This window comes from Doryrhamphus excisus, chromosome 23, assembly GCF_030265055.1.
Source record: "Doryrhamphus excisus isolate RoL2022-K1 chromosome 23, RoL_Dexc_1.0, whole genome shotgun sequence".
Classification (NCBI taxonomy): domain Eukaryota; kingdom Metazoa; phylum Chordata; class Actinopteri; order Syngnathiformes; family Syngnathidae; genus Doryrhamphus; species Doryrhamphus excisus.
In genome coordinates, this window is record NC_080488.1 from 598,536 (window position 1) to 839,217 (window position 240,682).

The window sequence follows — 240,682 nt, forward strand, 5'->3', positions numbered from 1 at the left end:
CATTAAAAAGTAATCCTGAAATCCAGAAGACAAATTGATTATTCACCACGGCGGATTGCTCACAGGAAACCTCCGAAGACGTGGTAAGCGATTCCTGTATGACTGGCTTATTAATCACACTTCAGGTAGCAGTTTCACCAAAAACATTGACCAGTCACTGGTACGGTACTGAAGATAAGCCGGAGTCCAAGTCCAAGCCAGGTGGTGCAGCTGAGCAAGTCAACGTTGGTCAGCCTCACTCATCCAATGCCAACATCGGGTGGATAGTCCAGGCTTTTCGCTCAATGCATAGCGCTTGTGACGCTTGTGACGCTCATTCTGCGGACCCCTGGTTTGAGCCCAGGGGGAAAGCGGGGATGACTGGGCCAGGCGGGTTACACACTGCTCAGAAAGATCCATCCGATTGTAGCATTGTAGCGTCTTTTTCAGCTTTTCATTGAAAGTCAACATCAATGGACTCCAAAGCGACTCAACATGCAGAACGCCACCATTCGAACGGCCAGCAGGAAGTAACTGCCATTCTCCTGTGGGGGTTCTTTCCACTCCCCGCTCAGTCTTTGTCTATTTTCACTGATATATTTTCCAAGCCAGCAATGGCGTAATTAAAGCCTTCGCCACATCTATCCATCCTGGGTGATTTCTGACAACCTGCAACTGTTTTCCGCCCCCGTTGCTAAGCCTTGTGCAAACGTGATTATGGTGATAATGTGACGCATTTCATATTCGTCTTGATGAGAACAAAAGCACTTAGTCAAGCTGTATGTTGACAGTCCGAAGAGATAAATAAATAGAATAAAATAAAAGATAGAATAAAACTGCACAGTACATTTCAGTCTGCTTCTAACACTCAATTTTCTTGCTTCGCACCGAGCCGCACACTCACTGGCTGGAAATGGTTCCAGAACGAGAGCGTAGCCTAATCATTAATGTATCATTCCAGCATCCCTCCATGGTAATACACTATCATTGTGCTTATTATGAAAACTTTATAAGTCTGATTCAGTTGTCTGCAGCCACTTTAAGAGCGTTCATGGATTATTTAAGAAGTGCCAGGGAGGAATGTGAGGCCGGGCCTTTCAGCTTCACGCCACATGGTTGTATGGCGTCCATCTGACGCTTGCTAAGACGTGAAATATTGAAAAAGTTAAAAGGACCCGTCGGAACTCCCCAGCAAACGCAACCCGCTGTAAAAAGTGTGAATCTTATACGTCAGGAAGCTGTGCAAGCTGAGAAAGAGGCAGCATGTAAAAATGCCATCACAGGTCATACGGAGGAAGAAATGGGTACATTATTAAAGAATGGAAAAAGGGAAGGTATAAGCTATCTATCTATTTGGGGAAATGCTTTTACCTTTACTGGGTCCCTGCTTCTGGTACTCTAGCATCCATATCCGATGCTACCGGCCATCCCTGTCCGTTTGTAACCAAATGAAAGAAGAGCAAGTATGATATGATTAGTCAATGGAGATCATAGCGGGAAAAGAAACATACAGGCATAACCTTAATGACTGCTGATTAAATGACTACTAAGTATGCACGTTTAAAAACCACAGTGGCTTCACTTCCAGTTTTCTAGCTTAACGTGCCACAGTGCTGGCAGCTAGGCAGGCTGCCAGCATAAACTGGGGGGGGGGTGTTGTGTTGTGAACAAACAAGCCCTGCATAACTCCATTTTTGCCACGTACAATCCAAAACCATGAGCGACTGTGCCGATGACGGAGTTGGGAGCCAAGCCAGAAAATGCTAACTCTGTGGGAAGTAGTGATCAACAGTCACACATAAAAAAACAAATCACAACATGTGATAATGTTAAGAAAAATATCAGGAAATATTTGACTGGACAAAAAAAACAAGTTATTAAACATGCTGGTGTCTTTTCAAATGTTTGTTGTCCCACAAATTGATCCAAAAATATATTAGCAACATTATCGAGAACAAATGAACCATCATTTTATGATAATATATAAGAGAGAACATTTTTTTTTTTTTTTTAAACCATTACCGGTAACGTATGCTAGTCGGTGGTGGTGGTATTATATTTTATGCTTGACAAAAATCTTAAGGCAGTTGCAGTTGAAGTTAGTTACATGACTTGAACCTTGCACAGAACCATGTTTGAACATTTAAATATTTGTTGAATATTTTTATGGACCATAGAAAACCTGTTTACACCCAAATGCCAAATACAAGTAAGAGTATTAGTCGGTCTTTTATTTGGAATTACTGAGATTATTCAAACCTGCAATAAAAGCCTGTTCATGTGTTTCTCACCAAACATTACAGTACATTACTGACACCTAGTGACCAGTGTTGAATACAACATATCCTCAGCGTCTTTGAATGCATCTTTTTAATGTCTTATATGCAATGTATTTCACTTCCTTTACCTATTAGATGCTTGGAAATGCTTAATTTAGGCAAAGGAATTTTAAATATGCATATTTTGTTACTAATAATAGGCCATATTCAACCATGAAACAGCATGATTTATGAATGAATATTTTTCTGAAGCCGTGAAATTGGAGTGTATTTGTAAAAGTCCACACTGCATCCCGACAAATCCATTTTATGTCATCAATGTCAAACGGTTGCTGTGAGTCGGATGCAAATGTTGCATTTAAAAAGTCAATAGAGAGAAAGTTTGAAACAGGATATTTAGAGCGATAAGATGGCTTTTACCGCGTAGAAATGAAAACTGTTCATGTAGACTTTCTGCCAGACTCTTTGGATTCATTAGTATACGGACTGGAGTTGAGGAATGTTCCCGTGTTTGAGGCTAAGAGTGTTCTAGTGACATGTGCTCGGATCCTTCCACCCTGGTCATCACCTGAGGGACTCCCTCGCTAAGACACAGTAAGGGAGAGAGTCTGCTGATTGCTCTCGGGAGGATACCGGCCTTCCTGTAGGGCCGGACATGGCGTTAAAGCTCAGTGGCCCAATGGTGAAAATGAATGGCCCACACACTTGATTTTTTTTAGGCGAGGGTCCTGGCCGTGTAACAAGCCAATCACAAAAGCCAATTAGGAACAACAGTCGCTTTCAAGATACAGTGACTCAAGCGCTTGGGGATGTCATTCCAGCCCTGGACTGGGCCGAGAACCTGGAGGAGAAAATGTGTGTTGTCTGCCGGAGCATAAACCCTGACTCTGGTATAATCTCACCAGTGGACTGAATCAGATTTCCCCTGGTCCACAGTGCATGGACTGAATGTAACATCACTTGCACAAAGTTTGACATTTGCCGACTGAATGTGGGACCGACTTGCCGGTGCACAAATGCTAGCGGAAGCACAGCATGACGTCTTTAACTCTGGGAGTGCAAAATGTGTGAATTACAAAATGCTCTCATTGCCCTGGTAACTGAATGGCAACCTCCTGTATATGTGGGGCATCTCACTCGGGGTCACTTTTCCTTGGAAAACTCTTAAAAAAAGATTATAAATGGTGTAGCACGTCTTTTGGGAGAGCTTTGTATAAAATGTTTGCTGATCAACACGGAAAACCAAACATAACTGGACACCAAGCGCCTTCATTTGAGTTCAGCAGACTCGTCACCTCGCCAAACGAGTCCACTCTTCCTGTGGATTAGTCAAACCCTCATTGTTCATCATCAGCGCGACTCCATCTTGTTATCGCTCGCACACAAACACCCACTTGACAAAGGGCTTTCCCAAAGCCTTTGCCGTGGTTCCATCCTAACGGTCTTAGCTGCGTTAGAAAATGACTTCTACCCACCCCCACATTAAAAACCATTATGGGCGTGAAACTAATCTAGTTGGTGTTTGTAGCAGGTAGCCCGCCCCGTTTCTTTGTAGTGGTTCCAGGAGTTCCAGGTTGATGTTTCTGTCATTGAAGCCTTCTACCCAGCTGCCTATGAACTGTGATTGCTTTTGGGGAATTGGTGCTGTTGTCTGCACGGAGGTGCTCAATAAAACAATGATATTTTTGTGTACTTTGACTTATGATGAACAATTGTAAAATATTAATGGAACAGAAGATGCTTGTAAAGATCTCAGCAGGTTCGGAGAACGTGTCATATCGTCAAATACTAGTTTGACCTACTTGCGTCTTGCTAAAAAACGATATTAGCTTACATTGGTTGTAAATTGTGGTTGCATAAATACATCCATGTTTAATTCCCTGACCTTATTTTTGTGATCGGTCAGGAAGTTAGTCAACCAATGCGATGTTTGGAAGGCTTATATGAGTCAGTCAAAACACAATGTTTGTGTTCCAGACGGAAAGAAATCAGCATGTTTGAAGAATATGTACTCTAGTCTGAATGTAGCAGACTCATTATCTTGGACGGCAGTGCCTTCTTAAACTCTGTTGTTCATTCTTCAGCAGACTAATATACTCAAATACGTTTGATTTAGCAAAACATTACACTGCAAGGAAAAGAGGAGTGTTTTCCTGATGTGACGAACGAGCATGTTTGGATACTGGACTTTACAAAAATAGCTTGAGTGGAAATGAACTGACACATTAGTGCCGGGGCTGTTTAACGATTTGTCAGAGGAAATTAGAGCGACTGCTCTTTATGACGGTGCTGCATGGGAAAGTAACTGGAGGAGAATAATTCAGTCTCAATTCATTTTACGCTGAAGGCAGGTCAGGGTTGAATTGCACCATTTGGCTTTAGAAACTAATGTCCGTGCATATCTTGATTGCCTGAACAAAAGCTCAGGGTGGTCTTTATGGGTCCTGGAGAATGGGTGTGGGGAGAGCCCGGCCCCTAATGCTCATTGCTGGATATGATCACTGACAGCTATAACCTTAAGGCGCTATTACCACCAGCAGCAACCGTCATTTGCTTATTACGTCCAACAATGTACAGTAATGGCGGTGGTATTGTCGGATGTGTAGTACTACAGTAGGGTTGTTTTCATTTATGGAGGCTGTGAGTGAATTATCATTATTTAGTATTATTCCAAAGGGGTGTAATTTCAATGTGATGGGACGGTAGAGTTATTCAGAAAAGTAGAAATTGACAACAAATGAATATGCCAAGACGTTGTCAGTATTTTGTATGCTACTGTTATTTGCATCAACTTCACTCTTTGCTTTTTTTTCCCTACATAATTGCTATTTTTGCACTTTTTTGCATTTTTTGCAGTTTTCTTGTTAAATTCTATTTTTGAAATGCGCTGCAGGTCAATAAAGAAACAGTAGTGGACCTCAAATGGCCCCTGGGCCACAATTTAGACACCCCTGCACTAGGAAATAGTTTTTCCCAGCCCGACTTACATGACAACATTAGCCAAAATGCTTGACGTCCCCATGGGAATAAGCGATTGGAGCGTTAACATTCCGTATTCGTCGGGAATAGACAAAAAAGTATTTTCGAAAGCAATTGGCTTTCTTGTTTGTTCTGCTTCAACACGTTTCGTTCAGAAGATGAGCCATCCCTGAGAGGCCCAGCGTACCAGACGTTGCCCACCATTAGAGTTCACCCATCACACGGTAGCGAACATGGCGATATTGATTGCTTCAGCTTCACTGGTGTTAACTGTGATTGACATTTAATGAGAGCCCAGCAGGGGAAAAATACACACAAAGAAAAAGAATAGTATGCGTCTCAGCTGTACTTTATGGGTATCTTTTGGTTTTAGCAGGAAATGAGCATGTTTTGTCTGACCACTTCCAGGTCATCAGGTGACCCAGGAGACAGCTGGAGCAGAAGGAGGAAGGTCAGAGGTCACTGCACTTGAATGCTCTGCACTGCAGCAGGTGATTCACTTGGTGAAGAAGAAGAAGTTGCAATAACCTGTTGTCCAAAATGGTATGACGCTGGTAATGGTACGACCCATCCTTTCCGCTGGATGGATTTATGTACAAATTTATGTAGAAACCTGCCACACCAGACTATAAGCAAGCAAGTGAAGGTGTCATGATGCTCCCCCTGGTGGAGAGAGCTAGCAGATGAATCCTTGACAACCAAATGCTTTGCTGCGAAGAAATGCACGATGGAGTTTTTAAATTCTAAACTGGTATTATTACTTGTATCGTACTGAATACTTCTTCTCACCCACTTTTTGAGTGTTAAGTTGTTGTGTGATGATTTTAGCGTTCTTTTTAAAATGTGACTGTGAGTCCCACTGTTATATTGAGTAATGACCTCCTTGACGTGATTGATTTCCTTGATCGGCTCCCGCCACCAAAAGACCTACCCTTTCCTCACTGACTGATGAGCGGCACAGTATTTAAATGATTGGTTGTACTTCTGAGGATAAAGAGATGTCAGAATATTCAGATTTAGCCATAGATGAACTGTACCTCTGTAGAAGCAGCAGAGCTGTGTCTTATAGAACGGAAATGACGCCGGTGTCGTGATGCTGATGATTACTTCAGCAGCCCGTTTTCACATCTTTGAAATACTGTCATTAATAAGGGTGAACTTTCAAATCTGTCCTCATTAGTCCCTGCAGCTAGCAACCTCTGGAAAATAAGAAATGCGCTTTTTAATTAAAAATGTATTTACTTCAAACAACTTCAAGCAGACTGAAATAGTCATCCGAAAAGATCTGCGCTGAAAATCACATTAATGCTTCATCACTTTACCAGGAAACTGACCTGCTGTCTCAAATTACCACAGATGATACAGTCTGAGGTGTAATTAAAAAACAATTAGGAAAATGTGGCAGGCAAAGAGCACCTTCAACCCCTCCACAGACACCCGCCCCCACCTCGCTAAACGAAGCCATTAAGCATGCTTGATATGACTTTTAGGTAATGTCCAGGTGTGTGTAGGCAGAACCCGTCGCTCCTGTGGCGACTGTAATAAATGAGTTCTGCAACACTGTTGAACTCAGTCATGTGTTTGAGAAAATATATCCCATCCTGACTTGGCCTAAAAAGATAGAAACTATGCTCTTAGCATGTGTTTTGGTAAACAACATGCTGCGCTTCCTTTGGTTGAGTCTACTAATGAAATGCCACATGTGATCGTGCATCATTTTACTCATGCTTTTTAATGTTTCAAAACATGCAAATACGCCTTTCATGATTTCCGGGGAACTTTTCAGTGAGACGGCTCACATCAAGTCGCTGAACATCCCCTGTGATGCAATGGGCATGGCATTGGTGGGTCGTCAGGGCCAGCAAAGCCTCCTCTGCTGGCCTACGTTTTCAACTTCAGTTCCCATGTGGGTTTAATGAAATGTTTCTTCTTCAGGGGTCGCCACAGCAAACCAACCGCCTCCATCCAACCCCGACTTCTGCATCTGTCATCTCTCACCAAATGATATGAATTTATTATTATTATTATTAACAGTCTGAATTGCGCCATTTGCGCCAGCGGGGATGTCAGTCAGCCGGATTGATGACGATGTATTGGAAGATGAAGGGTTAAGTGTGTGTCAGGTAACAACGTCAGCACATGGCACCGGGCATTGAGCTTTGAATCCCGGATAAATGTCAACGTATGGGAATGTATACTTTTATCATTGTGTTCCGTGAACATAAAATTCTTGCTTGTCAATTCCCCACTGAAGGCTCAGTTGTCGATTGCACCACCCACCACTGATCAATAGTTACCATTAATTAAGATGAAGGGAATGTTTTTAATTACACCCTGACTGCTGACAGCATCATCACGTCAACACGACATAAAATGCATTATTTTAAACATCTTGACAAATTAATTGCATTTAACACCCTCATCAATTTTCACGAGAATTTGCAGCACAGCATCTGTCCTTCTCCTGTTCTTCCTCCCATTTTAATATTTAATGGCAGTTAGCGAGATAAGTTGCAACAAGAGGACTGCAAATTGGGGAAAGGGGATGCAGTTACTGTGCCATTATGTCACATTTGATTTATATATGACAATCTGTAAAGGCATATCTGTCTGTGCCCCCCCCAGCATGAGCTTGGGTTTTGTGGTTGCTTTGCTAGTACTTTGCTAGTACGTATTCTATGCAGCAGCGACAGGCGGCAACAAGCTGTTTCATGTATCAAGTACTAGAATTGATTAGAATTGATTAGAATTGTTCCATAGAACAGCGGCATGAGCGGAGTGAGCCCTTTCCTCATACAGCCTCTTCTCTCTGTGGGTGGAGGCGGGCCTGCTAGCATACACCCAGAATACAGAAGAGAATAATTATGAGAGAAATGATGTGAGCAGATTGCATTGTGTCATAATGTATTTTTTCATTGTACTTTTTGTGATAGTAAACATGCATCATGCAATATAAACAGGTCAAAAAGCTCCCTGGCGGAGGTAATACCAATAACTGAGTAAATTGAAGTTGAAGTTCCCTCCAAAAGAAGGGATCTGATACCTTCACCCTCCCCAGTACCGCCGTGAAATAAACACTATTCATGATGAAATCAAATACAGGGTGGCCCCAGCCAGACAGTAATGTAGTGGCTGAAAATAAAGCAGGGTTGTGGGGTTGGGGGGGGGCAGGAAGTCTACCCCACCTGCTCCCCACAAGCATACTTAACAGTTTGCCGCTCCGTGTTCGCCTCTCAACCTTGAATGTGTGTCCTTACGCACAAAATATCAAAGTTTACCCCTGCTACTCGCTAGGCTCTGTATTTTAATACACTTCTTTTTATAACATCAGAAAATGAAACGGCGCCGAAAATATAAAGGAACATTGATATTACAAGTCACACGCAAGCATGGCTTTGGGGCATCTTAAGAAATCTTTGGAGATTCGCTTGAAACCCGTTTTCTTATTGCTCCCCATGTTTAATTTCCCAACCTCGGAAATGGAGATTTATCCTGGCCTATTTTGTCTTCTCTTTGTCGCTGTCCTTATTGCCTCCAGGTGAGGAAGAAGTCCATCATTTGACGAGTGTATCACCCGGACTGGCCCCGTCTCTGTTTACTGGCACTTCTTTTAAATTAAAGGTCACAATCTTGCTGTCAAGCAATTATTTTTGCCTTGTGGCCAAAAAGTCATCAACCGCTGCGAATGAAGATGCACCGTGTTCCCCTGCTGGTGCTCCGTGTGATTAAATGGCAATCGTCTGCCAATATCACTTTGCATAAGCCAGACTGCGGTCGCAATTCAGGGCTTCAGTCTGATCCTGGTGCATCCCAAAGCTCCGCTCAGTGGGTCGTACCGTCACGCGGGCCGGCAGCCCTTTTCAGGGCCGTGCCCTTTCAACTACAGCATCCTCACCCACCCGGTGAGAGCTATTCTGGTTTTGAGCCTCTCAGCGAGCGGCATGAGGGGCTCCCCGCGGGGAAGCACATGGTTGGTTTGTAAAAATGTAAATAGAGGATTTTAAATCGGCCTTTCTCAATGGGTGGGTCACGAGAACAAAGTTTTCAGTGGCGACGGCAATCCCGCAACCTTACAGAGTGAAAGATGACATTCAAGTAAGCATTGCAAAAACAAGAATAAACATTCCCAAACGCACCTGCCTAGTTTCATGACTCGGTTCAATGTAAAGGTTCCTTTGTCCAGTCATGTGTTTGTTGTACTTTTCTAAAAACGAATGTGAAAGTTTCGTCCTGTCTCATTCTTCTGGACCCAATCTCGTGCATCCGCCCATCTCACCAGTTGGCCCACATTGGCCGGACAACTGTGGAAGCAACTTCCACAACCAAACCGCTATGGATAGATGATCGGGGTGCCTCTCAAGACTTCATTTCTACAAGTATCAAAAAAACGTCTCTTTGGCTTTTTAGGCCTTTTTTATTACCTTGGGGGCTTTCTAGGCGAAATGTCCCATCATGTGCATTCTTCTTTATATCTTTAGAAGGCGTGGAAAAGGGAAAGACGTGTGTTCACGTCTCACATGGACATTATGGATGATGAAAAATCAAACAAAGGGTAGTTTCCTTCAATAAAGGGCAAACCCACATTGAAATAAGGTCATAAAAATGATTAGACCACCTAGTTTCTTTTTCGAGTTCATTTAATGTCTGCTGCAACGAAAGGCACCTTTGGTTGGACAAATATAATGACGACAATAAAAATAGTAGAGCTGATATCTACCTATGGCCGTGGATTTCTGGGTAATAATTCCATCACTAGCTATGCCAAAAAATAACCTTTTTTACAAGCTATGTTTGTTGTCATTGTATTTGTTCCAGCAAACAGAAAAAATAAAAAATACACGACTGTAGACGTGGATGGTGGCTACTGGGGATCCAAACATCTCATCCCTCAGCAGGAACCTGTATCTACAAGGAGGTGTCGTCTCATATGTGGGGAAATGACAATTTCGAACATAGACTATGGATTTTCTTGTTTGCTGTACATTTGGCTAAAGCGCTACATTTTGTGTAGAACGCTAACTTGACTCGGCATACTGCATTAATCTGCAAATTGGATTAACCTTCTTTCAAGGTCTTCAGGTTAAAATTCATACGACATTCTGGCCGAGGAACGCTTTAATGGCTTTACAAAATGCGATAAACCTCATCGTTTACAAAATTACCTAATGCGTGTTGACATTATATCGTCAATGTTAAAAGTGAAATCCTATTAGCTGCGGCTTCTACTGCTAAACCGTCTGATAGATTCCCATTTCATTTGCGAGTGAAAGGAGTCATAAAGTCAGGTTTTGGCACTCGGGTTTATTCCCAGCAAGTATATTGCGGTGCCGTCTTTTTTTAGGTAAGAAATGGTTCCATCTGCCAACTTTTTCTTTTAACCAGCCGTGCCTCCTTATCCACCTTGGAAGTATTGATAGAAAAATAGTTTTGGGGGATATAAAAGTATCCTGTGATGTGTCAACTCGCAGCGCTCGCAACAATACAATAATGACAAACATGTCGCTCGCTGCTACCAAGCTCATCTGTTCCTTGGCACAACAATAACATGTCTCTCGGTGCTTTGCCTACTGTAATGATGCCACACAGGTAAAAAGGAGAATAAAGCAGCCTTTCCTTGCATGTGCCTCCCACCGCCTTTGTTGCTTGTTGCAAATATATTCCCCATTAAAACAGTGGCATCTCAGCCACGCAATGGCGGCGAGTGAGTCATGCTTTTTATTGGCCGTGCTGTAGCTCAAGCACAGATGAAAGCATTTCTATTCATTTTCTGTTTAAAGATGCTTTCTGACATTTTGATAGAACTTACAGCGTGACTTATAGCGGGATTAAAGCAGCTAAGGTCATGGCGAAAAACTAAAGATCGTTTGATGAAACCAGATACACACAGAACTGAAACACTTAGTTTGCCTTATTTCACTTTCTAAGGCCCAATGGGGACAATTCAAGGTACAAATGTGGACAGTTTTCAGATATCTTGGGTCTTCTAGATATTGCATATAATATTCTATTTTATATAATATTCATGAGATCAACTGTACAGTTTGCTGACTTTAAGACATCCCATCACAGCTTTGCACAAATCCTCTCTTGCATCACCAGGACTCACCAGTCAACATGAGACTTGAAAATAAGGCACATGGATCTTCCCAAAAAGCCTACCAAGCTCGTGTACCCGTGACTTTGTGAGGCGAAGATCACAAGTAGTCAACTACTTACAAACCATAATTAGGTGCTTCAAATCTGACGGGCCTACCTGTGGCGAAATGGAAGTGCAGGTACCTGTAGCCTACACAAACTAACGTGCGTAAGGGCTTTACTTTACTTGGCCGTCAGTGTGGATATAACAACATATATCGTATTTTCTGGACTATAAGTCGCTCTGGAGTATAAGTCGCACAAGGCCAAAAATGCATCATTAGGTAGAAAAAAAACATACATAAGTCGAACTGGAGTATAAGTCGCATTTTTTGCGGGTAATTTATTTTCCAAACTACTTGACCAAAGCAGACATTATGTCTTCTTGGAAGGCAAGTACAGGCTGAATAGGTGTAAGATATGCTAACATTATGCTTATTCAGCTACACCAAAAATAAACATGAACAGAAACAGTTTTTTCAGTTATAAGTCGCTCTGGAGTATAAGTCGCAGGAACAGCCAACCTATAAAAAAAAAGTGTGACTTATAGTCCGGAAAATACGATATACGTGAGTCGCTCCAGGGTATAAGTCACATGACCAGCCAGACCATGGCAAGTCTGGATAACATAGGAGCTCATTTAGATAATATAGTCCAGAAAATAACATTTGCTTAAATCTAGCCACATGAATATAATTTAGGCTGCTTTTGTTTTCTTCTTTTCGTCCTCCTCTCTTCTCAGCTGTTATCAATCATACGATCATATTGTTTATGCTGTGCTTTGTTCCAATTAATGCACATCATTTGTGAGCCGTCGGATTGTTTTCATCATTTTGCTTCTTTAATGCTTCCGCGTTTTGTTCCAGCCCATCAATTTGTTTACCAAGTGATGCATTATCGTTCTTCCATTCCACGACGTGTTTTGTGAAGTTTTTCATGTCGTCATGTTATTTATCTGTTTTCTTTCTTACCTCCGAGCTATTTACTGAGTTCTCCCCCCTCATGTCGTTAATCTCCTTGTGAACTTCTGAGTTGCCCTTCCTCATGTGATTCATCACCATTATCTCCCGTAGAGTACCTGCTTCTTGGCTCTCCTCCACGTCCTCCTCCTCTGCATCTGAAGCCACATTCTGTTGGTGGACAATGAAGTCCAAACATTAGCCAAGTTAGCTTGTCCTGCTCGCAATTAGCGACAATTGTAACTCATTTTTTCGAGGTGTTAATTCCTCATGCCAAATGGTAGTCAAGGTAGTGCAAACGGAATCTGTAGTATTGTACACGGGTCACTAGAGTCAGTTATGTACCCATATTGTCTAGTTCTATGTTGGTCTTTAGAGTGTCGGCTTTCGAGGGCACTGACGTTTTCGGTCTTGTGTTAGAGCAAGCATTTCAGACAAAGTGAAGTAGAAAGTGTCGAACCGGTCATGCTTTGTTTCAAGCATCATAAGACGTGCTTCCTGTATGGAGGCTGACTAACTTGCAGCCATCCTGCACTTCAATGATGTGACGATAGCCACTGCAGGAATAAATTATGGCTACGATATTGGGTACTAGGAGTGTAAAGTTGACTATAGGGGTGTTATATCATGTCTTGACGGCTCTAATAACGTTAAAAACACTTGTTTAGAAGATCGTGTGCAGGTTTGCCACGCCCTGACTGGTGAGAATATTTCATTTAGAAAATAAGTGGTCCTACTCTGCAAAAATTTGCTTATCTTGAATATTTTTTCTCTTTTCTCTTTTTTTTCTTGCTCATGTTGCCCGGGTTTCCAAACACAAGTAGACTCCTTCAAAATTCCCCACAATAGGAGTTGTGAATGTAACGATAGAATCTAGTACATAACATTCAAGGGACTATCAAAACAGAAAAAAAAAATGAAAAGGGCCTCTGGGCAAATGTCTGTTTTACACAAGCTGAGCCTCTGGGTCGCTGCTGGCAACATACTCGACAAATGACACAGCTTGGTTGGCTGTTTGGGCTTTGAGGCCATTTGCTTTTACGTGACAGCTTGTGTATCCTCCGTATTCCCAGGAAGTGGAATAAAAATGGGATGTTTTGGGCTACAGGGACGGATGTGATTCCTCCATGACGGGTGGGTATCAGTGTTTTTATGGGTTCCACTGTACTCGTATGGCAGGGTGGTCTTCTGTATCACGTTAAGCTGCTCTTCATTAGTTTCAACAATTTTCATGATGCACACCAGCGCATTTTAATGAGCTCTAGTACAAGTTTTGATTGACACGGTCAGACAGGCACCGTGATGACAAACATATAGTGAAATACATAAATGCCACCCCAGCTGTGTCAATCAAAACGTACTATTATTATCTCCGTCGAGGCAGGATCTTGTGTTGGATCTCATTAGCTTGTGCAGATGGACTCAATGTTGTCGCCATTGATTCTTTACGGTGCCGTGGTGCAGCTGACGTGCAAATTGAATATTTGCATCTCCCTGAAAGAAAGATGCTGTTAAATTCGATGCTGTATGCAGCATCAGCAGCCATCTCTCTGCATATGATGCAATCATTTAGGCCCTTCCCTCCCTTTTTGCCTCCATGACCGTGCGGCCGTGCCGCCTTGAGTCCGCTGTTTACAAGTAAGGTCGTCCTGCAACATGGAAACCTGTTGGTCACAAAGCCCGGCCGTGCGATAGCACTTCTTCCACTTCATTAAGAAGAATCCGTTCATGCCTGTTTGCTCTGTGGCTGGATGCAGAATCCATCAGCAGTCAGCAGCAACTCCCAGCTTGGACTTCAGAACATGACATCTCCTCCCTGTCGGTGTGTATTGTATGCATCCACTGGAGGTGCATGCGCATATGCATGTAAAGCAGCAGGAAGGGCTCGGGAGTGTATATCTCACAGATGCACCGGAGCCACCTTCACAGCTGTGGGCTGAGTCCCTCAGGGAGCGGTCCGCCAGCCATCCCTTAAAAAAGGTGGCAAAGCACATCTGGGTCCCAGCAGGTGCTCTGCAGTCCCGTGATAGATTGGTTGCCGCTAAACCCCGGACGGGGCGTCTTTGTGCGACGCCGTGGCACTCGGCTCACATTCTGATGAAGGAACTGGATGATCTCTGCATAACAACATGAAATAGTACAATGTTTATTCGTCATAGATGTCCACATGGTCATGGACCAAATGTATTTCCTTCTTCAGTGCGTTAGGCTGTCACTGAAGAGTTGTTGTTTGTACGTAACTCCATGGATACATGGCTTTTCCTTTTAGATCTCATTTCCTGATCAAATATGGCTCCTTGAGCCTTCAGATCTTGAGAATTAGCATCACAAGCGTCTTTTATGTAGGAAAGAGTCAATTACTGTGGGACATCGGCTTGTTTTTTGGTTAATGTAGAATATTTACACCACAAAAAATTACTACTACTGCATCACTACTATCAGCCAGTAGAGTATAGAGTGGGAGGAGCCACCTGGCATGGCCCAGCAGGGTGTACTGTATTTGGCCACATGCTCCGAGCAGCCGCCATGACGTTTTTTTTCCCCCGTCTTCACGGATTCACAATCATCACACAAAATGTCTTCCTCGGAAAGCAAATGTTTGTTTACAAGTGAAGTTACGACAGGCCGTTAACGTCACAGGAAGTAGGTAAAGGAGCTCACCTCAACGGAGCGTTTTTCTAAATGATCTGTCTGGGCTATTTTGAATCTGTTTAATCGATGTGATGTCATAATTGTCTCATATTGGTCTGATAATCATCGTGCACCCCTTGTAGGCGTGCATTCTCCTCTTAGCATACAATATGGCATGTGTCTTGCCGTGTTATGAATGCATAAATGTGTATTAAATGTGTTCCAGACGTGTGGAGACGACGCCATCATTGGCTGCATGATTACGGCTGCATTATTGTGTCATTATTTAGGAATATTGTTATATGTTGTATGATGTTTTTATTGTGCCTGTCATGAGCTTACTGACACCTAGTACCCAGTGAAGAATACTACATACTGTATTACAATTTGAATGTGTTTGTATTCGATCTGTACAACGTCTTTTGTCAGCTGAATGAAACTTTACTTCCTTCCTCACTATTAAGACGGCAGATCCTGGCTGTTGCACTAAATGATTTCCCAAGTGACGTATATTAAATCATTGGCAGAGGTCTGCACTCACTAAGTGATCTTGTTTTCATATTTTTATGCATTTACAGTTAAAAAATTAGATTTGGCGCACTTTCCGTCCCTTCCATCCATCCATGCAACTTCTGCAAATGTGCTCTGTCAGGAGTTTGGCCCTTGAAGGACAAACATTGTTTACATTTAGATTCAAGTGGGGCAAGGACAAAATAAGGATAGTGAAATGTCACCGTGTCTCATTAGTCTGCGCTCTCTGTGCCAATATCATCAACACAAAGCGAGTGAGTTATAATTGTAACTATAAATTTCCTTGAAAGGCAGACTTCTAGCCAACAAGCCGAAGCCATGCAGTCAGCGGGACCGCTAGTATACTTCACAGTGTACAAGAGTGTAAGCTAGTAGAAATTAAATCAGTATTGTCAAATTCATATTTTTATTGTATTTTTCTTCAAATCCTGTTTGGTTTCGGAGACCCAAGCTGGTGTTTAGCCTCACCTTGTGACACCATTTTGCAGGTTTTTGGTTAAGATGTACATTTATGGACTCGGCCATCTCACTTCCAGCCTCCACGTGACGTATTCCGTCAATATATTTGACTTTAAGAGCAGACCCACGTTTGTAAAAAGCTAAGTGTAATTACATTTGGAGCTGCACTCCACCACCCCCGGGTCTAAAAACACAGAGGTTGTTTATGCGTGTGGATGCATCTTCTTTTCAGCTTTGATTTCCCGACATATTCCCATGCCGCTTTTTTTGCTTCCACGCTCTGTGAACTGTCTTGTCTCCATCTTCTTGTATCCGTCTCCTATCTTATCTCACACGTGCTTCCAGGCAGTGCACGGCTCAAATGCCTGCTTTTCATGAAGATAACATGGCAGAGTGAAACAGATGGGGCTTAAATGTTTCTTCTTCGTTGCCATGCGCCGCTTTAGATACGCCGTGAGATTACAAAAAAGTATTCATAGGCTCTTGACTTTTGGACTGACGTTGAGTGGAGCTGCAGATGATGATATGTTAACACGCATTAGGTAGCGCTCGTCTTTTGTGATTACAATTCACTTCCTGTTATCCGCCCATCAGAGGATCGGTTGTCATCAGGGTCGGTGAACGTATGTTCTACTGACCCATGGAGGGACACACGAAACACACCGCCATGGTTTACTGTAGTTGTCCAAAGTGTGGCTTTAGAGCCATTTGCAGCTCATTTGTTTAATTGGGCCATAGCACATACAGTGCAATTGCCAATTAGAGGGCGGGGGGGGGGGGTTGTTAGTATGTTGGTAGTAGTCATCACAGCAGTTGGTCTCATCCGCCGTGATGGACCATTGGGACATTTGTCTGGTAGATATTTGGCCAACAAACATAGAATTACATCAATGCCCCCCCCCCCCCCCCTAGAGAGTCACCAACACACTTGCCAACCGGCGCGCATTTTGAGGCCTGAACACGCCACTGCGCGTTGTCACTCTCCACCCGGTGTCAGGTGACATGACCTCCCAAAATATCCTGGAGAACGTTAGGGCCGACTGTTGGACCCGTGACCGGCTCCAGCCGCAGCAACACTCCCCCCATCCAAAATAATAATAACCCCAATGTCTGAAAGCAAAGTGGACCAGGCGAGGGAGGAGAAATGGGGGTTGTCAACACAAGCTATCTGGGGTCACCCTGGAAACGACACGTGTATTATTGTTCTACTTGCATTCCAAATCCAGGACTCCATATTGCAGCTTTTATGCACTCCAGTGGATGAAAGGTAATAAATAGCAGCAGCAACAATTTCTATAATTTGCAATATTTTAGCAGTCCATCTGTAAAGCTGTCAAAGCAAGAGAGCGCCCGCATATATTAGGGCGGTACGGTTTGTATAAAGGGCGGAGCGAAGCTTGGCCGGACCCATTTGTCCTCTTGGGAGTTTCTGCTGCAGTGGCATTTTTATTCCTTGCTGGTAGTTGTAACTTCATTCTAAATGTTACTGAAGTCCCTGTCAAACATTGTGTGTTGATAAATCTCTTAGTTATAACTAAATCAATACGGGGCAAGGCGCTGGATGAAAAACCTTTCTAATCCTCGCCCTCAGCAATCCTGGGCACACAGGCCAATTTTTGTCTGGTTTTATCATTTCAACCTGACAGTTTGCTGTGTGTTGAGTAGACCTAATCCATACACTTTGATACCACTCTTGGCCAAAACCCATAAAGTATTCCAATCAAAGTTGCTGGAATGCCATTTTACTGTCGGAGGAAAAGCTCATTTTTCATCTGCTTGTGGAAGAGTTCCACATAGAATATCAATGTGTGAAGCTATTGAACACGTGTCGTCCTGATCAATTTCCACATCGATATCAACATATTAAGTATAATATATAATTGCAACAATACATATACTGTATACGGGTTTTAACATGATTAGAGCCATGCAGACATCAAATACCACCCCATACAGTCGTCCCTCGCAATAGCGTGGTTCAATTATTACTCCCTCGCTATATCACATTTTATTGCTCTAACTATGAAAATATTCCATTTATTAACATTGAATCCTATATCAAAGGAATTCAAGTCTGGAACCAAGACCAGTCCGGTCTCTCAGCTGGGATAGGCTCCAGCATGCCCGCGACCATAGTGAGGTTAAGCGGTGTAGAAAATGGTTGGATGGAAGTCTGGAACCAATTACGATTGTAGTCACCTTTACACTCTGATTAGCCTTTGTTTACACCACATTGTGCAGGCTACGGAATCGCTACAGGGACATAAGAGACAACCGCCGCTAGCATAGCAAGCTAACTAGTTCGCCTCTCCAATATTATAATATATAATAATATAAACTTAAGAATGTGTTTCAAACAGAATCGGGAAGAAGGAAAAAAAATACCACTTCCACACAGAATGGGAGGATTTTTTTCACTCTATCGTTTCGGACATGCCATGGATGGCTCTAGGCATTGAACTGTGCAAATGAAAAGACCTGATGTTCCTGAAAGCAACTTGCTACATGTGATAACATGCCATACCACACAATCCAATAAGAAGTGGATGAAAAACAAGTCAACGATAAGAATACTCAGTAATAAGCGTCATTATCAAAGTCGTACGGATTTAACGATGATGTTCTGTCTCCACTAGTTTGGTTGAAGTGTGCGGTGCTGAGAAACTGCATGGCATCTTATGCATAGGTATTTCTGATGAAGCACAAAAAGGCAACCCAAAGTGGATCTTATTATCGTTGTGCAGCTCTTTATCGCTCATTAAATTATGCACGAGGACTTAATGAAGCTCCTGTTTGAGTGTTTATCTCGGTGTACAGTGGGCGGGTCCTCTGACACGGGTGGGCTTGAAGCGGCTGTGCAGCGCGAGGATGTCACGATGGAGTAGTTTTGGCTTAAATGCGTTGATTAAGGTCAGTTAAGTAATGTCGTTAGCGTTGATGAAAGACGGAGTGTTTTGACGCAGGCAGATTAAAAAAAAAAAAAAAAAAACATTCCAAAGGTTGTCTCGCCTGCCGAGACAATGCTGTCTCGCCAGATGCCAAAGCAAGATGACACTTCATCTATCGTACCTCACGTACAGTAGATTATTTGCAGTTTGGCCTGTCAAGTCCTCACGTCTTTGAAAGGCGATGCCGGCCATCTTTGGGGGATCTTGTTAGCATTCTTCCAATTGCAAAAGACAGAAATAATCTTGAAAAGCTGCGAGAGGCAGTGTCAGTGGAGTGAAGGGTCAGCACACCCGCCGTTGGAGGCAAGCCTCTGGGAGACGTATAAAATTGGATCTGCCATTTTCTGAAAAATGTACCGTTGATTTGATATTTTCGGGTCTGGGTTGTGTTCCCGAGGATGTCCATAATAGCTGATGAAGATAAATTACAGGTGCTTTCCTCTAAAGGAAAAAGAAAGCAAAGGGAAGGGAAACAGGTCTCAGGGGAGGTCAGACGTATCCTCCTTTGCATTCGCACAGCAGACGGTGCGTTCGATGATGTCAGGTAACATCAGAGAAATGGCTAATTAAAGAGCTGTGTCCGTCTTTGTAAAGTATGAAGAGTTGTTGGGGTCCAGGGATCGGTGGGACCATGCCTGCGAACTTGCATCAATCTTTCCTCAGGCTAAAAATGCAACCCTTGAACTTGCGGAAGCACTGAAGCACGGCGTGAAAACCGGGCCTGACGATTTGCTCAGCCGTAGTTCAAGGTCACAACCTCTTGAATATCAAGCAGAAAGTAAAATCCACTTGAGCATGAAGAAGAAAAACAAACCAAAAATAATAAGTCCAATTCAAGGCAACGTTTGATGCGAGGGTTCATGGGCAGTAGGTTGGAATGTCCAAAATCGTAACCATAAAATGAGGTTTGTGGGCTTTTTGCCGATGGAGAGCGCCGCGCCGGGCTAAACCAATGGGGGTTAAATTAAAGCGAGATGATGGTCCTCCACAAGGCAAACCGGTGCGGGACAGCCAGAGGGCCCCAGACGCATGTCCGTGTTAGCGTGCGGTGTGCACGTGTGCCGTGGCTGACAGCCTTATTGGCATTTTCTATGGTGATTTCCACCAGCTTACTCTATTAGGATCACAGAGGGCTTCCATCTCAGCCGGCATGCAAAAGAAGCGTCCCCGGAGCCTCTGTTTACCAACCAAGTCGGATTTGCCGCTCTCATACACAGCCAAGCTCAGGCTGGGCTCCCCGGCACACCCCCTACCCCGCCAGCGCCTCTCCCTTTGCCCTCGGCGCCACCCGCCCCCACCCCCACCCCCTCATGCCGCATCTCCCCCTCCTCGCCTGTCTTTGAGGCTTTCATTTTGTCGCTCATCCTGAGTCTCTCTTTTCGCCAGAATCCCTTCAAAACTTTCCAGACTGCGGGCTTTTTATGTAAATCTTGTGGCACGGAAACGTGAAGCCGTGGTTACAAGCCAAATCCGCATCCTTAATAAGACAAAAAAAGAGAAACACTTCAAAAGGAATTGTTTAACTCTCCCAAAAAATAACAACATCAAATCGAAAATGATTGTAGTGGGAAAGGCTTCAAGAGCTTCTTAATAAACATTAAATACATAAATTATTTGCCCGAGTAGAAATTCATTTTATCTGCTCCGGAATAGAAATAACTGTTTAAGTTAATATTCAATCTATTCCGCTGTTTGAAGACTTGTTGAGATGAGGCTAGTGCCGTCTTCCGCCTTTGTACCGCTCCCTCTTTTTCTTTATCCTATCTGCGGCTTTTTGATTTGCCCCAAACAGAATCATGCTCAGTGGGTGACTGTGGGATGAATTGTCTCTAGGAATCGTCGCTTGATGATAAAGAAAACAATCCCATGGCAAAAGAACAATGGGATGCATCCGTTTCCTGCATCTAGTCCTCCTCGGGGGAGGGAAGAAAAAGGCTCGCTTTGAACAGTTGATGAAGTTGCCCAATAACTTTATCCCATGCGTGACTGAGGCGTGTCATTTTCCACATGCCCTGCTTGTTGTTGCGGCACGTCGCTGTCTGTTCACACATTTGAAAGATGTCGAAATGCATGTCCTCGTTTTCAAACCGATGCTGATAACGTTCTGCTTCTAACCGATAACCGTTATTGTCGCCCTTCACATGCTTGACACCGTATCCGTGAAACCATCTCGTTTCTTGTCAAACAGTCTTCCAGACTCGCAGTCTCCTATTTTTTGCCCCCAATGGGTTCATTTGGAACACTGGACTTGCTTTTATAACAACTTTCATAACTCAATCAGAGTAACATCTCAAACTTGAATTTAAGCTCAGAAAATAGCATAAAGCACAAAACCTTTCAAAGTACAGTTTGTATCTTCTTCTAGAGATTGAACACTTCCAAATCAGTAGGGGACGACGTATATCTTGTGTGAGCCTTGTTTATCACAACATTGTTTGGGTGTAAGGCATTTAGGGCCTAAGGCAGAATCACAAACTTGGCTCCAGGTTTACAAACTTTCACTTCTCCATTGGACCTCATCATGAAGGTTCTTCCTCCCACCACAGACTGTAGAAGACACCAGCGTCCGTACAGCAAACACGTAAACATAAAAACTAGCCTTTTCATTGGTGTTCTTCTTGGGAATTTCCTGGCACAAAGATGGTGTGAGTTTCCACTGGGCTGAGTTGTCGTCTGACATGCGTTACATTTGGCCGAGCACCAAATCCACAGTCAGCTTCCAGCAAGATCACCGGTGGAAGCTATCTAATGCTATATAATGCTCCAACTCGCAGAGATGTAACGTCAAAGATGAAGAGTTAGCTGGGTTTGTGTTTCAGTCATCATGTTATTCAAGCCCCAAATGCCAAATATTTCCCTCTCTGAGCTTGTAATCATGGCGTATATTATTGGTGGCTAAATGTGATTAATGAATTCTGAATATGCTTATAGTTAGAACATAGAAAGCCCATTTATGACCTTCTAAATACTGCATGTTTTTTTTTTTTTACATTATTAGAGCCCCCGAGACATGAGGTCACCCTTCCACTTGGGCGGCCCACTAGAGTAGAGGAAATATGCCATTTAGGAAAGAAAATGTATCAAATTTGTTTGAATATTCTTTTTTGTTGACAAACAGCATGACTTATTAATCACTATATTTTTGACAAACTGTGAAGGCGCAGGATTCGAAGCGCGAAGGGGCGCGCGACTTCGTGACCTGCGACATCGTGACCTGCGACATCACAGTGGTGGTAGTTAGATGCACGACTCATATGCTATTCGTTTTCATAGTGTAAATAAAAATCCATGCTTCATATTTCAAGGCTGTTTCTCGTTGACCGGAGTCTGTCACCAAATCGCAGCTCAGTCACTAACTGTCACTTCCATCTGTACAGTGCTGGCTCTCCAAAGACATGGAATCAATACGGAACATTTTCCTTCTGTGGGGACGCGTACGGCACTGAGGACAGACAAGACCCCCCCTCTCCAAGACCGCACTTGATTGAGGCCCACTTAGATGGCTAATATAACTGATGGACTGACACAAACAGCTCTGCGGGAACCAACACTGTGATCCACGGTGACAGTCTCTCTCCGACAACAAGGTAGCGTTTGTGTTGTTATCTCCGTCTGTTAAATGCTCTTTTTGCATCTCCTGTTATGTCTCCTTTTAATAACGCCGCATTGTGCCGTGACAGATGTTTTGATTTCGGAAAAAGAAGCACAGACTTGGAAACCCAAATCCGTCTAGCAGCGAGACACTTTTTATGGGTGTGATGCCCAACAAAAAATAGAAGCTAACACTGAACAGCTTGTAACAATGCACATATTCATCTAGATTGATGAATATGAATTGGTGTTGAACCGCAGCATCTGGCTATGTGGGAAGAGGCCACACTTGTGTCGTTAAGTTGCTCACAGACAACAGCAGCATATACAAACTTGATGCTTATGAAAATAATACCGTTTAGGACGAGGGGAGGGTTTCAAAATGTAGACCACAACCAAAAACAAACGCGTTGAAGACTACAGGCATGGCAGCTATTATCTCAGGTGACCAAATGTCGTGTTTTCCCAGGACATGTCCAGTTTTTACATCCTGTCTTGGCCGTTCTGAACTTTTTTCTTTTCATGGGATCATTAAACTACCTTGCATTGGTGCAACATCATCCCTGAGAAGCTGCCTTGTGGGCGTTTTTTGATTCAGCGTTGCCAAAGTGCAAAAAGCCAACGAAACAACAACACACACAAAGTTGATCTGCCGAGTTGGATTCTCGTAAAATTCCCAAGCTTTTGTGACTTTAGGGATCACATTTTTCCTGAAAATATGCATTCCAAAACTCAACACGCATTCTTCCTCAGGTTTCTGTGTCGCTGTTCATATCATTTATATGCCACTTTTTGAATCTTCTACTTTTGGAATGATGCGTAGTATTTTGTAATACAGGCATCCCCTCAGTATATCAGGGTTCAAACATCGCTGTTCAAAAAACGAATTAATGGAAGACCCAGGACACGTCGGAGAGACTACTGTATGTCTCTCAAATGGCCTGAGAACGCCTTGGGATCCGCCAGGGGGAGCTGGACAAAGTAGTCAGGGCTTCCCTGCTTAGGCCGTTGCCCCGGCGACCCGACCACTAATAAGCGGAAGAAGATGGATGGATCAAATGCCTGGTGTACTCTGCTCCATTCCTGTGTTGAAAAAAGGAAACCAAAATACGAGAATCCATTCATTGTGACACACTACACTCCGTGCCCTTGCAAAGTGTTGGCACAATGCTAATCGTATGGGTAAATGCATACCTTTCTAAGGATTATGTTAATTAGCCATAAACCCTGGCTACTCTTCCACACAGCTAATATGTTGCTTTCACACAAAATAATTGGTGTAAAGTTTTTTTTCCTCGTCTTTTTGTTCAATGACACATGTTTTCAAGCACCACAGCTATTCTCGTTCCACCACAATACAGTCTGCTTCCTTTCTCAACCTTCAAGATAAGGAGCTTAAAGTCTCAAGAGTGCAAAGGAGATGTGTGCGTACATTGTCTTTGCGGTGCCATGTCTTTGGCAAGGGGGCATCGGCAGTTTACAAGACTTGCCTTCAATTTTACTCCTCAAACAATGGTTGTGTACACAGCCCATTGAAGGCTGGGGAAACGCAACACGACGTGACAAGAACATCAAGCATCGGGCCATCTGGGGAGGACGAGTGCCAAATAATGACTCCTTGGTGATTATCGAAAGCACAATTCCTTTTCTCTCCTGTCACATCCACAACATATTACAACAGCGGTGTCCGAAGTGCGTCCCACGAGACCATTTGTGGCCCGTGGCACATTCTGCAGAAAAAAGCAGCAGTAGTTGTTTTACAAGAATAAAGTCAAATGCTTTGCTTTATGTTTAAACATGACAACAGGTTACATTGTTAATTGCAGTTCACAATTCCAAACATAGGAGAGTTTGGAATTGAACAAGAAATGGAATTTCCAGAGAATAGTATTGTAATAATATCTATATATATATAATAATATAATGCAAAATATCATTTTGCAGCATACAGAAAATTAGGATGTGCAAAAAGTCCATGTTCAATCATGTTACAAGAAAAAAAGAATAATATAGAATATATTATATAGAATAAATAAAAATAAATTTAAATATAGCATATTAAAATATTTAAATATAGAATAAAATATAAGAATATTATGGGACTAAAGTCATATAGTTGAAATATTTGTAAAAAATTCTAAAAATAGCAAAACAGGAAAAATAGCTGTAATTTTAGGAGAATAATAAATATGAAGGGAACAAGGTTGTATTCTAATAAGAAAAAAAGATGCTCCATGGGTGGAGTGGGCAGGTGCAGGACTTCATTTGCGCCACAGCCCATCCAGCTCAACAAACCTCACCTGTCTGTGAAAGTTCATTCCCAACGTTATTGGCCCTCCCTTGTATGAAGTTTACATTTTGCATATTTTTTCCTATTTATGTATTTATAATCTCATTTTCATTTTATTCATATTGGAATTTGCTGTAAAAACAACAACATCCAAAGAAGACCCCGATTCCGAGCAGTGATCGATTTAAGATCCATCATCTCACCTTTTAAGTCCCATCCATACAATTTATTTTCCACTAGCTTTTGTTGTCACTCGGGCCAGGCTTGCTTCTGACCTCACAAAGGCAAGTCATTAAGATTGAAATCTTCCTCACATAAAATTTTTATCTAAAATCAATTCAGTGACCTTCACCATGCAAAGGCAAACGCGTCGTCAAATGCGGCCACTGTGTTAAACGACTGTTGCATGTCTTTATTAATCAGGGCCCCGCCAGCAATATTGCAGGGCTTCATTGTGCTCATTGCTTCTAAATGGCCTTTCCCTGGGAGTCCGAGGCTCCTTCCTGACTCTTTTGGTGAAAAGTAGAGCAAATTAACAACCGAATGGAGAATGGACTTTCAGCTAAATGTCATGCGTACTGCCAAGCAAACATTCTCGTTTGACAGTGTTGCCCCGGGCTCTCTTTCACAGTAGACAGATGGAAGGAATCATCACCACAGCATGTACATTGCCTTCATCGTACAACACACAAAGGCTGTTTTAACAGTCTGTTACCTCTTGAAATGGAGAAAACCCTCAGAACCTTCATTCATCTCTCGTTTTGCTCATTAATGATATGGTTGATAGGATTTACCGTGATCAGTCAATGAGTCAGTCCGGGCTTGGGATTAGTTTCTTCTGAATCTTTGCCTGAGTTTGAGCTGCAGGTTGAAGTGACTTGACCACATCAGGCATCAACAGCAGCTGCAATCACAAAAACATAAGCAGGAGAAATATTTTTTGAAGGTTTGTATGGCCCGCCAACGTCATAATGTCCATTAATCCACACAAGTTAGACAAATCTGCAGCTTTTGATGAAATAATCCTGCAAACGTAATACATTTTCCACAAACACACAACATGAATGAATAAAGAGGGGCGGTAACGTGATTTTTTTTCCATGGGGTCCAGAATCTCTTGCTGCACCCCCACTATATGATATGATAAAAGGAACCATCAAATCATCTTAATTTAGACAAAAATGTACTTTCCTTACTCTTTGAAGATATGAAACTTAGTGAAACCTCCAGTGGATGAGATTTTCTTAAAGGAGGCGGCATGGTGGGATTCCACTCCAGTTACTAGCTTAGCCGTCCACTTGGGCGTGGGTGTTAGCCACTCGGTTTGGCTGAACGTGAGCTGCCGCGAGTGTCCGAAACCCACCATACTCCGTCAAGTGTTGTTCTTCAAATGTTTTTTACCCCCGCAAGACAGTTTTAGTGGCATAGACTAGACTAGACTAGATATTCTCACAATTATTCTCATGTTCTTCTGATCGGTTATTATTAACTGGGGATTTATTGTCCTGATTGAGACCAAACCCAATGGAAATTTAATTTCTCAAATATGAGTGAAATAGTGCATTGCACAAACTGAACTTTAACAAGATGTCCGTTGACACGAAGATGATTCTTTATCCCGCAGTAAAGCTATTCAGATATTAGTCCTCTTAGACCAATTAGACTAATTAGCATGCAGGGTACAAGGTCCGCCTTTTAGTCAGTCTCTGAATTTGGTTTTCATACCGGTCAAGGTTGCTATTGACTTGAACACATCTGAAAAGCAGTAGGACATCCCCACGCTGTATGATTTGTCTCTGTCGTCGGCAGCCACATGACAGATGGGAAGCCTGAAGCCTTTTCTTCCTTCAGATCTCCAACTTTGGATGAAACTAGGACCGTGCACGTTGCATATTCACGCGCTATGGGAAAAGTTCAAATATTATCTCATGCAGACTTCCTTGTCTATCTTGGGTCCCTTCACCATTTCTCTGAAATTCTACCTCTGCTGCGAGGAAGCACAAAGTAAATATTGAATTGTCCTCGCTCTGTCCATCCCATCTCTCTCAAATCTTTTCTACCTCCAGAGATCTTGGAGAATGTGAGAAAGAAAGCAGGCAATAGAGAGAGTCTCAACTCATTGGGGCATAACCCTTAAGTGCTTCCTGAAGGTTGCCAAGGATACAGTCCACCTTTTTTCTGGCGATATCGTTGGCTCTCAAAAACATTTTGCTTCCCGAATGACATGCTGTGAGGAATCTTGCACAAATGGGCATCATGCTAAAGCACCGGGAACACAGACGGGGCTAATTAGCGTTAACTTGGTGGCTGTGGTTGTGTAAAACATTGCAGTAGCTCCATTTCCGGTGGAAGACAGTATCACAGTACAAGATGAGAAATAAATAAATGTGGACCTTGTCCTTTGACCTGGTGTAAAAGGACCTGTTGGACTAGATACCAATTCGATTTGTAACGAGAAATATGTAACAATTCAGTCAGTCGGTATTCTTGATTGACGTTTGGATTAACTTTCTCGCTCTACAACTTGAACATTATTTTGTTGAGCTTTGGTCCGACATAAACTCTTTGCAGCTCAACTTTGAGACTCTTTTGTTACAAACTGACATGTTTGAACGTACCCTGGAGCCACAACATGGCAGACGTGGGCAGTCGCATGAGATCCAGTACAATAACTGCATCAAGAATGCTGCTTTTACAAAGACCCAAACACTCACTTGAGTTTTGATTGGCACAGAGGGGGTATTTATTTCTCAATATTCTGGAACAGCACAGGTTCTAGGTTTTAGTCCTGAGGGATCCACAGTACACAGCATCATAACATTTGCCCCACATACAAAACTCAGTACTTGTCGACACAGTTTCGTAAAAAGGCGAGTACTGTCGTACCTCTCCACTTTGCAGTTCAAACATTCTACTTTTTAAATTGATTTACACATGGTTGTAGTTAACGAGGGCCTATTATTTGTCCCATGTAGTATTTTCCACTCGCCACTGGTCCAAACATTCCTCATGCCGAGTGACCACAAAACTACAAATAAGCCGTCTTTCAATGCTTTCGGACTAAAAACAGGCAACAGTCAACCACCAAATATAGAAGTGATGTAGTGAGGGACGACCGTACACGTTCGACTCCATGTTTCCTTCAATGAACCGCAGCTCCCTTGTGGCCTCATGCACTCATTGATTTCACATAGCAAAATAGAAAGGAGCGCCACACTTTGCACTCACTTTTTCCAATAGGTAGCGTCACGTTTTGCTAGTGACCTGAGGCACCTGAGGCGAGCGTGTGGCGAAGCTAGTCGCTAGCTGGTGTCACTACGCCAGAAAAGTAGTTCTTCATCGTAACAATAACATTAATGATGACAATGCTGCTGAACCTTGTTTGAATAATCAATTATGTATTTGGTTATTTTAGCTGTTTTTCTATCTTTATAAAGCACAAAAAAGAAAAAGGCTGCATGTTTGTGTCGCGCTTAAGGATTGTGGACGGTTGGCAGTTTCTCTTGAACTGTTTGGCCCTGCTTTGCCATCGAATGAGTTGTTGGTTCACCTCATTGCGGTTATTTAGCCAAATATACGGCACGCCACTTCACGTCTGTTAACAGTTCAACCTTTTTTGGGGGATTGATGAAGTACCCGTGAGTACAATTAACACCACCTTAGCCGTACCGCTCAAACGTGTTTAGTTTCCGCCATCACTGGATGTGTCGGATACAATGATATATTAAGTATGAAGAAGTGTGAAGACCTCCATTATCAGGCTGGTTTTCACCCCTTCAAGCCGGATAAAAGCATTGTTGACATGAGAGGGGGGTTTGAAGCCCACCTTTCTTCAGAGGTGCCAATGATACAGCTGGGCTCAATTGGGAATATAAAAATAAAAGTGAACAGTGCCCCCCTCTTGCTTTCAGGTGGATGCGAGGAGTGGTGCTGCGCATCCAGTCTGCGCTTCCAAGTGCTCTTCACAAGCCTGTGCGAGCTTCTCACCAACGCAGTGCGGCTTTAAGAGGACCACAGCGAGAGGAGTCTGAGCTTGGCTCCTCCTTCCTCCATGATGTCAGCCACCGGGAGAGCGAGCGAGAGCGGGAGAGATGTGGGCGAGCACTGAGAGTTCATCCAATACTACCGAGACATTTCCAGCTGAGCGCACGGCCACGGCGAAGCGTCCATCCCGGCTCCGGCAAGTGACGCCGCACCGAGCCGCACTTTGATCCAACCGGCGGAAGGCAGGAGGAGGGAGGGGGCGGGCAAGCCAAATCACCGCATCCCTCTTTTTGGGGGTGCGTAAGCCTGTACGTTAATTAGCTGCAAGTTTTGCCAAGAGTGAGTGTTTTTACGCGCTTGGATGGAAGTGTTTGGCGCACGTTTTGGCACATCCGGTGTTGACCGAAATGTCACATCTAGGGATGCAGAGTTAGGGTCGAAGAGAAGCTTGGACGTGTGAAGAGGATTTTTTTTTTCAAACAAAGTTGCGTGCGTGTTATTTTCTTCAGCTTGTGTGGACAACCGCTCATTTGCGCATGGATAAGTTTTTGTAGTGGATATTTTTGTTTTTATTTGCACCACATTTTCCCAGCGAGGATTGCCCCCCTCGTCTTACCCCCGCTTCAGCTCAATATGTGGCACTTGTTTTTTTGAATATTTTTGGAAAAGCAGCGATGTCTTTACGCGGAGGCGCCACTAACTGATTTTTTTTTTAGCCCATCCAGCAAAAAAAGGTAAGATTCTTTAATATCGAGGGTCCGTTTTTTGTCTTTAGTATTTGTGGAAAGTCCATCCTAAATATGCTTTATTGGCCATAAAGTGGCCACATATGTATGTATGACGGATAAATCGGGCTCCCCTCTGCGCACCTGCAGAAAATTAGCACCGAATTGGGAGGAGGGGGGGGGGGGGGGGTATTGATGCAATACTGTTGAAAAAAACAGGGGCCGATTCCTTACATTTCCGTATAAAAGTGTAGTGGCTGGTCTCTCGTCATCTTGGCTGCAAAGTACGTTGCGTGGGTGCGCGGCAACAAGCGAGATCCCGGTCCAGCCGTGGAGCTGTCACTGTCTATAACCTGGCAGGGCTATCAGTCTGTTCCACACCAATTTCCACTTTGCTTTTAGGAAGCGGTCCAAGTGGCGTTGATGCTTCCATCCTCATCGCTGTGACATATTTGTGCCTCCAATCTGTTCACACATACAATAGGTCATTAGAGGCTTGTTTTCCAAAGGCCCACTGAACTCATTTGCAAGTTAATGGAATCAAAATGAGCCTTAGTGAGGAAAGTAGCACATGTTTTGCTGTTGCAAGCGGTATTAAAACCAAAAGGGGCTACCTTTGGATGGTTACAGTGCATTTACATGCAGCGCATCACGCAGAGAGATTGCATGTCGCCAAGTAACAGTATGGCCAATTAGGATGCCATGCATGTACCTGGTGTTTCTTATTATGGCGGAAGCAAGACACTTGGAAAAATAGATATATTCAAGCCAGTTCACAGTATTTCTGGGCATCACAAATAGCTTACTTAAACCCCCCTTCCACTAAAATCTTTAACATACGGGATTCTACACTTGGAACACGAATCAGATCCAATACAAGGATTTTATTATCTCCCCTTCTGTTCTATAGATCTACACACTACAAGCACAATACCAAACCGAGCATTCGATGAACACCTCTCCTGTAAATCCATTTTGACATGCGGCAACTCTTAATTGCGCATCAGTACATGATGCAGTATTAGATTTGACCCACAATAAGTACCGACCGGCCCCTTGTCGTCCGTGATCACGTCAGTTAATTAGTTAGCCAAAACAAAACGTAAGACGTATGAACAAGTGACTACTCAATCAAACGGCAGAATGGCAAATGTTAATATGCTAAATGTGTTCACGTCCTCTAACGTGCCGGAATAGCGTAGTCGTCCAATCCTGCTGATGTTGGAACTCGCCTGGAACTAAACGTCATAGCCTACTTTCAATACTGTCAAAGTCAAACAGCATTTTTTGGCACCTTCTCCATTTCCAGGAGGACGGCCTTGCGTTGCGTTGTCATAATTTCCCCAGAGTGAACGTATTTCATTTTTTTTCGTGCAAAAGGAAAATTGTTTGACGTGGGGGGAAAAAAAGAAGAACGGAGTGATCTTGACAGAAACCTGGTCTGTCAGACTGTCAGGGTTCCTTAAACTCGTTCAAAGAGACAATCCCTAAGACAATCAAAAGTTTTACCGATATGGATGCCTTCTTTTCAAAAATCCCTACGGATCGACGGCTAACGCCGGTTTGAAGATGAAGAGCGCCAATAGCTCGGGGGGTCTTCAGGCTAACCAGAGTGAAAGTTGATGGCTGAGGGTCATTTTAGGGGTGAAGGTGAGGTTGTATACATGACCTTCCCCTGCTATATTCCTCTGATCCAAACAGCAAGAAGCCATGTCCATCACACTTCCATGGGACGTGATGCAGGACAGGCCTGCTCCTCTTCACGCCGTCTCCCAAGAGACGCTTGGCTTTGGCCGAGTGGATCCAACCTGCTGTCTGCAGCTCAAAATAGCATTTCAGGAGACTAGACGAGCGAAATGTAAGCAAAGAAGACTCACTGAGTGACACTAGGATATCTTCCCTGCCGCTTACTTATTTCCTGCCAGGATAGCTCCTCCTCCCGCTTGGGCTTTGTCACCGCGTAGACGGGATTGTAAAGTGTTGTGACATGCACTAATGTTGGGGAATTGGGCTGAAAATACCGTGGTTGGACCAAGCGCTATCTCCCATGATATACTAACCACTGCACTCCAGGAGATCGTCATGACAGAAGCAAACATTACATTTGTATCATGTTGCAGTGCAGTTCTCTACTGTTGTCAACCACAGCTGCAATAATGAACATATGCTAGATTAATATCCAACAGTAGGAGCCTGGGCTTTGTTTCATAATAATTCTAATGCCGCCGGTTGGTGTGTCATAACAGGCTAGCATGAATTAACCGGTATTTACATTAGCACGCATTAATGTCATGGATTCTTCCCTTTATGCATTCCAACATAGATTCATCATTTGGGAGCAAATATCAGGTGAAAGAAATAGCCCAAATATAGATTAGTAATGTCAATCTGTGCAACATGAAAGAACGTTAGATGGTGCGTTCAAGGACTGTCAAACAAGGTGGGACGACTCTCAACAAACAACATAAACATGGAACTGTTGGCTTTCTAAATGTATATTTTTGGGGGGTAAAATAATGGCCCATATTTCCAAAATTGGTATTCATTAAATAAAATGTGATGTAATTTACGCATTTATTAAAAACAATATTTTAAGTGTTTATTCTAAAGTGGCCTAGTAACGCTCCTGACACATGCCCTAAATCACAGGTGTCAAACCCATGGCCCAGGGGGGCAGATCTGGTCCGCCACATCATTTTCTGTGGCCCGTTAAAGCCTAGATCTAATTTGCTTTAAAAAAATCTAAAAAGCGAATTTCTATTTTGACAGAATTATAGAAAGCAATATTATCTGATCATGCAGTAAGCTCTTCCAACCATACATTTCAATGACATGATTTTAAAGCAAATGATCCATTATTTTGTCAATGAAAAATAGAACTCTGAAATGCAAACATTATGATGCATTTCTATTGGTATACAAGGTATTCACTGTTAAAGCGACCCTCTGACCATCTTCATTACAGGCATCCATTAGATGCATGCAGTATGTACATACCATAGCGTCCAGTGTGCTGCTATCTTCTAAATTCTAGTAAATCTCGGTGTTCTTTTTCAATCAACTCTCCTCCCTATCATCCTGCAGAACATTAATGTCACATTTATAAGGGAGACAAAATCTAGATCATTATTCAAGCCCTCCCTTTCCTTCCATATTCACGCCAGTGAATCACATCTTGTTTAAGCCTTTCATTCAAACCACATCTTGCGGCTTGGACTGCCTTGCCATCATCACGGTGAAGGAATTGGCCATCTGATAAGATGCACACTTCAAAGTAAAGTGTGCCACAGTTAGCGATGAAACGTCGCTCATCCATATTTTGACGCAGCAGCACAATGCCACCTGTGCTACACGTGCAGCGTAAATAAGACTCACGCTGATGCTTTTTCCCATCTTACTGTTCTTTAATGAGTCTCGCTTGGCCGCTTTCATCACACGTATGGAAAGAAATGTCTTGCAATATTTGCAGTTAAAAAAAACATCCTGGCAAAATTAAATTCTTATTTTTAATCAATTCCCCTTTGTCGGTGGGCCGAGAGCTTCAATGGATGCGGGGGCCTTGCCAAGGCAGAGGACCCCTGCAGTGCAATTTTGGTATTCATGTCTTTGTCTACAGGTTATTGTTTGACTCCTGGAAAATAGAGAAATTCAGTAGGCAGGAAATACTGCCTCTTCCCAAGCAGCTGTTTGTGCCCCCCAGTCAAGAAAACACAAGCGTCATTAATTTCTACCTTTCTTTGAAGGAAATGAATGATTGAATGATAAGCACCAACATCTCCAGTCTGAGTTGCCTAATGTCCGTCCATCCGTCCATCCATCCATCCATCCATCCATCCATCCATCGTCCATAGAATATACAGTATATCACTTCCTAGCATATCCACGTGTTGCTTTGCCGCCACTGTGAAAGTCCTGCTTTAGAGTAATATTTTTTAATGTTTAATGTCGACTGTTTGTGTTTATGAATGTTACTGGTAGATTGTGAGTATTTCACTAAAACATGTAAACCAACTTCGAAACACAAAAACACACAAACCACTATGTAGCTATTAGCAAACAATTCAAGAAACGCAAGCATTTAATGGAGACCGACATCATGATGATCAGCTGTCCAACCCTAAAATCCATGAAAAGAATCACAACGTGTCTGAAAACGACACAAAGCCGCAATCTGAATAAGTGGCGTCATAAAAACGGTTTGGAAGCGGTCAATATGTCCGCCAAGCGTGCAGCAGCAATGAAGTCAGAAGTGCCTTAGTGTCTTCCATGACCTACTTTGAATTTTGGAATTGGAATTGGGGCCACTTGGAAAAGACGGAAAGCAAATATGCACTCTCCGGTCACAGCTTCACGATGACCTGCACAGTCCAGGGATGGAGTTGTTGTTTGCTGTGCTGTCGAAAGAAGATGGACATGACCCATCCTCTGCTCTCATCTGCTCCATACCGAAGTAGCATGGAGACAACATCCAAATCATTTGGGTCTGCCATCTTTTCAAAAATAGTGTTCACTAAATAACAATGAATCAAATAAATCGTGGTTCATTGATCAAGTCAATGTAGCCACATGTCCATCTATGTATCGGTTAATGGCTGCAGCACAACACGTATTGGGAGTCGGCGAATGAATGAATCTTCGTAATGATGAACCCATCTGAGTTTAATTCACGAGCAAACAAATGAAACGTATGAATCCAAATGTATATTTCCCGTTTAAGAACAATCATTTGACAATGCCGTCTGTCTCCTTCCATTGTCTGCTCACACCGGCGTTGACAAAATACTCGGCAGCTCGATTGTTTACATTTGGAGCAAACGAGGCTCTCTATTAATAGCTGCTGTCAAGTGTTACAACTCAAAGTGACGTGCGTGTTCGTGCATGCGAGCACCAACGCGCAACGCCTCCTCCTGCTCAGCTGAAGTCTGGCGATGGGCTTGATGACCTGCAGCTTATGCGGCGCATTGATTCACCGCCATTTGACATGAATGAGGGTCCTTTGTGGCCCATCCGTCAATGCGCAGCATCTCGCTGCAGTTTTTGGAGATAAAATGTGGAGTGTTTCATCAAAAGTGATTAAATGGATTGATGGAATATGTGAAGTGCTATCCTTTATGCGCCCTGTTGCTCGGTAGATGTTAGCAAAGGTTAATTGTGTAAAACCACCTTTAATTTGCTCTCAAAGACACTGGAAGGATGTAGCTTGGTATCTGGTGGAGATGAATAGGTCATAACTGCTGCAGAACTCGAACGCTATGTACTTTCCGGTCTTGACATTATCTGTCCTTTTCCTTTCTCTGTGCCGCTCTCCCGAGACAGAATTGCTTCTGTGGAAGTGAAGCCTCCATCCACTCTCGAGTATGAACTTAGCAAGTCAGACTTATGTGCTGGTGGTCTTTCTCACCTCTGCGGCCTTGGTATGCTGGGCCCAGGAGAGAGACTACACGGTGAAGGAGGAGCAGCCCGAGAATGTCCGCATCGGGAACCTGCGCAGGGACCTGGACCTAAATCTGGAGCCCAACACCCGGCTGTCCTCACCCCTGCAGTTCAAGCCTGTGTACAAGACGGGCGACGTGCCTTTGGTGAGGGTGGAGGCCAATACCGGGGAGATCTTTACCACCAACCACCGCATCGACAGGGAGAAGCTGTGCTCGGGTGTCTTTGCAGAGAAACGCTGCTACTATGAGATCGAGGTGGCCGTGTTGCCCGATGAGATCTTCCGACTCGTCAAGATCCGCTTCCTGATTGAGGACGTCAACGACAACGCGCCCCTCTTCCAGTCCACGGTCATAAACATCTCCATCCCGGAGAACACGGCCATCAACACCCGATACCCGGTGCCCTCTGCCTTTGACCCGGATGTCGGCATCAATGGGATTCAACATTACGAGCTGGTCAAGGTGAGCATGACTTCTTTTTAAGCTTCCTGTTGGAAACTTGGAATGCGTGGATGGTGACCTTCGTTTTTCTGTAGAAGATTGTGTTGAATGGAAGCAGCTATGGAATGATGCGGTTATTGTAGATGCGCTATCGCTTAGAAACACAAGAATGCTCTACCGGTAAGCTAGCAACTACAGAAACAATGTTGATATGTTACTACTGGGTTTGGGGATTCTTATGTGGTACCGGTGCAAAAATGGTCCTTCAGGAACCAGAAAACAATTTTAACCCATTAGTCGCTCGGACTCAGACGCTCTCCTGCAGGAGCCCACCTTGCTATATCCAAATAAAACCAACAAATAAAATGTTGTCCCAATGCAACACCCCATACGGGTTAATACTTATACATGGAAATCTGGCACGTAATGAATGTGTCCGTGTACTATTATGGGAAAATACTGCAGGGAAAGTTTTAGCATTCATAGTGATCAGAACATAAGGTAAAAACCGCAGACGCAGCACAAGGTGAATCTTCTACTGCCATGCAACAGGTTCCACGGGCTGAACGTCGCGGATTAAAGCTGAGCTAAGAAGAAATGCACACATGCTAATAGATGCCGCGTGCAAAACGAGGGAACGCTTTTCCTCATCACCTAATTGATGCACTATTAAAATGTGCTGCGATATTCTCCACCGCCTAATGGAGTAAGCCCGGTAGCCTGGAAAAGTAGGATAATATCATGCATTGCTCATTTGCAGTCTAGACAACATGCCTTGTTTGTGGATAGATGAATATTGAAGATGACAAATGAAGTTTAATTAAAAGGGGGAGATGCAAGCACTCTGGAGGGAAGCCGAAACATTGCAAATAAAGGGATGCGAGGGAACGTCGGGAGACAAAAATGAAGAGTCCATCTTGGGGTCTGGGATAGAGTTGACTTTGGGTTGGGAAGAACAGAATCATCATTGTCCCTGCACTGCCTTGAATACTAATTAGCATTTTTAAAGAGTCTCCCAACTGCCAGAGCCTCTCTAGTGCAATGTCCTGAATTGTTCATGCCTGGAAAATTACCAAGCAAATGCTCTGCTCATTACAATGATCATCTGCAATCACTTCCTTGGCCCCTTTTCACCATATAAAGCTTTCTTTCTGAAACCATTTCCTCTGCTGTGGTTGTATTATCTTTCACAGAATATTCCTTTTAGAGCATCCTTGGCACCGCGTCCCTGATTTAGCCCTTCTCATTATACGTAGTCACATTGTATTCTCCATTAATTTCCCTGTGTTCCAGGTTCCATGAGTAAAATACAGCAGGGAGCATTAAAAAGAACCGGCGACATTTTCAACTCGCGTGTTTTGTTTAGTTTTTTTTAACTCTTAAAGTGCAGGGAAAAGTCAAGGGTTTAGTGGGGAAAGGATGTGCAAGCATTTCCTAGAATAGCTCTTGGCTGCTAAAGCACCCTTGGACTACCAATATGCGCTCCTGTGAGATTTGTCTCAAAAACACACACAGAAGTCTGCCCAGTTTTTGGTGTGTGCTAGCGTTGGATTTTACAAACTTACTGTCCGTTTGCATTTGATGTGCCCGGGTCAGCCTTACACAGAACGGACAAAACAATCATCTCTGTGTCCGTGGATATTTTCAGTCATCCAGGTCATTGTATTCTCAGGGAATTGAATCGATCACAGCTGGACTCGTCAGGTGTCTTAGAAGCTCTCATCCGAGTAGGCTTCATCAGTTCATACTCAGAGACTTGGTGGGTCACCACCAGTCAGACTAGATGGGACGACTCTAGTCTAAGACCTTGGTGCAAGATCCAATTTTCATATCCTCTAAAGGAGCTGGCATCTAGACTTGGAGTAGTCTCTTTAGTGATGTCAAATGATGAAACGGGGCACAGCCACCCTGGTTTCCATGACCATGGTTTCATCTGAATGGGATGCTAACAGAGGTGATACCTTTGGATGGACAGATAAACAGACAGACTGGAAATTGCAGACCAGAGCTGTCCTACCTCGTCTGACTGGTGTGTGTCCCACCTAGTCTTGGTACGGTCCAGTTGCGATCCATTCAATGCCTTGAGAATCTTCTCTGTGCATGTTTGGCCCACGTCTCCCATGTCTACCCCACGCAGTGCTCCAGCACGGCGCATCAAAGTTTGTAATCAGGATTGTGAAAGTGAGTCTGGAAGTGTGGTCCAATGGAGTGTTTGTCACATCACCTGAACTGCGGAGAAAGCCATCCTATGAAATGGTCAAGGTCAAAAAAAGCAATCCCATGCATGAATGGAGAAAGATGAAGAAGCAGATTCTATCACTTTATTTGTTCAAAAGGATAACACAGAAACCAAAACTGAAACGTACTCGGACTGGGGGGGGTTTCTGCATTTCAGCTTGAAAGTTTGGCTTTGGCTTCTCTCACACTGACCTCTTTTCTTATCCCACTGAATGAATTTGCAGCATCACACACTACATTAAACCGACTTTCATCTGTGTCAGCGTCTTCATACACATTTAAAGTGGGTGTCTTGTTCAAGTCGCCTTGCGTAGATCAATGTGCTGCTGCTGGCTATAAAGGCTTTGTCTCGCTGATAAACTGCATGATGAAGTGGATGTCTGCAATTTGGTTGGCTGATCCCGATGTCTCTTGGAATTAACATTCGACCACTGACCTTGTTTATTCCGATATACAGTGGGCGGGTGGATGTTGTGGCTTTCCAGTCGGAATTATGTGAATGTGAAGGGACAAAAATTCCGAATAATGCTACCGTGCACAACAAATAGAATTCTTCCTTCTCTTGATATCTGGAGATTGTTATAACTACTGTTTGTCTTGTTTTAGAAAAGAAAAAAAAACCTTCTACATATATTTGTATTTTGCTTTGTTGTGTTTTTCCACTATAAAAATATCCATTAGCTACAGTGGACTATTATTTCAGTTATTTCTTATTATTGATATTAAATACATATATTGTGTTATATCTTATGGTATCAAGTTTTTATAAGACTTTCTTTACAATAAATATATATATAAAGATATTTCAAAATAAGTCATTTTCGAGCTGTAAATATAATACAGTGAAAGCGTGATGTTTGTGCCCAGTGTTCCATACGGTCAGAATCTCATTCCGGCCCATGCTACTTCCCATGCTAACATAACGAAAGGTAATGATTGCTATTGGATTTCCAATGCTGTCAATATTATCTGTTTAGCACAAATTGTGTGCATATTTTAATTTCACTGCAAATATTACTTTGTCCCACATTCTAGAAAAAGAGACATGTTATGTTATGTTATGTTATGTTATGTTATGTTATGTTATGTTATGTTATGCATGTTATGTTAATTAGCAGCATAGCTTTGAACGTGAGAGCGGATGCTAGTTTGTCTATATGTGACCTATGTGATTGGCTGGCCAACAGTCCAGGGTGTAACCTTCCTGCCGCCCCAAGTCAGCTGGGATAGGCTCCAGCGTAGCTTACCCTAGTGAGGTCAAGTCACGTAGAAAATGAATGAATATTTCATTTCACCCACAGCCAACAGTTCCATAAAACACACAGAATAGAAAATGATTGTAAGGCTCTGCAGTTTCGTAGAACGTGTCATACAGCATATGTATTCAAATGATGTATTTTTTATTTGTATTTTTTTTGGTACTGCGGCATCAAAGCGGCTGAGGAGAATACAGTCCCCATACATCTTTTGTCTTTTTTCGATGTGTGACACAGTCAGAAACAAAATGGATGAGGTGTGGCAACGAGGATGAGGGAGGAATAAGAAACAAATATGGCAAGTTTGTCTCGGCATCACAAAGTGCGGTTACGGCTTATGATGAATGGCGGTCTGCGGTTCGACCGCGCACGGCCGTCACCGCCACTGCAATCCTTCTGACGTATTCGCCAGCCAATCTCAGTCTCCTCTGAGTTTTAATAAGGTCATCAACTTGACTAAAAGATGCAGCCTCTGATAATCGGAGGCGCTGTCAGGAGAAGAGGGTTGAGGAGTCATCCTTTGCTCATCAGCAGCTAACGCTTCCTCTGCTGGCATCCTTCAATCCTTTTCTTTCAAATTAGCCGTCTCTGATTACATTGTGTACTCCCACATCCACCATAGTGCCCCAATCCCTCTCTCATCATCTCAGAAATTGTTGGCTCATTAATGCCATATGAAAGCCAAGTCCTTAATGTTCCTGAAGTCAGCGTAGCCGTCCAGTATGTGCAGTGACAAAAAAAAAAAAAAGGTACGGTGTGACGTGTTCTGCACACTTAGCAGCAGTTCCGTTGGTCTTTCTGAGCCCCGGGGTTTGGAGCGAGTGATTCCTGGTAGTATTTGGCCTTCCCTTAGCCTGCCTCAGATCTTATCACAATCCGCCAGACTAATTCTGCATTCAGGAGCGTTGCACGGCCTGAGAGATAGCTCTCCTCGACTTATTGAAATGCACTGAGTGCTGTCTTGTCAGCTGTAAAATTGGGTGAAACCGAGACAAAAGCATCGAGGAAATGCGGCCTCATAAATCATTGTGTTACATTCCTTTTGACGCATCCTAACTCAACATCCTGCTATTAACATCAGTCTTTGTCAGAAATCGGCAGGCCAATACTAAGCTACTGTGCTGTAGCTGTGAGAATTGGAGGCGGTGATCAGCAACCGAACCACTGCTTGGAGGAGCTGTGGATTGTGCAAAAAAAAACCGAATCCATAAGGCTTTGTGTTTTAGAGAGCTGCAAAGTTGAAGACTCTTGCATGGGCGTAACGTGCCTCAGAAGGTCCGAGAGATCTTTGCTGCTGTGCTGGCTGTTTTTAAGTAGTTCTGTCAATCGTGTTGACAACACTCTCTCGGCAAGCAATTTGTTCCACAGTACACAATCATTTACATGCTGCACCTGCATGTTCCCCGGCGTCGGCCTCACGCTGGCACCGGGACGGTACCGGGTTCCCCTTTAGCGCAAATGTTCCCCTGCTTCAACAAGGAAATTGTATATATCTTAATCTCATTTGATGACTGTGCCTAGACGAGAGTAATCGTTTCCAACATTATGTGCAGCATGAAGCTTATCTTTTTAAAGAGAAGCCTTTTTCTTGTTTTACCATGAAACTGCTTCTGACTGAAAGAGCTTCAAAGGGCTCCTTTGTTTCATAATGTGCATGCAGCTCATTCATGGGCTTGATCTTTTTATTTCCTCCTCCTTCTCTCTCGCTCTCTCTCGTGCTGCCTCTCCCCCCAGCCTTCAATCCGCTGCCTTCGACTTGGACTTGTGCGTGGATCCATACCATACTCTGTTGGAAACTAAATATTAGTGCTATATTTGGAGAGGAATGCAATTACTCTTAACAAGCTTTGCCAGTTCTGTCAGTTTCTCCTGGGGATTTCTGATACATTTGCTTTCCTCTCCCCCTGGCTTTACACTTGCCTTGATTTAGCACTTCTGAAACAAAAAGCAGTTTGAACATTTGCTATTCTTCACCACGGCTGCTGGTAAAATAAGGTGATCTGGTCCTGCAGTGCTTTTGAATTCAGAGGTTATTAGTGTGTCTACGATCGTAGCTCTTGTTAACAAGGCCTTTAAATATGCCTGCTGTATGCTAGCCCACACAAAGGCCCATAGAAACCTCAAGAGAAGGATGTGCAAACCACGGTTGGCTGGGGGGGTGGGGGGCTGGGGGTTATTACAATGAATTGTCACACTTTACAAATCATTACATGGCATTTTATGTTTTCTTTGTGCTTCTTGCAACATTACTGCGGATGGGCACGCTTGCTTGGTGAGATGAGCACAGCACGTGCGGCGATCTGGTTTCAGGATGTCGCTGACTCTTCAAGGAAAAATGCACTTTTGCAAATTTTGCCCATCACCACAATCTTTATGCGCGACGTGAACACACTTTGTTCTCTGTTCTGCGTGTAAGCTAAGAATGCATGTAATGGGACACCCCCATTTCGCCTATAAAAAACACCACCGACCACGCTCAATTGACATCATAATTAATCATGTATATTAGCATAGTAATCAAGCTGCAGTGACATTGCTATAATTATTGTTATTGTTAGTCCCAAGAACTGCTACCAGCTGGCTAGTGACTAGCTTCACCACACACTCAGCACCGCACTGGCAACGTCTCAGCCGCCTGCGAAAGATATCGCTACATTTTGGAGCCGCCGCCGATGCTGCCGACCTTTTGTTCTGAGTTTGCAAAAGTTAACTAGCTTGGTGTCGTGTTCCGGCGACACCTACGAAATGTGGAAGTAACTTGGAGTTTTATGTTTTGTCTTTCCAGAGTGTTGGAGAATTTGGCTTGGACATCATCGAGACACCCGAGGGGGACAAGTGGCCGCAGTTGATCGTTCAGCAGAACCTGGATCGTGAGCAGAAGGACACTTTCGTCATGAAGATAAAAGTGGAAGACGGTGGCAACCCTCCCAAGTCCAGCACGGCCATCCTTCAAGTCACCATCTCCGACGTCAACGACAATCGCCCTGTCTTCAAGAATAGCGACCTGGAGGTCACAGTACCGGAGAACGCCCCCGCGGGGACATCGGTCGTTCAGCTTCACGCCACAGACGCAGACCTCGGGTCCAATGCCCAGATTCACTTCGCCTTCAGTAACCAGATCTCTGCTGCGACCAAAAGGCACTTTGCCATCGATAGCACGACGGGATTGATCACTGTGAAGCAGCCACTGGACAGGGAGTTGACTCCCGTTCACAAACTCATTGTCCTGGCCAGCGACGGCAGCTCCACACCCTCCAGGGCCACGGTGACCGTCAACGTCACCGATGTTAATGACAACGTTCCCTCCATTGACACTCGCTACATCATCAACCTGGTGAACGGGACGGTTCTGTTGTCCGAGAATGCCCCCCTCAACACCAAGATAGCCCTCATCACAGTCACGGACCGAGATGCGGATCTCTACGGCAAAGTCACCTGCTACACGGACCATGATGTTCCATTTCGGTTGAAGCCTGTCTTTAATGATCAGTTTTTACTGGAGACAGCTGCTCCACTCGATTACGAGATGACTCGAGAATATGCAATTAGGATAGTGGCTTCGGATAGGGGGACGCCTCCTTTGAACACTTCAGCTATGGTTTTAATTAAAATCAAGGATGAGAACGACAATGCGCCCATCTTCCCCCAGCCAGAAATCCAACTTTCCATACCAGAGAATAATGACCCGTCATCACAGTTAATCAAAATCAGTGCCACTGATGCCGACAGCGGACATAACGCCGAGATTATTTATACCCTTGGCCCCGATGCTCCCGATGGCTTTAACATAGACAGACGATCTGGAGTTCTTTCAGTTGGCAAACGGCTGGACAGAGAGAAGCAGGAGAGGTATTCCTTCACTGTCATAGGGAGGGACAACGGTTCCTCGTCCCTGCAGAGCAATGTCACAGTCAGGCTAATCGTGCAGGACCTTAACGACAACAGCCCGGCTTTCACGCACCCCGAGTACAACTTCTATGTGCCTGAAAACCTTCCGCTCTTTGGAACTGTGGGCTTGATCACAGTGACGGACGCAGACGCGGGAGATAATGCCGTTGTGACTCTGTCCATTTTGAACGGGAAAGACCATTTCATCATCGACCCTCAAACCGGTGTCATCAAGCCCAATATCACCTTTGATCGGGAGCAGCAGAGCTCCTACACGTTTATGGTGAAAGCGGTGGACGCAGGCGACCCCCCTAGCTCCTCCTACGCCAAGGTCACTATAAATGTGGTCGACGTAAACGACAATCGCCCTGTGTTCGTTGTTCCCTCGTCCAATTACTCGTATGACCTCGTACGGACCACCACCACCCCCGGTGCTGTTGTTACAAGGGTGTTTGCAATTGACAATGACACAGGTATGAATGCTGAGCTACAGTATAGCATTACCAGCAGCATCATCATCACATCCAGGGTCTCCCCTCGAGGCCTCTTCTCCATCGACAAAACAACAGGTAACATAACACTGCAGGAGAAAATAGTGGCGGCGGATCAAGGGCTGCATCGGCTGGTTGTCAAAGTCCGAGATCTCGGCCAGCCTGAATCGTTACAAGCCATCGCGCTCGTTCATTTGTTCGTCAACGACACTGTGTCAAATGCCACTTTTATCCAAGAACAGCTGAGGAAGAGCATGGAGACGCCGCTGGATCGTAACATCGGGGACACTGAGGTAACGCCTCAAGCCAACGGATACGTGATTGTTGTCATCGCCATCATAGCCGGGACCATGACTGTCATCTTGGTGATATTTGTGACCGCCTTGGTGCGCTGCCGACAGACCCCCAGACACAAAGTGGTCCAGAAGAGCAAGCAGAGCGGCGAGTGGGTGTCGCCCAACCAAGAGAACCGTCAGATCAAAAAGAAGAAGAAGAGAAAGAAGCGCTCCCCGAAGAGCCTCCTCCTGAACTTTGTGACCATAGATGAATCAAAGCCTGACGACCCCACCCATGAGCATGTTAATGGTACGCTGGATCTCCCCGTGGAGCTGGAGGAGCAAACCATGGGGAAGTACAACTGGGCCACCACGCCCACCACCTTCAAACCCGACAGCCCAGACTTAGCCAAGCATTACAAGTCTGCGTCCCCCCAGCCTACGTTTCAAATCAAACCGGAGACTCCGGTGGCCCCGAAGAAGCACCACGTGATCCAGGAGCTCCCTTTGGACAACACGTTCGTGGTGGGCTGCGACTCGCTTTCTAAGTGCTCATCCACGAGCTCCGACCCGTACAGTGTCTCAGAGTGTGGCTGTCAGGGGGGATTCAAGAGTCCGGGGCAAATCACCACCCGACAGGTAATTCATGACTTCTTTTTTCAACCCGCCCACACTGGTCCCCACTCGCACTCCCCCTGCCGCCCCCGGGTAGTTGATTTGACAAAGGGAAGGTGGCAGTACGGAGCACAAGTGCTTTTCAACAGCGGGCAGAAAAATGTTCACATGAATGTCATTTGCAATTAAAAATTAGGATGAATTACAACTGCGCTTAGAGGACCCGCCCCCCCAAAGAGGCGTCCTAATCCTGTATGCGCCCTCGTAATTGCATAATCATTTACATGCGCAGGTTAATTTCATATTCAAAGCTTGATGAACTGCAGCAGCAGTGCAATAGCGATGGCTGGTCTGAGGAATTTGGGGGGTCTTTTTCAAAATCACTTTTTGCTACAAGTGGGGACCAAAAATGTCTTCTTCAAAAAATATTTTTCCTGTGATTTACGGTATTGTTCCCATTTGTGATGTTAAAAATGGAATGATGGACGGACCTCAACCACCACAAGCTGACCGTCGCTGTTTTACACTGTTGGCTAATATTAGGACACTACACCCTCCACCCCATACTCTGGTCCACCTGATAATAGTCATGTGCGAGTAGTAATCCTACAATATTTGATTTGGACAATCTGGACAAAGATTTGTTTGAGTCCTTTACCTTCAGGGGTACACAAAGTCAAACAAAAAGTAGATCTAAAAAAGTTTAGCGTTATCAGTACCATGTTGGCCCTGAAATTGGTACAAGGTTGGAAAAAGACACCATGCATCTTGAATTTAGCTTTCAAGCCCCCAACCAAGCTCAGCAACCAGATTGACAGAAACTACTCACTTAATCAGCAATCATTGAAAACATAAAATACAATAACACAAAGTGCTGCCTTTATTGTGGCGGGGGAGTTGCTTCCTGGGAGAAATGCCCGTGTGAATGAGGTAGTACAGCAAAGGCCCCGTGATTCCATAAAGAGAAATGTGCCAAATGCGAAGTGCCCCAATAAATAAAAGCAGATGAGGGAAATAAATGTAAATCAGAAGTAAGGAGGGGTGGCCTTGCTCGGTGCCGGCGGCGAGAGCACAACGCTGCCGGGAAGACTAAGTACTGCTCGGGGCGGGGGAGCGAGGGGGGTCGCGGGGATCAAGGTGATGCAGAGCTGGGAGACCAATATACTTAAACACCAAGGGAGCACTAGTCCATAAAAAGCCTGCCCGGCCGACATTGCATTTAGCTCATAAACGCTGGTCTTTAATGACCCCAATTATTGTTATAAATTGCATATGTAGATACGCGTTCGGTGCGTTGTTTAAATGAGCTCACGTTGCATCCCATTTGGGATTTCTGTCTGAAAACACACCCGGATACTGGGTACTCGAGATTTTTGGACATATCGATCGGGGGGACGTTTAGTCACATGGTATGGTGCCAAATCAGTTTGCTTTTCCATTTGTGTCTTTCTTCCATTTCTGGAGGATTTGCTTGTTTCTTGGTTGGCTTTCATTTGTGTCTCTTTTTGGATTGTAATTATGGAATCTTCCATCCATCCAATTCTGGGTCATCGTCATGACATTGCATCAATCTTGTCATTTTCTTTGACGGGGATTTTGCTTTTGTGTGTCGTGTCTATCATTGTGTGTGTGTGTGTTTTGCATTTTGTCTCCCCTGGTGCTTTTATTTGTGGCGTTTATGTGCCTTGAGGCATAGTTTGGCTAAATGACTGTTTATCCCCTGAAATATTGTTCGGAGGATAATTTATGAGGACACCCACACAGAGCTGGTCGTCATTGCCTTCATCCACCTTTTATTTTAAAGCCTGGTTAAAAGCCATGCTCTGACTCGCTGTATAATACATAAGCCTACCGCCCCCAAAACCACCCCACCCCCCCGGGTGCCCAAGATTTGGTCGTTCATAATATGTTTATGTGACAAACTCACAACCTGCCCCCCCACACCCGGTCACGGCTGCCATCCAATACGTTGAAATATTCAGCTGGGCGTCCTCAACTCTGAATTATTATCCGTTATTATATATTCCTATTTTGGGCGGGATTTTCACTGGTTCAGCACAGAGAGGCTTTTTGGAATCAATTTAAAGTCGATGCATTTGTGATAAGCAAACAGTCTCTCAAATATTATTTGATTTATGGAGTTCTGATTCATTGTGCTCATTTGTATTCTCTAAGAAATAAGTCGTGGGGGGGGGGGGACGTTTTTTCTAGCGAGGGCCAAACAAATGAAAGGATGCAACTGTGATATTTTGTAAGGCAACACATGCAGATATGCTAAGAAGTTATCCAGTAGATATTTCCAGAAAAGGCTGCATCTCTACTTCGTCCCATCGGTGAAATGGACCATTTTCCAGAAGTTCCACAAATTACTACATATTGATCATAATATTACCACATTTTTTCTTTAATACTTCAGCTCTATGCTACTAAAATGACAATTGTCCTCATAATATTTAGTCTATTCTTGTAAAATTGAAACTTTATTTGTTGGAATATTTTTTTTTTCTCTTAATATTTTGATCTTGCTCTTGTAAAATTGGTGCACTTTTTTCCCTCCATTTCTGCTTTTTTGTGTTTCAATTTTTCAACTATTTCAGCCATCTTCTTCTCTACTCTTTGCCATAATATTTGGACTTCATTCTTGTAACACTGTGAAGTTTGTGGCAATGTTTTTTTTTTCCAAAATAATGGCTTCTGTTGAAGGTTTCTTGCCCAGAGGGAGTTTTTCCTTGCCTCCGTCGCCGAGGGCTTGGTTTTGTTGTCATTTCTGAATGTGACCATCATGTGCAAAGTGCCATGAGATGACTGCTGTTTGTACTTGATGCTTTATAAATCACTTCAATGGACTTTTTTTCTTATTATTTTTGCAAAATTACTGCTGATTTTTTTCATTTTTGTTGTTGATTTTTTAGCTTTCTTATTTAATTCTATTTTTAGAACGTGCCGTGGGCCAATAAGAAAACAGCAACAAGCTGCAAATGCCCCCCCTCGAGGCTGCACTTTGGACAACCCTGTCATAAATCCTCGTTAGTTGAACTTATCAAGCAGACCTTTAATAGCGTTAAACTCACAACACATCTGGATGTTTGTGTCCCTTTTAAGCGATTGACAAGTGATGGCTCCCACTTTAGACATTAGATTTCCCTCCAGTTTTAAGTATGATTATTTAAAGCCTGTGTCATGGAGGAAAAAAGCATGATGGAAATCTGTGGCTGCAAAGGTTAATTAAATGCACCAAAGGGTTAATCACTCGTAATACAGTATGATTAAAATCGCTGTAATTAGGTTTGGTTTAAGGCTGATAAGATGAGCGAAGGAGGCGGTGATCCTCAAAGATGATACAAGGGTGTGTCAGCCTCAGAGCCTAAAGTGACGTGATAATAGCTTCTTGTTTACCAAGGCTCCACCGCAACGCCATGCTCTAAATATTATTACGAATCAAAGTCAGGTATTTTTTAAACCGTGTGCTATTTTAGGCCACTGAGGCTAAGACACCAGAATCCTGCTTAAAAAAACAAACTAATCCTTCAGTAACTGTGTTGCCTATTTGGGACATCAAAGTTTGGGATATGTGCTTTAATGAGCCCACACCCCCCACACGCTGAAAGCCGTTTAAAATAATGTGAAAAGCCCCCCCTCCACGGCCTCAAATATGAACTTGCTTACAAGTGAAGGTCAGCCAAATGTTTCCATGGATGGAGATGTCGCCGTTAAAGACTACAGCTTGTGAAAGATACTTATATATATATACATATATACGTATATATTCTACAGAGCCCCCCCCACACACACATTCCTCCCCTCCTCTCTTTTTACCCATCTCATCATTTTCTTTGTCGAGAGGTCAACCTGGCCGCCAGTGATGTGATGGCGTCTACTTTAGTGGGGGCCGATTAAACCAGCGCCACCTTTTCTTGAGTGATCTCCGACGTCAGCGCCAACAGGCAGGGGGGGCCAAAGGCCAACACATTCTTTAGTTTGCCTCCTAATTCCGGGGCGTTTAGGGTCGCCTCCTATGGTCAAATACATGACGGACTGCCCCCAGTCCCTCAGTGTTGCTGTGGTTTATCATATTGGTTATGGTTTATCAGTCCTGTTTCTTATGCTTTTCCCAAATTGGGATGTATTAACAACGTGCCGTTAAACGATATTTCTTTATGTTTATTATCGTTTAAGTTTATGTTTGGTACTACGGGAATCACTGAAACGTAAGTTCCAGGTTTTTGTATTATTTATTTATTTGACTTTGCACGCAAATGAGAAAATGAGAAAAAACTCTATATTAATTTTTTCCCCTAAAATTGTTCTGCAACATTTGCGTACGGACTGTACACTGCCTTTTGCCGTACTTCGCTGCTCCAATTCCAACACACAAATTAAATATCAAAATATCTTTACCTTCAACACAATCAAAAGTGGAACACGGTAATTGTACACTCAAAAGTCTAAAAACATCATTTCAAATAAAAAAAGGCCACACGTGACTTCACATCACACCACTTTGCGTTATGTGCTTTCAAAATAAAACATTTCTGCATGAAAAAAGACAAAGGATATAAAATCCAGTTTGGGGAAAATCCTTTCCTGTTCCGCACAAAGCAAACCATGCTTGGCTGATTTTGCCGAGCAAGAACTTGAGAGCTTTGACTTAAACACCTTTGGGATGAAGGAGAAGGTAAATTGTGCGCCAGGCGCCCTCTCGGATCCACACAGATGTTATCGTGCATGAATGGACTCAAAAATCCTCCTCGGTGCTTTTAGCCGTGCAAGAGCGAACCAACTCCATGTTTTTGTCCCTTTTCGTTTCCTGTAGTTGATATTTCTGTGAAGAACACGTATCGTTGTTCTGTCAGAAGGCAGCAAGGACCTTAACGTTGTAACGTACGTCCGGACTATAAGCATCTGCTTTGAGACCTGCTGTTAAAACGATGCGGCTAAAAGAACAACAGTTCCCATGATGCTTAGCATGCCAAAATAGAAAGTAGTACATTTGCGCAATAGAAGCTAATATCACACGTTTTTAAATATTGAGCGCAGGTAGGATTGCAAGGTTTATAGCGTGTCGTTCTGCGTCCCACATAACAACGTGGGTGCAGCTTATATGGAGGGGTGCTCCACACTCCGGCATTTCCAGCACGTGTGTGGGTGAACATATGGAAACACGCCCCCGGGGGTGCGTTCACTGACTGCCAACAGCCAGCAAACACAAAGATTTCTAACATTGTCAGCATTTTTCCCAAACATGCGTCATCCTGTGTTGACTATTGAGTTGATTCACCTCATCCAAAGCAGCTTTTTTTGTGAGAAATGTTGTGTGCCGTCTTTGTGTGAGTCCCATTCTCTCTCTCTCTCTCTCAGTCATCGCCACATGTGGTGCTTACTCGATGACCAAAGAAAACGCAGTAATATGTCATTCTGTACATATCAGAGGACCCACTGGCAAGGGTCCGAAAGACTGGGCCGAAATTGTTGGCGGGGAAGGAAGAGTGCTGCCCTGGTGTGCTGGGAGACAAATTGGGAGTGACAATTGGGTGATGACTTGCTCTGATAAGTACAGGAACACAAATGCACAAACCTGTGATACCTGTAGCATTCTTCAAGGAACCCTGACAAGAAAATGACTCGATTGCCAGCCACCCCTTGAAGAATGTTGATTTGATTATTTTCTGATTCCATATGATCTTCAGCGCTCTCTTTGGAGAGCTTCTTTTGGTTCTTTGGATTTTCTGTTGATGTTGTTGAGCGCAGCCTGGCGCTGATAAGGCTACGGCTGCTCAGAGCTGGATGACGTTGTAACGCCAATCTCCCTATATCTGTCTGTCTCTCTATATTTCAGGAGACGGCACTGAAACCACCACACTATGGCACACTCTGTGGCACAGGTACAGCCCGCTCCCACAGGATTAAAATCAATCTCTAGCTCCCACTACCTAAAGAGAGAGAGAATGAGAGGGGGGGCAGGAGGGAGGAAGTGGCGAGGTGAACTACTTTACTGCCTCCGCAGCCTCAAAGCTCACCTCCTCACACAAACACGGGACACACGGAATGGAGGGGGGGGGGGGGCAGGGGGGGCTTCATGTTGTCCTGCTTGAAACTTGATCAAGATGTGCTGGAAGTATGAACTGTGATTGAGTCCAATGCTATGACCTAGCGCTCCGGCACCCACGCTGTAAAATAGCTGTCAAATACGGTCAATAGATCTGTACATGAAATATGAAACAAAAAGTTGGCAAATTTGTGTTTGGAACAATGTCTCCTCCCGGTACGTTTCTTACATGTCTTATTTCAATTTGCAATGATGCCCCGTTTGTAAGGGAGGTGCACCAAAACGTGGCCTGCTCTTGCTATTGGTTACAGGTTTACAGGTTTGGTGTTCCCGGGTGGACTGGACCATTGAAGTCTTAGTGACAACATAGAAACAACATATCGTCATCCCTCGTAGATCACGTTTAATTTTCACTGTTTGGGCTTTGAAAACCAGTTACAAACTGGTTTGTAACAAATAAATATGGTTAGAGCCCCCTAGACATAAAATAACACCCCTACAGTCACCGTTACACTTGTGTTAGCCAATATAGTAGCCATCATACGAGTAAACAGGGCATTTTAGACATAAATTAGACTTGTGCCGGTGTATGTTGGCTAGAAATGTCTTCCGGCGCTGTAGAAAAAAGCAGCGACGGCAGACAGGAAGTGACGCTGAGGGGGTCAGAGTTGGGGATTTTAGGGATTTTTGATTTTTGATATTGTGCTATTACTAGTGGTCGGTGTAGAATACCACATATTTGGGCGTCACGAAATGAGACGGTACGTGATGATTGGCTTAATGAGAACAAGACAAGACGACCTTTGAAAAATAGAAAAATATATGATAAAATAAAAATATAAAAAAATATATATTACGTCTACTAATTTAATTTCTACTAAACTCTACGTATGCTTGCGGCTCGCCTAAAGAGTGCTTACACAACACTCAACATGAACAAGAGATCCGAGCGGTCAGCTGAAGTTGCTGGTCCAATACCCCGAGGTCTTAAAGAAACACCGCCATGAAGGGTGTAGAGATACGCAACCAGTCAGAAGTTTGAAGACGCTTTATCATGTTATTGTATGAGAAAGTGTCTACAAACTTTGGACCGGTTGCGTAAGTACTTCCTGCTATGCCCACCCATGCAAAGGAGGCATCATTGGAATTAGCAACACGTGTATTGGGAATGAGCATTGTTCCAAGGGAGAAGTATAATAACATGAAACACACATTCCAAGCTTTTTGTTTTGTGTTTATGATTATATGTATGTATGTGTATTACCACAGAGTTGATGCTGTTTATATTTATTGAGTACATTTCTTTTTCTGCAAAGCTGCCTGTTGGCATTTTATTGTCTTAATTCTTTTGCATTCATTTCCACACAAGTTCGCTTTCGGAACAAATGACTTCAAATGTTTTCATGCTGCAAAGTCTGCTGGGGGGGGGGGGCTTCCCTGAGTGCATCATCCAATCACGGCGGACGCTCTTTTTCACCTTTTCACCGTCCCACATTTTTGTTGCACAAGAGCATCTGTGAGTAGAAGAGAAAGTGCCCTGCCCCGCCCCCCCGCACCCCCACCCCGCTGTCAACAACTGCGCTTCTGATCACCTCGTTGTTATTACACTGGGAGGAGTGGTCGGACACGTTTAATACTTTGGGCTAAGCCACAATCACAAGGGACCGGCCGGGGGGGGCGGGGGGGTTATAATCAAAGGCTGTTTATGTAGGGCAGATTTGAAGAGCGCTAAGCCTGACCTTTTGTGTGTCACTTTAAATTCCCAAGTTGGGAAACGGTGGAACCTCCATAAAGACATATTAGGAAAACGACTCCAGATGGAAGGATGAATCATTGGACAGGCGTTTGAGCGAGAGTAACTTGCTTGCACTTCTTTACACTTGCAGAAATATTTTTTCGCGATGACAAGAACATTGGGCACCAGACCTTGTGGCCTCTTGTTCGGAGCATCGTCATCTTTTGTACGCACATCACCCAGCAACACTATGGCACACGCCGTCCCGGTGTCATCATTTCCGAGTAGACGCCGTTTGGCAGGGTGACGTGTTGAGCATCGACAAGCGCTCATATCGAAGCCTGCGATGCGTCCGCATTCCGTACATGCAAGCATAGAATTAGGCTAATTGAAATAGGCGTCGCCAGTCTGCTAGCGATGTACAGACCGCCGGAGCGCCGCCTGCATTGTTGGTGAATGACGGAGATTTTTTTGTACCAGCAGCCCCTCTGATTTCGTGCCACGACTCAGCCGACTGTGTCTATTTTAAAGCTTTGAATTGTGTTGAGGCGGGTTGTTATTATGGAAGGAGGTATATTCATGTAATTATGGTATCAAATATATTCACTTCCGTGTAGGAGCCACAGTATGACGTATACATAGCATCTTAGCACTGTAATGATTAGATTTGCCTGATTGTCAGGGAAAAACAACAACAGAAAAAAAACACTCAGAATTTTGGAGAGCTTGTATTGTTGTAGGCCAGACGGACAACCTCATTTTGATTCAATGTGACGTACAATATGCACCTTACATGATCTTTGTGTTTGACTTTGATTTGCCAGTGTGGAGAAAACTGTAACTGTTTTATGTATGTGTGCGCTTCAAAAATTTATTAAAGTCTTTTGCATTGTATTGAATATTCTGATGGCTCTTTTTTTATTCATTGCTTGCATCACACGGGTCGTTGTTTCCGTCCCGCCCACCGCCATTCATTCTTAATCCCACTTTGGAGACCCCTGCAGCACATTGCTCGTCAGCTAACGAGGACTTTTATGGAGTAACACATGCGCACATGCTAACAAATTGTACTGTATTAACACATCCGCACATGCTAACAAATTGTACTGTATTAACATATGTGCACATGCTAACAAATTGTACTGTATTAACATATGTGCACATGCTAACAAATTGTACTGTATTAGCACATGCACACATGCTAACAAACTGTACTGTATATACATGACTAGAAAAAAGGGCACCATCAGTGAACAAGCCCATGATTCGTATGGACTTTGCTCTTTTTTCCAACATTTTTGATGTTTTTTCAAAAATCAAAGCATTTTTTGATCAATGAAAGCATTTCTGCTGTTTTGTTTTTTTTCATTTTTCAGCAATTTGAACTTAATTCTTGTACATTTTCTTCCTGTAAAATGTTTACATTATTGCCATTATGGAATTTCATTCCATTTCATTTCATAATTTTCCAGAAATTACAGTTTTATTGTGTTGTTTTTTTCTACTATGTTTCTTTACAATTTTGATATTTCAACTAAGTACCTAAGCGGGGTCCACGTGTGGCGAACGACCCACATCGGAGTCTCCAAGTACCGTAAAGTACCAAGTACAGTAAAGGCTGTTTTGTGATAAATTAAAAAAAAAACACTAATAATACGGTCGGATCCAGGCAGTGCATCAGTAATACGACAAGACGTGCGTCATGATGTACGCTAACTGGAGAAGGCATGCAAACCGAGACCAAAAAAGCTGCAATCAGGGCGGACTCTAACCAAGGTTCCGCTGTACAGCAACAACTTTTAGTAGAACGTTCTAGCAGGTTCTTTTGGCCCATTTTGCTAGCAAGTGTGAACTTGAGGCGTGTGGCATGGAGATGCGTGGTCATCCCAAGCAAGAAAATCCCAATTTCCTCCCATATTGCGACTCTTCAACACAACTCTGAGAGAAATACGGCTCATTAGGAACAGATTACAGATAAAAAGTTATGGAAATGCGGTAGAGGCTCATCCTTTGAAGCCCTCAAACGGAAGCTTTTTTTGGAATAACACCATTTGGGTTTGGGTTTCTCCTCCACGAGAGAAGATAATGATCATGTGATAATGATTAAAGCGGCTCTTGTGCTGTACAGTAGCGCTAAAACACAAGCGGGATGATGCGAGAAGGCGCCGCGCAGTAACCGCTGCTCCAACTCTGCGTTGGGGCCCATTTGATCCAAAAATAGCCACTTGAAGGCAACAAAACAAAGAATAGACAATGAGGAATGTTTAATTGCTAATCAAAGTTATTTCATATTCTCAAACGGGGGAGCTAATCAGTTCCCGCTGGGGAAAGTGTCCTTGGTGGTTTGAGAAAACGGCTCACGCTAAAGTGGAGTGATCTGGTATCGGAGCATAAATGTCAGCCTTCTATTAATAGCATCGTGTAAACCTGCCTACTTAAAAACTCCTGGTGTGGAGATCTTGGGATAGATGTGTGTCTTTGGGGGGGGGCTTTATGGCTATATTTTCCATGCTATGCAAAATGAGGTGATGGCGTTGAGCGATTCCTGATGCTTTTTCTTTAGTCAGCTCACCGTGACTTTTATCATCCATATAAGATGTAAGTTTTATATATATAAGTGTTTCCGTCATGTCTTCTTGACAATATGTGACTGTGGGAAGTGTTTTTGTTTTTTATGGGGGGTATGCTGACATATTGATCCATGACCCATGAGGACATATATTCAATTTGGAAGAGCAGCACGGAAGCCGGCACGACGCATTGTGTTTGATGACATAGTTTATAATGCAATGAAATATCAGCTATCGGAACAACAGGCCCAGCGGCTCATTGGGTTGCGGCGGTTGAGGCTTCACATATGGTCCTCATTAATTGGATTATTCTTGGGCTTTTATCCTTTTTTTTCCCCTTATTTGGCGTTGCCAGTCAGGCTGCAGCTCCAGAAGTACAATAACCAAATACTCTGGCAGTACTGCTGCACGCTTGTGGACCGTGTCTTTTAAAAGGATGATCACGTTTAGACGTGCTTTCATTTGTTTCAGACGTGCTTAATAAGATGTTTAGACATGCATAAAACAACATGTCTGAAGCATGTTGTTGTATATGTAAACATATGTATGTGTAGTAAACCTTCTTTTATTTTATATGTTTCTGTAAAGTAGGGTCTCTTATTATAAATGGAATATTTTCGTAGGTATAAACTTTTCATGGCCTTCTAAATGCAGGTTTTAACATCATTAGAGCCCTCTAGACATGACATAACACCCCTAATCACCTTTGCATTCCTATTAGCCAACATAGTACACATAATAAGAGTAAATAAGGGATTGTGTTGCTATTAAACAATAAAACTAAAAGTGGCAAGGGAGTGTTAGCTTGGCATGGTTCGTTGGCACAATTATGCCATGAAACATTACAGCACAATTACTGACACCTAGTGGCCAGTGTAGAATACTGCATGGCACTCCCGATGTCTTTTTATTTTATTTATAGATCATTTAGCCATTTTTATAGTTGAAAATGACAACAAATTATGTCATACATCTTGTAATCACACACAGTATGGTGGCAGTGTTTCTTAAAAGACATTGGATTATGATTTTGGACGACTCGCTCTGTTTTACGTACCTCAAAGAAGACAATATTTCCAAAGTACCGCAACAGTAAAAGGTTTTTACTGTACGATTGAGTACAGAGTTACCAGGTTATTGTTTTGTACCGCTTCCCACGGTAGTATGTGAATAGTATACAGTACATGAAGAATCCACCATGTTCTTGCTGGCCAAAGACCAAAGTACAGAGAAACGGAGAACAAACTATAGTATGTTGTCTACCTGATTAGTGTGGGCCTGCAAATGTACTCGCTGTGTCCCTGTGACCTTGACACTCCATCTGCCCAACCGACTTCTCTAATGAGTACAACCTAAACCAGAGAGGGCAAATATGGCAAAAAAAAAAAAAAAACAACACATTTTCAGTTTTTTTCATACTGCATTGATTTTTGGTCCCGCTGAGACGATCATTAGCCGTAGGAAGTCAACTGACAACTCAGCCGTCAGGTCCGTGATCACCTTCCTCTCAATTCCGAAGCCTTGATGTTACATATTTTAACGTTTACAGATCCAGAATCAGCTTTTGGCCAAGTGTGCTTACACAAACAAGGACTTGGCTTCGGTTAAAAGAGACGTCCACAGACACTTGTGAAGTCACTAAAGTGGGAACCCAAAGTATAAAAGCTGTACAAGCAGGAATTCAGGTGTGATGATAACCATAGCACCAGACGGTACACATGTGCCAGCTCATTACAACGGGAGCAATACAGTTAATATAAAAATACTGTATATACTGTACTCAACGATGCCAAATTTAGCATGGAGCTGAGCGGATAATGTCTTATGACTTGCATGAAAATGACCACAAATACTCGTCAACAACTAGCACATATTTAATCTGCTTATTTAGTCACATTTTATTCCATCACCAACAATGTTACAGTAACTACCGATGCCTTAAGTACTACATTCTTTAATTAATTTTACTTGACGGCTGGTTTTTGGGATACATACTACATATTCAAGTTGTGTTCTTAGTCCGTGTTGTCGGATTTTATGTTTAAATTATAGCTAAATGAACTCCTAAATCAATCATAGAGCATATCATATGGAGAGCATCAAATACAGGAAGTAGTACAGATTACTTGGATTTTGTCCATAGTGGACTAATCCTTGGATGTTCAATGATCTCATCTCAGCGATACAACTAACCGCCTTAGGTGTGCAACAACAGAGCAGTTGGCCATGGATGGGTCTGGGACGCACTTTGGGCACCCCTGCTCTGTCGGGCTGGGGTGTACGGCGCCAGCTCTGGGAGCAAACCAGCACCCCACACGGCTTGTCGGGTTTCAGGGACTGGGCTCCGAGGCCGTGTGCAGAGGGGACTGATGCGGTTTTGGTCTTTTTGAAATAAACAGGATGTTGATTGACACCTCCTTGTCATCCTGACGTTGAAATGGGATCTTTCTCGACATTCAGTTGTGTTTACGGACCAAAAGCACATTTTCGGGGGCGTGAAATGATGTAACTGCCGTAACCCGAGGACCACCTGGACTGGCTGTGGGGGTTTTGTTTTCAAATTAGAACACCATGGATGTCAACCTCAGTCATGGAATGTGTGTCTTGCTTGGCCTCAGAGGTTTCACTGTGTTCTCTTGTAAAATGTATAAATATGGAAGTTCCATGCTTTTCTTGCTTTGCACGATTAGCGAATCAGCAAGTGCGGCGGGGGCAATAGCGGCCGTCTCAGCGGGGGGCTACGCGAGACGATGCTGTCTTTCAGTCGCACTCCACTCAGGGCAACGCGTCACACAATTGGCGCACAATCACTGCCAAGCTGAATAATTCACCCCCTCCCCCGCCTCCGCCTCCGTCGCCAACACCAGCACCTCATCCTCGGCTGCGGCGGTCCAACGCCTGTTGTGTGTACAACAATCAAATCAGTGTGGAAGCGTGCCGAGTGGTTCTTTCTGAGACGCTCAGCAGCTCGAAAGCCGGTAGATTGTTTTTCGTTGATGAAACAAGGTGCGGGGATCGAAGGGACATCGATTGCTGGTGCAATCGTTTGTTCCATGTTAAAGGTGTGATCAAAACAGCGGTTGTGTGTGAGGACCACATGCGTAGCCGTTGTAGCCGCGCGAGGCTAATGTCTTTCTTTCTCTTCCAGTGAAGAGAAATCCATCTGGGTCCCTCGTCAAGGATTACAAATGCTGCTTTTTGCCTATTTTTGGCCTGCCTGTTCCAATGTTGTCGCATCACGATAAGTGAGCTTTACAAGCATTATTTATGTGACACCCGTGACATTTTCATCACCCCGTTCCCCATTTTGCCCATTTTTTCAGCAATCATGGCGGAACATTAGTTGTACTCGTGTAGCCTTACTGCTAATCCTCCTGAACACAGACACAATATCAAACAAACACTAAATTAAATGGTCCATTTCTCCTGTTGTGATTTGTTTTTGTGCGTGTAGCGGCCACGCTACAGATGGCGCATTTACATTCCGCGTACACTTGACCCCGCAGACGCAGCTTGCATTGAATTTGTCCCTCATTTCATCCTCTTTGAAGCGTACAGCCTGAAACCTGACCGGCAATCTATCATGCTGCTGGGGCTAATAAATGCACTTTTCCAACCTCGCCGCATCCCACTGTGGGTCATTGTTCAACTCTATGATGTTGTCAGTCCCGTGTAAAGCACACGCTTTCCTGAAGCATCACTGACCCGGGCCATCAATTAGGGGTACACTAATCCCTCCTGTACTGCGGTTAATTGCTTCCAGACTCAACCGTTATAATTGAATCTCCACAAAGTAGTATTCCTTACTTATATATTAAATATGTTCGTAGTGAGTGAGTATTTAAGACCGTATTTAGACATGAAATAACACTCATACTGTATAGTCACTATATGTGGCATACTGTAATAAAAAATACAATCAGATGTATTAGACATCGGTAGGACGGTAAGCGGCCATCTTTTGTGTCCCTGCAGTGATGTCGTAGCCTGCATCATGTGATGTAATCAAGGAATAATATGAGTGTAAAGGTGACTATAGGGGTGTTATATTATTTCTACTGAGCTCTAATAATATTTTACAAAGGTTTCTGATGCTCCGACTACAAAAATATTACATTTATTAATATCGAACCCTACTTTGTTGGCTGGGATAAGCTCCAGCATACGCCGCAACCCTAATGAGGATAAGCGGAATAGAAAATGATGCATGGATGGAATCCGACTTTGTGGAAATAACCCCCCCAACCCTCCCCCTTTATCTATTGTGAGAAACCCAGTATGAAGGACATTGTCATGACAGGACCCCAAAGGGGGGCAGACTGAAAGGCAGCAACTTAAGACATTGTCCAAGAAGGACCATGTGTGTTTCCTGGTTAATCCTGGTAATCCCTGAACAGATTTCCTGATTTGCCTTTGTAAAAGAGATTGGGAGATGATAAGATGGCCGTCTCCTTAGAATAGCTGATAATCTGGTTTGAACAGAGGATTCAGGCGGGGAATTTATCCTGCCTTAACATTTGCCCACTCAGATGCATCTGACGGGGGCACACGTGACCATAACCCCTCACCCACTTCCTGTCTGGGCAGACGACTTCTAGGGAGGAAAGAACAGCGCAATGATAATCAATGTTGTTTATTTTGCCGCTTGACTCTTGAAGTACTTTCAGCCAGATTATAGGCTTTTGCAGGGGATAATCGGGAGAGCACAGACAATTGCCTTTTTCCATCCTGACAGTAACCTCCCACAAAAGCGTAAAGAAGGTGATTTAAAGCAGATGCCGACACTTAATTCCCGATTAGAACCATTGCAGAGCCTTGTAAAGTTATCCGGACGACGCATAAATCGCTGCATTTTAAACTCGTCTGGTTCCAATTTGTACGACCCAAATGTGGTACCTGAAGAATTACTTTGCACTCAAAGCCTCGCTTGTGCGTAATCGAAAAACTGCTCCACCGTGAGTGGCCTTCTCCTGTCTAGCTCAAAGTGGAAATACAAAACAACCAAGTTCCAATGTATTGATACTGTTCCCTGGAACGGTCCATGAACGGATCCCCCTGCTAGTCCGGGTAGAAGTACGTATCTAGACCGCTGGTAAGGAATTACCCCTCTGAGCATTGGATGCTTGACCATGTTTGATGATGTCATTTTCATAACAAATATCACCATTGCCTGCCGGGTACTTTTGCTTGAGACCCCATTCATGTTGCATTACGTTCTTAGTCTGCAAGTGGAAAAGAACTTAAATAACTCAAAAATATCATTATTTGTCATGTTAACACGCACACAGTAAAAACTATGACATTTTTAATTCCCTTGCAAAGATGTTTTGCAACCGAACCCCCCAAAGCCGAGGTCAATTGACGTTTCAAAATGTGCCTGCATTGTTTTGGGACTGTGTTAAACAAAAAAGTCTTTTATCCTGTCATATTTTTTCATTGTATTTTTCTTATAATTTATGTGGACCCAAACTAACGCATTGTCTTCTCATGAAATATTAAAAAAATCACTGGATAGTAGGAGTACATTTACTTTTGTCCATCTTGGAAACTAAAGATGTTGTAATATTCATATGATTGCATGCATGGCTGCATCTTATCCACTAACACACCTGCAACAAAGCTTAATGAGAGCAGCTCATTAGCCAATTAGTGCCTTTGCGTGGCACGAGTGGAAAGGCGAGTAGCGAGCGAGGCATCCCATGCATTTCTTCTCTTTGCAGTTGCACAACCTTGCACAGAGCTGTCAAGCTCAATCTGGGGCACACAAGTGCACACACACACACACACACACACACACACACACACACACACATTTACACACACGCACAAGCCAGGGTCCCAAATGCTATCCTGCTCAGACTTGCACAGTGTGCAGGATTAATCCGCACATGCATAATAACCTGCTGATTTCTTTTGTGTGCTGGCTTCAATCAGGAGGAAAGCAAAGGTGCTCAAAGTGAAAGGAAAAAAAAAAAAAAAAACGAAACAAGCATTTGAAAGAAAATGTGAATACCTGAATGCTGTTGACGCATTTGTACGGGAGCCATGACAGTAGCTCCGGTTACTTCTCCACACGCGGTGATGCGGCTCCAATTCACAAATCCATCCAGGAATATCGAGGAATCATCCACACAGCCATTAGCAGGGACTAGTCGGTAAACCACAGAAGTGTTGCATGAGTGTACTCTCTAATGGACCTTTATATGCGCCCATGTTAGGGCTCTCATTTATACGCATAACAAGGTTTTGACGGAATCACTTTTCTGTGCCTGAAAGCAGCTCCGCTTTTTGTGGTCCATTTAGCCGCATAATATCCTGTTTTTATTCAACAGCGCTTGCTCACGTACAATATTCTTGGTGTGCACCTGCGATGGTGCTTCACAATAAAGCGTAAAGCTAGCCGGGCCTCTCCAGACATGAAAGCATAATAGAATCAGGGAGATTCAAGTCTTCTTAAATAATGTGTGCGGTATCCGTCCGCGGTCGTTAAGAATTAATGTGCGTGCGGTCTTCAAAAAGGAGCAGAGGCTGATTGGCGAGATCAGTGGCACAGATTATTACATGTCATTTTGACAGCTTTTGTTTCAGAGGTCTGCTGTGCTTGGCTGCTCAGACACTCGAGATGGAGGTAGATGGCTTCATGTTGTGCCGGGCCATGGATTTTAGGGCAAAACACTTGCGATGCGCTCATATTTTAACGCCTTTTTTACAATTTTCTTTTGCACAGCAGAATCATTTGGTGTGTTTCTTCTTCGACTCACATTTAAGCTGTTCTTAGTTGTAGCCTACTACTTCACAAATTACCTTTGCAAGTAGGGGCGTTACTATGTGGCTCTACGTGGAAAAACATTGGGTGTGTATATACATATATATATTACAATTATTTTTTCTTTAAAGTGGGTTTTATAGTCTGTAAATTACCGTATATGATATTAATTGTTATTCCTGGGTGCTAATTGTATTGCCATTATTTCTTCAGTTAGTGTACATATAGTACATCATACACATAATGCGGGGTACCCCAGGGGTCAATAGTGGGTCCAAAACTGTTGAACCTATACAGTATATAAATGACATCTGTAAAAGCTAGTATTATTTACGGACAATACTACTTCTGGAGCAAGCATGCTCGAGCTAATTTAAAAGCACAGATGAACTAAATATACAAAAAATATGTTTTGAGACGAACGCACTAAGTCAACGATAGTAAAAGTAAAATAATGTTATTTGGTAATAGCAGAAAGACTATCTCATCGTCATGCGTGCTATATACCAAACTAAAACGTGTACGTTAAAATAAAAAAAACAAACCATTACCATCACCACATTCTGGTTTGAGCTGTTATGTCGAGATCAAGCAGCTCATACGGTTTCTTCATTCAGTGGCGGTCTTTCATCAGCGCCACTCGAATGTGTCAGTTATTTCTGCTGTTTTGGTTAGCAAGCAACCCAATGCCGTTTAAATAGTCGGACCAGGATGTCTCCTTGCCATCTGCTCATCATCACCTTGTTTTCTCTTTGGTTTCAAGCGCTTCTATTTGCGAGCACATGTTTCGACCATCCACAGCATTCTTCCAAAGAACGTCCGGGTGGATCGCCACGGCATCACGCCCAAGTTCCCTGCATATATTACTTCAGTCTCACATATAGACCGGCGTTGCTTCTGATGGGGGCCACATGTGTTGAAGCCCAAAGGTAATGGGCGGCACTTCAGTGAATTGCGCCGACCTTATTGTATTGTGTGGATGATTGTGTTGTGCTCCCTCAGATAATGACTCTGCCCTACTTTGACTTTGAGGCACTGACCTGAAATAAGGCACACAAGTGAAACCCGAGCCTGGATGAACCTGGAAGTGATTAAGGTCACCCAGACGCATCACATTTGTTTGACCCCCCCTACCCCCCCTCGGTGACTCGCATCGACCGCTGTCTGCAAATCCTCTGGGAGTCTTTTGTGGGTTTCCTCTTCAATGCAAACATCGGCCATTGATAACATGCTCGGGGAAGGTGTCAGGATGATTAAATACAGCCATGATAGAGGACTCACATTTTTTAGCTTCCCATTGTCTTTGGGGGGGTAGAAGAAAACAACTTGTTCTCTCCTTAAAATGACATCTGGTGTGTAGATCGGGGCCAACCAATCAAAATTCAACTTGCCGCACTCTTCTGTCATCGCTGGAAAAAAAAAAGCCGTGGCAGATCTGTGCCAGAAAACAAATATTTTGTATTCATCGGCGGCCCTAAATTTCTTTACATTCTGCAAGGACGTGACAAAGAGGAAAATCGATGCACAGCACAGCTTGCCGCTACCTCTGAGTCCAATATTGCTATGCACTCACTATGAGAGCAGACTGCACAACGAGCGAGTCACAGAGGTCACAAATAATTCAATGGCAAGTATCAGTGGAACTTCACAGTAAAGCCGCCCAAAGCAGCGCGTCCATGCAGGGAAATGTGGGAGGAATCCTGCTGACTTTCTGACAGAATACGCAAATAAATCCCAGATTTTTGAAGGAGCAAAGAAGTGAATTACACTCATATTTAATTACTGATCATTTATTTATCACTGCGACTGAAAAGATTGATGTTTCCAGACTCATCGCCGTGATACATACACGCCTTGATGCTCGCGGGACGCAGGGATAACACGAGAGCACGCCGATCTCCTGAGGTTGGCACGCGCCGGGCGGATCTGCGGTGTGTTTTTGTGTCTTGCTATTCTGCTGGGGATCGGCACACGGCTCGCCGCCACCGCCGTGGCGCACGGATAAAAATGACTCCTCCTCTGGTGTGAATGAGGCAGGGATACAATAAAGTAATGAAGTCGCGCTTGCTTTTGAACTTTTCATCAGCAATCTGTCGGGATGTTCTATTTTTAGGCGCAACAAAGAAATCGCCAGGGGTGTCCGGTCTCTGGTGGAGTTATGGAATTTCATCTGCTCACAAGATTCCCACTCCTATGTGGGGATTAGTAGCCTAGTAAATGACGGGATCGTAATGTGGGGTTTGACCCGCCTACATTATGTACCTGTAGGCCCACCCGCATGGCACCCGTCAGTCGGATGCACGAATGGACCAGACAGCGATCAGTATGGGATGATTTCCGGAAAAAACAGTCTGTGATGAGCATAAAACGATAAATAATCGTAAATAATAATCGAAATAATAAATAATCGATAAATAATTAATGCGCGCTAACCACCCGACCGCCGTGCCACAAAGTCAAACATGTCTTTGTCTAAATTAAGGCAATTTTGGGTTCCTTGTTTTCATAACAGCCAGGAGGGTACAGCCAGGAATTCCGGGCCCATGGGCATTAGGGGGATCTTGGACTTGTGCTGACTTTAGCCCACCACACGGCCCCCCCGGCCAATAGCAATCATCAGAAATAAATGGGAAATATGTAATGAATCCATGGGATTTCCCTCCTGGTTGACTGTCGGGTACGGGTATGAACCCGCATGGAGGCGTCAGCAGGAAACACTTTGTCATGGAGACAAATGGAGCTGATGAATACTCAGCATGATGCTGTGGTATTTGTCATCTGGTGTTCTCCTTCTAATGGCTTCACTGCTGAGGATCCAGGTCAGTGAAGGACAAAGCGCTCGCTTGCAGAAGTTAAGAGAATACTCTTTAAAGGGCGCACTAAAAGGCAAAACCCAATTGCTGGATTTTTACTCATATCCTCTTTTACTTCCTGTTATATCCATATTACACTGAGCACGACCATTATATTTGCTTGGAAGATATTTAATTTTGACCATCCCATATTCCAGCTTCGACCTTGGCAACGTGGATTTGCTGATGCAGTGAGGTTGGATCTTTGTGATATTTCCCAGCCTTTTTGGCAAAGAGGAGGGGGGGGGGCAAAGCAACCACATTTGCCCTGTGAAGATAACGCTTCAGAGGTCATTGGGACGACTGATACTGTAACGCCCTGATCTTACTAGCATGTGAGTCGGGTCATGTGATGGTGTCCTGTGGACGATACAGGATGTACTATATACTATAGATACGTATACAGGATGTATATACTATAGATATGTATACACAGTATGTACATATATGCTATATATACGTATATACAGTATGTAGGGTGACTGCGGAGAGTGCAGAGGCTTGCCTCCCCTCATGTATTCCGACACTTAAAAGCAATCAGCCGCTACATGAAGCACACTTGAGCTTAATGAGATGCAATATACGAGCAGTAGCAACATTTCTGCTTTTACAGTACATACACGATTATGATGAATTTTGATTGACTCGGACTGAGAGGCACTCGTTCAGCAATATGTCTACTATTATGGTTATAGTTTGCACTGCACAGCATTACAGTCATTTCTATTATTCATGCTAATATTATGTGCTAACACAAAACTGAGCGTTATTGTACAGTTCATCAAGTGAGTGGATCCCGTGGGGCCATATTTTTTTTCATAGGTTTTCTGTCAGGATGCTACGGGTCAGACATTTAAAGATCTTCTGAAGCACTTAGGGATCAGTTCTCTTTGTTAAAGAAAGAAGCCTATTAAATTTAATGACTGCCGAGGTCAGAGCTCATATTTTTCTACATTTGTACTTTGAAACCAGGCACAATATTCAACCATAAGACCGTTCTCTGTTTGAGTTGTACTAGAGTTCATTTCCCACCTGGGTGTAGAATATTCAGTTAGTGTATTTCATTGTAGTGTAGTAGTATTTCATATCATCAGGATCGATCAAGAATACATGACAATGGTTGAATTCAAGAAATTAATTTGAACAAATTCATCATTTCAATAAACAAATCATGTATTTCAATATCTCCGTCGGAACATGTTGTCCCCATCGGTGGGTGCATGCTTTCCGGGTACTCCGGCTTCCTCCCACATTCCAAAAAGATGGATGTTTGGTTAACCGGAGACTCTGAATAGTGTCAGCTATGTTAATGTAATGTTCGCTGAGACACACAAGCACCAGATATAGCTGGAATAAGATGTTTTTATTGTAGACTTTCATCCAGCTAAAACTCATCTCTGAACCTCCAACGTCACTTCCTGTCCTCCCCCACTCAGCACAACACATTTACAGCAACACACCAAGGATATATTTTATTTATGCCGCCTTAAATGGTGTATGTTCTCTTATGTTGTTAACTATCCATTTGACTTTTATTTTCCTGAATTAGATAAGGTTTGTGTTTGCACTTATAGCACAACGCTGTCCGTCATGCTTATGTTGGATTTATCATAAAAAAACATAGAAAAATAGAAATCCACATGCGCACGGTGTATGGAAGTGCTTCTAAAACGTCCTTGACTACATTCCAAAACAAAGCATGGAACAGGCGGCGTGCGAACCGACACACATTCCCCAGCAACGTGAGGATTCTGGCCTTTTATCTGCTGGATTGTGTTACTAAGGGACTTTTTTTCCTCCCTCTTTTGTCTTATAACGTCAAGTGTCAAACTCATTTACATGAGCTTAAGGGCCAAGCAGAGTTAAAAGGAAAACATGGCGCTGCTATGAGGAAAATAAAGATGCCGTAAGGGCTGTCTAAAATACGGCAACAGTAAGTTGAAAGAGAAGCAGCAGGAGGAAGAGACTACAAAATGAGAATATAAGAAGGGCTTGTCACCAGTAAAACAAAGTGTGAGTGCCTCAATCGGACCAAAACGTGTGTGTCTTCACGGAGCTGGCGGACTGGCCGAAACGCTGCAATGATTAAAATTCATGAGCTATTGAAGAAGAGTGGGCTGCCAGTAGAAAAGATGGCCAAAGGATACACTGATTTTATTTTCTAATTGCCAACATGCGGAGCTATCGCTTTACCTTGGATGAAAAGCAGGCGGGTTCCCACACAGATCCCAAGTGCTGCTCACTTAAGACCGATTGGGGCCTGGATTGTGCTGGCAGGAGAATAAAGTTGGGGAAGCAAAGCGCCGTATTGGCTCAGTGCCACATTTTAAGCGAGAAACAGCTGATGTTTCTTAACTTGCAGGCGGGATTTGGAAGTTAAGCATTGCAACGCTCCACTCCTTGCGTCGTCAGATTGTCTCATTCGGCGGCGTAATCTCAGATTTACTGCGAAATAACAACGCAGGGCCTGCCTGTTCTGCAGTGTGTAGCGCTTCCCAAATCCAGAAGAGAATAACAAGAAAATCCACTGTTCGACTTTCATCCGCGCACAATATAAATAAGTAAATTATCAATTGTGCTTAAAGAGGCGTACAATGTGCAGAACAGAGAACATTGTGTTGCTGGGATAATCCCTTCCAAGATTTACCCTGATGTTGCCTTGAGGGGGAATAGAGGGAGCGAGATCTCATTCCCCCGTGTGTCTCTATTGCTCGCCTCCGTGGATACATCGCCACTATCGCGGCTCCTGATCAGCCCTGCTTAGGTACTGTATGCTGCGTCGTGTTCTTTGATATTCCAGCTAATCCATCAAGTGAAGAGATTTAGCCCCAGATTAAGGCGACTCGATGAACCTCTGACTACGTGCTGCCATTGCGCGTCGTCCCGCAGCCTTTTCTCGGTGTACTTGAACGTGTGCTTGCATGTGTGTGGGGTTGTTCGGCAAGGTGGATGTCTCCATCTCGTACGTGGGCAGGATAGCGAGATTATTGCTACCTTTGCTTCCCCGGAGCGACTCGAAAGCTTTGATAGGCGCTTTTGCGTTTCACAAATGAAAGGCAAAACACACAACCTGAGAGAGCTAGATTCTCTACAAGGATGCTTCTAGTAAGGAAATAAAGCCCGGAGTAGAAGGAGTACTTCCGTGGCACCACAATGGATGGAAGGGCCAAACACCCGGGCGGGTAGATGTACTCTGAAACTGATGACTTAGTATGTGTTCCGACCAATTTTGTTTTACTAGCTGGGATATAATGCTAAGTGTCTTAAGGAAGTTTTACAACCAAAAGAGTAGACACAAGCAAACTGCAGTGCTGGGGAGACCAGTTAGCTCAAGGTCCAGCATAAAAACCATAAGTAAGGATTAGTGTTGCAACGACCCATCATCAGTCGGGTAAAACTAACCTGTCTCAATACGGTCTAATCCCAGCTCACATTCCCTATTAGTGGGTGAACAATCCAACAAGTGCAAATGTGTGATTTATCCAAAAAGAGTGGAAGATATTCCATTCCGAACAGATGTGTTCAACCTTGTCATATTTGTTTAAAAACGGTGCGTTTGCTGTTCTTGTAGGGCTGATCATATCCATCCATCCATCCATCCATACATTGTTTTCCGCTTATCCAAGGTCGGGTTGCGGGGGCAGCAGCCTAAGCAGGAAGGCCCAGACTTCCTTCTCCCCAGCTCCCCAGCTACAGGGCGTTCCCAGGTCAGTTGAGAGGCATAATCTCTCCAACCTGTCCTGGGTCTCCCCCAAGGCGTCCGGGAGGCATCCTTTCCAGATGCCTGAGCCACCCCATCTGCATCCTCTCAATGCGGAAGAGCAGCGCTTGTACTCTGTACGTATCTCCAAGGGCCAGCCCACCTTCCTACCCGTGGACCCGGGATCTTTGGCCATGATCCCAAAGCTCATGGCCATAGGTAGAGGTAGGAACGTAGACCAAACAGGTCAGGTCCGTATTCACCACAACCGATTGATGCATCACTGCAGAAAGACCACTTCTAGAGTGGCTCAACATATCGGAATATAAAACTAGCCTCAACATAGCGGTGACTTGGAAACTATTTATTTTTTTTTACTGTGCAGCCTTTGGTCACATGACACAAACACAAAGACACACCATCATTCTTTTTTTAATGTTTTGGTCCAGATGAGAGCGTACGGAAGTCTGACCGGAGCCAATTAGTACATACCTGAGAGGTGTTGCCAAGCAGGAACGCACAAACACGCATAAACTTGGACATCTGTTTTCACTTCATGAATTCATCAGCGGGATAATTCTGTATGCACAATTGCTTGAACCAATCACGGGGAAAAGCTCCCCCCCCCCCCTTTACCAGGCTCCTTGAGTGCTGTCACTAGTTATTACAGCGTGTGCTATTTAGCAAAAGTGCATTTGCAGTTTGAAGAGCATCCCGAGATATTAGTGGTATCTAATTGCATTACCTGAAGGACTGATGGCGCCAGTTAAAAAGGCTGGCCCCAGTTCAGGCTGTGTTGAAGGCCAGCACTCCTTTCCAGGCTGTACGTCACGGGTCCGACCGGAATCTTTTGTCGACTAAGTGATTTTCTGACAGCTTTAAACCTCCACTCACCAGCCCAAATACCCTAATTCCCTAAGCAATCGTACATCTCGCCATTAATCCACTTTCACCCGTGCGAAACTCCAACAATGACAGAATGATAATAGCGGCTAATGCAGCCAAATTTTGATTACACAAGTCACATTTCTTCACATTACCTCTCAGCTCAATCGATTTGTGGCTGCTTGTTTAGCTAGCAATAACGTACAGTATAAAATGTCCCAGGGACGCAATCCATACTCATGATCGCCAGCTGCGAGGATTTCTTTGGCAATTTTTTTCCACTTCCAAACTGAAGAAGGCATTTGTCTTCTTTGCTCATCGGATAGCTCCTAAATAACCGCTGATCACCGTGCTTGCATCGTTTACCTCCGTCCGTGCCGTGCTCTGGCCAAACGGACACAAAATGGAAGTTCACAATGTGCACTTCTCATCGGGATGATGCATCTCCCGGACAGCCCGATGTCGTTTTCCTCAAGCCAGGGGCAAGTCTTGATGACTGAGAAGACAATAAAGGGAAAGTGTGAAGTGACCCTCACGGGATATTTCTCTAGCACCCTCTGTTTCCACTTGGAGATTTAGTAGGGACTGGAGGGGCTTTTTACCTCGCAATCCTCACCCGGTCCAGCGGGACTCTCATCTTGGGAATAGCATGCCGCTTTTATTGAGCAGGGAGTGGCAGCGGCGGGAGACGAGGGCCCTCAGAGACACCCGCATGTTTTCCATATTAAACTGCAGCGAGGAACGGAAGGAGGCTTAAGATCTCACGGCTGAGATGTCTTTCATTTTCAGTGTCTGAACAGCAGCAGAAGGAACGTGATCGGGAAGGCTGTGTCTCCGTGGTCCGTGATTTTATGCCCGTTTGTAGTCGCACCCCCTTCGCTCATTTCTCCTTTACCCCCCTACGTATTAGCCTGAGCCCCCCGATGCGCCTGTACGCCCCCGCTGCCCTCACACTTCGTCACATCTTCTCCTTCTCTGCATCGCTTCCTTCACAGGGTAAAATGTCTTCTGGCGTTTCTCTATGAGAGACGACTTTCAGCTAATAAATTGCTTTCTTTCTTCAATGAGGCTTAAGGAGTGGTGATAAAAAAAAATCCAAAAATTAAAAATAAATAAAAGCTTGTTGTGTGCCTGGTGGAGAGTGCTGGGGAGGGCAGGAAAAAAAAGCTGTGTTTGAAGTTCAGATTAATCTTCAGGGAGTCGCACCTATTGGGACTGTTAACCTTTAGCCGTTCAGCTATAAAGCAAGTGAGTTCCATTAAAATACATAATGCATGAGGTGCCGAGATTGCAAGCCATTGATCAGCACTTGAATAAATTGAGTTGAAATCTTATTAACATAACCAGTTATACATAAAGTGACATGAATCAAATGCAGGATAACACCTGCAGAAATTAGCCCACGCTATTGCCGTTAGCTGGCCGGTGTGCAGCAGCTAACTGTGACATCATGTACGTAAAAGTAAATGAATTACATCAAAAAAAATATTATAATGTAATGACATCATAAAGTACAATATAGCGTAAATACTTTATATTGTCTTAGCAAACTTTGCATCGCTAATATTGCCATATACATTCATTCATTCATTTTCTACCGCTTTTCCTCATGAGGGTCACGGGGGTGATGGAGCCTATCCCAGATGTTTTTGGGCGAGAGGCGGGGTTAAAATCAGAGTTTATTGTGCTCTTTGAGAATGTGTTTCATTCTATAACCTTTGACAACATTCCTCCCAAATTCCGAATAAAACTTCGGACCACTTATTTGCAGAAAAACAATTATCAAGAAAAAGAGAATAGCGGTTTAAAAAGCATTTGTTGACCTCTGAGTAGTCACCAACGTTCTTTGGTCTCCACCATCTTCTCCTTCTTCCTGCAGTCATGGCGTCATTCATCCTTTTACTCGCCATGGGCGACACGCACGCACATCTTGACTCCTGTCGGCGTTAGTGTACACATGCCTGCGTGTAACCGTGGCGACCGCCCCAAGCCCCCGCCTCCTCTGCAGCACCCCCCCCCCCCCCCCCCAGTCTTCATGGAGCATGTGCGTGTTCTGCCTTTTAAAGCAATTAAGCCTTGACCTGTCATTTTGACAGGCAGCCTCAATCCTCCAAGACTATGTTGTCGAAACCACACACGCCACATCACGTTTCCCCCCCCCCCCCCTTCTTGTATCAGGAATAATTAGGGCAATGAATTCAGGTGGGTACCCGGTACAACATATGCGTTTTTCAGATTAGCTGCATCTCCATCTTTTGGCCCCATGCAGACTGGGAGATGACCCAAATTAAAAAACACTTCCTCCCCAGCCATCCCTCAATCTCTTGTCCCGCCCCGCCCCCTTAAGATCCCGGCCAGACTCCCCCTTCAACAACACCGCAGACTCGCAGCCAATAGCGGACACTCTTTAATCAAGTAGCGAGTGTAGCTAGCACGCATCACTTGCTGACTGCTCTGTTTCATCACGCTGTACGCCGCTTTAATCTCAACCGCTGGGAGGTCCCACTCTGGGGTTTTAATTCATGCTTAGCAGCACCCCCCCTGCAAAAGTAGTACTGGAGCTGTACACGCCGCCTTTGGAATTGTCAACATTTAGTGTGTAAATAAGTCGAAATATTGGACCTCTTTGTTAGGTTCCTGTCACCAAGGTCAGCAACACAAAATTGCAACGCTGCAGAGTTGAACCCGTGGAGGGAAATACTAAAATACTCAAATGGTACTTTAGTATTCCCTGAAGAATACGTGTAACCACACCTTTGCCTCTGGTAATACCGTGGCTGTTCACAGGGACTCAAGTGTGGAATATTTAAGATCAATATATCATTTATTTCACTAGGACTCTATAATGGGCCGCTATCGTACACTCCATTACTGGACGCCAGGGTCCAGACTGCTGACCAATCCCGTTTAATGAAAACAAATGCACTGGCAGCCCCAAGAAAAGAAACAGGCTCTGCACACGGCGCCGTTCACATCGCAGTGGCGTTTGACGTGAGCAGTGTGGCCCTGATCTACGCAATCACAACGGGCTTAAGTGCGTCCTTAGGTGAGGGCGGCCAGCAGCGACGCTAATGACCTTGCTGGTTTCCAGTCACGGATGATCAAATCATAACAATATCAAATGGTACAACGCCGTTACCATGACCGATATGGCGTACTGATATCTACAGCAACAATCTGGATGTTGCTTCAGTTACCATTGCGACACACTTTCAAAGTACATTTATGGAGGAGGACTCAATTCACTTCTCATAGTTGGGTCTGGAACCAAATTCACTTCTCATAGTCGGGTCTGGAACCAAATTCACATTTCATCATCAGGTCTGGAACCAAATTCACTTCTCATAGTCGGGTCTGGAACCAAATTCACATTTCATCATCAGGTCTGGAACCAAATTCACTTCTCATAGTCGGGTCTGGAACCAAATTCACTTCTCATAGTCGGGTCTGGGACCAAACTCACTTCTCATAGTCGGGTCTGGGACCAAACTCACTTCTCATAGTCGGGTTTGGAACCAAATTCACATCTAATAGTCAGGTCTGGAACCAAATTCACTTCTCATAGTCGGGTCTGGAACCAAATTCACTTCTCATAGTCGGGTCTGGAACCAAATTCACTTCTCATAGTCGGGTCTGGAACCAAATTCACTTCTCATAGTCGGGTCTGGAACCAAATTCACTTCTCATAGTCGGGTCTGGGACCAAATTCACTTCTCATAGTCGGGTCTGGAACCAAATTCACATCTAATAGTCAGGTCTGGAACGAAATTCACTTCTCATAGTCGGGTCTGGAACCAAATTCACTTCTCATAGTCGAGTCTGGAACCGAATTCACTTCTCATAGTCGGGTCTGGAACCGAATTCACTTCTCATCGTCGAGTCCGGAACCAAATTCACTTCTCATAGTAAGGTCTGGAACCATATTCACATCTAATAGTCAGGTCTGGAACCAAATTCACATCTAATAGTCAGGTCTGGAACTAAATTCACTTCTCACGTCAGGTCTGGAACCAAATTCACATCTAATAATCAGGTCTGGAACCAAATTCACATCTAATAGTCAGGTCTGGAACTAAATTCACTTCTCACGTCAGGTCTGGAACCAAATTCACATCTAATAATCAGGTCTGGAACCAAATTCACATCTAATAGTCAGGTCTGGAACTAAATTCACTTCTCACGTCAGGTCTGGAACCAATCAACCACAATAAACGATAATAAAGGATTACTGCATAGACAAACGGTGTATTTTTACGTACGCCATAAGTGTTCAATGTTGTGATGACAGTCGAGGAGTTTGAGAATATCCGACAGCGGTTTGCATTTGTTGTGGAAGAAGTCCAGAGCCCTGACCTCAACCCCATGGGATGACCTGGAGTGGAAAATGCGAGAGCGCTCTATTTCTCCATCCTTCTATTTGTGTTCTACGGGCTGGAAGTCATATCGCTATCACGTGGAGATGAGTTGTTTTCTACATCAGAGGACAACCCAGATCAGGACTATTATTTTCAAAGTGACACCGCTGATCTGACATCAGTTTTAGCGTTAGATCATTCTAAAAATGGAGAAAAAACAAGGACATCTTCAGTGATCCTAGATCAGCCTACCTCCTCTGAGAGGAGTTTTGATGAGCAGCGTTCCAGATTAGATTAGAGGCCCCGCACTGATGATTGTAATCCATCATCTTGTAAGCAGCGGAAATCTATGACAATGTAGTTGCGCTAACTCTGTCATAAGCCCTTAGCTTTCCTGTTTTGCCGTTCGTGTAACTACAAAGAGAATGAAGAAGTACAAATGTAAGCTTGTGTCATAAAACGGAGAGGAATTTGATTTGCGACCATGGCGGGGATTGAAAATATGTTGAAAGAGCTCCTTTTTTTTTTTTTTTTTTTACCCCATTTCCTGCTTTTTGTTTCTCACGCTCACCTTTAGCCTTTCCACTGCCGGCACAGCAGAATGTGCAGCAGCAATCGCACTTCATCAGCCGAGCTCAGAGATAAAACATGCAGAAATCGGGATATTTTCTCCATGTTGCGCCACTTTATTCTGATTTGGAAAAAAGACGACGTCTTTGAACTCCTTTTTTTTTTCCATCCTTGGTGCAAAGTCTTCTCGCTGGGCACCAGGGAATGTGAGCTGATCCGGCTACCAACACAAATCCTTTGTTTTGTGGTGCGTGTCATGTTTCTGTCAGGTGTGGCAGCTCATCAAGCTGAAATAATGAGGCCATGTTTAGTGACTAAAGTCTTTAGATATTTATTTGACAATTGCCTTTTTTTTTACTTTGTTTGTGTGATCCAGTTGCGGTCCCTTCCGTGATGTTTACATTTAGGATGCCATTTTCACCTAGGGTCCTTATTTTTCCTAAACTGCAAACACGACGCAAAGACGGGAATTGAAAGTGTGAATGGAGCAAAGCAGATTATAATGAAGCATATTCATTTCTTTGGGGAAAAATCATATTTTATGAAAGTGGGGAGCTTTTATTTATTTATTTATTATTTTTTTATTTTTTGTGGGGAGCTTTTAAACATTCATGCCTCTGTTTTTATTATTCCCAATACAAATACTCATTTCATGAACATACCATTCTCATATCCAATCAGTCTTTTGGGAAAATGCATACTGCATGTTATGATTTTAATTATCATTAAAAATATCATTAAGATGATGGAAAAAAAGCCTAAGCTTACTCAAGATCATAGAGAACTAAAGTGCCGTTTTTGGATGAGCTCTTCTAGCACGGATAGCATCTTGACAGTTTGGTTTCTTGAACATCACCCAGCAGGTGCCGAGACGCTGAAGAATGAAGAAACTTACAAAAGAGCTTCAGTCACGTCAGACGGGATTGGCTTTTAATAATCCATCACGGCAACACACAGAAGAAAACTTTTAGAACTTTAGAACCCAATCCAGCGAGAGTCAGACTCCCAAGTGCACCTCATTTAAACAACTCTTGGCCAGGGTGCCCCCAGGTGCTCATTGGGGCTCAAGCCTGGAGACTCACTTGGCCGCTCCATCACCTTCAGCTTCCTCAGCAGGGCGCTTGTCATCTTGGAGGTGTGTGTGCTCCAAAATCATCCTTCATTGAACCACAGCTCCCCAGTGCCCGCAGCACTCGTGCGGCCCCATCCCATGAGACCACCACCGGGGGGGGTTGACTGTAGGCAAGACATGATTAGCAAGTTCAGGGGTGTCCAAACTTTTTTCACCAATGGTCGCATACTGAAAAATGGGACACTTGGGTATTTTATAAAGTATTAAAAAAATAAAATAAAAATAAACAAACTACATCTCAGCTTTGTGATGAGTGAAAATGATGATGTACATTTTCCTGTCATAAAATTTTTACTTTATTTCCATAATATTGTAACTTTTTTAAAGTGTCATTTTCCAAAACTGCCAACTTTATTTCAATATTTCAATGCTATGCTGCAAATTAACATATATTAACATTAACATAACTTAAATAAACATAATTAAATATTCTCCTCATAATAGTCAAATTGCCATTTTATTTTGTCATGCTCCACATGCTTCCTGTCTGGTGGGAAATGGTCTTTCACGTCTACAGCGCTTGGCCACCTCCAAGGCACTCAAAGTGCTTTGCAACTGTTGGCACATTGACCAAGGGGGGGTTCAGTGTGTTGCCCAAGGGTACTTCCACATGATCACAGGAGGACAGAGGATTCAACCCACAACCTTCAGCTTCTATGCCACCCCTCATGCTCTTATTTTGTGTGGTGTACTTCCTGCCGACTGCAGGGTGGAGCCACTTCACCTGAGTGGATCTGGCACGGCTGTTTTCAATGAGTTGATTAGTAAGCCTGGCATGGCCTCGTGGACAGGGCTGCTTGGTTCGCTATGGACCTTCTTCCCGCTTGTTGTTACCCTCCTGGTGTGTTTTTGCAGGGCCTCTGTCGCTTTTTGTTGTTCGTTCTCTTCACAACCGTGAGTACCTGCTTAAACTACTACAATACTTTTAGTTGGATCTTGGACCGTGCTGTGGAATAAATCTAATTTTTAGTTTTAGTTAGGAGCATGAAAGACTTTATACATTATTAGACATGTCGAAAGACAATATTAGAGCCCTGCAAACATGAAATAACAGCCCTATAGTCGCTTTGACATGCATATCACCCAATATAGTTGGCAGAATAAGAGTAAATAAGCTATTTGAGACATAAAGTATTTCTGCTTGTGTGTATTTAAATGTGACCCCAAGGGGAGCCGAGTGACGGGCAGACAGGAAGTCATGTTGGCAGTTCAGAGTTGCATTTTAGCCTGATGTGGGTTCCTGCAGCTACAGTGACTGACCAGTGTAGAATAGCATGTAGCATCACATGATGATGGATGCCTCTTCTGAATGACTTATGTTTATATTTTAGTTCATTTATTTCTCATTATTTTTATACTCCTGTAAATGGTAATTAGGACTTATTTATTGCTCTATTTTTGAAAACCGGAAGTTCCATGCTACTTCCTTGAGACTTTATGATAAAGGTTTGTTGAAATGTGAACGGTGTACCCATTTAGCGAGGCGTTGTACTTGTTTGGTTTGTGTAGTGGTTGTGAGGCGTTGTACATGTTTGGCTTGTGCCGTCGTAGCGAGAGCTTCCACATGGCGCCTGAACAACTGCTTTTATTCAACACGTACATGTCACGCATCATATTTCAGCACCGTAGTCGAGCGTGCATGTCAACTCGTAGCTAATTAACCCTCCATCCGTCGTGATGAGGAGCGCGATGGGGGTTGAATGTCGATAAGCTCAGTCTGGCAAAGCGCGGCCCCGCTAACGTGCAAATCTAAATAATTGACATTATACGTGCTGTGCTGAGTGAATAATGAAATAAATAAATAACACGTCCAGATCATAGCTTTGGGTTTCTCATTAGAAGGCAAGCTGTGCAACTCGACGTGTTGGAATGAAAGTCAAGTGAGGCAATTGCAATAATTATACAGCAAGAAGTAGCATGCGTGTTGGGAGGGGTGGGGGCCTCGCACGTTGGGGGGGGGGCTTTCTGGAAGGCAATGGGGAGGGAGGCGGCTGTCGACAGGTGCCTATGATTAAGGGTAATTTGCTGGTCCCTCCCTTTTCTCATACCTTGCCTCCAACTTCATGGCTGCCCGGCGTAATGAGCTCCATGCCGAAGCGATGATGGCCTGCAGGATGGCGCCCACGGAGCCGTAATGAGCACGCCGGTGTACCGATCCGTGGCCCCCCATCGAGTCCCCGAGTCTCCACAGTCGGCACGTGTTGTGCAGCGAACCTTCCTCGGCGACCCTCCTCTTCAACCGGGGCAAAGCCGTCCCCTCTGGGTTAAATGCGACGTCCCGGCGTGTGCGGCGGCAAGGGACCCCCCCGCCTCCCCGAGCCCCCGAGCTTTGCGTCAATCACTTAACATGGGGGATTGAGTTGCAGCACAGATGGGGGGGGGGGCTAGATGGAGTGGCGGGCGAAGAGCGAGGACAACTGGGGATGGAAAATGCTAAATGATTGGTCAAGAGAGGAGATGGAAAGGTAACTGACAGATGGAGCGAGTGCAGAAGAAGGAGCAAAATATAAATTGTGCCGTGGGTGGGTAGGCAGACGGAGAGGGCGAGGGCGAGCGAGGGGGAGGGGGAGGGGGACAGGCATCTATTGAAGTCTATGGAGGAGGCCGGGTAATGAGAGGAGAGAGAGTCGGAGTCCAAGGTGAGGAGAGGGAGCGAGATGAGAAGAAAGGGAGCCTCCTTTGCCAAAAAGCCATCCATCTTTCAGTGCTGTGTGTTTAAGAAAGCGTGCTGCTGCACTATTGCGCTCTTAAACAAGGAGGAGGTGGGTGAGAGGAGTGCCCTGAACGGGGAGCGCCGAGGCTTTGAACCGCCTCACGCTGGGAGGAACTCTATAGACACACTGCCTTTTATAACAAGACGACAACAAAGAGTCCAAGAAAAAACAGGCGACATTTTAAGATGAAAAAGTCTTTGACTTGCTCGATTCGGATTGCATAACAACAAAGGAGCTAGCATGCAGACACGACGATGGCGGCCGCGCTCTAAAGTGGAGTCGTAATGCTAAAGGTCACGCTTTCATTTATTTGAACTGCGGAGTACGTCACATGTCCAGAAGCAGGACTTAATCAATCCTACATCCTCTCCTCTCCCACATGTTGTTGATTTCAACGACTTTAGGGAATTGTGGCAATAATAATAATAATAATAATAATAAAACTGGTCAGCAAGCAGCCAGTAAATTGATGTTTGTCTACAGTTAGGAAAATCGGTACTGCTTCCGCTATTTTCATGTTGTTTGGAAACAAACCAGTCAGAGGTTCTGCAGTCTGGCCTTTTTAGCGTTTCCATTTTGGTTCCATTCCAAAGAGTTGATGTTTTTGCTTTACATTTATTGGCACCATGGAGTTGGGATTCCTGTCTATACTTTTATTCCAATTTCATTACTTCCTCCTTTGGCAAGTGGTTTCTGATCTCTTGTCCTACATTTGGACCAATATTTACCAAAGTCGATTGTGGTTGTTTTTGTTTGTGTTTTGAACGCAACAACTACGTCTAACCTCGATCATGTGACCACGCTTGATTCTCCAGTCGGCAGGATGTGTTGTCCCTTCATTGGCCGCCTGTCGCTACATGTTGTTCTTGTTTAAAAGCTGTTTGTTCAATACCTGTTTACCCTCTGAAGTAATGCACCATTACTGTACGGTGATACACAACAGAGCACAGAAGGAAAGCAATAACGCAGCTACATCTGTATCCGAGAGGATTAGCATGGTGGCAAGAATTGGCCAGCATGTCTTATTTTAATTGCTGTGTCTTTAAATAACTCCCCGTGGCTCTTTTTCATGAACAGAACCTCAGCAGGGCCCAAAAAATGTTCTTAGAAAATAGTACCATCTGGGAATAAGGATTACATTATTATTGTTATTATTATCTTTTAGGGATTAGAGATTTGTCTCATCCAGTGACGTCTGCCCTGTGAAAGTACAGACATTAAGTTAAGGAAAATAAACTGTTAGTTTGCTTTCAGCAGGGTTATCATATCACATCATCTCCCCACTTGGCGACGCTTAGCAACAGTAAGACGGTAAGCGGTACCTTGGTTATAGTAATTAGTTGCTTCCAGACACGACCATGTGATATAGGATTTAATGTTAATAAATGGAATATTAGTAGTTGACCTTTTTGTGACTTTCTAGATATGGATTTTAATACTAGAGTCCAGCAGACCTGAAATAACACCCCTACAGTCATCTTTACACTCCTTTTTATTCATTGTTTTACATCACATTGTGAGCTAAGCAGTTAGCACAATTTTTTTTTCTTCTAAACTTAAGCCAAAAACTTACCACTTCCACACGGAATGGGGGTTTTCTTTCACCCGGCCATGTGTGACATGCCATGTCTGGCTTCATGCAGTCATGTCATGTAAGCGGACGTCTCGATGTTTTCTCATTACTGCCACCCAGTGGGTGGAATACTACATGTCACTTGTATTTACGTAGTTTTTGACAAATAATAAACCATAGTCGGGTATGCAACAGGGATCATTCATCTGGAAAAGTATGATATAGCAGGGGGTGGTAATCAAACTGTATTTCAAGTGACGAATGGAACCTTGGTTAGCGTCATTCCTTCCTTCCAACAGGTATGATGCTAACCAAAGAACACTAACCAAATCAATTTTCCCTATAAGAAATCTGTTAATCTGTTCCAGAAACACCTTTTCCCAGTTTTACCCTAAAGATTTGACAGGCACAAAATAAATCCAACCCAGTAAATAATCAATGTGATAAATGTATTATCCTCACTAGGGTCACTGGTATGCTGGAGCCTATCCCAGCATATTTTTTGGCTTTCTTGTTGCATTTCCTTATAGAAAAATATGACTCATTTAATGACCGTTTTGGTTAGAGTCGGACCTCCTGGGATGAATTAATGACGCTAGCCAAGGTTCCACTGTATTATGAATCTGTTTGACAGCCACGGTAATCAAGCCTAGAACATCAACCAAAGTTTACATAATGATAAATATGCAATCCAATCCCACTGGATGTGCTTGTACCTAATGAAGTGTCCCGATGGTTCATGTTGGAGATAAGATGTTGCATGTGTTTAGTGTCCATTGGCACATCGTAAACAGAGCGGACAGCATGACAAAGAACAGCCCGCAGCCACAATTGACCTTCAGGGTCTGATCCCATCTTGTTTCCGTGTGTTGGCTCTGATAAAGCCGCCCCTCTCCTTTGTTCGCATCTATGAACCCTTGGCCAAAGACGCTGGTAATGCTGGATGGGACTCCAATATCCCACCCATGCCATGGTCACAACCTCTGCCTCCACCATTGGTGGCTCTATTAGGTGTTTATGAAGCCTCCTGATGCTTTTTGGCCTGCATGAAAGAAAAGGAGTTGATGAAAGCTTTGCATTTAAAACAAGCAGGAAATGTTAGTTCCTGTACCGGCGGCCATGTAAGGCTGGGCGGGACAGGCCCGAGGGGGAGTGGTTTTATGTTTAACACTAGTTATCCATCATGTCATGAAGGAGTAAATGACTCCTGCAATTTATTTTCTTCCAAGCTTCAAGCCGCTTGGACATGTCATATTGTTATTGTTATTAAAAGCTGGAGAAATGGGGGGCGGAAGTTGATTGTTTACCTACATACTGTAACACAGAGCAGAGATTCAACCATTTTTTTTGTTTTTTTGTTTGGGGGGGGGTGTCTTTGCATATCTACTGTAATGGTAATTTAATTTAATATGATTTGAACATGCATCAGGTTAGAATGGAATATGTCACATTATCAATTCACACTTCTAAATGTCCAAAAGGAGTAGGAAGAAGCAAAGCTTATTGAATCCTACCCCCCTCCCCCATCTATGACTTTTACAGTTTGTAACTCGAGTTGCATGATGATTAATAATTAATAATTCTCATATCTTCTTCTAAAAAATACACAAGTGGATGGCCACATTGATATAGCCAAACAATATTAGAATAAACTGACATGTTCTAAATGCTATACTTAAAAAAAAAAAAACAAACAAACCAAAAAAGGTTCACCTCGGAGACGGTATTGATTATTTCTGTAATTCCTCGGCTGAAAGAGAGCGCTCGGTAAAGCTGTAAAAAAGATGTTAAGATGAGCGTGAGCGTGTCCCCAGCCGTGCTTAATTGCATTCCTTTATTGTGTCAGTATTTAATGTCCTCTGTGTTTTTACATTGGGCCTCGGCAAATAAAAATGAGATATAAAAATAACACCGATGGGGTTTGACACAACCAACGGGATGACTTCTGCTTACATAGCATCTCTCTCTCAGGAAAATATTTGAATTGCTTAAACCCCCGTCTGGCGACATGTCCACTTCATGTGTGGCAAAAACTCCCCTGGCTGGGGAGCTCGGTGGAGGCACCCCCCCGCGCCCCCCGCTTGCCTGTTCTTGCTGGGAAACACACGGCTGGCACAAGTAGTGCCATGGGGGCCACGGAGCACAGCTGGCGTGATTGGGCTCCGGCTTTAATGGCCTACAGTACGTCCGCCATCAGCGCTCAAGGAGCAGTCGCACGTGTTAACCGGGACCGGACAAGGGAAGCTGATTGGACCTTTCCATATTGATTCCCAATCAAACCCTAAATCAGTCAGGCAGACAAAAGCCTGTTGTTGCTTCGTGCCGAAAAGGCTGAGGTTGGTCCCCCAAAAAGCAAACTGGGGTTTTTAATTCTTAGCCAATCAAACGGGCCTATTCCTATACGGTTGATTGGGAACAGAATGGTTGGTGCCAGTCTCGTGCACTTAGAAATACACGTGAAATTGCATTATCCATGCGTAATTTAATCCTACACACGGTTGGAAAAGGTGCAGACAAAAACAAAACAACAAATGAGGTCTGGAAGGTTGATTTGGAGCAGCTCTGCTGAGAGCAAAGTAGACGCCTCATCAAAATGGAACAGCTTCTCTGTAATTTGTCAAACACAAGATGATTAGCATACATTTACCAATTTCACTTCCTTGCTTCACTCTCAGCCCCTCAAATGCACCGCGACACGAGCGGCGGCAAGATACTAAAGTGCAGACGCTTCACTCATGAATACCGCCGCGTGATTTCAGTCATTTCATTGCACGAGGCTGCGAGGTGGTATGCGTGTTAATCAATACAAGAGTCCGACCCAAAAACATGCGTCTTATGTCGTGTTGCATTCACTGAACACCGGACTCGCCCAGCCGGAGCTAAAACTGCTGTAGTAAATTGGTTGACTGTTGCTAATAGGCTTAACAGCGGAGTGGCGTCCAAGCATTTGAATGACGCCATTGATGGTTGTTTCAAACGGGAATAATGAAGTCAAGTGTTGTGTTGCCGTGTACTCTTGAGAGGAAGGTCTGCAGGAGGGAAATATTGGCTGCATTGACTTGTAAAGCAGATCAACAAAGAGCGAGTAGGTCATTTCAAATTGAGTCATGCCTGAACTAAAACACAAGACGATGATGAGTACATCTCATGCTCTGAATTGTCGGTTCATCAGTACATCCATACATCGGTACATCGCCAACGTTTCCATTGTCTATTTTGTCGATACAAAAAAAGCAAGATTGATGAACAGATGAACGAAAACGATTTGCCAATCCCCAGTTGCAAATGTTGTGGGTTAATGAGGTCCAATGTCATATTTACCCAGTCCTACACTTTTCCCACCCCGCCCATCTTGTCCTCTGCTAGGAATGCTGGAGGCCACCCCACCCAAAAAGCGCAGGTTCACAGTTGGTTACATTGGAAGTCCTGATCCATTACAACTGGAACTAAGATGGATTCGGTCCCCAACTTGGTCCATAACATCTTCCACATTTCTTGTAATACTTTCATACGATGGTTTCTTGGATTGTTGGTTCATTATCCAAAAGATATGTGAGGTTGGAGTTAACTGACTGGAGTTAACTTGAGTTAACTGTCAGACTTGACAGTTGCTAACTCATATAATCACTTTTGTAGTTGATTGCGAAGGTTTTAGTGAGGCTAAAGCAGCGCCCCTACGACCCGGCAGGGTTAAGGGATTGGTGGTCTTGATCGTGAACAGCTCGGGTATGGTGAGGTCAGGGCTTTCAGGTTCTTCCACAGTCCGGTTGGGAAAGGCCTTGCCCAAATGTGCCCACAATTCCGGATGCATAAAATGGACCAAAACCAGGAATGGGGTTTGGAGCAACCCCTGGTTGCGTTCAACATATGTCTCGATGGGTCAACGGAGATACCGGAATTCAAATCCACGTGTGATGTGTTTCCAGTGGGGAAAACATGTCGCTTGTCATTTTCACTCTCCTACGCTGACATCATTGACGCCACATAAACGCAGATAAAAGCCAGGTTTCTTTTTCTCGAGGGAGCCTCATTACCCCCCTTGACCGGGCTATAAAAGGGGTTTCATTTTTGTGACACAAAATACACAATGCAAGCAACGCACAAGCTGAAAACAAACGTCCCAAAAGAGGCGATGAGCCGCGCGTGTCAAATCGAAAGCGTCTCCGTTGCCAGTTGTTGCCTGCCATGTAGGCGTTCATCGGCCGGCGTAAGCGCCTGCCGGCTGTCCCAGGGTGCCTCGTGTAACACTTGGCCTGCTCCCTCGCCACCGCCTGGATCAGAGAGGCCCACTGCTATCATCCTGGCACTGGCGGCAGCGAGGCGAGGCTTAGAGCGACAAATTGGTCAGAGGGAGTGAACGGCGAGAGCAGGCCAAGAAATATACTTTGAAGAGAGAGATGCATTCTGGCTCGTGACAAGCACAACATATTATATGGTCAAGTGTACAAGTTTGTCTTCCGCCATGCGGATTGATCGGGGTCCCAAAGACACTTAAACGAGGCGAGGCTTTCATCGAGACAAAGACAGAGTATTTATCTTACAAAGTCACCCCACGGTATTCATGGATTAGAGATTTTTAGCATCCACTCTCTTGTCTTGTGGCCTCAATTTGCTGGGAAAAACCCAAACCATATTTTCAACTGTTTATTTGCACGCAGAAAGGCATAATTCTTAAATATGTCACCCTAAACTAGCCGACTTCCCTTCAGCACAAGGTGCAAGACATTGTGCAATTAAAGCAATTACAGAAAAAGCAAAAGCGTGTGCTTTTCTTCCGACGCCACCATGCCTCAATGTGGATGAATTATTTACTCCTGTTTCGTCATTCATGCATTGAGAAAGCTGATCATGTCCAAATCATTTAACGTCCCGAACATCTGTTGCTATGGTTAGAAAATAAAACTTGCATGGCCATAAAGGCAGCATTCATTATATTTGGTGCACGTTTGAGGGTCACACATTAAAAAAAAAAAATAAAAGTCAAACCTTATCATCATTCCACAAAAAACACAGGCCATGTAAGTGAACCCTTTATAAGACAAATACCACCATGTACAGTATTGTTGTATCCCCGTCTTTGGCAAGCAAACTCCCCTTATGAAAAATTGTAGCAGCTGCTTATAAAAAATATTACATTTTTTTAAGCTTCCTTGACATATTTTAGATTATCATGAAAGCTCCAGTGTATGGACCCCAGTTCTTGTTAATCCACTGCAATATTGCACTTGTCAAAACAATCCGTGCCAGCAGAATCTCTTTAGAATTACAGTGAGGACGGAAACAAAGGAAGGAACACGGAAGTTCAAGTTCACGCAGACGGGTGATCCTCGGGTTGTTGGAAGAGTCACCTTATGGAAATATTCATGTTTCATATTAGAGCAGGATATCTTTTTTTTTTTTCCACACTGAGACTCTCTGCTTCTCAAGACCGATATGGCACGGATACCCGACTTTTAGATCTACTTTCTTTATTCAGATTTAACTGTTCACCTGGAGGTGGGTGGGTGGGGGGGGGATTTGACCCACTTTACCTGTTCATTGTCCCGATCAAATATCATGACATTACGATCAGGTCAGGAGAAGCGGAGTTTGGAGCCAAAGGAGCCACCTGGTGTGGCCCAGCAAGGTGCACTGTATTGGGGCACGTGTGCCGAAAAGCGGGTATGATGCCATGGAGGTTTCCGGCAAATTTTTTGCACTTTTCAAATGCTTAGGTGCTGGAGTTTCAGGTGGCTGATAAGATTTTTTTTTTTCTGTGCTGTTTTATTTTTCATTGGTTTTATTAGATTTATCGGTATGACATAATTCCCCCATCAGCCTGATAATTATTGATTATTTATTGATTGACATTGATTGACATTATTGCTGTCATAAAGGTCATTGCTTTGCTATCCATGATGGTTTTTATAGATAAAAAATAACTGCGCTGAAAAGGTTTGGGTTGTGTTTGCTTTATGATGCGATAGAATCTAAGAAAACAAAGTCATCATGTTTGCATGAATGCTTGACTCCCAGCATTCCCGCCATTGGAAGACCTGTTTCATAAGTATGTGGTCAGCGTACACTCAGGAAGTCGGTTTAAAACTCAGCAGCCTTGTACAGGGTCGTTGGCACGTTGCTCAAAGGCACGCTCCCGTGTGGTGCCGGAATTCACTTTCATGTAAATTACAGCCTCTTCCCTGCCAAAACAATCATGACATTGCACCGGTGCATCGCGAGGTCTACGAACAAGCCGCATCATAAGCACACTCGCAAGACGCCAAATGTTACCTTCTCCAATCCCTCCTCTCCGCAAACTCCACATCCGCACCAGCTGGTATCGCTAGGATTTGGTTTGAAGTGGTGAAGTATTCTACTTTTGTTGTCAAATTGCTTTGCAAATGAGAGCCACCCTGGCAGCGTTTCAAAGAGCCCGTGCTATATGTGCAGCTTCCCTCAGGCTCTGCTTGTGTGAGCCGCGGCGGTTGCGTATGCATATGCACGACGCCGCCGCTCTCTGCTCACATGGAAGACAAGATAAACATGCCAGGCAGAGAGGAAGATGGAAGGCAGTCTGCTTACGTCTTGTCAGCCTGTCTGCATGCTATTCTTGTGTTTTCTTAGCTTGACTGACATGCTCTATCTAATAACATGGCAGGTAGACAGTATGAAAGCCTTGTAGGTTTTTACCCATTAGAATGATATTCAATCATCTGTGATGGCCTTTTCCTGCCTGGGAGCGGCCATTACAATGATCCAAGGTTCCGGTGCCGTTCACGTTGAAATTTGGTGCTGCTTGAAGCCACATCAAAATAATACTTTTCATATGTCTCATTTGGGGCCTGGCAATGACACTAATAGGGGGCTATTGTACGTGGAGGATAAAGAACTTTTTTGTTTGTTTTTTCTGAGGGATACTGTTTAAATTTGCGCCACGCATCCTCTGGCTCACCATGACAGGATTCCTGTCTGGGCATCATGGGAAAGGCTAGCGCTGCGATACAAGTGTTGCGCATACTGCATGTCCCTTTGATTGCATGTCCAAGGCGAGTCGCTAAATAATAATGCAGGGATTGGAACAGTGCAAAATAGCCCCAGGCTCAGAGTTTGCTAATGAACAGCAGCGGGGGGTTGGCAGAATCAGTGGGGGGGGTGAGGGTCCAGTCATCTTTTTTCAAAGGCAAATATTCTATAGCGTTTTTATGTGTGTGTGTTTGCAAATGGCCTTGCAATGAAACAGATGAAACCAGCCCAAAGCGTTCTTACAATTTCCACAATCCTGATGGGAGACGTGAACACGTATGTTGTTCTCTTCTACGTGCGTTGTAAAGATATACAAACTGCTAAAAAGACAGCTAAGAATGCAGGTAATGGGGGAAAAAATATTCAAAAAGCACCATTGGCATAAAATATGAGGAGCATTCTAACCAAGCTACAGCGACTGTTGTTGTTATTAACATCGTTTGGCTGATCAAACCATGTTCCTGGCGTACGTTCCTTGGCTGGCCAGTGACTCGCCGACTGGCTACACTGTACAGTACAGCTGCTACTGTTTTTGTCTTGTTTTTTTTTTTAGTTTGGAACAGTTAATGCTAGGTGTAGCATTCCTTTATATGTTCCTGTAATAAATGAAGGCCCCCACTAATGCTTGAATGGACCAAAATAGGATAAAATACTGCAGTATTACATGTTATAGGCAACATAAGCGTGCCTGTTTTTAGCTGTTTTTGTATCTTTAGAACACAAACAGGCGTGTGTTGATGTCCAAAGAACTGTGGATGATGGGCTAAATTCCCCCCAAATGTGCAGATTTCGTTTCACATTAAAAAAAGCATGTAGCAATGTAGCAACCAACGTAAACAATAACGGTCATCTTATTTTGACATGATGCTGCCATACATTCCGCTACCTCTGATAAGCAGACTTGAGTCTGAGCTCCCTCCTCTTTTTCCCCTCCTTCCATCTGCACCCTCTCCTCTCACCCTGAAGAGAACCAAAAAGTAATAGCAAATCCATGCAGAGGGATCGCCAAGGGAGGGGGGAGAGGGGGGGAATATATTTAGTACTGTGTGCTGCAGATAAAAAAAAAGCATGCAAGTCACATGATCAAGGGCATTTGATAATCCTTGAACTACATTGCTCCTTTAATCCCAGGGAGACTACGTTTTATGGGGGGCTGTATGGGTGGCAAACATTGTGAGGGAGGCACTATACAGAACCTATAGCTGCTGCACACGATGAAACGTCGCCAGGAATATTTTGGAGATGGCAACAGTGGTGGATGCTGGGAGTTGAGTGGGTGGGGCTACTGTCCACTCGGCACTGAACGGCGTTCTTGTTTGTGTTTGTGGGGTTTGCTTTGCTATGAAGGACGGCTTCTTGACGGCTGTTTCAGACCTGCCCAAGTATTTTGTACATGGCAAATATTCCGGTCTCTGGAAGCTGGATCCTGCATCCAGATCCTGTATCGGGGCACCGGCGTACACGGGTGATGTAATATGCACCATCAAGGAAGACTTGGACAATAAAGGCTGTGATTGGTCGGCTTGCAGAATGAAATGAAATGAAAGCATGAAAATATATACACAATAATCCCTCGTTTATCACAGTTAATTGGTTCCAGATAAGTCCATTTCCACAAAGTTGGCTTCCTTATTCATAAATGGAATATTTCCATAAATTGAGCATAGAAAACATATTTATTATATATATTTTTTTTAACTTTAGAGCCCTCTAGACATGAACTAACACCCCTATAGTCCCGTTTACGCTTCTATCAGCCAATAGAGTTGACATAACAAGAGTAAATAAGCCATATTGACATAAATAAGACTTGACGTGCTTTTGTGCATTGCTAGAAATGTGTTCCCTGTGCGAGTAGCGGTTGGACAGGAAGTCTAATCGGTTGGACAGGAAGTCTAATCCCAATGGAAGAGCAAGCAAAGCCGCAAAATTGGAACCACAAAGCGGCGAGGGACGAGTGCGCTATTCAACATAACTGGCTAACCGGCTAACACAAGGGTGCCTTGCCTACAGCCAAGCATCATGAGAGCTGGGGGTCATTGAGGGAAACATGAATTCCAACATGCACCCCCCTCCCTTCAGAAAGTGGTCAGTTACGAGGTGAAGGCATGTCCTCAAATGTTTGCTGAAAAGTCGCTTTGATGAGAAACTGAAGGCTTGATGACCAAAATCGGATGGATGGATATTTTAACAGCAAAATAAAACCGATCATAAGGAATTAAAAACGTGTCCCTCATGTTTCTGTTTCCTCACAAGAGCAGGTTTTCTTCATCCCGGTACAAAAAAAGCCAAGTTTAGCTCTGAAAAGAAGAAAACATCAATATGTGGTGTAACCAGAGAGTCTTTGTAGCAGGCTTTGTCAAACGCGTTTCCGAGCAAAGGTGACTTGACTGATTACGGTACATCTGTATTTTGTTTTTATTTCATGTGCTCGAATGAATGAAATCGATGAGCTTCACTTCCAAGAAATTCTTTTTGTGTTTGTTGACAAATCTGTGCTGGAGTCAGAAAAAGGCAGCGTGAGAAGGAGGAAAACAGTTTCCTGGTGAGATGTTAATGTGTTTGAAGTGTTGGCGTTAAATCATCAACGCTTGGTTTTGGAGGGTTCGATTAGGCTCTTTTGTGTGTGTGTGTGTGTGTGTGTGTGTGTGCACGTGTGTGTGCATGTGTGTGTGTGTGTCTAAACTGAAGTAGTAATGATCAGGCTGGGTGGGGAGCTCATTTTTATTTATAAATACTGCTTCTCCCGCAGTGTTTGCCTTCTCAGATGAAAATGGCTGCTGAAGATGGAGTACACATTCTGCTGTTTACTTTTTATCTGGATTTTTAAGTAAATATCAGGAGGAATCAGCATATTTTTATTCCATCTCAATGCCTGTCCACTTTGCATTGGGACCACCACTTGTGTGTCAAAAAATAAAAGAAAAATTATCCGCAAAGTGAAGGAGGAATAAAATCAATGTGTGGTTGATTAAAAGAATCATGCTCTTGGGCCCCCCCTACAGTCGGGGTGTGTTGGTTTTACTTCATACGGACTCACAACAGTACACAACGTGATGCTGTGGTCAAGAGCTGATGGTCATGGTGATTGTTTTTAGCACGTTTATCAAAGTTAAATTATAATTTGCTATCTGATTGCATGATTACACATATCCGAAAAGGAGCTGGAAGAAGCAGCGCTTCAGTAGTTACTTGGTCTAGCAGGGTTCTTAACTCCTATCAGTGATGTGTGGCTCTCTAATGGAATATTGATACTCCAATAGCAGATCTTTATGCTCTAAAATTGATGATCAAATCAAAAATATAAAAAAATCCAAACAATGGAAAGTGCACTTTTTTTCTCCCGGGTGGCCTGTTGATTAAAATGATTGATTAAAAATCATCGAAAACCAAAGACGTCTATGATAAACTATTTTTATTTACGTTTAATGTTGAACATTTTTTCCAAACCTTACACTGTTATTCAGTGATGCCATGCATTAGCATTAGCGGGGTGGCCATTTTGCCTAGTTAAGTTCATGAAAAGGCGAGGAGGTTAATGAGAAGGAAAATCTCTTTAGGGTCGGCGGCTGGCCTGCTTTTGTGAGGTGTAATGTTAGTGTAGGCTGGCAGAGAGCTTTTGTAGCACGGGAACATTAAGATCATGGGGTTCTGTTCTCAGGTGGGTGGTCCAGGTGGTTGTGACACTCGGCACAATCATCCTTTTTTCCAATTGATGGCTAAGAGGTGACGCTGGATTTGGAGGGCTTGGAATGAAGGTCATGGTGGGAGTCCGTCTTCATGAATATACTACGTGCACGTGTGTGCTCAAACATAGCGAGCGTTTCTTGCCCCGATCCCCAAAGACGATATCTCATGTTTATTTGTCACATCAATTAGATGCTATCATGCTTACAAAGCCTCCTCAATCTGTAGGGGGAATTTAGTCTGCTAAATTCATCGTCCCAGCAAGGCCCATTTATTCATTTATATTTCATGAAGGCCGTGTTTATGCTGCACTGAAAGGCTGGATGTTTTTTTTTTTTTTAGATTCTCACAAGGTTTGTTCGGTGTTGTCTTCCCATGCAATTAAATATAGACGTTAAGAGTCTAAAGTTTGAGTGTTGTATCTGGTGATAGCATGCAGGGCACCGTTCAACCTGCCCCACCCGCATGCCAGCTATGAGGACGCCATTCCAAGCACCTGCTCGGAAAACAACAGGACGCAACTCCCATCCCCTCGCTAGGGTCCGGGAGGCTTTTTGCACAACCCCGTTAGCTTCCCCTCACACATTTGTGTGTTTTATCGTTCAGCGAGGTCAGCTTGAGACACTTCACGCTTCTTTTTTTAAGCAGCAAAGCGAGTATGCAAATACTTTGGATCTTTGCATAATCACAAGCAGTGGCACCATCTGTTGTTGGCTTGTTGACATACTCCGTGTCTGCTTGTTAATGGTGTTTTCTTCTATGTTAGGGCTGCATTAGTGCATTAACAATATGATCAGCATTCCAGCATCCCAGGAAACAAAAAGAAGGATTTAAAACCTTTGGGATGGGAAATAACGGGGGGGGCTAGAAAGCCAAACAAAACAGGCCATCATCCCTTGGCACATAATCTCTGGTAAGATATTGTCATGATAAAGATTTAAAATATGTCTTGGATTAGCGGTCAGCCATGGTGTGTGTGTGTGTGTGTGTGTGTGTGTGTGTGTTCAGCCACGTAAATATTTCACCCTGGCAAATAAGCTGCAATAAAGATTTACAGACGTGTCCTCCAGTGAAAACATGTCCCTGATCGTGTGGTTTTCTTTTTTCTTGTAGAACACGATCCAGACGCCAGAGAAGTCTTTTAACTCCCCGCCGCCCATTTGTCCTCATAAGGTAAGATGGAGCTGGCTTTCAGTCGTGGGATTTAGGAAAAACAACATACGCTATCAAGCCAGCAGCACATTTGGTGACGGTGAGGCGGTGCAGCTGCATGGTTTCTCCTAACCAGGCAGGGGATCCTAACAATACAGATGTACTACAATACTACAAGCAGTACAATTGTTGTCAGATATGACGATGGCAAAATCATTTTGTTGACGAAAAGGAAAAGGAAAAATATTTTTTTTCAATACAAAAAGGAGGCGGTGACAAGTTAAACATGGCTCTTTGTTGACTAAAACGTTTTCCATTTGGAAGTTGGAGGAGAGCACCAAACATGGGACATTGAAAGGTGGATGAAATTGTTCTTCTCCATTAACGGTCCTGATGGCTTCCAATGTTACTGGCATGACAAGAAGATCCCACCCGAGATGGGACAGTGGATTCGGGGCGCCATCATGATCCTTTAGTGAAACAATGGAGCTTCAGGTTGTGCATGGGCGTCAAAAGGCCATCGATTACGTGGAGGGGGCATGCCTCATGACTCGAGTCAAGGAGCGATGTATCTCGAAAGTCAAATTAGAATAGAATTGAAAGAAAAAACTAAATTTAAATTTTGTCTGAACTGGAACTTGCAAGACTTTTTTTGATGGACTCAAAGTTTGAGTCAAGTTAGAGCGGCCGTAACAGGTTGCATGGATTTATTCAACGATAATTATCCTAATTCATGCACAGTCAAAGTTATCACTTCACACCAAATGACGTCAAGTCCTCCCGAGCAACTTTCCACTTCCACTCCTGTGCCCGATCCATTCCCAAACGCCGTAATGTGTTATGCAGTGAAATTCGCACAATCTCAGTTCAGTTAGCAGCGAATGTGTCAGAATTGACTGTGTGTCCTTTTTCCGGGTGGATGAGCGGCGGCGGCGGGGGTGGCGGCGGTGGCACGGCACGGAGCGGACCTCGATAAAAAAGCTCAATGGAGGGAAGCTGTCTGGCAGCCTGTCATCAAGCGGTCAAATCCTCGCGCTCTTATCTCCTGCTAATGTACAGCTCGCTGTCAAAAATGGACTTTGGCAAGTGCAGACAGCGGGAGGATAGTAAATACGAATAAAATATGACGCGCTTCCTTCACTTTTGTCATGCTGAAATCCGCCCATAAAGCCGCCATCAGAAGACGCCATGTCCTTCACGCCGGGATGGAACAATTCCTCCACAGGTTATTAGGCACTCAGATATTACAGCCATTCCATCCTACGGCGTGATGTCATAGTCCGAGTGCGTCCGAGGATGCTTTCCTCTGTTCTATTTCTGCACGCCGCACCGCTGATGTAATGGCGGATCATGGTGCGTTTGCGGGTTCTTCGCATTTTAGCTGCTAGCAGCAGAACATAATCCCCCTCTCGTCAGCTCCCATTAGTCTCCGTGGTCCACACCGACCCAAAACGTGCCGCCGATGCAGCGGGCCGGCTGGGGTAATTTAGTATGTCAGTCAGCCTGGGAGGCCGTTAAAGTGAGCACGCAAATGGCCGGATATGATTCATAAGGAAAAGAATATTCAAATTTATAACGCTTCTCTGAATGGAATACCCTCCGTCTTTTCGCTCGTCTTCGCCTCATCTGCATTGTGCGCACACCCCCCCACTTCGCCCTCTCTCCCCAAGATAGCGAAATGACGAGAGGGCTTTTAAACGCGCTGCTCTGTGATTATATTAAGGGAGTGGGAGAGCGGGGGAAGCGGATGGGGGGGTGCGGACGGGGTGCCCGGCATTAAGTATATATAATTGCTTCTTGACACATTGGCCAAATTCTGCAGTGCCAGGATCTGAGTAAAGATGATTAACGGCTGTCCGAGTGGGTGGGCACGGCAGGTCGTTGGGGCCCTTTGGTTTCCATGGCGATCCATGACTAAAGGCCAAATACTGCATAGTGAAAATCCCAGAGGCCCACACATTGTTAAACTACAATTATACTCGCATCCAAAGCATTGTCTACCCACTGCACACTCTCGTTCACCCGCCGAGCTTCTTGCTGCCTCTCCTCTTTTTCTCCTCTCTGCTAGTTTTCTTAAATGGCCTCCTCTCGCTGGCGAGAAGATTAAGAGTGAAAATCATGGATTGTGTGAATAATTGATGAGTGGGCTCACCTCAGAGCATCATTACAGTACGGCAGTCCGGGTAAGGGGTGAGGCTAAGATCATAATTCTGACACCAGGCTTCAGGCGCTGGAAAATTGTGTCAGTTTTTCACAAGGCTGCAGCAAGAAGAAGTGTTTCTCATTAAAGCACAAGTAGTGCACAATAATGAGAGCGTACATATATATATATTTTACACATTAACAGCACTGTCACCCTCGTGTCACGCTGGGAATGTCTAAAACTGCTTTTAAACACAAAGTCAATATTTCTCTTACCTCGTGAAGCTAATTAACGCATTTGAGTACACGCATGCATCTACGTCAAGGTACTATGTGCAGTACAGAGTGGTACTATGACAGATGGAGAGGCCAGGCCACAGGATGGGGGTGGGGCTCAAGCACCTCAGATAGTATGGGGCCTGGCTGCAACCCTTTTTCGTGCCGACTGAGAGATATGGAAGGCAAACTACAGCTGTGGATCTTGGCCATGTCATTCCACAGATGCATTTGCCCCACAAAACGAGCTCCTCCCCTGTAACAAATCTCCCAACAATGGGAAAGTTGAGTAATGATCACGGGATACACGTCCGCCTCCTCAAGTGCATTTATCCTGTGAGCCAGCAGCTAATGTTCACATGGGCTGTGTACACGCAGATAGCGAGCCATAAAATGCTTAAAAACAGTGGGGCAATTTAGAGAAAGAAAAGGCCACTGAAAAAACAGAAATAAAAATGATAAAGGAAAATCCTTCTCTTCATGCAGCAATTAAGCTTATATTAAAGGCATCAGGCCGGCGAGGGTGGCTGGAGAGGCGGCATCTTGATGCCCCGTGCATGCCTATGCACCAACCGTGCACCCCTTGCCTTCAACAGGAGCTGCCAACCAACCCCTCTGTTAAGGTGCTCCACTGATGGTCATTGTCCAACAAATTATGTTGTGTGACTGGCTACAAAAAAAAGAAAAAAGGCACCAAAAGGTCATTTGTGACCTCTGGGAGCAGTGCGAAGCGGCGTCTGTCACGAGCGAGCAGTGCATGTCTGTGTCAAATGGGAAAACGTATGCGGCGCGACCAGCCTGCCGTGTAATAAAGGCAGTCGCCCGCTGTCACTGTCACATTAGCAGGCCGCTTCGGTCTCTCTTTATCTAAAGAACATCCAGCAGGGTGGGGGTCCGCAAGGCCGGCATCCAAATATTTAGCCGCTATGCTTTTTTAGATCTGCCTGGCGTGGGCTGATTGACTGAATGATTGATTGGACGCCAAGTGCTGCGGTCGGGCGGGTTGAACGAAGACCAAGCGGACTTGTGCTGTAGATCCTCGGTAATAAGCTTCTGACTGACAGCTGGAGTTGCAGACATTTAACCTTTGTGGGCCTGTTTACGGCTCCGGCGTCTCGGAGGTCACATGTGCTTCCATCTCCTGATTTAAGAGTTTTATGAGTCGGCGGAATCACATACGTGTGAAAATCACCACATTAGTAGAGGATGGCCGTGGCTGCTTATTTGTGATGGCGTTTCCTCTGCTGGGAAAGCTCACACTTAAACTGGTGTGAGTTTAATGATCCGCGATGGATGTTACAGCAGGAGGGCCAGGAAAGCACAAATGACCTATTTGACCTTGAATGTACCAAATGACCCCCGTGGAGGTTAAGGCTTTTGGATGAGAAGCAGAGTGAGTGGGTTGAAATTCGACCTGGATCTTTGGGAAACCATCATTCACGGACACTGGATTAGGTACACCAGTACCTAATTAGCAGGAATCCCTTTACATAATTACGAATGCTCATATTTCACTGACTTACTTATTTTACAGTGTGATGAAAATAAATAAACATTCATATAAAATATATACGTATATATACCCTATGTCTCCCCTGAAGTTGGCTGGGATAGGCTCCAGCATACCCCCATGACTGTAGTAGTATAAGCAGCATAGACAATGGATGGATGGATATTTTGGTAAACCTCTTGACAACTTCTAAATACGTTTTAAACATGACAAACCTTCACACTCCTAGGACCCACAATAGGAGATATAATCAGAAAAAATAAGACTGCTGTTGTGTGTTGCTTTAAATATGAGGGCAGGAAGTCATGTCGGGTGTTCAAATTAGAGCTTTATCTGGGTTACAGCCACATCACGTTTTTATTGTTTTTGTGAGAGAATTCACATATGCAATACAAGCCTGTTGTTTTGGCAATCAAACCTGCTACGTGTTACATGTGCCACCTTGTTAGCAGTGCCGAAAACTACATTTCATAATCATCTTTCAATGCCTGACACTTTATTTGTATTTTAATTAGTATAGCCATTTTTTATGCATTATTGAGACCACGAATATGTAAACGTTTGCTTAAATATGCATATTTTGAGGCCGCAGTCAACCATGAAACGGTGATCGTATTCATGGAATATAATCCATGCCTGCATGCAGTGGTCGGCCACAACATTAGGTCCAGTCACGAGGCTCGATGCCTAGTTTGGATCGACACTGGCAGAGATGTATTCATTTCATTTTTTTTTTTTTTTTTTTTTTTTTAATGTAGCATTCAGCGTGTCCCCAATTAATTCCAGCGTTCCCTCTCTGTTTTTGCGTTTGCGGTCATCGCCAGGGGAACGGCCAACAACAACAACAACCCACCATGTCGGATGTCATTTCCTTTGTCGCAATTTCCACAACAAGGGCTAATGGCATCAAAAATTCAGGAGGAATTGATGAAGGAATATTTAATCCGCGCTTCCGTCTCCGCCAACTCGCCCCGCTCGTATATCTGAATCGGACCACACCTCCATGTGGAACCAATCAATGATATTCCATTACAAAGCATATTCCTCTTTTGGAATGGTGGAATCCAATCTCTATGGTGACACAAACAAATTGGATATCCTGACAGGAGCATTATAAAGGAAAACGCAACGTGACCGGTGTTGTAACGTTCACCTGCTACTGTAGGAACAGCGTTTCTCACGCTATCATAGCATTGGGAACGATCTGAAAGTCAGATCCAAGCGCGCTTTGGCATTTGGCAATGTTTCCCAGATTGCCTGCTCTGTACTTGATCCCGGTCTCCTGCTGGCTGTCTATTCCTTGCCCTTGCCACGGAATATCTCCCACTTATATCCACCTAAACCAATCAGGGATTTGAAGGCCTCCCCTCCAATCAATTACCAGCCAAATCAGTCCACAGGCCTTTGATGGGGAATCATTTGTCAAATCGGCCCAGATGGCTGGGGGCACGTACCCCAGTGCCCCAGGCCATATCCGCATGGAAATATCTGCTCCGACTGAGCTCTCCTGACACTCCCAACCTATTAATGGGAAGTCATTGTCTGCTCCAGAACCTCGGCACCCGACATTGAAAATGTATAAGCATCTTAGCCTGACTGGGGGATATTATCTACGCTCGTAATGTACAAGGCTTTTTTGGAAAGATTGCAGAACTTGAATTGGACAGGTTGGACACCGTGTCTTCTTATCAGTCAAATTCAGATGCAATTGGAAGTGCTGTTTTTATCACATCCTGTATGTGGCGGGGCGGAAGGAAACGTCCCGATCGTTTTCCCAAACTATTTACAATCACATACCTCTTGAAGCGTTTGACCTGAAGCCATTTACACCCAATAGAAATACATAAACCTTATTATATTTATTATAGCTAACTTGAAATATCGAACAATTCATTGAATCGTTCATTTTATGGTAATTCTGGGTCAAAAATATATATTTTGCATGGTGACATCTGAGGAGTTATTAAGCCTCATTTTGGAATATTTCAAATTCCTAAACAAAAAGTGCACTTTTCCTTTAAGAACACATCTTGTTGCATCAATTGGTTACAATGAAGGAGAATATTATATTCCACTCCTCACATTTGATAAATGCCACTGCAGAACGTTGGGAAAACAACAGCTCATTATAATGCAATTATCAAAACAAACATGTTTGAGTTTTTAAATGAAAATTAGCAAACAAAATGTCTGCGTGATGTGTGATGATGAAAAGATAAGGTCAAATCATCGGAATGAGTTGAAAAAGACGCGCACAAACAGCAGCGGTGTTAATTTTAGTACAATTAAAAAGTTTTTCCTTCAATTCGCACTTGGACAAGCATGGCGGTCCCTTGGTGAACTCCCATGCAGCCATTAGAGGAAAAGTTTAGGTTTTGGGAGCTGCATAGTTAATGATGCCAACAAAGCAAGCTAGACTTCATTAGTTTGCATGGTGCTGCAGCCCAAACGTGTTTTTTTTTTTTTTTTTTTCTTTTCTAATAAATATATCTCCAAAGTTTGAGAAAGTAACTTGGGTTCTCCCCCTGTCAGTTAAGATGAGCTAGAATGGCGCTCAGTAGACACGGACCATCAGCCCTGATTTGGATCATCACCAAATTGTACAGCGCTACCGATACCAAGCTCCAGGTTACGGCGTTAAGATTCCACCGACATTCCCTGACAAATGAAGAGGAATAATCCTCAAGCTTTTATCCAAAGCAGAGTCAAATGAAGATTGAGCCGCTCCCTCCAAGGAACCATCTTTTCCAAAGGTTGAAGTATATTTTGACTGGTTTTGCCAACTAACAAACAGCGATGGAAACCAAAACTCCTTGGAGGAGAAAAGGAATAAAAGTACAGCAAGCTGAGATATCAGACTGGAATTGCACATCTGAAGACTGTTCATTTATTGATTCATCGATGAAACTTTAATCATAACTTACTCAAGATTCACACTGATGGTCTAAGATATTTAAGAGGCTTATTTTAATGAATTTATTCAAAGTATTATTCAAAAGCTTCACGTCTCGCTGCTGTAGCCGGGTCTGTCTTTTCATCCCAAACAATATGAAATGTGGGCCGTGCAGTGGGAGGACATTTATGCCAATCTTTGCTCCTTTTTTGCAAGAATAGTCAATGTAATGAGTCAACGTCAACCTGAAAAAGCAAATGGCTGCGAGTGTTTTTGTCAGTGAAATTGACCTCCACGTCTGCCTCCAATCAAAAGAACTTTTTTTTTTTTTCAGCTCTATTTTGGCGGTAATCGACGAAATCATCTTCAAGCTAAAAATGTTGTTCTCCAATAGCATGAGTGTAAATCTGGGGTGCCCACTCTTTTCCCACACAGTCACATAGTAAAGGATGGATGTTGTATTATTGTTAGATACTGTAAATAGATTAAATTATTTTCATTTAGTATGTTTCTCATATTACAACTATTACAAATGTAGTTTTTCTTTCATTTTTCAACTTTATGGTCCAAAACTGATATTCTCATAAAATTTTATTTTTTTTATTTATGGATTACACCTTTGTTCTCAATATTTGTATATTATTTCCATGCAATTACTGCAGATTTTCCCATTTTTTGTTCAATTTTCTTGTTAAAACCTACAAAAAGGCCAATAAAAAGCCCAACAGCCACACAAAATGACCCGCAGGCCACACTTTGGCCACCTTGGTGTAAACCAAGCCACTTTTCCAAGTGATGCAAACAGAGCATGTACGTTGCCAGATGCAACTGTTTGTTTTATCAACCCAATTAGGCACATTGAATGCAAAGACGTCTCTGCAGAAAGGCACATTTGAAATGAACGCTTCCATCCCATGACATGAATTTCATGGATATTAATGAAACGCTGGCAGAGCATAGGCGAGACAGTGAGTGCCAAACAAAGAAAAGCTAAGAGGAATTTGCAGCTTGTAAATGATTACCTGTGCGTAACCTCGCCGGGCGGGAACATGCTGCATTGCTCTGGATATTTTTTTTTTTTTTTCCTCAGCCCTCGCCTTTGCATATTTCACACTGACACGGTCTTTGGAGATGTAACCCATACTGAGAGAATTTGACTCTGCATGCTAAAAAGGCATAAATATTGAAGAAAAAAAAGGCATTACCAGCAGATGACCTTATTATGCTCAGTGTGTACCATGCAGTTGCAATTTTGCCTTCATTTGTCACTATTACCGCCCGCCATTAGCATGAGTGGGTGGAATATCAATATGATGAAAGGGGCTTCACACCTCCCCTACTACGTGGTGTAGGAGCCACCCTAGTGTTCGGAGCGGACACATATGAAGATGTTTGGCCACTCATGGATAGTCAATGGAAAAGGGCGGCCGAGTATTTGCTGTAATAAGCATTTACCGATGCGGCGTCTCAGCATTTGCTGGGAGAGCATATGTTAATGTACTTGACTGTGGCCGGTGAAACAGCAAGTGTTTCCAAACACGCGCACGAGGGGGGTGGTGAGGGTGGGGGGGGGTGGCGGCCTCCTGCGGCACGCATTTGCCTCTCCGAAGATATTAATATAATTGGTGCTCAGCGGTGGAAATGAGTCTGGTGGAAGAGAGTTTGTTTTGGTGATGGACCCCACCGGGTGGGGGCTGCACTGTACTCTTTGACTGATGCCGGCGTTTTAACTGTCAGCCTTTGTCGGGAAGATACAATGGTGTGATTCAGCAACATAATATTTGAGGAAGATCTGCCACCGAGCAAATGGGGATGCTGTGAGTCTTTGATCCATTTTTTACCAGCGCCGTGCGGCGGTGTCTGTGTTCTACTGTACTGTGGGAGGGGGGGGTTGTCAAAGGCCCTTCATGCCCGACGCCCCATCAACGTGAAATTGGGAGATTTATGCTCCGTGTTTTCCATTCCTTTCAACATTTCCAATTATTCCCGAAACATTTGTGTATGTTTGCGGAGGATTAGACGTGTTATTAAGATGACACCACCGATTCATAAACCAAATCTTGTTTTCATGTTACAACCCCTTGTGCTTTTGGGGCCCCTGTTAAGTGTGTGTGAGGTTTCCCCTGTTTTTTTTGACCCGCGAAGTGCATTAGAAGCAAGTTGAAAAAAAATGGAAAAAAAAGATTTTTTTTGTCAAAAATTGACGCCCTAAAATTTTGGCATTATATGCCGTTTTTCGGTGCTCCTGAGGCCCCTGTTGAGTGTGTGTGAGGTTTCCCTTGTTTTTTTTACCCAAAAAGTGCATTAGAAGCAAGTTGAAAAAAACTGAAAAAAAACATTTTTTTTTTGTCAAAAATTGACCCCTAATATTTTGGCATTTTATGCCGTTTTGGGGTGCTCCTGGAGCCCCTGTTGAGTGTGTGTGAGGTTTCCCTTGTTTTTTTGACCCGAAAAGTGCATTAGAAGCAAGTTGAAAAAAACTGAAAAAAACGACTTTTTTTGTCAAAAATTGACACCCTAAAATTTTGGCATTTTATGCCATTTTTGGTTGCTTCTGGGGCCCCTGTTGAGTGTGTGTGAGGTTTCCCGTGTTTTTTTTTTTGACCAGAAAAGTGTTTCAATGTTAAAAGGGGAGTTACAGTCAAGCTGCCGGCGGGAGCAGCATCATGGTTTGGGGCTGCATGAGTGCTGCCTGCAAGAGCTACGGTTCATTGAAAAAGCGATGTCCACTCATCAGTCTCTCCCACATGACTTTGTCATAAATAAAAAGACTAAAAGCCACTAAAGCGTGAAAGAGGATGCATGTAAACATACGTGACATGTCATGTGGATTTCATGCCACTTTTGTGACAAATGGAACCTCACCAAGACATTGCCGTGCAGGCCGTATGACGGCCATGTTTGCTAATGGCTTTAATGATGCATGCATGCCTGTCATTGCACGCCAATCCTTCTTCCATACGCACTAAATAAGCCATTTTAATCCTTTTAATCGTATCTTTTAATCTTATCATCTTAATCACACCCGCAAGACGTAAGAGCTATTAAGAGTAGCCAGGGCGGACGCTTGCGACAGCGTATTGAGTTTATACAGTCGAGCGTCGATGTAATCGCCCTGCTCAAATTTGGCATTCATATGGATTACCTGACAAAATATTAATGAACTCGGCGTCGGTCTCAGCAGAGATGGTGCAGGAAGTGATGTCTCCTTCTGAATATTAACCACCTTCACTCTTAATATTTTAGCCATAACAACAACGGCCAAAGTAGTACTTCAGCAAGGTTTCTCCTCGCTTGTCTTTACTTCAAAATGATTTTTCTTGAGCCTAAGATTTTGTCTTTATTTTACCAAGAAATAGCAAAGAGGAGATGATAATATAATAAACAGCAGGGACGATTGGATACGCATCTCCATACACAGGCTAAGATACCAATCTAAAATATGTTTCATAAACACAACAATTCCATACGATTTGATACAGCGTACATCCACTTCCCTTCGCTTGTGGGGTTCGGGTCTCAGCAGGGAACGCGTACAACGATACGATGTGATTGGATACGTTTCAATGGTAACATTAGCTGACATAGACACCAACCCAACATTAGAAAATAAAGAAGACGATTGTATGGACGTGTCAATCTCAGGATTGTCACATGACATCCCCCGGCATGCTGTAAGGCAGGGGCCCCCGACCACCTGGCAACGGGAAACAATCGGAAAAAAATTGGAAAAATAATAATAATAATAACTGGATATAAATTTTAGAAATATGGGCCAATATTTTATCAAAAAAATAATATACAGTCAGAAATCCAACATTTTTTGCATGTTTACATTGCGATTTGTCCCACGGATCTTGAACACACCAGCTAACTTCCTCCTGCACTGCTATTATATTACACCCCGAGTTGCTCCCAAATGCTGGTACTATGTGGGAATGCATAAAGGTAGGATTTGATGACGTGTTAATGTTTATATTTGTATATATAATAGCTTTGATATCATAGCTTAGCTTTTTCTCAACTCTTCCTTTGGACCAAAGTCTGCAGTCCAAAGCCGCAATGAGGACATGGCGTGTCCTTTACATGACTTTTACTTTTATCCTCCACCGTCCGGGGGTCCAGTAGGACTCCATTTCTGTCCCATCAGGTACAATCTCCACTAATGCAACCTATAAGGTTAATGATTGGATTCCAAGGTAACTGGTTGGAAGCTTTCCAGGTCCAAAAAGGTACGAGTACTGTATGTTCCCAAGCTTTAAAAGGCAAGTATCAAGGGTACAATATCAGTACCTTTAGAGGATAGCGCTTTAGTACTTTTTCTCCCTGGCGTTTGTCTCAACTTCACAATTAGAATTCAGACCGAACTGAGTATTTATACCTTAAATAGGATGATTATTTGCAAATCTAAGCGTTGCCTTTTTGGTTTGAATAAGGCGTGAATAACAAGTACTGTGCTGCATGGGACAATGATGGCCGACATGTTTTATAATTCTAATAATGATGCTTTTGTTTACCGTGTGAGAGCTACTGTTCTTCCCTTCGGATGAGAAGCAGCTACATCCCACCGTCGGCTCGTCTTTGTTTCTGGGTCACAATGCAAAGTAACGACTATTTATGCTGCAAGAAGCTGAGAATTGATGTCGAGGTGTCGCCGGTGTCATTGTGCTTGATTTCTCAATAGCTATTCAATTTCTATTGTCTTTTTTATGACAATACGGTTTGGCTCCTGGAAATTTGCTGCAGTGTGGATGCATTTGTTTTCCCGAAGAAACAAGGTGACCATATTGTTTGCCTCATCATATGACAGCAATATCAAGTAAATGCGTCCCACGACTCGCACCCAGGGACAGATTAAGGTAGTCATTTGTTTATGATTGTGGTTGTGGTTTGCAGTGCTGCAGATCTGCACGGTGCCGTACGGAGCGCTCTTTCTAATTAGTTAAGGCACGGAATAAGGCAGGGGTGTTCAAAGTGAGGCCTACGGGCCGTTTCTGGACCGTGGCACGTTCTAAAAATATGATTCAATGAGAAAACTAAAGGCTAAAACTAAAAAAATAAAGAAATTAAAATCTGAAGTAATTTTATAAGAATAAAGTCAAAGTATTAAGACAAAAAGTTTAAATTTTCACAGAATAACAAAATATTATGATGACAAATGTCATTTTAGAAGCCTAACGTAGGAATATTAAAGAAAAAAACTGTAAAGTAAAATAGTAACAGAGTAATGATAATATATAATATTAATGATAGTAGTTTTCCCAGAATAAAGTCAAACTTATGAGAAGAAAAAACAGTATAAAGTCAAAATATTTTCCAAAAATAAACTTGTAATATTATTCATATTAATATAATGTAGTATTATGACATGTCCAGAAGGAGTAGGAAGAAGCAAAGCTTATTAAATCCTACCATCGGTTACATTTGTTCACTTCCTGTGTTCCAGGTATGATTTTTTTTTTTACACTAAATATCAGGGCGGCCTCCCGCGTCCTTTCATTTTTCCTATGTGGCCTCGGTGGAAAAGGTTTGGCCCCCCGTGGACATGGAGGTCACGGCCCTCCCCAGAAAGCCGAGCTCCGCCTAATAAAAGCGTCCAGGAGCGTATTGACACTCTTGTCGAGCGCCGGGATTCAGTCATTCAGTCAGAGACCTCCAGCTGAAATATTCCTCAGCTCCTCGGGATCGTCGCCGTGACATTTGGAATTTGCATAGTCGTAAAGATCAATGTAACTCTTAGTGGCTGCGCTGACACTTATTCAAATCAGCCCACGCCTCTTTTCTCCTCGGTGGAGTTCGCGGGAAACCGGGCGGGCTCGCAGGCAGCGAGGGATGTGGGTCGGAACGCCAGATCGTTGCTCAGCAGAAGTCGACCTCAAAGAGCATTTTGTTACGTGTCTTCACGCGATAAAGCACCTGAAACCTCAGCAGATCAGCACCGACTCCCGACGACTTGATGCCGTTTGATGTCACTGACGGGAGAGATTAAAACACGCCTCTAAATGGGCAACGGCCCCCGCCCCCTTTGGGTGCGTGATCGCTTTTTTCGTAACGGATAATTATGAAGTTAGCTGCATTAAGAAGGATGTCCTTCAAAGCGCACCTGATTCCAAGGGACAGCTTGACAAAACTCACTTTGAATTTGGTTGAAAGCATGTCTAATTGAATTTTGATACATAATTAAATCAAGCAATAAATCAGTCCAGATCCCAGTGCAACCCACAATTCAACACTCTTGAGCACTAAAAGCTAATTATGATGAAGTTATTATCTGAGCCGAAGGGAGTACTCAGGATGGCTCCTTCTGCATCATGGAGAATCTCTTTGGCGAGGATGTGCTCAACCTTGAAGAAAGGGCATCTCGCTCGTTAGAGATGGAGTTCTGATGAATGTCACTCAATGGAGCCATGTTGGAACAGATTAAAGCCGGTGATCGCCGAAAGCTGCCATCGAGACGATACGCTCAACATTTGCTTGGGCGGCCGAACGCGATGAGTCACAACACAGAAGATGGCCATCGTCGTGCGATCCGCACCGCTCCGAGCTCCATGAAATACTGCTTTACCTGCGCGGGTGTGCTGCGTGCGGACGTCTGCCCGAGCCCGACGGTTGGAAATCCAGCTGTTTGTCATTTTTGGCTTCTAATCCCCGCTCGTCCAGGAAAGGGCCGGCTTGATTTAACATGGATTTAGAACATCATCCCATCATCTGCCGGCTGGTCTCGTGTACTTCATCAATTACATCCTCCGTGATTAACGTATGTGTTGAATGCCATGCAGCACTCGTGTAATCTCCTGACATAAGGTATTAGATGAGTACTAATTAAAGCACCGCAGCTATGTGTCTTTTCATATTCTTTTAATACGACTGGAGGCACGTGGGTGTGTCACTGGAAATGATGGGGGCATTTCCTTTGAGGCTTTTTTGTGATTAAGGGCAATATAAATAAACTTGACTTGACTTAAAACCACTGCTTTGGTGTGGCTGTAGGGGGGGTTATGGTTTAAATATTGCCCATCATCCCCAACCAGGATGTGAGACACTCGTATCATTCTTGTATTCCTTGACTTGACTTCCCCCGTCCATGTCCGCCACCTTTTCGCTTCCTTTTCATTCACCCAATTTGTCGTCCCAAATGAAACAGCAAAAGGTTAGAGTGTGGAGTAATTAACAGCAACGAGCCCAACGCAATGGTGTGTGGAGGGGGTGATCAATAGCTCACTAAGGGTAACACAGGAATGGGGGGGGGGGGGGGTCCAGCGATGCACACATAATTTGCAGGCCACTTAATAATAATAAGGCGATGAAAAGGCAGCGTGTTGTCCTTGTGTAAATAAAAACTAAATGGTTCTTCCGCACTCGACTTTATCGCTGTGTAATAATTACGTAAAGGGAAAGTTGCACGCTGGAGAAGTGGAGGATTTATACTGCCTGGTGTGCTTTGCTGAGATGGTTTTCCTTTATTGAATGTCAATAAGCGCATCAATACACTTTGGCCAGCTGAACGCCGACGCGGAGGCAAATGGGCATTCTATTTATCTTCATATACTTAAGTCTACACTTAAGTATATTGAAGACTTTATTAGCCCCGTTTTGATGAGGAGGTGTTTTGTTTGTTACGGTTTTATCACGCCGTTACAGGTGAGATGCATTCACTACAAAAGGAAAAAAAAAAACTTCACTGTTAAGTGGATGTGTGCCGTGCTAGCTTCACGGCTGCTCCGAAATGAGCAGATGGCACGCTTGTCCGAGTCGGCCCTCTGCGGCTACGTGTATAATTCACAAGTTAATTAGCTCTCTTTTTAAACTTGCACTTGTTCAACTTTCCACAATTTGCGATGCCACCAAAAGCGAAAGTCACAGCTTGTCTCAGAAATCACAAAACAACAGGAAGGCTGGTTTTGAACACGTGTGAAAAAGCATTCAAGTCTGCACGCTAGAGATCACATTCATAGTTAGTCGTTACTGTTTGCTTAATTTGCAGTTCATATGATTTTAGTAAAATATGAACTTCACGTTTGGCATCTTGAAATGAAGCAACAACAAGCGTTGATGCGCTTGATGGCGTGGCCTGCAGGTCACGGCGCGTCCTCGGGATGCGTCGCGACCCAAGTGGCCTTTCAGGAGAAAAGTAAACTTTTTTTTTTTTCTGAGTTGTTTTCCGAAGGGTGAACACGATGATGGACGCCTGCTTTTAGCCACTAAATAACGCTCAGGGTCACCAGCTGTCACGGCTGGAGTTGAAACACGGCCTTCTCGACGTGGGGAGGTAATGTGACTTTCTCCGTCATGCTGGAAATAGAAATATAACAACCTTGACTTGACTCTTGACTCTTGACCGTAGCCACGGCGTCAACACTCGTTTCTGGGCGCCGACCCGGTCCCTACTCCAAATCTGACATTTTCTGACATGTACGGTAATTGTGTGGAAATGTGGACGTGAATGAAAAGCTGGCAGATTCAATGTTCAGCAGGACCGGCGGCGTTGCGGTACTTTTTGCACTGTGTGTGTGTGTGTGTGTGTATGTGCGTGGATTGTGCCTGTCCAGACTAGCGAAAGTCCTTCCCACAACATAACGTTCCAATTTCCACACTGTACAAGTGAGGGACAGTCTACCTCCATTAACCCTCCTCTTGTGTTAGGGTCGGCACCGACCCGTTTTACATTTTAATGCATAAAAAGAATCACATAACATTTGTTTATTGCATCAAGGCTTTTTGACTTTGTCAGGAAACTCTATTTCAACAAAATGGAACCAAAAAAATAATTTTTACATTTTAAAATGGTCTGGTTGAAATTATGACCACTGTATTGTTAGGTTCGGTTTCGACCCGGTTATAATAATATGACTATAAAGCAATATTTGGAGCCAAAACTGAAATCATAAGTGTACAATTAGCAACCAGCTCCTCTTCTCATCATGTAAGCTTCAGGGGATTCTCATTTTGACGGCTTTTCCAGTATACCAGCAGAAAAACAAGGTCCAGACATGTGAGGTGAATTCACTCATTTGATTGGCTCATTTCAAACACATTTCATCTACAATTTGGATCATGGAAAGAATGGCAAGAAGATCTGAACCCAGATCTGGACCTGTTCGGGTTTTTTATTTCAGTTTATACTAAAGTTCTGTTGCTGAAAATAACTTTTTCTACCTTTTCTTGACATTAATATATATGGGTCAAAATTGACCCGAACACCATAGATGTTTCTTTAGTGATTAATACTAAAATGAGAAAATAAATAAAACTATTTGATTTAAGAGATATGTTCTATAGCCCTCAGCAATGGCCAGGAAACAATTATTATTAATATGATTCTTTTGAGGTTCATTTTACCATTTTTGGAAATAGAAATGGAGGGGTATAGTGACAAAAAAAGGCCTACATGCCCACACCAAAAGTATTAAAACCAATATTTTCATGGATGAGGACGCCTAAGAAGGTAACCAAGACATGAGAAGCATATTTGATGGTAACTTATTGTTTTTAGTGTATTTTATAGCTGATTTAATACATGGGTCAAAACCGACCCGGTAACATAAGAGATGATACCAGAAAGCTAACACAAGAGGAAGGTTAATTTTATTTATTATTATTATTATTATTATTATTTATTATTTCCTGGCATTGTGATTGCAATTCCATTTCTATATTTTTTATTCTAAGTAAACCCTCTGGATTGTGCTTATGGCAGCAAAAGGTATCTTCCCACTGCCACCTCGTGTTTCTGGTGCCGACCATGGAATGCAGCATTACGTACTTCTTCCCGAGAGTATCAAGCTTGCATCATCTCACATGGAGATGTCATTCATGTCCAACAACAACTGTGGACAGGCGCTGCTCCCCCAGCTGAAGAGTTGCGACCAACCCCGAGGCACGGCCCTGATCCCTGCCCGACCATTATTTTGACCGATTGCGGCGGGATCAATTGAAGCGAACAGCGGCACTCCGCAGCCAGCCTCGCCGAAGGACCGAAGGGACTCGGAATTAGAGCAAATGTGAAAAATTAGAGGGCGAGCTGTGGCACTTCCAGCAAACACGGCTCGCTAAACATGCTTCCTTGCGCTTCTCGCCACTTCCAAACAAGGTATTTACACAGCCAAATAAACTGTTATGTGGGAGGCTGCAGACGCGCTGAGCAGCAGATCTCATTAGTGTTCCACTATGAGGAGCATGGGAACCCGGGGGAGGGGGGCTTGTCTGGCTTTCGGTGTGTCTCTAACTTATCACATCATAACCCTTTCAAAATTATTGTTCTCCAACTATGTCGAGGCGGCTTCATGCACTTTTTTTTTTTTTAGTTTGAGCTCACGTTGTCATTCTATCCACTTACGTAAGACTAGATTCCAAGATAGCATAGGTTAGCATTCCAGACTCAGAAGAAAAGTGTTTTCAATGTCGATGAATTAATTAGCAGATTGGGAGATATCATATTTCTCATCTGCTCGACAGCTGCTGATGATTGATCAGCGTTATCTGAAAACTCCTTTGTTGTTTGATGACTTACTTTAGGACAGACCGGGGGGGGGGGCTCTGCGTCACGGCTGCATCGCTCCAGGGTGTGCGTGAGTGGCAGGAAGAAAAGCTCCGACTCGCTTGGGGAGAAGTCATTCATAATAATAAGACAAGACAGTAATTCCTCTTGTGTCTCGCTGCATTGGTTCCAGACCCAAACCCGATCAGTTAATTCCATGCCTGTCTTAGCCACAAAGCACGTCGACCCCTGAACTCGGCGAAACTGGCGGCCGATTTTGGTGAGAAGGAATGCACAGGGCCATTCAGATTTCCCAGTTTTTTGGAACACATCACCAATGATGCTCAGTGAACCTGAGCTAGATGTTCAGAATGAAGTCTGGCTTTAATTGTTGACAATATTCATTCATTCAATTATTACTACCGCTTTTTCCTCACGAGGGTCGAGGGGGTGCTGGAGCCTATCCCAGCTGTCTTCGGGCGTAAGGCGGGGTACACCCTAGACTGGTCGCCAGCCAATCACAGGGCACATATAGACAAACAACCATTCACACTCACATTCATACAATTTGGAGTGGCCAATTAACCTAGCATGTTTTTGGAATGTGGGAGGAAACCGGAGTACCCGGAGAAAACCCACGCATGCACGGGGAGAACATGCAAACTCCACACAGAGATGCCCGAGGGTGGAATTGAACCCTGGTCTCCTAGCTGTGAGGTCTGTGCGCTAACCCCTAGACCACCGTGCCGCCCGTTGACAATATTCATTTTGCATAAATCAAATTAGTTCATAGGCTAACACTGACAAATCCGTGTTTGGTCATCTACCAACAGAGATCATAAAGCATACTAATACTAAGAATTAATTGCAGATTGAAAGCTTACGATGAAGGCTTCAAGAGCTTTATCATTTTTTAAAAGAAGCAAAAGCAAGGACCTTGTCGTCATGGTTATGTAAGGCAACTTTCACATTGTCAATCATCGCTCCTCATCTGTGACGGCGACCTTTCAGAAGGTGCAGGTTGATCGTGCTGCATCGTCATTTTCACCGTCTGATGTGTGCATTAGTAATAATTATTAATAAAGTAGACGCTGTGCCATATGCTGGCAGGGCAGGGTCAGTTATACAATACACATGGCTACTGTCTAAAATATGGGAAATATCTACTATATCTATATCTATAGTCATGCTGAAGCAGTGTTCACGCTTGCACGCATTTTGCCTCCACATTGTCCCGCAGCATGCCGTGGAAATATGTGTCATTTATTCATTTATTTATTTATTCATTTATTTATGTCATTTTGCACTTAATAGTACAAAAATAGTACACACAAAATAACCAGCACTACTTATTACGTCGAGTTCATGACAATACGTGCATTGCATCGTCATGGCATATTTGGCCCCGCTGCACCCGGCGTGACCCCGCGCTGCAGCAGGCATCTCACGGTAGCTTCACTGGAGCTTCACTCCAGAGACGACGCTCATGCAAAACAGAAAGAATTAAGATTAGTTATGAACAGAAAATCCCAAGACGAGAAGTAGGAATTTCCCCCAAATTGCTCCAGGAGGTGGTGGAAAAGCGAAGGCAGTCATGTGAGCGACAGGCGGCGGTGGCGGCATGCTGTGAGACGCAGTGCCTGCATCCTTTGCACGTCGGCGGTGGTGTGTTTACGTTCCATTGAAATCATGCACGCCACACATTTCCAACATTCCCAATTACTCCTTAGCCTTGCACGGACACCCACGCTTCCCACCTGTTAACAACCACTGGGTGCCGCTGCTGGGACAAAGTGTTCCACTGCAGACAAGATGATGGGATTGTATATTCAGTCATATTACTGATATCTAATATTTTACGTCACGTAGCATATGCAAAGCACTGTAGCTCCAAAATGGAACATCAGTGTGTATCAAGGCAGGATAATAGATACACGCTTTGTAATGGCTCTCATTATGGGGGCAGGAATGCCTCATGAAATGTTCAGTGCTTGCGTGTTAAATATTTTAATATACAATTAATGCGAGTAGAATCATCTCACCCTCGCATGCTTCACCTTATCAGCTGGGAAAAAGGGCCTGCATTTGGATACAGAAGCGAAGCACAATGAGGTCTGGGGGTTTCATCAATTATTTATCAAATATTTTAATGATCAGAGTGCCTGGGGTGATCAAAGCTGGAGTGGCTTTGCTGGTGAAGACATCTACTCGCCTTTGATGTGCTCCCCCAACAAAAGCACTTATCGCCAGCCGAACTCTATCCGACTCCAACGGTTTGTCTGAGAGGCCGAACCACGCGTGCGTGCAAACACGCATGGGTCACCTCTGGTATCAAACGTAGTACTATAGTAGTACTATTTAGAATCTCGAGGTCACCTTCTCAGATCCCTGGTGCACGTTAGCATGGATTTAATTGGACGGCTCGGTCTCAAACATGAAGTGCCTGTCACCGGATGCTGAATAAAACATCACTTGGAGAAGAAACAACTGCCTGGTGCCTTAAATAAAATTCCAAATTAAAATGACCGGTCGTTGGATTCAAATGAGCCGCTCCTCGGAAAAAGGAGCTGACAAAACGTGCTCAGAAATGCAAATACGCTGTCCGAATGACGTGTATTACTTTCATTATCCTTGTCCACGACGGCGTTCCATCGCAGCGCATTTCACGCCGTGACGGGTGGAGAAGGAAAGTATATTTAGACGGACCCGGCGCACGACTCCGACATGCAAATCGGCTATTATGGAAGTCATGTAGGAGGGGGCGCATATGCTGTGGAGGGGAGGTCAAATCGTCTGTTATCCTGTTCTTCGGGAAGAAATGGCCTCCATTGGAAGAATACGATGCTTCATTCATTTTTTTGTTTTGTATGAATAAAAGTTGCTGCTCAAAAAGTCGTTATTCCAAAGTTGACCGTAGCCTAGCAACCCCAGAGTCAATTAGTTTCAGGCTTATTACAAATAATTTTCTAAGATTGACTATTGTTGTCCCTTGAAAAGCGACCTGGGGCGATGTAGTCGCCCTACTTGGAAGATCCAAAGATCGGAAAATGTAAATTCCTGTCAAATACAGTCAGTAACAAACATTTTAATATTCACACATTGTTGCTAGTTATTTAACCAAAGTTAATCCAAGTCAAATAAAGTCAAAATAATCAATCATCAAAATGAATAGAATCAATACGTGTTTGAAACATGACGTCATGAGTGATGATGTTCTGAATTTCAGGTTTTGTTTGACTCGTGTATATTTTCCCAGAACATTTCAATTTAAATATTCCACACAAATCTCCCCAAAAAGTTTGAAGAAGAGAATATGTGCAGCCGGTTGGCGTTTGGTTTGTTTTCTGCTTTGCGGGTGAAATAAAGCTGTAGAACACGTACAGGATATGATGTTTGGACATATGGTGGAGATGTTTATCACCAACAGCTCATTACGTGCACACGGCTGTTTAACATCTTTCCTCCATATTAGAATGAAAACTGAGAGGAAACGAACGCCGGGCCAGGAAACGCATCGTGCGGCGTCACTTTCATATTAGTCCTTGTCAAACTTTGCTTGTGTTTATTTTGTCCTGGCTACTAAGTTGTAATGGTGTTTTTGGAATGAACGACGACTTGCTCAAGGATCCCTGGGTGAACAATTAGGGCGGCATAATCGCTCGACATGAACTTGTTTCCTTGTCATTGTGGTACCGTTCCACCCCATCGGTCCCGCCCCCCTCGTCTAAGCGGCTCTTCCCCGCCAGATGATTTCTCCTTTCTTTGCAAATCAAGCCATGTGCTGCGATTATTATACACTGTACAAAGAAAACAAAAATGGTGATTAAAAATTAAATACTCTTGTCTCTCAGTGAGTTATCTCCGTCCCCAGAGAGATGATGCTTTTTCTTTTCTTGATTTCTTTTTCCACGCTCACGGATGTCTTTTGTTCCCAATTTAGAAGCTTGACTGTGTATTGTTCATTTTGATACTTCCTTTGATATTCCACTCGCTTTCTTCCTTGACGTGTAGCGAAAACATCTTTATCAAAGTGTCACATGTATGGCTGGTGTCAGGATGGCTGGTATGGCTGGTGCCCCCCCCATTCCTTTGCAAAGGTGGGAGGGCAGCTCAAAAAATGTGCTTTGCACGTCGAATGAGAAATCGATACGGATCCTGGACCTCAATTCCAAGTAAAAAAAAAAAAAAAAAAGAGTGTAAAAGCTGTAAATCTATGAGGGCGTCGATTGTTGAACTGGACGGCTTTAAGAAGGCTGGAACGTTCCCAGCAGATATTCCCTGCTTGGCACGTGATTCATTTCCATTGTAAATCCCGGATGCTGATCTAAGGCCAATCTTCTTCTGTCTTTGCAGGAGGCCTGTCAACTGGGGAAGATAACCTCTGTGAATGTAAGTCACGCTCTTCATTGCAGGTGCCCCCCCCCCCACCCCCCATGCATGGCAAAGGCATGATATTGTGTGTTGTGTTTTTTATCAACTCATTTTCACACAGTATATATTACCAACCATGTATTATAAGAAATACCTCCACCGTTTCAAAGTTACCCATGTAGAAATCCATCCATCCATTTTTTTCATGACGGTGGGGGTATGCTGGAGCCTATCCCAGAACCTGGTGGCCAGCCAATCACAGGGCACATATAGTAGACAAACAAACATTCCCATCCACATTCATACCTATGGACAATTTGGAGTGGCCAAAGAAACTAACATGTTTTTGGGATGGGGGAGGAAAGCCACCCACCCACAGGTAGAACATGCAAACGCCACACAGAGATGTCCAATGGAGATTCCATCCCAGATTTTCCCATCTCCCAGATTTTCCCATCATTGTCGCCGTTAGCTACCAAATAAATATGTTCACAGTTGTTGATTGGCCAATCATGGCCGCTTCCATAAGGGTAAAAAATACCTGTAGCACACAATTACCTGTGGCCAGCATGATTGTAATAATAATAACACTGGAAATGAAAATGAAAATGACATAGAAAGCCTGCGGTTTTGGATTGAATGTCTCTCATGGCGTCTCTGCGTGGTTGAGCAGGTTGTTGCATCACAATCGCAGTTTAATGACAGGCCAGAGATTCAATGAATGCTTATGAATCGAGATTCAGCTCATAAGAAATGTTTTGACGTGCAAAAAAAGTCCATGATGAGACTTACTGCCCCCAACTATTACCATGAAACCCTGGACTGATTGGTCATCAAAAACCAAAGTAGCGTGGCGGTGAATGATTATCAGGGGCGTCACTAGGTTCTGAGGACGGGGGGCTTAGCCCCCTGGAGATGTACAGGATATGAATGAATGTAGTACACATTCAAAAAAAAAAAAAAAAAAAATCCAAAAAAACAAATAAACAACAAGAAGCGGTATCTAACTTCTAACACTACAAAACCGCTGCTCAAGTGACCAAGCAAAATTCTGTCCAGTGGACAGTCATCAATGATATAATAATCATTATTATATTATTCATTAGCCTATTATTATTACTATCATTATTCTTCTTCTTCTGATTATTACTACTACTAGTAGTAGTAGGCTAGTATTAGCCTGATTATCGGCTTGCTTATTAGTCTGCTTTTGCCCCATTATATGAAATTTGTGAGAGATTTTTTTTGGTAAAAAAATTTTAAAAAATCAATAAAAAAATAAAATTAAAAATATCAAATTATTTTTTTTTTATTAGGGGCCTGAAGCCCCCCTAAAATAGGCCTAATGACACCATGATGATTATGCTACATGTCGCCCTACATGGCAGTGTTGACATAAACAAGACATTTTGGACACTTTAATGCTTGAGATTTGAGTTTTTTTTAATGTTCCTCATCCATAAAGTCAAAAATCGACTAACTCAAAAGTCGTTTGTAGTGAAGAGTCCATCCTGGGTCCTCCTGGAGACCCTTAAACACGGACAAGGAAATAATGTGATGTTTCACCAAGATATTTAATCAGATTTAGGCTTCAGTTTGTGTCGTGTTGTAAAACCACCAAACGTCTTTCAGAGGATGAGCAGTTATTTCTGTTAAACGCTCCTCAGATGACTCAGCCCAATTCCATAAATAATTCAACCATTTGTCACCCGGTCTCCCACTAATCTCCCGACCCACTCGCTAGCATCACCTCCTCTTTGTGTGTTCCTGCTAAACTGACCGTCTCGAGCAGACGCCCGAGCGCGTCACCCCAGGCGTCGGTGAGCCCAAAGGCTTCCACGGAACACACTGCAGTTCACGCCATCTTTTGGATGGTGGCTTTTCTTCCTGCACGTGAGGAGATAACTCACCTCTCCGAGCGCCGGGATGCAGGCGGGTAGCGGGTGTGGGTGTACCGTGAGCTGATCTTTATCCCCCCCCATTCACCCCTAAGCGGGGGCCCTGTTCATCACTCACACCGGGACGTTTCAGCGCTCTTCTTTGTGTGCTGTTTAGAATTAAAAAGTATATTTAGCAGTAATAAAAGCGCGTCCTCCGCCTCCCAAAGTAGCACGCAAATGCTACTCGGCCCACAGCTAAGTCTGACGCTATAGCTAAGCATAATCCAGCCCCGTCTGCTTTTTGCCCGGGTGGGCAACCAGAGGGAATGTTCCGGATTGGCTGGCCTGTTCTATGGCAGAACTTGGCACGCACACGCTCCTGTTCATTTTATCTCTGTGTACATACTTCTCAAGGCACTGTTTTATCAGGCTGAACAGGCTTTGTTTGGTCTTGATATCTCTTACCACAGCTTGTCTTTGCTTTATGGATTTCTGGCAGCTTCTTTAAATAAGTGATAGCGCTTAGTAAAACACTCACCTTGACTCCTCTGTGAATGTTTGTTTGTTTGCCTTTAATGCTCGCCGTTTAGCATCAATCTTGTATTCACCTTTGCCAGCCGCGACGTCATTTATTGTCGTGAATATTATATGGCCGGGTGCCGTCAAATCAATGATTCTTCCTAATCGCCTGGCACCGGCTTGGATGGGCTGGAAAAGTGCACTTTGGGACGGAAGACTCTCCTTTATGCAAAACCGTGATGGCCTAATTGTCACGGACAGCTGTTTGTTCTAATAGATTGTGGAAGCCGCTGCCGAAACACGTTTCCAATAATTAGAATCATGTGGAGAGGAAGAATGCTTTTTTTGTAGCGCCGCCAATCCTCCATAAGTGGGCCGACTCTTAAGCCGGAAACCTGCTTCTCGGCTTCTGCGTGCACGCTCCGCTCATTTGAGAAACACCTGTCAAAGCTGTTTGAGAACGAGCTGATATTTAGACGCTCTGAAAGCCCAGGCATGCGTGGCACGTGCATCTATAGGATTTGGCTGACAAGGTGTTGTTGCTATCGCTCCTCTGGCTTAGGGATGCAGACAAGGAAGAGTCTGGGAGGGAATCCCGTATGTTGGCTGACGCTCTTCATTTTCTTTACAAATCATTCCAATGTTTCTCTTTTTCGCTCATTCTAAAAATGCAAAGAATAAATCCAAGCTTGGGCGCTAATACCGTGGCGTACACATAAGCGTCCCTCGCTTATCACTGGTTCCTTGTTAACTGGTTCCATCCCCGGCTGTGATAAGTGAAGTTCCACAAAGTAGACTCCAATATTAATAAATGGAATATTTGTCGTTAGAGCATAAAAAACCTGCTTATGACTTTCCAAATATGGGTTTTAACATTATTAGAGCCCTGTAGAAATGAAATAACACCCCTATAGTCACCATTACAATGTTACTCTTTGTTTACATCACTTTGTACAGGCTATGGGATTACTGCACACAGAATGAGATGAGAACCTTTTTCCCCCAGTCCGTCTCAGCCATGACGTGTCCATGGCGTGTCCGTCTCAGCCATGGCCTGTCTGTCTCAACCATGGCGTGTTCATGGCGTGTCCTTCTCAGCCATGGCCTGTCTGTCTCAGCCATGTCGTGTTCATGGCGTGTCCGTCTCAGCCATGGCGTGTCCGTCTCAGCCATGGCCTGTCCGTCTCAGCCATGGCCTGTCCGTCTCAGCCATGGCCTGTCCGTCTCAGCCATGGCGTGTCCATCTCAGCCATGGCCTGTCCGTCTCAGCCATGGCGTGTCCATCTCAGCCATGGCCTGTCCGTCTCAGCCATGACGTGTCCATGGCGTGTCCGTCTCAGCCATGGCCTGTCTGTCTCAACCATGTCGTGTTCATGGCGTGTCCTTCTCAGCCATGGCCTGTCCGTCTCAGCCATGTCGTGTTCATGGCGTGTCCTTCTCAGCCATGGCCTGTCTGTCTCAACCATGGCGTGTTTATGGCGTGTCCTTCTCAGCCATGGCCTGTCTGTCTCAGCCATGGCGTACAAAACAGCCATCATTTATTAATGGCGGTGAGGAAGCAGTATTTGAATCGTCACATAGCAAGGGACGACTGTATTTATTTCAGTTAATGTTGACATTTGTAGACATGCTTAATTTATGCAAACGTTTCTTTAAATATCCATGTTTTTTGATGAATAACAGGAATAACTATTCTAGTACAAAATAGCATTATTTATTAATTCACGTTGGCATATTTTTGAAAATCTGTCAGTGAAGCCAGAAAAAGTTCCATTCCAAATCATTCCATCATGGTTCCAACCCTGGTGGGCGGGGTCTCAGTTTTCCCAAGCCAACCACGATGCAGTTCCCATTTAAAGGCAAAGGGAATCACTGACAGGGAAAGCAGATCCTTCCTGAGTCCACAGCCTCCATCCATTAAGGGATCAAAGAACAATAGCTGGGTTATCTGCACCATATTGGTTGGGGAAAAATATGTTTGCCCAGAGACCCCCCCACCCCCCACTCCCCACCCCCAAGGGCTGGAAGGTGCATGTGTTAATGATGTTTTTAATTCCGCCCTTCCAATATACTTTTGTTGCTATAGCAATGAGGAAAATCAGGATAGTCGCTTGCGCTCCGGTCGGATTGCCCTCAAAAATCCAAATCTCTTATCAGGTTGAATAATGGGATGACTAAAATTCAGCGCAATAACTGAAGCTGAGGGCGTAATTACATTTTATGTGTTCTTTACGTCCCTACGCGGCGGCGGTGGCGGCGGCGGTGTGATGCATTACGATGTTACCCAGGGAATGGTGTGAAGACATGAATTCATGCTGCGGCATAATCACTGTGACAAAGCTCGCTTCCACCGCCGTTACCTCAATGTCAGATCAAATCCCCCCCCCCCTTTCCCGCTCCCTTGTTTCCCCTCCGTGTTAAACGCCAAATAAAAGATATAAAGCACACAAAGTGCAAAATCAAGCCAGCGTTTGCGCCTTTGTGCTACGAGCGGATGTAAAGGGTTTGTTTTCCCAGACAAAACACAAACATGTTTCAGACGCCTTGAAATAAAGCCCATCTTCTCTTTCTTAGCGCGAGAGAAAGGTCACAGCATGATGTCTCCAGAAAGCAAAGCCCCCCCCTCGCCCCTTCCCTTCTGAGGGAAGTACTTTGTGAACCTGAGAGCTTTCCAACGTCTACCTTCACGCATTGACGTTTTTTTAGCGCAGGACTGTCCACACCTTCTCCAGGGGGGGCCACATGCCGCAAAGTCAAAGGAATTTGGTGCCCCCCCCAGACAATAAAACGATAACAGGAGTGAATCAAGCGGTGATTTTTGACACGCCTGCCAGCCACTTTTGGTTGTGATGCCACTGATGGACTACGTTCCGGAGTATGTGGGGCAGTATGGACTCTTTACGTCCGTTTATGGAACCACAGTTTGCTGACCTGATTGGGGCAGTATGGACTCTTTACGTCCGTTTATGGAACCGCAGTTTGCTGACCTGATTGGGGCAGTATGGACTCTTTACGTCCGTTTATGGAACCACAGTTTGCTGACCTGATTGGGGCAGTATGGACTCTTTACGTCGGTTTATGGAACCGCAGTTTGCTGACCTGATTGGGGCAGTATGGACTCTTTACGTCCGTTTATGGAACCACAGTTTGCTGACCTGATTGGGGCAGTATGGACTCTTTACGTCCGTTTATGGAACCACAGTTTGCTGACCTGATTGGGGCAGTATGGACTCTTTACGTCCGTTTATGGAACCACAGTTTGCTGACCTGATTGGGGCAGTATGGACTCTTCACGTCCGTTTATGGAACCACAGTTTGCTGACCTGATTGGGGCAGTATGGACTCTTTACGTCCGTTTTTTTGGAACCACAGTTTGCTGACCTGATTGGGGCAGTATGGACTCTTTACGTCCGTTTATGGAACCGCAGTTTGCTGACCTGATGAGGCAAATGGGCTCTTTTAAAAACGTGAACAAGCTTACTCCGTCTCCTCGGGCAAAACCCTTCCACACAACGAGCGCATGCAACATATCACCGTTTTTTGACTAAAACTAGCCTGTGTCCGAACTCGGCACCCCATGCTTGAGCCGTCTCCTGGTGGAAGGGGAGTGGATGGTGGGCCGCAGTTTGGACACCCCTGATTGAGCCTAAAAACCGTGCGTCCATTGAGCAAAGAATGATTTGCTAAAAGCGCTAAAGGATTCTGAAGTGAAGATAAAGGTAAAAGGTGTTTTGGCAGAGTGGAAGCAGGTAATGATGACATGTCCAGTGTTGTCATGGCAACGACCCCAACACGTTTCCCCTTTAAACATTTCCTCACGTTGCTTATTCAACCGTAAACCCGCATTGCTGTCAGCGCTGATTATTCTTGCATTGTTAGGATCGCTGCTCCTATATTTTTATCAATTTAACAATTAAAAAAGCTCCATGTGGACGAGAGACTGTCAATATTCAAATAAATAGAAACGGCATAGAACCCAAACACCTTCGTGAGATCTTTAACAAATTCTGTGCCTTTAAAAAGCTAGTAATGTTCCTTTTTCTAACAAATAATGTGCCCTAAAACCCATTTAAAAGGGACAAATTGAACAAATGTGCATGTTACCGTATACATACAGTATACATACATGCAGTATAAACAGCATAAAGCATCATGGACAAGTACAGCCCAACAAAGAACGGCCTCTACATAGCACAATGCTCGTTGCCCTTTTATGAGCATTTTCACAGAATAAAGAGGTTTTACTTGTGTTTCCAGACCCAGCGCCGTGTGACTTTCCATCTTCCGGATGGTTCCCAGGAGAGCTGCAGTGACAGCGGGCTGGGCGATCCGGAGCCCAGCAGCACGGCCAGCACCTCCCAGGCTCTCCCGCTCAGCTTCCCCCAGGAGGAGTACTATGAGCAAACATCACCGAACAGCCGCACCGAGGGAGATGGGAACTCAGACCCCGAATCCAGTGAGTCCTCACTTTTCTTACATTTCAAGCGTGCTTGGTCTTTTCGTTGTTGCCAAGTAGGACACGAAAGACGAAAATGGGTATGTTAATGTGGCATCCTAAATCTTGTATCCATGCATGGAGGTCATAGAGTCAAATATAATGCAGTTTTTGTGAATGTAAGGCGTCCCGGAAAGAAAAGTATCTGCTAAATAATAGATAGATAGACTCCCTTTATTGTCATTGCACAAAAACACAGTAGTGAAATTGCCAACGAAATGTCGTTGCCTGGCTCCCATATAATAACAGACACAAAAGAAGATAAGTAATAATAAATAATAATAGTAATGTGGAGAATAAATAGATAGAATAGACACCAAATGTGAACAACATAATGTAAAGTGCAGCGTGAACAGTAAATTGCCCAAATAATTTAAATAATTTAAATAAATAATAATAATGTGAGTAAAGGTAGAGGGGCTTATTTGGCATTGAGCAGTCTGATGGCCAGGGGGAAGTAGCTGTCTCTGAACCTGGTCAGAGTAAGTACAAATAAGTATGCAAAATATATAAAAATAAGAAATACATGAAAAATAAATAAATGTAAATGTCAATAAGGGCCTTCTTGCCCCACAGCACATTGTAGAAATAAAATAACATTCAAATTAAGCACAAATAGCAAAATGGTAACATTTGATGCACACACTTGGCTTGGTCATTTTCTGAACACAATTATGAAATAGTTTCTGCTTGGCACCCTAATTACTATGATTAGGTAAGTAAGTAAATACCACATGTGTCCTAATATCATGAGACGGTTTCAGGCCCCCCCCCCAAAAAAAAACAGTTCAGACGCTCTTGGTTTCAAGAATAATCACAACATTCTGGCGCTTTCATGTGGCATGTCCAAGTCGTGTCGGCGTGCGGCGCTAATCTGTCGGCTGAAGAGGAAGTTCTGCTTGTTAGCTTGAATTTCTGCGGCAATTCCAGATGAATGAAATAATTGACAGGACAGCTGTCACTGTTTAGTTTACTGCCCACTGATGTGCTCCATAAAACGGGGCATTGAAGTCGCAAAAGCGTACACAACATAAAAAAGAAAACAGAAATAATTAGCTGATGAGGAGGAAAAAGAAAACCCCAATCAGACGCATCCCGATGTCCCTTCCTCCATTAGTCGGGAAGACTGAAGAGAAAAACCCAACAAAACAGGAACAAGGCTATTTTGGCCCCCCGGTCAATGTGTCATTGTCACATACCAACATACGCGGCGTGTTTATTCTGGTCCCGTTGGACCAGATATGGATATGATTGGACGTTCTCTTGGCAGCGCTGCTTTTTCCCGTGTACTGCATCGCCTCCAGTCGCTTTTACAGAAGTATATGTCAAAATCCAAGACGGCGTGTCTTCATTTTCTTGCTTTCTTATACAACTCCAAAAATGTGCCGGACAGGTAGAATTAAATTGCTTTTCATCCACCTCATCGCTATTGTGTCATCCTGTAAGTGAGACAACAGTCCTGGTGAATCAGCCTCCCCGGCATCTGCGCTGACAGGTCCAGGCCGGGGGTGTCGACGCGAGTGTGATTGTGAATACATTTGTTCGACATTAGACGAGACGGGCGACATCTCGTCGATGGCGTTCTGTTCATTTACATGCAAAGGTCCCTCCCATCTGTTTTTTTTTGGGATGCGGGATGCGGCCAGAAATCTCATATTTACAAGAGCGGCTCACTCGCACACCCTTAAAGCGCCGCCTGGTTTAAATGCGGTGATCAAACGGCTTCCTGTCTGTTGGATATTCACTCGTTCATCATCATCATTGATATTCAGCGACATAAACGTCTCATATTTCATCCACCTGCTCTTATTACACTTTTCTGCAGAGGTAATATTTGTTGAAGCATATTAGCTTTACATGGAAGCCCATTCCTTATTTAAACTAGCATAGTATTCATCAATACAAGTACTACAGTTTCTGGAGTTCAGGCCGAGATAAGAAGTTGGAAATGAAGCTTAAGAGGCCGCACAGTCGTGGCGTGAAAAGATGGATCCTCTGCATGTCGACCCTATGGGAGGTGAGCGCGTCATGAGAGGCTTCCCAAGATGGATGAGATATCGTTTTATCAATGAGCACCAGGCTGCCCTGGCGGTACCAATCTCCGCTCGTGTTGCCTCAATTTGGAAAGCAAGAAGAACGAGAAAGGGTAGAAAAGTCACGGCTCCGACAGAAACGGGCACATTTGGGCATTAAAAGCTTATTGTTTCCAAAAAGGTGCTTCTCCTCAGACCTGAATGTCAACTGATGCTGAATAATGGGGGGGTCCCAAAGGCAATCTGGGTGGCATTCTCACGCCGATGGATTCCTCCTCTCTTCTCTTTATTAGGCCGCCCATTCTGGAAATAAAGTTCATGTGACATTTTATGTTTTTATTATTTATGAGTCAGGACGCTGTTGATTTTATGGCCTCACACCCCCCCCGCCGCCACCCCCATCCACCACTACACCCCCCGCTTCGGGCTTACCTCACCAGCCCGCCATCATCCGTCATGTGCTGTCACCGCTCTGGTCCCACGTTGGTACGTTTGTATGTTTTTGTAAGCCCCTCCTCCCGTTATCATGTGTGGAACATGGCGGCAGCCATTTTCACCGGGTGGATCCTTCATCATAACAACTACATGACTCATCATCAAAAGTACTTTTTGCTGCAATTACGCCGTGCGTGTACTTCCCGAAGGTCATGAGTAACGCAGGTCGGCTCGGTAGTTAACATGCGGTGCGGTTGGGGCGTTTGAACGTAATCAGATGAAGCCCGGCGATGCGGTCAGTTAAGCTTTGTTGACGTCGTAAAACCAAGTATCATCTTTAATTATAGCAAATGTTTTGCTCGGTGGCTTTGTTAATTGTACAGGCTGTTGCTGTAAAGTTGATACATTACGCCGCAAAGTGTGTAGCTCTTTTGTGGAACTCGAACGTCATCCACAAACAAAGTCACCAAGCAAAACATTTCCTATAATTAAAGATGATACATCATTTTGTAGTGGAAATAGTTGTGTCCCATTACATGCATTAATTAGCTGCCTTTTTTACCTCTTTTGTGTCTTTAGAATGCACAGAAAAGACACATATGTTGATGTCTCACATAATGATTGTGGCTGATATGGTCTCCTCTGGACTATTTGTGGTACTGTGTGACTTTGGGGGGGTCGAAAGCAGCAGCGGGCCGCTTGGTGCAGCCGCTGCATGAAGGGGGGGGGGGCTTTACAGCGCTGTGGCGTAGCTTCATCTGCGGCATATGGCTTTCAAATGAGCAGCTTACACCTTGTCTGTCTGAGATCTAAATCTGCTATTAAAATAAGCCCGTCCCCTTTTTAAAGTCCCTTTAAACACGGCAACTATAATAAGATTATGGTTTTAACCGTGTATTATAAACGTATCGCTAAAGGTGATTGTTTCCTACGAATAACAGATTTAAATCAATGTTTCCTCGATATGTTTTCAATTATTTTTGTGCAATATTGCATCTGAGGTTTGGTCACGCGTGATGCTAGCGTGGCGCTTATCTGATTAACGGCCTGCAGTACGCATGTGGGAGTAACAACTCTCCCAAATGTCCATAATACCTTTTGGACTTAACTTCCCACCCGACGACGTTTCTCCCAATGCACGGGAAAAGCTACTTGATCTGCTGTGCAAAAGACATTTTTCAGCATGTGATTGGTTTTGTGAACAAGGTCTCAAACCTCTCCACTGTACGTCTCGCAGCCAATGCCGGGCTTACACTAAGACTGGAATTCGAGTGTCTAGACACAATCTGCCCGTGAATAAAAGGATTTGACGGCACGGCTTTATGAGCGTGATGGGAGCATGGCGGTACCAACCTGAGTACACAAGCACGTGTTTTACCTTTCAAGTTCTCTATTATGTGACAACATCCTGTTAAGCACAGGCGGCTGGCGTGAATTATTCATGCGGGTCCAATCTGACTCTCACTCTGAGGCTTCTCACACACAATTAGAAGAAACGAATGTGCTTCTTAATTACATTCATTTGTGCAAATTTCCGCTTCCGCCATCATTTTTTCTTTCCTGTGGAAACTCTGCGACACTGACCAATGGCATATCATTTGCAATGTGACTAAATCCATTCAGCATAGAACAATTAGCTGTAATTAGCGTAACAATGTCATCAGTGACCGGGGAGAGAGCGAGCTGACACCGAGGCGAAGAAGGACCCTTGTTCGGAGAGTTAAACGTCCGCTGGAGCAAGAAGCAGATAATTAGCCGACCACAGGTTAGAGAGATGATGAACTCTTGCAAGACTAGTTGGCTTTTCATCATCCTTTTCTTTTCCTTTTTAATAATACGCTGAAAGCTTCGGTCCCTCCGATGGAATGTCCCTCGGTGGCTGTCGCTGCAACCTTTCGCTTTTCACTACGGTCGCCATCAGAGGACGAATTAAGAGCAAAGCTCAAGGCGACGTCGTTGATAGGCTTGTAGGAAGACGGGCGGAATCATCTCGTTCATACCGTATGGTGACCTTCCGTGTTGTTGGTGTCTGACGTACCTTCATGTCTCCAACGTCGGTAGTTAGGTTACACGTAGACACGACCCATTCAAGCTAGCCTCCGTTGGGTGAGCTTAGTTAGCAGTTTTATGGGAATCGACTTTCTTTCATTGACTTCATTGACTTGTGTGCCGTCTGAGCTGCTGACCATGTTGGACGTGGACTAGAAACACATCCACGTGCAGGATTTATTATCCACCCCGATGGGCTGATCCGATATTTGATATTGATATCAGATATCGGGACGATTTGAGTGCAGTATTCCCTCGTTTATCAGTGTTGTTTCCAGATATGACCATGTCCTTATCTCTAAATTCAATATTTTTGTAGTTAGAGCATAGAAAACCTTATGATCTTCTAAACAATAACATTAATTAGAGCCCTCTAGACACAAAATAACACCCCTATAGCCACCTTTGCATGCATATTACAGTAAATAATGAACAAAACTTGTGTGTGCCAATAAATCTTTTTCATGGTGACGGGACTTTGGGGATTCAGAGTTGAGTTGTAGCTGGATCACAACACGCTAGCATGTGCTAGCGTGTTTAGCAAGGATTGGGAGTAATGTAGTGTTTTTCGTTCAGTCCAAAGTTTTCCACACGTACAAGTTTCCCGTGTTGGCCAACATCATCGCACATTTGAAGAAGCATCACATGCGATGGCGAAAAGCCGTTAGCTACAATTAGCTACCATTAGCTATAAAGAGCCAACCGATGTTGGTTGTGGTTCATATCGGGTTTCAACCCCACATTGAGCATCTCAAAACTCATGATATCATGTCATGCCGCCACTACATCGTGGATACAACTGTAGCCCAGATGTATGGTCGATGCCCCCCCCCACTCCAAGGTCAGTCTGTCATTGGTCGTTGCGTCATCCACTAATCACGCTTTTCTTGTTTAGTCCTCAGTAAAATCCGATGTTCCTCATCCTTCCCTGCGCTTGCCGCTACACTACAGCACATCTCCGCTCTGCCCGCGTCCATCCCGTCGCCATCTCTTCCTAAATAGGGTCGTCACAGCCGTCTCCATCCGGAATGAAGTACCATTTGCATCACTGTCCAACTTCCCTTTCCTGAAAAGCGGCAGATTCGGAGATAGGCTTTCACCCCGACAATGATGACATGGTCATGTTGACAGAGATATTCTGTCTGTGAATATTTCATTCATGCGCAGCATAAAATGCTAATGCGGCCTATTCCTTTTTGTTGCAGTTATCCCACGATGGATGAGATAACATCTTCAAAATGGCTTTTCTTTCCACATCATTTGCAGCACTTTTCTCTCTCTGCCATATATTGGCCTTCATATAAATAAATAAAAGCTTTTGTGCCTTCTAGCTCCCAGAACTTTTTACAGCTGCCCCAGTGGGCCTGCAACAGAGCTAAATGAAGCAACAGTGAGTATTAACCTACATAGATTGGACCCTTCCTTTTAAGATGGTTTCAGCTCTTTTCCTCTCTCTCTCTCTCTCGCTTTTTTTTTTTTTTGACCAGCGGGGGTTTAGAGCTGAGTCAGAGGGGGATTTAGATGGACTCATCTGTATCCTCCTCAACCGATTGGGATTTGGTGGAAGTGCTCAGTTCTCAGAGGTGAGGTGGAGGGGAAGCCTTGTTTTATCTGGTTCAAATGCCACACCAGTCGTCTCCGAGAGAGAGACCAGTTATTGATTTGGAGGAGTCAAGTCAGCTCGCTGAAATCTCTCTCCACACTCCTTCAAACTGCTGAAAAGTGTCATGGTGGAAAGCTCTTTTCCAGAGCGTAATCGTTCCCCCGGCGGTGTCTCCTGTGATGTTGACAACCAAACACTCGGGATCACAATCGGGATTTGGACGGGACACGCCATAAAAGATATTCCTGGGAAGGTTTATATACTTTACATATTATAAAGCTATAAACCTGGACTTTTCAGAGCACATTACACCTTTCCAACCTTTTAATGGCGCAAAGGAACCGTTTTGTACGGTTCCTGAAATCAGTTGGATGAATATTTAGTACATAAGGATTGTTTCATCCAGAAGATATTGTTTATATATATTGTTATATATATTATGACATTGTTCCAATCCCGTACGCTGCAGCGTTACTGTAAGTTGAGGTCCCCCCCAACAAAGTTAGGCTTCATTGTTGGTTGTACGTCCATCCATCCCTTCTCTGTAGCGCTTATCCTCACGATGGTCTCGGGCATGCTGGAGCCTATCCCAGCTGTAATTTTGACATTGCTTAATAATGATTGTTTAATTTCCCCTTCAATTTGGTATTCAATAAATATGCAGACGCAAACCATAGCCGCCCTGAGTGGACAAAAGAAGACAATCGGAATTTAATTTAATTTAATTTAATTTAATTTAATTTAATTTAATTTAATTTAATTTAATTTAATTTAATTTAATTTAATTTAATTTAATTTAATTTAATTTAATTTAATTTAATTTAATTCAATTCAACTTTAGTCATCAATTGAATTGAATTGAATTAAAACATCACTATGCAAAATATGCATTTTCTGAATGGTTGTAAAATGAATCAACCAATGAATTTCCATGTCATTAAGATAAAAAGCATGCAGGAGTGGGGAGTAGGGGGGGGTGGGGTGGTTAAACAAGCAAGACATTTCTGTAAACATCAGCCCATCTCATATTTGCATCGTATAGAGATACCACCCCACCAAAGGGACATCAATAAATGGTTTGATGTTTTGGGAGATTTGGATCTTTGAATGTCCCAATCTGTCGTTTCGCTTTCAACGTATCTTGCTTGTGTCATGATCGTACCTACGTACGTACCTGATGATGTCGCTGCTTCATCCAAAAGGCTTTTAAGATGTAAACCGAAATTTTGGCTGGATTCAACAAGACGCTGCTTCAAATTCACTCGGTCGCGCTGTGGCTTGAGCGGGCTTTCAAAGACCTGTACAGTTAAAGGAGTCATCCCTCGGTTGTTAACATGTTCTGTAAGTCTTTGGGAAGGGATCAATAGGGGGGGCACTTCAAACAAGAACCAACGCTCAAAGGCCTCGGTCATTTACTTTGTTGTGATTCCGAAACTGGAATACGACTCTGGCTGCATATGAAGCGTGTGAAAATATTTGGGTTGGAGAGAGGTGAACAGTTTTGTTCCTTGATCCCGTGGAGCTGACGTGATCTCACTAACACCGAGCATGAATCATTGAAAGCAACGCTCCTGAAACCCAAACCGGGCATGCTATTTGTCGCTCGCCAACCGTGTGTGGTACGAGGTGCTCAGGGCTGCGTAGTAAATATTTATATCCTCATTTCATTTCATCCAGTTGGAATGGCGCTGCTGGTAAACACTCTCTTAAAGCCAGGGCTCCTGAAATAATAACTTACCTGACCTATTAAACTTTTACGAATTGAGCACCTTACAACACCCAACATTTCTCAAGAATTCTGCCGTCGGTCGGGCGCCATGTTTTATTCAAGGTCATTTGTTAGCGATGCTGCTTACCGAAGTCTCCTGTGCTAATCATTGCTATTCAGAGGACAATACTGTAGAAATAAAATGTGTCATCAATTGGCAATAGAGTACAGTAATCCCTCGTTTATCACGTGATATGTGAATTTCCACAAAGAAGGATTCCTTTTTTTAGAAATTGAATAGTTTTGTAGTTAAATTTTTGTAATTTGTGACCTTCTAAAGCCCTTGAAAAATTAAATAACACCTATTTGTGTACTAGTTTATTTAGCCTGTTTCTTTAGACTTACATTGAGACCATTGCCAATGCAGGAAGTATGCTATGAATGCTAACGTGTGCTAACTTATTTACAGTATGTCTAAATGCCTCAAGTTTTATTATTATAGCTATAATAATGGGTAATACAAGTGTAAAGATGGCGCTATTTCATGTCTTTAATAATGCTTTAATAATGCTAAAAAAAATATATTAGAAGGTTGTAACCAGGTTTTCGATGCTCTATTTACAAATAAGGGATCCTAGTTTGCAGAAATTCATTCATCACGGGTGGCGTCTGGAACCAGTTAACCGTGATAAATGAGGGATTGCTGTATCACCTCTTCAGGAGGTCATTCAACAGTTGTTGAAATGTGAGTGCGATACCGTATAAGTGCGATACCGTATAAGTGATTACAGCATCCCTTTTATTTGTGACGCTCGGCTCGACGTTCTGTCACAAGGTCAGAGTTCATCGTGTTCGGTCTATCAATAAAGCCATTACGCTCAGGCTTTGGACGTGTTGTGTTTCAGTGTAACCAATAGTGGGGTTTATTGTTAACAACTGCATTAGCGAGGCTGAGACGAGGTTAGAGGAAGTGCACCCCCCCCCCCCCCCCACCCCTCTCTCTCTCTCTACCCCCACACACGCCCTCTCCTTCCTCACATGCCTTTAAGGCCCTTTCAGATAAAGAAGCGTAAACAGATTAAAATGCATGGTCTCATCCCGCTCTCATTTTTCACTTGCAGTCCGTCTGCGAGGATAAGGATGGCCTCTGCTCACAAGGACTTATTGACCAAAATAACTATGCGTCAATATGTCTCCTGAAGGCTGAGCGGACCCGAGCATCCCAGCGGTTGTATTTTCACCAACTCTGTCAGCTTGTGATGTTATTGACTTGATATGAAGCAGGGCGGCGTGGCCAAATGTGTTCGCATACGGGAAACATCCTGATTGTCAAACGGCGAGCGCTGCTCTCCATGCGTCCAAAAACACCACGGCGTGTGATTGTATTGAATATTCACGAGGCGATGGTACGATAACCAACAAAGCAGGCGTTCGCTGCCCCTCGCCATCTGCAGGACCTCGTGGACCACTGCTCCATTTAGCCCCAGTGCAAGCGGACTGTAACAGCCAAACATTTAGAAATTTTGTTTGTTTTCAAATAGTTGACACCGTGTGCATAAAAAGGGAGAGATATGTTTTTGTACATGAACACTTGATGTTTTGGGTTTTGTTTTTTTTTTTTGAAGGGAACTTGAATGGCCTTTCAAGCGCAGCCCATTACCAAGGTAAAGCATTCATACCAGACAGAGCCTTTTCGCTTATTCTTATTCGTTTAGTTATTATTGGAATTCATCTTCAGTCAGTATTTTGATAATAATAATAATAAATATCATCCTCTACAGGACTGGAGTCATGCGACTTGGACTCGTGTCCAAATATTGATGACTTTGGCACCCGACTCGACAGTAAACAAAGACTTGCTATTCAACTTGGCTTTGCCATCGATGACCTGCAGGACTTGACTGGGACTTGGATGGTGGATTTCAAATGTGTGAGATTTTCACTGAGCACGTCCCCCCCGATGATTACGAATCGTGTGTCTGGTCAACTGAGCGCCCCACGACACCCTAATAATGAATGACCAAAGACTCGAACTCCGGGCAGGGGTGAATAATGACTAATAAATACCAATAAAACACAATGAAAAATGTTCTCTATTGCGAGTACAAAATAATGACGTGTGTTCAGTCATTTTTGGTGAAAAACCACAAGGAGTTTAAGAGCAGTTTCGATGCGATCCAAGTGAGTCGCGGTCCCCGCTGCAGTCGCATCGGTGATTGGCTGACAGACGGCTACAACTCTGATGCCATCTGTCTAAATTTCATGTCGGAGCATATTTCAGCTGAAATGTGCCATTCACAGCAAGCGCAATATTTGACTGCGGAATCATTAATTTCACAAGCCTGCCTTAAATTTCATGCGTAACACTTATGTACATACAAGCCACTACTCTTGTACTCCACCAACGGTTACGGCGGCTAATTCAATTGGCCGCAGCGCAATAAAGCGTGCAGGTTACAGCGGGCTTTTAATCTGGATTGTGACTTATGGCTTAGATTTAGTCCAGGTGTAGAATGAGCACGCGTGTACAGCATTAGGCCTCACTGTCCGATACGGCAACCCAATCGATGTACTGTACGTATGCGCTGACTACTTGATAAATTGATATTCGCACATAAATGGATCACCTCGCCGGCTGGTAACGCTGACAAATGGAGTGGGAGCGCGGCGGGGGTTGCACTCACGGAGCAACAGAGGGGGGAGATAAAGGAGATGCTGAGGGAGTAAATTTGAAGGTTGGCCCGATAGGACATGTTTGGCCTAACAACAAATGACAGGTGGCTTTCAGGGGTCTCGCCCCCCAACACATGAACCCGCTTGTTGTGTAGCGTTGGCGAGCGGGACCCGGGCGCAACGCGGTCGCGAGGCCAGCCTGCGCCAAGGCGCTTTGCGAGGCATCTGTGGGAAGCTCAAGGCGATGTAGCGCCGCTGAGGTCGGTCAGCTGTCTGCCATTCCATGCATGCAGAAGCAGAGCCGGTGGCGAGCGCTGCCAGGAGCTCTGGCGAAGCGTCAGACAGACCGTGTCCCTTTGTCCCCGTTTCCCCCAGACACCTGCATGATTGCACTGATTTGTCCTGACTTCATTCAGCCGGGGGTCCCGCTGGATTTCAAGTGTCAAACATCTGTCATGCATAGGCTCCCCCTGCAGCCCAGGGCCAGGCTCCAATTAGAGAAGATAAATATGCAGGCCGGATTTGAAATATGCGATATTAACATGTAGAAATTTGTGTCTTCATTGTGTTTGGGAGGTTTGCCAAAGGCGCGGAGGAAATATTTATGGATGTATCTGCTCGTTTATGTGCCAAATAATGCTAAACAAATGTAGCCTCTCAACAACTTTGGAGAGGTGGGGCAAGGGCCAAGATTTACAAATGAGTGGATGGGTTGGATTTGCCCGAGGTTTCTTCAATGAGATTAAAAAAAAAATATGATGGTTTGATTAATTGTGTCCTACAGAAACATGGCCTATCCGTGCTTTGCGGCGTCAACTAGAAGTTTCCACCAAAATCACTACCCAGTCTTCCGGTCAAACAGACAGGCAAATAAAAGTGCAGTAAAACTGAAAGTGCAAGTTCACATCGTTGAGCGGAAAGTCTCCTGCAGCTACCAAGCGACAGACGGACGCGGCCCAGCCGCCGTTGTGATCAAGTCTGGGACCACTGCAAGGGTGCCCTTGATTCTGCGGTTGGCTTAACTCGGCAGGTCACTAAAGGGGAAGCAGATGTTGTCTCCAGGCATGTCCCGCTGCCTCCGTGACTTCTCCGGCTGGTGTCGCTGAGCTTACAGGTGCAGAGGGGGGGCCGGTGGAGGGAGGAAACGGGTCCACTGAGCACCACTCGGACACCACGGGCCAGCGCCGGGGAGGCTACAATGGGCAGATCTGCTCATTCTGTTCCACTGAGGTATAATAATGGATGATCAGCCCTGCTGTCGCTTGTGTGAGTCACTGGTCCGCAGCCTAATACGGCCTTAAACCAGCGGCTTGAGGACAGCGGTGCCATGGGGTCACTCGCTGGCTTTTATCGTCCGGCCTTGGATGATGATTGTGAAAGAACACAAAGAGGTTCATTTTGGAAGTTTTTACCTGGTTTTCATTTAACACATAAAAATATCATGACAAACTTCCTGTCATTTGCCGTAGACAGCCAATCATAAGTCCTGTAAACATCTTTAAACTTATAACTTAAGGTTCAAAGCTTTAATGCCAAACCAGAATTCATCTCAATCTAATCCAGATTGCTAAATTTCAACCAGGGTAACTCAAGCATGCCGTTAGTTCTTTTCAAACCTTTGTTATAAACCTTGCAATGCTACCTGTACTCGGTGTTCCCAGCGTCCATCACTCACAATATTTTCTTCCTGGGAGTTCATCCTAAACATCCTGGAATCTAGTTTTTTTTTTTTTTTAGCGTAAACATAAAACTAATCTACTGCAATCTATTTTACATACGTCTTTACATAACTACAAGACCAATATCACCTCGTACTTCGGTATGTGACAAAAAAAAATTATAAAAATGAATCAAATGAATTAAAAAAAATGTAAATTATATTAGGAAAGCAGGAAGTGAACAAATGTGAACAGTTACTGATTGTAAAAGTACCAGATGGAGGGGTAGGATTTAATAAGCTTTGCTTCTTCCTACTCCTTTTGGACATGTGGAACTGGGAACTGATTATGGGATGCACTCAATTGGAATCTGATGCATGTTCAAATGAAATAAAACCATTACCATTACCATTACCAATATAAGACCATTGAAACCTGGAATAAAAGCCCGTCTCACCAGACACTTACTGACACCTAGTGACCAATGTAGAATACTGCATTCACTATTTGAACTTCCTAGTGCCTTATATTTGTATTTTAGTTTTTATGCTTGACAATGCGTCATTTAGGCAAAACATATACCTAAACGAAACATGATTTACCGTATTAATGTATATATGTTTACAAAACAGTGCTAGAGGGAACCATGATGTGGTCATGTGGACGACTATCAGGGTTTTTTTTAACTATATATTTATTCTCGTTGTAGTTGGGGACTTGATTAATCGCCGTTGTTCTCACAGATGCGCACACTGCATGCAGAACGCAGGCACGGCGGGGGCACGCAGAAAACATGCGTGCACAAACACTTCTAGATCATTCACCCTGATGTGCACGTCGCTAAGCAGAGCGCCCTCGTGAAGAAGATGCATCACGACAAGCAACCATTGACAGCCTAAGCATCTTTGAAAGACTGCTCTTCGCTGATCCTTCTTGGTTGCAATTACCAAATACATAAACAGTCCAATATAATGTTTAAAAATGAAACATAATCCCTTGGATTCAAAGTTCAGGTGGTTTGCAGTGGAAAATTCCAGATTTCAGAGAGCATCGCGATGCTGTGGTGAAGAATATCGTTGCGCCGAGCTGCTGTGTCTCCACACAAAAGAAAGAAGTCCCGTCCGTGTTTGTTGTCATTGTTGGTCGTCAGTGATCCGATCAAATTTTAATCACGCTATTCAGCCTCATTGATTTCAGTTTACCACAGATTGTGGTGAATGGAATTTGGTGCGAGGTTTTTCTCCGCTCCATCAGTGGCAATTACACAACAATGAGAGCTCGATACCTCAGTCTGTTTGGGGGTTGGATGTTGGTCAATCACCATGTCAGACCCGCCAGGGTTTTTCTATATATTACATATATTCAATAGCTAATACAGAGTAATTAAAAATGGACTCTTATAGGGAATTGTACCAAAATCATCCTAAATGACTACGGGAACGAATACTTTGAATTTATTACGTATGTATTATTATGTATGTTTTATTACGTATAAGTATGTAACCACACTGAGAAATAAAGAAAAAGGCTTAAAGTGCAAAATGTCCTGTTGACATGACCTTTGGTATAAAACAAACCAATTTCATCCCATATTTTTAGTCCAATAGCAATATAGTGATACCGTGAATACTGCAATATCACGAGGGACGGTTTTATATATACACAAATACATATGTGCATTTAACATCTACACATTGTGTGTAAAAAATATGTCCAAAGCCATAATAACACCAGAAGGTATTGCTACTAACACCTAGTACTTGAACACCCAAACACATCACCACCCAATCACTCCATCATGGCTCCCGATATGTCAAACGTCCAGTTTGTTTTTTTTTTCTTTTTCTCTCTGTGAAATGTTTTTGTTCCTCTGCTTCAACCTGCCCTCAGGGACTAAAGACGGAAATTAGCCACGGGCTATAATCTTGCGTAGCAACCTGAAAATGTAGATTAATATGCACAGTCCCTGTCTTTCCTCAATAAATCAATCCACAAATGCACCCTGCAGTCCGCATACCTGCTTATAAATATGGACGGCGCTCTAAGAGTAAAACATCTTGACAAGGTTCTTGCCTCAGGTAAAGATATCCAGCCTCGTGTTTTTATTCTTAAAGTTTTCCTTTTAATCCTCTACCCTGCAAATATCTCATATCTGCCATCCGAGCTGATGTAATCTTGTGCAGAAGTGTATATTGTTGTTGACTTATAATAACTCAAGCTGCATGGCACGTGTGTGTGTTGGAGATGAGTAATATTCCTTATTTAATATCAAAGTGAAAGCCACGACGACTTCCAGCGAAGCTCAGCCAAATCCATCTGTCTTACCTTTCTCCAGCATCTGCTATGACTTACAGGCTGGTCCACCACAGGAGTCCCGAGTCCCGGGGACCGGGGGGCATCTGTCCCAACAGATAGAAAACCAGGAAAGGGGCCATCCTTTCTGTTAACGCTCCACCGAAGCCTGCGTTATGTTCGACATAGGAATATTTCTTAACAGCAGCTGGTTGCAACGTGTCCCTTTTTGGACATTCCCAGCAGAAGATTGGATGAAGGCCCGGACATAATGGCTGTGCTGCACCCTGATAAATGTGTGTAATGTGACCGGAGACGCTGGATTTGCCTAACAATTCCTGAAGATAAGTCGAGCTATTTGAACGATTTGATGTTTGCCAGATCAGCTCTTAAGGATTTGAGCCTTTTGCTGTGTCCACCAGTGTTACTGATGGGAATCATTGCCTGGGTATGTTGCCTGTTTTGTGTCTTGTGAATGCTTTTTTTCGGGCAATTTATCCGGGTAAATAGTTTCTGAAGTCGTTTGGTCATGGCTGCAAAGTGAAAGAGCTCCGTTTATTTTCAGCACACATATTAGCCCTCTTGATATATTCTTGAAAGACACAAAGAAGAGCAAAGTTAAGTGAAAGTGACCATGATGTGACCCAAAAAGCAAGTGAGCCGTCCCTGCCCTCCCCTCGTCTTGCCTTCTCTCAGTCTTGAAACGCGTCCGCTCTTCCTCATATGGTAAAATATGCAATGTGTGCCTGCCCGCCTGCCAGTCTATGAGCGGGTTTTGGCTTAATCCTCATGAATACGTGACTTTGTCTGCATGAATAAATAAAAACCTGCTCACTGGGTAATTGAGGTGCCGTGCCACTAACAAACGAGGACATCATTTGTCCTTTTTTTTTTTCACCCCCCTGCCTGATCTTGACCCTGGGCAATTTAGATCACATTAATGCTGTTATGAAAATGATATTGACACACGGCATTAAAATGATATACGACGTGTTGAAAGGACTGAATGCAACCAGCTGATATATGCTGATGAGAAAGAGAAGACCGTGTAAGTCCGAGTCCATCACTTCAGTCAGGCGAAACTTGGACGACTCGGCCTCAGTTTGAGTCCCCACCCCCACGGACATGTGGCCTTTTTCTGCATGCTGAGGTGATAAAAGTAAAAAAGTGACGGTAAAAAGTGTCAGATGTAGTTCAAAGGTAGACGTGAGGTACTATGAACATATTCCACATAGAAATGACATATTTAACATGTGCGCTTTAATTAATATGGTAATGGTAATGGTTTAATTTCATTTGAATATGCATCAGATTACATCCCATAATCAGTTCCCAGTTCCACATGTCCAAAAGGAGTAGGAAGAAGCAAAGCTTATTAAATCCTACCCCTCCATCTGGTACTTTTACAATCAGTAACTGTTACATTTGTTCACTTCCTGCTTTCCATAATACAGTTTGTTTTTTTTATTTTTTTATTTTTTAATAATGTACCTCGTACCGAAGTACTCGGTGATATTGACATAGTGCGTGTCAATATAGTGATATATATAGCACATCATGACTCTTCATCCTTGTATTTAGCAAACATCAACTGCTTGTATTGTTTCTTGAATTGGCTCATCGTTGTGCATTGTTTGATTCCCTTACTCAATCCATTCCATAGTTTGATTCCACATACTGAAATGCTATGGCTAGCATAACGTAGTCCTAGCATAGAAGTGTTTCAAATGTACTTCTTCCCTGAGATCATATTTCTCCTCTCTTGTAGAGAAGTATTGGATGACATTTTTAGCTAATTGCTTGTTTTTAGCCTTATATCTTTACATTGTTAAATGTGTCCCTTTTTGCATGCTGAGGTGATAAAAGTAAAAAAGTGATGGTAAAGAGGACGGTAAAAAGTAGTCCAAATGTAAACATGAGGTACTATGAACATATTCCACATAGAAATGACATATTTAACACGTGCTCGCTAATTAATGTCATTGATATAGTCAGCAAAAGGGGAGTGAGAAAACAGATTTGCAGTAATTGTAGCTGAGCCAGAGGAAGAGGAGAGGAAGAGGATGAAGATGAATGCGGAGCGTGAGCAGAGGAGGTTAGACGCTACCTTCCCCTCATGGCTGTTTGCTGCTACAAAGTGCTCCATTTTCTATTTTAAGTGCTCAATTATGGTCAATTTTGTGTTGTGTGCACGAGGGATTCCACATGCATACCTTCTTAAAAACAAGCGCCTGTCTAAAAAGGGGGCTGCGGGGGGGGGGGGTCCTGTGACAGAGCCTGCTGCTATTTTCCCAGCCGCGATGGAGCTGAATGTCCTCTCAGGTTTCAGCCTGTCACTTTTACTCTCGGCGGTCAGGTTGTAGTCTCCGGTGAAATGCTGGAGTCTAAACTATCTGCGGAGAGGCGAGTGTGAAGGATCCATCATCCGGGATGCGCCATCTGCTTGCATCTGGAGACCTCGTATGATTGGGAATGTTTGTTTAAGGACCTCAAGTTGAAGCTCTGCTCCGTTGTAGGCAGACGGCATAATTGGGTGAAGTCATTTTATCTTCATGATGGTGTTGATGATGTGTTAAAGAGAATAGCATCGCTGATGTTGCCATGGTGACCCCGCAGCTCGCCGACAAACGGTTGGTTAAGGTTAGCAAAACACTGAGGCTCGGTTGTTACGGTTAAAAACGATCAAAGGAACAACTGCGGTTATGGTAATGAGGCCATCCAACCCAAAGAGCTTGGTGAAGATCTTCATATCCCAGGGTCCTCCAAACAATGTGTCCTCTTTACGTAAGAAGACCAAGACCAGTAAACTTGGTGTGCTAGTCCATGTATCGGTGGCTTTGTTTATACTTTTCATCAGCGTCCAAGGTCCTGGACTCCAGCAGCGCCCTTTTACAAAGCGGGTCGCTCCGGGTCCAGAGCAGGAACGTTAATTGGCCATCACATTCTGACGAGCTCCTCCACATGAAGACATTTTTGTTGTCTACAGAAGACTAAACCGTGCCAGGACCGTTTCAATGGGCAGCCAGAGGACCAGGTCCGATGTCATTGCGGACATTTTACATTCAGAATCTTTTATTCATGCGTTTTATTGAAGCCTAACGTAACCAAGCGGTGTTAACCGTTCAGTCAGCCGTACTTTGACGAGGTTGTGATATCGGTGGTCCCTCCGAAAGCAAAACCCAACAATAAATAAAGATCAGAATAACAAAGTTGAATTTTTTGCGGGTGTTTTTAATGAGCCGCTATCATGATTTTAATCTCCTTAATTGTGGCTTTCCATTTGCTTAGGGACTGGCAGAACAATTACCTCTTTAACACGAGCATTAACACCGCTTCCATCTCCGCAGATAAGTATCGTAATGAGCTGCAATTTCAGTTGCAAATACTTCAACAACAAATGCACACAACAATTATAATTATCATCTCACAGCATCAGATGACAGAGGAGGCTTTAGGAATTCTGATCAGACTCGCCCGAGGCTTTTCAGCTCGCCATCCCAGCGCCCGTTCGCTTGCCTCGGTGTCTGATATCCCAGCAAAGCCGGCCGGGACGAGTGCATTGATTTCAGCAGGGCGGCCTTCGCCAGGCTTGTCCCTCGCGCTTGACCCACTTATTTTCTCATCTTACCCGCTTTTCCCTTGAGAGGTTGTGCTTGCACGCTGCCTTTGCCATTACGGCGTGAGTGGATACATGCCGCATATGCTTGCCTCGTCTGGCTGTCTGTCTGTCTGGATCAGCCGACAAATACACTCACCCGACTTCATTAGCTCCACCGACGGCACAGCCCAATGAGGCCCATCACAAACGTATCGCCAGGAATGGCGTTACTCGTCATGTAATAGTATTACTTTGCCATTGCATCATACTTTACACGGTTTGGATATACGTATTGTTTAGCAACATGGGGGTCAAAAACATTGAAATTCTGGCCTTGATTGACCACCAAGCTCTGATCTAATTATAGCAATCTGGTCATTTTACAGAATGTCTGATCTGCTCGTGAATATTTACTACGTGTACTGCAGTAATCGCCACAGGGTGACCGTGTTCTAACGGGTGCCAGCTGGGCCAGGGGTGCGAACGTACGTTGGTTTAACCCCACCCTCTGACACCTCAAGAGTTGCGCTGGACATCGAGTCGACAGCTCGTTTGGAAATGTTTATTGCCCATAAATCGGCACTAGAGGATGTAATTGTCAACATTTCTTGAGAACAATCAAACCACTAATATTCTGAGAATGTATAATAATAATAATATATCATAATTATGCAATATTATCTTTAGTATGTCATCTTTCACTCTGTAAAGGTCTGTCAAACATTTGGAGAATGAACTGTATTAAAGGGCAGTGACCCACATGGTTCATATGATCTTTTATTTATCGTCAAAAGGAATCTCATGTTTAAATGATGTGACATCTGGTGACACGAGACCAGTAAATCCACACTTGATCTCCTGACCCCGGAAGAAATTGAGTTTTTTTTTTTTTTGCAGGCGGGCAAATATACTCCATTAAATGCCACTCCCTGACACTTTAAGAGTTGCGCTGGACATCGAGTTGACAGTCCGGGCTTTTACCTGGATGGCTAGCGCTTTCGACTCCAATATGCGAGGCTGACTGAACCAAACAAAAAAAAAACGTGCACAGAATCCGGTTCAAATCCCGTTGCATGATGAGAAGCAATGCGGCATTAAAGCATATTTCAACCTGCAAGAGGAATCACAGGAAGAAGCCTGACGCTACCTGTTGTTGGAGAGGATTAGAGAAATCTTGGCTTGCGCTGCACAAAAGCAAAAGGCTGGAGGCTTGCTTACATCACGGCAACAAAGTAAGGAGTAGGGAGCTGTAATGTTTGATAATGTATGTTTTATTGGATTAAAATCAGGCAAAGACATATGGCTACGTTATCAGTTGCTTATGTGAAGGCAACTCCTAAAGCTTCCTGTTTAAAGCTGGAGGGCGAGCAGGAAACAGTTTCGGGAGTTCTGGAGTTGAGGTTTATTTGGAAGACGGCATTGCATTTCCTAATAGGGTTGAAAACAGGCTGGAGGCACGTCGGTCTTCCTCTTTTGGATTATCGTTTTAAAACAGCTTCTTTGGGAGCATCTGGTATGAACTTGATATATAACCCCAATTTTCTTATTTGACCAATTTGCTTTTAATATGACCCAAATGCAAATTGCATTTTGTCTGTAATAAAATAGAGCATCCTATTTTCCACTTTCCGTCTTTATTAAAGATGAGGGAATAATAGGAATGAGAGAACGTATCAACAAAGTATGGCTTAACGAGATGAAATAAGAAGGAGAACTCATGACACATTCGATGCCGTCGATCTTATGTGACAAAAGGATGCTGTATTTTACCCTCGTACACGGGGATGGTTAAAATGTCCTCATCCTTAGCACCATTATGTCAGGCTGGGTTGCATTTTATTGTATCTTTGGCATTTTACTGCTTGACATCGTCGTCTTTGCGGAGCTTTTTGGTGAAATAAGTCGTAAAGTGGCCAATATTTATACTTCAGGAACCGGAAGTCAGCTCTGTCGCATGTCTATGATGTCATCAGATGTTGCATCCAATATGCTAACACAAAACACCAAGCCAGCAATTAGCACAAAGACGAGGGCCTTCAGTCCATCGGTCAATCCAACATCACCACATAGCCACCACCTGCTGTTTGACGCCCCTGAACAACCTTTTAACAAATCAGCTTATGAAGAGCACATTTAAGTCTCGGTCCCATTTTGCCTTTCCGCATTTTGAAGCTCGACTTGGAACCTCCTTAAGACGCAACGGTGCATTCTTGCAATTTTCCAACTGCTCTTAAAAATATGATCAGCGGTGTATCTTGATTCCAAATGAGTACTTTGGATCATTTCCTCTCATCTCATCCAGACACTTTTATATTTCAACTGAAATGACATCCTGTCCAATTGCTTCTCCCCTGTGGAAAATCCGATGTAAAAGATTGATCCTGTGCAGTGTTTGAGTTGTGCGCCTGTTCTTATTAGCATGGAAACCATCAGCTTCCTCAGGTACTTGATTTCCTTCCCTTCAGTGTGGGCGTTTCTCAACCGAGACAGGATTTGAGTAAAGAGTGTGATTGCTCTCTTTGCCAGTTAAATGTTTAAATAAGACATCCATTTTGAATTGCTGTAGACCTCATCAATATGAAATTGGACTAGTGGAGGAAAACAAGCACTCAGTGTGCCAAAAAATCCAACATTCCACTTTGCAGCCCCTCTACACCAGCAAAGAGGCGAACCTAAGCTGCTCTACCTTGCGAGGGCCGACGGACTGAAATACCGCCAGTGCTCATCATCAGTGGGGTAAATCTGGGGAAAGTTGGGACGAGGCCGAATGAAACATTCATTCCTCAAACACTCCAAAATATGCAAAACTCAGTTATTGATGATGCCACGCCAACTGAAAAGTGTTCAAAATCATGAATTCTGAATCTGACAGTGTCAGTCAATCTTCTTTCCACATGTACAGTCAGGACATAATGTTTTAATGACGAGAAAGAACAGGCCAGCGTGAAGCATGCCATAGTCAGGAGGGAAAAAGAACTTGTTATCTGTCACTCAAACCGTGATCCAATAGCATTGGTAATGCTGCAAAGCCCACCCGTTGTGTTCTTCTCCCAAATCCCGCTGTGCTTGAACATGTGTCGGCTGCACAGAATTATTCAACTGTTTTTTTCGTTCTCGGAGGGTGTCAGCTGAGTCGCAACAAATGGAACGTCCTAATATTATCATGACAACGAGAAGGGAGCTGAAACTGAAGAGCAAAGGATGGATTCCGGCAGACGGAAAGGGCTCGGAAATGTCAGCCCATTAGCTCGTGTCGAGGCCCGAATCTGCCTGATGCCCCGGTGTCAACGTTAAAAGTAAAGATCGCAATGGACAACCAAGGTTCAATAAGATCCGGCTCCGGCTGAAGTGCTTGTACTGAACGTTAGAGCAACAGGGTGAAAAAGCACTTCAGCGTACCTGAGTGCTGTTCTTTCCCTGCCTTCTCAATGCGAGTCGGAGGCGTCACCGATCTGCGTGGAAAGGCTTGACTGGATGAGTACGTAACCACCTTGACCAGGCTGTTTGAACAAGCTCGGAGTCAAATCGCAACCACCTAATCCACCTCGCAAATTCGCTCCAATGTGGGCAGATAAGAATCCCCGTGTTTCTCAATTGGAGTATTTGTGGAATAAAACATGTCTCCCTGAAAATGGGTTCATGGTCTGCCTTGAATGGCGCCCAAACCTTCTTAGGCGAGATGGAACTTGTTGATGCTGTTTGGAGTACACACGGTCTCTTATGCTGATTCGGATTGTGCTTTTGTTGTGTGCTTTTTCCCATCATCCCGTCCTTGACTTCCTCCGGTAAATAATGCAGTAAACAGAGAAGAAACGAAACGGTGGAGGACAAATTGCCCAATTTAGCATTGTGTTTACACCCAAATAGTGGTAGCCACTCCAGTCGACTTCATTATTTCACTCCGGGTTGTTTCCCTCCACACTTGTGTTTCTAAACTGAGGTCTTAGTTTAGGCCACGGGGGGACCGAAATGTACCCCCCTCAAAAAGTCACTTCCAACGGCAATCACAAGTGGTGTAGAAGCCTGCGGTGATCCTGCGGTTTTGGTACGCTCGGCGTGGTGGAACTTGACAACCAACACGTGCCGGGAAACATAAAAAGTGTTTTGCGGGTTTAGCACGTTAAGATTTCAGTCCTGGACGATCGGTATCATTGTGGAGCGTCCCTAATGTTGCAGGTCTGCACTAAGATTCAAAGTCGGTTCACCACACCCCACCCCCAGGGGGGCCCGCCCCACTTGAGGAGCACGGTTTAGACCAGGGGTGGGCAAACTTTTTGATTGATTTAACAAAACGGGGGGGGGGGGGGGGGGCAGACTATATATTTTACACGTAACAGTCCACCTGGTATTATTGTATCTGTAAAAGTGTCATGCAATCTGCTATTATTATTTATTATTTTATATTTATATTTAAATATTTTATATTTAAATATTTTACAATTTATTATTATTATTATCATCATTATGCTTGTGTCCCTTTTTTCAGGAGCACTTTGTAAACAACAGACCACATCAAATAACAAAATTGATAAAACCATCAAAAGGTTGGCTCAGGCCATGATGCCAGTTCGTATGTTGAGTTTAAATGAAATACTTTGGAAAGAACGGACGGGCCGGATTCAAACACTTGGTGGGCCGGATGTGGCCCCCGGGCCGTAGTTTGCCCACCCCTGGTTTAGACAAAAGAGGGCTTTATTCTGTCAGGAGGAACATCACATGTTCACCATGTTCACCAAGTCCAGAAAGGAGTAGGAAGAAGCAAATCTTCTTTAATCCCATCCTCTATCCTGCATCTCAGCCATTAGTGATCGTTTGTTCACTTCCTGCGTTTAAATGAGAATGAACGACTGTATGGAAGATGAATTAATATTTACATCCTCAGAGTGAAATCTTCTTTGTGTTATGATAAACGATACTTTAACCAGACTAGGCTATTTGCTATTGTAATGGGGAGGCCCTGAAGTATGTGATTAAATTCCATTTATCTGTTTTGGTATCTTTGATGCACGGCTTTATCTGACGGAACAGAAATAAGACAAACACAAGAAGAAGAATCATGGAGCATCATCCTCTGGAGGTGGAGGACGTGCTTATTAAACGGAATGAAAATACATTGCAGCGCAAATAGTGATGGAAATGGATTAAAACTTTATTTAAAATTCTGAATGGGCACCAAAAAGAGGTTTGCTAATAGAGCTATGAATACGTTTAGAACGTTCAGCGCAGCCCATCTGCCACTGAAAGAGAATCCTGCATGATTGATGCTATGGCTTTGCTTCTAATGTACGCTACCTTCTCCAGCATCAACATCGGGAGCCATTAGAAGCTGCACCTGCCTCCATCAACGTCAAACAGGTGGATGTTGTCTTCTTATGGAGTATATGTTCTGAGAAGTTATGAAGGTATATTCGTCTGTTTATGAGATGGAACCTTCTGAGGACATCTAAACGTGTCCATCTGATACACCTAAAACGGATGCGGCATATCAGTTTCTCAGCATCCCGCATCATTTCCAGAGGCTCCTGTAGCTGGCTTTGCAATGCCTATTTTTATGTCGGCCATGTTGCCTTGACAACAGATTTGGTTGATCTCCAGAGCAAGGGCCACGGCTGGCCGACTGCAGAAAAGGCCAATATGATGCAAAAGGAAATCACCTGCACTTGGGGGTGCGATATCTCTCCACTCTGATCGTCCTCCTTCACAGGACCGCTATGACATTGGCACGCTTGGTGTGCGTGTGCGTGTGCACGTGTACATGCATGTGTGTGTATACATTGGAGGCACACAAGAAAGTAGCCTGGGGTTAGCCTTCCTTAACTTGCTAGGTAGTATTTGTCAGTAACAAAGTAAACAAATCTGTTGATGATGTCAGTGAAAGGAGCGTTATTCATCGTGATACATACTTGCATGCATTTTCATACAGATGTTAATAATAATATGTTCACTATTTGCTTAATCTACTGCATAGCCTGCATTTATTTATACATGAGATAATATTTATGTCATGGTTAAGAATTCTTGTATTCATTTATGATTTTATCTTTTACTTTTTATACATGTATTTATTTGACACATGTTCATATTCAGTAAATATGTTCCTTTCTGTATGTAATCATTGATTTGTTTTACATGTTATTTATCTTTCACTTTTTTCTCACTGTTTTAGATGAAGGTCACCTTCAAGCACAGGAAGTGAACCTTATTTGCTAAGGCATGATGCTAAGGCATGGTCAAAGAGTCTGGACATGTTTTTGGACATGTTGAATTATGCAAGCGTAAACATAAACTACTAAAATTAGACTAGAATTATTAGATCATGCTGTTACTGTATGTGAACATACTGTATGTCTACTATTAGTAAAACATATGTACATGCATATTTAGGCATATTTTACAAATATACCAATATACATTTTAGTACAAATAAGGCATTCAGAAGATGCATTCATAGTAGTAGTTGTAGTTTTGTACACTGGTCACTAGGTGTCAGTGATGCTACTGTGTTGGTCACCGATATGGTCCGATACGGTCCCCCCCGATACGGTCCGATACGGTCCCCCCCATGTTTCCTGTTAGCATTGGAACACTTTTACAGCAACACACACAGTCCGTTATCCACACTATGTCGTCAATGGCTTATTTTCTATGATTATTTCCACCATAATTGGTAATACAAGTCTGAATGTGATATTACGTCATATCTAGAGGGCATTCATAGTGTTATTCAATTCATAAATAAGGAATCCTACTTTGCAGAAATGGACTTATCACAGTCGGGTGTGTGTCCAGTTCACGGTGACGAAAGAGGGGTTCAGCAATACGCAGTACGTACCTAAAGGTAAACTAACCCCACGTAACGTCCCGGGTAGGGTGCTATTTCTAGCCATACGCCATATGAACGCATTTGTAATCTTTATTTTTGATTTTTTTTTTGCCTCTCGCAAAATGTCAGTGGCAGGTTTTGACATGTAAACTTAAGTTAGCGGTATCCAAGCTGTCATAGCGTGTTTGTAAACAGCTTACGTTCCTTCTGTGAGCTTCAGGGGAAGGAGGTGAAGCCTGACAGCAGACAAGGGGCTTTAACAAACATCCCCACATGCACACATAATACCCCATTTGAAGAGGGGGGTGGAAAAAGTTTGCGCCCCATTTAATATGTAGCATTTCTCCGAGTGCCCAGAGGATGCCTTCTGCTCACATCTGCTCCGGGCGCCGTGAACTATACTTAGCAAACGTGGATCTCATGGAATGGCAAGCGACTGTGGTTGGCCACGCCGTGCATGCATCAGGGGAACGCGTGATTAAGTAGAATGAGAATATGCCTCCTGAGGACGCCGTGTGCCCACGCGGGGTCTGCTTCTTGAAGTTCTTCCTCTCGTGATGAATTGGTTCCTTTTTTCCTTTTTTTTTTTTTCCTCCAAGATGAACTTGCGCTCACGGGGCAAACTTTGAATGCGTTCTGTTGGCTACATCAGCTGCTGCCCGCTGTGCCCGCGTGGCGAGGATGGCGAGGATGGTGATTGATGAAGCTGACTCGTGCGATTACTGTCCTTACACAGCAGCAGACGACGCGGCGAGAAATCCGGCGGATTTCCGTGGCTCAGGCAGGTTTAACTCATCAGCACAATGGGAATCCCCGGGGTTGTTCTTCCGGAGTCGGTTGGAAAGGTCAGGTGTGAGAAGCCAAGTGAACCGTGACCTTTGCCTCCCGCTATCTGATCTTGGAGCGAGAGCTCTATCTCGAGGCTCAGGCCTAAATCTCCTTCCCGGGATCAATTTGATGATGTATTGAGGGCAGGCCGGCGTCTTGGGACGGGAGCTCGATATTTAAAGTATGGAGTGGAAGATGGGACCGGCTCGGTCACCTTTGCTAGCGTGCAAGTTTGACTTCATTCAGCAGAATTGTAGACGTTATGGATGAAGGCAGGAGTTCTTCAAGTGTGGCAAAATTCATAATATGGCTGCCCCCCCCGCAAAGAACAGATTTTCTGGCCATATTTTGTGTTTTATGTTCACCCCATACCCACTCTGTTTACTCCCTCACCATAGGAACTAAAGATTGATTCATTTTGCCTTTTAACATCACTGATGTTAAAAAAAAAGCCTCCTTTTTGTTGTAAGCCTCAAGCAGCGCCTCCCCCGAAGTCTTCTCTCGCCTCACACGGCGTAAAGCGCCGCAGTGAGGCGTTGGCAGGGGTGTGTTGGGAGTTCCAATTTGTGTTGCAGCACTTGAGATCCATCCTGGGCTTTGAACCCCCCACCCTTCAGGTTGAGAGATGACTCCTGGCCTTCCTGCCGTCTCGACTGCAACGCCTGCTGTCTGATTAGCCGGACTACAAACAGTCGCTGTGTTGTTTGCCCGGCGAGGGCCGCATGCCGAAAATGAGAGAATGCAACTTTTACACTTTATTTTGCAACGCATGCAAATATGCTAATAAGTTTAAAGAATATATGTTTGAACAAAAAGAGTGCATTCTCAATATTTTGATTTTATTCTTAAATAATCCGTCCATCCATTTTCTATACGCTTATCCTCACAAGGGACTTAAATAATCTTTATACAATTTATTTTCAGAATATTATGACTTAATTCCCATAATATTGTATTTTTTCCCAAACCTAATTTTCTAAAAATTACTATATTTTGTTTTGATTTTTTTTCATACTATTACAACTTTAAAAAATATTTTTTAAAAGATTTAATATTTCAATGTTATGTTTCTGACATGGCTGCACGGTGATTGAGTGGTTAGTGTGCAGGCCCCACAGCTAGAAGACTCGAGTTTGATTCCGCCCTCAGCCATCTCTTTTCTCCGGGTACTCCGGTTTCCTCCCACATTCCAAAAACATGCTAGGTTAATTAGCCACTCCAAATTGTCCATAGGTATGAATGTGAGTGTGAATGGTTGTTTGTCTATATGTGCCCTGTGATTGGCTGGCCACCAGTCTCTCAGCCGAAGACAGCTGGGATAGGCTCCAGCACCCCTGCGACCCTCGTGAGGATAAGCGGTAAAAAATTAATGAATGAATGCGCGTCACAAATGGCCCCTGAGCCGCCCATTGAACACCCCGGTCTGCCAGCGTATTGTGCCGCTCTGGTGCATTGTCAAAACTCACTTCAATGGCTGAAATACTAAACCCAGCATGTTGCAGAGAAATCCACTGCCCACGTGCCACCCCCGCAACCACGTGTAGGGGTTTAGTCACATTGACTTGGCAACTAACGGGGGGGGGGGGGCGATGATTACGAACACTTGCTTGTCAGAAACATCACGTGAACGTGCCGATGATCCACGGGGCGACCACACACTCTTTTCCTTTTGTGTCGGCCATTATTTCAGCTCAGGTGAAGAGACGTGAATGGCCGAGCACGGGCTAGCGTGCGTGAGCGTGCTTTCATTGACAGATTCTCCTGGCCTGCATCGTTGGATGTGCTTTTCACACAAACGGGTTAAATAAAAGACGAGCATTTGGGGATAACCCACATATGTCACCATGATGGGAGTAGCATGAAACAGCATCACATGGTTCAGTCCATGCATGGCTGGTGTGCGCCCACCCTGGACGTCATTAAGGCCGTCATTAAGGATAAGGATTGTCATTTTATGTATGTGTTGTATTGTATGTAAAGAGTCAATTAGGTTTAGGCCAAAGGTCAACGTACATCAGAGTCCAACAACAGAAGAGAAGCACCTGTACAGGTCGTCATTAGCTTTGACGCTCCATGACCCGAATATATCCACTCTATTTTACTTTTCTGTATCCACTGCACAATATGCTGTGTATTCCCCGGTGGTTTCCACTGCCTGTGAATATTCTATTTATATAGTACATACCTGGGCTTTACCGACTCGGTTTCACGCGTGGCTAAAATATCAAGCAGGTGGCGCTTTGAAATTTCTCACCTTTTGGAAGAAGAAGGAAGTCAGCAGATGGCGGGCCTTTCGGGTCCATAGCACATTGTTGACAACGAATTAGAGTCCAGAGGGGACGGGGTGGTTGATAACCTCCATCCCCACGGTTCCATCTGCTGAATCCTAAGCAAGGCGAGCAGGCGGCCGACATGCAAACATGACATCGCTCAAGCCCAAAGTGTACAACAGAAGGGGGGACACGTGTAAGCACGTTCAACAGCAAGCAGGCGTTTACACGTGCAAGGATGACGGATGGAATCTAACATTTGCTGAGAGATGAACGACCCCCAACCCCCCCCCCCCCCAGTCAATCACAAGGTCGTAGCAACACGTACATAAGAAAACAAGCAACATATCCTGTTGTCCTCTGCAATAGCACCGTTCTATTAGCACCCCATCGCTATATTGGAGGTTTCAGAAGCCAATTACTAGAAGATGGCTGGTTGGTGGTGGACTACGTATGGTCTATCATTATAGTCCAGACGTATTGGAATAAAGTCATATGTAGTATTCTGGTCACTAGGCGGCAGTAATGAGACCAAACATAGGTTTTTGTATTAAGGCTTAGGCTAACTGTTTAGCTTGTTAGCTTGCTAACTTGCTAGCTAGCAGCCATCTTGAAGAAGGACGCTAGAATTGGACACTTGCATGCCCTGCAAAGTTTGTCCGCCATGATGGTGAGCAGCATCCAGAAGGATTGTAGACGAGTTCTCGGCTCACTGCTCAGCCATGAATTACTGGAATGGGTGGTCTAAAAGATCAAATGGGTGGTCCAAAAGATCAGACTTGTCATTTTTCCATCTTCTTAATCATTTGGTTAAGAAAATGTTGACTTTGGTTGCACCCGATGCTTGAACTTGCCAGCACCGCATCAAGGAGAGAACAAGTTGAGGCCATCTTTGTCCCCTAAACAACCGACTGAAGCATGTGATGATTGGCATCGACGTTGACAAGTCACGTTGTTGGGGTTTGGTCCCCAGAAAAGACGGGATTTGTACCAAAAATCCAAATCTGGCATCATACCCTGCAGTGTGGACGCAGGCATCGAGTGGTGATGCTGGGTCCCGCAGCCAAACCGGTAGAGAACCACTATGGTACAGGGTTCTACCAGCATAGAACCGTACTCTAGAACATAGAGTAGAAGTTGTGGGTCGGCCAAACGTGGTAAGAGGGATGGGCTGCAGATCAATGTGTTCTGAACTGACCTTTAGATCTCTTCTACATTGTTCCTTTTGTGTCAGAAGTCTTTCCAATATGGACCTAATAGCTCGTCAGGAACCCCTGAAAGGTTTGTGCTTCACAAGAAAATTCTATCGTCTTATCTGAGGACTGAAAAGAAATGGAAAAAAATGGAGGAAGTGCAAAACAAGCAGACAATCAGAGCCGTGCAAACATTCTAGCTGGGAGGCTAAACAGGAACCTAAATTAAGATGGACCAATCACAGGTTATTTTCTGGAAAGGCCTAATTCATGAAGAAAGACTAAATGATGGAGTCGTTCAACATGGCTGAGCGGATCACCTGCTGGTGTTTATGACGTTACGCCATTCCTCTCTCTCTCTCTCCGGCCTTTTGGGTTGATCCAACAAGCCAAGCCTGTCTTTTGTTCGGCGGAACAAAAAAGGCGCTCATCAGGTTCTGTACATTCACCCGCTTTGAAAATAGGCTTTGATCACAATAGGACATCCCGATCCTATTGTGGCACAACAAGGCGATGCTCTCGGAATCAAACACAAACCGCAATGATATTGTATCTAATTGCAGTCGCCTCGCCGCCGTCTCCGACTGCGTCTAATCTTGCTCCATTCACAGCAACATAGCAGCGGCGTTAGCGCCAAACACGATTGGGGCGGTTATAATTGTAACAACGAGCGTTGGCACAAGTCTGGAAAGTACAAAGACGTTATTGGCGTATCGTGTTTGAGGACGACTACACAGAGCGGTCAATCACAAGTTTGTCCAGATTGATTAAAATGGCGACACAAATGCCGCCAACGTGTGTGTGTGTGTGTGTGTGTGTGGTGCCTTCAAGAGCCAACAGGTTCCGTAAGAAATAAGAACATGTGTTGCTACTGTTTTTACTTGTGTAACGACTCGGGAGGGCTGTTCATATCCGCACTTGTTGAAGCTGTCACAAATTGTGAATCTTGGTCCAGTCTGCAGGGCCATGCTGTCAGACTGCTGTGTGTGTGTGTGTGTGTGTGTGTGTGTGTGTGTGTGTGTGTGCGTGTCCATGTGTGTGAATGCATCCCCGAAGCAGGCTGTCCACAAAGTAGCCCGGACTACGACTGCACTGTCACTAATTAAATGTTATTGAACTTCTTTGTTAGCGTGAGCGTGATAAATGTAAGATGTTGCCCATGCTACTTAGTCCACATGCGCTAATGAGAGAGGCGAGTAATTCCCTCAATTATTTTTTTTTCTTTGCCTTTTTGCCAGAGCTTGGCTGCTCAAGAGCGACCGGGAGGGGGAAATAATCACATTCTGTCAAGAGGGCACTAAAAGAAAGACGTTGCACATATTTTGAGGGTGGGGGTATGTGCCCCCCCCCCCCACCTTCCCACCCCCCACCACACCTCACAGTGTGGACTTGAACATCCAATGGCTTGAATTTCAGCATCACTGAGGACTAAAAATCCCAAAACTACAGTATGAGAGGAGAACCTTTTCTCATCCGTGGAACATGCGTCTCATCATTTATTCATTTCTTATTTTTGGAAATAAAAAGCAATATAACGTTGGAGTATTGGAAGCGCGGCCGAGCGAGGGGCTCCCAAGGGCAGCGTGGCTCATGTGGTTGTTGGTTCGATCCTCCGTCCTCCCATGACCATGCCCAAGAGTCCTTTAGCAGGTTTGGTTGCTGATGCTGAGACTTCCTTAGCTTCGGTGCACTTTGAGTACCTTGAAGGTAAAAAAGTGGGTGAACCACGTAGCTCTTGTGGACATTTATAGTCGTAGTACTGTACAAGTTTTGCTTCATTTTGTACACCGATGTAGGCGTTCTAAGTGGGATTTGGGGTGTAAATGTTTTTTAACGAGATTTTCAACAGCCTTTTTCATCTGCCTAATGAATTAATAAGAAGTGCATTGAAGCATTAAGGTGAAATGTGCTGTTTGGCCCACATCATAATTGCTTTTCTTAAAGACTAAAGCCTGGAAGCAATTAAGTGCTGGAAGAAAAACACTAACCAGATAATCAACCTGCCATTACCACTTGTGCGGCTTTACTTTGACCCTGTTTGGAAATGTACACGATTCAAGGCTAATTCTATAGCTTCACGTGTAGGTGGCCTGATTAGAACGTAAAGGAGAATATTCCGACAGCATTTGCAGCCCAGGAGCTTTCAAAAACGCCAACGTTGAGCTCAATCAATCAATTAGGTGAGCAATGAAATCACATTTCTATTTCTTATCTCATCTCATCTTTAGCAACCTTGAGGTCGGGAGACGACCACTCTCCGACGTGAGCCGCCATGCCAATAACAAACAAATAAACGATAATGTTAACATGTAACAGCGACATTGAGCTTGTCCGTACATTTTAATGGGAAGAAATATTGAATGTTTTTTTTTTACAAAAGTCCATGTCCAAAATGAGCTGAACATTCATTTGAAGCGGTTGAAAGAATGGAGGCCGATTGTTGGAAACACCAGGAATGAGGATTGAACCAGCAACCAACCGGTTGGTAGACGACCAACCAGTAGGGGGCGGTAAATAAATATCCTATTCCAAATTACCATCAATGTGGGAATTACTATTTTTACAAATGCGTGAATTCTGGAACTCAACAAATGAAAAATAACATAATATAAATAATAATAATAACGTAACAGCTTTGAAGGAATAAAAAAACACAAGGGCTAATTTCAGGCAAAAGGTGTGTCGCTTATTTATTTTCAGTTTTTCAAGCTGGATAATTGACGCGCCATCCACGCATCGTTCTTTTCACAACAAGGGGAGACAGCATCCAATTTAATTGTGTTATTCCCCCCATTAAAACCTGAGAAAAAACATCAAAGACACAAATATTTAATTAACAATGGGGATTGTGTGTGCAGGCTGTCTGCTTTTTGCAAATGACTCTTTGCTGGAAATAAGAGACTTATCACGCCCATGCAGACGTTGCTGCAAAGAAGTTGACACAAGGAAGGAGAAAAATACATGTCTCCCTCCAGAGAGAATTATCCACTTCACAGGTAATTGGAGTTTACAGTTTCCAAGTTGGAAAATGAATACCCTGTCTTCATGTGCCAGGAGAGTTTACGTGTTTCTGTTGTTTGCTCTGTGAAGTGCCGACTCCACGTGAATTAGAAAAGGAGTTAAGTGTCGTATAGAATATCCAAGAGTCTTGCTGTTGGTTTTGGACGCAAAAGGAAGTTGGTTACGTGGGATTGTTTAACTTCCTGTGTAGCACTTCCTGTACGATATGACCTCAAAGATGTTTTGCTAGTCGGGATGCCCCCATCAGCGTTTTACGCTGCCATTTTCATCGATCACTTAGGACTGAGATCGGCCAATACCGATATCGATCGGTTGGATTAGTTCATGATGAGTTCTAGTCCAAGGGCCGCCGTTTCCAAGGGCCGCTGGAAAACGGAATTATTCCCACATTCATGTGAGATGTTTTTGGTGATCAATTAATTCACATTTCTCTTGCTTCACCGTTCTTGGTCGCCAGTGAAAAACTTTTATTCTGAAAGGAATCTCATCTTCATTTGCTCAAACTAAGGGTAGAAGGTTTTTGAACTACGTATCCAGTAGCCAATCCATTCTGATTGGCATCGGCTGTCTTTGAAAGGCAATCTCTGGCATACGCCATCTTGGGGTTTTGTTGGAATTCGCCCATACTGATCGGCGGATGATCGATAGACGCACCCCGGTTCCAGGAAAGGACAATGGGAGATTCCAGTGGGAGGGATGACCGAGCATGCGGGAGTGTTAGCCACTTTGCTGTGTAAAAGTGCAGTTGAACCAAAGAAGCGGAATGAAAGAGGCCCCGCGGAGAGGGTTGAAATCCTTTCAAGGCGAAGCCTTTGAAGGCCGCCCATTTAACGTAGCGGTGCAACATGGCGGTGTTGTCTTTAAGGTGAGGAATGATGTCTGATTATATTTCCATCATGAATTATGAATAGAAAAGACCCGGGCCGCATGCTTGCATATTAGCAAATTAGAAGAGTGAATGATTAACACCCTGACTGACTTCAATACGTTGCCTCCCTGAGAGGACTATAAATAAGTGTCCGATCGGAGATGAGGAGAGGTAATGAAAGAAACGGTAAATCTTGCTCCAAGGCGCCATGCAGCGGATGATGTCCAATCAAGTGTCTTTTTCCTGGACGTCATCCCGTCCCCTTTTGTGGTGAAGACAAAGATTCAGCAGATTTTGACGTGCTCTAATAAAGCGGAATGCTTCAAATTGCCGCCCTGATGCAGAAGGCAACCTAGCGAGCGGAGACGACGACGACGAGGGAGAATAACAAGAACGAGACTGGAGGCAAAGACGAGTGGAAATGATGAAAAAATAATTTTATTTTCTTTCGGGGGACGGCACTTCAGTACCATACCTACAGTATGCTTTATTGCAGTGCTGCCCCCCCACCCCCCAACCCCCGCTTGACATTTCAGGGTTAGAAAGTGCCTATTATACAGCTCTTTTATTGCCGTGTTTGACATAAATTCACATTAGGATATTTCCAAAGGAACGATGAGAAGCGAGGAGCCAGCGTCTCTGAATATTGCCGACAAAGAAAATGTCTCATTTTGACGCCATCGCTGAGTTTAATGACACGCTTTGTCGATGCCCGACGTCGTGTTAGCATGAGCACGTCTGCTAATATGTTGTTTAGCCTTCTAATTATCATTTCACTTGCAGCTTCCATCAATCATTGGTGACCTTGGGTGACATTGCATTAGCCGTCAAAGTCTCCTTGACAGACTGGAAGCAAATTTGGCATCCTTGTCAATCAAAGGCAGAGTCAGACTCAGCTCCCCAAAGTTAATATCCCAGGATGCATCATGTTTGTAAATAAATGAATAAATCAGATGACACCTTCGGAGTCTCCAGATGTTAGTTTAGACGACTCGCTATGCCCGACTTAGTTTTGTTCATTCATTATTTATCTTCCACGATGCTTAAGAATGGAAAAGCGTTTTATGACGCTGAGTTTCAAGGAAACGACACTTATGGGATGTCCATCATCCACCATCCTCACGTGGGACGTGGACACGCATGTCTTTTCCGTGCCTTCTGAAGAAATAGAAATAGAAAAGAGGCAGCTAAGTAGGCGTGTGATGGGACACGCCTATCCCGCATATTAAGCCATCTGAAAGACCTGCTTATGAATTAAGCTGCAGCGGAGTTATTATTATTATTATTATTATTATTATTCTTGTTATTGTTATTATTAAGGGCAGGTTGGAGGGCACGCTGAGGAGTTGTGGGGGTGTGGTGTAATTGGGGAGGGGCGGGTCAATGTCATCCATCAGCATTAAGCATCAGTTGTACGCCATCGACTGATGATTCACCACGGCAGAATCGCAGCGAAATGAAAGGCGGCGGCGGCGACGGCGAGATGAGGCAGCGGCTTGGGGCTGATTGGCACCTCATGGAGTCTGGCGGGGGAACCTTTGATTGCGTGAGATGTCAATACCAGATAATTGTTTTTCTTACTTACATGCTTCCCTCTGTTATTTATTTATCTATTTACGGCCGCAGCAGGCTGTGCAATTCAATTACAGAGCAATACCATTTTGGAAATTTGTCATCGCTGTTTCATTTCATACGATGCCATGACATGAACGCGATTAGCGACGCCACTCGGCAGCCGGCTGCATTGTTGCAGGGAAATGTCACACGTTGGGGCCTTGTCGCCTATATGTAACTTCTGCAGCCTGCACCACGCAGCCAGATTAGCTGGGTGTAAATCTGCCCTTCGCACCAACCGCGGGGCGCATCGGAGCGGTGGCATATGCCTTTAAGGTGCAGTTGGGACCCTTTCAATTATCACGTACGGCGAACGTGTCACCGAACTCCACACTGAGCGTACTTCTGTCTCGACAGGCGGCGCTCGGCGTGCGGCCGGCTCAAGTCAGGCTTGAAGCGAGTGTGAATTTCTTCCTGAATAGCACACGCCGCCGCTGGCTTGTTGAGGGTGACCCCCGCCGGGTCACTGTGGGGGCAGAGGAGATTTAATTTGAATTGTAACACGCTGCCTGATCGTTAGAAATAATGAGCAATATCAGAAGGAAGAGTGCGGCGATGGCTGACGTGTGGCGGCCATCAGTCGTGGAGAATTGGATGTCACAGTGATTGACTGCAGCTGATAACAAATCACAAGTAGCGGGAATGGCAGCCAAAAGCTGCTCTTAAAAGTCGCATGTTAGTCTATTTTTAGGTTTCGGAGGTGCCACAATACTTTACTGGAAGTACTGGAAGTACTGGAAGTAGTAGAAGTACTGGAAGACTTGATGTTGGAATTTAGAAAGAGTTTTTAGTCCGCCAGACTGGGAAGGCCCGGTTTGGGTTCCAGTGGGTGGTGTGGGTCACAAAGTAGGCATTGGTCAGTGTGTGCGGGTCCGTCGTGGAGGTGTCTTTGACATCCTCATGTGTGAACTTGATGTTTGTGTCCACGGCGCAAAGGTGCTCGTTGATGGCCACCCCCTCTTGGCTTCTAATTTTGACCCATGTGTCATCCACACATTGGGGGGTTCCCTTCCCTGCGGTTCCCAGAGCCCCCCTTTCCATGTCCTCCATGTGGAGGTTGTCCATGATGGGGGACGCTGGTGAACCTATTATGCTTTCCAAAATGTTCCCATTAATTAAAAATGTTTTTGTCTAAATTAAGCATTTCCAAGCATAAAAATGGCTAGTGAAGTAGTAGTAGTAGTAGTAGTAGTAGTAGAAGTAAGGCATTCAGAAGACGCATTCAAAACGCTGTGAATGATGTAGTATTTTACAGTGGTCGCTAGGTGTCAGTATTGTTACTGTAATATTTGGTGAGACACATAAATAAAGCTTTTACGTCAGAATGGTCTCACAATAATCGTATTGATCCCGACTAAAATCCCTGATAAAAACCTGGCCTACCGTCGCTGCAGGAACCCACGTCAAGCTAAAACTCAAATTTTTCATGACTACAATATGACTGTTAGAGCATCATTAACAAGTCAATCTCGCATAATGGGGCTGTAGTCGACGTCATGCAAAATAATTCTGTTGTCTGACAACACAATAAATACGGCCGCACGGTTACCGGAATCATCCAACCTGTTCCAGTTGCTTTCTCCTCCCACCAGTAACACAACCCCCCCCCCCCCCGCCCCTCGACCCCCAAAGTCTTCACAAGTAACTTCAGCCAGGCCCAACATTTCCGCGCCAGTGAATAAAGAGGAAATGAATTGTATCAGTGTTGCTGTGGTTGCTCATAGCGAGTAGGAAATTATCATAGAGATGGGTAGCGCTGCCCCCACACGCCGAATTACACCGAGAGGCGGCCTGTTTCCCTCTCACTCAGATGCACACAAACACGGAAGGTGGGACTCCACCCCGGGATGGAATTGGCTGTGGTGTAAGGCGGTGGCAGTAATGAGCCGAGGAGCTTCGCTAGAATTTTTGTTTTCGCCCACAATTCCAACGTCTGGCCTAGTTGGTGATTGGTTGTTTTTGTAGTATGTTATATTTGTGTGTATTTTAATTAAAAGTATGGCAAACGCAAGGAATGAGCTGCAGCCTGGCCGCTTTGGGGGTGTGTTTGTCATGCCAGCCGAGTGCTAAACAGCTGATGAAGAGGATGGCGCCTCAGGAGGAACACGCGTCCTCGGGGCTCCGCAGGCAGACGCAATCAAAAGACGTCAAAAGGCGTGTTAATGGAGATAGTTAGCGCTACAGGCTAAACTGCAGTAAAGACACCGAGGTCAAAGGTCGCCGGCAGACTCCAGCGGGAAGCTGCGCCGCCGTTTCACACCGACTCCTCCGGTGAGGACGGTCCCGGCCGCTGGGGCTTTCTCCTTCATCATCACATGCCGCAAACAATCAGCCGGCCCACTTCCTGCGTTTGCCCTTTTATTTCATGGTCGGGTTGGATGCTCCTTCTCTGGCTGCGCCTCCTTGAGGAGCCAAAAGCTGTTTGACCGGACACCAAGGAGACTCAAAGTTTAACATCGTAGATAAAAACTTCTTTTTAACCAACACTTACAGTACTACCATCACTACTAGTTTACTTGTTTCCAGTTTTTCATTTATTTTGCTTACGTTTCCCGTACATTATTAAATGTAATAAGCAAACATAGTAAAAGAAAATATTTCTTGTATTTTTTACCCTGATTTCAGGTATTTAATTTTGATTAAAGTTCAGTTTTTGCAGGGTTCAATAACGGATTGTATCAAAGATCAAATGATCTCCGCATATTAGCATCATTATTTACTTTGCTTATTATCGCCTATTATTAATATTATTAATCCCAGCCTGTTCAAATTGAATACATTGAATCCACATTTTTCCAAGATTTTGGCTTTTAAAAGTTGATGATGGACAGCATATTCGGCTGCAATGCTTCTTTGCTCCGTTTTTTTCTTTTTGCATTTCGAAGCTCCACTTAGAACCTCCTTAAGATCCTACAGTTTTTGTCATCGGATGTAAAAATTGCCCATAGAAAAAAAAAAGCCCAAAGAACAACAACCTTATTGGTTCCTTGCTCTCCATTGTCAGTCACGAGACAATGGCGGCGCCCCACGTACCCCAAAAGAAGCGAATGCGGTGGCGCCGCCGTTAACTCAATCTGTTGAGTACTTCTGTGAATTTCTCGAGAGCAAATCCGTCGGTGAGGAGCCCGGCAGGAGTCGAGGCGTACGAACGTCTGAACTTTTGGGTGGAGGAGTGTGACAGTCAACATCAAAACAGCAAAAGTAAAGCTGTGATTTATTGAATGTGTCTGCTTTCATGTTTTGCACTGATATTTTATACGCCTTTTATCCTGCTTTCAACAACTTACCCGTGCGGATGAATTAAACATGTTAAGCAGAAACTGGTCTTTCTCTGAAGCCCCCTACTCTTTTTTTTCCCCCCACAATAACCTCCTTTTTCGACATTCAGTAGACTTATCGTGGTGAATAAATAGGTCAGGATTTCTTTTTGGGGAGTGAAAAATTAATATTTGTCCCCGGAGGAGGAAGGTCTCAGGCATTTTGGCGAGGAGAAAACTTTTAAAACGTACACGCATGGATGCCGTTTGCTTAATTCCCAGCCTCATTTCCTAAACGCTTACACCAAACGGTTTTCTTTTCTACGTACGTATGTTCCAGATGTAAAAGGGGGCCGCATACTGAAAATGAAAGTGAATCTTTTTCATTGACATATAGTCTTTAATCATTGGACAAGTCCAAACCTTGGTCCATAAACGCATCCCTGAATGGCTTGGATGTGAACAGGCCCTCTCCTCACGAAAGGGGATTTATTTCCGTATTTTCCCATTTTACTTCCAGTAGGTTTAACGTCGCCCCAATGCTTTTCCTCACAAAACGTACACAAAATCCAGCCAAAGGGGGAAATGATTGGTGGAGGCGTGCCGCACGTGGAGCCCCCCAGCTCATATAAGAGATTACTCTCCAGCGTGCACTGAGGCCATCCTGCCCCCGGAGCTGAGTGCTTTGCAGCCTGACACTTTGTTGAAAGATGGTCCTGAGGATGCCTTTGTATCCGCTTCCTATCTGTCTGGCCGGCGAAGGCAATAACAGTAATGTATGGCTAAAGGAAAACAGAGCTAATCATCAATGACTGCAAGATATATAGCATATGCAGTGGCACCTTGTTTATTACCCTCTCCCCGCCGCCTGCCGCCGAGTCCGCTGGCGAGACGCAGCCCGCACATCTCTTCAATGTTAATTTGATTCATTCTTGTTTTCCATAATAATTGGGGCCAACGGGTCAGTGCCATGAATTTGCTGGTGACATGACACGGGATGTAGCCCCGCCTTGTACGCGCCACTCTTGTCTAGTCCATCAAGGGAACCGCGGCTCCGTTTAGACCGACGCTTTATTCTTGTTTGTCTGGGAGGCCACCGGGTGGGCGTCCGTGTCAACGCAGCCTGCTTTTTAAACATGGCTCTTATGGAGGACATTTGCATTTTACATCAATTGATTTGATACGATTACCGTTGGTCAATCTAGTCCCGATGACCCCCGGACGCCTCCCTGGTGAGGTGTTCCGGGCATGCCCAGCCGGGAAAAGGCCCAAGGCAGACCTGGGACACGCTGGAGGGATTATGTCTCACAGCTGGCCTGGGAACGCTTTGGGGTCCTCCGGTGGAGCTGGAGGAGGTGGCCGGGGACCCGGAAGTCTGGGCTTCCCTACTGAGACTGCCGCCCCCGCGACCCGGACCCAGATAAGCGGAGGAAGATGGATGGATGGATGGACTAGTACCATTAAAAATCATACATTTTTTACACTCATTTTTTCTCTACTCTACTCTATTTTCTACTCTACTCTATTCTCTACTCTATTGTCTACTCTATTGTCTACTCTATTCTCTACTCTACTTTACTGTATTGTCTACTCTACTCTATTCTCTACTCTATTCTCTACTCTACTTTACTGTATTGTCTACTCTACTCTATTCTCTACTCTATTCTCTACTCTACTTTACTTTACTCTATTGTCTACTCTACTCTGTTCTACTCTACTCTATGCTCTACTGTACTCTATTCTCTACTCTACTCTACTTTACTCTATTGTCTATTCTACTCTACTCTGTTCTACTCGACTCGATGCTCTACTGTACTCTATTCTCTACTCTACTCTACTCTATTGTCTATTCTACTCTACTCGGTTCTACTCTACTCGATTCTCTACTGTACTCTACTCTACTTTACTCTATTGTCTATTCTACTCTACTTGATGCTCTACTGTACTCTATTCTCTACTCTACTTTACTCTATTGTCTATTCTACTCTACTCTGTTCTACTCTACTCGATTCTCTACTGTACTCTACTCTACTTTACTCTATTGTCTATTCTACTCTACTCTGTTCTACTCTACTTTGCTCTATTGTCTACTCTACTCTCCTCTACTCTATTGTCTACTCTATTATGTTCTTTACTTTACTCTATTGTCTATTCTACTCTATTCTCTACTCTATTCTATTTTCTACTCTACTCTTTTCTCTACTCTACTGTACTCTATTCTATTCTCCGCTCTATTCTATTCTCTACTGTACTCTACTCTACTCATTAACTTGTGTATTTCCATCAATGATTTTCATGGAAAACTGGGATGTAGGAAAACCGAGGTGGCTTTGTATATCCGGGTTTCATTCCTATAGTCTATAAAGTTAGTGAGTTGAGAACATAGGATGGAAGAAGAGAGTTTTGGGTATCATTTTGCATCCTGGACGTGTGCTGAGGGCCCCTTTAGACATCCATCCATGTGCAATGCATTTTAAGATGGCTTCCCAGCTCTGGCCGCCCACACATACTGTATGCATTTATGTATTACTATCTTGTCACCATATCTGCACTCGTGTTCACTGCTGCACCATTCATACGCAGCAGGAATGAATGTCCTTGCATCACACTTTCAAGGCGGAAATTGGACCGTGTGTGTCTTTAGTTTGTACCCCCAACAGAAGCGCTGTGCCGCCCCCTCCCTTTGTGTGCCATGGTGGTGATGAGGGCTGATTGCAGACTGTTATGGTGTTTGCACCTCTCGTCTATCGGGCCCATGCTGCGTATTTGGCCGCCCTGATTGTGTTGATGGCGACAACCACACTATTTTTCTTGGGTGGGTGGTTAAAGGAAAGGGGGGGGGGGCAAATAGCGGTTCAGATAAATAATGAAGGGGGCGCAATCAAGCAATGTCACACGAGCAAAGTCAAGAAAAAGCATTTTGGGGATTTTACTTTCCTGACTGCACAGCCATTGTGTTTTATGGAAAGGTTACCCCCCCCCCCATCCCAATTGACTGCAAGTCCGCAATGGAAGATGGAATGTATTTACATTCACTCAAGTGTGTACAGTGTTGCATATTCCGGCTGGAGACGGCCCGCTCGGAGTCCTAGCCCACTTTTAATCAATGACAAGAGAAAGAAGGCGGCCGCTCGTTTTGCCTGACTTGTTCTTTCCCTCCTTTGTGCGCTTTGTCCTCTCTGTGCGCTTCATTATTTGTTTTTGTGTTCTAATCTCGGCCGAGTCAATAATATTCTTTGTCGTCTGAAATTGTGTGTCAGGTCCTCCTTTTGTCCAAAGTACCTGTCTTTTTGTGACTTTTCACTCTTTGCTGAGACTCCCAGATAAAGTAATCATTAGATGTTGTTTTCTGCCCGCAATTACTTTCGGTTACAATTGGTCAAACTGCAGGAACGCCAGGAAAAGGAGGGGAAAAAGAAAGAGGCCGGAGAGCGGACAAGTGTAGATGGATTACAGGAGGGGAAGTGTGAAGGTCCCACAAGTGCTGATAAATACGCATGCGGCTCGGAGACTCGCTGTTGTCGGCGACGTCTCGGCAAATGCATCAGAAGTAATTAGTCTAGAGTATATATGGATGACCTCACTCCCCTCTTATCTGCGTCACATTGTCTCCTTTGAGGAAGGCTATTCATTACACGGGTCTCTATTTGTTTCAACTGAAAAGGCATCGCCGTTTCTCCCGTCTTCCAGCCGAATCACCGTGCGATTTATGTTGCCAGCTAATCGGCCCGTGTGAAAAGATGGATGCTAAAATGAAATGTTCGTCCGCGGTTGACAAGACGGCTTTTCATCCTTCGACATGACACCCCTGACCTCTGCGCCCGTCATTGATCCGCTCTTTCCTTTTTCAACCCGAATCCCACAGTGTACCATTTACATCCTCCTCCACGTCCTTGTCACCGATGAACGTGACAGCTTGCCTTCGCCGGGATTATAGCGTACCTTTTCTGATAGCAGCTGAAGAAAACCAAATCGCCTTTTGAGCCTGGCATGCGAGGAACCCTATACGGTTCTTGGCTCCATGTGGACTTCTTTCAGAGAGGTCACACACTCGCGTCTAAGTCAGTCCTGTTAAAGCGATGCTGAACGCTATGCAAAGTAGGATTTTGCTGACGCTTCTTCACCGTCCGCCACACATTTTAGCACTTTTGTATGGGATTCCTTTAGATTGGGGGGGTGTATAAATAGCGGGGGGGCACATACTAAAAAATGAAAGGATGTAAAGCAACAAACTGTTGTTGGTTTTCATAGTTAGAACATAAAACCTGTTTAAGTCCTTCTAATTATGGCTGTTGGCATGATTAGAGACCTCTAGACGGGAAATAACACCCCTAAAGTCACTTTTACACTTGTATTAATAGAAAATATACCTCTATTATTTTTTAGTTCTGTGTTAAACTATGCCAAGGGGCCCATAACAAAACAGCTGTAGCCCACAAATGGCCCCAGAGCCGCTATTTGGACACCCCTGATATAAGCACTGGTTCGGCCGTCCTTGAATGTTGTAGTGCGGTTAAAGTTGCTAACCGACATTAATGTTGCTTTACCCGGCGTGGTTTTGCTAGTCTGTAATATTTTTGGACTTCAGCGGCCACCATCCATCAAGACGCGGCCGTTTTCATCTTTCCAAACGTCTCGGCTGTGAAGAAAACAAGCAGGCTGTGCGGTGACAGCCTCTGAATCAAAACTTTACTGGCTGAGTTAAACAAAACAGCTAGTTTTATGTGCTGCCAGCGTGCAGCCGAGCTTCTACTGTTATCCTGGGATCGAGCTTGACACTTTTATTTCCCAATACGGCGCGCCGGAGACAATCGCAAGCAAACATTATCATTCAAAACATGAGCGTAATCATGCATGCGGGGATGGAGGACGTGTGCAAAAAATATATGACATGACCGCTTGACGCTTCCGAGGCTTTTATGCGTTTGGTCAAATATCGAAGGGATCCTTGTCGTGTTTGTGGCCGGCTGCAGCCTCCCACAGTTCTAGCGTCCTAGATGCATGCAATTATCCTTTTCATTAGCAATAATGAGTTTGTGCATGGTGAAATAATGAGCTGAATCATGGTATGTGCGCAGACATTAATGTGAAGCTCATCAGGACGTAAGCGGCTCTGTCAGTAAATATCATCAAGTGTCATGTTAAATAATCACGGCGCTGCTCCGAAGAGCTCCAGCTTCGTGTGTGTGTATGTGTTATCTTCCATGGCCGTCAAGGGGTGGGGGGTTGGTTTGGGGGGGGGGGTAAACAAATGTAAAATGAATAGACACGCGGCGTGTAAGGTGGCACTTAGCTCACGGAAGCTCTGCACTGTTTGCCTGCAATACAGTACATCAAATCAAACATCACCTTGAAGCCAAAATAAAGCCAACAGGAGAGCGGTTTTATTCAGACCGAATTACACACGGCAAACCAAAGCCTTATAAATATTTAAAACCCTGAAATGAGAAAATAAGCTTCACAACATTTTCTTTTTATATATATATATATATATATATATATATATATATATATATATATATATATTTTTTTTTTTTTTTATCCGGGACTAGCAGATTGGATTGCAAACCATCTTGGGAATGCAATTTGTCTTATGCAACCAATGTATGTGTTTAAATGAAAGACTTAAATGGACATCATATGCGGAAATATGTATACTGAATTTGAATGTCTCGGCTCGGGTCGTTTTAATAAATAAATGTTGTATTTCTGCAGTGTCAATGTTTAGAGCGGCCTTTGTGTTTACCTTGAGCACACAAGTGGAAGGTTAGCTGAAGGTTAACCGAAGGTGCATGCGACGGTCTTCGATCTTTGCAAGCCTTTCCTGTTTGATAGCCGCCAAAGTCTGCGACGCTTGAGATCAAACTTCAGCGCCGCTGAAATAAGCAACGTATCTAATTATGACGGAGCCACTAATTTAGCCTGCAGGCGCTTTGGAATCAGATTGTGAACTGAGTCGTCACTTATGTGGGTGAGGCCGAACTCGCATTAGATGTTTAATTGCCTTCAGAGAACTCGCTAAATGGATGTTTCTGAGTATCACTTTCTTCCGAGTAACTTAAATGAGGAGCTCCGCCGTCGCTTGCTATGATCCCCACTTGTCTGTCATTCACATTTTCCTTGAAAGGAATGGAGGCAACAAAAAAAAAAACACTCACGTCGTCGGGGAGATGCGGACCGTTGGAGATGTGTGATTCTTCCCCAAAGCTCCGCAGGGTATGGTTGTTTCCCCGGAATACAAAAGACAGCAGCATCACAAGGAGGCTGCATCGTACCTTTAACTGACAACAGTTGCCAACGACATCAGTCTCGCCCAGCTCCCATCCGCCCATCCAAACTGCCCCCTTGGAATAGGAAGTAGCACTGGCCCGTGTCTCGTGGGGAAGCTGCATTCCGAATGTGAAGGATGGATCCGTACCGAGCCGTGAATTACCGCTAGCTTCAAATTGTAGCCTTCGGAAGTTGGGGACAGGAGGACCGATGGGAGGTTTTGGTTTGCTGTCCTCCCTCGTTTATCACGGTTGATTGTTCCAGACCCGAACGCACGACATGAATTTCCGTAATCCAAGATCCAATGTTGATGAATGATAACTTTGTAACATGCTAACATCTAAAGCCCTGTAGACATGAAACGGTACGCCGATAGTAACCTTTAGACTTCACCTTGCAACTCTTACACTATCTAGCATGCTAACAAGCTAACCCGTTTGCCTCAGATTTATTTCTTCTAAACTAAGCCAAAAACTAGTTATGACTTTGTAACATGCTAACATCTAAAGCCCGGTAGGCATGAAACAGTACGCCGATGGCAACCTTTATACTTCACCTTGCAACTCTTACACTATATAGCATGCTAACAAGCTAACCCGTTTATAACCCTCAGATTTATTTCTTCTAAACTAAGTGAAAAACGAGTTCATTTTTTTTTTGTTAAATGATATTTTTGAAATGTTCCCAGGCTGGACCCCGTACCGCACCTTGGACACCCATGTATTAACAACATTACCTTGTTGGACCACAGAGAAGGACGGTCACAGGCTTGGCTGTGGCCTCCTAGTTGTAGCTCAGACAATGACAAGGCGGGACCCATTTTTTCCATCATGAAGTTAGTGACCCTCAGAAAGGTGACGCTTTTATGCCACCCGAAGGATTTATGGACTCGTTGTCCCAGACTGGAGTCCAATACGGGAGGGACTGATGAGGATCCACTTTGGGAATGCCACAGGCCACAACATCAGCGCTCTTAGCGTAGCCTCGCATCGGGAATTGTTCATTTAACAATGTTGACTCTTGTGGTGGCATCGAGCTCTTCTCGTATTGTAGAATAAGGTACTGCATCCCTGGAAAGCTGTTTTTTTAATTACTGCTCTTATACTGGCGCCTTGATTGTGTAGTGTACTTAAAAAAGCATCCAGGAAGTACAACGCTCCATCGTCACCAAGCTGTTACTCTCTTGCAATTCCAGGGAGGCAATGTCATTCCAAATCTGTGGCTGCTCAGAAGCCACACAATAAAACGTCTGAGACCGGCAGCCCCCAAAACAGACCAGAGGTCCTCAATGAACCGGATCAAGTCTTTAAGCTTGGACCAGCGATCATTTATTCATGTATTTATTTTCTAAAACCGTGATGGACTGACCAACTAGCATGACTTAAGCTTTTATGCCATCAAACCGTAAACTGAGCGGCACGAAGCGAAAAGTCATCCCAGGGTCCAAAAGCCATTTCATTATTTATAGCATCCTTACTTATGCAAATATGCTAAATAATTTCTGGGGTCCAGCTTGAAGACGAGGCCCGGGTGAGTGACGTGACGTCCAAGCGAGGACCTCTCGGTCCCTCTCATGGCCGAGGAAACACAAAGTGCCATGCTCCTGGTTGCTTCGTGCACGCTGTTTTACATTCTAATTATCCGGCCTGACAGGCTTTATTGCCAAGGCTCAATGCCGGGGCCTCACTGCAGACCCATTCCACGTGATGTCGGCGGGGATAATGAGATAAGATGGCTTCACGGCGTTTTCCGACTGTACCGTCAGCCTGGACACGGTCACAATTAGGCGTTGATACATTGTCGGTCCTTTTTGGGCGGGTTCGCTCGGGATGGTGAAAGTTGAGACGGGTGTTTTGAGGCGCGTCACACTGACAGCGACTAAAATAAACCACGTTGGTGCAAATGTTCATGAAATATTTAATGCAGAAAAGCCGATCTGGGATACAAACAGCAAGACTTTTTTTTTTCAAAGTGTAATTAAGCCTCAGGGAATTTGTTGCATATTGTAGGTAAACACACAGTGCCCTGGGAATACCAACGGGAATGAAATGCTCTGCTAATGTTTTCCTCATTACAAGATGAAATGCAGCATTTATCACTAACTTTCATTTGCTAAAAGGCTGCCACTTTGGGGTCAACCGCTGATAAGACAACGTCTTTGTTCATTTTGGATTTATGATTCATCACATGATTCATCAGCCTTCCGAGTGTTGTAACCTGTTGGAATAACGACGTCTTTCCATCTGCAGCCATCGAGGTCAACCTCCAGAAAGCCTTGGCCGAGGCCTCCGAGACTTGCACCCAAGAGTGTTTGATCCTGGGCCACTCCGACAGCTGCTGGATGCCGCCGGTCCTGGCCCAGTTCCAGAGTCCGGTCAGCGGAAGCCCCGCCTCCACCCCTACCTCCGCCGCCATCTCCGGTACGCTCCCGTCCTTTGGCTTCCAGCAGAGCTGTGCTCGAGGAGCCAAGGCTAACGTGGGCGGCCTGGGCGTCATGGATGGCCGCCACACGCTGGGCAGGTCTGTTCCCAAAAAAGACGAGCTGGACAAAGGGCTGAACCGGCCGCAGTTCTACAACACCTTGGATAGACACAGTAACAAGAAGGAGGACACCGTCAAGGTCATCCCCCTGGCCAGCTTCTCGTCCCCCGGAAAGCAGACGGCGACCGGCGGGGGCGGCGGCGCCTTCCTACACGAGCACCAGCTGTAAGAACATTGGCCCGCCGTCCTGTACATGTGACTCCATCCAGCTTTTTTCAGTGACTTCATTGTTAGAATCGACGCCTACGTGGAAGTATGCATCGTTTGAAGAAGTGGGACCGGCTTGCCTTTACCAGTTGGGACATCCCGAACAAACGGATTTCATCGTGAACACGATACCTTTCTGATGGCGTCCGTCAGAAGGCCTTTCAATGTGCATCTGTTGTGTTGTAATGCCAAGATCGGTGTCTCGTCTCAGAGACAACTTATACTTTTCCTCAAACGTAGATACGCTAGAAGGGGCTCGGGATCTATTCTTGGGACCGCTCAAGACCAAAACCACATAAACCACTGGCCTGAACACAAGACAGTATTTCTTTCCTGAGATAAAAAGTCAACAAATTGGCGGCAGGCGACTTCATTCCAAGCAAGGCCAAGCTTTTCTTCCTCTCACTCACAAACACCTTGAAAAAGAGGGGTTGTTTTATGTTTGCTTCAATACGGTAATATAGTACGACATTAGCAGATTTAAATTACAGTCATCCCTCGTTTATCGTTGAAGTGAATTTTCACGACGTAGGATTTGAAATTAATAAATGGAATATGAATATAAAACGTGTTCATGACTTAACATAATTAGAGGCCTGTAGACATGAAGTAACACCCTGTAGTCGTTTTTACACTCCCGTTATTCTTTGTTTACATCACATCTGCAAGGACATAACAGACGGCCGCCACTAGCATAGCCAGCTATCGGGCTAACTATTCCAAACGTATTCTAGTCGGATTGTTGTTCGAATTGTTGTTCTGCTTTTATACCTAGTACATTGGGTAATATGTGTGTAAAAGTGACTGTAGGGGTGTTATTGACTGGCTAGAGAGCTCTAATCATGTTCGCAAACGGATTTAGAAGGTCGTAAACATGTTTTGCATGTGCTAACTCCAAAAATATTCCATAAAACGGAATAAATTTTGTGGAAACTAACGCATTTCACACACAGTCAATCATACAAACCTAGACTTGGTCTTGGTCTTGGTCTTGACTTGGTCTAAAGTCCTCAGGATCCTGGTCTTGCCATTTTTTGTGGTCTTGACTATGAGATCTATTGTAGCTTACTATTTGGATCAGATGTTTTACATCCAAATTCAGTGGCTTGTTCCTTGCCCCCCCCCCCCAAAGAAGAGCGGTGATTTTGGCGCTGAGTGCAGTGATGTGTTCGGTGATGGAATGGGACATTGTACTATCCGCCTATCCGCCTCTTCGTGGCCAGCTTACGGCAGCTGCGTCCTAAAAGACCGTTTACTGATGCAGAAACAAATGCAAATACAGTACTTTTGAGTGTGGGGTGAGCTAATTTGGGCTAAATGCTAATTACGAGCCCTGGGTGGTGTTTCTGTTGGCGCGCCAGTGAAGTGTTGCTCTGTGTAACATGCAGCACAAACTCCTTTGGTGGCGGGAGATGTTGCTTTTGTCTTGGCTGAGCATGTTTCAGAAGTCTATTTTGGTCGGGGTGGGGGGGGACGGTGGAAAGATTTGGGAAAAAAAAAAAACAGATTTGAAAAGCATAACTAGGCCAATACTAGACAGCGCTGCTAATTTTCGTGCATTCTTCCCACTGAGGACGGCTAAAACGAGGAAGAAACACAAACGCGCACGCGGGATGTTTACCATATGGTGAATGCGCCATCTCTGCCAGCTCCATTAAGAAAGTGCTTCGCTGCTAAAAGTCGTCTTGTTATCTCGCCTTGAAAGGTGCAGACCGATGAGCTTCGGAAGGCGACTGCCCCCACACTTCCTTTTGTTTCCGTTTCTCCTATTTTGCTGCTCAGATTGGTGCACATAAGACCGATCCACGGAGCCAATTAGGACATTCTCTGTCTAATTACTTTGATGTGTGATGTTGGTAGCGACCCTTATTGTGGTTAAGAGGTCCATGGAATGGTTCTCCGGGATGGCTGGGAACTTGCTTTGCACTTGCGTCGGCGATGACAAAGTGGGAAGACCTTAAAGATGGCGGCTTAATATGCTCCTGCTCTGCTCGACACTAATTACCGATGTATGTTTCAGTGCACGTGACTCTTCATTTATGTTGATGCTCACCGTGTCACGTGCACCCAACCTCCAGAATTCCTCTTGGAGGAAACCATGTAAAATTATTTCATTGATTCTATGCTCTAAAAAAAAAACCTTATTAACGCTAACAGCGATGTTTAAGTAACTATTTTAGCTGTCTAAAGAGAATTAAAACGCTATACAATAAAAGAATACACTTTGGCATCCAACAGATGCATACAGCGATGTGAAAAATATTAGACCTCCCCAAAGTTTGACTTGATATTTACAAAACACCAACCGTAACTTCAGGGCGTTTAGCAGAGGACACGACGCCCCATGGGAGGGAACAGGATGACACAACTGACCAGCAGCCTAACATAAAATAAATAAATTCAATGTTTCCCCCCCCCAATGCGACTTTGGATGTTCCACGGTGTCAGACGATGCAAACTGCTTCTCAGCATGGTCATAAACACTCAGAATCACTTCCTGATGATGATAAGCGCTGCGGAGTAACTTTGTGCTGGAACAGATTGGGTGCAGTGTAATCTATGGCGACTGCATTAAGTGGCTCTGCTTCCCGCTAACACCCAGCCAGGTGTCTGCGTCGCTAGGTAGATGATTCATGCGATTCATTTCCTTCTACCGTCTTGCAAATTGGGAACAGCCGTGCATTTATAATGTTGCATGGCCTTCGCAAGGCAAGGGGGGGGGGGCGAGGCACATTGTTTGCATGCACTCCACCTATTCGCTTACGTCCTCTGTGGTCAGGGATGGTCACCAACATGACACTGTCATCGTGACGGGGAGTCAATTCAGTGTCGGTAATTGTGAAAATTAATAGAATTTGAAGAAAGTGACAAGCTTATCTGATTTTTTTCATCATATGTTTTGTCATAGGAGTCACGTATACGTACGACCCTGATCAAAATCAAGACCAGTCGGAAACATGAAAACCATCTGCATTTTGCAACATTGTATCCGAGTAGGTTCTAAAAGTTCTTCAAAGGAAGAACCTCCTCACAGAACCCTGCCATCCATCCTAATCAGGAGTGCATATGGAAATATTGTGTCCATATTTGAGCAAAAGGAGGGAATAACAATCAGACAGTGAAATTGCCCTGCCAAAAGCCAAAGAGCCATTTGGGTCTCTGTTTACTGATTGATTGTCAGCCTCCAGACAGCCAAGACATTTAGCAAACATAATGTTGCACAATTAGGCTTTAGACGCAAGGACATACATTATATTTGTTGGACGCTCTGAAAGATGTCACAGCTAATTGTCTTCTTGCTATGATGGAGGGAGAGAATATCCACGGAATAAAACACTGTCATGAGAAATGTTCTTGAAATAATGTATCCAATCACATGTGTACAATATGCACCATTTATAAGTATGATATCTTTGCGTGGTATCCTGACTACATAATCATGTGCTGTCAAGTTGCGGAGGAAATGCATTAGTGGGATGTCGCTTAGGAGCCTCATTTCAGCTTATTTTTTTTGTACATCTGTCCTGGTTTTTTTTCCCAACAAAGAGCAGATCTTCTGTATGAATGTACATGTGTTGCTTGTTAAAAGTTTTCATAACCCCCCCACCGCACACAAATACAAAGTTGGGAAAAACTGTCAACAATCAGAGAATTCTCACTGCACGATTCCGCTGTCAGATTTTCACTTTTTTAACGTCTCTCCTAGTTAGAAATAGCAAAGATAGCCAACAAAAAAGATAATTCTGCCTTTTGTTGTCCGCCAAACGTCCAACTGTGTCACGAGCATGAACTGTTTGGACTCTGAGTCTTGATGCGCCATCCTTAGATCCGCTGTGGGTATTGATGTTTACTGCTCTACCTGTCTGTCTGTCTTGTACAACGCGACCGATGAAACCTTGCAGTGTGTGCATCCCACTTTAGGGCCCCCCCGAGTACACGCTACGAGTACATCTACCCCATTCGGTAACACTGGAATGACACTGTACATAGCAGTACTCCTAAGAAGTAGTAATACAACTGGACAAACACAGTAAAGCTGCAGGCTCGACAAAGTATTGTTGAAAAAATGGGCTAATATGAGAAAAGATGAGATGACAATCTCTGTAATGTAACATATGCATAATATTATTGACGTATGTCTGAGTCAGAGTGTGTGTGTGTGTGTGTGTACTTGTGTGTGCATACTTGTGTACAGCAGATCCCTTGCACACCTCCCAGCGAGAGGCGAAGAGCCACAAATATACTGATTTTTGTCAGTTGCTGTCAATCATAACGGACTCCGTGACTAAATGACCGTACCGCTTGTCGACACGAGGCTCGCTCCTACTTGGACGTTCTCCTAAAAGTGGCTGCTGGAATTATGACTCTAGAACCCTGGGTCTTCAATTGCCATTGTTCATACAATCCAAATGCTACGTGAGAAATCCGGGTTCAATCCCTGCCGTTTAATGCATTTCCAGTGGTCACATCTACAGGTACAGTTTTTAAGGTTCGAGTCATGAATGCTGAACGGTGGCTATGCGGGGGATCCGCTGTACACCTTCTTGCCACAATATGGTATGTATACAAATGTACCTTGTACATACTGTAACCTATATCAGAATATGATAAGTATATGCTTGTTAATTAGTTAGCGGTGAGTGAAGTCATGTTTGCTTTGAGAAGGCTTTAGTGCTTGCCAGCCAATCTGTATCGGTCCTTTCAATCTATACAGTGTGTGTTGTCATGCCTTTGTAAGATACGCCATTTTAAACCATATAAAAATGACCTTCCATTAAGTGAAATCAGTTTTCTTGTCGTTGAATTTTCATTGCGCCATTAAATATTGAGTCTTCAAAGTATGCTGCGGTCATGCCTGTCCTTTATTTACAGTGGACGCCTGGACCGCCGGCGCCTCTAGCGCCTCCAACGCCTCCAGCGCCTCCAGCGCCAGGCTTTAATCTGTTGACATTTCTGATGAATTGTCCTCCGGTGAAATAGAACCGGACTGTATCGGGTTTAGGAATGAAGCCTAATCATCTTCCAATTTCCACGTACTGTAAAGGTAACCTTTTGACTTACATTTAAGTATAAATAATCTGTTGCCCAGAAGGCGTGTGTCATAAATCTATTTGGCAAAGACATGATAAAAGGTCTTTTGAACAGGGCAAGGCATGAGACACCCCCCCAAAATAAAATAAAAAATCAGAAACCGTATCCAGATGTTGTGCATCCCAATGAGGGGACTAAGCGGGTCATGTGTGCACATCAGTACCAGCCTCCTGGACACACTGGATGCTTTTAAGGTCCCCTACCGTGCAAAAAAGGCCTTCAAGCAAAACTGCACAAATACAAAGCGGGAGCGGATCTCATGGTACCCAATTCTGGGGACAAACCGCCTTTTTTCATCTGTGTATCATATGGCAGCATCCCGACCGAGGCACGCCGTCTGACCCTTTCTGCAAAGTATGGCTGACCTTAACACGCCAACTGCGGTGCTCGGTTCCTGATACATACATTCGCACACCAACAACACCCGCACGTCCTCATTATCGCCCACACGTCCCCCTTACTCACGGCAAGGTGCTTTCACAAACACCGGAATTGTGAACATCAACATACAACACAAGCCGATTGTTTAGATATTTCGGTTGTTGCCGTGTGATATGGAATATCACCACTGCCATTACCCATGACCACGTTGCCCGTGCTGAAAGGCGCATCTGGCGTCTTGTCTTAGTCCAAACATATTGAATATAAGTGATATGTAGTCTTCTGGTCACTAGGCGGCAGTAATGACACAAGACAATGATATTAGCTTACGTAACATTACCTTAACACTGCATGAGGCCATGAAGTCAGCCATGGTATGTCTGATGGTATGACAAGGTTCTCCCATCTGTGTGGAAGTGGTATGGTTTTAGTCATTTAATTGTATATCCTATATTTCAAAATATTTGTTAATCCTTCAGCTACTGTGTAGTGTGACAATTCCTTTATGGAGGTCAATTCTGAAACCAACTAACCGCTATAAACGAGGGACGAGCGTATATGTACAAAGTGCACCTAGCCGCCTTTCAGAGCCACACGCTGTCGGTCAAACACCGCTCGGCTCAGAACGTGTGTATTCCCCTACGGCGTGTTCCCAGTAGGGTTTACTAAAAGCACTTTTAAACTGTCCAAATTGCAGCATGAAGGCTCGAGTTTGGTCAACACGCGTCTAATACACGATGGCGGGACCCCCGAGACTTCAAAATACTTCCATAATGTAAAAGGAGACCTTTAACGGGAATCTACTCAGCCAATAAACACGAGCATGACGCTCGCTACCATAAAAGAACATCAACCGAGGCTTACTCTCTATCTCTTCTTCTGACAGTGCATCCATCCTTTCCCCCGTCCTGAAGAGAGCCGATATCTTAACAGCAACCTGTGCAGCAGCCTCTCCAATCCCCGGGGGATAGAGCTGCTTTGTACACACATACAAGCTCTCTGAACCACGAGCTTTACACAAGCTAGCTCCATAACAAGAGTCAAGTCATCCCTGCTTTGAACACAGCCCAGCCTTTGCAGGACTGCGTCCACTCGCCGTATTACCAGCGTATGTTTAGGACCTGATCTCCCGTCTGTGACCCGCTCCATTAGTTCTCTGCTGTAATTGGCTAATAATGACAGTGCCGGTGCCAGGGATGTCGCAAAACACGTGCAAACCCGACGACGGCGATCTGCATTTCCAGCAATTACCGAACATTCGGACAGAAAGGACTTTGTGTTGGTGGCAGCCCACCCGCTGCACCCTCCATCTGCTAACAAGCTAACTTATTGTAAGCCCACTTTGTTTTCAAGGTGTCATCTGCTGAGGTACCAGGAGAACATATAGGGCTTGTCAAACACTACGCTCATTTCCAATTGTAATTAAACTGGCCATCAGGTACCTTGAGGCTGTTTAGTCAACAGCAGGGTACTAATTACTAAGATGACCTTTGGAATAATATCTGGTGAATTATTCATTGTTGAGAAAATTGCTTTAGAGACATTCCGACGACATCCAAGGGAAGGATGAGTGTACACACTTCCTCAAATATCCTCCTCAAATACGCCAGTCTGTCCAGCAGATGGCTCGCACCGCAAAGAAAGGCTGAGCGAAAGATAAGGACGACCGAGACGCCAAATTGGCATATCATAAAGACCGATGGGACGCTCGTATGAGTCTTGTTGACGATGGGTTAGCACGTTGGCCACACGGTCGGGAGAACGACAAGAGCCGGGTTTCGTTCTCCGTTTGACTTCTGTGTGGAGTTTGGACACAGAGATTTTCTTATATGACGTTTATTTCAAATATGGGTATTTTATTATTTATACACAGTCTTGACAAATGGAGAATATTCTGGTGACTTTTTATTTGGGGGGTCACAAGATCTTGCTAGATTAAAATGTGAAAAAAAAATTATATTATTCTAAAATTACAGTTGTTTTTTTTAATTTTCCAAATATTTAAAATTCCTTCCTGTAACTTTTATTTTTGCCTTTATTTTATTATTCGACAACCTAATTTTACCAAAAATTTCTCGTGAAATTACCAATCTGAAGAACAAGTGTCTTTTCTTTCCAATATTTCAACTTCCTGCTACTAAATTGATATTTGTCCCAGTAATATTATGACACTATTCATGAAATGACGACTTTTTCTCATGACATTACAACTTTTTTCTTTAAAGGGGAATTGCTGCAGCGCTGCACAGATGCTCAACAACTCGGTATGTATAAGCTCATTGGCTGGCCACAACATTAGGTACACTTGCACGGAGCACCAGAGCGTGTACGGCTGACATGAGCATACATAAATATGACTCCGCTCTCATTATGTTGCAGGATGCATCTTGCAATCTTAAACTTGTTTCATACACACGGGGCACGACCGTGCATCAGTCACGGAGGGTGTGTTTTGTCTGATTCTTTGGGGTGCTGTGGCTGGTGATATCGAGTCGGACTCTTTATTGTTATGTTTGCATGAATCACCAACTTCACACACCTTATATATATGAAATAATAATAATATATTATGCATATACATTATGAAAGAATAAAGTCTCAAGGATCACTTACACACATACACATATAGCCGAACCATAAACAATACATCTGGCAACTTTGGTGCGAGTCCTTTAAAAGTTCTCTTACTTTTCTGTCTGCTCAGCCAATTGACTAAGTTGGCTTCCTGTTTGCGTAAACTGTTGGCATCACTTCCTGTGAAACACGAAGCGGCATGAGGCGAATAAAAGTGAACGGCCTCGAGTGGGACCGTATTTGTTTTATTGATGTGTAGCATTTCATTAAAGAACAACAACATGCATCTTTTATTTCTAACCTTAATTATTGAAATGATTATTTGTAATTAATTAATAAGAACAGACAACAATCCTCAATCCGCCCAGGGTTTTCCTGCCAGGAGTTGCATTTGAAAGTTAAGCGTCGACTGGAATAGGTAATGAAACGGAGTTCATTTTCAGCCGTTTGGCACAAGGGAAGTGCATCAGACAACTCTTTGTGCAATTGTACAGACAACATCAGAGGGCAGCCACACTGCGTCTGCTTGACAAGCCTGTTCACATTTAGCACACACACACTTTTATGCCATATCAAGGTAGGTAGAAAGTCCCTGAAGCTCTTCCTCTACGGACTTTATTGTCAGTGGTTGTGCAATGGCGAGACGCCGCTCCTTCCTCTTTGAAAGCGTGAAGATCAAACAAAGCAATACTGTCAGCGCATCGTGTGTGTTGTGTTTGTGGTCTGAATATATAATCCGTTTCCATGCTTGGAGGTTTTACTTGTTGTTTTATTGAGGCTACGTTATTGACTAGACAATAGCAGAAGTAATGGTCCCTGTAACGCCTGTATAATGTTTAACCTATATCAACTTTTATTCCTACAGGCTCATTAGATGTTTTCTTTCTACGTTTATTTAGATTTATAGTGAACCGTTACACTTGTTCTCCAAGGTCGTGCTGCTCCACCACCGTACTCCTTGGATCCACTGGTGAAATAATTAGGAGCTATGGGCTGTGCTCACCATGCTTTGGGAGACATGGAAGCAGATGCTCCCGGTCCAGGTTTTAAGACCAATAGCAAGAATTGACATGTTGCACTGCTGGATCTTAAGCTAGTTCTAAGAAATGGAGTCAGCACTTAAGTGAAATGGGCTGTCAATCAGCTAATCAAAGGTTTAAGAGCACAGCCAAAACCTTAGCAAAAATGCTAATTTAGCCACTTTCTGTCAGGTTTTGTTACTGTCATGATCCCTTGATGGCAAAGTCAAAGAAGCTTTCTCTCTTGTTGAGCTGCAAAAGCACGTGAGGAGACGTTGGACGCAGTAAGATAGGCATTGCAAACTTCTTCAAACATCCTGAGGCTCTTGGAACACAAAAGTGAAAAGTTGGAGACCCAAAACAAAAAAATGTCACCAGCCCTGCCAAGACACGGGACCGACCTCGGCCCAAATGAGGGTTCTTACTGGTGCTGCGTTCAGTCCAGTAACCATCAGGTGGCGTCTGCCAGAGAAGGCTTTGAAGAAGAGAAGAGGCCTTCAAAGACCTTGTCTCCTTTAAAATTGCCCATTTGGAATTTGCAGGAGAACACCAAAGATGGGACACTGAAAAGTGTTTTATTCTCCCTTGATGGTCCTGATGGCTTCCAACAGAAGGAGGTCCCACACGGTACAGGGAAGGGGGCGACATCATGATCCTTCAATGGAACAATGGAGCTTCAGGTTGTGTAGGGGCGTCAAACGGCAGGGGGCTATGTGGAGATGTTGCAGGGGGCGTCCCTCACGACTGAAGGCACTGGTGTGTGTGGCAATAACTGGTAATAACTGGTTCTTCACCAGGCAACAGGATCTTTGAATGAAATGTTTGTTATGCACGTGAAAGCGTGTATTCTGTGGGTTTCAGTTTTGGATCATTCCGAGGCTTTGTATGTTTTTTATCTGATACTTCGGGGGAGTTATCATTTAGAATCTGCTTGAAGCGGTCGCTTGGCATTGCTTTGCGTGCCTGCGTATGTTCGTAGACTCATGGATTTGCATGGACTCGTACCGGCCGCCTCTCGGCCCCAGGATGATTGGCGCCGTAGTGCGAGTAGTCGTCATGTTGTTACGTTTGCCTTTAATCACGGTTTTCCAAGTCAACTACTCTCTAACACAAACTTCAGAAAGAAAGCCTGCCAAAAAGTCAATATTTAGCTTTGATGAGCGGACTATAATCATGTGGAATGTTCACCATGTGTTGGAGTAACTGGGTCAAAATTCACAAAAGCACTCGAATGGTCCTTTCAACGTCTTCCCAGCCAACCGACGTGTTCTTGCCAATCAGCGCTTACTTGCAAGAACACCAATTGAACAATGGCAAGCAAAAAGCACGCTGGGATGAAAAGCAAGACACAACAAGGGGAAAATCAATATAGCAATTACGTGTGCAGATAATGGACATCAAGGTGTTATTTGGAGTGACGGAGAAGAAGAAGTGACATAAAGCCAATTGGAATAGACCATGCATCTCATTGTCTTACGTCTGCTACATGTGACATGGATTTATTGTCGCCGGGCTCAAGAAAACATTTTTGCTCTTGACTTCTTCTTTGTCCATGATGGAATGAGTATTGTTCAGTCTTTTCTTCCCCGTGGTACTTTCTAAGAAGTCTATCGCGGATAATTGGTTCTAGACCCAATTGTGATAAGTGAATTTCCAAGTAGCAAATATTTTTGAAGAGCATAGAGAACCCTTACATAGACGAGGTTTACAACCTTCTAAATCCACTTTTTAACATTATTAGAGCCCTCTAAAAATAACATGAAATAACACCCCTAGTCATATTTACGCATAATCAGAGAAAGGAATAATTTAAGATAAATACAACCGGTGCTCGTGTGTTGCTATAAATGTGTCCAGCAGGGGACCTGAAAGAGTGGCGGACAGGAAGTGAAGTTGGTTGACAGTTGAGTTGTAGCTCAAAAGCAGCCCTTGTTTTTATTTATACTTCATTCACAACATCTTATATGAACATAATTATTTCATTTAGTGATTTTGATGTTTGAAAAGGCCTAATTTAGCCTAACTATACGTACAATTTGCTTCAATAGTCATATTTCTCCCCTAATATTAGGCTGTAGGCATGCAGTCTGCTGAAGTCCACACTAGACCCGGGTTGCCAGTCGTTGCCTCCGGGATTATTTGGGAAACATGCTAGACTACCATGAACACAATGCAATATTTTTCTTGAGAAAAATACCACTTCATTTTTATGAGTTTACTACTTTCTTCTTTCACAAATACGGCATTTTCCGTATGTCTTTCCCGGTATTCCGCTGCACATAAAATCCCGAAGTGATCTTCTTCAGGTCGAATCCTAAGAGAGAATGGAAAGACGAGTTCCACAAAGGAGGATCGGGCAAGGACGCACACATGCGCCCTTCTCGCACGCTTCCCAAACTCCAGTCGTTCCGGCGAGGTCACCTCCATCTCTGCCAGGCGGGTCAGAGATCCGGATGCGATACCAGGAGGGAGTTGAGCCAGCAGACATTTGACAAGCATGTCAGTGCTCTGACAGCCCTCATTGGCCATGATTAATGACTGACAACCCCGTCGCTTGTCTCCTAGCTAATGCAAATGCAGCGCCGGGAGAAAATTACCCTTCTGTTGCCCGTAATTGGATGCAGGAAGTATCACGTGAAGCAGGAACATGATAGCCTTGCTTTTTTTTTCTCCTGAAACAAAGCGTTATTAGAGGGAACACTGGAGAGTGACAAGAGTGAAATGATGGAAAATGACCAGCAGCAAAGCTTTCTAATTTGTTGTAACAAATTGACATTTAGCAATGAGCCCAGGGACGAGGGCTGAGGCGAACTTTTATGCCTGGAATTAAAACATCACATCCTGTACTGGCAGCCATTATAGCCGAAAAGGAACGTCCGTGACATCACGTCCTGAAAGTTTAACAAAAGTTGAAGTCGAAGATTTTTTTTATTTTTTTTTTGACATTGAAACGTACTCCAGGTTCCCCTTTGAAACAGCTGGCCACATTCCATGAATATGCATGACCAACGTGTTTGTCATTGACTGTTTGGAGTTGAAGACACAAGTTCAACGGAGCTCCGTCTCAAGGTCATTCCGTTCCAAACTTATCTGATCCTTTACGGCATCATCTCCTTGCTTTTCCACAGAAATCATCTCCCAACTCCACTCATGTTGTGTTGAGGGGTCGCAACATAAAATCGTACATTTGAGAGCCTACAGAATATTAGGTGCAGTTTAAAATAGTTGACAATGTAATACGTAACATGCTTGCTTTTGGGATAAGGGAGGATTCCCACGCAGGAATTGGGAGAACATGCAAGCCTCACACAGACATGGAGACTTTAAATTGTTCACAGGTGTGGATATTGAAGGTGCGAATGTTTTTTGTGCTCCGATTAACCGGCAACCAGCCCAGCATTTTGTTGCCTAAATGAATCATTTTCAATAATAAAAATGGCTACATCAAGTAAAAACACACACAGTATAAGGCATGTAGAAGGTGCTGTGAACGATATGAATTATTCTCCACCGGTCACTAGGTGTCGGTCATGTGATCGTAACATTGTAAGATTTTAAGTTGGAAACCAAGGGCCTCCTACTAGCAGCTGAGATGTTTTTGCTTCGCGTTTATTTCGCAAGACAGTGCAGCAGCATTTCCCCCAGCACACCAAACAGGCCTCCCCAAACAAGTCACCCAGCCCCCTTTTACCTGTGAAGGGCCAACCATAGTTCCCAATGAGAGGGTGAGGCAATACATCTAAAAAGTACCCGATTTACATTCATAACACCCTTCTTTTATATTACAAGTCTTTCAAGAGTCCCACACTGAAGTGTCACTTCCTGTATATGTTTAAACACTCAATTACACATACCAATTTAGATACCCGAACTACCACCCAGTTAATCCCCCCTCCTCCAGGTGGCACTTGGGAGAGTCCAATTAAGGTGATCAGCCTCTGGCCTGCACTCACATGGGTGCGCCTCCATGTTTGTGCCCTGACCAATCACCTAAAAAAAAAAAGGAGAAACTGATGAGAAATTAGGAACAAAACAAATGACTTCTAAATGAAAAACTTTTAGAAACAATTAGAAACATGACAGCGTAGGTGGGGCATACGTAGACCTGATCAGGAAGGGAGGATTGGCAGCTCCCTCACGACGCACAAACACCAGCCTTGGTAATTCAGATTTGACAACAGGCACAGTAATCCCAAATAAACACTTAGTCTACTGTTGCGGCCACACCAAGTTAAAACTCAACACTTCCTGTCTGCCGGCCATTGTGTCTCACGAGGGAACACGTTGATAGCAACAAATATGAGCATCAGTCTCATTTCTGCATGAAGTGGTCGTAGGAGTGTAAAGGTGACTACAGGTTTGTTATGTCATGCCTGGAAGGCTCTAACAATGTCAAAAACAATGAACTTAGAAGGTTGTAAACTAGTTATCTATGCTACGACTGAAGAAATTCACTTATCACTGTTGGGAAGGAATCAACTGTCAAAGGAATAATGACTCTATTTTTCTTACATGTAGTACCGATTTACTCAAAGTTTTACCAATGGTCAATGTCTCACGCGCCATTAGTCACTGGTCGTTAGCGACCGCAAAGACAAACTTTGGCCTTTAATGACAGCATGACGGAAAAGTCATAGTAGAGAAAAGAAAATAGATCATAGTTTTACATGCGAACATTGAAAGAGCTAAATTTAGACAAGACGGAATGTTCCGACATTCTTAACCACATGACTAACAATAAGGGGACAAATACAGAAACAGTACATAGACAGTACACCAACAGTACCGTTGTACGTACTAGATGTTTTTCACTGAAGACATCATGAAAGTGTTCTTGATGGATCCTGCGACTTTGTGGGGCTAAAAATCCCCAAACTTTGACTAGCATGTGTGTGAAATGTGAACAAACAGTCCTTTCCAGGCGGTTTGAGTGATTGCCTAATCCCCTGTAGGGGGATGATTGCCCAGCAAGGTCACTTGGAAGGCTTGGTCTGATTGAGTGCTGTCTACGGTGGGAGGCTCTCTCAAGCCTCTCATGCCATTAAATGGACAGAGATTCACTCTGGGTTCTGGGGTGGGGGGGTGGGGGGTTAAACACCTGAACCAAGCCCGTCCAAACGGAATGGACGATGTTGGTGTGCCGGCTCTTATCGGGAACACGCTGACACAATCAACAACAAAAACAATCAACAGGCCTGGGCGAGAATCAACAGTCAGAGGCGGACAAGGACTCGTTCTTGAGGCAAAGTCAGCGTTTGGCGGGCACGACATGACCTTTACATCCCTCCCAGTGTGCAAATGGGACTTTTTAATGACGTTCTAACAGTAATTATGACCACCAAATGGGTTTGAGTCCGCCCCTGTATACGCCCACTGCTTTAAGGAGCACCGCAGGCTTTGCTACACATCTTAAAACTAATCCTGGATCTCTCCCGACTCCGTTAGTCATCTGCGGACTTGACAGACGTGGTTTGCACGTCCATTTTCTTCAGTGAATAGTCTAACCTAGCATGATGTTAGCTGATGCTAGCATAGCTTAGCTTCATGTTAGCTTGTTGTATGATACAAGGCGGACTTGCAGTGGTCCTGTTTGTAGAAAGTGCACAATAAAGTCACACACACACACATAGCCGTGGACATACACACAGCTCACAGCTCATTAGCATTAAAGCCACACACAACGACGTGTTCCCAGTAGGGAAAAGCACTTTGAAACTGTCTAAATTCCGGCATCAAGGATAGATCTGGTCCGCACACGTCCAATAACCAACCACGGGACCTCAGAGAGCTGCAAAAACAGACCTTTAAATTATGTTTGGTTACGGTTTAGTAGCGCAAACCCTGGAAGCGGACGCTGAGACAGAACTCGGCAAAAAAATACCGAAACTTTTAATGTCCGCTTGTTCACGCCTTCTTCACAGCGGTGAGGGAAAAAGAACAGAAACTTATAAAGATAGTTCAACACCAGAAGTCCGTCTTTTGCAAGTCCAGTCTCAAATCAAACAAGACTGCTTGAGTCAAGTCCAAAAGATGACTTTCCAGGCCAGCTTTTGGCCCACATGACAGTACTTTCCAACCACCGGTCTCAGAGGTCTCAGGGTCGTCTTCTCCTTGACCTCCAGCTTCCACGCCGCGACTTGTGTTGTTTTTCCTTGCCGTCTTCCTGCACGGCCTTGCTTTGTTGTTCAAGCTGTGGCTTCCCTTCCTGGTTTTTCCTTTCCTAGTTTGAGTCCGTTTATGGTTCTTCCTTTATTTGAGCCTTTCCCAGCGTTTGGTTCTTTCACCTGTTGTCTCGTGATTCTATGTCTTATTCTTTCACTTCAGCTCGGTACATTTAATTGATCATTCCTCTCGGAATCCTCCAAACCGCGTCCAGTCACAGACTTTCCATTGCCGATTCCCGGCCTAGTGAGCTTTAAAGAAGCCTGCAGAATTGGTTCCAAGCCAGTGGACACGCCACATTCTTTAATGTATTCCAGTCTATTACCACTTTTCTCTCTGACACCTCATTCTTTGCCAGCAATATACGAGGGGGTCATTGCATAACAGACACCTCTCTTCCATGCCGTAGTCACATCTCTGTTGCTGTTTGAGTGTTTGTGTCACAGCTGAGAGGCCTGCGTTTCAAAAGATAGATTCGCTGACAGAGACATCCCATCACTCCTGCAGGAGGAAATGCAACACTGTAAAGGTGCAGCAGCCTTGTCACTTTCATCCAAGGTAATTGATCACAGCAGACAGCAGCTGATGTGTGCGAGTCAATTGCGAGGGGCAGAGGACGCCGCTTATTCAGATAAAAGCCCCCCTGCATCCCACCAGTCACGTCCGCTGATTCACAGGCAGAACATATTTCGAGAACGCATCCGTATGAGCATATCTGCATTTAGAAGCGTCGCTGAAATAACACAGCTGGACCATGAAAACCGTAGAAAAACAAGCTTCTCGAACGCCACTCACCCGCTCGCCCCGCCGACCCGTGAGAGGCAAGCATCTGCTTTTTGATTCGCTTCCTGACGCCCCAAATAAACAACCGGCGCAGGTGCTTTTTAAGATGCCGTAGGAACGTCGCCGCCCAATCCCATGCATTGCCTGGGATGAACGTCTACCATTAGTCGGCTGAAGGAAAGCCGCATTTGCATGTGGATACCTTCCGCGTTAATAAATACTCTGCTTTGAAAGATAAGCGTTTGGATGTTGTTCTTGCCAGTGAATCTCCTGAAAAGACTCCAGCCAAACCCGGTGTCTTAATAAACGCCTCCCGCTAACGAGTATTGTTTGAGCGTATAAAGCCTGACACTCTTATTCCCCTTTTCCGCTGACTTCTGCTGCTCTCCGAATCCTATTAAAGGTGTCAATCAGCCATTCTGCACCGGACGACATTCGCCCTCATTTATTAGCATCATTTATTTGAGTCCGCACGCACCAGCTCATTAATCCGCACTTAAATAATAGCACCGACGACCATGTCTCGTTAGTATGGAGCTTGTATTGGGTCTAAATAATAAAAACTAATCAATAACGGCATCTTTAATTAACACGGGAATTAATTCAACACAGCATCAATTGTTTCAAATGTGAAATATAGTTGTAATATTTATGCATCTCTTTATATTACAGTACATTTCGGACCATAAACTGCTCTCCTTTTCATACGTTGTGAAGGCTGCAGCTGAAACAATGAAAGATTGATCACCTGCAGGAGCACGATAGATTCCGCTCAGAGTTCTTGGATCGCGCTAGCATCTAAAAAGCATCTGACAGTAGAATTATTTTGGATTTGAATGCCGTTTTTGGTCATTTTCATTTTTTCAAAGTGTTTGGTCTGAAGCGGTCTCAAACCTACGAACCCTCAGCCAAATTGTTCCAGTTGGACCTAACAGCTCCGTTAGCATTCCCAGTGGGAGCAGAAGAGAAGACGCAACACTCTGTGATGCCTGGTGAAAGAAATATCATGTTTTGTCTTGTTGGAGGTGCAAATCCACCAGCAGCGCCGCGTTGCAAAGGTCATGTCTGCAAGGCCGGCGAGGATGTTGCCAATTGTCTGTTTGTTGCTCGCTGCGCTTTTGTCTATAATGTGTGGGTTGCCGTTACCACAATCACACGCTCCTTCTCTTTAACCACTTCTGCCTGACCCTGGCCAACACTTTATTTTCCACTACTGAGACTGGAGGTCAGTGGAGAGAAGGATGCCACAAGGCCATTGTCTCCAGAGTGTTTATTGGGTTGTGTGACATCCTTCCATCCAAGAAAACATCTTTGAGAAGAAGCTCTTAAACAAGGTTTCTGACCCCTGCTGCCACTCACTTCCTGCTGTGAGAAGACACGGTTATTACCGGAGGCAGTGAACTTGACCTTTGTCCCCTGTGGCTGGGAGGAAATGATGGAACTTAGGGTACACGTGGAGGTCTCCTGTGGACATAACCACACCGTCCTCTCAAACTAGCAAATTATTGTGAGAAAAACTCAGCAGGGAGTCTCTGGTTATCTCTGCTCAGATGTACGAGATGAAATCCATTACGGAATACAAGAAAAGTGAGGTAGAAGATGGCGCGTTGTCCCCAGTGAGGTCACTACAGATAAGCTGTAAGGAACCTTGTATCACCATGGGAGCCACAACAAGGAGACTGAAGAGCCGCATACAGCACCATAGGCGCAGGTTGCCAACCCCTGGAGCCGCATATAGCATCATAGGCGCGGGTTGCCAACCCCTGGAGCCGCATACAGCACCATAGGCGTGGGTTGCCAACCCCTGGAGCCGCATACAACACCAAAGGCGTGGGTTGCCAACCCCTGGAGCCACATACAGCACCATAGGCGCGGGTTGCCAACCCCTGGAGCCGCATACAACACCAAAAGCGCGGGTTGCCAACCCCTAGAGCCACATACAGCACCATAGGCGCGGGTTGCCAACCCCTGGAGCCGCATACATCACCTTAGGCGCGGGTTGCCAACCCCTGGAGCCACATATAGCACCATAGGCGCGGGTTGCCAACCCCTGGAGCCGCATACAACACCAAAGGCGCGGGTTGCCAACCCCTGGAGCCATATACAGCACCATAGGCACGGGTTGCCAACCCCTGGAGCCGCATACAACACCAAAGGCGTGGGTTGCCAACCCCTAGAGCCACATACAGCACCATTGGCAGGGTTCGCCAACCCTTGGAGCCGCATACAGCACCATAGGCATGGGTTGCCAACCCCTGGAGCGGCATACAGCATCGTTGGTAGGGGTCACCAACCCCTGGATCCGCATACAGCACCATAGGCACGGGTTGCCAACCCCTGGAGCGGCATACAGCATCGTTGGTAGGGGTCACCAACCCCTGGATCTGCATACAGCACCATAGGCGCGGGTTGCCAACCCCTGGAGCCGCATAAAGCATTGTTGGTGGGGGTCACCAACCCCTGGATCCGCATACAGCACCATAGGCACGGGTTGCCAACCCTTGGAGCCGTATATAGCACCATAGGCACGGGTTGCCAACCCCTGGTTTCAACATACAGGTCTATTTCAAGGTTGAAAGACAAACCTACGCACTTCCTACGTCTTTGTGCATCACCCGTACGGCCATCCAAGATCAGGTGAGGTACTGTCGTGGGAGGGTTTGGGTTCTACCACAGCTTGGCTCTACAGAACTTCCTCTGTGAGTAAATGAAGCCATTATTCCAGCCCTCAGTCCAATATTAGGATGGATTTTGATCTCTGGCACACATGGAAACTCCGGCCTTGATGACACATATTTTAAATCAACAGGTGTTAAAAAATCCTTTTCCTGCGGCACATCTCCTGCAGCGGTACCTCCACCTCTGTCCTACCATGGTTTTTTATCTCCACCGGCTGAGCTCCAATTAATTAAACTTTTGCTTTCGGCATTTTCAAATCTGCGTCTGCACACGACCGTGCCTCTACCATCTGTACACTGGCTACTCCAAATACAAAGTGTTGTTTTTCTAGTACTGTCCCTTGAGAGGGTATACTGTAATAAAAAATAGCTGACACTGAAATTTAAGGGGCGGTGCTGGCCTCCGTGAGATACTGTATGGACCGTAATGCCTAAAACGGATTGAAGGTCAATAGATAGCATCTGACTCGTGTCTTTCAAATTGCCAGAGACAGCGTATCACTTTGATGTTGGATCTAGTTGACACGGCACGAGAGTTCTCACAGGCTTGTCGACCTTTATCTCAGCAAACATTTGAATCCCTATACAAAAAAGCAGAAAATGAGCTATTGATTTTCTGCTTTTTTTGTTTCCCTCTTCACTTTCTTATTCCCCTCTGGTATTGTCATTCCATAGTCTAAATGAAGGTCAGCATTGCTTTCCTTGTCACTGCCATGGAGACACAGTAGAAATACAGCCAGGCGTGTTTTTGAAAGGCAAAGGTCTGCAGAGATGGGAAGCTATTAGCTGTGTCTTCAGGGGATAATTGCTTCAACAATGCCTCTTCTCTCACAACACGCTTGCATGTCTTCCGTGCGTTCTCAAAATGTGTGGATGCAAATATGCTTATTACGGTGTTTACATGGAGAAACGGGCGGCTTTGTTTTTCACTGAAAACAAACCTCATGAACCACAGAGCCTCATTTAGTGTACATCCTGGTTAGCATGGTTTTCAGTTAGTGTCATGGATGGATTTTGGGTTGTTGAGATGAGAAACGCTATTGAATTCATAAAATGACTCATGGCAAAACAGGAAGGTGGTGTCTTTGGGAACAGTCACATCATGGACCGCGTCTTCAATGAAGACAAAACTTACTTTTAAATTTTTATTCATCCTTTTAAGCATTTCAAATGGTTTAGTTGTAAAATTATTAAAATGGGTTCTGTGTTAGCATTTTTGGATTTGCATTATTTACATTATTTCTTATGGGAAAAATGGGAAAGAATTTTGGTTAGAGTCGGACCTTCCGTAGTGAATTGACGCTAACCAAGGTTAAACTGTAGGTTCAAAATCAATCAGACTAAATCTGATTTTTATGTCTGAAAATAGGTCACGTCCTCTTATGACTTATGACAGTCTTCGACACAACATCCGTCTTTTGCAGGTAAGAATTGGAGGTTGCATCACTGGGAGAGGATTCTAATATTTTATTTATTTAATAGCTCAAGAGGGAACTATTTGGAGGACAGTACATTTCAAAGCATTCCTCCTGTAAACGACAATCACGATCATACAAAAATGTGTAAAAACTGACCATCATAGTCGTTTTAAAGGCAGACCTTGGGACTGGATAGCATAATTTCATATGATATGGGACTGGATAACATAATTTCATATGATATCATAGCTGGTATGTAAGGAAAAAAATCCAACAAAAATCATTTGAAGAGAAAAAAAAATCAAATAAGTGCCCGGATCTGATCCATGCTTTGGTCTCTACATAACGTACATCATATTGTATTATGACTTCAATGGATCCAAATGCAAACGTTCTACTATGACAAGCCACAGTCAGCAAGCAGATAAATAACACATCCTTCACCTTTATCTGCGTGCGTGAATGTAAAAGAGTCAAATAAGAACACAGACTCTTCACATAGTCTTTTATTTACAGTATCTGCAGAAGCCTCAGCTTCCTTCGATCTCCTGGAGAAGAGATTATCTTCTTGGACAAGTTCATCCTCGCTTTACACTCGGATGAACATTGCTTCACGTGACCCAGGATTGTCACCTAATAGAATCATTTTGCGGATATGAACAACATGGATGGGACACAACATATTCTTATATCTGCTGCGACATCCGTGTGCTTTGCGTGGCGTGCCGCCGCGGCCTCAACGGCGTCCACGCGTCACCTCCCCAAGGTAAGCACGCTACCTGCCAAATAGGCGCAGAAGCCTTTTTTGCATATTCCTCCCACTTGTTTATGGTTTACTGAGCAGGTCACTTCCCCTGCTTGCTTGAACAGCTGCTTCAGTGATGACCCCCCCCCCCCCTCCTTCTTTTCTTAACAGGGGTTGAAAGACTACTTGTGTGCTGCACCCTGTCAAGTTCTTCTTCGCTTGTGAGGCCTGCTGGTGACCCCATGCACGCTTTACTGAGGCCATATGAATAATTTATCCTTTGAATGCAGTCCGACCCTGACATTTGGACGTTTGATGCCCACAGGCTTTGGCTTTAACAATATAGATACTGCAGTGGTCCTGTTGCTCTCTGCATCATCAAATACCATCTCGTGTGGCTTGCAGTTGGTGTCAAAACCACGTAGACGCACTCCTGATCCATACGGTAAGACCATTTCTACAGTTCTGCAGTGTTCTTTTTTCACGGTTGGATCTCAGGGAGGTTCTTAGTAGAGCTTCAAATTGGAGTCAGATGAGAAAACCTTTAAGAAAGACGTCTGATGGTCTGATGGATATTGGACAGCACTCGGCACCACGACCAACCGTCATTTGGGCCGAGAATGGTCCCGTGTCTTGATGGACAGCCAGTGGCATCCTCTGGGTGGCGACCTTTTTGGGGGTCTACCACTTGATGGTTTTGTTCCATGAGCCTCAGGATGTTTGAAGAAGTTTCCAATGCTTGAGCATCCAAGAGAGAAGAATTCTAAGAGAGAAGGCTTTTTCGCCTTTGCCATCAGTTCGAATACCTGACAGGGAACAATTGGCTTTTAAAGGCTCCACCAAAACTGCCAAACTGTTACCCCAACATTTACCCCAACAGTTGCGTGAGTTAGCCGTATGAGCTGTCTGCTCCTTGCAGCTTGTCCAACATTGGTTCTGTTGGGGTGTACCCCACCTCTGGCGCCCCCAACATCCGCTGGGCTGGGCACCCTGAGCACTTTAAGCACCAACAAATCCCACGAATGAGGAAGGAGGATTTAGGAACACTTTTGTTCCCAAACGCCACTGATGAATGAGTGTCTGTCTCCTCCGCTGGGGCGGGGGGTGGGGGGTGGGGGGGGCTGTCTGTTGTTTACACACAAAAAGGTAACAGGAGGTCACCCCACCTGTCTCCAACCCTTCACCCTGAACGGTGACAGGTGCCAGTCGCTCCTCGCTCCGTCACAAATCCACCAGCCGCCTCTTGATCTGGCTGACATTTGGCTCCAGATGGCGGTGCCATTTTCGCTCCCGCCGTAATGAAACGATCAGGGAGCTGCAAAGGGAGCGTAATCCCGAAAAGAACGTGAAGTCCGAAGTGCTGATGCGGAGCCATGAAGAAGAGTGGCCTTTGTGCGTTTAAGGGCCGACTCACAATAGGCCACGTACCCCCTGATGACCCCCACGGGTCTGGGCTCACGCTGTGCATTGGTGCTTTGGCCCGTGTGCTTGCCTCATCGCAATTGCCCTGACTTTGTGTCTTGTTAATCTGAGTTAATTTGAATTAATCTGATAAATTTTGTGCAACATGGCGGCTGTGGTTAATTATTTGTTAGAGGAGCGATCGCATTTATTTAGCGGTGTCCAAATTGGACGTCTTGTTAGTCTTTTCATCTGCAACACAAATCCTCAATTAAGTTTAAGAAAGTCTTTGTTGAAAGTGTGGAATTCCTGCTTTTTCTCAGATCGGACGTTCTTTTCCTCCCCAAGGACATCTCCTCCCCTGCCAAGACCTGTCAGGCAGGAGCATCTCAGAGTGAAGGGGTGAGAGGACACCAATTAGAAAGCCATCCTTGGCCAAGAGAGCCGGCGGCACAGCTTGCCACAGGAAGTGGGATGTCTGACTTCCTGCGTGGGGTCACAGCTGTTTGTAGGGAGGTTAGCGTTAGCAGCCAGTATGTGGTAGCGTTTAGCGTCTGCCCTCATTTGAATAGCAAAGAAGCGTCTCAATGTCACCAATAAATTTACATGATTTCTTCCCGGCTACAGCTGGGATCAGAGTGGGGACTTTGTCGGAATTAGGAGAGCACGGCGGTGTCACGGGAACGGGACCTGCTCGTTTCAACTTGGCTGGCTTTGAGGTAAAGATTGATACTTTGTTTCTTTTCCACTGTTGGAGGCGGACGACAACGCCATCGCGGGCCACAGTATTAGGTACACCTGCCCAAAAGCAAGACATCAAATTAATGTTAGCTTTTTTTCATATAGCAACAGCAAAAATACTTTGTGTGGACAAATATGACACAGCTATAGTTATTCAGGTAAGAACTTTTTAAATTTTAAAATAATTTTAATTTTACTAATAAATAAATTAAAATATTTTTTGAATAAAAAAGTAATAAAAATAAAAACATAAAAAAATTAAAATAAAAAAAGCTTAAACTATATTAGAAAAGCAGGAAGTGAACAAATGTAACAGTTACTGATTGTAAAAGTACCAGATGGAGGGGTAGGATTTAATAAGCTGTGCTTCTTCCTACTCCTTTTGGACATGTGGAACTGGGAACTGATTATGGGATGCACTCAATTGGAATCTGATGCATGTTCAAATGAAATAAAACCATTACCAATACCATTACCATTACCATTACCATTACCATTACCATTACCATTACCATTAAATTAAACTCTTATGAGCTATCTTTGCTCTGATCGTTCCGTCCAAAAGAATGTACTTTTACTTTTATCGTACCAAACATTAAAAATGAAAGATAAACTGAAGAACAAGGGTGGGCTAATCATTTCTTCCACGGCTGTAGACTAAAATATTTGATGTCCAACAATCATCGATGAATCGTGACAGTCTGACATTAAAGTAAAAAGTTTTCAAGTGCAAAAGAGATCAATCCTTAGCAAAGGAATAACTGCAGTCTTAGCAGGGATGGAGGCGTCTGATTGGCTCCCGCCAGGAGCAGCTGTCCGCAATGTTGACATTTGGGCCCAACCCAATATCCTCCTCCAATTCCCAGTTATTGGTCGGACGCAGTCAAAAGCATTAATCTCTCTGGCTGCGTACTTTGCCATGTGTCGACGATGCCAAGACCCCGCGCCCCTCCCATCGGCGGCGCCCCTCTGCCGAGCACGCCAGCCCCACCATCAAGGTTGAAAGTCACCGCCAACGGTATGAACTCCTTCCAGTCCGGTGTCCCGACGGGTTGGTGGAACTTTAAAAAGTCATCACGTAGGGCGTACAGCTTCACGCCAGAACACGGTGTGTGTTTTCGTATCTGCCATTCACGTGTGCCGCATGAGAGACAGGACGCGAGGGGGAGGTCAAATAGATTTTTGGACCCGGGATCTTGACGACAAAATATCCTGGAGCCGTGTCAGGAACCAATTTCAACAAATCATTTTCAAAAGGGACAGTGGTAAACAGAATGTTTTTCCCCCAGCTCGCTTTTTCAGAAAATTGAAAGGCACCTTCACCTCCACGACAAGAAATAGCCCGCCGGCCCGGAGAAACCAAAGCATCTTTCTCACTCCTCGCCCTTTCAAAGACCAAGCAAAAAGCAAACGCCGGCCGCCATGTTGGATTGACCTCTGGGACCGTGCAGATGCTCCCAGAAAGTCCCAGAAAGAAGACCTAACGTCAAATGAAAAAATTGCTTCATCAGGGTCTGAATTACACGCAGCCTCAATTTCGGTTTAGTGAGCCCTTTTTGCTCACGGAGATTAAGGGAGGAGTCTGTCAGCCCTCTATTGTCCCGCTGAGAAAAGAAACTCATTTGCTTTGAACGATAAATGTCTTTGGAACATAAATCATGTCTCCTAATCCCTTTACCAATGCCACGTAATACAAATTGTCTCTCAATTACACATCACACAAAGGAGACAATGAGGCGAGTTTGCACGCAGCCCAGCGATGTCCTCCCTTTTGACTTTCAACATGTTTGGTCACGCTGAATCTCTCTTTGCCGAGAGACGGCGCCGGCTTTCCATCAGCGGGGCTCCGACGGAGAGGACTTTTCCAAATGGCATACTTTCTCCTGGCGCGGTAGATGGCTGGATGGGTGTCGTTAGAACCGTAACATGTGACCTTTAATCGATCATGCAATAGATGGATGACTGTTGTGGTGTTAGATGAATGGTTGGTCTTAGTCGTCCATGAAAGCAGACCCATAGTCTTTGTGTTTTAGGTGACAAATCTTTTACATTTCAGTGTTTAATAGTAAGTACTAATATCATTTATTAACCACTTCATGTCCGAACAACCGCCAGTTAAAGTGTCATTCTTGGTATTATTAATACGCAGCCACCTGGGTGTCCTTCTTGCTTTTTTACTTGAACCTTAAAAATTCCTAAACCTTCAGGCAAATGTTATTGGATTGTTTCTTTTACTTTCAGTGATGCACATGTTGGGAAAAAGTTGTTGGGAGGTACCTATAATTGGTGGGCATCATCTGCCGCCATCTCTAATAATGATATTTCTATGCTCCATAACCAAAGAAGCCAAATTAATTTTAAGTGCATTGTGTTCCATTCACCACCAGCTGACATCTGGGAAATGTGGAAACATAAAAAGTGATGACTTTTCAATCATTGAGGCAAGTTTAAAAGTGATAAGTTGTGGGAATTTGGAAGCAAAGGAAGTGGCGCGTGGCTTGGGGGTCTCGTGTGTCCAGGGTAGTCCATCATTGTGATCATCCGGCATCGGAGGGGAGGAGTCGGACCATCAGTCTGCCTCTGCTGATCAAGAATCTCTGTCTGACATGTCAGGTGTGTAGGGGGTATCTGAGTTAATCTGATTTATTTTGTGCAACATGGCGACTGTCGTTAATTATTTGTTAGAGGAGCTTTTTATCTGCAACACAAAACCTCAATTAACTTTAAGAAAGTTTTGGAGCGCCATTGTTGGGGGGGTTAGTGTCCCGTTAATGACCCGGCTGCCTCCCACTTGAGTTCAGGTTGGGTCTACGGCCCACACTCTTGGTGTTTCCAACGCTTTGGCCCTGGGAGTCCCGTTGACATTTAGCGACGTGCCCCCTCCAATCCCAAGACGATGGGGACTTGACCAAACACGCTTGTATCGATTTCTGAAGTAAAATGGCAGTAAAAGGATGCACACACAAAGCTGCCGCTTTGTTAGAAAGTCGTTGCGCTCGTCTGCAGTTCTGTGAGTTTCTTGTATCATGGCATCCGAGAATACGAGAAGATTTCATGTTGCAGTCTTCCTTTCCTTGACTTATACGGTATATATGGACATACACGATCCTATGAGAAAGTGTGGAAGGAGCATGACGCCCCTACGGCTGTGACCGTGTCGTACGGTAGAGTCGTCCCTCGCCATATCGAGCTTTTTTCAGAAATTAATGACTGAATTGAAATGAACTAATGACGTATTTTTGGCCAAGACGTATTGAAATCCGAGTTCTGGCATGACATGACGGTAACCCTGCATGAAGTCCTGACGTCAGCCATGACAGGTCCCACGTGATAGAGTGGAAAAAGGGTCTCCTCCTGGAAACCGCATAAGTTGTTTTATAGCCGTGGTGGCAACATGAATATAAAGAAACCATAAAGTGTACATAGTATAAATAATAGATGGTCTCTATGTTTATGATGTATTATTTTTCATGTGAAATCCTACTAAATCCTTGTGGCCCTCACAGCATGGAATTGTCACAGTGCGGAGTCAAAGGAGCAAAGAAGCCAGTTTGACGTCCCTGCACCAAATGTGTTGGTGACTGAGTGTGAGAGGTGCGACCAATCAGGGATCAGTCCTTTAAGGCAACAGCGTGTTGATGTTTGTGTCTCCCTCGGTGGGAGCTTTGCTGGGTTCTGGAGGATCACATTGTTGTCAGAAGGTCCCGTGGGTGGCGGCAACAGCTGCTTTGAGCGGGTGATCCATCTCCTCTCAGCTGCCATATAACAAGTCCCGGGGGGGTTTCGGTGACGAACGCCCGCACGCGGCGCTCCATCAGAAAATTCCCCATCTCGCACGGGCATTAAGGAAGTTGACCAACAAGCAAGGTGCTCCCTTCTAATCACGACTGTACAACACAGGTGTCAAACTTGAGGTCCGGGGGCCAGATTTGGCCACCGTATCATTCGATGTGGCCCACGAAAGCCTGGAAATATCACAAGTCATAAAAACACTTGTTTCATTGCATTATTTTAGGATGATTGACACCGACGTCAGGCGGCACGGCGGTCCAGTGGTTAGCGCACAGACTTCACAGCTAGGAGACCAGGGTTCAATTCCCACCCTCGGCCATCTCTGTGTGGAGTTTGCATGTTCTCCCCGTGCATGCGTGGGTTTTCTCCGGGTACTCCGGTTTCCTCCCACATTCCAAAAACATGCTAGGTTAATTAGCCACTCCAAAATTGTCCATAGGTATGAATGTGAGTGTGAATGGTTGTTTGTCTATATGTGCCCTGTGATTGGCTGGCGACCAGTCCAGGGTGTACCCCGCCTCTCGCCCGAAGACAGCTGGGATAGGCTCCGAATATTCATCCCATTAAAATCAAATGCGAGGGGATATCACTGCCCCATTCTTCTATTTCCATCGTGACTACGGATCAATGCTATGTAGGCTAGCATGATACATTATTGTCAGATTGGTCGTGGTGCCTTTGCACACAGGAAATTGGTTTATCGCTTTAATTAGTAGCAGAATATGAGCAGTCTTCTTTGATGAGAAGATGCGCTTAGCAAGGTGCGCCCTCCTCCCTGCCTATTATCTGTCATCCCAGCGCCGTGTGCTGCACATCCAGCACGACGCCACTGACTGCCGGTTCACATTGGACGCCGGCAGCCTGCAGCAGTTACTAAAAGTCAGCTTTCAACTCTTCTTAGGAGCGAAGACTGTTGTCGCTCGCCTCGCCCCTGGCTTTCATCCCAGCTCCTAGCCCCCCCAGCCTGTGGGTCTAACAAGCATGATGCTTTGCGGATTGACTTGCGGTTCAACCCAAATTTACAAGCTGATTACTATGCAGACGCTGAGTTGTCGGGAGAATAAAAAATGCAACTTTTATTTGACTATCTGGTGTCCGCAGAATCAAATGGCGTACATTTGTGTGCATGCATTTCATGGCGCCGTGACTAAAAAAGAACGTTTCCCTTCAACACTAATGGCACTACATCCTAGCATCCCTCACAGAGGTTCAAAGAGGCGAAGATGCGCCGAGGGCGGCAAAATATATCTTAACTATGTTTGAAGTATGTATTAACAGGATACAAATAATGCAAGTTATTCCATTGATGAGATCAGCTTTGCCCACAAGTCAGAGGCCATTTTCATCATGAGCAAAATATGAGAAACTGACTGGCAACGTATTCTTAATGAGCTCTTTATGAAAGTAAAAGGCGCTGTGGGTGTGAGATGACTTAGTGTACATCTGACTGGGCTGCAGGGATTATATACGTTCTATAAGCGACTGGGGCCGCGAGGTCTCCGTGTGGTCATTTGGATTTGTTTGCTGGATGGAAGCATTTGTATCGCCTACGCAGACCAAGACTCACGTTGGACCAAGTATCTGAGATCAGTGATGAACTTCACAAGCGTCTTAGAAGTCACCAACAAGGAGGCAATCCAAGGTAAGTGGCGATGCAAGGATATTTGTTTCATCAAAGAAAGGTCCTAATGCTCCGTACCGGCATGTTTTTTTTAAGAGTTTCCCTTTGAGAGCCGCAACTACGGACTCCAAATCTAAACCTGAAGATGTGATTTCCAGGCGTTCGCTTCAGTCGCCTTCACTCGCTGCCCGCCTGATGTGGGTCACTTTTGTTTTTCCCAGGAAATAACAGAAACCAACCAGGAATATTCCCTTTGTTTGTTTGTGTGAGTCATTCACCTGATCTGAACCAGCAGAGAACGCTTCCATGCAGCAGTGAAGGCCTTGCAGGGCATCCAAAGGAAGGAACTGAGACAGTTGGTGAAGTCCGTACCTCCTCATTGGATGCAACGTATCTTCATGATACGTTGCATGAAGGTACGTTGATACGTTGCATACTGATTGATGATCAGCTATAACTGATGATAACTATAACTGATGATAACTATAACCGTTTATTTATCGAACCAGCAAAGAAAATGGTGTGGAATCAGCTGTTTAAATGTTGACATTAGGGAAAAAGTCGCTTGTTTGGCATTTATTAATGATTTACTATACGATAATATCACCTCGTACTTCGGTATGAAGTACATTATTTAACAAAAAAAAAGAAAAAACTAAAACAAAAACCTTAAACTGTATTATGGAAAGCAGGAAGTGAACAAATGTAACAGTTACTGATTGTAAAAGTACCAGATGGAGGGGTAGGATTTAATAAGCTTTGCTTCTTCCTACTCCTTTTGGACATGTGGAACTGGGAACTGATTATGGGATGCACTAAATTGGAATCTGATGCATGTTCAAATGAAATAAAATGAAATTACCATTACCATTACCATAATACTATACAATATACTAGTGTATATATTATACTATACAACCTTGGTTACTGTCCTTAACTCCCAAATGGATGCTAACCACATACATTTTCCATAAGCAATAATGTCATCCAATTCATCTGCTCCAGATGAAATTATATGTAGATATGATCTATAAATATATATAAATACTGCTTGGCCTAACGGTAAATAAAGTTGGGGGGGCTTTTCCAGCCCACACCGCCAATCACGTGTAGTGGAGGCAGAGAGAAGGCTGAGTTGGAGTGGGGTGGGGGGGCTTTTCATCCTTTGGAGACACCGGGCCGTGAGGGTGGAAATGAGAAGCACGGCGTCGCACAAAAGACCCCGGCGCCGTGGTTTTGTTTGGTCCAGAATGATTCCCGCGGCCGAGCAATAGCGCGAGACAAGCGCTGGTGAAATAGGGAGCCTCTCGCTCACAGGTGATCTATAGTTTGTCAGCACCAATCAGCCTGGAACGGGAGAAAAGTCCATTCATCTGCTCATGCCTTATTGAAGAGGGGGGGGCCGCTTTTGAATGCCTCCGGCCCACCGGGGCACTATGGGATGGAGCCTATTTATCTTTCCTTTTATCGGCTGCAAATGCACCTTTTGGTCTATAGAACGTCCTGGCGCTTGTTTCAACGGCGAGGAAATGAATAAGCATGAGGAGCCAATGAGGAGCTCTTAGTGACACCCAGTCGATATGGTCAGAAGGTCTCAGCAGAAACAAACAAAGACAAATAGAGTCGCCTACTTCCTGACGTGCAGCGTTGCGTTAAGACCAGGATTTTATGCAGACGAAATATGCTCTGTTTTAGCTCGTCGGGAACGTCGGGAAACATATGCATACGGCGCCAGATTTGCATTTAGACAAGGTATTTCAAGGGCATCATAGACTGGGACAAATATGGTACTGTTACGTGTACTGCCGATGCCCCCTCGGGATATCTTAGATTACGCCAATCCCGGTCTCAGCTCTACAAATCCTCGCCACGATCCCCGCTAATCTGGCGGCGTACTCCGTTAAAAAGTGATACCTTTCATCGAGGGGATGCTTCCGGAGACGGAAACGTGTTCCGCTGACTCAAAGTTTGGCGTTAATACGCTTTTCCATAATGCATACTTTCTAACGAGCAATTTGGTTTCAGATGTGCTCCAACTGAGCCCATAATTCCAATAAAGCGCAACAAGCCGGGCTTTATTAACTGCAGAGTCAGTTCTTGCGGAAAACAGACTTTGTTCTTAGTGTTGCAGGAGCCGCAAAATATATATATATACGTATATGAACTATATATACAATATATAGAGAACCTTTCAGAGCAAGCAGCTGTATATATTTCCAACCGTTTTTAAGGAATTCTTTGTTTTAGTGTACTTCTGTCTACGTTACATAAAGTCACCCACTCAACAATATGCTCATATGATAATATGCTCATATCATCTGCTGTCTGTCAATCATGAGATGAATTACCCTACACGGGATTGAACCTGATCCTGTTAAATCCGGCGTCTTGCTTATCGGGTTGAGTGCCTGGCTAATTCGACTTTATTGGTCCACTCATCTGCTCATAATACAATTTGAATGCATGACGGACGCACAAGCTTGCGGTTCATGTCGGGATACGCGCAATGTCGGCCCCGCCCATATTTATTATTTTCATTACCATTACAATATTGCTAGCATTTTTTCTGCTAGGAAAATTGTCATGCATTGAAAGGCCAAATCATAATTTCACTGATTGTACTAGTCCACAGCATGGGTGCCCAAAGTGCGGCCCGGGGGCCACTTGTGGTCTGCATCTCATCTTTTACTGGCCTGAGGCACCAGTCCAAAGTCAGCTGGGATAGGCTCCAGCATCCCCCCGTGACCCAAGTGAGGATAAGCGGCATAGAAAATGGATGAATGGATAGATGGACAATAGGAAGAGTGTTGAAAAAGAGCAAAAAGGCAAGCATGAACATTAAAAATACATTTCATTCAACTTAAAGGCCCTTCACAATAAAGCGCAAAAACATGCAGTACAGCAATAAAGCAATCAGTGACCGAAAAGCAGCGGGGGTAGCGAAGTCCCAGGTCCGGTGCTTTTTCCTTTTCCTCTGTGGACCCCCCCCCACCGAGGTCACAACAGGATGTACTATTTTTTGATGCTGCATTTTTGTTGTGTTTCCATGGAGAACATGACAACATGAAGAACCCACCAAGTATCTGACCGTGCATCGACGCTAAGCGATTTGCGGACACAAAAGAGGACTTTTGGCCCAAACATCTGCACCAAGACGTACGAAACTCATGTTTGTCTTCCAACCTGATACAAACGTCAGCGCCTGTTTGACATGACAAGAACCTCAGTGGCCTTGGAGTCTATTCCCAGAACATCAGCACGTCCCGTCTGCACCCTCTGGGCGTTCCTTCCGTAGGAGCCATTATGTCATGAAATCAATATCGGCAGTAGATTCGAGGGGACGCTTCAGTCGCCTTTCACGTGTTTTCACGCGGGCTCCACGGTGAAAGCAGAGAACCAACTCGGCGGCGTTGAGCTCAGCTGTTTGCGGTGCAGCACATATCAGTTCAATAAATCCCACTCAGCCGGCGAGTTGAGAGAGCGAGCGAGCGAGCGAACGAGAGAGACAGAATCTTAACATCCTGTGAACCCCAACACTAAATTCCACTTCACCAGCAGACCGTCTTCCAAATTTAGCCTGCCCTCTGCGATGCCCTGCACCAAGTTTGCAAAGTAATTCAAGATTTCATCTTAAAAGAGGGAATTTACAGCCCGGCTGTAAAAGCAAGTGCTACTACAGCGGCACAATGCATGTTGCAATAAAACAATATGAGATCATAAAGTGTACACAATAATGCATCTTGGAGGCAGATTAAATGAAAATCAGGGAACCAATAAGGCCTGTAATAATACACTCTGTCAGGGAGGCCGTAAAGCCGCCCGGACACTTTTATACCTCCGGGTGGCAAATCACCGCTTTTCATGAATGCAGCAAATCAGCTGCAGTCATAACTGGATATCAATTCCGATTTGCTAACGTTCTATCTGGACTCTGGATCTGGAGATCCTGTTTTCCGTCCCGTTTAATCCAATATGACAAATATATCAAACGCTCCACGGTAGTCCCGTAGTCCGACAAGACCGTCCGTCGCAGCCGATCTGTGTTGACGACATAACGGAGTCATCTGGTTCCGAGCGGATGGAAATCTCTTTGTGTCCGTTTGCACACACGCGCTGCCTTTCTATTTGTTGTCATGGAAACCTTTGACCATTTGCATTCTGTCACTTGTTGTGGTTGGCGTCTCCAGCGCCACGGAGACTCGGATAAAGACTCGGCGGTTGGAGGACCTTGGCTCGGAAAGTTCCAGTCGGTTCCCGTTCAAGGAGCGACTGCAAGGCTGAAGGAATACAAAAGACGCGCATCGTTTGAAACTTTATCGTTTACTTTCTCGTTTACAGCGCTTATCGGTTCCAAACCTCCAAACCCGACCGTGGTCAATGAATGTCTGCCATGTTGGATTCGATGTTCATCATGGAATATTTTATTGATTATTTATTATATATATATTATTGTATTATTTTATTATTATTATTTATATTTTTTTATAATTTATTTAATTTTTAAAATTATTTATATTATTATAAATTATTATTATATATATTATATATTTATTGATTAAGTTTTAACACAAAATAACACCTGTTTAGTACATTGTTTACATCACATTGTGCAACCAGTTAGCCTCAAACTCAACGTTACAAGTCAAAAACGTAGCGCTTCGTATGCTAAGCTAAGGAGGCAAATTCATCGGACAAACGCACAAACCCAGAAACAGCAGGGACACCCCTTTAAAGAGTAGATCTCCTTCAAGGCGAAGAAACGCAACGTTTGTAGCAACTTTGACAACATTTGACACGAGCAACGTGTTCGCTTGTTTTAGTTTGATCTTTGCTTTTTGTATTTAAGGGAGCAGCGGAGCAGAGAACACGTCTCTTTATTGTGTTTACTTGTTTTTCTTCTACAATCCCCTTCCAGGTGTTCCCCTTGGGTCCACAACACGACATATGTAATATAGACGTGTTGAGTGGTGTGAAAAGTGCTTCATGTTCTTCACACACTCGGCCAACTGCAATGTGTTATGAAAAAACAACAACATTTGGGTCTTTTTTCACTAATGAGTGTAAAAAACATGCAAATGTGGCACTATGGTATAGATGAATACATAGAAATAGTTTCCCCCATTAAAGTTTGATGTTTACTGTCACTTTTGATAAAAAAAAAAAACAACCACTGTTAATGTCTATTGTGTTAGTGTAATACAGGTTTTGGCCAGCAGAGGGCGCCACAGGCACCAGTAGCTGACGTCCTGCCGGAAGACGAAGAAAGAAGAAAGCAGCAGCTGCACAGCAAGGATCTCCAGGCCCAAACTAGGACACCAAATCATTCCATATCAATATAATGTGTCCAAATCATCACGACTGTTGTCACTCGGGTGTTTTTTGGTGAGTGCAATGTTTTATTACTCACATGATTTATGTTTTGGTATGTTTTATGATGTGGCTGTGATTGAACACTACACAAAAATAAGTTTTAAGTGCTTTGGACTTTAAATCTTGACTCCCTTATCTGGTTTTTAGTCTGCTGGTTTGTGGAATGTGTCATTTAAAGCCTAGGTCCCAATCGGATGCATGATTTTTGGTGTTCCCAAATCAATGTTTTTTGTTTGTTTGTCCATGGAGAAGATAGTTGTGGTGACGTTGAAGGACTAAGATCTCCATTTCATGGAGGACCTATGGAAATTGGCCGCACTAATTATGTCTGGGGGGTGCATGTGTGGCACCGTAGGACGCATACATGAGTTTGTCTTGCAACCTGAAAAAAACCTAACATCAGTACACTTAGACATGGTGAAGAACCTCTCCATTGGTGGGTTTCTTGCATTGTCTCTTGCTGTAGGAGCCCACACAACCAGCTGTCTATTAGCAAGTTGTTGGTTTGTACCACAAGACAAACATTTAGAGGTCTTTGGGGTCAACAAACAATCTTTACAGGCTTTCTAGAAGAAAAACATTCAATCAATTTAGTTTCATAACGAAAATAAATAACAAAATAACTAATTTGCACGCTGAGCCTGAGTCCAAACGTGAGTAGGTCCAACTCCGTGTCCTGTCAGTTAAACAGATGAGAGCCTGTTGTTTTGAACGAACGTGAAGCCACTGCACACGTTTTAGCGCAGGGTGGGCCAGTCCATTGAAGGCTGCGTGTCACCATGGCAACGCTGTATGTTAAGTTAGGATTGGTCTTGTTGGTCAGTTATTGTATTCATTTGTTGCTATATTGCTTAGAAATGGAATAACTGACTTATATTTGCTTGTCTTGTTACCACCATACCAGTCATACCAGTCCTACCAGTCATACCAGTCCACTCAGTGCAACTGGATTGACAGCATGGCTAAGCCTTTCTGCTCAGTCGTTGCTGAATCTGTAACGTTCCCTGCAGCTTCCCAACATCTGGCATAAGACGTAGTAGCCAGTTTTGTCCCCGTCCTTGTGTTCATCTTGTTGGACCGTGGCCGTCACCAGTCTTCATGTTGGCACGTGGCCCAGTCCTCGGGCTCTTCCTGGTCCTTGCCAAGCTCTGTGGCAACCGTTTCTCTCAACAAGGACCCTTCCCGAGTGCTCGGTGACAAGGCATGGAACTTCCTGTTTATTAGCCAGGGCTGATATTTGGCAGTGGAATTAAGATTTTCCGACGCTGCGGCCCGGTGTTGGTTAAGGAAGGCCGGCTGTGTACATCTGGAAATGTGCGGTGTGAACATTTTCCATGCATGCTTCAAATGAACCAAACCGTTCCCATTATACTACGGTCACACTGGAGGTAGAATGAGCCAGAATTCCCGGATATTGGAATTGCATTCTAAAAATTCTGACTGCATTTTGAGTGCATTCCAAATATTGGAGCCCATTCTTGTGGCAATCCAAGCGTTCCAAACGCTCCATATCATGATAACAATGACAGGAAACTAAAGTACACATTTTACCGTCATTGCCGCTGCGGTGGTTTTCTAACGTTCGATGAAGGTGACTCGTATCGGGGTTCTGCAGTGAGAGCTTTGGAGAACTCAGCTGGCGGCAAGATGGCGACCAAGAGATAGTTGCAGGCAGGGGGTCTATTAACGCTTTGGGGCACCGGGCTTGACAGCTCCTTACTCATCCGGGCCCCACGGGGAAGCGGATTCCGGCTGTAGCGGTGGTCAATACCGGTGCTTCCTCGCGTACCACCTGGATGGAGGCTGGCGTTTTCCGTCGTCGAAACATTATTGTTCCATTTGGGATTTGATCCCAGGTAATGCCGCCTTTATTTTTCCTTCTTATTGCTGACTACAGACAATGTTGGCAGGTGGCCCCCGAAACTTAATTTAACCACAGTGCATGGATACTTAAACATAGTGCAGACAATCAAGGCATTGTGTGTGTGTGTGTGTGTGTGTGTGCGTGCACGTTGCAGTAATCACAAGAGCATCTCGTGCATTGTTCTGAGAGATTGTTGAGCATTGTGAGACTCTCAAGGCAATAATTTAGTCCATTTGGTGGCCATTTGTTGCTGATGTGGGCCAGGAAGAAGCACGCCAGCGCTAGTAAAAGTGTCTCCGCTGCTTTGTTTGGGGTACAATAACATGAGAGTTCATTTGCTTGGCTTATTATTGGGGAGTTTTTGCTGTTGTAGCAACGCCAAATGCATGCAGATTCAGGAACACGCAAAGTAAGTCCAGATGTCACAGTTCCTATGCGAAGAAACTTTTGAACAAAAGCGAATTTACACTAGAAGACGAATTATCATCCGTTTGGAGTTCAACCAGCAACCTTTTTCCAAGCGAGGGCCGCTCATATTGAAAAATGAAAGGATGCTACTTTGATATTTTGTAAAGCAACACATGTAGATATGCTAGACGTGATGCATATTTCAAGAAACGACAATAACGAAGGTGGAAAGGCTAACAGTACCAACTTTAAACTTTGCTTTTTTTTCCTTAAAAAAAAATTATATTAAATTCAACACTACAAAAATTAAGTTTTTCCTCATAATATTACAAATTTATTCTTATAAAATTGCAACTTTTTTCACGTTAAAAGAACACCATCCATCCATTCTTTTTATGCCGCTTCTCCTCACTGGGGTCGCTGGTATGCTGGAGCCTATCCCAGGTTCACTCGTCTTGTAAATCTTTTATGACATTATTACCCCAATACTTCATTCATTGAATTGACGCCAATATTTTTTTTAAAGGTTGACTATTTCTTTAATATTGGAATATTATACGAAGTTATTTTCCCTCATAATATTGCAACATATTTGAATATTATACTACTAAAATAAAGTTATTTTCCCTCATAATATTACAACATTATTGCTGGAAAATTATGTTATGTTATAACTCTATTTGGACTTTATTGTTAAATGACTTGTGTAATGTTTACCTGTGAAATTGTACTTTTTCATGATGTAATAAGACTCTTTGGAGGACCCCTGCGTTAGCGGAGTAACGCCACAGATGCATTTAGCTCGTTCCTCGGCTTCTTTGTGACGCCTTGACAGAACGTTCCCAGTAATGGCAGAACGGAAACGTTTGGACAAATGAAATGATAAGTATGACTACTGAAGCTTTATTTTATGCTTGGTTCCATTAACTAATTCAAATGGGAAATTATGTTTTTATTTATTACGGTAGAATAACATCACCAACACGTCCATTTTAGCATCTCATTTGCATTACATGTCCGTTGTGTTTTACCTCAAGTCAAAGTGACGCTTTCCATCAAAGACAAACAATTGAAGAGAAAGTTCATCCTCATGTCATTGATATCCATCTGAATACAATATTTCCAGAACGAAGCTGATATGCTTGTGAATACGTAGCGTACATCGCCGTGCTTATGCAGATGTGACTTAATGGAGTCTGACAGCTGTGCCGCTGTTATTGATGTACCCTGGAAACGTAATGAAAGTGAGAGCAGTCCTTAACAATAGGTGGCAGATGAAGAGTGAAAATATTCACACGCTCTGACAGGTTAGCGTCGGCTCGCCGCTGTGAGGTCCCTGTCATTAGTGAAGTGACAACATGGAAGTCCTTGTACTTTCAGGCGTATTGGGAAGTATTTGTGTTTAGCTGGACATGGCGTGACGGTGACGTGACTGCTGAGTACTTTGCTGAGTACTTTGCTGCATTTTTACCCATCATACGCAATCTTTATGTGAGACATGAGCACGCCTTTCCCTTTTTCTGTGTGTTATAAAGATATACAAACAGATAAAGTGACAACACGTAAAGGCGCCAAGCTACAGACATATGGTTAGAATAATTATCATAGTTACACCCAAGAACTACGTTACTGGCATAGTGACACCTCGCGACACTACACTGGCTAGCTTTTGGTTTTTGACGCTAAGTGAAGCGTTCCTTTCTAAGTTGCTATGTGGCAGGGTCCACACGTATCCATGGCTACATCCAGGACCCGGGAGCCGGCATTAAAGAAGATGACCTGCCCCATCAGCAGTGGATCCCGCTGAACCGCCTGAGAACCACCGAACTGAGATTGGACACTTCAAAGCATCGCTGAGGAAGACCGAGCTGCATGTGAATTCTGGGAGCCTGACCAGACTGCAGACCACATGACCACAAGACCCGGCCCCTCTACAGACCTCCCTCAGAGGCCGGGACCTGAGCGGGGACGTGGCTGAACGCTACTGAGCTGGATACCTGAAGACGACACACGATGTTATATTACGTGACCTTCACACCGCATGTAGTCGACATGAAAAAAGTTCTCCTCCCTTTCTGTGTGGAAGTGGTAAGTTTTTGGCTTCTTACTTTGTCCTTCTTCCCTTCTTTGAAACATTTTCGTGAGTTTAGAATAAGAAAATTGGTGAGGCTAACTGAGCTAACCTGTTAGCTCAGTAGCTTGCTATGCTAGCGGGGGCCGTCTCATGTCCTTAGCCTGTGCAATGTGGTGTCAACAAGAATAATAGAAGTATTAAGGTGACTATAAAGGGTGTAGTTCCACGCTCTAATGATGTTTATGACGTATTTAAGATTTAATTTAAATATTTTTTATTAAGATTGAATTTTAAATTGATTTATCGCGGTCAGGTCTGGAACCAATTAACCGCAGTAAACGAAGGACGACTACTATGTATAGTTTTCTAGGTCTTTTTATTTGTGTACAGTATTAAACATTTCTGGGTGTCCCCATAAAAGGTTTTGGTTTTTGACGCTAAGTGGAGCGTTCCTTTCTAAGTTGCTATATGGAATCAAAGCACCCAGAAAGGACGTTACTGGAAGTATTCCATGTTATCATCTTACCACATGCTCCCGACATGGATAGACAAGCTAGTTGGAGATCAGTGTGCACTTTTCCTTTCAGGCGATGAAAGCGCGTTCCCACATGGTCCTTGTTTATGAACTTCCTCGGTTTGTCATTTAAGTCCAGGTGACGAGCATTGAAATTCCGGCCACCTCCAAGCCATGGTCATTGTTAATTAAGGCAGCTGTGATCTGACTTGTTGACCCCCGTAGCTCAAGGGATTGTGACGGGTTATGGAAGAGCTCATGGAATCTGGCCTGTGGCCCAAGTTCTTTCCATTTTGGCCGTCTGCAGTGTTTGATGCATGGCAATTTAAATCCTCTCGTCTAATTAAATGTGATCTGCACTTGTGCTAAATGACTTTTTTTTTTTTGCACGGTGAGAGATATCAGCTGTCTCTCACACAAGGTGACATTCCGCATTTCCATTACGCCGGATTATAACAGGTAGCTCGGACTTGGAGAGAGGCGTGTGTAGAAGGTCGCTACCACACTGGAAGTCCCTCTTTTTTTTATTTCTGGTGAATAAGTAATAGTGATGAGCAGACTGCCAGCCACGGGGAATCGAAAGGATTTGGGGCTTAATTCACAGCTTAGCTAGCCCATCTCTGGTGTCAGCACAATGCAAAGTTCACTGCTAAATCATTCATGAAATAACGCCATCAGTCAGCCAACAGTCCATGCAAAGTGTTGCGTTCGAAGACCCTTTGTTGTCAATAACGACATCACGTGCGGAATACTCGACCGTGACGCTAACATGACGTTGCCATGAAGATATAAAAACAGGATTAGCCCTCTGAAGGGTGCAGATACCCCCCCCCCCCCATGTTCCTCTTCCACACTCTGTCCTGTATGTAGCTGTGACTAGCATCACCAAGTGGGTCACACAGTTTTTACTGCAGGTGGGTCTCTTTTTTTATCTGTTTTTATATCTTTAGAATAGAGAAAATAGATGCTTCATGTAAGGATTGTAGTATTTATATTTAATAATATTTTGGAATTTATGTCCTGAATGGCTCCTATGTTGGGTAATAGGAGTGTGAAGATGACTATAGGGATGTTATTTCACGTCAAGAGGGCTCTAATATTTAGAAGGTCGCAAACAGGTTTATATGCATACTTTAACTCCAAAATATTAAATTTATGAAGAAGGACTCTGCTTTGCAGTAATTAATTTATCAGGGTCAGCTCTGGAACCAATTAACCGAGAGGTTATTGTTTTGTACTTTTCAAACACATCAAACAGTCGCACAAAAAACCTTGCTTGCTTAACTTGAAGCTTTTTTGCTGTGAGGTAGTAAGTATTAATAACATAACATTGTACATTCTTTCTTTAACTTGGGAGTTAAATGTCATCATCATAAAAAATCAAAGTGCCTTTCCGGGGGTCCAAACGGTAATGATTTCCTAATTAATGCTGAAATGTGCTTGACCCTTTAATGCGATGTTGGCTACTCACATCTGTGAGCGTCTTCAACCCCATCGTGACGGCCTTCAGAGACAACGCTGTCGGAATAGAATTTCATTCCATTGCTGTATTTTTTTCCCCACATCCTTGTTACTGTGGCAATGTCGCATTAGCTGAGCTTCAAATGCCTGGTAAATCAGCATGACACTCATTACGGAGCTGTACACCGCCTTTGATGGGTAATGATGATGACACGCTCAAACATGTCACCTTTCTGATCTTTCTCCCAAAAAGGGCAACGGTGCAATAATCTTGGAAATGACATCACTTGACGTCACGCCGTCTATTTCAAGGCGGCTTGAAAAACTGTCCTGTTTTGTTGATTGTACAGTCGTCCCGTGATGTTACGTTTTTTTCGAGAATTAATTCATCGGCTTTGTCTTGTAATTGACCTATGACAATTGGTCTATGACAAAAATATTGAAAGACATGTAAATGTATGTAAACACCGTTTATCTACTAGTGACGCAGGAGCAACTGGGGGTGAAACATCTCGCCCATGGCAGGACGGATGATTGAACCCACAACCTTCAGGTCTACCAACGAAGCCAACCCTCCCAATACTACATACCTAGCATGTAGTATTGTGGTCACAGACATCTGTGATATGATAGATATGACGTTAGATTCCATTACCAGCCCACATGCCATGACCGAGACCAAATGAAAAAGGTTCTCCTCTCATTCCATGTGGAAGTGGTACATTTTTGTCTTCTTTTTTAACTGTGATAAAGGGAGGCATGACTGTATATGAACTCGTTCAAACCCAGCCACTCTGTACCACCCATTTTTACTTATTTATGAGGAAGCTCATAAATCCCAATACCAAAATAAATCCCAATCCCAATACTACATACCTAGCATGTTGTACTGTGGTCACAGACATCTGTGATATGATAGATATGACGTTAGATTCCATTACCAGCCCACATGCCATGACCGAGACCAAATGGAAAAAAGTTCTCCTCTCATTCCATGTGGAAGTGGTACATTTTTGTCTTCTTTTTTAACTGTGATAAAGGGAGGCATGACTGTATATGAACTCGTTCAAACCCAGCCTCTCAGTACCGCCCATTTTTACTTATTTATGAGGACGCTCCCGACCTAAAGAAAGATTAGACTCTCATCTTTCATCAGAAAATGAAGTTTTCAGGTTTCAGCAAAAAAACGAATAAGGGAGAAAAACAGCTCTTTGTGAAAAGATTTCAACGTTTCAAGCAAAACTTTCACTTTGACACAAACTTAGCCGTATATATTTCCAAAATATCTAAACAACTAAAGGGCACTTCTGCCACCATGTTAAAAAAATATTATTTCATATTTGTAGTCCAAAAATACCGAAAGACAAGTTATGTGCGGTATTCCGGTCACCAGGCATCAGTCATGTTACATTGATGAGGCATCCTGGAAGCTGGAATGGGAGTTGGCAGGGTCCACACGTATCCATGGCTACATCCAGGACCCGGGAGCCGGCATTAAAGAAGATGACCTGCCCCATCAGCAGTGGATCCCGCTGAACCGCCTGAGAACCACCGAACTGAGATTGGACACTTCAAAGCATCGCTGAGGAAGACCGAGCTGCATGTGAATTCTGGGAGCCTGACCAGACTGCAGACCACATGATCACACGACCCGGCCCCTCTACAGACCTCCCTCAGAGGCCGGGACCCGAGCGGGGACGTGGCTGAACGCTACTGAGCTGGATACCTGAAGACGACACACGATGTTATATTACGTGACCTTCACACCGCATGTAGTCGACATGAAAAAAGTTCTCCTCCCTTTCTGTGTGGAAGTGGTAAGTTTTTGGCTTCTTACTTTGTCCTTCTTCACTTCTTTGAAACATTTTCGTGAGTTTAGAATAAGAAAATTGGTGAGGCTAACTGAGCTAACCTGTTAGCTAACCTGTTAGCTCAGTAGCTTGCTATGCTAGCGGGGGCCGTCTCATGTCCTTAGCCTGTGCAATGTGGTGTCAACAAGAATAGAAGTATTAAGGTGACTATAAAGGGTGTAGTTCCACGCTCTAATGATGTTTATGACGTATTTAAGATTTAATTTAAATATTTTTTATTAAGATTGAATTTTAAATTGACTTATCGCGGTCAGGTCTGGAACCAATTAACCGCAGTAAACGAAGGACGACTACTGTGTATAGTTTTCTAGTTCTTTTTATTTGTGTACAGTATTAAACATTTCCGGGTGTCCCCATAAGAGGGATCTCCATGAAAGGAGGACCTGTAAAATAATGTTAATAATGACTTTCACCGCTCTGCACTCGGGTCAAGATTATTTGCGAATGTGTTGCGATTCCTCCTGCTCGTCTGACGGCCACTCGCTGTGCCAAGCGTTTCGATCACCCCCCCCCCCGTGTCGCTGTTCGGGAACGAATGAAAGCGGCCTGCAAAGGGAGCAGAACATGGCGGTGTAGTTCAGGTCATCCATGATCCTGATTAAATATGACAAATGAACTTGCTCTGGGACAGAAGCTATTAATCACCGACGGGAGGAGTGATTTATTATTTCTTAAGTTGAATCGCTGAGCCTGGTTGGAAGAATTAAGAAAGAAATACAAAAAAAGGAATAGAAAATTGTAGGCACATGATCCTCGGTTGTGGACTGGTTCTGCATGAGCCGATGGCGAGCGACAAGTCAAGCGGCATCTGCCGGGGGGGGGACCGGTGCATCCGACTGTCAAAGCGCATGCATCAACAATCTAATGTTGGCGTTGGGGCTTTGTGAAAAGAAGAGCTTTTAGCAATTCTGTCTTGAAGAATTTGATGCGGAGTGTTGATGAGAACGGCGCCGCCATTAGCTTGGTTGTGTCTCGGTAGGCTTCGCCTTTGGTCACTGCGGTCACTTGAGTGGCGCCCGTCAAACACGTACAGCAAATGTCTTATGTCACGTGCAATTAGAAGCGTGTTGCCAACATCAACATGGACGCCAGCTGACAGAGGTCAGTTGCTTTGATGCTGGATTGGACACGAGTCGGAAAACGGCTTCGGAACATGATCTTCATATCTTCATATCTTCATGTTATTATATTGGTGTGCTGCGTAGTCATAAAAAGCTTCAATTAAAATTTTGGTCGTTGAAGACATTCCAAAAACCAGATTTGGCCGCCGAAGACCAGGTCGCCTACGCACCCGCCCTTGAACGCCACCCAACACACAATGCACCGGACCCTTATGCTTGCCCCCGTAGGTGGTGGGTCTACGGGGGGGGAGATCCCGTGTGGCTTCTTCGGGCTAGGCCCGGCCGGGCTCCACGGGTGAAGGCCCGACCACCAGGCACTCGCCTGCGAGCCCCTCCCCCGGGCCTGGCTCCAGGGTGAGGCCCCGGTATCCCACATCCGGGCGAGGTACGGTTCCTCTTCTTGTTATAATTCATATGAATCCACCTTCTGAATCACTCTTGGTCTGTCCCGTCACCTCGGACCTGTTTGCCTTGGGAGACCCTACCAGGGGCTTATAGCCCCAGACAACATAGCTCCTCGGATCAAGTGTTCCGGGCATGCCCAGCCGGGAAAAGGCCCCGGGGCAGACCTAGGACACGCTGGAGGGACTATGTCTCACAGCTGGCCTGGGAACGCCTTGGTGTCCTCCCGGTGGAGCTGGAGGAGGTGGCCGGGGATCGGGAAGTCTGGGCTTCCCTACTAGGACTGCTGCCCCCGCGACCCGGACCCGGATAAGCGGAGGAAAATGGATGGATGGATGGAAGACATTCCACTGTGACTGATATTGGAGTGTGGCTCATGTTTCTCCGACCATGACGTCTCGGTGTCATCAAATGGCTTTTGAGTCACCGTTGGAAATGCTGGCCGGGTTACTTGTTACCTGTCAATCATTCCACACAGCAGGCCTTTGAATTGTGGGAGTTTTTCCTCAGAACAAAATGTATGAGGAATGAAAATGTACTGGGTTGTTGTTGCAGACTGTACTTGTTGCATTGTGTACTCCGTCTCTCAAGGTGATATGGGATTTTGTTCTGAAGAAACAACCTCATACGGTCCCTTCTTTTGTCCTCATCGCCCCACGTGTCCACCTCACCCTGGTAAACCTCATTCTGGACTATCTCTGATTGATACGGCTGCCCCCTTTGGGGTTGAAATCCTTGAGGAAGGGATTGGATGTGGTGGAGAGATGGTGACGTAGACCTCCCCCTCTTCAGAAAACTTTGCCTGGACATGCCTCTACCTGTAGAGGACAGATACTTTGGATCCTGCACCCAGTCCTCAGATAGGGCTGTCCTACCTAGTCAAGTCCAACCAATGACTGCTGCTGTGGACCACCATTATAAATCCATCAGTACCAGACAAACGTGGCCGTCCAAGAAAGGCCAGCAGAAGAAGAACCTAAAGAGAAACCCGAGCCACAGACTAAGAAAGTTCATGAAATCATGAGGGGACACCTTTTATAGGGCCCCAGGGGACAGGGGCCATCTGTTTACCATCCATTACCCAAATTAGAAGAACACATTCAAATGGAGCTGTCTTCGTCTACGGCCATCCCTCAGTCGTAAGAAGATTTGGCCCGGGAACATAAAATGCGTCCATGCCTCCCACCTGAATGGATGACGGCCATGTTGACAGGGAGGTGTGTTCTCACGCGTCCGGGCATCAATACTTGTTGAGCTAAACCCACAAGAAGAAGATTTGTGTCTAATCCCCGTCTTCATCTATCAGCTTTACCTGCTGGATCCACGTGTGTGCCGGGTCTTTCTTCACGGTCCTGTTGGCACTAAATGATGAGTGAGTCATGTATTTTCACATTTGCCATAATTATTCCGCTGCTCAAATGGCGGAGATGTTAATACAAGCTGAAGAATGTGCTTACAATCCAGCAGGTGGAAACGACATTTCCTACGAGGCCACGTTGAATAAGCAGTTGTGATTTGTCAAGTTTAAACTTTCTAAATAGTTGGATTTGGAACGCCAAGACTGAAGTGTAACACGGAAGCCACTTTGTCCTGCAATGTTTACGTCAAAGCAACCACAACATGAAAACACATTTCATTCGGCACACTCATATAATAATCACAGTTTTTTGGCTTTTCTGGAAACTCCCGACTGGCGCTACCACATCAGGATCCCGTGTGGTCCCTGAAGGGCTCATGACAACAGCAAACAATGTGTAGGCGACAATAAAAAAACATTTGTTGTCATACTGGTGAGATCAATAAATAAAGAACTTAGAAATAGAAATGAAATTTAGCAATGATTTTGACAATGACACCATTTTGGTAATGGTAATGGTATTGGTAATGGTAATGGTAATGGTTTTATTTCATTTGAACATACATCAGATTACAATTGAGTGCATCCCATAATCAGCTCATTAAATCCTACCCCTCCATTTGGTACTTTTACAATCAGTAACTGTTTACATTTGTTCACTTCCTGCTTTCCATAATACAGTTTAAAGTTTTTTTTTTTTTTTTTTTTTTTTCAAATAATGTACCTTGTACCGAAGTACGAGGTGATATGACCATACAATGACATACTGAAATGCTATGCTAATGCTAACGTAGCCCTAGCATAGAAGTGTTTCAAATGTACTTCTTCCCTGAGATCATATTTCTCCTCTCTTGTAGAGAAGTATTGGATGACATTTTTAGCTAATTGGTTGTTTTTAGCCTTATGCATTATTTTAGCTCCTATTTTAACTCCTTAAAAATAAGGAGTTAGTATGTTCTCTGTAGGCGGCATTATGAACTATCCTTACTGGCCTTTTTTGCAGTACATTTAGAGAGTGAAGATTGCTTTTATAGTTATTAGCCCATATTTTGATAACAAATGCTATCTGGACGTAAGACATGAACCATTAGACGCTACAAAGCTGTGTTGACTGACATTCTGATCAGGCACACTATTAACTATTGTGTTTGTAGAGCTCAACGCCATGACCTAATCCAATAAGTAGTTCCCGTGTTGTGTTCCTGCTGAGAACAATCAGGAACCGTCGAGAATGTCTCTTGTATGTATTTGTCTTTTGTGTTTTTCACTTTGGTTGTTGCTTTTTGTCTTGCAGAAAGGTTGCGATGTGGAAGAAAACATCACAATGAACTAGCACTAAACCGTCCTTGTCATCCGGCGGCTTTGCCGCAATGAAACCTTCAGCACATAAAAACAGAAAATCTTGAGAAAATGTTCTGAAAAGGAAAGAACTGCATACAGACTGGCTGTCACGTTTTTTGCAGCACACCTTTGATTGTCGCGGAGAGCGCCGTCTCTGCAGGAGAGTGGACTTTGTAGGTGATGACTACATTTGTTGAGCTTGTACAATCAGTGGGGAAGGTCACCCTACAACATAACGATGATACGGAACAGAACACGAGTTCATCAGCTGAAAATGGCAGCCTTTGTCTTGATGCACGGCGGGCGTCTTCAATCCTGATGACAGAAGCACACGTGATGAGGTGCTACGTCCAAACAGAAAGGACGCTCCGCTAGCTGCTGCAAAGTCATGTGCTTTCAAGAAGACGCAAACCCGGAGTGCAGTGGTACTCATACTGTAGTACCGTAATTCCCCCCCGCTGCTGTTTACCTGACGTGAGCCATGAGTGGTAAAAGTCACGCTTGCTAGAAGTCAACTCCAAGCCAACGCATCCTTTCAGTGGGAATGTGTTACTTTGCTGAGTCCAATTTAAAGCACTCGCTTCTTGAAGCGTGCTCGCCGTCGCTGCCAATTCGGTAATGAATAGCCTCTCTTCGTGTCCCAACGTTTGGCGGGCAAAATGGTGGATTGAGAGGATAAACATTATGTTTGTGTAATGCAAAAAGTGTGATATTTAACCAACTCACTTATCATAGTGCGTGCCCTTGTGTGGTAATATACCATCATAAAACCCTTACATATGACAAAAAAGATGGGAAAAGAAATAAAAACGAGGTGTTTTACACTAATAGTAAATGAAGTACAAATTACTATTAGTACTACTCAGTCACAGGTGGTGTATTTGGTACCTGGACCATCAGTCAGACACCGGGGGAGCCAGTACCAAAACACACAAAAAATAACAATTGGCAGCGTTTTGGTACTTGAGATACCTACACTACTATTACACTACTATTGTACTACACTACTACACTGTACAGACATTTGGAATATATACTGGATAATATACTGTCGAAAAAAAACAATAGTTAGCCCAGTAGAACAATATATATACTATAATATATATATAGAAAAAGCAGTGTGATTGACCACATGAGAGAATATGATAAAAAAAAAATATGATTAGCATAAACAATGTGGTTTATGAGAAAGAAATTATTCATTCATTCATTCATTTTCTACCGCTTTTTCCTCACGAGGATCGCGGGGGATGCTGGAGCCTATCCCAGCTGTCTTCGGGCGAGAGGCGGGGTACACCCTGGACTCCAGCCAATCACAGGGCACATATAGACAAACAACCATTCACACTCACATTCATACCTATGGACAATTTGGAGTGGCCAATTAACCTAGCATGTTTTTGGAATGTGGGAAAAAACCGGAGTACCCGGAGAAAACCCACGCATGCACGGGGAGAACATGCAAACTCCACACAGAGATGGCCGAGGGCGGGGACCGAACCCTGGTCTCCTAGCTGTGAGGTCTGCGCACTAACCACCAGACCGCCGTGCCGCCAGAAAGAAATTAAAGAAATTAAATTAAGAAATTAAAACAAAATGTTTTTCTATCATCTGTGATTGGCTGATAACCAGTCCAGGATGCATCCCGCCTCTCGCCCACAGTCAGCTGGTATAGGCTCCAGCATCCCCAACCCTACAGAATATCAATGGCATTGAGCACACCGAGCCAAGCGAGTCGTCCGCTTGATTCTGACAGCACCTGATGTCCTCTGGAACAAAAGTCTGCGTCGCTCTCCTGGTTCGATTCAACTTGGCTACCCTGCATGAATACTAATCTTATGAAGATTAGTAATATCTGGCAACGCGCCCGTGCGCCATTGCGGTAAGTATTGTGATCGCCATCGTTTTTGACACCGCGGTCCTTTTCATTTGGACGCTGCAGTGATCTTTGACATGTATTGACTCTGTGTTGTGTTTGCTATGCTAGCTTAGGACGGCACCGAGAGCGTTTGGAAGCAAAGGAACTGATTCAGCACCGGGAGCTCTGGGAGTCCAAAAAAAGATCCTAATTCGAACAAAATGTTGGAATGCCGGCGGCTCCTTCCCAGTGGTTCTTTTATAAATTGGGACATAATGTTTCAGTAAGTCAAAGCATCCATTTTTTTATGGGACAAACGCGGTGATCTGTGTCCCGTGTGTGTGTGCGATAAGATACACGAGTGCACATACAGATGCTACACCTGCAGAATTGTACGTGGAGCGAGCTGACGCCAGTGCGGGGGGGCGGGGGGGGATATAAATGGCCCATAGCGGAACTATTCCCAGCGGGCACATACTGTAGTGATAGTCAAGAAAGTTCAAGGTATAATCTCGGTGGGCCCGTGACGGGGGGGGGGCTAATGAGTGACTGGAAGTGGGGGTGCAGATGATTATACTTTACATACCAACCTTGGCAACTCAGCCTGTCCTTTAATGACGGCATAATTCAGTGTTCACCTTGGGAGACTGCCACGGGTTTTTGGTTTATGAGGTCACCCTGGTAACCTCAATCATTCAAGAGCGTGCTCTGTCTTTGCTTGGGTGACTTCCCCAAACACACACACACACACACACACACACACACACATGTATTTGGGCATGCCGAGCCCCGTTACACGTCCAGCAGCATTACGGCTTGGGATCACAATCTGGCTTTAGTGCCTGTTTGAGATCCTTGTGCAGGGCGGACTTGTAGTTCCGAGTGGATTGATAGCCGTGCATATAACCCTGGATTACCATTACTTGGAGTAACAAGGTTGACTTTGGTTTATGGTGTGTAGCCTATGAATATAATGCCGTTATTTACGGTGGATGCCGCTATCGTTTTGTCACTTTCCCATCAGCTCCCTCACATACCAAATAAGTCTCGCAAGGCTTGTGACGAAGAAGGCAAAGCAGACTGATTTAATTTGTTTTTTTTTTATCAATACTGTGTTTACAGCTCAGGCTCAACCTTCTGTTGGGAATTAATTGCACTTTTACATCTTTATTACGTGATGTGCTTCTGCCGTGCGTATTGACTTCACCGCTGTCTACCATGGCGAAACATTTGCCATTTTTTGTAGCAATGTTTACTCCCGGGCATCACTAATTGATACTAGATCTTATTACGTATTGATCAAAAAAAGGCTGCCGCACGACTAAGAACAGGTCTAATTGGATGATGCGTGTACTGTATATATTTCACGTGGCTGTTTTGCAATACAATACTGCATACAGATGTATTAGCATAGCCATCAATCATGCAGGACGCCACGCGTGTGTCTTTTCCGGCTTGACTTCAGCAGCCGTGATATTAAAGGAGGCGCATGTGATTTGACACCAAAATTTGGGTACATTGTGCGGATGGGGTAAAGTGGCTCTCTCGCCTGCATTATTAAAAGCCTCAGATGTGTTTTTCTTGTTTTGGGCTGATGGGAAGATATGATGGTGAAGCTGTGCGGAGCTAAAACATGAGACGGCTAAATCAAGTGTTTGTGGCTCGCAAAGTAGAAACGGGAATGCTGCGTTCTGGAAGTGATGTCTGTATATTTAGGACAAGAGTTTGGGAGTGTGATGATCGCTGAAAGAGGAAAAAAAAATTATCAGTGGCTTTGTTGCGTTGTGTGTTGTTTGAGGGTTAAATGTTTGATAATAGACCATCCTAGTGGAATAAGGAGTGGTTGCCAGTCGTGTTGATGCTGCATAAAGCGTTTTTTAATCTTAACCCTCCTCTTATGTTAGGGTCGGCACCGACCCGTTTTACATTTTAATGCATAAAAAGAATCACATAACATTTCTTTATTGCATCAAGGCTTCATCAGGAAACTCTATTTCAACAAAATAAAACCAAAAAAATAATGTTTACTACATTTTAAAATAGTCTGGTTGAAATTACGACCACTGTATTGTTAGGGTCGGTTTCGACCCGGTTATAATAATATGACTATAAAGCAATATTTTGAGCCAAAACTGAAATGTAAGAAATGAAGTGTACAATCATGTAAGCTTCAGGTGATTCTCATTTTATTGATGAAAACAATAACTTTTTCTACCTTTTCTTGATATTAATATATTCATTCATTCATTCATTTTCTACCGCTTTTTCCTCATGAGGGTCGCGGGGGGTGCTGGAGCCTATCCCAGCTGTCTTCGGGCGTAAGGTGGGGTACACCCTAGACTGGTCGCCAGCCAATCACAGGGCACATATAGACAAACAACCATTCACACTCACATTCATACCTATGGACAATCCGGAGTATGGGTCAAAATTGACCCGAACACCATAGATGTTTCTTTAGTGATTAATACTAAAATGAGAAAATAAATAAAACTAATTGATTTAAGAGATATGTTCTATATCCCTCAGTAATAGCCAAGTAACAAAAGAACCTTCAATTTATGAATATGATTCTTTTGAGGTTCATTTTACCATTTTTGGAAATAGAAATGGAGGGGTATAGTGACCAAAAAAAAGGCCTCCATGCCCACACCAAAAGTATTAAAAGCAATATTTTCATGGATGAGGAAGCCAACCAAGAGATGAGAAGCAAATTTAATGGTAACTAATACACGGGTCAAAACCGACCCGTTAACATAAGACATGATACCAGAAAGCTAACAAGAGGAAGGTTAAACTAAATCCAAGTTTGCTCTACTGTGAAATATTTGTCTAAGACGGGGTGTTGGCAACCCTACGTGACGTCATGTCTGGCTTCTCATGACCTGGATTACCATCGTTTTTTTTTTTGTGATCGGCTCTGAAAAGCACTCAACGCAAGCCAATCACGTCTTTTTATGGGAATCGACGGCCGATCGATGGGAGCATCCCAAATGATGGTGGTACCCTTGAGGGAAAAAACAGCCTCAGGAAATGGGCTGATTTTGTGCATTGACATTTCAAGGTATTCCATTTTGGAGGTTCCACTGTATGAAATATAATTTTAGTCTCCGTCTCCAGAGACTTGATGCGGACTTCTGTTAGAATTGGCGAAGAAGCACAGGCTTTTTTTTTTTTTTTTTTTTTTTTTATATAATGACAGCTCTCAGCTTATTTGAAGAACGTCCACGGAGCTGGGCTGTGAGTTGCCATTTTGGATTGTAGTCAAGCACCTGTCACTTTTCTCACATGTGAGGACGTGTAATGCTGAGAGAGAAAAACCAGCAGGTGTGAGGTACTACTATTGGACAAAGTACTACTTTCACTGGAAACAAACAAAAGACGTACTCGTGTGCCAAACGGGAGAGAAGCCGTAATAATTGTTTGTGAGCTCCACTTCTCACCTGCAAGTTATGCTTTCTATGATTTCTATTTCATCTTCTATTTTTAAAATGGCTTCTCTCAGAATGTTGATCCACCAGGGTATCTCTGTGATTGCCCTGAACTTGGTTAGCGAGTATAAGAGTTGACCTTCAGGTCACTTGGCATCCGACAACAATATCTATTGGGCCGGTTGCTCATTCTTTAAAGGAAAACCTTTTTATTTTTATTTTGTCCATCATCCTGAATCCTTATGTGAGACGTGGACACGTATGTCACTGTCTTTCCTGTGTTCTAAAGATATAAAAAGAGCTAAAAAGACGCAGATAAGAATGCACGTAATGGGAAACACTTATTCCTCCTGTGAAGCCTTCTGAACAAAGTGCTAACAATGCTCTATTTCCATATACTGTGACACGCATGCTAACCATGCTACGGCTACATTGGTACGCCGATTGGACTCCTTTGCTGGTGCTAACGTCTAGGGGACGCTACATATTGGATTTCCCGCCACTGCTGCGGTGTTTTTGTGTTTGAGTTTGGTAAAGGTGTTGCTACGTGAAATGATGGAGGTTGTGGTCATGCCAAGTATGACATCATCATGTCATCATCAACGAACCTGTTACTGTATGCTCCCAGCATGGATGGAAAACCATAAAACCTTGTTGGAGGTTTTTGGAGGTCTTTTAACGGCGGCCTTTCTAGGTGGGTCCCATTGTGTGCATGAATTAGCTGCCTCCTTTTAGCTGTTTTTAGCACACACAGAGAAGACAAAGACGTGTGTCCATGTCTCGCATAAGGATTAGGGATGATGCCCCCCCCCCCCCCCCCCCCACTTCCAAAAGCCAGCTGTTCCAAAAGGATCCTTTTAAGTCCATCATCAGTCAGCTCTGCTGTACGGCGGCGGCGTACAGTAGCTCATTCCTCTCCTTCCTGTGTGTGGAAGCACGCTGGCAAGGGTTGACGTTACTAGACTGCCCCCCAGTGAATGCTCGGGAGCGGCTCCGTTACTAGACTGCCCCCCAGTGAATGCTCGGGAGCGGCTCCGTTTCTGCAGGAACTGACGGGTGAAGCTGCTTTGAGCGCGTCCCCCCCCACCTGAAGTGGTAATAACTCTGGATTCAACTTCTAGAAATCATCCGTCAGACAATTAGATGAGAAGGTAAACATCACAATCACATCATCACTTGAAACAGGGGTGTCCAAAGCGGGGGCCATGACACATTCTACAAATATGATCTTATACCAGCAACAACTACTAAAATGGAACATTCCAGTCATCCAAAATGTTAACAGAAAAATGTCATTAGTAACCTCACGAGAAAAGGCAGCATTTTATGAGAATTATTGAATATTATTGGGAAAAAATTATTAGGAAAAATACCGTCATTTTAGTAACCTAATGAGAAAAGGCAGCATTTTACGAGAATTATGGAATATTATTAGGAAAACATTATTAGGAAAAAAAACGTCATTTTAGTAACCTAATGAGAAAAGGCAGCAATTCACAAGAATTATGGAATATTATTAGGAAAAATACCATCATTTTAGTAATCTAATGAGAACAGGCAGCATTTTACAAGAATTATGGAATATTATGAGAAAAAATACTAACATTTTAGTAACCTTATGAGGAAAGACAGCATTTTATGAGAATTATGGAATATTGGGAAAAAATTATTAGGTAAAAAAAATACCATCATTTTAGTAACCTAATGAGAAAAGGCAGCATTTTACAAGAATTATGGAAAAAATTATTGGGAAAAATACCATCATAGTAGCGTAAAGTCAAAATATTAAATCCGTATTTACCAAACATAAAATCATGTGAATGACTCAAATTGAAGTCAGTAACTTTGGACATGACTTACTGTCTTGACTTGAGACTTGACTTTGTCAATTAGCGTTGGCATCGGTAACAATGACTACCGCCCCAAACCCAAGGCCGGTCTACGTTCCTTGGACCAAATGCTCTTGGAGGCAGTTGGACGGAACTGCATAGACGGCAAGAAGACGGACAGCAATGTTGTCGTTATCTTCCACTTTCACTCTCTAATGCTTTCTCCTTTTCCGTTTGATTCCCTTCCTGCGTTAATCCAGGAAAACCTACACTTCCTATTTGTCCAATCCCAGCCGAGGGAGGATGTGTCGCGTATAAAAAAGATGTAGTCGCTGTCGTTAGGCTTTGAAAGGAATCTGCTTGTGTTGACAGGCATTCCTGGCAGCGGCTGGAATAATAAAAAGAAGAAAACAGAAGAGGAATATAAGGGAATGATGTCGGAAAAGCCGAACGGAAAGCCGTAAAAACTACAATGCAAATAAATGAGAATGACTCATGTGAGAATTGCCGTAATTCACGGCAAACATGGAGCCAATAAAAGGCTTCACTTTAATTTGATGTATGGAAGAACGCAGATAAAAGCGAGTTTTTATTTTGTCTAATGACAAATGTCACTTTGCCTTTCTGCTGTGATTGGCGGGTGCCCAGAGGAGATTACGCTGATAAGCGTTGCTCATTAGTCTATTGTTTGTTATTAGAAAAAACGTTCTAATTAATCAGACTTCCTGCATGTTTCATTTCAGATGAAAAAGATCTTAATATTTGATAACAAAAAGCAAAATATATTTTTAATAATAGAATCCAGGAAAAACATAGTAGCATTTTAGCATGGCTGCAGCTGCAGTAATGGATTGTTTTTGCAGCTCCCAACCATTAAAAAGCTTAAAGGGATGAATTACCTCACATTTGAACTGGAAGCATATATTCCGCTAATCTATTGAACAATAGCTTTTGTAAAGACATAATTTAATGAACATCTGCTTTTCAGAGGATGCCAAATGATTTCACATTCATCTTCCTCTAAATGGATAAAGTGCAGGCAATTACATTTTTAATGCGACTACGTCTCCGTCAATTGGATTGATTCACTGCTTCGGCGTGGAACGCGTCATGTGATTTCGGAGGGGGGCGGGGGGCGGGGTGAGTCTTTTCTGGGCTTTTTGAGGAATTTGTCCCATCATCCACAGTGAGACATGAACACACGTCTTCCTTTTTTTCTGCCTTCTAAAGATATACAAAGGGCTAAAAAAGGCAGTCATTCATGCAATGATGCAATGGGATGCACCGATCCCGCCTATTGAAACACCTCCAGTGAAATTTTTATATGAGAACGTAGTAGTACATACGTTCATATAACATGTAATACTCGGTCTTTTACCGGAAGTATTAGCACATCTTTCTGTGCGTATTTACTCCATGTATAAAAACATAGAACCAAAAGCGACAGCTAGCTAGCTTTAACGTTTCAAAACGGCAAATATAAAAACACATCAGCAGCTCTGAGGCTTTGTGAGACGCTGAGCGAGTTTGTGGTGTACTAGCTAGCCATTGTGCTTTGCGGGGTGTCACTACACCAGTAACTTAGTGCTTGGGTGTAAAAATGTTAATGACAATAATAGCCTGGTTAACATGCAGGTCACATGATGCAAATGGAGCGCCATTGCTTTATATAGGTGTGTCTCGTTATGCCCACTATTTTTAGCTGTTTTTCTATCTTTAGAATGGACAGAAAATAGACGTGTGTTTTTATGGTTAATGTGTTATGCATGACAAATGTAAATTGGGATTAATTTTACTTTTCCCTTGACTGCATGATGTGATAGCAGAGGAATACGGAGACCGAGCACGATTCCCAGTCCCAGAAACCGTGTGAACTCCTCAATGCGATGCTGACGGTCATTTCCACGGGCCTGATGGCTAATTCCTCATTAGAAACGATGAGCTACTTCATCACCCCTCTTAGGGAGAGGTTAGGCTTTGGCCTGGAAGAAGGGTCGCGAGTCCTTGGCTCGGGACCCGATGGAAAGCTTCACAGGCCCGCGGCAATCGATCGGGGGCCTCCAGGTTGCCTCTCCACCAACGCCGGGGTCTGCACTGCAGCATACTAAGCTGATGCGCAATCAATGACTCATACCGCAGCCGGCCGCTGCGCACAGACCCGTCAAATTATACGGTTGCCATCCAATATTTGACGCAGTATGTTTTTAAAACGGCCCTCTGGAAGAATGACACAGCGGGCGCACACACCGGACTGACTAGTAAACACTGCCCGGACGGCACGCTCGCCGCTCCACCGCAAATATGCATGCATTTGCAAAAGTGCTCACAAGCAACCCACATAGCGGCGTTGCTAAAACAACTGGCGGGTCCTGCAGGGCTGCTTTGATTCTTCTGCCTCGGTCCACATCAAATGTTTATCATTTTAAATAGTTTGTGGAAAAAAAAAACGTAGAAGAAATAAAAAGCCAGCCCTCGGTTGCCTTTAAAGCCGCCGCCCCCCCCCAGCCCCCACCCCCGAGTCCAAGCGTGAGACGTGCACTTTGTCGGCCACCGGCTCCGACATCGCCCGCCCTCGCTCCTTTTTATGGCGGCGTAATGAGATGCACAAGCACACTCCGGGGCCGGCTTCCCAGAACATTAATCCACCGAGATATGATACCATGCTGGATGTTGTCATCCATCACCTACCCCCCCCCCCCCATCCACCCCCCCGCTCTCGTCTTTTCTCTCTTCCTCCATGCCGTCATCGTTTGCTGCCGTTGTTTGACTGTCCGCTCGCTTGTTTATCCGTCTAAATGTCCCTGGCATCCATCATCTTTCCACTGATGGAGGCATCCCCGTTCTTCTTAAATGGGAATGAAAGATGACATCTCCTCCCGGACGCCCAGGTGCTCCGACCGAGCCCAGGTCCGGGAAATTCTCTTACAAACATGAAAACGTTATCCAGACTTAAATTGCTGGATGTGTTGCATATACATTAGTAAATAATTAGGCCGCAGGAAGCACATTCACGCCAAAACATGTTTGGACATTCTCGGCTCACATTGTCTGGACCGGACGAGATGCAGCCTTTCCGTCTTGGAATTCTGTGAGCGATGTCACACCTGATCCAAAAAGCAAAATGCTGAATGACTTTCTTCTTGGAGGATATTTTCTTAGGAGGATATTCCGTATTTGAATCCCGTCCTTGCGACGCTGTCTCATCTTCCACGTTTTATTGTAAACCTTTATGCAAAATGTTCATTTCATACTTTCATGCAAGAGTTAGCTTGTTTTGATGTTTTTTAATTAGCATATATGACACTCGTTTTCATTAATTTCTTGTTTTTTTTTTACAAATGACCACTACATGGTCTGTGGCACGTACAAACGGTAAATATTACCGTATTTTCCAGACTATAAGCCACAATTTTTTTCATAGGTTGGCTGTTCCTGCAACTTATACTCCAGAGCGACTTATAAATGAAAACAACTGTTTATTTTTTGTGTAGCATTGTGTTAGCATATCTTACACCTATTCAGCCTGTTCTCTATTTTTTTATTGTTACAACTTGCCTTCCAAGAGGATGTAATATAAGTAGTTTGGAAAATAAATTACCCGCAAAAAATGCGACTTATACTCCAGTGCGACTTATGTATGTGTTGTTTTTTTTTACCTAATGATGCATTTTTGGCCTTGTACGACTTATACTCGGGAGCGACTTATAGTCCAGAAAATACGGTAATTTCAAAACAGTTTTTTGTTTTTAAGTACAAACAAATTACAGGTCAGAAAGAACTTTTGGCATAATTCATTTCATAAAATAAAAATAGTTAAACTACCAAAAAAGTTGAAGTTGTTGAAGCAGACACCCCCCCCCCCCCCCAAAAAAAAAAAAAAAGTAAAATCTTCACTTGATGAAATGAAAACAAAGACCTCCTTTTTCCCTCCAAGATGTATTTCCTGTTGATGTCCATCTTTGGGTTATTCCTAGAATGGTTCAGGAAAACGTGCATTAGAATTTCCCTGAAAAATGTCCCGGTGTTTATTCTCCGGATCGATATAGTTAAGTCAACACATGGCCATAAATACAATCCTTTATCCATTACATGCTCCATTACATTTCCCTGAGGCATCCCGACCAGCCAGGAGGTAACAAAATCTCAGCTAGGAAATGTAATATTTCACGTAGCGGGGCGGCCACTTTGGTGCCTTCATCACCAAACTCGGCCCGCCGAGCGGAAAACCAATGGCGAGTTATTAGCAGTGTATTAATTGCACGCGGAAGATGACGATGTTCATCAATCAGCCATTTTCCCCTCCACTCGTCCCGTGTAATTGGCTGACACGATGGTTGTTCTTATCTGTGCGGCGCTGACAGAGGGGAACGTAGCGAATGCGTCCGCCTCTTGTTTCTTCTCCCGACGCGTGCCGCCGTGCCGCCCTGCTGAGCTAAGGTTCACAAAAGCGCCTCGTTCAGAACGGATGCAAATGATCATGTCGAGATAGATTAGCGGCAAAGATCAGGCTAGGACTAATGACTGCGGCTGTCACCGTGAATAGATGGCCGACCTAGCGCTCTAGTGGCTCTTTAGCGGGTATCGTATACAATTATCTCTTCTACTCGGTAAGAAGGAACGTCAGCGGTGGCGCTGAAACTCAAACCAAAACTCAAATTGTAGACGTGGGGGCGGGGTTTGTGGCTTCTTTTTTTATTATTTCAATCGTAAAATGTGTGATCCATATCCTCACTCCGATGCTGGGGGGGGGGTGTCGCTTGGGTTTCATTCCCAAAGTATTCCTGAGCATCACTGATCAGGAATGTTGTTATGCTAACTGGAAGAATTGGAACCAATGGTTTTGGCTGCTTTGTTTGTGTACGAGTACATAATACGAGTACATAGTACGAGTACATAGCACGGGTACATCACCATCCATTTACAAATATGTGATTCTATGGGTGTTATGTCACGGCCGAAGGACTCTTTCCAAAGACCTGAACAGGTTTTCTGTGTTGCGAGTACAAAAATATTCCATGTATTAACAAATCCTGTATGTATTCATTTACAACGGTCGGGTCTGGAACCAATTAACCAGGATAAACGAGGGACGACGGCTACAGGATTTACTGTATATCCACCAATTATTGGTTGTTAGCGGTTAGCATCTTGGCCACACAGTTAGGAGATCAGGAAGACCCGGGTTTGAATGGAGTTCGAGGCTTTTCTCCGGGTACTCCCGTTCCCTCCCACATTCCAAAAACATGCGTGTTAGCTTCAATGGTGACTGCAAATTGTAAATTGTGAGGTGTGAATGCGCGCTGCCATTGGTCGGTAACCGGTTCCAGGGTGTACCCCGCCTCTCCCCGAAGCCAGCTGGGATAGGCTCCAGCGTCATAGTTGACAAATGGAAAGAATAGACATTTTAGACGTAGTAGTTGGGGCTGCAAAATACTAAAAGAGGAAACAAGAGTGAGACAGAAACACATTTGACTCAGCAATGGATTGCATTCAAGGGAAATTGGAAATATCAGCTGATCAAATGGCGCTCCAAAAAGTCAAAAACTTCCTAAAATAGAAATAATTAAAAAAAAGAAATCCTGTGATGAGAAGCTTCACATCTTCATGTAACGTAAAGGTTCCTAATTAGCACAGGCTGCAGGGGGAAATATTTAACAGAGACACGATTTTATGCCAATAAAGTCCAAGTTGTAAAGTTTATAGTTGGAAGTCGAGGTAAAATGAGGTTAAATGTTTTTTTTATCCATTAAAGGTACACGTTGGGTTGATATTTGGTGGACGGGATGAATTGGATTTACAATATTTCTTGGAGAAAAATGTATGCCGTTTTTGTGCGGCGTTCCCTTTTCCCACATAAATGACGAAAGCCGAGGACCCGCTGTACCGTATGTGTCGATGTAATACAATTTGTAGCCTGTCATTTGATTTGATCAAACAAAAGAAGGCGTCGGGATGAAGCTATTCACGCTTTCCGGCAAATGTATTTCTGCACTCTGCATTTTTTTCCTCATGAAAGCAGATTTGGCAGCATGGTGGGCCTGCAGCATGGCGGGCCTGCAGAAAGGCAAGCGGCATATTGGATTGTCTCTGCTGAGGTATGAGTAACTGCTGTAGGCCCCCGAGGCGCAGGTATGACAGGAGAAGTAAGAACAAACATTTCTACCTCCTCTGAGCTTCTCACCGCCAGCTCGGCCAGTTTAGTACGTGCGGGGCCCCTCTGCCAACACGCCATGCGATGCCGTTGACACGCATTATAGATTTTACCTGCTTAGAAATATTCTATGTGGGAGTGTGAAAATGTCAAGGAATGTGGGATTGACTGGGAATTTATACATCACCCAAAGGCAGCGCTCCCCGGCCGTCCGAATGCAACCACTGTTTCCTATTTCACCTCCGGCAAAAGCTGATACCTGGAAAATTTGCATTTCCATGTATTTGCGCTGATCCAATCACACATCAAGGTGCCGACACAATTCCGGCTTTGAGAGCGCGGAATACTAACCAGTGTTCCAGCGGTAACTAATACCCACATATACCGCCAGGAAGTGGGGAGGTGAGGGGGGGGGTGCTTTATCTTAGAAACGGATAACATTTAAACCACAAAGGAGGTTGAAGCATACGCTGGTGGGGAGCAGGTCGGGGTCACGTGGGGCGCTGGGTCATGGATTCGGGGTAGACGTGCGCTGCCTTCATGTCGGGTTCGTTCAGTCGGGCATCTTTTTCTCTTCACTGGTTGAGTCGTCTTCTATCTCCTACGCTTATAATATCATATAATATCACCTAGCATATGATATCTCCATCATGATATAAAGATACGTATGTGCATCTCAATGAATTAGAATCTTTGTAACATCCATTTATTTCACTAGTTCAAAAAGTGAAACTGAGTGAAAGTTTAATTTCATAATAATATATGGCGTAATATCGTCTATAAAATGCTACTTTTTTCACACTTTGTACAGTGATGCGACCAATTCATGACTAAAAACTACATTTCCCAGGATGCTTAGCGTGCAGCTTCAGGAAGTAGTGACATGGATGAGTGATATATCGTGTTTTGATCTGACACACTGAAGTAGGTTTCATCAAGTCATCAAAAGTCACTCAGAGAGCCAAAATGAAAGCGAGGGAGACTGACAAAGTGTGTGATGAAGGAATTGTGAAAGATGGTGGTTTCAGTAGCCGGGACGAGGAGGACGGCGATGAATGACCTTTTGGTAGGTTACTGTTTAACTAGTCATGTTACATGCACTGTTTGGGGGGAAAAATATTTTAAGTCCAGAAATTATGGGATGTTAGCAATGGTTAGCGTGTTTTTTGGTGAAGATGAAAAATACAACACAATTGTTTTCCAGTTTGTGGCCATTCTCCGGTTAGCATACATACAATATGTTGCGCATCTTGTCATGTTACCACAAAACTTCCTTCCTTGCTAGCATCCCATTAGCTATCTTACAAAATGGCCACCGGAACCGGACGTCAGCTACGTTACATCGTCTGTGATGCTATCGGTGGCTGACTGTCAAAAACGTGAACATTTGATAGTTTTACTTGCATAAAAGCATTTCCGATGCATATAAATGATAGATGATGCGTTTAAGGTTCCTTTTACTTTCACTGAAGATGCGAGCGTTCCCAAAAGCTATGAGTTATTTATTGAATTGCACACTTGCACCTTTCTCCGGCTCTATTTTGGGTTACGGAGGTGAGAAACACCTTTGAATCCGATAAATAACTCATGGCAAAACAGGAAGACGGTGTCCGTGTGGTGCCTTTGGGAACAGTCGCGTGAAGAATCACGTCTTGGGATGTAAAACTCTAAATGGAGAAACGGAGGTAAAAAAAAGATATTCCTCATCCGCAGCCTTCAGGATGTGTTATTAGGGAATGATTTCAACAAGCTCTTAGTAGCTCTCATTAGATGGTGTATCAAACCAGAACAAAACTCACTTCTCCTAACTATGTGGAGGAAGTGGATCGGAAAATTAAACGGGGAGAGGAGAGTGAGGGAGCAGTCGCCGCCACGAGCTTGTCACCGCGTCCGCGCTCCCGCTAACAAGTCCACTGAAAGTCATTCACATGGTCTTTAATTTCACCTCATTGATTGGAACTTAAAGCCCCGGAATGCGGCGGGAAAGACATTAAGATTATCTCCGGGCTAAAGCCAGAGCTGAACATTTGTTTCCAAATTGTGTGGCGGCGTCCAGCCTTGTCTCGCCACTCGGGGAAGAAGAAGTGCAGAAACTTTACCAAGTGAGACCGCAGTCACGGCAGGGTAGCGCATAAAAGTGTGTGCAGACTTTTCTAAAGCATGTATTTATATGCTACATGCTGTAGATCAATAAAAGCAACATTTGATTAATCTTGACAAGCTGTTCCTGCTCCATGCCAGATGCCGGGGACACAAGCTGTCGAAACAATAGACGTGCTCTTCAGCGCTTCCTCCCCCCCTTGCCTCCTATTCTTTGTTTGCACTTGCAAAGACGGCATTACATCTGTCAGCAAGATATGATTTACATAAACATCAAGCAATTCTTCAGAGTATCTGACAGGGAAACTCTTGAGACTGCAAAATATTAGCATTTCAAGGTTGCTCTTAAACTATGTTGGCCACTAGTTTGCATATAGACTATTTAAAGTTACGTCGTTGTCGTAGAGGACAAGTGGACGTCCAGCCACTTGAGTCTTGGCGTGGCGATAACGACCGTTTTTAGGTGTGCCGTACGAGCGAGGAGGTGGATTGGCAGCACAAAGTGTTTTTAGTCACGGTGGTGATCAGAGACCGATCCAGAAAAACAACGTAAACAAATCACTTAGCAACCGCAAGCAATCACATCCTGAGATGGAAATGACACCTCACAGACGTACGTGGCTATTTCTTGGATGGCTTTGGCCTCAGATTGCATGTCGCTGGCGCTATTGGACAGCTTTTGCGTAATGGAAACGCCGCTAATGACAGCTTAGTTTACTGTATGTGTTGGAAATGAGTCCTTCAAGAGTTTTTCCTCGCCTCCATCGCCGAGTGCCTGCTCGTGTGGGGTTTCTCTGCTTTTCATTCATGAGTGTGACCTCCATGTGTAGACTGGCATCAGATAACTGATGGAGTGATTGGATTTATTGACAACTTGGACGTTTTTTTACTGAACCGGGACTCACGGGTCTTCGGTCCTACTCCGAGTTTCTCCTGGATGATGAGGTGATTCTCACCTCATCGCCAAGGAATAGGCCAGCCATCCATTCCGACCGCTTGTGCCCTCCCTCATGACCTTTGGGTCATTTCCCCAAGGTCATGACCATATGACCATAGGATCATATGACCATAGGATCATATGATCATAGGATCATATGATCATAGGACCATAGGACCATAGGACCATATGATCATAGGACCATAGGACCATAGGACCATAGGACCATATGATCATAGGACCATAGGACCATAGGACCATAGGATCATATGATCATAGGACCATAGGACCATATTGACCATATTGACCATATTGACCATAGGACCATATGACCATAGGATCATATGACCATAGGATCATATGATCATAGGATCATATGATCATAGGACCATAGGACCATATGATCATAGGACCATAGGACCATATGATCATAGGACCATAGGACCATAGGACCATAGGATCATATGATCATAGGACCATAGGACCATATTGACCATATTGACCATATTGACCATAGGACCATATATTTTTTCTCAAAACCGAATCCTACAATCCTGCAGTCAAAAGTAATTGGTACCAAAAATCCAAATTTGTGTAGTATATTTTCATCAGAGGAAACCAAAGTTGGACTGAAACTAAAATAAAACTTTAAGATATCTGTTTTTCTTTTCTTTTTTTGTCTTCTTTTAATTGAGCCCTCAAGGTGTCTGCAGGCACTGGCAGGTGAACTTGTCTGTTTTCTTGGAATGAAGACCAACACTTTCCTGCCCCTTGTGCCCACAAGGCATGAGGACGGACATTTTAGATGAAGAATTTGCATATTTTTGCTCTGAATTGCGACTATTTTGCATTAATTAAGACTTTGTAGAATCCAAATAGATTATGGGTGTCACCGGAGACCCAACTTATGAAACGAGACGATGCACGACATTTCAACGTTTATTTGAAGAACCGCATCACAACACCGTGGAGGTGCCTTTTGAATTGTTTATTGTCCTACCAGTTGACGCTAAACGATATTATTGTCACCATGTTTTGGGTATGGAATAAACCACGGTGATGTCGTTCAGCTGCAAAGCAAAAACAAAGTCAACAAAATAAAATGTCAAATGCCTTTATTTTGTAAACACAGACCAATAAGAGACTTGCTGAATGAAGAGTTTTTGGATTAATGGTATTAATAGAAAATATTGCTGATGTCTTAGCCTTCAGTCCAATTAACAATATGAAAGAAATAAATAGTAAATGCAAAGTCCCTCAAATAGTGCCATATTGATTATTTTATTTTATTTATTAAGTGGCAAAAAGTAAAAGTAAACAACCCAATACCGGACACGTCATAACAATAATAAGCGTGCATATTTCAGACTGAACATCCAACCACTTTTGTGTGGTTCTTGTAAAGTCCAAAGACGTTCCAATCCAACTTTGTTAGTCCCGTTAATGAAGTATTCTGCCACAGCGTCCAGCATCAAATCTATAAATACAAACCAGGAACAGACGACCTCCAATGGCGAAATAGGCTAGGTCCAAGCCAAGATGTCCGTGCAAGACAATGACAAAAATGTCGTCGCTAATGGTCTGTAGCTTACGGAACCAAAGCAGCGACTGACACATTTGACAACGGTTTGTGTGAGTCGCATACAAAGCCGTCGGAATGGCAGGCCATACTGTTCATCTCAGGACACACTTATTACTGTTACCATGACAGCCAGCCCCGTGGTGTTAAAGCGAGGATGTGAAGAGCATAATCAAAGGGGAAGGCCACCGAGGATCATATGGTCGCCATGGGGATAAAGACATACTGTATGTTTTTGTTTGGGGACGTGCTGCAGATGTCACGTGTAGCTTTGTGTGACGGCTGATGATGATGATGAATCCTGGAGGAGCGAGTGTGAATCTTCTCGAAATAGGACTGACAGCAGCAGATTGAGCCGCACTGGACTGTCACCTTGACAACGTGTACATTGCATATCGTGTTCTGGAAATCGACTTTTTCATTGACAATTTGGTGTGTCGTGTGGAAGTCACCTTGTTGGTCTGATTCTTGGTCTCGGGTTTGTATCCCTGGCTCAACATCGGCGAGTTGCCCCAACTTACATTCTGCAACTTCATTATTATTATTATTATTATTATTATCTCTCTTTGGAATCATTTTGACTTGTCCATTCATGTTGTATATGTTCAATGAAATATGTTTTTGGTCAATGTCTGGATCGTGTATTTTCATTTGAATTTGTATTTGTGTGAGAAAATAGAGTCCACAATGACAACATTTGACAAGTAATGACTACTTTTGTTTCCGGAGAATCGTCTACCTGCACTCTCTTCCATTTCCCGGGTATAAGATGCTGCACCAGGATACCTTGGACTGTAATCCGTGTGGATACAGTGAATCTTCATCGGCAAAAGGACAATAGTAATGATATTCACCTAATCTCCCTTGACAGATTCAGGACATGCTTTTCATTAAGACAGAAGTGGATAAGAGCGCAATAAGCACCGTTTCCGAGTTTACTGAAATCCTTTGGAGCAAAGTGAGAGTCACATTCTGGTGGAGTTGATTGTTTCTGGCAGCTTGGGCTCGAACCGGTGGAGGTAACAAATGCACGGCGCTCCGAGACATGCATGTTTGGGGCTCGGAAAGTCAAGTGCGTAGTGGGACGGGTCCTGGCCGACGGCTCTGCGTTGGTGACCCCATGGTACCGTCACACGGCTTTGGAAGTCAAGGTCCCAGAGTCGGGATGGAGAGACCTGAGGCACAGAATCCACCTTGTTTCAGGTTCAGCTTCCACATTGTTTGGGCTGCCATGTCATCTTCTGGTGTTGGTCCACGTTGTTTTCCAAAGTCAAAGGTCAGGGCGGGCATCTACCGGGATGTTTCACAGCACTTCATACTTCCTGCTGCTGTACAAGTGTGTGGAGATGCCCATTTCAAAGAAACCACGTCATTTTCTAAAGTTGAATGTCATATTTTCTGGGATTTACACAAAATTACAGAAGTCAATTAGGAACCAACCTACCCAACCTAAACATCACTCCTTAGTTCCTCGTTAGTTCCTCAGTAACTAGTGTATTTGTGTGTACCTTAGCCATTAATTATGTCCTAGTGATGATGAGGACTGGCGGTCCCGAGGAGGACCAGGAACGTGATTGTGACTTGGAGATACATGCGGTGTTGGAACTGCACTACCATTGAGGAATCGGATGTGGTTAAAGTTGTAAAGACGGACTCTGTGGACACCATCGGCGCTCCCGTCTGTGGTCGTAACCGACATCGCATGGTCCGCCTGCGTTAATTACGCTAAACATCTGAGGGTAATTAATGAACTGAAGTCGTTAACAGACTATTTTTGACAGACTTAGTAATAACAAGGTAAGATGTTTTTATTCGGTGTTGCACCGAAGTCAACCGACTGTTCCGTCACGTAAAAGTATATCAGAAGAATTTCTATTCGGATTGCAAAGGAGCTAACGAGGGAGGATAGCACTTATTTTTCTTTTTAATTAGCTTCATCTGAGGAATTATCCTGCAATAATGTAATGGCTCCATTCATCTCCCACACCATCTGGCGGAGGAGAGCCGTACCTCTGGAGCTGATTGCTTCCTCCCGGTGCTGCGTCCGGGTAATAGGCTGTTCAAAGGCTGCTCTGGGCTCGGACAGCTGAGCGGAGGTGGGGAAAGAGCAGCTGGCCGTGGCGCTATCACCTGCCGCCTGTCAGAGGGCGTCCCGCAGGGCTCCGTGCGTGCCCTTCGTGTACGGCTCTGGGCTTGGATGCGTACGCTCGGCTCTGTGGTTAACATCTTCTAGCGCTGAGCGGGTGTAAAAATTCTACCTGAAGAAGACCCGAGTGTATAACCGTCTCATATTCTACATCCGGGGATACAGACGCCACCTTTTGGACTCCCAGGTGGAGTGTAAAAGTTGTGCGATCATCTCTGTAGGAGTTTATTTCTGCACGGAATCCAAATGTTACAATTGGAGATATATGTATTTCTTTCCCTCTGGATCTTGGATGAAGCAAACATCTTGTACTTTTCCATCATGTTTGGATTCCTACAGTAATGCCTTGTTTATTGTGGTTATAATTGGTTCCAAACCCAAAATGGAGCATAGAAAACGGTTTTATGACCTACATAACATTATTAGAGCCCTTCAGACATGAAGTAACAACCCTACAGTCACGTTTACACTTGTGCTATCCAATACAGTAGACATAGGAGTATAGTAGAATAAGACCGATGCTCACGTGTGTTGCTATAAATGTGTCCCTTGGGCTAGCTGAGTGGTGAGTGGCCAGGAAGTGATGTCATTGGTTGGTAGTTGATCCTTAGCTTTGCGTGGATTAAGGCTGCAACACGAGTCTGTTGTTCGTTAGGGATTATTGTTCCTGTTTGTTGTGACATCAGTCAAACCTGCAATGAAAGCCTGTTGCTTTGGCAGTCAAGTCTGGTGCTTGTGTGTCTCACTAAAAAGTAGCCATTCTTATGTTTGAAAATGCATCATTTAGGCAGAAAATAAGTAAAATATTGCTTTGATATGTTTAGACTAATAACCCTAAAGAAATATTAATGTTAATTAAGTAATTCTAAAAAAAAATGTAATATAGTGTAGCAGCGAAATTGGTGAGGCACGACTACTGAATGATTTTCCATTTCCAAGTTTTCCAAGTTTTTGCCGCCAAAAGCCAAGTTCTAATCCAGGGGTGTCCAAACTTTCTTCCACCGAGGGCCACATCCTGAAAAATTAAAGGATGCGGGGGCCATGTTTACATTTTTTAAACCACCCCACGGAGATACGCAAAGACCGTTTTTATATTTCGAAAATAAAAAACAGGCTGCAGGTCCGCTTCGTGTTATCGGTGACAAAACGTGCGATTGCATGACGCTTTGTGCTCGTTTCTTAATAAGAGACGGAAATCAAGCCTCCGCTAATAATAATAGATTGCTAATGGAGCTTCTTTCGTCATGACTTGCTCACCAACGAGCTTTTTTCGGCACTCATCAAATCTGCTGACCAATCGTGTGTGAAGACGCCGCTCAGTGGAGCGCAACAAATACCCGAGCTTGACGACAAGCAACAAGCAGGCGCAATAAATGGAGATACGTACGCTGCATGATGTTAAGCAGGTGACTTAAGGTGTGTGTGTGTGCGTGTGTGTGCGTGTGTGTGTGTGTGCGTGTGTGTGTGTGTGCGTTATGAGGGTTCTCCACTGCGCTCGAGCACCAACAGTTGAGCGACTTTATGGTTTCTAATAGGCGCCCTGTCAGATGGAATTGTAAATATGCGGCGCCATTGTGCATTCGGGGGGGGGGTGCGTACATCTCTGCTTCATTTAGCAGACGCCATGACGTGACCGAGCCATTTATTACACATTGCAATCCACCGCCAACACGAGGAGAAGGTGCGCCACATGCAAATCTCACCGTGGCTCCGACGTTTTTCCATGCACGGATCGCATTAGCATTTGATTTCCATCCTGATTCCCTACTAAAACTATACGGGAGGTGCATTTCACGACCTGAGCTCGGGGCGCTGTGGAGGTCGCTGGAGATGTTTTGGAGGCGAACATCTGGGGTTGAGGAGGCAGAGCATGAAATGAAAAGCCACTACCTCTTTGCTTGCCTTTTGTCCACAACGACCGAGGGTATGAAGTAGCAAGCATCCTGAAAGTGGATTTCTGCAGGCCGCAACAAATTGGCCTGTGATCGGAATTGAAATAGAAAATTGTCCATGAATGCGGCATAGAAGCGCTTGTTGTAACGTAATTCCAGGCGACTGGACACCGGCGTTGTTCCCCTGCTGTGATTCTTTTAATGCCGACGATGAGGAGAGGATGGTACGTCTCGCTGGAAAAGCCCACAGAGGAAAACCCCTTCCCTTGACATCTAAATCCCGTCGACCTGTAAAATAAAGACGTGTTGCTGGAATCCCCTAAGGGATCAAGATTCCCCATAAAACCCTAATTGATTTCCTTCACCACGCAATAATAAAGATACCTGCGAGGAACATTCCCGTGAGAGGTATTAGCGAGCCAATCTCATTTCACTCTGTTTTTTTTCAAATCACCTTTTTAAACAATAATTGCAATTTGACCTAATAAACATCACATGGTGCAGAAGAGTCGTCATCGGAATTCAGTCAGGGTCGGAATGTATGTAGATCCAACGGTAAATTCGGCTCCCTCATCACAAAAACGGACAAATGCATCACCGATCTGAACTGAACATTTTGGATATCATAACAATATGTTAAATATTAACTTCCTGCACCAATAATATGATGCCGGCAATGTCTCAGTCAGTCCTCGTCAATCCCGTAGTGCCTCATTTGCATCCGAGTGGGCCATCCAAGCAACACTATTTATGTCCAAATGTACCTCCAAATATTCCAAATAATTAGTGCGCGCCAAAGGCTGCCAATCCCATTTACGGAAGGGTTCATACAAATGGATTAGTGCGAAAGGGTAAAAATCTCATTAATGGCTTCCCTGGATCTGATTTAGCATTTGTCATTACATTTGGAAGATTGCTGTCTCATGTAAAACGTGCCCTTTGCTTTATGTAATAAGTAATATCTATGCAAAGAAATGTTTTATAGAAGGTTACTGTACTTCCTGCAGCCAAGCCACCTTTGGAAGGGGGGGGGAGGTAACATGAAAACAATCTTTAAAGTAAAATGGGGGGGGGGGGCTATGACAAATCCTCACACTTCACACAAGCTGTGTCTGTTTTCTGTGAATAATAGCATTTGTTATTTGGAGGATTATGCTATGCTATTTGCTGCTCCCTTAATGGCTTTCAGCTTGTCAACGAACTGCAGTCCGAGTCCTGCGCTTCTGAAAGATCATTTTCTTCTGCAAAAAAAAAACACAAACAATTTCTCTATGTTATCGTGCTCGTGCAGCGTTGGGATCTCACTGGAGATTTGCGTGGTACAAGTTGCATTTGAGATGATGTGCAGTAATCAGGCCCTTGGAGTCCTTCTGTCTGGCGCTCCCCTTCTTTCATTCCGCTGCCCTGACAAACGCTGCCGCTGCCGCGCTCAACTTATCCCGTGTTTGAGCGTTGCATCATTCCGCACGGCACGCTCTCCAGCTTCAGGGGGCGACGGGAAAGAAAGCCCGGTCCTTCAGATTTATCTCAGCAGCGAGCTCGATTGTTGCAACGCAAAGATCAAACGCTTGTTGACCAGACGGGGACGCGGCGACCCGTTCATGTGTGCCACGCTTTTCACCGCAATGGAAAATTGGCTTTCGGAAGCCGAGATGCAGTCGTGGCGTCCTGCCAGCGGGAGGCGGTGTCTTCTTCCTTCTTCTTCCTTTGTCCAGCCAACAGCAAGAACTCGGACATGCTGACAGTCAAAGTCAGGGGTCTCGAACTTTATCCAGCAAGAACCACAGAGTGAAAAATGAATCCTTTAAATTACTGCAGATTTTTCCAATTTTTTTCCTGTTTTCTTGGGAATGGAACAGCTAATGTAAGCACGTGTTTCAGGATGCTAGCTGATGGGGAAGTTGGGGGTCAATAATGGACGGAAGCTACGGTTATTTGCACAGTCCGTCTCAGTCGAGGGACCTTCTCAACTCAGTTCAGGCCTTCAAAATAAGAGCACTTTGGGCTGTACCCTGTGTAAACAAAATAAAGGCTTCATTAAAAATGGCTGACACCAACAATGAGGTAAAAGGGACCTTCTCATCTCAGTTCCAGCCTTCAAAATAAGAGCACTTTGGCCTGTACCCTGTGTAAACAAAATAAAGGTTTCGTTAAAAATGGCTGACACCAATAATGAGGTAAAAGTACACAAAAGTAAACATCTTCTGGGAAAGTGTACTCCTATAAAAACAAGAATATGATTTGAAATGCTCGAAAATAGTAAATGTGTGAAATTCATAGTAACGCTGATAAAAAGATAACGTCAAACAATTCAAGGAGAGGTTGAGATATTTCATCCATAAAAGAAAAGAACCCCCCCCCCGACCCCCCCTCAATTAAAACCATGCAAACATTCTTTTCAAAGCCCCAGGATCAAGAATCGTTGTCGGAATGAGGAATTGGAACCAGGAATGGCCAAATTCTAACAATGTGCAACCCGACTCGTTAGTACTGACGAGTGACGCTTGGCCTTCAAAATAAAAGCACTTTGGCCTGTACCCTGTGTAAACAAAATAAAGGTTTCATTAAAAATGGCTGACACCAACAATGAGGTAAAAGTACACAAAAGTAAACATCTTCTGGGAAAGTGTACTCCTATAAAAAAAGAAAATGATTTGAAATGCTCGAAAATAGTAAATATGTGAAATTCATAGTAACATGAGATATTTCATCCATAAAAGAAAGGAACCCCCCCACCCCACCCCTCAATTAAAACCATGCAGGATCAAGAATTGTTGTCGGAATGTGGACTTGGAACCAGGATTGGCCAAATTCAAACGATACAAACAAATTCAACCCGACTCGTTAGCGCTGACTAGTGACGTTTGGGACGCTTGCTTCCCATCGGAGTCCAACAGCTGCTGCGTTCCACGCAGTCCAAGCAGAAGCAGTAGGAATTGGATCAAATGTACTTTAAGATTTGTCAGATCAAAACAAACATCAGGTCCCCTTTAAGGTCCTTTGTGTCGGGTCGTGGAGCCCAGCAGCAGCTTTCAAACGTTCCGAAACAAGCAATCCAAAATGTCATAGAAGGAGTTTGATTTCCTTGTTTCAACAGCCGTCAAGCGGCCGTTAAACGTTCCCTCTTTGCGTTAACACGGTGTTAATAAATCCATATTCCATACAAGAGTTCTCACGCTGAGGCTCGGTTATGCGGCGGAATGTCTTGTCTGCACTGCGGCAGATTACCGTTGCTTAGCATGCCACACATGACACTGGAGGAGGCAGCACCTTTCACGCCGCCGCATCCTGCCGGCAAAGCCTGTTGAGGAATCTCCAGGCGTGCCGGGAAGCGCACTCTTTATGCACGGCTTCCCGCGCGTCGACACACTCCAGCCATGCAGCGCCAGGGAGTTATGAAACAGAAGGTGACATTCACGTCTCGAGCCGCTCTGCGCTCTGATCACTTCCTTGACTGGCGTTCCTCCTGTGGTTGGCTGATGTTTCGTATGATGCCCAAATCCGTTTAGTCAGTCCATCGCCAGGCCTTCATTCGCTCACAGCGCCGTCGCTAACCCGATGTGTATTCATACTACAAACTCCATTCTGTGGCAAACTACAGATTCGGCCTAAATAATTCAGCAGCTCTGCAAGTCAGACGGCGGCATCGAGCATCGAGCATCGAGCATCGAGCAGGCAGGCACGAGCCTCAGGATGAATGTGAAGGAAAGGCCTTTTTTTTCCAACCAAGCTATGGGCCATGCAACAAAAGACGTAGACTACAAGCGAGTGTTGCAGAGATGCGAGTAAGACAAGAATGAGTCTTTTGAAGTTGTTATCTGCATACACGCCCCCCCCCCCCCTCGCCCCCGTTTCCAACGCCAAACTCCAGCAGAAGGAGAACGCTGGGGTTTACCGTGGGCCATCCTTGTGGCAAAACACTGTGGGTTTTTTGCCCGTGTGATGCCGACCGCCCGCGGTTAAGCAAGAAGCGAAATGTTCTAAAAGTTGATTAAATCAACCCTGGGTGTCTCTGCTCTGATCTTATCTGTAGGTAATTATAGAGTTGCCTACAGCCCAAACGGGGTGGCGGTTGTATGTTTTTTTTTTTTGCATTAACACATCATTGTACTTGCGTCTCATAGTACTTCACAACTTTAATTTTCCCTTCACGTCGCTGTCATTTTTATCGCAGCTGTGTCACATCTGTAGCGTCGAGGGAGAAGTTACTTTAGAGGTGCAAAGTAGCTCACCTAACCTTTCCTTTCCTTTCATTTCTCTCTCGCTTGAAGAATTTGAAGCAATTTAAATGATAAAAGTCTTTTTCGTGCGCTTGTACTGTAAAGGAATTCCCATATTTGTGCTGTGGTATTTGTGGTCTTACAAAGTCATTGATATTTTATTATTATTATTATTATTATTATTACTAAACGCAGATGCTGCAGGAGAGCGGATTCAAGATATTTCACCTCCATACAGTATACGAGTTTCTGACCACTAAATATTACAATAAAACTTTTCAACTGCACGGGCGGCCATTGCTGGGGCAGCAGGAATGTGCTGAAAGGAAGCGCAAAGGGTTTGCTAATGCACGTCCATGTTTCCTCTTTCATGACCAATATTAATGTGCATATTGTGAGTGTCCTTCACTATTATTATATTTCAGTGGACATGATGTTCTCTTAATGGAAAGCGATTCTAAGAAAAGGAACAAGGACGTAAACACATTCAAAGAATCTGGACATGGTTTGTTTGTGTTTATAGCAGAGGTGGTCAAAGTGCGACCCGGGGGGCCATTTTATTATGGTCTGCTGTCATTTTATTAAGATTAAAAAAAGAGAAAAACACTTGAGTGAAGGGAAGCTAATACCACGTTTTGGAATCGTATGCAGTAATCTCTGATACTTAAGTAAGTTTGATCGAGTTTAGAGCGTACTACGGCTTCTGTTGTTGGACTTCTGGGGCCGCCAAACATCCGCTATCGTTCAAGGTGTGATGAAGAGCATAGCTCAGGCGACAATGAAACCGAGAGAGAGAGAGAGACCGACAAAATGTGTGATGAAGAAATTATGAGGCTGTTCAATTGTGATGCTGAAGAAGACGACTTTAGTGGTTTTAATTTCCAGGAGGAGGATGACGACAACGATGAAGGACTTCTTAACTAGCCATATTACTTATGTATGTTATATACATACATACATTGGGTAAAAATTTGGTTGTTTATTGTTAAAAAAGTTGTTTATTAGAAATATTTTTGTCTTTAACTTCAGTGGGTGTGGCTTACATACCTCTAAGGTCTGGAAATGACGGCAATAATACGCTTTATCACCAATAACACAAAGCGGAGATGCAGGCTGTGGTCTTTTTCTGAAAATAGAAAAAAAGTATTTGCGTAGCGACTTGAGTCGGTTTAAAATCCGTAAACTTTGCCCTTGCATTCTTTCTTTTTCAGGATGCGGCCCTGGGTGGAAAAACTTTGGACAACGCCGGGTTACGGGTATTCATGTTTCCTCATTCGGCATCAAAACTTTTTTAAAGTACACCTCTAGCTCTGTCGCTTCATTCGTTCAAGTCTTCCAAATAAGCGGAAGTGCTGCATGAAGACGCTGCCACCGATGGGTCAACGGTTTCGCTTGTTAAAATCAAATACAAATGGCAGCAGCGAAGTTGTTATCACATGACACAACACAAGTGTGTTGCACGAGTCCCATTAAAAGCACATATGCATATGTACAGCTACAAAGCTCCTAATTGCGTTTTGTTCCGATGAGAGCTCCACAAATGTCGAACTTGGATTCTCAGGCGTGTTGGCAGCAAGCTGTGAGAAAGCAGACGACCACCTTCAAACAAGCAGCCGTGGAGATGGGGATGGAAAATCCTGACAAAACACGCAGCACCAGCTCGCATCCGCATCCTGGTCGTCTTCACCCCTGACTGGCTTCGCCATGCATGGATTCAAAGATTCATTCTGGGCGTTTTCTCTGTACCGCGTCCACTGGAAGATGTTTGCCAATCAGCCCTGGCATCTGGTTGAGCCTGACGCAACACCAGCGGGACCCATTTGGCATTTCTGACACCCACTTTCAAGTGCAGGTGCTAATTGTGTGAATTAAAACAGTCACACAAGTACTTGACTCGCTTATGTCTTAATGAAAGTGCAAATTAAAAACTATAAAAGGAGAGAAGCGGAAGAGTTTATTGAGGTTCAGCTTTGGTGGC

General features: G+C 44.1%; 1 protein-coding gene and 1 long non-coding RNA gene across 7 annotated transcripts; both read left to right on the forward strand.

Moving 5' to 3' along the window:
* The first annotated feature begins 22,350 nt into the window (after positions 1–22,350).
* On the forward strand, positions 22,351–171,174 carry pcdh11 (protocadherin 11). Of its 6 annotated transcripts, XM_058063958.1 has the most exons (9): positions 22,351–22,487; positions 28,693–29,499; positions 34,807–35,387; positions 41,646–44,153; positions 90,830–90,889; positions 112,520–112,555; positions 119,194–119,392; positions 128,885–128,923; positions 129,041–130,198. In XM_058063958.1, exons 3-9 carry the CDS (start codon positions 34,848–34,850, stop codon positions 129,277–129,279), a joined length of 3,621 nt encoding a protein of 1,206 aa, XP_057919941.1. In that variant the 5' UTR covers positions 22,351–22,487; positions 28,693–29,499; positions 34,807–34,847; the 3' UTR covers positions 129,280–130,198. The 6 variants fall into 6 exon arrangements, with proteins under 6 accessions (XP_057919941.1, XP_057919940.1, XP_057919942.1 ...); XM_058063957.1 differs by lacking the exons at positions 128,885–128,923; positions 129,041–130,198 and adding an exon at positions 165,874–171,174; XM_058063959.1 differs by lacking the exon at positions 128,885–128,923 and having other exon boundaries at positions 129,041–130,197.
* A 28,844-nt stretch (positions 171,175–200,018) lies between these two features.
* LOC131110428 (uncharacterized) lies at positions 200,019–205,686 on the forward strand. The gene is made up of 3 exons (XR_009120886.1): positions 200,019–200,160; positions 204,141–204,508; positions 205,082–205,686. It is a non-coding gene; the product is annotated as an uncharacterized LOC131110428 (long non-coding RNA).
* The last annotated feature ends 34,996 nt before the right edge of the window (positions 205,687–240,682 follow it).

Excerpts from the sequence above, each read along its gene's own strand:
- pcdh11 (XM_058063957.1), top strand. The coding sequence starts at position 34,848 with ATGAACTTAGCAAGTCAGACTTATGTGCTGGTGGTCTTTCTCACCTCT. Across the intron at positions 35,388-41,645 it reads AACATTACGAGCTGGTCAAG|AGTGTTGGAGAATTTGGCTT; the intron begins GTGAGCATGACT and ends TTGTCTTTCCAG. Across the intron at positions 90,890-112,519 it reads CGCCCATTTGTCCTCATAAG|GAGGCCTGTCAACTGGGGAA; the intron begins GTAAGATGGAGC and ends CTGTCTTTGCAG.